The sequence below is a fragment of the Anabrus simplex genome, chromosome 2 (assembly GCF_040414725.1).
Source record: "Anabrus simplex isolate iqAnaSimp1 chromosome 2, ASM4041472v1, whole genome shotgun sequence".
NCBI classification, from domain to species: Eukaryota; Metazoa; Arthropoda; class Insecta; order Orthoptera; family Tettigoniidae; genus Anabrus; species Anabrus simplex.
The window spans coordinates 16,707,527-16,995,884 of NC_090266.1; the positions used below are offsets into that span (position 1 = coordinate 16,707,527).

The following is a 288,358-nucleotide window of genomic DNA, read 5'->3' on the forward strand; positions in this document are numbered from 1 at the left end:
ATAAAACATTCCTATTGAAACTCAATCAGATGGGTGTGTTTCCTTGTGGGTGGTACTGAGTACTGGATTCTTAACACATTGGTGAGAGGCTCCATTAATGATGCGTTATATTCAATCCTCTAAGAAATATAGTCAGGGTGATAAAGACAACAAAGGAAGCTGAACATTAATCACAATAATGTCCAGTTTTCCAGGCATCTTCTGGAAAAATAATCACAGATTCATTATTTTTTAAACAAACTGAAATATTAATAAAACAATATAAGGCACGATTATTACACAGTTACATCCAAACATTATGACATTTGGTTCAGAAGTGAATTACATTTTCTCCTCAGGTTCAAACAGTTTAATTCCTAGAGATATATAAAGTAACTTTTGAACTTCTCAAGACATACTCAACAAACTGAGTCATTCTGATGTACTGCCAATATAAATGGAGTACTAATATTGCTGTTCACATATGAATATTACCTCCTGAATCTGACTGATTTAACTTTCAGTAAATGCATGAATCAAAATACATGTCAAGAGTGGCTGGCCACATTATGAACCTGAGAGCTGCAGAGACGTAACAAAAGGTGAGAGAGGCTATTTTCTCTCTAAGTGAGGTACCTCAAATACAACAATACATGACAGTCTTCAAAGCTGACGAACTCAATCATCAATAAATTTCCACTGATCTGAATTTAGGGCAACCACCCAGGTGGCAGATTTCCTGTTATTTTCCTAGTCTTCTTAAATAATTGCAAGGAATACAGATATTTATTGAACATCTCCCTTGGTAAATTATTCCAATCCGTAACTCCTCTTCCTATAAACAAATATTTGCCCCAATTTGTCCTCTTGAATTCCAACTTTATCTTCATATTGTGATCTTTCCTACTTGTAAAGACAACATTCAAACTTATTCATCTACTAACGTCATTTCACGCCACCTCTCCGCTGAAAGCTTGGAACATACCATTCAGTCGAGAGCTCTCCTACATTCTCCCAAGTCTTCCCAGCCCAAACTTTGCAACATTTTTGTAACGCTACTCTTTTGTCGGAAATAGCCCAGACCAAAACGAGCTGCTTTTCTTTGGACTTTCTCCAATTCTCGAATCACGTAATCCTGGTGAGGGTCCCATACACAGGAACCATGCTCTAGCTGGGGGTCTTACCAGAGATTTATATGTCCTCTCCTTTACATCCTTACTACAACCCCTGAATACACTCACAAACATATGCAGAGATCTGTACCCTTTATTAACAATCCCATTTATGTGATTACCCCAATGAAGATCTCTCCTTATATTAACACCTAGATACTTACAATGATCTCCAAAAGGAACTTTCACCCCATCAATGCAGTAATTAAAACTGAGAGGACTTTTCCTATTTGTGAAACTCACAACCTGATATTTAAGCCCGTTTATCACCATACCGTTGTCTGCTGTCCATCTCAAACATTATTGAGGTCATTTTGCAGTTGGAACTTTTTTATTACTCTACACAGAATAACATCATCTGAAAAAAGCTTTATCTCCGATTCCACTTCTTTACTCATATCATTTATACATATAAGAAAACATAAAGCTCCAATAACACTGCCCTGAGGAATTCCCCTCTAAATGATCACAGGATCAGATAATGTTTCGCTTACTCTAATTCTTTGATTTCTACTTTCTAGAAATATAGCCACCCATTCAGTCACTCTTTTGTCTAGAGCAATTGCACTCATTTTTACCAGTAGTCTCCCATGATCCACCCTATCAAATGCCTTAGATACTTAGATAGGTCAATCGCGTTGCAGTGCATTTGAATTCCTGAATCCAAGATATCCGCTATTTCTTGCTGGAATCCTACAAGTTGAACTTCAGTGGAATAACCTTTCCTAAACCCGAACTGCCTTCTATCAAACCAGTTATCAATTTCGCAAACATGTCTAAAATATATCAGATGTAAGGCTTTTCAGGCGTTTTCTCTATTAACCAGTGTTTCGTCTTAGGTCTGAGACTAGACTCATCAGAGTGGGATGCGTCAGACCCTACCCACTGACACTGGGGTGTATGCAGGTGAACTTATCAGAAGCCCTTATAAGAGGCACAGTCTGATAACTGCATACGGGAGATAAATCTCCACAATGGAATGATTGCCTGCCTAGCAATTCTGAATGGAAAATTCTAAATTCCCATGGAGGGAATTAGATATTTTTCACCAATAGAGCATGTCAAAAATATATCATATGTCCTACTCTGATGAGTCTAGTGTCAGACCTAAGATGAAACGCTGCTTAATAGAGCAAACGCCTGAAAAGTCTACATCTGATATATTTTTGACATGCTCTATTGGTGAAAAATATCTAATTCCCTTCATGGGAATTTAGAATTTTCCATTCGGAATTGCTAGGCGGGCAATAATTTCATTGTGGAGATTTATCTCCTGTATGCAATTATCAGACTGTGCCTCTTATAAGGGCTTCTGATAAGTTCACCTGCATACACCCCAGCGTCAGTGGGTAGGGTCTGACTCATCCCAATCTGATGAGTATAGTGTCAGACCTAAGACGAAACGCTGGTTAATACAGCAAACGACTGAAAAGCCTTACATCTGATATATTTTTGACATACTCTATTGGTGAAAAATAACTAATTCCCTCCATGGGAATTTAGAATTTTCCAACATGTCTAATGTAATCAGAAAGAATGCTTTCCCAAAGCTTACATGCAGTGCATGTCAAACTGACTGGCCTGTAATTTTCAGCTTTATGACCATCAACCTTTCCTTTATACACAGGGGCTTCTATAACAACTCTCCATTCATTTGGTATAGCTCCTTCATGCAAATAATAATCAAATAAGTACTTCAGATATTTTACTACATTCCAATCCACTGTCTTTAGTGTATCCCCAGAAAACTAATCAATTTCAGCTGCTTCTCTAGGTTTCAACTTTTGTATATGTCTTTGTCAATGCATCCGACAATCTTCACATGTTGCTGACCAAATACTTCTGCCTTCTGAAGATCCCAGCATACACAACCCCCTTCTTCATTAATGATTCCTGGAATGTCCTTCTTGGAACCTGTTTCTGCCTTACATACCCTTCCATTTTTCACTAAAATTTGTATGACTGCCAATTATGCTTGCCAACCTGCACCTCCTTCTTAGGGCCGGTATTATAATACAGGTTTAAACTGTTGGTTCAGTTTAAACTTTGGTTTATCTGTTAGTCGCGTATTATAAAACATAATCTTAAATTTACCTAGAGATTAATTTTACTGCCACTCATCTACCGTTTAAACTGAACTTTAAGAATACATAACCCTACAACACGGCAGAACAAGTGGATCTCGAAGATATTTTTTTTTAAAGAAATACTAAGCGATGATGAAGAAGTGGTTCAAATTATTGAATGACCACCATGAGTTTTTCGAGCAAGGGCATGTCACTTTCATATATGGAATGAAACAGAGTTTTTAAATACGTTTAGGCTTACAAAACAGACTGTCATAACCCTATTTCAGAAAATTGGTGCTAGAATAAAACATGCAACGAAAAGGTAAGAATGTAAAAATGACTTTTTGAACTATTTGAATGTCAAAAGTGTAAATTTTAGAAAATAAAGTAACTTCTAATAGCATTACAGTTTTATGCCTCCGGTAGTATGTTTATTACAATGGGAGATTTCGGAGGAATTCATAAAGCCACTGTTTCACGGACTATATAAATATTTCTGTACTAATTGCACAAGCAATTTTATTTCCTTACAAGTAAAATTAGAACAACGTTTATTGCTTTTATCCGCCATTTTACCTACAAGAAGTAAACAAATCATTATCAGTAGTCATCTTTTCTTGCAAGTCACTGCAACACATTATCGACAGTCATCTTTTCTCGCAAGTCACTTCTACCAAGATCGTATATTTCCTTCTTCACCTCAGTTTAACTTAGGCCAGCCATTATAAGACTCAACATCGGTTTGCACTCAAGTTACAGTTTAACTTCATCTTCAGTTTAAACCTTCATTATAATACTGGCCCTTAGTCTATTTACTTCTCTGTTATAATATAGCAGGTCCTTACCATTCCCTACCAACTTTAAATGTACATTCCCTTCTTCACATTCCTCAGTAATTGCTTTAAACCCATCCCACAGCCTGTTTACATTTTTTTTTAACAGTTATCCACCAATCATGATTACGTTTAAATATCTCCCTCTCGCCTGTCTTATCAGTAGGGCCCGCATTATTTAAAAATGCATATGTGCATATGCAAATGCATATATTGCATATTTTGAACCTCAGTGCATATATATTTTTCTTTTACGTGTGATCGATAATCTAAAATTTCTGAATGAAATGAATATCTAATGAACTCTATATGTTGTACACCCCTTGGCAACACGAGAAGCCTTCCCTGATGAAGGAAAATGCTTTCAGTGTCACAATATAAGCAGGTTGTTTTACCAGACTAAACTGTAAAAATGCCTAAAGATAAGAGCTCTAGGTCTTTTTTGATTGAACTGTGGATATCAGGCAATAGTGACTATACAAGTGACAGTGATGTAGTGTGCGACAAGAGTGTAAAATGTGATTAAAAATTTCAAACTGAACAGCATTCGAAAACAACTTCACATCTCAGATCAAAACAACAGAATAAGAATACGCAACACTACTTTTAACACAGCGTACATTTTCTGCCAATATTTGTTAAATAATCTACATCGATGCTCATTTCTTGAAAAGTATTGTACTAATCAAAGGATAATACTAGATGAATCTACCCTTAGGAAAAACTATTTACTTTCAATGCATGGTTCTGTCGTGGATTCGATACGATCTGATGTAGGATAGAATTGTGTCTGGATATCAGTAGATGAAACAACCGATTCGTGTGATTGATCCACTGCGAACTTCATAGTGGGTAAAGTATGTCCAGAAGAATCCGGCAAACCTCATTTACTTTCGTGCAAAGTGCTAGAAAAATCCAACTACGCTACAGTTGCAAGATTTGTGAATCGGAGAGTGATTTGTACAAAGTGGGCCTTTTAGTCACAGATGCAGCTTCGTATATGATGAAAGCTGGTCAATCATTTTGAGTATTTTTTCCAATTCGCATCAAAGTCACATGTTTGGCTCATGGATGGCATCGTATTGTAGAAAAGTTACTTACTCTCTTTCCATCTATCAACAAAGTATTTTCAAGTGGGAAAAATCTCTTTCTAAAAGCACTGGCCAATGTACAGTTGTACAAAACTCATCTGCCTCAGGTTTCTCTTCCGCTGGAACCTGTTCTAACAAGATGGGGAACTTGGTTATCTGCAATATCGTTCTACCAGGAGAATTTAAATCAAGTGAAAGGTGTAGTTAACAGTACTGATAAAACTCATACTGCGTGTATTCGTGAAGCAGAGTGCTCATTTGAATCTGAAACTGTATTTAAATATATCAGTTTTGTCCATTGCATGATTCGTCACTTTTGAAGGCGATTAAGGGGCTAGAGACTCGCGGTGCACCTTTTCACGAATCCCTTCAGATAATTCAAAACACCCATCAGGTCTTTAAATGGTGTCCGTGGTGAAACTAGAAAAAGTTAAAAGGAATCTCAGTGCGGTGTTGGACTTAAACCCACAACTGAAGAAGATTCAATCCATAAGGAACTACATAAGTGGAATGAGGCAGTCTTTGCCAGAAGAATATTCTGAGCAGTCATTGCCAGTGTACAAGTATTGCCCAGTTACGTCCGTCAACGTAGAATAATCATTTTCAGCGTATAAATTAATTCTGTCCAACAACAGAAAGTCATTGATCCCTAAAGCTAACCTACTGCCATGCATCATTTGCGAGGAATGAAACACGTTTATCAATTAACACGTGAGTTGAAATTAAATAACGCATCTGGTAAGCGTATTTTGTTTTATTTTTAGTGCATATTTTCAACATTTTTAGTGCATATGAATCCAGGCCCGACTTATCAGCCATATGGTATTGTCTAATAGTCCTACTTTTACGACTTTCCTTTCTCTCACATTTATTTTTAACTATGACAAAGACAGCTTCGTGATCACTAGTACCATCTACTATTTCGGTTTCTCTGTAAAGCTCATCTGAATTTTGAATATTCTTCCCACTAGTTGGTTCCATCACTTTCTCAATTAGTTGTCCTTCCCATATTAACTTACTTACCATTTGTTGGTTATGCTTCCTATCGTTTGCATTAACTTCCCAATTGACATTTGGTAAATTGAGATCACCCGCTACAATCACATTCCTTTCCATATCGTGTCCCACATAGCTGATTATTTCAGCAAATAATTCTGAATCAGCATCAGCGCTACCCTTTCCAGGTCTCTACACTCCAAAAATGTAAAGTTGCCTATTATCTTTTAGAGATAAGCCATACACTTAGAGTTTCATGTTTGTCAGCTTAAATTTTTTTGTACCTTACAAATTTTTCTTTCATCAGAACGAATACTCCCCCTACTACCACTAACCCTACTATGAATAAGTTTGAGTGGTGTCTTTAAAAGTAGGTAAAATCACAATATGAAGATAAAATTGGAATTCAAGATGACAAATTGGGGCAAATATTTGTTTATAGGAAGGAGAGTTAGGGATTGGAATAACTTACCAAGGGAGATGTTCAATAAATTTCCAGTTTCTTTGCAATCATTTAAGAAAAGGCTAGGAAAACAACAGGTAGGGAATCTGCTGCCTGGAGAACTACCCTACATGCAGATCAGTAGTGATTTATTGACTGATTGACCATTCCTATCCTATCCCTACAACAAACATTCCAGTTCTGTGCAAAAATTTCTGCATCCATTATATCATTTCTCAACCATGATTCAACTCCTATTACAATATCTGGTGTGTATATATCTATTAACTTACGTAATTCTATTTCTATCTTTACAATACTACTAGAGTTCAGCAGTAAAATTTTTTTTGCACTTCCCACCGGGCCTGTTGGCCATGCGGTTAGGGGTGCACAGTTGTGAACTTGCATATGGGTGATAGTGGGCTCGAACCCCACTGTCAGCCACCCTGAAGATGGTTTTCTGTGGTTTTCCATCTTCACACCAGGCAAATGCTGAGGCTGTACCTAATTAAGGCCATGGCTGTTTCCTTCCGAATCCTAGGCCTTTCCCATCCTATCGTTGCTGTAAGACCTATCTATATTGGTGCGACGTAAAGCAAAATGTAAAAAAATAAATTATTTTCATCCCTACTTGACTTCCAGATCTCTGTACCCTTGACACTGCTCCCTAGTCCACCCGGTTTGCCTGCATGTACCTCCCTATAAACCTTCTAATCAAACTTCGTAACTGTACGTACCACTGCGGTTTAAGTGAAGGCCATCAGAGCGCAGATCCCTATCTCCTACCCACACAGTAGGATCTAGAAATGTCACTCCCAGTTTCCCACATACACACTCCATAGTCTCATTTAAATCCCCAATCACCCTCCAGTCAGTATCCCTCCTACACAGTATTCCACTGATAACAATGTCCGCTTCCTTGAACCTCACCCGTGCTGCATTTACCAGATTCCACACATCTCCAACTATGTTGGTACTTATATCAGCTTGCCTTGCGTTGTTGGTACCAATGTGAAACACTACCACCTTCCACTCCTCTCTCTCTTCTACTTTCCTCAACATCTGCCTCAATCTAATTCCTGGATAACACTCTACCCTGGTTCCCTTTCCTCCACACACTTTCCCCACATGTCTAACGAAGGAATCCCCCATGCTAAAAGCCTCAGTCCTACCCACCTCATTTGATCACCTCCCCTCCTGGTCTCCCCTATCTTTACTGACGGCTGCAGAAGCTACTACCTTCTTCTTTCTCTCCCTCCCATGATCCTGTTCCATCTTTCTTTTCCTATCCTCTACTCCTTTATAAGGCAGTCCTGTAGTACATACTGCCTGTTTGAGGAGGATAAATTACTTCACTTTAACTATGAAGCATATACTTTTTCAGTGATTTATCATGCTTCCCACATGGCTACTAAGTACATGACATGTCATTGCAAATAATAATCACGTTTAAAATTATTCACACCATCCTATTCATTCACTTAAATATTCATTAGCACAATTTTAAGCTATTGTAAACATTTTCTTGAACAACAATGAATGAGGTAAAATGTAAAAGGTGTTTGGTTTTACAAGAGGCAAAAAGTCCAGGCTCATTCCTTCTGAACATGAACATGTGGTTTTATTCGACCTCGTAGGGAGTCTACTTTCTTTCTGCATGTCTTCTATGTAATTTTATCTGTCTATTAGTTACATATTGGGACATCATTGTAAAGAACAAAAAATTTGTCAATTTTCAGTCACAAAACTTTCAATATCTTTTATTATTTTCAGTCATATTTTAATTTTTTGGTTTTTAATAGATCTTGTTGAAAAAAATTACATCTACATGCCAAGCTGCACAGTGCAGTAACATACCTCATCTTGTTAACTACTGTGGATATTTCTATTTTAAAATAGTACATAATTATAACCACTTTCTGTGTTTCATGAAAAGCATCACATGAATTTCTCACTAGCAACTGCCCCTGAGCAAATCTGATATGTAACTTGTTCAAAGTTAACATTTTAAAAGTAGAAATTCATGATTCATAACAAATAAGTATAAAAGTAGTCACTACCACACTTTTCTACTCATGATACCAAGTGAGGAATAACTCTAATCCAGTGACAAAGTCAAATGTACTTACATGACATGACAGCTGAGGCTCTTTGGGGTACAATTACATAACTCCCATCACTTTTCTCTTTCCTGGTTCTTCATCAGAGAATATCCTTGCCATTATCCTCCGAAAGATACTTCACTTTCGCAGTTTTTTAAGTCTTCTCTGTTGACCTCACATGGAACATGGGTCTTCCCGTTATGCTGGAAAGTGAAGATCTTCTTTGCTATTCTTTGTGATCAAAGCCAATCACCTTCTTTTCACTGTTATTGAAATCTTCTCAAACTTTTTGTACACCTCTTTGTTTGATGTCAAGCAGGAAGTTTTTTTGTCCCACGATCTTTCTTAATAACTCCTTTCTTTCCCTTACTTCATCTGACAGTCATTTTCTGATGTACAGTATATATTTAACATTTTACTGAATAACTCCCAAAATTCCAATTTGACCACACTACTGTAGTGCCTGAATTTGGCTTCATAAGATAAGTCTCCTGGCACAGTCTCTGTCTTTCCAAAAATGTATCTATAACCCTGCCTTCATGATTTCTGTCCGTTTGATCGTGATCTCCACATTCTCTACAAAGAAAACTATGTCATCCGCACTGGCAATCCCAGTCTTTTTGAGGCTCATTTCTGTACCATATGGAGTGTTGTAACAACTGATTTCTTCCCATCATCCCTGATAAATTCACTTAAAACACACCTGAACAGAAATGTGGACAGGCCATCTCCTTATCTTACAGCTGTCTGATAGGCTTCTTAAGAATCCGACTTGTGACTAGGGTGTTCGCTAACATTTTCTGTACAAGTGTCCTTTTTCTTTAAAAAAAATTGCTTTACGTTGCACTGATAAAGGGACACAAAAGGGCTAGGAGTGGGAAGGAATTGACAATGGCCTTATTTAGGGCATAGACCCTGCATTTACTTGGTGTGAAAATGGGATACCATAAAAAACCAGCACTGACAGCAGTGTCCTGCCTAGTACTCTCCTACTTTTTGGTGTATGAGATTAGTGAATATTCTGCAGCTACTTTCACCAATTCATACAAAATACTAAAGAGTTTTGTAATAAAATATCAATTATCATGCACTATTGTTTTCAAAAATACTTTAGTCAAAAACTGTTCCAGAACTTACCACAGACAACAATGCCTATCAAATGTTAGCTCCTCATTAATTCTAAAGATGGAGTAATCCAATATCGATCTCTCAGCTGGAATGTGAAATCAAAGTAAACAATTCCACCAATGTGTTAAGACATAAGACATGATGTTTGCATAAACCAACAAATATGACTAGCAAACAATGGACAGGTGCAGCACGATCATTAAAGGAGTACACAGGAAAACTGCAAAGCATTTCATACAAAAGTAGACACTAAGATATAGTGGAGGGTTTTCTGTTACAGAACAATAAACAAAATTGTTGGTTGAAGGTTTGAAAACAAGTTTTTAGGATTCAAGAAAATCCATACAACATTCTTTCTTAAAAATTCAGCAGAAAATATTCAAAGGACAGTATATAGATAATGGCAATGTTCCTCCAGAACCACAGCAGTCCACAAGCACCATTCGATCTGTAGAGAACCGACCACAGCAGGCAGGGTGCCGAACTAATCAGAAACCGGTAGCGCGATAGTAAATATCTGCCATCTGTGAGATGTGAAAGCATGGAAGGAAAAGAACTTCAAGTAGCAGAGACTATTACTTGTCTGATCCGTCTTTACTGCAAAACATAAACAGACTACTTATAAATACAGAACATCGGCCATCACAATTCTCGCAGGCACTTTACTACTGGCTCAGTCCAGTCCTGTCCAGTGGTGTTTCAAGTTGCTCAAATATGAACTCCAGTACCCGGGTGTCTTGAAAACTGTAAAACCAATAACATTATTATTATTATTATTATTATTATTATTATTATTATTATTATTATTTCATTGCTGAGAGTGAAAGATGGCTAACATAGCTTGTGGCAATTTTACATCAGTTTGATAGGATTCAGCTGGCAATTGCAGAACAGAAAATTAATTTTCTTTCAAGGTTCCATCCACCATGTATACTTGTCTTGTTTTCCACGTTACACCAATTCTCTCTAGGTCATGCCATCTAACACTGTAAGGAGCGAAGGTTAGAGCTCTGTTTCTTCCTTGGGTTTTTTTTTTTTTTTGTTATTTTGCTTCACGTCGCACCGACACAGATAGGTCTTATGGCAAAGATGGGACAGGAAAGGCCTAGGAATTGGAAGGAAGCCCCCATGGCCTTAATTAAGGAACAGCCCCAACATTTGCCTGGTGTGAAAATGGGAAACCACGGAAAACCATCTTCAAGGCTGCCAACATTGGGGTTCGAACCCACTATCTCCCGGATTTGAGCTCACAGCTGCGCGCTCCTAACCGCATGGCCAACTCACCCGGTCTCTTCCTTGCTATTCATTCCATCGTTATAATCTTGTGACTAAGTCTTGGAATCACCCCTTGACTGAATCTCATCTCTCCCAATGTACCTTGACAGCTATCTGTTTTGTTAACCATGATTCATTGTACTTCTTCGTGTTGTAATGGGCATATATCAAATTCATTTGGACTGTTTCTATATTGCCTCAGTGCATGCGCATCATGAAAGAATATCAATGCACTCAATTAATATGTGGCAGCATCGGGGAGAATGAACTCGCCCCACATACAGAACGCATCCTGGTGCACGATGCAACATTGCATCAGGGTGTATAGCTTCTTGAACTAGTGTCATTCGGCGGCGTCGAGTACGTATTTATGACACAATTTGGTACAACAAAAATCCATACAACCAGTTACCACCCATCCACTAATGGTATGGTGGAGCATCTTCAGAGCCAGTTAAAAGCTTCGCTGATGTGTCACAGTGCAACGTGTTACTTGGCATGCATGCGGTTCTGTATAGAACTTTACTTGTACTCTTTCTACTCGGAGAATGGATTACTTCAAATGATTCCATTTGAGATGCTCCCACTCTACAAAGGGCTGCAGTAACACAAAAAAACAATCGGATGGTGTAACGCATTTTTTAGATTCTTGCATTACATAGTTTATTGTTCGATCTTTTGTTCTCAACATGGTTTTGCAAGACATTGATTTTGACAATGCCATCCCCTCAATTGATAAATTAGAGTTTTACATCAAGTGATTAACTGTCATTTCAGAGTCTGAATTACGCATCGAAATTACAGGCATTCGTGAAAGAGGTCTGCAGATGAATATGATCAATATAACACAAGATATGGTATTAGACAGAATATAATGCTATAATTACATGAGCAATAAAATTTGTGGTTGTGGTGGATGAAAAGAATGCAAGGATGAGGAATGTAGCTGTAAGCATAAAATTCCTGTTCTATCCAGACCGATCAACACTCGAGAGGAATTATGGACGAATCTGTCTGATCTTTTCCCTACGGTGATTCATATATTGCAGTGCTACGACTAGTAAGAGTACAACAAACTGTCTATACAACCCATCTTTCTCGCAGAATTCGTTGGCATGTTGATCGAATTCTTCCCAGTCAACGGGTATCACAGATGTGATAACATTCGCGTCACTTGCTGCAGCTTCATTAAGGAGGTGTTTCCCATTATGTTTTGCAGTTGTATAGTCCTTTTGATATTGACCCAGGCCAGCTCGATGGCAATGAAGTCAGATATATAAGGAGGCAAGCGCACAACCATGTGTGCGCATGCAGTGCCAGTAATTCATTGAAATCTGTATTCTTTTCTGTAGTTTTTAACTCTTTGATCAGTTAGAAAGCTTAAGTTTCTTCATTCCTATATAAAACACCACTTTGTTTCCTTTTAACCATTTTATCACATCACTTTCCAAGATGATACTTCGTTTTCTTCAGTACTGTAGTAAGGTACATTGTCAATTATTGTAATACTTCTAGAGGGGAGATTTGGAAGAAATTTCTTCCTCGCCCACTTATAAAATTTACCTGATTCATTAGGCAATCATAATCCCCTGCACCCTTTCCTGCTCTAAACATCAACTTTGTGCCGCTGATAAAATAAACCTTCTCTTAGAAGTAGCCTGGACGAACATTAGCCTGTTTGAAAAGCTCCTGTTGGGCGTAATTCCTTGAATACTCTGAATCTGTCAACATTTTCAATCCTATAAAGGTTAGGGTGTATTCTGCCCGAAGGCAGGTCCGAACCTCCGCAGAGGTGTGCCCGAGCTGGAGCTTACATACGGTACGGTGGCCAGTTCAAATCAAAATCTTTTTATTTGCAAATGAGGTGTCTACCTCGGTGCCAAATAGTACACGAAAATACATTATTGTCAAGCACTAAATTTTAAATTAACAAGAGAAGAAGAAAATTTTCCTAGAGTACAATATTATGCAATTTACGCTAACAATTTTTTCTATTAAACATACAGCTTATCCTTAGTAATTTTATATTGTTTACAAAATTCTACTTATAATATCCCCTGTACTTACAAACATATACAGTATGCAGAATTACTTCAAATAATACTATACAACTGGTATAAGATTAAAATTTACATTGCATTTATTTATTTATTTATTTATTTATTTATTTTTTTACTCATTTTGGAACCTAAGTAGCATAACGACCTGCTGCATGTTAACCAGAGCCCCTTTTGCCACCACTTTTCAGAGTTCCTGAAGGGCCTTCACAGGTACCGTAGCGGTTCCATTCCCTTACCACCACCAACAGCGTGTGGCAACCCATCAAAATCTTGACCACGCCCAATGTTGCTTAACTTCAGAGATCTCACAGGATCCGGTGTTTCAACACGGCTACGGCCGTTTTCAATCCTATGGGGTACAATTAATTTCCCGCCTGTATTTTGCATAGGTCCAATTTAACTTTAGGCAAGTATGGGAAGGAAATACAAGTAAAATGCTGATTTTTTTCATAAAAAATATGAACTACACATTTATTTATTATTTGTCATGTTAACAAAATTATATTTCATTTCTGCCCCCTTTCACTTTTCTGTCGGAACATACGGCACAGTCCTGAGTTTTTTTTAGCCTCGAGCATCTATGATATGTAGCTTCCCATTTAGACAAAATTCTTCAATACAGTTTCTCCATTGGTTGCGCTCAGGGGCATTTTGTATCGAAACATTTCCCATAAGATAACTAGATCCCTGAAAGGCTTCTGGCTCACTTCAGGCTGAAAACCGCTCACTAAAACTACCAGCTTCTTTCTTGCATTAGGAGCATGTATTCCACAGCACTGTTATGAGAATACTTTGAAAAATCGTGGTCAACTTCCCCTACATCATTGATTTTGCCAATGCCTTCCACCTTAATTTCCTCCTCCTCACTCTAAAAATATTTCTCAGATTCGAGAACACTAATTTCACTTTCAGAATCAGTCAACAAATCAACGTCAATATCGTTGCTGTCACACCACCGTCCATAGATATCATCAGGTCCCATGCCGCAACTGGTAGACGCCAGATATCAGCGATGATCCAAAGAAAAAGCAACTCATTTAAAACAAATTAATAGCAGATGGCAGCACAGAACAGAGAAATGTCCAGGCTAAACACTGCGTAAAGCTCAATGCCATTTACGCTCTAATACAGGAAATGTATAACCTTAACGCTATGTCAGACTAAGTCCGACATAGGAACAGAATGGACATTGGACTCCAAAGGATTAAGGGATTGTTTTACGTCGCACTGATACAACCAGCTCTTACAGTGATGATAGGATAGGAAAGGGCTAGGACTGGCAAAGAAGTGACTGCGGCCTCAATGAAGGTACAATTCCAACATTTGCCCAGTGAGAAAAGGGGTTAACCATGGAAAACCATCTTCAGGACTGCCCACATTGGGGTTCAAACCAACTATTTACTAAATGCAGGCCAACAGTACATGACCCAAACTGTGTCGGTCCAACATTTATTAAATGTAAAGTTACTGCCTACCCAAGGTCCATGTTCCTGTTCTGATTGCAGCATATTTTCATACGTCTTAAATAGTTATCTCATCAATAAACAATATGTATGTCCCTGTTACTGGTGAACCTCATATTATGCAACAAATTTTTTAAAATGTGCACATTTCAGGGAAAGTCGTCAGTAGCTCAGTTGCTTTGGGAATAATTCTCCGCATTTGATAGAAGTCATCTATCACAGTCATCACAATGAAACTTGTATTCATCAGACCTGGACTAGTGGAGACTTATCAGCAGGAAGTTGAGCCCTCTCTCTCTCTCTCTCTCTCTCTCTCTCTCTCTGTAACAAGTTACTCTCTGTTTAACTTCCTCATCACACTGATTTACAATGTTCCTTATCACTTCTCTAGCTTCACTTCTCTTCTTGCTAACGACAGACGTTACAGAATCTTTACAAAACAGTTGCTCGCACAGAAATAAGAAGGAAAATAAAAGGTAACAGCAGTAAAAATGGACAAATGGGGAAAAATACAAGAAATAAATATGAACGAACAGAGAATAATGCAATGGCAATGTACTAAGAGATGGCTGAATTGCCAAGGTCTGCTACTTGAGGATAAAAATAATATGGAAATGATTATGTCACAGACTTGGCTAGCGAAAATCCCTTCTCCCCGTGCCACACTGGGTATGCAAATTCTCTCTCTCTCCGCTGACATTTCGGATCATACCACTCGATCGAGCACCTCATATCCTTTCTCCCAAGTCCTCCCAGCCCAAACTTTGCAACATTTTTGTAACGCTACTCTTTTATCGGAAATCTCCCAGAACAAATTGAGCTGCTTTTCTTTTGATTTCTTTCAGTTCTTGAATCGAGTAATCCTGGTGAGGGTCTCATACAATGGAACAATACTGTTGTCAGGGAATATGATCTCTACTTTACACACTTACTACCACCCCCAAATACCCTCATAACCATGTGCAGAGATCTGTACCCTTTATTTTACAATCCGTTTATGTGGTTATCCCCAATAAATATGTTTGCTTATAATAACACCTAGGTTCTTACAGTGATCCCCATAAGTAACTTTCACCCCATTAACACAGTAATTTGAACTGAGAGGACTTTTCCTATTAGTGAAATTCACAACCTGACTTTTAACTCCGTTTATCATCATACCTTTGCAATCTCACAACTCTGTCGATGTCTTTGACAGTTGCTCACAATCTTGTAATTCATTTATTACTCTATACAGTGTAACATCATCCGCAAAAAGCCTTATCTCTATTATTATTTGATTCCAGTCCTTTACTTGTATCATTTATATATATAAGAAAACATAAAGGTCCAGTAATACTGCCTTGAGGAATTCCCCTCTTAATGATTACAGGACCAGATAATGCTTCACATACTCTAATTCCCTCAGTTCTATTTTCTAGAAATATAGCCACCCATTCAGTCACTCTTTTGTCTAGTAAAATTTCACTCATTTTTGCCAGTAGTCTCCCACGATCTACCCTAACAAATGCCTTACACAGGTCAATCGCAATACAGTTCTTTTGACCTCCTGAAACCAAGATATCTGCTATATCTTGTTGGAATCCTACAAGTTGAGCTTCAGCTGAGTAATCTTTCCTAAACCCTTCTACGGAAACAGTTATTAATTTTGCAAACGTGTCTAATATAATCAAAAAGAATGCTTTCCCAAAGCTTACGTGCAACACGTCAAACTGACTGACCCGTCATTTTCGACTTTATGTCAATTACCCTTTCCTTTATACACAGGGGCTACTATAGCAACTCTCCATTCATTTGGTATAGCTGCTTTATGCAAACAGTTACAATCTGTTCTATGTAGCACCGACGGAGATAGGTCTTATGGTAATGATGGAATAGGAAATGCCTAGGAGTGGGAAGGAGGTGGCATTGGCCTTAATTAAGGTACAGCTCCAGCATTTGCCTGGTGTGAAAATGGGAAAACACAGTAAACCATCTTCAGGGCTGCCGACAGTAGGGTTCGAACCCTAGATCTCCCGGATGCAAGCTCGCAGCTGCACGCCTCTAACCGCACGGTCAACTCGCCCAGTCAAACAAGTACATCAGATATGGTACTATAACCCAACCCACTGTCCCCTGAAATCTTTTCAATTCCAACTGTTTTCTACTTTTCAACTTTTGTATCTTATTGTAAATGTCTTTGTTATCATATGTACATTTCAATACTTCATCAGTCTTTGTCACCTCGTCTATGTGGATATTATCCTTGTAACCAACAATCTTCACATTATCTCAAATTGTTGTTTGAGTCATCAGTCCACAGACAGGTTTGATGCAGCCTCCATGCCAGCCTATCCTGTGCTAAACTTTTCATTTCTATGTAACTGCTGCATTCTACATCTGCTCTAATATGCTTCTCATATTCATACCTTGGTCTACTCCTACCGTTCTTACCGCCTACACTTCCCTCAAGTCCTGGGTGTCTTAAGATGTGTCATATCATTCTACCTCTTCTTCTCGTCAAATTTCGCCAAATCAATCTCCTCTCACCAATTCGATTCAGTATCTCTTCATTCGTGATTCGATCTATCCATCTCACCTTCAGCACTCTTCTGTAACACCACATTTCAAAAGCTTCTATTTTCTTTCTTTCAGAGCTAGTTATCGTCCATGTTTCATTTCCATACAATGCCACGCTCCTTCTAATTCCTGTACCAATGTTCGAAGTGAACAAATTTTGTTTCCTTAAGAAGGGCCTCCCTTGCTTGTGCCATCATTAGTTATTTCACTATCCACTTCCTTTAAGACTCCATTACTTTTGTTTTAAATTTATTTATTTCACCTTGTACTCTGTCCATACCATTCAGGAATTTCTCTACATCTTCAGCAGTCTCAGATAATATAACAATATCATGAGCAAATCTCAGTGTTTTGATTTCCTTTACTACCTGTTCCACATAAACATTCTAAAGGATGGGGTACAAACTGCAACCTTGCCTCACTCCTTTGTGGATTGCTGCTTCTTTTTCAAAGCCGTTGGTTCTTATAACTGCAGACTGATTTTTATACAGATTGTAAATAATTCTTCATTCTAGGTATCTGATCCTGATCACATTCAGCATCTCATAGAGCTTGGTCCAATCAACATTATCGAATGCTTTTTTTAGATCTACGAACGCTGATCATGACAACATATTTAAAATATCACTAATGTTGATACATTAACAAGAAAATGCATGTTTTTAACTTCATTATGGTATGTAAAACTTTAATAATAATAATAATAATAATAATAATAATAATAATAATAATAATAATAATAATAATAATAATAATAATAATAATAATAATAATAATAATATTAATAATAAATATTTTTGCTTTACGTCCCAATAACTACTTTCACGGTTTTCGGGGATGCCGAGGTGCCGGAATTTAGTCCCCGAGGATTTTTATTTTACGTGCCAGTAAATCTACCAACACGAGGCTGGCATATTTGAGCACCTTCAAATACCACCAGTCTGAGTCAGGATCGAACCTGCCACGCTGGGGTCAGAAGACTAGCACCTCAGCCGTTTGAGCCATTCACTGGAAAGATGAATTAATGTGAAGGGTTTTGAAACATCTCGGCATTTGATCAAATGATGCAGAAGACCATCCAATTAATCTTGTGCTCACTGCTACCTGTACTTTGCGTATTCGGTAAACTATCCAAACAAAGTACTTGTGGTTAATCAACTGAAGAAGTGAGATACAAACAATTCGTATCAATTTCTTATTAATTAAAATTTAAAAAGAGACTCATTCATTTCACTAAATGTAATCATGTAACCATTTAAAGAATAAAGATGGCAGAACCAAAAACAACAATTTTCTAATTATCTGAAAAATTGTAGAAAATTTTATCTCAGCTCTTCAGTTTTGTTCAACATTGTAGACATGTGGAGATGATATGCCAAGTCATTGCCATTATATAATGACTGTCCCTCTCATGAACACAGGCTTTCTGTCTATGGCAAGAAATCAATTGGGATTTTAAAATTACAACTGTTTTCTATTATTAATGCAAACTCAGGCATAACTGGATCTTCTTTCTTTAATGATTCTTTTAAAATTAGGATTTTTCATTAAAAATGCAGCAAACCCACAAGTGTACCAGTCTATTTGACTTATTGCTATTAAAGAATACTAAGGCTCTTTATCCTGTGGCACTACACTTTTATACTCCTTGTGCAAGAAAACAACATACCACGATTCTCCTTCTCAACGCCAATCATATGCTTAAAAATGTTGAATTGCACAAATAAACAGTGGTTGTGTGTGTGTGTGTGTGTGTGTGTGTGTGTGTGTGTGTGTGTGTGTGTGTGTGTGCGCACGTGAGGGAGAGATTTGCTGTTTATCTTGTATTTTGCTGTACTTTAAGATATGTCACAGATCTTCTAAGCTTCTATGTATTTCTTTCCTGGCACTTTGTGAAGAAAGTGATTGTGCCCGCAAAAGTGAATGGAATTAACTTTATGAATTAATAAATGCAAGCAAAAGCCTGCCCCATTTCTATCATAGAATTAAGGATGTTTCTACAACTAGACGGAGCTGTCTGGCTCGTGACTCTATGCCTTCGCACTCGAGACGGTTCCAATCACTACTGATCTGCATTTAGGTCAGTCGCCCAGGTGCCAGATTCCCTATCTGTTGTTTTCCTAGCCTTTCTTTAACCCTTATCGACACAAACAATGTGGTCCGATCGGACTCCAACTTGAGTTAGCCGAGACGGTAGGTCGGTTGAACTCTTTGAAAATGACAGAAATTGATTGACACATGTCCACTGTAAGGATTTCCACATAGTTAAAAACTCGAATGTGATTAAGAGAATTGTTCCTCTTATTTGTTAAAAATTTAGTTCACTGTATGGCTTATTTAACTGCAACTAGACAAAAAATCAGGTTATTTATAGTCTCACGGTACAGAGTTTCCTAACAAAAATATTTGAGCAGAAAGGTTTATAGGCAAAAAACATTTAAGTTCATATTTTTAAAAAACATGAAAATGTACTGAATACAAACACTAGCATAAAAATAATATAAAAATTGATTACCTTAGACTCAGCCAGTTTTTGTTAAAACAGGTACACAAAAATCTAACGGCAAGGATATTATTTGGCATGCACCTTTTATGTATTGCATTATGTGACTAACACTATACAACGTGCAACACATTTGAAGGGTAAGGGACATTGGGTTACGTAATTTGGCAAATGTGAGTGTTGTCAAAACTTCCCTACTTTGCATCACAGATGTAGAAAAGAAATTCTACAACATCTGTAGTTGTGTACAATGAATTTAGCAACAACCAGTCTCAAACTATTAAATGCGAGGGCTGAATTCATTAGAAAGCAAACTCTCAAGCTCCTCACCCAGACACCTCAATTTGTCCCAGGAAAGCAGACAGGACTAAATCTAAAGTGTAAAAGAGCTTATAAAGATAGAAAGTGATCACCTGACCATGATATAAGGAGATCATGATGGTCCTGAAACAGGTTGTTCCTACTATTAAAGCTATACATAGACACACGCACAAAGTGAAGCAGGCTGTTATGTGTTTTGGGGGATATGAGGTAATTTAGTTGAGTTATGCGAATGTCGGGAGTGAACAGTACTAGCTCTATCCTCAGATAACTGAACCCTGAGTTTGTTCGTACTCAAAGCACTTCCTACGGTGTTCGTTTTACTTGAATTTCTAGATGATGATGCCGACGTTCGAGCACCAGTAGAAGGAGTGTCCGTTTTATCGGCAGGTGGCCTGGGAAGTCTTCGCCTGAGCCAGGGATGTCGTAATGCTGCAGATGCGGTCATTCTTACATCAGGGTCCCACTCTAAACATCGACGAATGAAATCTAGAAACAAAGGATCGTCACAGCCTTTAAGAGCCCTACGCAATTCTTTCGAGCCCGGGGGACCTCGCGGTTTACCCCGTCGTGAAAGACCACCACCCAAAACGGTTGTTCCATCTGGTAACGTAGTGGCAGTACAATAGCGAGGATAGCCTTTTGAGCTGATGAAATTCTTAGCTCGTTTGGATGCATCAAGTAGCCGCTGAGGAGGCATCCCGAGAAGTTCTATAATGCAAGCGAGCTGATCTGCCTCATCCTCACCGGGCAGCAAAGGAAACCCCGTTAAAAGCTCAGCAAGAATGCATCCAAGACTCCACATGTCGATCGGCATTCCATATCGCGCACCCAAGATGACTTCTGGGGCTCGATAGAACCTGGACTGGATGTAAGTATACACACGCTGATTCTCATAGCAGCTTGATCCAAAATCAATCACCTGAAACAATATGGGAATGATGTACCATAATCTGTATTCAACTGTCTACACATAAGGAATATTGCAGTCCGTGAAAAACAAAACTAGCCAAAAACATCCTGGAATTGAATAAGACAATTCAATAAATTCCGTCATCAAAATCTCACATTAATTTCATACAAGAGACAGCAATATGATGGATGATGTCCTATAAAACAATATCAAATATTCTTCACACAGAGCAACTCAATATTACATTCATTCATGAACAAACATTAATTATAAGATCATTAACCACACAAAATAAATTTTACTGACAGCGCATTTTATTTCCCAATTTATAAATCATTATAGTGAGAGAGGCAGCGAAAAGTTGCTGCAATATGTTGGGGACGTAGCTATAGCGGTGTGGGCGTGACATAAAAACTAATGTAGATCTTATCTTGTATCAAAGCAAGTGTTCAAAATTATGTTACATTGGCATAAAAAATTCTAAAACACTTGTATCTCCACTTCTAAAATATCATGTATCTTTTTTTTTTTTGCTAGTGGCTTTACGTCGCACCGACGAATTTGATGTATCAGTCATCTGATTTCATTCTCCAGGGCTACAAGAGTACTTTCTGTCATATAATTTCTTATTTAGGAGAAATGTCTCAACAAATATTGTCCATACTGACAGCAGACACAAGAACTCCACTCGTAAACCAAACATTAATTTTGTACTCTTACCAAACTCTACACCCACCACTCGAGAACAAAGAAACCATTTCCCTAGTCCACCAGCTAAAGTGCTGGCTCTTCCTGTAGCATGTAGTAATTTCTTTGGCAAAGTCATTCTACCTAACAAATTCAACTTCTGACAACAGAAAAAAATCTCCAGTAATTCTATGTGTAGGCTAATGGAAAAACAATTCGTCAACTAATACTAATGGCAATCAAAGGAAGGTACTCAAGAAAAACAGATAGGATGTAAAGTAGGCGCACGCACGCACACGCACACACACACGCGCGCGCACGCACACGCACACACACACACACACACACACACTACATACATTTTCAATACAGAATTAAATACCTTTTGTATCTCAGTGTCCAAACTAAGTTCTGTGACCTCTACATCTCAAAGCTGACTCCATTATTCTCCATAGTCTATAGTAAATGGTCTATGGTCTATGGTAAATGCAGCACGGGTGAAGTTTAAGAAAGCGGAGATTGTTATTAGTGGAATACTGTGTAGAAGGGATACTGACTGGAGGGTGATTGGGGATTTAAATGAGACTATGGAGTGGGTATGTGGGAAACTAGGAGTGAAATTTCTAGATCCTAATGGGTGGGTAGGAGATAGGGATCTGCGCTCAGATGGCCTTCATTTAAACCGCAGTGGTACGTATAAGTTAGGAAATTTGTTTGGAAGGGTAATAGGGAGGTACATTCAGGGAAATGGGATGGCCTAGGGAGCGGTGATAAGGGAACAGGGAACTGGAAATCAAGTAGGGATGACATAAAATTGTTAGTGTTGAACTGTAGAAGTATTGTAAGGAAAGGAATAGAATTAAGTAATTTAATAGATATATATTTACCAGATATTGTAATAGGAGTTGAATCATGGCTGAGAAATGATATAATGGATGCAGAAATTTTCTCACGGCACTGGAGTGTGTATCATAGAGATAGGATAGGAAGGGTGGGAGGGGGAGTGTTCATTCTGGTGAAAGAAGAATTTGTAAGCTACGAAAAAGTTAAAGATGAGACACATGAAATTCTAGGTGTAAGGCTCATTTCTAAAGATAATAGGCAACTTGATATATTTGGAGTGTACAGATCGGGAAAGGGTAGCACTGACGCGGATTCAGAATTATTTGATAGGATAGTCAGCTATGTAGGAAAAGACATGGAAAGAAATGCGATTGTAGCGGGAGATCTGAATTTGCCAGATGTCAATTGGGAAGGATATGCGAACGACAGGAAGCATGACCAACAAATGGCAAATAAGTTAATATGGGAAGGACAGCTGATTCAGAAAGTGATGGAACCAACCAGAGGGAAAAATATCCTGGATGTCGTGCTGATAAAACCAGATGAGCTCTATAGGGAAACTGAAGTAATAGATGGTATTAGTGATCATGAAGCTGTTTTTGTGGTAGTTAAAAATAAATGTGATAGAAAGGAAGGTCTTAAAAGTAGGACTGTTAGGCAGTACCATATGGCTGATAAAGCAGGCATGAGGCAGTTTCTAAAAAGTAATTATGATCGGTGGAAAACGGTAAATAAAAATGTAAACAGACTCTGGGATGGGTTTAAAGAAATTGTTGAGGAATGCGAAAACAGGTTTGTACCATTAAGGGTGGTAAGGAATGGTAAAGACCCACCTTATTATAATAGAGAAATAAAGAGACTAAGAAGGAGGTGCAGACTGGAAAGAAATAGAGTTAGAAATGGCTGTGGAAGTAAGGAGAAATTGAAGGAACTTACTAGAAAATTGAATCTAGTAAAGAAGGCAGCTAAGGATAACATGATGGCAAGCATAATTGGCAGTCATACAAATTTTAGTGAAAAATGGAAGGGTATGTATAGGTATTTTAAGGCAGAAACAGGTTCCAAGACGGACATTCCAGGAATAATTAATGAACAAGGGGAGTGTGTATGTGAGGATCTTCAAAAGGCAGAAGTATTCAGTCAGCAGTATGTAAAGATTGTTGGTTACAAGGAAAATGTCGAGATAGAGGAGGAGACTAAAGCCAAAGAAGTAATAAAATTTACATATGATAACAATGACATTTACAATAAGATACAAAAGTTGAAAACTAGAAAAGCGGCTGGAATTGATCAGATTTCTGGGGATATACTAAAGACAATGGGTTGGGATATAGTACCATATCTGAAATACTTATTTGATTATTGTTTGGTCGGAGGAGCTATACCAGATGAATGGAGAGTTGCTATAGTAGCCCCTGTGTATAAAGGAAAGGATGATAGACATAAAGCTGAAAATTACAGGCCAGTAAGTTTGACATGCATTGTATGTAAGCTTTTGGAAGGCATTCTTTCTGATTATATTAGACATGTTTGTGAAATTAATAACTGGTTCGATAGAAGGCAATTCGGTTTTAGGAAAGGTTATTCCACTGAAGCTCAACTTGTAGGATTCCAGCAAGATATAGCTGATATCTTGGATTCTGGAGGTCAAATGGACTATAACGCGATTGACCTGTCTAAAGCATTTGATAGGGTGGATCATGGGAGACTACTGGCAAAAATGAGTGCAATTGGACTAGACAAAAGAGTGACTGAATGGGTTGCTATATTTCTAGAAAATAGATCTCAGAGGATTAGAGTAGGTGAAGCTTTATCTGACCCTGTAATAATTAAGAGGGGAATTCCTCAAGGCAGTATTATCGGACCTTTATGTTTTCTTATATATATAAATGGTATGAGTAAAGGAGTGGAATCGGAGGTAAGGCTTTTTGCGGATGATGTTATTCTCTATAGAGTGATAAATAAGTTACAAGATTGTGAGCAACTGCAACGTGACCTCAAAAATGTTGTGAGATGAACAGCAGGCAATGGTATGATGATAAACGGGGTTAAAAGTCAGGTTGTGAGCTTCACAAATAGGAAAAGTCCTCTCAGTTTTAATTACTGCGTTGATGGGGTGAAAGTTCCTTTTGGGGATCATTGTAAGTATCTAGGTGTTAATATAAGGAAAGATCTTCATTGGGGTAATCACATAAATGGGATTGTAAATAAAGTGTACAGATCTCTGCACATGGTTATGAGGGTGTTTAGGGGTTGTAGTAAGGATGTAAAGGAGGGGGCATATAAGTCCCTGGTAAGACCCCAACTAGAGTATGGTTCCAGTGTATGGGACCCTCACCAGGATAACCTGATTCAAGAACTGGAAAAAATCCAAAGAAAAGCAGCTCGATTTGTTCTGGGTGATTTCCGACAAAAGAGTAGCATTACAAAAATGTTGCAATGTTTGGGTTGGGAAGAATTGAGAGAAAGAAGAAGAGCTGCTCGACTAAGTGGTATGTTACATGTCATAAACCTCATTTTAGGTCCGTATTGAAAAATTTTTAACAGTTCAACAATAATAAAGGTGTTTCAATTTATTCCACCTATTCAATACTTATATTTTCACTTATAGTTGTTACATAATTAAATTCTTAGTTACATGGGACATGTTTCGCCCTCAATTAAGGGCATCTTCAGCCTAAATACAATAATCAAAAATATAACTAAAATAAAAAGTGGAAGTTAAAAGTTTAGTCTGTTATTAAAATTCGGAACAATAAAAATGTGAAAAATGATAAAATAAAAAGATGCTAATGGAAAACTGTCTTATGATTAAACTATAATCTTGTCGGAGACTAAAACTTCTATTAAAATTCTAATTAAAACAGTTCATATAAAATATTGGAAAATCAAAGTGGTAGGAATAAAAAGCCAACGACATGAGGGCGTGTACACAAGCATAAACTTGATAGTCATGAATACAATCTTTTCAAGGCCGCTGATGAAATTCGTAGCAAGTAAGGCAGAAGCGTCTATTGAAAAATTGTAAGAGGCCGTTAGCACCGGTAGGTAATAAAATGGCTGAACCCTTGCCAGAAAATGTCAACAGATGCAGAAATAAGTTTTCTGTAAGAGAAGGAAAAGAAGAAATAAGAAATTGAACGTAAGGAGAGAATTCAGTCTTACATAATTTTGAAACAGATGAGGACTTACATGTAAGTGGAAGTTGTTATTTGTTAACTACTGTTGAGTTGGTTGCTGCCCGTCTGTTGGCTCTGAGTCTGGTGTTATAACTGTGCTGCAGAGGCGGTAGTGAACTCGGAGGGGAAGGAATAGGGGAGTGCGGAAGGGAGGAGAGGGTGGGTGGAGTCAAATGTGACGAGGCTGACAAAGGGGCGGAGTCAACTGCATTGCTGGAAGTAGGCCTAATATCTGTAGGTATGGGAGGAGTATTAGGGTTTGAAGAATTAAATATATTAGGTATCCTAAATTTATTCGAACTAACTGACTTTAATAATTCCGGCATTAATTCATGTAGCATACTTTTATTGTCCGTGGTTTCATTGAGATTCTTTTGCTTTGATTTTCCAATATTTTATATGAACTGTTTTAATTAGAATTTTAATAGAAGTTTTAGTCTCCGACAAGATTATAGTTTAATCATAAGACAGTTTTCCATTAGCATCTTTTTATTTTATCATTTTTCACATTTTTATTGTTCCGAATTTTAATAACAGACTAAACTTTTAACTTCCACTTTTTATTTTAGTTGTATTTTTGATGATTGTATTTAACTTCCACTTTTAATTTAGTTGTATTTTTGATTATTGTATTTAGGCTGAAGATGCCCTTAATTGAGGGCGAAACATGTCCCATGTAACTAAGAATTTAATTATGTAACAACTATAAGTGAAAATATAAGTATTGAATAGGTGGAATAAATTGAAACACCTTTATTACTGTTGAACTGTTAAGTGGTATGTTCCGAGCTGTCAGCGGAGAGTTGGCGTGGAATGACATTAGTAGACGAATAAGTTTGAATGGCGTTTATAAAAGTAGGAAAGATCACAATATGAAGATAAAGTTGGAATTCAAGAGGACAAACTGGGGCAAATATTCATTTATAGGAAGGGGAGTTAGGGATTGGAATAACTTACCAAAGGAGACGTTCAATAAATTTCCAATTTCTTTGAAATCATTTAGGAAAAGGCTAGGAAAGCAACAGATAGGGAATCTGCCACCTGGGCGACTGCCCTAAATGCAGATCAGTATTGATTGATTGATTGATTGATAAGTGATACTCTCATTCACCACTATATGAGCCTAGAGTGAACCATTTAGTGATGAGGACAGTACAAATTTGGTAAATATCAAAACAAAATAACTGTAATGAAAGGACAGGGAAAGAACTACCTAATGATTTCCATGAAGTTGCTTGTTTAGCTCATTTAAATGTTGTGTGTGTTTTACAAATGAAGATTGATGTCCCACACTGCCATCTCTTGTAGAACCGTCCACGGTCTACAAACTCATATTTCACAAAATACAACTCAATGTAACTGACTTTACTTTCTCTAACCATACTGTCATCATAGGATTGATGAAAGGTACTTTGTAAGTACAGATCATATCTTGTAAACCAATAAATGCTTGTACACGGTCTGTGAACTTGTATTTCACAAAGTACCTCACATTGCAAGTGACTGACTTTTGCTAACTATACTGCCATCATGGGACTACATGAAGGGTATTTTTAAAGTAAGGAACATTTTGCAAACATGTGAAGCCCTAAATATTTTTGAGTAGGCTAATTATTTTTTTATCAGATTCATGAATGTTCTACTTAGATTCTATCCACCAGAGGTTTTGACATTTTTTTATACACCTTTATCATGGAAGCCTGCCATATGCAAGGAAAGCCATTCCTGAAGCATCTCCTTTCACTTCACAGCCAGTATGGAGATACTTGTCAGTGACAGAGCAAGATGTGGTAGTCACAGCTGACTTATCCCCCATGATAATGTGGTTTAGTAGTTCATTTCCTTACTTGTGCTATCAAGTCAAGAAAGTCTAATCACTGTTTTGTGCTCCTGGAAAGAATCTTCAAAGCCATCAAGAACACAACTTCTTGAAGTCCAAGTTTTCTGACACAATTTTTCAGGCTGGCCTTGAAACTCAAGGAAAGTTTGGTGTCTACCGCACACACAACAATAATGATGATTGTGGATGGCTGGCCCCAGTGCGAGACGACGAGCATGTTCTTCCGACCTTCCTTGAACAATCTTACCCACTTGCGAACTTTGCCATCACTCATAGAATTCACAAATCTGGAAATGTATCTGATCATATCTCTTGATCATCTTAAGCATTTCAATCACCCAGTACAAAGCACAGGCACTGCTGAAGGGGATGAATGTAGTTGGCTTGCATGTGAAAAATTATGAATGTGTGATCTTTCAAAAAGATAATGGCAAACAGTCCTTAGTTAAAAATTATTCTTTAATCAACCACCTAAACATCTACATGATTTTTAAACCAAGAGGGAACATGTTGTGATAGCTCAGCACCTATCTCACAGAGGAATTGTTGTCTGCATCAGCAGTATCATCCCATTTCCACTAAAATATATGATTATATCCATAAACGACAAGAAATCCTCAATCATCATTAAAATTTCAATGGAAAGAATAAATGTGTCAACCTCAATAGAATTTGATACCTGCAACAACACCCAACTCCTGGCACATTTGGACCAGAGTCTATCTACCCAGCCGAGCAAGTTAGCCGTGCGATTAGGGGCATGCAGCTGTGAGCTTGTAGGTTTTAACCCCATCATCAGCAGCCCCGAATATGGTTTTCTGTGGTTTTCCACACCAGGCAAATGCTGGGGCTGTACCTTAATTAAGGCCACAGTTGGTTGCATTCCATTCCTAGCACATTCCTATCCCATCACCGCCATAAGACCTATCTGTATTGGTGCAACATAATCAAACTGTTTTTTTTTTAATGTCCACCAGCATGACCGGGTGGTGACACAGGTATGAGCTAAACACATCCTGGTGTTCCATCATGACCTTCATGACACAAAGGAAACATCAACCAACGTCACCATTTTACTGAAGATGTCTGTCACAGTTGTAGATGCCGACAAAGTATAGCAGGGACTACACGTGCTACAGGATGATACGGAAGCCGTAAAGGTACCGTAAGAACCTTGAAAAGTGATGCTAACGGGCATCTGCTGTAGCAGTCATGGCCCCAAACAAGCTGGCACTGTTGCATTCAAAGAGAAAACAGGAAAACAAGTCAAGACAGAATAAGGAAGCAAAATGAAGGACTTGACCAAAATTAAAACAAGTATTCATACAAAGAATACCTAGAAAAATATATGAGTTGTAGCTAGATGGAGGAGCACAGCAGACACTGCAGTAGATTTGGGCTTGATTTGCCAACGCAACGTAGGGTGGATGTGTGTCTTGATTCTGAAGTAGCACCGCAAGGTATTAGCTACAACTCTACTATATATATAACTATTTAAATCTAAGAATTTCATTTTTGTCCGTATTGAACTGAGAATGGAAGATAGGAAACTTAAAAGGGTCCACCTTTTCAATACAATAAATGTTATAGTTTATTTACAACATATATTTACACTTGGAACTAGTTTCAACGCTGTTTGGCGTCATCTTCAGCCAAAATGTGGGAAATAGGCTAGCATGTAGACATTTATATTACACAAGGCGTTACATTAAACAATACACATCTTACGAGGAGATAAAAACAGGGACGAATATAGAAACAAATGAATCGTTGAGAAAGCAAAAGTTATACATATTAAAAATAACCTTAACCACACATCTTGCAGTGCGAAAATGTTCACCTTGAATGATTCCTGAATACAAAACGCATGCGCACACACTTCTGAAGAGCCAGCAGGCAGGGAAAAGTAAGGTGAAACCTTAAGAGTTCTTCTGAGAAGAGTTCATCATTTTTCTATGTTCCGACTAACTAATGAAGTCTCCCTTGAGTTCCTGATAAACATACACAACAGGAAATTCTCCTTCACTCTCAAGTAGCTATAAAGACCAACGGTAAATTGCATTTTAAATATTGTGCAGAGACGTCAAAGCATGATCTTGAACATGATATAACTTCTTCATTTAACCCATTTTTTTTACACAAGGTGTTACATTAAACAATACACATCTTACGAGGAGGTAAAAACAGGGACGAATATAGAAACAAATGAATCGTTGAGAAAGCAAAAGTTATACATATTAAAAATAACCTTAACCACACATCTTGCAGTGTGAAAATATTTGCCTTGAATGATTCCTGAATACAAAACGCACGCGCACACACTTCTGAAGAGCCAGCAGGCAGGAAAAAGTAAGGTGAAACCTTAAGAGTTCTTCTGAGAAGAGTTCATCATTTTTTCTATGTTCCGACTAACTAATGAAGTCTCCCTTGAGTTCCTGATAAACATACACAACAGGAAATTCTCCTTCACTCTCAACAATAGCTATAAAGACCAACGGTAAATTGTATTTTAAATACTGTGCAGAGACGTGAAAGCATGATCTTGAACATGATATAACTTCTTCATTTAACCACCTTTGAAAGTCTCTCTCTATATTACATAGCTTCATTAACACCACCATTCTGTAGATAAACAAAATAATCTTGTAATCTTCACAGGTCCGGTATTCAGCTCGACAAGAATATAAAATTGGTATTAAGGAATACGTTTTCTGAGAGTTTGGAGGTTGACTGTGCCAGTATTTGTGGTGTATTGTTGCAGCGTTATGTGTAGGGTGGGGGCAGGTTTCTATGATGTTTATTGCGGGACATAAGGCGGTAAAGCTATGGCGCGAGATGAAGAGGAACAGAGTGTGTTGGATAGTTTAGGTCTGGGGAGCGGCCATTATTGGATTAGGAGGGGAGAGGGAAGGAGCGGTAGGGGAGGAGGAGTGGAAGGAGGGGAAATATGGAGGGTGATGTGGTGAAAGTGTGTGGCGTGACAAAGTATTATGCATAATGTGAAAGACAGAACAGTTTTTCGGGATATTCATGTTTTTGAAAAATTCAATGAGAAAGTCGAATAGGATCTTTGGTTTCTCTGAGATATCATTTAAGTTTAGGTTGGGATTGAAATATTGGTCTAAATGAATATAGAGGTTTTCAGTGACGTCTAGGAAAGAACCTTTGTTTAGAATATCTAATACCTCAAGATCTTGATTTATTTCAGTAAAGTTGTGCTTAAATTCTTTTATATGTAGGCCGACCGCGGAAAAACGGTTGTGTTTTATGGCATTGACATGTTCTGCATATCTGATTTTAAAGCTGCGTCCTGTTTGCCCTAGGTAAGAACTTTTGCAGTCTTGGCAAGAAAACCTATACACACCTGATTTAGAAAAAGGACTACTTTTATTTATTGATGAAGAGTTGTGTGGGATCTCTGTGCTTCTATTGTTAGTACGAAAGGCTATTTTAACGTTGTGTTTTTTAAGAACGTTAGTGACGTTGTAAATTTCTTTATTGAAGGTAAATGTGGAAAACGTGGCAGTGCTAGTATTGTCTTTTATTAGGGTGGTTTTTGGGCGGTGTCTGAATTTATTGATTATTCCTTCAATAAAGGATTCATTATATCCATTAAATTTTGCTATAGAGCGAATGGTGTTCAATTCTTTATTTAAGTTTTTTCTGGACATCGGAATTTTGAATGCTCGGTCTACTAAGCTATTATATGTAGCTGCTTTGTGTGTTTGGGGATGTAGTGAGTCATTTCTTATAGTAGTGGCCGTTTGAGTGGGCTTTCTATAGATACTGTATGTGAACGAAGAGGGGTGCCTATTGATTGTTAGGTCTAGGAAGTTGATGGAGTTGTTTATCTCTGATTCTAAGGTAAATTTAATGTCATGATCAATGTTATTAAGGTTTTTGAGGGTGGATGGCGCGTCTATGGAGCGTTCATCTAGGATTATAAATGTGTCATCTACGTACCTAGCCCAGAATTGGATATTAGCAAATTTGATGTTATTGTCGATGGCGGTGTGCTCTAGGAAATCAAGGTAGATCTCTGCTAAAATTCCTGAGGCTGGTGAACCCATAGCCAAACCATCTTGTTTGTAAATGATCTTATCGAATGTGAAATAGTTATTGTTAATTAGTAATCTTAATATGGCCATAAAGTCTTAAACTTCTAGTTTACTTAGTTGATTGTTAGCAAGTAAGTTCTTTTCGATGATCAGGAATAATGAGTTGGTTTTAATACTGGGATACATGTTGACTATATCAAAGGAGTGCACTGAATGATACGGTTGAAGTTTGAAACTGTTTAGTTTGTTCACTAATTCTACAGTGTTCCTGATGGATTTATTTGATGAGAATTTATAATGTTTATTAAGAAATTGTTGGATAAATTGAGATAATTTATATAAGGGGCTTGGTCTGTAGTTTATTATGGGTCGAATAGGGACACCGGTTTTGTGGATTTTGGGTAGTGCTTTAGCTGTTGGTAGACCTGGGTTCATAGTAATTAACTTTTGTTTTTCTTGCTCAGTGAGGAGAAAAGATGTGCTCTTTAGAATTTGTTTCAATTGCCTTTGAATTGATTGTGTTGGGTCCTTCTTAACTACCGAAAAGGAGTCATTATCTAAGAAATTTTTGGTTTTTTGAATGTAATCTGTTTTATCCATAATGACTGTTGTGTTGCCTTTGTCGGCCTTTGTAATGATGAGTTGGTTGTCTTTGACTTTCTTTTTAAGATTGAGAATTTGTTTTCTTTCAGTAAGGGAATCTTTGTTGATTTTGGTGATAGGGGTCGCAGTGCGATTTTTTGAGAAAAAAACTTTTGTTTAATTGTTTTTTTACGTCCATTCTGAGTTCGTCTTGTAATTCATATGGCATTTTGCTGATAGCAACTTCTGATTCAACTACGAGTTTGGAGGCTGTAAGGGCCGAGTTGAAACAGGGCCAGTTGTGCTTTGGACCTTTCGAAAGAATTCTTATATCGTCCTCATCTAAGTTGGTGGTGGAAAGATTAATTACTGGTGGGTGGAATTGTTGTAGAGTGTCATTAGCGAGTTTAGGCTTGCTGTTAGGTTTTGGATGGGAGTTGCTGTGTTTTACCTTATTTTTAAGTGCTTCAAGTTTTTTCTCTAGTGTTATCTGTTTTTTGGGACAAAATATTGAACAACTTGATTTGGACTTCGTCTTGAAAAAGATTCCACTGAGCACTTGAGAGTAAGGTGGCTGCCTCTAAGTGAGTTTCATATAAGCGATGATTTAAAAACGACTTTTTCTTATAGAGAAATTTTAGTTCATTTTCTAACCAAAGTTTGTTTGTCCTAACCTGAATATCCTGTTGATGGGGAGGAACAAAACGTTGTTTCGTGACGCTTTTCAAAAAATTAGGGGTTAAATTCTGTGTAATGCACTGTTTGATAAATGCTATATCCTTGCCTATTTTCCCAATTTTGATTTTTAAGCCCAAGTAATGATAGGCTACCGACTTTGCCTGGTTGGCTGCTTCATTTAAATCTAAGAATTTCATTTTTGTCCGTATTGAACGGAGAATGGAAGATAGGAAACTTAAAAGGGTCCACCTTTTCAATACAATAAATGTTATAGTTTATTTACAACATATATTTACACTTGGAACTAGTTTCGACGCTGTTTTAAACAAAACCAATTAGGCCTATATTGAGAAAACCGAAACCTTTTTCAGCAATAATAAGATCAAGGTCGTAAGTAAAGATCGCACCTCACGGATTCAAAGAAATTTGAAAGGAATACTTAAACAAACTACTTTCCTTCTAAGTGAGCAAGAATCACAAAAGTTGGTAAATATGAACCCAGGACTCCCTACAGCAAGAGCCATGCCCAAGTTGCATAAGAAATATATACCTATTAGACCAGTAATCAATTTCCGTAAGAGCCCCACGTATAAAACATCACAATACATTCATAAGTTTTTAACACAAAACTATGTTTTTCATTCTAACACAGCCGTAAAAAATTCTACTGACTTCTGTAAGATGATTAAGGACTTTAAACTTAAACCTTCTCATGTTACATGTTCATTTGATATAAAAGACATGTATACTAATATCCCCATACAGAAGACTATTAAGATCTAAAAAACTAATTTATTTGAACACAAACAGATTAGCACACCCGAAATAGAAGAGTTCATGACAATCCTTAAATTTGTACTTAACCAGAACTACTTTTTATTTAACAACAAGATGGCCTCCCCATGGGAGCACCAGCCTCAGGCATATTAGCTAATATACATTTGGATCACTTGGAACATTCTCGCATTGTAGACAACATTAAAGGGCTTGATTTGTGGGTAGGCTATGTAGATGATACATATGCTATAATTAATAAGAATCTCAATGATAGTCTTAGTATTTTGAATGTCCTGAACACCTTAGATCCTAATATACAGTTTACTATTGAAGAAGGGAAAAACGGTTCAATCAACTTTTCAGACGTTACAACAACTAGAAAAGGGAACCAATTTTATTTTGGAATTCATAGGAAGCCTACATCCACTCCAACCGATTCATAATAATTCTCTACATCCCGACTCACAGAAAAAATCTGCATATTACAGCTTTATTAATAGGGCCTTCGAAATTCCGTTAACCAACAATGAGAGGAATAAAGAACTTGCTTTCATCCGACAACAGGCCTTCATTAATGGTTTTAGTCTTAAAACTATTAACGGGTTAATTACTAAACGTAAACAACAAACAAATTTAACAAAACAGTCAGAGCAAACAAAAAAATACGTGAGATTCACCTACAACAATCCTAACATTTAAGTAATTACTAATTTATTTAAGAAATACAACATCAAGGTAGCGTTTTCAACAAACAATAATACTAGGCACAGGTTTTTCAACAAATAATAATAAGAACAAAGAAGAATGTTTCCAGAATTCAGGAATTTATAAGTTGATTTGCAACCAGTGCAAGGCCACATGTCGGGCAATTTGGACGGAACTTTGCAATAAGGTATCAAGAACACGTCAATGCGGAAAAATATAGAATGTTTTCCGCAATGGGAGTACATATGAAACAGGCGGGTCATAAATTTACAGATATCAAACAAGACCTTGTAATCATTAATAGAGTAAATAAAGGAAGACTGATGAATAGTTTAGAAAATATTCACATTTTTCTGGATAAGTTAATTAATAAGGAAAGGAACTTAAATGAAATGAATGAACAAGAAATCCCTTATACAAACATATATTGGAATACATGGAATTATTAGGTAGGAATCAAATACACCCAGCAATTGTAACAAGCAATCACGAGGCCCCTCTGTCACAGACAGAAGCCACCTCATCGCATGAAACAACAAATGACGACATATTCCTCGCTTCCCTCCCCCCCCCCCCCTCCGAATCAAGCTAGCATACAGACCTCATCACACCACTACTACACAAGGTCGAGGACAGCAGAATCAAACCCACACCCATAATTACGGGAAGTAAAGGAAGTAAATTGGACAGGGGTAAGTTCAAAAATTCTCAATTAATTTCCATTATTCTAAACAGTTTCCTTAGGCAACACATCCCCAGGCGATTTTACTAATGGACGCATATCTCTTTCTGTGGGTTGCGGATCGTACAACAAGCTATCCGACTTGACGAGTTTATGGATACAAAAATTGTTTAATTCAACCAACAGCAGACACACCCTTTCCACTTAGAAAAAGGATAAGCAAGAGAATCACGCTTCAAAGTACAGTACAAAAGTGACGCGGAAGAAACAAGAAGTCAAGTAAAGAAGAAACAGACTCTAGTAAAAAACTTTTCTTCAGGATCACAACACTAAAAAATCTTTTAGTTTTTTAAACAACAAGTGATTTTATTAAGCCTTCGGGACTTACGTCCCTTACTAACACCGGTTTTTAATGTCAACTACGTGATTGTTGTGTGCTGTTTTTATCTAAGCTTTTATGTAAGCAGGTGATGATGATCGCAAAGCGATCAAAACATGTCCTGATATACAGTAGAAATCCGTTCTAGCGAGTACGGCATATAACGGGAACTCCGTTATAGCGACGACTTTTTTTCTGTCCCTTCAAAATTCCTATATTAAACTGTGTATCGTCTTTCGGTTACAGCGAGCGCCATATCACTGGCGCATCCGTCATTACGAGCGATTAAACGAGCGCGATTTTTTCCGTTACAGATATTTTTGCACCCCAGCGATGATACTGCATGCGATCGATTACCTTCGGCACCGTTTCCTCGCTATGTGCACTAGCGATTTCACTCGTCGACATTCGAAGGCGATGTCGGAGTCGATTAGCAATATCCGTCGACAGCTGTTCCGTAAAGAAAATTCGAAATGAAAGAGAACAAATTTTCGTAATAAATGCGTAAATAACGAGTCCGATAACGGTTGTTAACTCGTTAAAAATTAAGGCTGACTAAACGACCGCTTAATTTTGAGGCGACATACTGCAATTAAGTAAGAATGGGATACACCTAGAGATATGGCAGAGTGCTTAATTGATTTCAGAGGTTAGTTTATATTTTGTCGCGTCTGGTTAAATTACGGAAAGGCTATCATGAAAATTTATAGCGAGAAAGGTATAATTTCTCTACTGGCGCTTGAAGTGTGTTTTCGTCATACGTATAGTACGGTTAAGTTAGGATACGTGACGCTGTTTGAATAAGAAAACTGAAACGTTTGCAACAAAATGCGATCGATCATCTTCGGTACGGTATAGTTTTCTCACTTTGTGCATTTGCGAGCTCTCTCGTTGACATTCAAAGGCGATGTTGGAGTTGATTAGTAATACCCATTGACTGCTGTTCTCTAAAGAAAATTCGAAATGAAAAAGGATAACACGTTTTCGTAATAAATGCGTAAATTAACGTGGCCGATAGCAGTTGTTAACTCGTTAAAAATAAAGAATGAAGTAAACGATATCTTAATTTTAATGTTATATACGGAAATTAAGTAATAATGTGATACACCTCAAGATATGACAGAGTATATCACTGATTTCAGAGGATATTTCATATCTTCTCGCGTCTAGTTACGGCTATTTACATGCGTTTCAAATATGTTTTCATGATAGGCTACATATACTGTTAGTTTAGGTGACGCTGTTTGAAGAAGAAAGCTGAGATGTTTACCATAGAAATCTCTGGAGTGATGCCGTATTTCTCCGAATCCAAGACCTTTTTCCTCAGAATCTCATGCGAAAACACAAGGGTTGTTGCATTCGCGGCCCAACATGGATCCCACTGGCAACTACCGCGGTAACCACGCTGCTTCTTTTCACACGCGCACAGAACTCGTTGACAATAAACGACCGCCTCTTTACTACACATCGCTAGCCGCGACAACCGGTTGTACAGTGCCTGTGTGTTTCTCAAATCTGCAGAATGGTATCAAAACATGCGACCCTTCGAAATCTTAGAAAAGCCATGTCTACTCAGTGGCAGAGTCATAACGCGTCTATTGTACTTGACGCTTAGTAAAATTAAGGTTTATAGACAGCAGGAATATTTTCGTGATGGATAGTCGTATTGTAAAGATACGTGGAAAAGGTATTGCCGGCAAATTTTCAACGGGTTCTAGTCGATATTATGATGCTAATTTTAAGTTAATGTTTATTAAACACTCGGAAATGTAGAATAATTGTGCAGCCGCAAGAAAATACGGTATAGGCCTAACTAAAGCCAATATTTGGCGTTAGCGTGAAGACAAAGAACTAAAAAAAATGCGTACTGTACAAAAATGCATTCAGTGGTCCGCAACAAGGACGCTTTAAAGAAGTCGAAGATGAAACTGTGAGGTATGTGCACGAAAAACGCAAGGGCGGAATGCCTATACCGTGGCGCAATAAACTCGTTCGTTGACTGTGTTATTATTCATATGTTATTCTCAGTTCAATATGGACCAAAAACATGAAATTCATAACCCTTGAAGAAAAAAACTTCGGAAGAATTTACACAAAAGATGAAAATGGATGGAGCTGGCAGTAAAAGATTGCTCGGACACTCCCAGCACTAAAAGTCGTACTACAAGTAAGTATTTTCTCTTTGTTTCTGATGATGATGATGATGATTGTTGTTTAAAGGGGCCTAACATCTAAGGTACCGACTGTCTTTATTTCTTCTGGATGTGTTATCAACTCTCCACCTTCCTCTTTCATCAGCTTTGTGTAAGCAAAGTAACAAAACCGGTCAGTAAAACGTTGAGCATGAGGCAATTAATGGGAAGGAATTGCGAAAATGGAAAGAATCTGGTCATGACATTCATAGATCTAACAAAGACATACAATAGTGTTCCAAGTGAGAAGGTTTGAGAAACCATGGTCAAAAAGAGGGTGGGTACACAAACTGTACAAATGGTGCAGGCGAACACGTTCGGCTTGCCTTCGTGCAGGTCTTTATATATGACGTCATGGGCGACCTATGTGTCTGAATGTGGGATGATGTGCCAGCACGTAGCCTACTCCTGTCAAACAACACCAAGGGGTCTGCTCAAGGCTTTATGTCCCCATCCAACAGTGACATATGTCCTAACTGCAGAGAGGTTTGGGATTGAATCCAGGCTTATGGCACGCAATCTAGTGATTAGCAATTGTGTACCATCACCTCTCCTATCCTGTCGGCCAACATTCGACCAGCAGGACTCGATGATACAGATGTTGATTCCCAACGTTTAAAACAGATGAAGAAGTACGACACGAAGTGGCTAAAAAGTTTGTAACATTCATTAATGAATTGCAAGAAAAGAAAGAGATTCAGGATGCCAATATTTGGAATTCGAACCAGTCCCGATTTGAGCACGAAATGGCAACACAGAGAAGTTATGATTTTCGTGGTGTCAAAGAATTGTGATGATAGAGGTTGAATTAGCAGTCCATAAAATGAAAATTGGGAAGGCACCAGGGATGGATGAAATTAAGTGTGGAAATGATAAAGGCTGCTGAACCTGTTGGACTACAATGAGTGTACAGATTGTTCATCATCGTCTGCAGTTTCCAGCTGTTGGCTGGGTCTGCTTTGCACAGATTGTTGAAGTGCATAAAGAAACAGAAATGTGTGCCAGAAGACTGGGAAAAGGGAATAATAGTACCAGTCTTTAAGACACAATTCCTCACATTTAGCAGTGTGTCATCTTCTCTTTAATCCTGCCTAGTGGACATCATTTTCTGACAGTGTGGATTGTCGATTCGAGTCCTGCTAATACCCATGTAAATGGTCCGTTATTGGACATCATAAATTTTTCCAGCTAACTCACTCCTGGTTGCCAGCGTTTCGCCCCCGTGTGCTAAGTTGGGCTCATTAGTTGGTAAATAGCACACCCACCAAGATGCATGGCAAGTGCATACCGTGGAGGCCACTGCGAAGGCTACTTGAAGCCACCGGCAGTGCCAATGCACTATGAGAGACCTTGTCTCCTTACTAAAAATTGATGCATGCTTGGACATCAGATGATATAGATGTTGATTCCCATAGGGAACCTGGAATATTTGTCCCGAATGAGTAAATTTATAATATCAGTATAAATGGTCCGTTGGAAAAATTTATGATGTCCAGTAACGGACCATTTATTTTGGTATTATAAATTTACTTATTCGGGACAAATATTTCAGGTTAAGAAGGGGGACAAAAAAAAGTGTGTTATAACTATACACGAATCACTCTCTTACCACAAGTGGCAAAAACACTGGAAAGGATATTAGAGAATGAGACGAAAGGTAGAAGCAGAGTTGCAAGAGGAACAGTACGGCTTCAGTGCACTCAATGTTGAGTGTGGTCAGTATCCAGTAATCGGGAGATAGTGGGTTCGAGCCCCACTGTCGGCAGCCCTGAAGATGGTTTTCCGTGGTTTCCCATTTTCACACCAGGCAAATGCCGGGGCTGTGCCTTAATTAAGACCACGGCCGCTTCCTAGGCCTTTCCTATCCCATTGTCGCCAAAGACCTATCTGTGTCGGTGCGATGTAAAACAAATAGAAAAAAAAGACACTATGGAGTTGTGGTATATTGTCATTAATGGAATAACCACCCGCTTTCCAACCATATTTCAGCACTGGTACAAAACAATCAGCTTGTAATTGGTTATGCGCTAGTATTTGACTAGTTATAATGAAAAGTCTGTTTTTGGGTTTTAAATTTGAGTGGCCGTGTAAATTCCTTACTCGGCAAAATTTTTCCATTCGATGGACTAAATATTTTAGTTGTAGGAAGAGTCCAAGATCACACGGCTGGCAAAGATACGTAGTTCCTTTCGGTATGTATTCAATTCGTACATGTTTGTTCATCAGGGATTCAAGTTGTGCATTTTTGCCCTGGCCACTGAATGAATCTATGAGAAGATTTCTTCCGTCTTTCTGTAACTGCGGATGAAAAACGTTTTGAAACCAGTTACATACATGCCCGTTCCCAATTTTCCCAGAAGATGAGCAATCAATTATGACATATTTAAAGGCGTCCATGTAGGCTTTGATACTTTCTTGTACTCTAGGTCCAAACTTTCCATTAATTCCTTGGAAAATGATCAAGAACAAATGTCCCATTTCTCCGGCTTTAGAAATGTGACATTGCACTGAGTGCGAATCATTGTTGGACATGTATCAAAAAATAAAGGAACGAGGACTTATGTACGCCGTACGGAAGTATAAGAAGACTCAGAGACAAATTTATGGAATCGTCAACCACGTTGAACACAATGGAGAAATTAGGAAATGTGCAATCAAGCTTATGCGAAAGAAGAGTTCGTAAAGAGTGCGTAAAACTATTTCGGCAAACAAGCGTAGCAAGACCAAATGTTCAAACGCCTTTTGAGGTTTGTCAAGTATGAGTCGCTTTGGAGAGAGTGTTTGGGGCAATACAACTCTCTACCCTCACTAATCCAACGCTCAGTGTCCGATTTTGTTACGTATAAATAACGCATCCTTGCCTTGGTGAACTCTTCTTTCACATAAGCTCCAACCATTGCACATTTCCTAATTTCTTCATTGTGTTCAACGTGGTTGACGATTCCATAAATTTGTCTCCGAGTCTTCTTATACTTCCGTACAGTGTACATAGGTCCTCGTTCCTTTATTTTTTGATACATGTCCAACAAAGATTCGGAACCATAACTTTCCTCTGACTTACAGGGTCTTCCTCGGCCTTCACAAGACTTGTTATCTTCATTAAACTCATCTCCGTTTTTGCATTTTTTCGGTGTTCTTCTCCCCTCCTCAACGCCATTATCGTCTTCTGAATCAACGAAAACGGCTTCTTACTCCTGAATAAATTCGCATTTTCCCTCCAAAATTGCATCAAACGTTGTCTTTATTTGTAGCCAATATACATGATTTACTCTTCATCAGAAAGCTCTGTAGCATCCTGAATATTAACACCGTAGGCATTAATAAGAGCTGCAATAATGTTACAAGCGGCCATAACAAAGTAAAGAATCTAGTGCGATCTCCGGTATGTGGAATAGCCATCAGTCGTGGAGAACTTGACCGAATAGAATAGGACTCACCGTCTCGTATACAAAACCATTGGCAGCCTTATCTGGTGGGGGACAGAGGAGAACCAAAGGAGTGGAGAGGGAAGGCGAGGCAGGGCAGCCGCTGGCTGTGAGCGCTGACGTGTGCCAGCATGTACTGTACAATTCAGGAAGCGCACCGCCAACTTTGAGCTCCCAAAAGCCACCTTAAAAAAGACCAGCGAAAAATTAGACTTCCACTACCTGTTTCAGCTTAAAAAGACCTTCACGAATATGTAAAAATCAAATCGAAATGCGCCGTCCGACTTTGTGCCGTTCCCTCGTGAGATCAATTCCAATAGAATTATTATTTACATTAAAGATGGGAAAAGGCGAACATCTTGATGGAATGATGAAGTGAGAGCAGCTTGTAAACGTAAAAAGAAGGCTTATCAGAAATGGTTCCAAACAAGGGCCGAGGCAGACAGGGATTTGTACGTAGATGAAAGAAGCACAGCGAAAAAAGTAATTGTTGAATCCAAAAAGAAGTCGTGGGAAGACTTTGGTAATAACCCGGAAAGGCTAGGTCAAGCAGCAGGGAAACCTTTCTGGACAGTAATAAAGAATCTTAGGAAGGGAGGGAAAAAAAGAAATGAACAGTGTTTTGAGTAATTCAGGTGAACTCATAATAGATCCCAGGGAATCACTGGAGAGGTGGAGGGAATATTTTGAACATATTCGCAGTGTAAAAGGAAATCATCCTGGTGGTGATGCAAACAGCCAAGCTCATGGGGAGGAGGAAAATGATGTTGGTGAAATTACGCTTCATCAAGTGGAAAGGATGCTAAATAAACTCCAATGTCATAAAGCAGCAGGAATAGATGAAATTAGACCTGAAATGGTGAAGTATAGTGGGAAGGCAGGGATGAAATGGCTTCATAGAGTAGTAAAATTAGCGTGGAGTGTTGGTAAGGTACCTTCAGATTGGACAAAAGCAGTAACTGCACCTATCGATAGCAAAGGAACAGGAAGGACTGCAACAACTATCGAGGTATCTCATTGATTAGTATACCAAGCAAAGTATTCACTGGCATCTTGGAAGGGAGGATGCGATCAGTGGTTGAGAGGAAGTTGGATGGAAACCAGTGTGGTTTCAGACCACAGAGAGGCTGTCAGGATCAGATTTTCAGTATGCGCCAGGTAGTTCAAAAATGCTACGAGAGGAATAGGCAGTTGTGTTTATGATTCGTAGATCTAGAGAAAGCATATGACAGGGTACCGAGGAAAAAGATGTTCGCTATACTGGGGGACTATGGAATTAAAGGTAGATTATTAAAATCAATCAAAAGCATTATGTTGAAAATTGGGCTTCAATGACAATTGATGGTAGAATGAGTTCTTGGTTCAGGGTACTTACAGAGGTTAGACAAGGCGGCAATCTTTCACCTTTGCTGTTCATAGTTAACATGGATCATCTGCTGAAAGATATAAAATGGCAGGGAGGGATCCAGTTAGGTGGAAATGTAGTAAGCAGTCTGGCCTATGCTGACGACTTGGTCTTAATGGCAGACTGTGCCGAAAGCCTGCAGTGTAATATCTTGGAACTCGAAAATAGGTGCAATGAGTATGGTATGAAAATTAGCCTCTCGAAGACTAAATTGATGTCAGTAGGTAAGAAATTCAACAGAATTGAATGTCAGATTGGTGATACAAAGCTAGAACAGGTCGATAATTTCAAGTATTTAGGTTGTGTGTTCTCCCAGGATGGTAATATAGTGAGATTGAATCAAGGTGTAGTAAAGCTAATGCAGTGAGCTCGGAGTTGCGATCAACAGTATTCTGTAAAAAGGAAGTCAGATCCCAGACAAAACTATCTTTACATCGGTCTGTCATCAGACCAACTTTGCTTTACGGGAGCGAAAGCTGGGTGGACTCAGGATATCTTATTAATGAGTTAGAAGTAATAGACATGAATGTAGCAAGAATGTTTGCTGGTACAAACAGGTGGGAACAATTGCAGGAGGGTACTCAGAATGAGGAGATAAGGGCTAATTTAGGAATGAACTCGATGGATGAAGCTGTGCGCATAAACCGGCTTTGATGGTGGGGTCATGTGAGGCGAATGGAGGAGGATAGGTTACCTAGGAGAATAATGGACTCTGCTATGGAGGGTAAGAGGAGTAGGGGTAGACCAAGACGACGATGGTTAGACTCGGTTTCTAACGATTTAAAGATAAGAGGTATAGAACTAAATGAGGCCACAACACTAGTTGCAAATCGAGGATTGTGGCGACGTTTAGTAAATTCACAGAGGCTTGTAGACTGAACGCTTAAAGGCATAACAGTCTATAATGATAATGTATGTATGTATGTATGTATTTATTTATTTATTTATTTATTAAATATTAAGGGTGTAGAAACAAAAACAAATATGTGCATCATAGTTCATTTTTCAGGAAAGTGATAATCTGATTTTAAAAACTTAACCCATCATATGCTAGTGATTGTTTCTGCTAAAAGCTTTGGTAATTTTGTCCTGCGTAAAACAAACCCAGAAAATGAGGAATAATAAACAAAGTTATAAATTAACTTTTAAATATGCAGATGTCGGTTTTTGCTTCTGACTTTTTGGAATGATTGTTGAATGTTGGTTTCTGCTTCTAAGTTTTGGGGAAATAATAAAAAACTTCTTTAATATATTGAAGAAACATTTTATTATTCTGCTAAGTTTTCATAAAAAATTAACTTTATTAACTTGAAAAAACAACTATTTTTAAACTGCTAGGGGTCTTACATGTGCATTTCTTTATTATTTCTCTGTATACCAGTACAAAGAATATTTTACTCACGAGAAGGTACACACAAGTCACTGTTATCTCGATTTTTCTCAATACTTTGTGCATCTACAATGCGGATGGATTCATAAATGTCTTTATAAAAATGGAGCTCAAGCAAATTATCCATTTATTTCCTAAACTAGTTTCTAGGGGCTGAGCTTCTCTGGTTTTACTTTGACATAGTTTCCTGTTGGAATAACTGCAGGGTTCATGGATAATAATTAATTTGGCTAGTCCTCTCAATAACACTTTTTTGTTAAGTCCATGGGTGAAAATAGTTGAAGACAAAGTGTCAGCCCGCAGGCCTTTTAAAAATGTTTGCAAATAACTTCTGCCAATCATACACCAAAAATTCTTGATTGGATGTGTTCATTAGTGTTGCAAGTTTAGCAAGTTCAAGTGTCAATCTTTCTGACATTGCTGCCTCGAGCCACCGTCGTACAGTTCTTATTTTTGACCCCCGCACCCATCGGCACATGGCATCAATTCCATGTTATTTAACCTGGGCGATTTCCGATAAAAGAGTAGCGTTACAAAAATGTTGCAAAGTTTGGGCTGGGATGACTTGGGAGAAAGGAGATAAGCTGCTCGACTAAGTGGTATGTTCTGAGCTGTCAGTGGAGAGATGGCGTGGGAGGACATCAGTAGACGAATAAGTTTGGATGGTGTCTTTAAAAGTAGGAAAGATCACAATATGAAGATAAAGTTGGAATTCAAGAGGACAAATTGGGGCAAATATTTGTTTATAGAAAGGGGAGTTAGGGATTGGAATAACTTACCAAGGGAGATGTTCAATAAATTTCCAATTTCTTTGCAATCATTTAAGAAAAGGCTAAGAAAACAACAGATAGGCAATCTGCCACCTGAGCAACTGCCCTAAATGCAGATAAGTAGTGATTGATTGATTGAAACCTATGCCAAACACACAGGATATTTATTGGCCTCTCGTACTCAGGTCACGTGTAAATGAATGCACTGTCCTTAGTCAGTTTACTTTTTGGGTGGCTCTCAATGATATATAGATTGTAAATACAGTAGAACCTCTGTTATCCGAAATGCTTTTAATTGAAATACCGTTCAACCGAACGATAATATTTTTTTTGTTAAGTTACAAAAACGAATTAAAGAAACATAATTTCATATGTTATTCTGTATGTCAGTTCTGTTTCAAGCAAATGGAATCCCTTTGTATGAGACAGGAACCGAACGAGGAAAGGAAAGTCCCCACCCTACCATGAACCCTTGTACAAAAGGGGAATTTGACCTTGACTGCCACCGCAAGTGCCAACACAGATCACTTTGGCTCTCACCTTTGTTGACATTGGTCGCGCAGTATCTGTTTGTGCGATGGTGACCGAACATTTAAGTGAATTTTTTAAATGGAAACGGGTCGTGATAACGATAGAAGAAAAGTTAAAATCAGTTAAAAGAATTTTAAAATGGTAAGATTTTGCGTACTGTGGCAGCCAATTTTGGTGTTGGTGTTTCCACAGTTTCTGACTGAGTGAAAATGAAAAATAAGTTTGAAGAGCATTCACGGATAACAAGAAAACCATGAAGACCTGTGAAAATGATCAAATAAATGAGGCCGTGTTTTTATGGTTCACGCAGCAGAGAGAGAAGGTTGCAAGGAAAAAAACAAGATATTATCTGAACTGATGGGCGAAATAAGCTCACCAGACAAAATATTAGTCCCCCTGGAAAAACTCCACCTCTGGACTCAATAACCGCCTGGAGTCCACAAGATTGTAGGGGTACGTCACATCCAGGTTAAGCTACTCACTGAGGATTTGATCGCACAATTCTCCCAAAATTGTGGGGATGCTGATGTCGGTGTCCCCCCCCCAAACCCCTGTTCCAACATGTCCCACAGATTTTCAATGAGACTGAAGTCAGATAATTTTGCAGGCCAATCGAGATGTAATTGGATGGGGGAGTGTCCAGCCCGATGAACTTTGCTGTAGTCAATGTGAAAAATCGGGGTGTCATTAGCATACTCATCATCCAGATGTTGACTGGAATGTTTAAATAAACATGCTGGTTCGTGTTAGTGGTCACCTCAGTGAGTGGGCCCAATCCACCCCCAAGTTATCACAGACCCACCTCCGGCTTGAATCTAACCTGCACACATCCAGGATGAACTACTTCATTTGGTCTTTGGTGCACTTCATGACGCCCGTCATTGGAATACAAGCAAAAACATGATTTGTCAGACCACATTACATTCCACCAGTCAGCTACTCTCTATGTTCAATGATTTCTAGCCCATTGAAGATGTTCAGCTTTATGTGCCTGTGTGAGCAATGGCCTCTTTGTTCATTGCATGTAGTTCCCGTCGCAATGTTCTCCCACTAACAGGTTAGAATGGACCTTCAGACTGCAGCAATTCCTGTTGGGTTTGGAATTTATTTTGATTCACAAGCCATGAAGTGCATCTCCAGTCCCTCTCAGTCAGAATCTTTTCCCAACCACAATTCTAACGTCGAGTTTCCCGGCCACATGTAGTACACCCCTACTTGTGGACACGTTGAACAGTCTGCTTCAAAACATCAACAAATCCAGCAACTTCATGCACCGTATGGCCATGGGCACGGCCAAATACGATTGCCCTCTTTTGCCACTCTACCACATCCTTACTGCCCGCTTCAAACACTGATCGCTACCACCTTATGCTCACGTAGAGGCTGTGCATGGGACTTGTTGGCTGCATCATCAGTATGTGCACACTAGCGTGAGCTTACTTTCTTTTACTTTTCTAACAGAGTTTGGTCTAAGAATTCCTTCACCAAGCCTTTTAATTCCAGTCACATTACCATATTACACTGTTATTTACCACTTTTCTCATCTCCTCTAGATTAATTTCAATGCAATGGATTCCTAAGTTTTTATCCTACTATTGTCACTACTGGACTGCAAGTAAAATGCTTCATTAACACTCCACTGGTCGCGCCTCATAGCGTTACGTGAATGGTCACGCGTTCCACTATTGTAGAACACAGGTTAATTCTTTTTTTACACTTGTTAACATAACTTTATCAATTATTTTGGACTTGAGTGTGTAAAATATATGATATAAAATCCATGTTATGAATTTAAACTTTTTATTTTTATAAACACATATAATTAAACAAAATTACAAGATAAGTGTTTTTGTAAGCGCATATCCACATTATTTTTACTTAATACAAGTGAAAAGCGTCCAAAGATATCCAAAATTTTAAAAATGAACCTTTCTTTGTAATGCCACTTTGAGGAACAATGATTTGCTACAGAAAGTGTCTATTCATAGCAGTCATCACACACGACTTTCTGGTGGTCCGGGCACACCCATCTCTGGCATGTTTCATAAGTCTTTCTCGTAGATTTATTGTGACGCCTGTCATAGAGAAAACATTTTCCTACTTATACATACATCTGTATGTGTTACTCCAACAGCAGGCTGTATCGGCACAGGTCCTTCATCCTCTTCTTCTACTACTATTTGTCCTGGTGTGTCCTCAGTATCACTATGTTCTGCAGTTTCTTCTACAAAATTCTCCTCTAGTTCGTCAACATCCTCAACACCGGACACACTTTCATTATCACTTTCTGCCTCCTCCAACCACATTCGCACTTGCTCCCTGTCACTTACCAACATTTTCAATTGTATATAATCATTCAATTGTCGTCCAGCTCCATGGCTAAATAGTTAGCGTGCTGGCCTTTGGTCACAGGGGTCCCGGGTTCGATTCCCGGCAGGGTCGGAAATTTTAACCATCATTGGTTAATTTCGCTGGCACTGGGGCTGGGTGTATGTGTTGACCTCATCACGACGCACAGGTCGCCTACGGGTGTCAAATCAAAAGAACTGCACCTGGCGAGCCGAACATGTCTTCGGACACTCCCGGCACTAAAAGCCATACGGCATTTTATTTCATTTACTCAGTTGTCAAAAAGGACATGGAGAGAAAAAATACACATGAGAATTACGAACTACATGAGTGGCCGCGCGATCTACAATTGTAAAACACTACATTGTTGTTCAGCTCAAGCTGAGCACATGACAGCTAGACGCGCGAAACTGCACTGGGGTACGTGGAAGGGTGTGGGGGGAAGGTACATTGACCATCAAGGCCACAGGTTGTCGTAGGTACGACGTCGTAATTGGTGTAAAACCTTCAATTAGTATGGTTAATATATTTTAATTAGAGTTTATTTAAGGCTAAATTATCTTTTATTAAGTGTTAAACATGACTAGTATATGGTTTCTCTGTAAATATGTAGTATAAAATTGTATAACCTCAAATACGTATTGTATAACCTAAAAATCTATAGAGTAGAAAGCTGTAGAAAATTCCATAATGTTAGTATATTAGACTTATTGTACTATATTTGGTATATCTGAAGGATTCTGGAAACTTACAGTAAAGTTTTATTATCCAGATACATGTAGAGACATTACGAATGTTGTAGATATTTCCATGTACATTTTTAAATATCGAAAGAACATTCGATTACCCATTCGATTAACTGGTCGATCGATGTTTCGAGTGTGTTTCATTAGAGTGTTGTAAGAACCAAGACCAACTGGTTCGATAGAATGCAGTTCGGTTTTAGGAAAGGTTATTCCACTGAAGATCAACTTGTAGGATTCCAGCAAGATATAACAGATATCTTGGATTCTGGAGGTCAAATGGACTGTATCGCGATTGACCTGTCTAAAGCATTTGATAGGGTGGATCATGGGAGACTACTGGCAAAAATGAGTGCAATTGGACTAGACAAAAGAGTGACTGAATGGGTTGCTATATTTCTAGAAAATAGATCTCAGAGAATTAGAGTAGGTGAAGCTTTATCTGACCCTGTAATAATTAAGAGGGGAATTCCTCAAGGCAGTGTTATCGGACCTTTGTTTTCTTATATATATAAATGATATATGTAAAGGAGTGGAATCGGAGGTAAGGCTTTTTGCGGATGATGTTATTCTCTATAGAGTGATAAATAAGTTACAAGATTGTGAGCAACTGCAACGTGACCTCGAAAATGTTGTGAGATGGACAGCAGGCAATGGTATGTTGATAAACGGGATTAAAAGTCAGGTTGTGAGTTTCACAAATAGGAAAAGTCCTCTCAGTTTTAATTACTGCGTTGATGGGGTGAAAGTTCCTTTTGGGGATCATTGTAGGTAAGCTATCCGGGTGTTAATATACGGGAAGATCTTCATTGGGGTAATCACAAAAATGGGATTGTAAATAAAGGGTGCAGATCTCTGCACATGGTTATGAGGGTGTTTAGGGGTTGTAGTAAGGATGTAAAGGATAGGGCATATAAGTCTCTGGTAAAACCCCAACTAGAGTATGGTTCCAGTGTATGGGACCCTCACCAGGATTACCTGATTCAAGAACTGGAAAAAATCCAAAGAAAAGCAGCTCGATTTGTTCTGGGTGATTTCCGACAAAAGAGTAGCGTTACAAAAATGTCGCAATGTTTGGGTTGGGAAGAATTGAGAGAAAGAAGAAGAGCTGCTCGACTAAGTGGTATGTTCTGAGCTATCAGCGGAGAGATGGCGTGGAATGACATTAGTAGACGAATAAGTTTGAGTGGCGTTTATAAAAGTAGGAAAGATCACAATATGAAGATAAAGTTGGAATTCAAGAGGACAAACTGGGGCAAATATTCATTTATAGGAAGGGGAGTTAAGGATTGGAATAACTTACCAAGGGAGACGTTCAATAAATTTCCAATTTCTTTGAAATCATTTAGGAAAAGGCTAGGAAAACAACAGATAGGGAATCTGCCACCTGGGCGACTGCCCTAAATGCAGATGAGTATTCAATCATTCATTCATTCATTCATTCATTCATTCATTCATTCAACTAGAATATCTCAGACCTTAACCGACCTATCGAAACTGTCCATAATGGCGGCAGCTGGAGTGCTAGCATGCGTTTGTTTTGATTTGTGTAAGCCGTGTTGTTACCAAATATTTACTGAAATTTGAATATTATTAATTGTACATTATATTTATTTATAGTCTTAAGAAGGTTATAGATCACCTTTCATTGCCGTAAGAAGCTATTTGTTCTCAATGAGGTTATTTATTCCAACAATGTCGGTGGTGATAAGGTTAAAATTGATTCTCGTGTTCTTCTCTGAAAGGTTTTTCCTTCATTTTTAGTTACCTATGCAATATGTTTATAGTTTTATGTCCTGTGTGCCTGGATGTAAGTAAGAGCTTCAGTGTTCCCGTTTCCAAAAGACCTAGTATTAAGACAAAATTGGGTTAAGAGCATTCGTAGGGAAAACTTCCAACCGAATCATAGGACTAATAACGTTGTGTGGATTGATCATTTTATAATTTTTGAAATCAAATGTATTGTCAGGGAAGACATTATATAACCATAGAAGGTGGTGATCTAATTCGAGTGCCGTGCAAACTTCCGAAGTTTAAACTAATGATGCCTATCCTAGCATTTGCCTTATCAGCCAACGTACCTTATTACAACGAACATTAAATCAGTCCCAGAAATCATGACTAAAATTTATGATTTAGAGACTAGATTATTCTTAAACGGTGGTGCGAGAATGATGTAATTCATTTTCAACGTTTTACAATGAACATGCGTAAACTAAACCTAACCCCATTTCCCGTGGAGTGAACACGAGGATTATGTTTTTTAATATACAATACAATTGTGCGATCAATTCTGGTGAGTTTTAAGCTGACGAGTGCTTTAGATGGTCAAGTTTATCATACAAATATCGCTTGTACCTACTCAACAATACAGGTGGATTTTGGAGGGTTGAAATTTTGTTGGAGAAATTTGTTTGCGTGTTTTACATAATGGGCTGTGGTTAATGGTTGTGTGACATAGTATTTCATGTAAGGTTAATAATGTTCTTTGTTGACATCTATATATCGTATTTGCTGACCGGAGATTCATATGTGAAATAATTTTATACTTTGTGTCTGTTTCAACCTGACATTTATACAATAATTCTCCCTTCGTTATTTTCCCCTATGAAATTTCATTTAGAATTACAATACGCTATAACGCTACTTTTGGTGTTTAATTATTCATATTTTGAGTTAGTGAGTTGCATTTCATGACGTTCGACTTGTGATATTTTCTTTAGATTGACTCGAAATAAACATGCATAACCTTTCCCTCAACCTCTGATATCGCACACCGATGTCCGCCATGTTTATTCTGGATTACGGTCTGATGTAATTGTAGTTGGTCTTGTAAGAACCCTTCCAGAAGTCGATCATTCTAGATGGTTGATCGAATAGTATAAATATCGAGCTGTCAGTCAGTGAAGGCAGTCCTTAGTTCTAAGTTCGCAGATCTTGCTTCTTGGGACTCAGGCAAGTTATGGACTGGGAGTGACTGTTGGGCTCCGAGGTGGAGTCTGAGTACTGGACTCAAGTGAGTCAGGCGGCAGATTCAAGAGAGAGTATGTTATAGTGCGCGCGTCAGTTTGTTGATATCTGTACTTGTCAGAATCGACTTCAGAGTACTCCGCTATTGAGTGTTTTAAATAGTGTCATTTGCGACTGTGTATAATTGTGTGTTGGGTCGTACAGTGTAAATAAAGTAATTTATATAAGGAAGTGAACGTGTTCTCGTGTGATATTTATTTACGTCAAATAAAATCGCAAAGTAGAACGATAAGGTGTTGCCAACCGCTCAGGGTTGGAAAAGTTGTTGACCTGTTCTACAATAGTAGAACGCGCGACCACTGCAGTGTTAAGAAATCAATTCAGCACAAGTCAAGAAACAGCCATTTAGAGACTCAAGAATAATGTAACCTTAAAGCTTTTCTGTCTGCCAAAAACACTAATTATAAAACATATAACATACTTGCAAAAATACACAATATTAAACAAAGAATAACATGTTTCATTCTACAAGAGCATCCTCAGATTCTATCCTATACTGTATGTACAATACTGGCTATGTTGTGTAAACTTGTCAATGATTGAGAGTTGGTGATATTATGAAGAAGTAATAATAAATTCTTTATTATTATTATTTTTCTCAAGATCAGTAAACAAATACCCAATCGATCCATTGAATGAGAAAAATAACATCGTTCATCTTAAGCCACACACACTACTACTAACTTTAAAACAAACAGACCTAATTAATATACATAAAAGAAATAAAAAGACACCACAGTTTATAAACCAAAAAAAGAAAACAAAAAGAAAAGAACACCACATAATAACCTACCGTCCGGCCAAGTCATCACCCCTGGTGAGAAGAAGGCCACCCTCCCAGTGATGACTCAACCGGCCTAGTAATAATAAATAATACTTGTAGTAGTATTCAACTGTCACCTTATTAACATATAGAAACGTTTCTGCAGTCATCTAAGCTGCTAATCAAACGCCTGTTACCATCAGCAATTGTGTCTGGACTGCAGTCAGTGGCCTTGCCCAGTCTTGGTAGCTAATTAGGGCGATGAATGGAAAATTCTGCAAACAAAGAACTCTGTTCCGTGGAGAACGGAGTGTTGTGGGCCATGATTCTGTTCATTGGAAGGGAGGGGAATGTCGCTTCTTCATGTAATAATGAATTATTGTACAAATATATTGAGAAGTAAATGCAAGTTAATGATTTTGATGAAATAAAAGTATGAAAGTGATTTAAAGAGTATCTTGTAAGACAGTACTTTCAGTGATATTATTTATCATTAAAGATAATGTATCGCAAGAGTATCACAAGGTACTCCTTAATTTTACTTGCTATATGGGTTGTTCAACTGGAACATACAAAGAGCTGATAAGTGGTAAGAGCTCACCTGAAACACGCAACATTCAGGTTAACGTACGTCAACAATGGATCCCTTATGGATCACCTGCCTAACAGTTAGGATCCCTCCCCTTGTCAGTCAAGAACAAGAGCTTCATTGTATATGACACAGGTGTAGAATAATATATTGGAAGTGGAAAGAGTTTGTAGAAGATTTTACTTGTAAATCTTTTTAAGTAGTACTTTCTGTATGATCTGGAGGGTTGTGCTACGATATTTTATTCCATTCTGGTACCTAACCTGTACAGTGTAAATATTTTGGTATCATATTGTATTTGTAACTAGTAGATTTCATTTCTATATTTACTGGAACTGTACAGAAAGTTGTGACATGAATTTTGAACAGGATGTGTTGGCCTTTGTTAGTTATGTATTCCAGAAAGTATGTTCTGACTATTCTGGAAATGGAAGATTCACGACCGTATGTATTCGAGAAAGTATTTAACATCGCGACCAAAGAAAATGTTGTGATTGGTCAATCTGGGCAAGCTCCTGTGTTCTGATTGGCTACTCCTAGGCCAGGGTTCCCTTTAAAAGGGGCTAGGCAGCATTTCGTGAGAGGTATGAGGCCTTAAGTCTCTGAGCCGTGTTGGTCTGCCAAGCCTGCCGAAGTTTTTGACGTCGTGAACGTCTCCTCAGTACCAGCATGGGTTGCCTAAGGGTAAGCGCTATTGCTTCCTGTCCGATTTTAAGTCCCATTTAGTTTTCGTTGGTGTATCACAGGAGTTTACCCTAATCGCCACTCTTTTGATCAGATGTGAAAAGCTAGTATTGATTTCACTCTAAAACGTAATTGTATTTGGTGCTTCCTCTTACCTTCAATATTGTATTTGTGGAATTTGATTGGTATTGAGATGTACTTGCTTAACTCTTTGAACTTGTAGGAAGCTCTCGTCAAAGTATATATAACTTGTGTGTCTCTAAGAAGATGTATCTGTATCTTACGAAAGGTGTATCGGTATTTTCCACATTGACTGAAACTGTTCGTAATTTATTTTGTAAAGTCCATTTTGTAAATAATATTGTGAAAATCAAAGATCACTGTTAATTTTTCCGAACCGCAACCTAGACATCTCCATGCCCCTGGTAGGTTCCCAGTTACGTCCCACGTTCCTTGTATCATATCGTCAAGTTGCCCTCACTCGTATTTACTTCTGCGGTTTTCGCCACAGTTCATTACATGATTACGGTGTATATAGTGTTTAGGTACCTTGTAATTTGATTTACCCTCCTCCTCTTATCTGTTTTTGTGTAACCGCTGAAGTACTGGTTACATATTGGTAGCAGAGCGTGGTTGCGGAAGGAAGAAAAGTGAACGGTGATCGTGCTTAACCTACTGTAAAAACTAGGTAAAGTTCGAAAGTTGTATATCGCTTTGAAATTTTGTTTCTACCCGTCAGGATGGCTCGTGCTGTTCCTAATCCTTTCCATTTAAGAAAGGCAGAAATAAATTACCAGTTAAGAATACGCAAAATGAATTCTACAGGCAACTTCAGAGATCACACTAGCCTGTTGAAACGGTCTCATAATTTGCCGATAACCATACCCGAGTTAATTACGGACGAGTTGTGTGAGTCTTTGGCCGTGGTTAAGGATATGTTAGCTGAATTTAACGCCATTCTTGTGTCCTTCTGAGCCATCGCATGGCCAATTAGCGCGGGTTAAGGCACAGTTACTACATTATCTGGACAGAATTAGGGATTTGTTGTCTCTCGAATTCCCGGAAGTTGAGCGGCAGGAATGTCAAGCCTTCCTAGTACAGTTTTCGAGAATTTTCGACAGAATCAGTGGTTTGCTTGAAGGGAATAAATTGAATAACACAGAGTCTGAAGTTCACGTGTCTATCCCATCTGAAATGTGTGAAATTGTTTACTCAGGTGCTGCATCTGTTGCTGCTCAAGTGTGCACTCTGACATCTAGTGCTGGTGTTATTCAGGAGTCTGAGGTGACTAATGCTCGACTGGGATCTTGTGGTTCGTTGTCTGGAACTAGAACACCTGTAAGTCATTCAAATGATCTATCTTCTTTGCATGTCGGTGCTGTACCAATTTTCCTGTGGTAACTGGCAATTCTGTTGTGGCTCAGTGTCTGCTCTCTATTCTTACTCAGCCCGGTTCTGATGCAATGGTGCAAAACCATTCCCCTGTTTATCGCCACCGGTATCAAGTGCTCCTTTAGGTTGCATAACCCCTACTCAGGGGGTTAATGCCCCGATGATCTCTCAGATTAGTGAAAACCTTTCACAAATGAGATTGTCTGCGCCCATAACGTTGCAGGCTAATGCTAGTCCTAACCTAACCTGTACTCCGTCCATTTCACAAGGGCACCCGAATCAAAGGTACGATGCCTCAGTAATCCCTCAGGACCACTCTAAGCCTTCCCAGGCACCCTCTACACCCGTTTTTCCACATATTTTTTCGAACCTGCCTCACCCGTTGACTACTGTGTTTAAGGGAGTCTCCAAATTTTCAGCTAAATCCGTTAATGAGGTTATTTCCTTCCTTCTGTTCCTAACTGACTTCAAGGATCAGGCAATGGTGTATAATATCGGTAACGACCACGTATTTCAAATTTTATACCCACATGTATCTGGAGCTCTTTCTGAGCATATCGTCAGGGCCATTTCCGAAAGATGGTCAGTAGATCAATTTCATGCACATGTGCTTGAATTTTTCATTCCTGCTCGTGCCTTGTCTTCATTAGTGCAGAAGCACTATTTCAGAGTACAACACCTCAACGATTTTCCGGCTCCACTATCCAGAGGCCCAGATTGGTGCCAACATAATTGAAGGTCTCGCACCGAACTACGGATCATATCTGGCTCTTTCACCCCGACAAGCAACATTCGCCTAGTTGGAATGCGTTAGTTTCTGCAGAAGGCGTACGATATGCCGACCAGTTGCGCCTTGCATAAACCCCACCTCCTACAAGCATGCCCTATCCTCAAGATCCTAAAACCATCCATTCACCTGCTTCCAACTCGCGTAATCCTCGTTCATGCTTCAGTTGTGGCTCCACGGCTCATCTCAAACGGGCCCCAAGGCTGGGGCCTTAGGCAATGCAAACCCTGCCACGAGCAGAGGATCTTCCACTAATACTTCTTGCCGTAACTGTGGGTCAACGAGGCACTTCTCTACGCAGTGCCCACGTAACACTTCAGGCTCTGGACCCCCCGGCAATAGTAGTTCTAGATGAGTAGCCGCCAATTCTGACGGTAAACCCCAAAGCATGGCTTCTTGTTTGGTCAATTATGAGTGTACCTTGGATGATTTACTTAATTCTGAGGACAATGATTGCTCCCAGTCTGACTCAGGTGCTCATTTCTTGCAATCTTGTAGGATTTCTGCCATACCTTCTTGTAAATTACCGTATTTGTGCATAGAAGTAAATAAGGAACCGGTCTGTGCGTTACTAGACTCTGGGAGTAGTGTCAACTTGATGAGTGAGACCTGGCACGATTCTATGAAAACTGTTTGCAAGTTACCTACCTTAGAACCCGTGTCCTTAACCTGACATACTGCTAATTCCAACTCATTAAACATTGTAGGATCGCTAGAGGTCAAGATTAAAATCCGTGATTTCACATGGAAAATGCCAGTACTAGTGGCAAAAGATTTATCCTGTCAGTTCATATTGGGTGCCAATTTTATTGTTAAAACAGACATGATTTTGGACCTGCAGTTCAACAAATTCCATTTTAAATTTTGTGCGAGAAACTTTGAGCTGTGTGATCGCTCCCCTATTCTGCCTTGTCACGTTAACGCTATTCCTGAAGATTCTGACGAACCCGAAGTTTTTGATTTTAATCATTTACCCGAGCAGCAGGCCAATCAACTTAGGAAACTATGCGATACGTTCCCTGATGTCTTTACCGACAGGTTAGGTGTTACCAATGTCTTAGAATACAAAATTGAAGTCACGGATAACATACCTGTCCGTTCTCACCCGTATCGGCTATCACCACATAAAATGAAAGCCCTTAAGGCTATTATTGATCAAATGCTCGCTGACGGAGTGTTACGCCCTTCTATGTCAGCCTATTCTTCTCCCATGTTTCTGGTCCCTAAACCGCAAGGTGGTTATCGTCCTGTAGTTGACTATCGGATGTTGCACTGAAAGGTGGTCCTTCAATCTGTTCCCCTTCCTGATTTGCACTCTTGTTTTTCTTGGTTTGCTAATACAAAAGTTTTTACCACCTTCGATTTCAATCAGGCCTATTACCAGATACCTCTGGCCGAAGAACCCAAGCATCTCCAGCTTTTGCGACCAATTGGAACCTATATGAATTTGAGCGCGTCCCATTTGGCCTGGGGACTGGAGCCGCTGTCCTTACTCGGTTACTGGATTGTGTTTTATCTGACATTATGTTCGTCTATAATTACCTTGACGATTTGGTGATATTTAGTGAAACCTTCGAGGAACACCTCGTCCATCTCAACGAAGTGCTTGAAAGACTGCGTGAAGCAGGGATAACTTCAAGGCCACCAAGATTTCTTTCGCACAACCCCAGGTGTCCTTCTTAGGCCATATTTTGTCAGGGAGGTATGTCTCAATCGATCAGTCTCGTACTGCCGCCATCAGGAATTTTCCAACTCCAAAGGACGTCAAAGCTGTAGCCTGATTCATTGGCATGGTCAATTTTTTTCGAAAATTCATTCCCAATTTTGCTGAACGGGTAGCCCCATTAAATGCCTTGAGAAGAAACAATGCCAAATTTGTGTGGGGTGATGCCCAACGCGAAGCATTCATGGACTTGAATCCGCCTTATGTACCGCTCCTGTACTGGCCATGCCAGACTTTTCTAAACGCTTCATCCTTCAGCCTGACGCCTCTTCCTCAGGCATATCCGGTGTTCTCGTTCAGGAATATCAAGAAGGCCATCGTCCTATTTCTTATGTTCTCGTGCCCTGAATCCTGCTGAACGAAATTATTCCATTTATGAGTTAGAAGCCTTGGCTGTTGTCTTCTCTTTAGAACGCTTCAGAATGTACCTGGAACATCTTCCTTTCAATCTGGAAACTGATAATCAGGCGTTAAGTTGGGTACTGGCCAAGCCGCGAAGGACCGGTTGTCTAGCACGTTGGGCAGTGCCCATCTCAGCTTTCCAATTTGAAGCCCGCCACATTCGTGGCACGGAAAACGTTGTGGCCGATGGCCTCAGTAGGATGTTCTATCCAGGCAGCTCTGACCCTCAATCGGAGCCTGCAGAACCCTGTCCTAAAGAAGTAACAGCCTTTGTCAATGTAGTTCTCACTGACTCTCCCTTCCTTCTCAAGGATATAACCAAACATCAGGAGGACGACGCTGAGTTAAAAGCTATTATCGACAGATGAAATCCGGTGAGCATGTTAAGCCTTACATCCTTAAGAATAGTGTCTTGTGTTGCCCGGCTCGCGGTCGCAAAGACCCCAAAATTGTAGTCCCAACTAACCTTGTCCCGGCTCTCCTCAAATATTTTCATGAATCCCCAGTGGGCGGTCTTCTGGGCGTTTTCAAAACGAGAGAAAATCCGTAAGCATCTCATTTGGAAATCCATGGATAGTGAGATCCGTACCCTTGTCAAATCCTGTAAGACTTGTAACATCAGTAAGCCTGCACCAAATACTCATGTAGGTCTCTTGTCTTCCTAGCCAGCTTCTCACCCAATGGAGAGAGTGTTCATAGACTACATCGGTCCCTTCCCGAGATCTCGGAATGGTCATCGTTTCATACGTGTATGTATTGACGCCTTTTAGCGTTTTACGTATCTGTTCCCGACTCCTATGGCTAACGCTAACACCACCATCTCGTGCTTGAAACAGATATTTGCTTATTTTGGACCCTGTCAATTTCTGGTAGGCGATAATGCAAGAGCCTTTACATCTGTCCAGTTCTGCAATTTCTGTTTTGATCTATCCATTGCTCATGTAACCACAACCCCGTATTACCCCAAGCCAAATTATACTGAGAGAATGAATCGTAATCTGCGATCTGTCTTAATCGCTTATCACTCCAATGACCACTCCAAGTGGGATTCATCACTAAATTGGTTGTCGTTTGCATTTAACACTGCCGTCCATGAAAGCCACAAGCAAACCCCTGCTTCGTTAATGTTGGCTTTTACTCCAAATTCTCCACTATATAATCTGTGGTCAATTAATGATCTTCTGCCCGACGATGCCAGTCCAGAGAAGATCCGAGGTAATTGGCACCGCGCACAAAAGAACTTTTTTTTGCTAGTTGTTTTACGTCGCACCGACGCAGATAGGTCTTATGGCGACGATGGGACAGGGAAGGGCTGGGAGTGGGAAGGAAGCGGCCGTGGCCTTAATTAAGGTACAGCCCCAGCATTTGCCTGGTGTGAAAATGGGAAACCACGGAAAACCATCCTCGGGGCTGCCGACAGTGAGGTTCGAACCTACTCTCTTCCGAATACTGGATACTGGCCGCATTTAAGCGACTGCAGCTATCGAGCTCGGTACAAAAGAACTTAAAGGTTTATTACGCTAAGGTCCAGCGTAAAGACAACCACGGGCGAAGGCCGCACGATCTGTCCGTGGGTGACCAGGTGTTTGTTAAAACACACCCAGTCAGTAGTGCTGCGGACCATGTTATAAGTAAGTTGGCCCCCAGATTTCGAGGACCCTGCACCATCTTAAAGTTCCTTACCCCGGTGACATTATTGGTGAGCGATCTCGAAAGGAAAAGGATCAGCAGAGTCCACCTCTCCCAGGTGAAGGTGCCTTAAGTCATGTAGGGAGGGGTAAATACCATTGTTGGTGACCATGTAGATCTAGTTGTAAGCTATGTGTAAGAGTTTATTATAAGGTAATAAGTTTTGTTGTAAGTAATTGTGTAGGTAAATGCTTTAGGTATCCTCTAGTGTAATGGATTTAGTATTATAAGTTAGGTAGGTTTTAGTTCAGGGTCACAGCTTGGAATACATTCCCCTAAACTGCCGGCTTAGGGTAAACTCCAATAGTTTCCTTTCACCCCCACCGTAAACTTGTCAAATGAATGGATTATAGATAGTGCTTATCCCTGGGCTAGGTGACTAATATCCCTGGTGTGCAAGGGGAGACCCTACTGCATACTCATTGAGCCACCCATGGGGTGACTCTATGCAAGATCTTTGAGCCCAGCAGCAAAGTTTTGCCTCAAGTATTCCTCAGTCTGCTGCGGTTTGGTTTATGTTACAGCGGCTGCAGTGACCAGCTCCTTCCGATGCAACCTACAGTGCCAAGTTGGGAGGCACACTGTGTGCCTTGGGCGCTACCATCTGGCACCACAATCCTGTGACGAATGTACTAACGGAGGCATTTTGACTGGACGGTGTCTCAACCATCTGCTTATTTGGTGCAAGATACCACTGGACTGCAACTCACCTAGCTACCTGGTTTGGACTGAAATTGAATGGAGGCTGGCGGCAAACGGCTATGTCGGCAGCCACATTCACAGCGATAACCTGTGGTCTAGCTGGGCAACCTCAATCCTGTGACAGTGTGAAAAAGTGGTGCAAGATACTTAGTCCATAACTTGCCTAAGGAGGAGGCTTTGAAAGCTGTCTTACAAGAAAGTGAGAAGATTCTGGATTACTAACAATGAGCAGAAGGAATGAGTGTACATCCTATGGTGGACAGAGTAGAAATAGTCAAAGCAATTGTAAAAGGTTCAAAAGGCATTTTGGAGTGTAGGGCGACTATCCGTGTGGACATTTATGTGGTATTTACTGAGTAGGTGGATCAATGAACACCTTTATTATTTTTCGCAAAATTTATAGGTAAACTGTAAACTGCAGGCTACTGAAAAGACCTTTGGTGTAGTGACAGTTTTTTGTTTATTGTTGGAATGTCAACTTAAAGAAAATGATGGTTGTTTGTTCTTTACTAATCTATACTATAGTGAGAAGGTTCCCCCCCCCCAGTAATATTATGTTAATGGTCGAGCGTGGCTCGACTTTCGGGGAGAGGAAGATGACACAGGTGTTTAATAATATATTGGAAGATGAAAGATTTTGTAGAAGATTTTACCTGTAAATCTTTTTAAGTAGTACTTTCTGTATGATCTGGAGGGTTGTGCTACAATATTTTATTCCATTCTGGTACCTAACCTGTACAGTGTAACTATTTTGGTAACATATTGTATTTGTAACTACTAGATTTCATTTCTATATTTACTGGAACTGTACAGAAAGTTGTGACATGAATTTTTGAACAGGATGTGTTGGCCTTTGCTAGTTACGTGATCTAGAAAGTATGTTCTGACTATTCTGAAAATGGAAGATTCGCGATCGTATGTATTCGAGAAAGTATTTAACATCGCAACCAAAGAAAATGTTGTGATTGGTCAATCTGGGCAAGCTCCTGTGTTCTGATTGGCTACTCCTAGGCCAGGGTTCCCTTTAAAAGGGGCTAGGTAGCATTTCATGAGAGGTATGAGGTCTTAAGTCTCTGAGCCGTGTTGGTCTGCCAAGCCTGCCGAAGTTTTTGACATCGTGAACGTCTCCTCAGTACCAGCATGGGTTGCCTAAGGGTAAGCGCTATTGCTTCCTGTCCGATTTTAAGTCTCATTTAGTTTTCGTTGGTGTATCACAGGAGTTTGCCCTAATCGCCACTCTTTTGATCAGATGTGAAAAGCTAGTATTGATTTCACTCTAAAACGTAATTGTATTTGGTGCTTCCTCTTACCTTCAATATTGTATTTGTGGAATTTGATTGGTATTGAGATGTACTTGCTTAACTCTTTGAACTTGTAGGAAGCTCTCGTCAAAGTATATATAACTTGTGTGTCTCTAAGAAGATGTATCTGTATCTTACGAAAGGTGTATCGCTATTTTCCACATTGACTGAAACTGTTCGTAATTTATTTATTTTGTAAAGTCCATTTTGTAAATAATATTTTGAAAATCAAAGATCACTGTTAATTTCTCCGAACCGCAACCTAGACATCTCCATGCCCCTGGTAGGTTCCCGGTTATGTCCCACGTTCCTTGTTTCTTATCGTCAAGTTGCCCTCACTGATATTTACTTCTGCAGTTTTCGCCACAGTTCATTACATGATTACAGTGTGTATAGTGTTTAGGTACCTTCTAATTAGATTTTACCTTCCTCCCCTTATCGGTGTTTGTGTAACCGCTGAAGTACAGGTTACAAGTATAGATTCCCTCAAACTATCATCAGTAGTGTGTTTTGTTCAACACATACATACCAGTCTATGTTTAATAATATTAATGCTTTTCGTTCTACATCCCATACACTACATTTGTGGTTTTTGGAGATGCTAAGGTGCCAGAGTATTATCTTGTAGGAATACTTTTACGAGCGGTAAATCTTCCACCATGGGGCTCACGTAATTGAACACCTTCAAATACCACTGGACTGGGGTCAGAATGCCAGCACCTTAACTGACTGAGCCACTCAGTCTCCCAGTCATGTTTAACAACCCTTTCACCAAACTATCATATCACCAGTATGCTGTCGCAGTCCAATACATACAGTTCAAGTTTTAGCAGCCACACCTCATATTTACAAGAAATGAACTTCATAATAAATCCATATTATCAACCTTAAACAAGTGTTAAGGATATGCCACCCTTACAATACTTACATTTTTAAAATTCCCTTTCAGAACAACATCAAAGGGACATGTTTCATCCCTATGTGGGAGACATCTTCAGCCAAAGAACAAAAGTTAGTAAAGATACTCAGTGAAATGCCACAATTAAAATATACACTCCAACAGACCTGTGTAAGTTAAAAAGTGTATTTTTAATTTAAAATGTTGGATCTTCACAGAAGATACATTACATACATACATTACCATTATAGACTGTTATGCCTTTCAGCGTTCAGTCTGCAAGCCTCTGTGAATTTACTAAACATCGCCACAATCCTCGATTTGCAACTAGTGTTGTGGCCTCATTTAGTTCTATACCTCTTATCCTTAAATCGTTAGAAACCGAGTCTAACCTTTGTCGTCTTGGTCTACCTCTACTTCTCTTACCCTCCATAACAGAGTCCATTATTCTCCTGGGTAACTTATCCTCCTCCATTCGATTCACATGACCCCACCACCGAAGCCAGTTTAAGCATACACCTTCATCCATCGAGTTCATTCCTAAATCAGCCTTTATCTCCTCATTGTGAATACCCTCCTGCCATTGTTTTATTTATTTATTGGTGACAAAAGGTCCCATGAGCCTCTGGCTCGTGATAGGGACAAAACAGTACATACTTTTTTAAGGCAACACAATAGTTACATTTCATATACAATGGCTTTTCTGTAAAGTGACAAGTACATTTTTTTTTTTTTACATGTTAGGATCATAGTTTTTCAGAAGTATACTCAGATATTGCATGGCTGTAATATACTAAGTATGGACAATATATGTAATATTGTATTAATTAAAGCAAGTTATATAGAGATTATATTAAGATATCTGTAAAAGAGTAATATTCCTTCAGTTTTTTCTTAAAACATATAACCGATTTAGAGTTCTTTATAACAGGAGGCAACACATTATATTCCCTAAACATTGATGATTCTATGCCTTTCACTCCGTACTTTACTGAATTAGAGTGAGAGGGATATATCCTTGTTCCCACCTGTTTGTACCAGCAATAATTCTTGCTACTTTCATGTCTGTTACTTCTAACTTATGAATAAGATATCCTGAGTCCACCCAGCTTTCGCTCCTGTAAAGCAAAGTTGGTCTGAAAACAGACCGATGTAAAGATAGTTTCGCCTGGGAGCTGACTTCCTTCTTACAGATTACTGTTGATCGCAACTCCCAGCTCACTGCATTAGCTTTACGACCTTGATTCAATCTCACTTGCTATATTACCATTCTGGGAGAACACACAACCTAAATACTTGAAATTATCAACCTGTTCTAGCTTTGTATCACCAATCTGACATTCATCTCTGTTCAATTTCTTACCTACTGACATCAATTAAAATTCGAGAGGCTAATTTTTATGCCATACTCATTGCACCTATTTTCAAGTTCCAAGATATTAGACTGCAGGCTTTCGACACAATCTGCCATTAAGACCAAGTCGTCAGCATAGGCCAGACTGCTTACTACATTTCAGCCTAACTGAATCCCTCCCTGCCATTTTATATCTTTCAGCAGATGATCCATGTAAACTACGAACAGCAAAGCCAAAAATTTGCAGCCTTGTCTAACCCCCGTAAGTACCCTGAACCAAGAACTCATACTGCCATCAACTCTCACTGAAGCACAATTGTCAACATAAATGCCTTTGATTGATTTTAATAATCTACATTTCATTCCACAGTCCCAGTGTATGGTGAACATCTTTTCCCTCGGTACCCTGTCATATGCTTTCTCTAGATCTACGAAACATAAACACAACTGCCTATTCCTCTCGTAGCATCTTTCAATTACCTGGCGCATACTGAGAATCTGATCCTGACAGCCTCTCTGTGGTCTGAAACCACACTGGTTTTCATCCAACTTCCTCTCAACGACTGATAGCACCCTCCCTTCCAAGATGCCAGTGAATACTTTGCTTGGTATACTAATCAATGAGATACCTCGATAGTTGTTGCAATCCTTCCTGTTCCCTTGCTTATAGATAGGTGCAATTTCTGCTTTTGTTCAATCTGAAGGTACCTTACCAACACTCCATGCTAATTTTAATACTCTATGAAGCCATTTCATCCCTGTCTTCCCATTGTACTTCACCATTTCAGGTTTAATTTAATCTATTCCTGCTGCTTTATGACAATGGAGTTTATTTACCATCCTTTCCACTTATTCAGGTGTAATTTCACGAACATCATTTTCCTCCTCCGCATGAGCTTGGTTGTTCGCAACACCACCAGGACGATTTCCTATTACATTGAGAAGATGTTTGAAATATTCCCTCCACCTCTCCAGTGATTCCCTGGGATCTATTATGAGTTCACACGAATTACTCAAAACACTGTTCATTTCCTTTTTCCCTCCCTTCCTAAGATTATCCTGCTGCTTGACCTAGCCTTTCCAGGTAATTAACAAAATCTTCCCACGACTTCTTTTTGGTTCCAACAACTATTTGTTTTGCTCTGTTTCATCTTTGTACAAATCATTCCACCAAGATGTTCACCTTTTCCCAGCTTTACACCCAGTTGTTCCTAGGCATTCCTTTGCTGTTTCTACTACAGCATCCCTGTATGCCACCCATTCACTGTCTATATCCTGAACCTGCTTACTGTCCACTGTTCAAAATTTCTCACTAATCATATCCATGTACTTCTGTCTAATTTCCTCGTCCTGGAGATTTTCTACCCTTATTCGTTTGCAGACAGATTTCACTTTCTCTACCCTAGGCCTAGAGATACTTAGTTCACTACAGATCAGATAGTGGTCTGTATCATCGAAAAATCCCCGGAAAACTCTTACATTCCTAACAGATTTCCTGAATTTAAAGTCGGTTAAGATATAGTCTTTTATGGATCTGGTACCCCTAGCCTCCCATGTGTAGCGGGTAATAGCTTTATGCTTGAAGAATGTATTCTTAACTGCTAAACCCATACTAGGACAGTAGTCCAGCAAACGCTTCCCATTCCCATTAGCTTCCATATCTTCCCCACATTTACCAGTCACCCTTTCGTATCCTTCAGTTCTATTCCCAACTCTCGCATTGAAATCGCCCATTGGCACTATTCTATCCCTGTTGTTGACCCTGACCACGATGTCACTCAATGCTTCATAAATCTTGTCAACTTCATCCTCATCTGCACCCTCACATGGTGTATACACGGACACAATTATTGTCCTAATTCCTCCCACTGACAAATCTACCCACATCATTCGCTCATTTACATGCCTAACAGAAACTATGTTGCGTGTAATGGTATTCTTGATAAAGAGCCCTACCCCAGACTCTGCCCTTCCCTTTCTAACACCCGTCAAGTACACTTTATAATCTCCTATCTCTTCCTCATTATCTCCCCTTACCCGAATATCACTTACTCCTAGCACATCCAGATGCATCCTCTTTGCTGACTCAGCCAGTTCTACCTTCTTTCTTCCATAAGCCTCATTAATATTGATAGCTCCCGATCGAATTCCATTTCGTTCGCCAAGTTGTTTCCAAGGAGTCCCTCGCCTATCAAATGGGAGAGGGACTCCGCTACTCCCATAGGTCCGAGACTTGCTTAAAATGTTCTGAGCTCGGTAAATTCATGAAGCAGGATGCTGCCCTACTTGCACATAGTCCAAGTGAGGATCTCTCCTCTAACGGGTTATGGACCACCGGTGAATTGTATAGTCCTAGCCACCTGAGCACAAGGAGGACCATGACTCAGAATATGTCCGAGATGCCCACTCCCATTCCATAGCAACTGGTATCTCGACTCTCAGGACCACTTACTACGCCACTCAGCCGTTGCCCATGGTTCACGAACTAGGACGTGACTACAGTAACCCACACCATGAACCTAAATGTGATAGGGAACCTGCCCTGGACAGTAGCCTTAAATGCAGATCACTGATGACTAATTGATTGAATCAGTGTTTAGCAAAGCTAATGCTGTGAACTTGCATTTGTGATCAACAATATTCTTCGCTTGCTGCTGATGATGATGCTTGTTCTTTACAGGGGCCCAACATCTAGGTCATCGGCCCCCTAATGGTACGAAATGAGATGAAATGTAATGAAAAATTAAAAGTCCAAAATCCTCCACTGACCAGAATTCAAAACGTGAGGACGAAGAACGAATGGGTGGATGGATATGAATTTCAAACGATCAGTGGGTCCCACCCACAGTGTCTCACTTCCACAGAAACTAACGTAAAACAACAGTATTACTGACCAAGGGACGGCTTCTAAACCACAATACTAAATCGAAGATGCTTGCAGTCCAAAGGCATCCAAAATGAAAGTCATCAGCCCTTCATAATGGTACTTATCGCTAGGAAAGTAGAACCATGGTATTTGTCATGTTGCGGTAGTAATAAAAAATAGCGTAGACTCGCGGTATTCCACACATTATGGTACTACTCGCAGGTAATGAAATTCGTACTTGTAATCCAGACCTATGATGTTTCGCACATTGCGGCGCCATTTACAGGCAATGCAAACCTATAGTGTTCATCACATAAGTGTACTAACCACAGGGACTCATACTATCCCGTGGTGTTCCTCATATAGTGGGTGCTAATCATAGGCAAGCCAGAACCATGGTGTCGCTCATATAATGGTACTAATCATAGGTTTTGTAAAAGCCGACAGTGCACTCTAAGTGTGGGGGGTGACCACACGATGCTCCTGCGTGCTACTAAACACAAACCTATTTGGTACCCAACATAGTGGAACTACGCGCAAGTAAAAGCGATCCATGGTGTTCCCTGTGTGGTGGTACGAATCACAAGTAGTTTCATGTTTCTAATCCAATCATCTGTTGGTTGCCCCTTTTAGTCACTTCTTACGACAGGCAGGGGATACCCTGGATGTATTCTTCGTCTACGTCCCCCACCCACAGGGGTTGTGTGTTTGGTCCACAAGAGGTATTTTATTTCCCTCGAGTCCGCCGGCATGCCGGTTAGGACCCCCCTATCCACCACCTGGGACGCGCCACGTGGGAGTTATCACCTCTCCCAATATCCTTCAAGAAAGAAGTCAGCTCCCGGATGAAACTATCTTTACACTGGTCTGTTTCCAGACCAACTTTGCTGTACGGGAGTGACAAACATGAAAATAAAAAATAAAGAGAACGACTGCTGGTACGAACCGGTGGGAGCAACAACAGCAACAAGGCTACGATAGGAATGGACTCAATGGAAGGAGGTAGTGGGGTCAAGTGAAACGAAAGAAGGAGGAGAGGTTACCTAGGAGAATAATGGATAATGGATTCGGTCATGGAGGGTAAGAGAAGTAGAAGGAAACCAAGACAATGAATGTTAGACTCTGATAGATAAGAGGCAACACAGCTAGTTATAAATAGAGGTTTATGGTGGCTTTCAGAGTGAATGCTGGAAAGTATAACAGTATGTCTACAAATATTTCAACATTGGACAGCTGGAGAATGACATAGGTATTACTTATACCACAGCCGGGCTGAGTGGCTCAGACGGTCGTAGCGCTGGACTTCTGACCCCAACTTGGCAGCTTCGATCCTGGCTCAGTCCGCTGGTATTTGAAGGTGGTCAAATATGTCAGCCTCGTGTCGGTAGATTTACTAGCACGTAAAAGAACTAATGCGGGACTAAATTCTGGCACCTCAGCATCCCCAAAAACCGTAAAAATAGTCTGTGGAATGTAAAGCAAATAACATTATTATAATTATTATTCCTTAACCAAAAATAATACCTAGAGAAGTTTGCTTACTTTCCTTTTTTCTATCGTTCTTCAGTTTTCGCTCTCGGTCAACTCGTCTTTAGTGAATTTGGGTTCCAAAGATCTCTGCACTTCAGGTGTTTTCTAGTGTGATTCCTGCCATTTTAAGGTTGTTTTTAAGTTTGTTACTCTATTTAATAGTGTCTGTTTTGGTATTATTATACAAAGGATGAAACTACTACTTAACTCATATTGCAAAAAAGGAAAGTGTATTGTTTTTTAAATCATTTCCATATCTTCTTGCCTGCCTGATGGTTCTACACCGTGGATCGTCGGTTCGACTCCCATTGATGGAAAAAAGTTTCACCATTAGAATGTTGGCTGGCAGCATACGAGGGCATTCTGACACTGTTTGTGCCGATTTATCTGTCGGATGTAGACATCTAGTTCGATGTTATTCAGCAAGAGTAGGTTATGTACCGACACCAGGTTTTAACCTCTTCCTGCGTTATTCTCATCATCATCATCATACAACCAGACATTCAGGCCGCCATTTTAACTGATTTTTAATTCAATTTGACAACACACTCATGTGGACTTAAATGTTGTAAATAGTTTTAACACTGATGATGGACCTTAGACTCCAAAAACTGGTTATGTAATATTATAGTATGCAGATACGACTGTTGTGATAAATAATAATAATAATAATAATAATAATAATAATAATAATAATAATAATAATGATAATAAATACTATCACCAGCACTGTCGTGAAAATGGCTTTCATATTTTATAATGATTATAACAGGAGGATTCAGTAAACTTTTACTTTGTGAAAGTGAGACCGTCAATACGGAATAAAATTTATATCATGCAACTATAATAATAATAATCGTATGGCCTCAGCTACCGTGTGCAGACATTTCAAGTTGACACCATCTGGCTGTCTGCTCGTCAATTTCGACATTCCGTTTTACTCTAGGCCCACTAGATGGCAGACCGAGGAAAACGAAACTCTCTTGGGCGTCTATGGATGAGATTTAATTAATTTTGTTGGGTAAACACCAAATATGTCACCAGAGATCTTTTACATGCCGACATTGTACGACATAGAGTGTCAAAAGGACTTTTTTCCGCCCTTCAAAAATCCGACTACCTCTGCTGGGTTTGAACCCGCTATCTTGGGATCCGGAGGCTGACACTCTACCACTGATCCATAGAGGCAGCTATCATGCAACTAAACAAATATGACAAAGACATCGATAAAACACACCGGAAGTTAAACAGCCATCTGCCACCAGTGAAAAATAGAATTACAGGTTCCTGGAGTGTACCACATAGAATGTAGCTGCAGAATGTGTTACGTAGATGAAACAAAGCGTCTGATTTCTACCAGACTTAAAGAACATATCCGTCATACCAAGAAGCACAACACAGATATTTCAATTTTACAAACTTCATCATATAGATCCACATATACTGTATTAGCAATATATAATACAATGTCACTCGCAATATTTCAACACTTTGAGTGTCATAGCACCTTGTATATTTCAACCACACATCTTATTGTAAATTATATATTTATAGGGTTCTTACTGATCAGAAACATGTTTTAGGATTTCATCATATATTGCGTATGTTTAAATATGACTGACGATGACCCCGTGTAGGGTTGAAACTAGTCCCATGTAATGTAAATAACATTGTAAATATAGCTATGTATTGAATAGGTGGAAACCTCTCCTGTTTATAATTTATATGTTATCTCAGTTCAATACAGACCAACAACATGAAGTTCATAACCCTTGGTGAGAGTCAGTGTAGCCTTTAGAAGCACAAATAGCGTAAAACACCTGAGAAAATTGTCATTAAAAACAGCAGTAAAATTGTTTAACGTCAAGGTTTCAATTGTCATCACTTACGAAATAGAAAACATCTGGCCATACCTAACAAAAGATCAATTGTCAAGCATAGAAAAAGTAAAAGCATCATTTCTAAAGAAAGCTTTATATGTCTCCAGGTAGGCCTACACTCTATCTCACTTGGTGTACATATTGGCAAGGGAACCATTTTACTTAGAGGAAATAAGGCTAAAAATTTCTACTTGCAGCCACACCCACTTACAAATTTATCATGATGAAACTTGCATCAAAGAGAGAAGAAATCTCGTAAGAGTTCTATGGCACAGACGCCATGATCATACAAGATTGGAAACAATCAAACTACGTCATCAGACATGTGAAAACTAGGTTTGCAATAGATGGTTTTCACCACCTATTATGCCAGAAAGTAGGTTTCCATTCTCCAAGACAAGAATGTGTGTACAAGCGCTGTGGTGGGCTATGTGACATATATCATGCAATGTTTCAAAGCATAGGACCGAATCACTGACTATGTTCTGTGCTACAGTCAACTAACCATGTTTTGTCTGTACCATGTATGCACACTGTGCAAATTTCTCTAATTAAAGGGGCCTAACATCTAGGTCATCGGCCCTCATGGATGTTCAAAGAGCAGCTTGGCAGTAGTCAAATGAACTTGCTACCAGTAACCGCCCGTATTAATCAGTACTGTACTGACCAGTACTGAATTGTGTTGTCATAATATTTCTCCGTGATAGGGAGTTCGCAAAATGTTTTATGTGTAGGAAGAAGTACTCTTACAAATCTTCCACACCAAATTTTTAAAATGCATGAGGAAAGAGTTCATTCAACAATGAATTTTAAACAAGCAATGCCAGCAGTTGAGATAAGTAAGCAAGGAAGGTAAAGGAAGGCAAGTGCATAAGTGTTCTATCTCACTCGCTCGCTCTGCTCAATGTTACAGAATCCAATCCAGGCACAGTTATTTGGCATTTATGAGACTCATGTTAGTAAATAAAGAACCTCTTTTCAGGACGAAAAGCCGCCACTCTGGCGTCTCTCAGAAACCTGTAGCAGTTGAAGAAACGTTAAAACATAGGATTATATTACTATTATTGTACTTGTTTCACGATGCACATGGTGATGGTGGTGGTGATTATTGTTTTAAGAGGAAGTATAATTAGGCAATCATCCTCTATATAACACTAATCAGAGAGAAAAAATGGAAGGAGCCTACACTTCCAAAAATGAAGGTATCAGCCAAGAAGAAACAACGACCACAAAGTGCATGAAAAAGAAAGACTCCTGGAATGCTCTAATACCGTCGGGGTCGGAAAAGACCAAGAGTCAACCCAGGGTGGTCGGATAGGATAGATGAAAGTGAGCAGCCTGGCACAAGTAAGCACCGATACAGACAGGTCTTATGCTGACAATGGAATACAACAGAGCTAGGATTGTGAAGGAAGCGACTGTGGCCTTAATTAATTTCATCCTATTAATTCCTCTGATGAGTGTGACTCAGGAAGGGCATATGGTCGCAAAAACTGACTACAAAGCTTCATCTCTCATCATACCCTAACCCGTAGAGAAATGGAACAGGCGTGTAATTTGCTTCATTTAGAGTACAGTACGGGTATACTTCCTATTCAGCACTTGCCTCAGCTCTTCTCAAAATACTCACTTAAATGGGTCTTTTAAAATCATTTTACAGTACAGTAATCTGCTATTATGTAGGGAATTTTTTTTTGTAGTTTAATTTCTTTTTAAACTTATCTACATAATACATTTCTCCATGGATATAAGTTGTATAATTGCGTCTGCCTTCCAGATATTACAGACAGGAACTTGTACTACCATGTAAGTGATGGCTAGTAAATAACTTAACGAGAATCTTAAACCACTACACGTTTGGGTCTTGTAACAAGTAGAGGAGATATCCAGTTACTGAAAAACAGCAGCTCGGCAACACTTGTGTATACTCGGTTAACGAGTGTCGGGTACGGCCGTAATTACTACCAGTAACAGCCTATGGTAACCAGGAGTCAATCAATCAATCAATCAATCAATCAATCAATCAATCAATCAATCAATCAATCAATCAATCAATCAATCAATCAATCAATCAATACTGATCTGCATTTAGGGCAGTTGGCCAGGTGGCAGATTCCCTATCTGTTCTTTTCCTAGCCTCTTCTTAAATGATTTCAAAGTAATTGGAAATTTATTGAACATCTCCCTTGGTAAGTTATTCCAATCCCTAACTTCCCTTCCTATAAACAAATATTTGCCCCAATTTGTCCTCTTGAATTCCAACTTTTTCTTCATATTGTGATCTTTCCTACTTTTAAAGACACCACTCAAACTTATTCGTCTACTATGTCATTCCACGCCATCTCTCTGCTGACAACTCAGAACATACCACTTATTGCATTAGCCAATTTCATGTTTCTTGCCCATATTGAACTCACAAATAACAGTTTAAGTTTCTTGTTTTTAGGTCCACCTTGTTCAATACATAAAAATTGTCTCTAAAAGGACATTTACAACAATACAAACATTAAATGGGACATGTTTCGCTTGTTGTGTCGAAATAGCTGAAGATTTTTGCCAGTTCTTGAATCAAGTATTCCTGGTGACGGTCCCATACACTGGAACCATACTTTGGTTGGGGTCTTACCAGAGACTTATATGCCCTCTCCTTTACATCCTTACTACAGCCCTCATAACCATGTGCAGAGATCTGAACCCTTTATTTACAATCCCATTAATGTGATTACCCCAATGAGGATCTTCCCTTGTATTAACACCTAGATACTTACAATGATCTCCAAAAGGAACTTTCACCCCATCAACTCAGTAATTAAAACTGAGAGGACTTTTCCTATTTGTGAAACTCACAACCTGACTTTTAACCCCGTACATCATAATACTATTGCCTGCTGTCCATCTCACAACATTATCAAGGTCATTTTGCAGTTGCTCAAAATCTTGTTAAGTATTTATTACTCTATACAGAATAACATCATCTGCAAAAAGCCTTACCTCTGGTTCCACTTCTTTACATATATCATTATATAAGAAAACATAAAGGTCCAATAATACTGCCTTGAGGAATTCCTCTCTTAATTATTACAGGGTCAGATAAAGCTTCACCTACTCTAATTCTCTGAGATCTATTTTCCAGAAATATAGCAACCCATTCAGTCACGCTTTTGTCAAGTCCAATTGCACTCATTCATGCCAGCAGTCTCCCATGATCCACCCTATCAAATGCCTTAGACAGGTCAATTGCAATACAGTCCATTTGACCTCCTGAATCCAGGATATCTGCTATATCTTGCTGGAATCCTACAAGTTGAGCTTCAGTGGAATAACCTTTCCTAAACCCGAACTGCCTTCTATCAAACCAGTTATTCATTTTGCAAACATGTCCGATATAATTAGAAAGAATGCTTTCCCAAAGCTTACATGCAATGCATGTCAAACTTACTGGCCTGTAATTTTCAGCTTTATGTCTACCACCCATTCCTTTATTCACAGGGGCTACTATAGCAATTCTCCATTCATTCGGCATAGCTACTTTATGTAAACAATAATCAAACAAGTACTTCAGATATGGTACTATATCCCAACCCATTGCCTTTAATATATCTCCCGAAACCTTATCAATTCCAGCTGCTTTTCTAGTTTTCAACTTTTGTTTCTTATTGTAAATGTCATTGTTATCATATGTAAATTAATACTTCTTTAGCATTCGTCACCTCCTCTATCTGGACAATATCCTTGCAACCAACAATCTTTACATACTGTTGACTGAATACTTCTGCCTTTTGATGATACTCGCATACATACTTCCCTTGTCCATTAACGATCCCTGGAACATCCTTCTTGCAACCTGTTTCTGCCTTAAAGTACATGTACATACCCTTCCATTTTTCACTAAAATTTGTATGAGTTCTAATTATGCTTGCCATCATGTTATCCTTAGCCGACTACTTTGCTAGATTCAATTTCCTTATTAAGTTCCTCCAATATCTCCTTACATCCCCAGCCATTGCTAACTCTATTTCTTTCCAATCTGCACCTCCTTCTTAGTCTCTTTATTTCTTCATTATAATAAATTGGGTCTTTACCATTAATTACCACCTTTTAAGGTACAAACCAGTTTCCACATTCCTCAACAATTGCTTTAAACCCATCCCAGAGTCTGTTTACATTTTTATTTATTTTACTAACCAGCATTACCGTATAATATCCAGTTACTGAATAACAGGGGCTCGGCAATACTCATGTGTACTCGGCTAACAAGGGCAGCGCCTCAAGTTATAAGTACAACTTACAAATATTGGCTCTTAAACGTGTATTTTTAGCGTTACAGGAATTATGAACAGGGCAAAGCCACGCGGCACTAATTGCTACCAGTAACCACCTCAATAACCAGTATTTTTTGTAAGTTATTTCTGCTTGTAATTAATATTATCCTTAAATCACGATGGATTAAATTTTTGTTGTATTTCTCATTCATGTTCCTGTTAAGCACTTGCCATGGCTTAATTTCCAATTTCTCTGCAATCATTTAAGAAAATTCTAGGAAAACAACAGTAGGGAATCTGCCACCTGGGCGACTGCCCTAAATGCAGATCAGTAGTGATTTATTGATTTCTATATAGTATGTATTTTACATTCATTTACAGTATTTTTGCGATATTTGGTGGTTAGTTTGAGTTATTTTAAAACTAAGTGACTTCATGTATTTTTCCATGCGTGAAGTATCTGTCGGTAGAGTGGTACATACATTAACTTAGGCTACTTATGTCAACCCTGAAGTTTGTACAGATACTATACTTCCCTAGCGAGTACCCTGGCGCTGCTTGCTTCGAAGGGCCTTTGGCCTACTACAAACAACTGCTCCTCGCCCCGATGCCCACAGATTATGATGGGACGCGGGGTCAACCCGACGAATCCTATCAGCCGTTATTCTCAGCTTTCTTGACACAGGCCGTCATCTCACCGTCAGATACTCCTCAAGTGTAAGCCCGTGGATCTCTCAAAAAAGACCTCAGGTGCAGTTAAAAATTGCTGACCCGACCAGCACGCTACCTCGAGACCATGGGGCTGGCACCATTTTTTCCCTAGTACAACGAATATTAGATACCTTTAATAATGGACCGTTCCTGTAATACAGGTTATGTTTAACCATTAACTTTAACGAGTTTCTTCAGGTAATGGCTCCAGCTATAACCGTTAACCAAATATAACTACTAATTACATCTCCAATGCATTACTAGTTGCTACTCCAAGTATCCAACAATCATGGACACTGCTCATATAGTATAATTAACTTCATTACATGAGACCCATTCCACTTTATCATGATGAATTCAGAAAGCCTACAAAATAGCAGCTGACCATCACGCGGTATGATGTTTTGTGCTCTGCAAAGCTTCAAGCTCTCTCGTATTAGTTTGGTTTTCCGTGCTTATCCCCATCACATGAACGTAGCACAGAAATAGACGTACCTTGGCAAATGCAGCGAAATGCATACTGTGTATGCACTAGTGCTGTAAGCATCGCTACAAAAGAAGCTAGTGTAAATAGGTACTTAGACAAGTAAGCATTGACATGGGTAGTGAAAAGTTCAGAAGAATAGGCCTTAAGCAGATCGAGGATAATATTGCTTGTTGTTTAAAGGGGCCAAACATCTAGGTCATCATCCCTCCAGCATAATAAAAGAGAATGTATGATATATAGGGTCACTATGCAAGAAACAGCAAGGAAATGTTTAAGAACAATGGAGTGTATGAATGGGAAAAATGGTGCATCAGGTAGAATAATACGGTGAGGACAATCTATAAAAGAGATGCCATTCTAACAAGAAACAGTGTAGATGGGAAATTACACATTAAAGAAAGAAATGGGTTAAAGGAAATCATAGAAGGACTAAGAAAAATCTTGAAAAGACTAGGTAAGGCCTCAGGGAAGTGTACACAGGGTGCAGTAAAGAATTGGGAAGATGGGGAAGATGGAACTACCCTATACAAGAGGTCTGTCGACATGTGACAAACACAAAACGCTGTTGACGGAGTCTACTATTGTTGTAGGCCCTTGTGAATGGTTATGATCTTTTCTGAAATGAATAAAGATTTAAAATGAACAGAAGTAAGGAATATTTTGAAAATCTGCTCAATGTAAAAAAGGAATTCCTTCTAGAGGAATAACACATAATAAAAGACCTAGGAGATGACAGTACTTAGTGCATCTCACACTTGTTTATTCCTTATAAAGATTCATGTATCTAAGTAAGATGTGTATCTATTAGTATGTGGTAAGAGAAATTTTTACAGAAAATGTACAATACCTCACAATCATAACATGCATTAAACACATGAGTGATTTCCCTTTGGTCTAATTAAATAAGAACATCAATCAATCACAACTTCATAAGCCTGTGTAATAACTGAAAGGCATTTGATTACTCCAGTGAAGAGTATTAGAGGTCAGTGAGCAAAATGAACTGTGCTTATTCTGTTCAACATGTTTATAAGCAATATTTATTGCATAACTCATCAAGTGGCTTGTCTAGGAATCGTACATGACCAAGATTCAAATAACAACATTAACCTTGCTGCCTACAACATGAAGATACCTATGTTCCAGAAATTATATTTAAGTTTCATTATAATGTACAGTTTGTGCAATTTCTCTGGATGTAATGTGATCACTGTCATTGGGCAGGTCTAAATACGGTTTTGAATAACACTCCAACAGAAAATAGTCATTCTCTGTCTCCAAATCAATGAAATGTTGCAAGATGTTACACAAGGATACTGTGAAGGATATTAACAAGCAAAGGAATGTAAAATGCAAACATTTAAGATGGAAGGTGTCAGGAGACAAATTGTGGTAGTCGGCAAGTTGCAAGTCCATTCATATTTCTCAACATGTGTACGCATAGAACATTCAAAGTTAATGTGACTTATGGGCAGGACCCACATTTTCAATTTTTTCAAATTTTACACTGAAAATCTTGTTTCCATGAAAAAGAATACATATTATAACTTGTGTATATTGTGTGAATTCACAAAGAAATTACAAAAAAATATGAAGATCTATTCTGAATGGTGTGAGTGTAACAAACTTTAACTACAATTTTCTGCTAGCCCATTCCCTTCACTTCTAGGTAGCCTATTCGTACCATATGAACTATGATATATATGATGTATATAAATGTCTGCACACTCATTCATGACTACACTGCCAGAAAAAAAAAAACATGCAACATCCTCAGGGAAAAGGTAATTTTTTATTCACAAGCAATGTGACAGGTATTTCATCATTGCAGGAGAACATGATTACAAATTCAGACCAAATGAAACACGTCACAGTGAAATGAAATGAAATGTCGTATGGCTTTTAGTGCCGGGAAATCCCAGAACGGGTTCGGCTCGCCAAGTGCAGGTCTTTCTATCTGACGCCTGTAGGCGACCTGCGTGTCATGATGGGGATGAAATGATGATGAAGACAACACATACACCCAGCCCCCGTGCCATTGGAATTAACCAATTAAGGTTAAAATCCCCGACCCGGCCGGGAATCGAACCCGGGACCCTCCGAACCGAAGGCTAGTACGCTGATCGTTCAGCCAACGAGTCGGACACATGTCACAGTAAAGGGTGCCCAAACAGTCGCATCCAAAACACAGTGTACATGATCATAAAGGTGCTGAATGGCATCCTGTGATAGATTGTCCCAAGTATTTGGCAACTTTTGATGCAATTCACCAATGATTCTTGCAGGCTCTGCAGAAAGTGTAAGTTCCCATGCGTGTTCAATTAACGAGAGATCCGGTGACCTTGCTGGCAAGGGCAGTTGTTGTACAATACATACAACATGTTACATCACAGCAGCTGTATGTGTGTGTGCATTGTCCTGCCGAAAAAGCAAACCAACTTCCTCTTGAAGAAATGGCAATAGCACAGGGCAAGAACCTGTACAATATAGCGGGCACTCATTACGTTACCCTGCTGAAACATCAACTGTGACCACGAGTTGTAACAGAAGGGGGTGGGACCTGGGTGTCATGGGCGAATGCACTCACCAGGTCTACACGTACATGTGTACGTCAATCAATCAATCAATCAATCAATCTGCATTTAAAGCAGTTGCCAAGGTGGCAGATTCCCTATTTGTTTTCCTAGCCTTTTCTTAAATGATTACAATGAATTTGGACATTTATTGAGCATCACCCTTGGTAAATTATTCCAATCCCTAACTCCTTTTCCTATAAACAAATATTTGACCCAATTTTTCCTTTTGAATTCCAACTTTATCTTCATACTAGCGAATGTACCCGTGCTTCGCTACGGTATTCTACATTGTATTCGAATATCGAAGTAAATAGTGTACATGCAGTAAATAAGATTGTTTTAAAATTGCATGTCTCTTAGCGTTATCCGAGAAAGAGCATGGGGAGGTCCCCGTACGTTGTTTCCAATGTAAAGTGTTTGTTACGGATTTGTGATATAACGGCAGGCTCACTTGCCTACTGCCATTCACAATCAAGTTGGGAAGTTTACATTACAATTGAAGGCCCCATTGCCTACTACGCAGACAGAATCGATTTGGGGAGTTTTCGTTAAAATGGCAGCCCCCCTCTCCTACTTCCAGACAGATTACAGATTACACCAAGTTGGTGAGTTTCCATCAAAATAGCAGGCCACTATGCCTAATGGCAGTCACATTTTAGATGAGGACATTTCTTTATAATGGCGGGCACCCTTGCCTACTGCCAAACACAATCGGGTAGGCGAGTTTTACACAAAACTGCATGCTCACTTGCCTGCTGCAAGTCAAATAGAGAAGTGAACTATTCATTACAATTTTAGCCTTCGTTACTAATGACAGTTACACAGGAGTTGGAAAAGGAACCCTTTCCTACTGCCAGTCAAAGTTGGTGTGGGGAGTACTGATTACAATACCAGACCCACCCTTTCTCGATCACTACAAATTGACATCAGTGAATATATATATATCGACATACGAAAGTATATGCGTGTTTACAATATTGAAGACCTTCATTTACAGATAACTGCTACTAAACGTACGTCATATCGACAAAGGATTATACCATAAGACACGCCGGATTTAGTGGCCTAAATGGCTGGTCCTATGATATGTCGTCTATTCTTGGGTCAGATTGAGTTAGAAACGTGGAACAGGGTAAAGGTTTTGTAAGATTATCTCGCATTACATTACTTTTCGGATAATTATGTGACAGCTACGTACATAGCATTTGGCTCATATATGGCTACTGGGTGGGCCAATTTTCGTGAAGAGTTTGATGATTCTGTATTTCATATATAGGTAATTGAAAGTATGAATTATGCATGTGAAACTTCCAAATTGACTTAACATCGATTAATAGAGAAAAATCAAACGTAAAAGGGATACAGATACGGCAAAAAGTCATAAGACCAAGGTTGTAGATCATTCCAAATTGAACGGAGATTGTGCAATCCGTTATGTGATAGGAATTTCCGAAGGTGTGCACCATCATTAAAACTGCCTGCATATTTTGATATTCTTCGGGGATAAAAAGTGAAAAAATTAATGATCTTGGTAGTTTTCCCTTCATTACAGGCTAAAACGTATAATTTTGTCAAATTTCAATTATCTTCTTTTTCTTCTGGCAGATTATGCTGCAATCTGGATTTTGGGTGAGGCGGGTAAAAATTAGGACTTTCAGGAAACTAAACCAAAAAATTATGCAGATGGTCATTATTACCCCTTAAACGGAAGGCTGTACGAAAATTTCGCCAAAATAGTCAGTGTAGAGGCACACAGTCATTACGATTTGATTTATATAGATACGGAATCTGCTCCATGTAAAACACCTTTTGGGCTATGTCCGCTGGACTTAACCTGCGAAACTGACCATTCATGATATTTCCCTTATTAATCCTCCTGACGAAAAAATGCACATGAAAAAAAAGATTTAGAGGTGGAATTCCATCACGTTTGTTCGATTTCCAGTCAGGTTGGTCTTGTTCTGTATATATTGTGGAAGAGTAAAATCACCATTTCGGTTCCCTATAAACTGCCAGTCCATTCCGGAACATGAAATGTTATTTACGTTTAAAACCTACCTTTGGACAGGTGGATGCTAAATATAAATTTTGGTTCGAATGTCTTCAGTAGTTTTCAAGTTGTAAGGTATACGCTTTACACGCACCCGCTCGTGAGTTAAGTCCGATGGGACTTGTACAGAAAAACGGTCCGTTAATATCTCCCTTATTAATCCTCGTATCGAAATGATGCACATGAGAAAAAAGGTTTAGAAATTAATTTCTACCAAGGCAGGTAGACTTCCATTAAGTTTGGTTGTGTATATTTTGTGGAAGTGCAAAATCACTGTTTCGGTTTCGTATAAACCCCCAGTCAGTTCAGGGATTTAGAAACAATATTTGCCCTAAAACCTATCAAGGACAGGTGTATTCTAAATACGAATCTTGGTGGAAATGCATCCAGTAGTTTCTAGCACTCACGTACATACGGCGTAATTAAGGAAGAAAAATCTTAGGTAAACAAATAAGAAGATGACTAATGGTGTTATTACTTAATCTATTCGAGGGCGGTTATAACCTCCAACGATATTCCGCCAATATCCCGCAGATGGGCCGATTGACGCCTCTCTTGCCATCTACCCAAGGAACAACCACGAATTTAAAAGCAGATGAGGAAAATGGCAATACGTTACTTCCCTACTGGCATGCAGTCAGAGACGTTGCCATGGTAACCTGTAGGTTCGTTGTCGGTACATGATACCAGCAGAAAATTGTAAATTTCTCCGTCATGTGAAGAGTAAGGTAAATTATGAACATAACGAAAGTTGTTTATAATGAAGAGACGTTTCACGTACGGTAAACGAAGTTTACAGAAAATTAATAGTATAAGAGAAAATGGAGGAAAACCATTGTGGTTTTCCTATAAACCACAATCTATTCAAAGATTTTAAAATTATATGCATATCAAAACCTTCCCCGGGATGAGTATACTCTAGATATGAAGTTTGGCTGAGATCTATCCAGCCGTTTCGACGTGATGGTGGAAAAACCATTCTGGTTTTCCTATAAACCCCCCGTCTATTCAAAGATTTTAAAATGATATGCATATCGAAACCTTCGTCGGGAAGAGTATACTCTAAATATGAAGTTTGGTTGAGATCTATCCAGCCGTTTCGACGTGATGGTGGAAAAAACATTCTGGTTTTCCTATAAACCCCCCGTCTATTCAAAGCTATTAAAATGATATGCATATCGAAACCTTCCCCGGGATGAGTATACTCTAAATACGAAGTTTGGTTGAGATCTATCCAGCCGTTTCGACGTGATGGTGGAACAGACAAACAGACAGACAAACAGGCCAGGCAAACGGACACGAAACGAAGAAACCACCGATTCGGTCTTGAGTTGACCTAAAACGGATAAATATCTGAAAAATTGGCAAAACAAAAGAAATTACAGACAGTGGACCACCTACAATTTTATTTATATAGATTGTGATCTTTCCTACTTTTAAAAACACCACTCAAACTTATTTGTCTACAAATGTCATTCCACGCCATCTCTCCACCGACAGCTCGGAACATATTACTAATAGTACAATTTACAAACTTCATCGTATAGATCCGTATTGATACAGTTAAAACTAAGAAACAATGTTAAGTTTTGATCCACCCAATCAATACACATCAATTTGCAAGTGAAAAACTATTTAATTAATAAACATATTAAATATTAGGGACATGGTTCATCTCTGAGACTTCATCAGCCATTAAATCACGTGGTAGACTACAAAACTCATTGTTCAGAATTGAAACAAATGGAAGAACCCAATGCCTTCTTAAGGATTATTTGAGAAATGCAAAAGATATATAAATATATATACATTAATAGCTGATGTACCCGTGCTTTGCTACGGAATTCTACATTGTAAACGGAATTCTAGCGTACACGTTGTGAGCAAGATTGTATTAAATTCCTTATCTATTAACGTTAACATTTTTCTCATTTGAAGACTGAGTTAGGGAATTTGCACTGTAATGGTAGACCCGTTTGCATACCATCAGTCACAATCAGGTTGGGGAGTTTTCATTATAATGGTAGACACTAACTCTCCACCCGAACTGAAATGAACATACATTACAATGATGTCAGTAGGAATGGCGCGATTAAAAGCAATGCTTTCATACGAAATACTTGATCAAATGGAAAACCACATAGTTTCTCACTTTTAACGAACAGGACTACACTGCTGATCTAACAGTCCATAGTTCCAGAGCTGGAATGACCAAGCCGCAGACAGCCGTGATTCGTGAACACTCTTCATCTTTTTTCGGCAGGGAGAGGGTTGAATAGTGGAGACTTCCAGGGCAAAAACTATGCCCTTTTACTAATCTGTTTCCTAGGAGTACCCGATGAGTCGGAAAATATCAATTCACTACACTGGCGGCGAAAAATCTATCTGTCTTGGAGGCAAATTTTTCCTCCAAGCCAGAGGAAAAACACACTCTTCACTGATAATTAGGAATAAAATTAATGTACAATTTAATAAAAGTGAAGAGGAAGAAGCATTTCTTAAGAAACAGCTCTTTTCAGGGTTGAATTTTGAGTTATTTAGTGAATTGTGGTGCTATAATTTAGAATAGGCCTAAATTGTTATTCTAGGCCAGGCCAAACTACTACTACTACTACTACTACTACTACTACTACTACTACTACTACTACTACTACTACTAAGACAGCCTCTGCCTTAAGTATGCACACTGCTCATTCAAAACAGCACATCAAAATAGGGATCGAATAGCTGGAATACTATGAAGAACCAGTGTGTTACGTACCAGCTGTATCAGAAAATGTATGAACCAGAGGAATGGCATGCTAAAGAAGAAAGTTTTCTAACTCCCCGGCTATTTCCCGCCAATATTCAGTCAGGCTATTATACTCGGTACGCAGTAGTAATCCCATCTATCGGAGTTGAGAGGCAGCGTAAGAGACAAATAACATCACAACAAACAATGGTCAATGTAATGTTATTGTTGATCAATGTTACGCGCTTTCGATATTGTAGGCCTTCACATTTAGTTTTTTTTTTCAGACTCTGAAATGCCACTCTTATCATAGTCGGTACGGTAAAACTGAATAAGACACAAAAGATCGGAAATTGTATTCTCTGTAACTTTTGTTATGTAGTACTTTTCGACAGGACCAAATATATAGGTATTTAAATATTAAATTTCAGGCACCTTCCCCTAAACTACAATTTATTCCAGGGTGAATAAAATTGCTTATATCTTAGACTGTAGTTTCATATTCCCCGACTCTATACACCGATTTTCATTAAAATCTGTTAACCCATTTTCACGTGGCTAGGCGTCGATATGGACTTAGCAAAAAAATACAAATTCATGAATATCTGTGTTATCATAGCCGGTACGGAAAAAATTCATAAGACACAAATGGTCTGAAATTTAATTCTATATAACTTTCGTTATGTAGTATTTATCGATACGACCACTAATAATATAAATATTTTGAGTATTAAATTTTAGGCCTTCCCCTAAACTACCATTTCATTCAGCGTGAATAAAATGATTTGTAGCCTATATTATAGTGAATCATTCTACGACTTCGTATACAAGTTTTCAATGAGATAGGACCACTAATAAAGTAAATATTTAAGAATTACATTTTAGGCCTTCCCCTAAACTACCATTTCACTCAGCGTGAATAAAATTATTTATGGGTTAGATTGTAGCGACTTATTCCCCGACTTTGCATACCAATTTTCATTAAATTCTCTTTAGCCGTTTTCTAGAGATGCGTGTACATACATACAGACAGAAATTACGGAAAATAAAAAAGTGCATTTCCTTGTTACTGTGGGCATGACCGATAGAGAAGTACCATTATTTTCAAATTCTGAGCAATGTACAGACAAAACTCCTATTTTATATATATATATATATATTTACACAAAATCACCTCACTTCTTGCAAAAACTTTTGTTGTTTTCAATGTTAAAATTGAAATATAACTTGAAATGTGACATGCGTCATAACTTCATACGGAATACAATTCTGAGGCCTGAATTTCGATCTCCCCAGTCAACAAACTGAAACTACCATTTTCCAACAATGCTTGCAACATTTTCAAGTAAGGTCGTTCATGTTTAACATTCCAAAAAGATTGTTTGCAAGAAGTGTTAAACTGTTGTTGTTGTTTCGAGTCATCAGTCCATAAGACTGGTTTGATGCAGCCTTCCATGCCACCCTATCCAGTGCTAACCTTTTAATTTCTACATAACAACTGCATCCTACATCTGCTCTAATCTGCTTGTTATATTCGTATCTTGGTCTACCCCTACCGTTCTTACCACCTACACTTCCTTCAAAAACCAACTGTTCAAGTCCTGGGTGTCTTAAGATGTGTCCTATCATTCTATCTCTTCTTCTGGTCACATTAACCAAATCGATCTCCTCTCGCCAATTCGATTCAGTATCTCTTCATTTGTGATTCGATCTATCCATCTCACCTTCAGCATTCTTCTGTAACACCACATTTCAAAAGCTTCTATTCTCTTTCTTTCTGAGTTAGTTATCGTCTATGTTTCACTTCCATACAATGCCACGCTCCACACGAAAGTCTTCAGAAACATATTTCTAATTCCTATACCAATGTTTGAAGTGAGCAAATTTCTTTTCTTAAGAAAGCTCTTCCTTGCTTGTGCTAATCTGTATTTTATGTCCTCTTTACTTCTGCCATCGTTAGTTATTTTACTACCCAAGTAACAATATTCATCTACTTGCTTTAAGACTTCATTTCCTAATTTAATATTTCCTGCATCACCTGCCTTCGTTCGACTGCACTCCATTACTTTTGTTTTGGACTTATTAGTGTTAAACTACCTCATTAAATATGTGTATATTTCTTCTCCAGTGTTTTCTCAACAGTTCATAGAGGAACTTCCATTTTAAATACGGACAGCAACAATGGACATTGTATTCTGTATGAGACGTTATGGCAGGCATGTCACATTTAAAGTTATATTTCAAATTTAACATTGAAGATTACAAAAGTTTTTGCAAGAAGTGAGGTCATTTTTTGTAAATAATGTATATATTGAAACCGTTCAATACATTGTAATGAGTACGTTATAATATCCTGCTAATACAATATGCCGTTTTCCGTGACATTCTACGATAAATAGTGTCATATTCAGCATGTTTTGCCCAACCCGGGACATGAGTGACACTATGCTGGCTGGAAGAGCTGCAGTCTATTTGCGCATAACGAGATAGAAGAGAGCTCGCACCAGCGGGTACTTGAAAGGCGCTCTCACTCCCCGTGAGGGAGAGAAGAGAATACCCACGCTACGCACGAGAGCAGATGTAGGTCAAAAGGAGGGACTTATTACGGCATATCAACGCTTGAAATAGTAATTCTCTCTGATTTTGCCTACAAATCCAATGATACCAACCTAAAGTCTTCAGCTGTCATTACTAATAATAATAATAATAATAATAATAATAATAATAATAATAATAATAATAATAATAATGATCATAATAATAATACCCGTGTGGGGATTTACCGGTTACCTCCATCGGGCGCGTCCCATTGGAATTGGGGAAGCTCGCTGGCTCTGCCGCCAGCAGAGTCAGAGGGTAGTAGGGAAATAAAATACCACCGTGAAAAAAAAAAACTGGTCCCTTGCCAGGGTTACGGCGAAGACTGGTAAATGACCAGAAGCCAGAAAACATCTTGAGACAACCTCTAGGGCTAACAACCCTAGTTGTAAAAGGATGGGTAACCGTCCAAAGCAAAGTCAAGTCAAAAAGCATGATGGCACAACATTTCAAGAAACATACCCCACGGGGTAAATCTTCGGATAAATCCCTCGTCGTGAACGCCACGGCGCACGAGTCTCGTTCGGATTCTGGGGGAGACTCGACATCATGCAAGAGACGAGTCGGAGCGTCTCGGTGTACCCCGAAGAGTCAAAAACTCAGGCCCAAATCTAAAACCTTTCTAGCAACTTTCAACATAAATTCACTTACACAAACTGGCAAGCTGAAAACCCTCACCAAAGCTCTTCACGAAAATCAGATATCCATAATGGCCCTACAGGAAACAAGGTACCCAGATGAAGAGATTTTTGAATCCGAAGGCTACCGATTTTTCAAGAGCAAAGCGCAAAGAGGAATCCTCAATGGAGCTGTGATGCTTGGAACCGCGTTTGCTGTTAGAACCAAGATCCTTAAATCGGTTGCAAATTTCGAACCTGTGAATGACAGATTGTCTATACTCACAATTAAATGCGCGAACAAAACCTACCCCCTAGTTAACGCACATGCTCCTACAAACGATAAGAACAAGTCTGATCCAGACGAAGTTGATAATTTCTGGGACCTACTGGATGAAAAATTAAACAAAATCCCCAAACACCATGTCAAGCTTCTTTTGGGTGACTTCAATGCCCAACTAGGTCGTGAACAGAAGTACAAGAGAGTTATAGGAAATTACCCTGCTCACAAAAGAACCAATCCCAACGGCAAAAGACTGGTGTCAATTTGCGAAAATCACAACCTGCAGGTAATGTCGACCCACTTTCGCCATCTATCCAGAAAGCAAATGACTTGGCGTTCTCCCGTCCAAGCTCTCTGAGAGTTCCAAATTGATCATGTTGCAATCTCCAGGAGAAACAGCCCTGAGATTATGAATGTCAAGGTAAAGAAAGGTATCAATGTAGCCTCAGATCATTATATGTCTCTTATCAAATTCAAACCTATTCCCGCAAACACAAGGAAGACAACCAAACAGATCACACGCTTCGATAATGATAAACTTCGGCAAAGGGTCGAGGAGTTCCAGGAGAAGGCTAGACCAAATGACACTGACTTTAACAACGCCAAAAGTCTCCTTGTTGAGGCCGCCAAAGACGTTGCAGAAATCAAGAGAGGCAAAAAGCATGCCTGGTGGAATGGTACCTGCGAATCAGTCCTCCAAGAAAGACTCAATGCGTGGAAACAGTACTACTCTACGAAATCAGAAAATGATTGGGAAACCTACAAAACCCAACGTGCCCAAGCAGCTAGGGTGTTCAGAACTGAGAAACGTAAATACGAAAAATCTCTCATTGAAAAGATAGAACAAAACTTTAGGAAGAATGAAAGCAGAGAGTACTACAGAGCCTTCAAACGCAAACTCACTGGCTATAAACCACCATCTCTATGCTTTGAGCGAAAGAACGGCACACTGGCGACATCAAATGAAGAAAATAGCAGCATTCTGGCAGATTACTTCAAGAATTTACTTAATTGCTCTAAACCTCAAAGCGCCATTGAGACCAAGGAACCCTTACTCAGGTACCCAGATTCCAGACCACCCGACAGAGATGAAATCAAGCGCCACATTGCCAGTCTCAAAAATAACAAAGCGCCGGGGGAAGACTCAGTAGTAGCAGAACTATGGAAATATGCCCCAGAGGAATCACTTGATATCTTGCAAAAGCAAATAGAAGAAATTTGGAACAAGGAGACCCTACCCGAAGATTGGAAAATAGCTTTGATCCATCCATTACACAAAAAAGGCAGCATGAAGAACATCAACAACTACAGAGGAATATCTTTGCTACCCGTGACTTACAAAATTCTATCACTTGCCATACTGGAGCGTTTGGAAGCACAAGTCGAACATCAAATAGGTGAATACCAAGGAGGGTTCAGAAAAGGTCGCTCAACAGCTGAACAGATCCAAAATCTCAAAACGATCATCAGATATTGTACACTAAGGTCCAAGCAGTATGTGTCTGTCTTTGCGGACTTTAAGAAAGCGTACGACTCCATTGACCGGGAAGTCCTGCTAAACATCTTAAATGAATCTGGAGTTGATTTGAAACTGCTGGCATTAATTAGAGCCACCCTGACCGATACAAAATCCAAGGAGAAGTTCCACGGATGTCTCTCGCATTCCTTTGACATCAAAACAGGAGTCCGACAAGGTGATGGGCTATCCCCGATACTCTTCAACTGTGTTCTTGAAAAGATCATCAGAACCTGGCGGGTGAGATTACAGGAAACCAACTACCGTCCATTGAGAATAGGAACCAAATCCAAAGGGGATCGCAACAGACTGCTTAGCATTTGCCGATGATATTGCTCTTCTCTCAAACGACATAGAAACCGCTAGAGCTCAAGTTTAAATTTTAAAGGAAATTGCCGAACAAACTGGTTTGCAGATATCGTTTGAGAAAACAGAAGTAATGACTAACATCAAAGAGGCTCCACCAAAACTCCATACAAAATACGGGGACATCACCCGAGTAGACAAATTCAAATACCTGGGTGAGATCATCATGAAAAATGGACTGGACAAAGAAGCACTTCAGGAGCGAGTACGCAAACTGGAAATAGCCTACCAAACATCCCGCACAATCTACAACAAAAAATGCCTTTCCCAAAACACCAAGATACGTCACTATGAAACAGTTCTGAAGCCAGTAGTTCTATATGCAGCCGAAACCCTGTCTCTAAATGCCAACAAAGGACTCCTTGAAGAACTGGAGAAAAGAGAACGCAAAATTGTGAGAGGAATCTTGGGATCAAAGTACAGAAATGGAATCCATCAAAAGAGATCTAACAAGGAAGTCTACAGCAAAATAGAGAAAATTACCGACACAATCAGAAAAAGACGGGCACGATTTTACGGTCATCTGAAAAGAATGGACGGAAGAAAGTTAACTAAAGAAATCTTTCACTTTTTTGATTCCAACCCCAAAACCACAATTCCCTGGTTTAGAAATACCAAAGAAGACCTGCAAATGCTACATATCTCAGCTGAAGACGCCCTTAACAGAGATCTCTTCCGCAAGAAAATATTGACGAACGGGCTAAACCGAGACGAGCAGCCGAAGAGAAGACACGGTGCCCCTTGGACAGAGGAGCGTAAGCAGGCCCACTCGCAAAGAATGAGGGAAATTTGGGCTCTAAAGAAGGCCAAGTTCAGTGTCAAATGCAACAAGACTTTAACGTGGTCCTTGATGGCCCCAGCGAATTATATATAATAATAATAATAATAATAATAATAATAATAATAATAATAAGGGAAATTCTGAAATACGTGACGGATATTTATGAATAAGGACTCATACGAATCAGGGAATTTTATACTGATTTATGTTATCAAGATATGTCTTACATAATTAATGTATCACTAATGACGCACTTTATGCGGATGCAATTGATGACAAACAGATGTTTGGGTCTTGACCGTGAGACAGAAATTCAGAAATCCCCTCGGCATGGCGTCCCCAACTGAAAATTATCTAATGATGCTTTAGCGATTGTAAACAAACCCATGATGCGATAAGAATGAAATTTGATCAGTAGAAAGAAGAATATACGAGCTTTCATTTGATACCTCAATCAACGCTGAGAAGTAGGTATTGGCGGACCGATGTTAGGCAAGTAGGTGTCATCTGTCACCTCACATAGTCCACTATATAAGAAAGTTCAACTTGAAGTCAGTCAGTCTATTCACTCATTCTGTTCAGTCATTCAATGTCAGTTTATTCTATGTCTTGTGTGAGTATGCAGTGAATTATATATACAGTGTGTTCATCAACTTGTGCGGTTCGCATGTACTTTGTTAGCCAGTGATATGTAAGCATGGTATTAATTACTGACCTGTATAATTACTTGCCCGAGTATTACAGAGCTATGAATTTATTCACTTACTGTGAAATTTAGCGTCATGAGTGAAGCAACATAAGTCTAGTGAAGTGAGTGCTATTCGCTTACATTCAACCGTGTGGTAGTCGGTGATACTTATTATGTACGGACTGATATGTACATAACGTAATTAATAAGTGAGTCAGACAAAAAAAGGAAGTGCTCTACGAATGCTGACGACGACACAATAGCGTATCCGGAAAGTGGAAATTTGCTAGACGAAATAGCAGCTTATGTGTGCGATACAGACGGAACGGGCAGTTTCGGCTAATTACTATCAAACCCAGTGAATAATATGTCTTACCAATAGTAAATGTAAATGCTATGAATAAGGCAATTGTTGCATCAATAATGCGTAAGGTGTTAGACTAATCAGAAGCGTTCTTGTACCTAGAGACAGTGTTCAAGTGAACGTGTGATGCTTCAATAATTAACTGATCATTACTAACTGTGTTAGGAAAATGATAAGAAATAGGTAACGGGCTACAGGGACAATATCGTTACCAGGCTAGTACACTTGAGTCTATAAGTGATCCTAGTCACCGCAAGTTATAGTAGGTAAGGGTTATTCTGTCCGAAGGCGGGTCCGAACCTCCGCAGAGGTGTTCCTGAGCCGGAGTTTACGTGCGGTAGAGTGGCCAGTTCCTTTCCGCTCCTCCATTCCCTTAGCCCCACCAACAGCGCGTGGCAACCCATCCAACTCCTAACCACGCCCAATGTTGCTTAACTTTGGAGATCTCACGGGATTCGGTGTTTCAACACGGCTACGGCCGTTGGCGCAAGTTATAGCAAGTTGCATAAAATTACTATAACAGTCACAGAATAATTTCCTCATCTACATATATGAACGAGCGAGATCATCAGAGCCAGGAGGAGTCTCGAGCTGTTTGCCTTGTGTCAACTACAGGGTAGCGCACGATAAGTCACCTGATTTGTTTCATGAATAACACATTTGTTGTTGACATGATTTGTAATTTATTGATGTAGAAGTAAAGAATACTGCTTGGAGTACAATCTAATGAATCACATGTTCAATATGACTGCCGTTATGTTTTACAATTTCTTCAAGTCGCACACTTGCATTTGTGACGACTCTCCGACACAAAATCTTCCGGAATGGCGCGGCATAACTCCACAATGATGGCCCTAAGTTGCACTGCATTTTCAGGTTTTCTGTGGTACACCTTCTCTTTAAGGAACCCCCAAAGAAAGAAGTCACATGGGTTAATGTCCGGGCTGTGAGGCGGCCACATTCCTCCCCCTTAATAACGTTCTGGAAATCTGCTTGACAAGTCTTTCGTATAGAAATCGAGCCCAACGTTAGCAGTATGGGGGGCGTGCTCCATTCTGCATTAACCATTGTGTCTGCAAAGGAAGACCTGTGGCCATGAGTTGAGGAAAGAACTGGTTTTGCAGCATGTCTAAATAGCATTCACCGGTTACTCTAACATCGAAGAAAAACGGATTCCATGGCTTGACATCGCGACCCACACGCACACTTTCTCCCTGTAGGTGTCTTTCATGTGGATTATTCGCAGAGGTTCTAGTGCCCAAAATCGAACGTTCTGTTTGTTCACAACACCGTTCACGTAAAAATAAGCTTCGTCCGAAAACCATGTGTTGTGTAGCACTGCCTCTTGGTCTTGCTCGGTTACCCACCTTGCAAACTGTGTTCTCCGCTCCTTATCTCTCGCAGTAACCTTATGCGCCAGTCTTCTTGTATGGATACAAGCAAAGCTCGGATTGAATAATTCTTTGTACCGACTGGCGTGAAATTCCCAACTCGTCACTGGCTCTTCTAGTTGATTTACTCAGACTACGAGCCAAAGCCACTCGAACTGCTTCAATGTTTTGGGGCGAAAGTACGGTACGTGTATGTGGCTGCTTACCCTCCAAAACAGATCCAGTACCTGCAAATTTGTGATGTAATCTGTGTATTGTCTGTGGGCTGGGAGCCCACCGTGTGCCAAAATGAGCACAAAACCTTCTCTGTGTCAATGGAACACTGTTCGTCACCATAAACAGTAACACAATCTTCATCTTTTGTGTGACGGTCAACCGTCCTTAGTCCACCAACCCTGCAAACTGAAATGGTGGGCTCAAAACGGAAGCGATGAACTCGTAACGACATCTGGAGTAATTTCCATGAACTGCATGAAGTTGAGCGCACAATTTGAAAGCTATTGCCATAATAGTATATTTGCAGGATCAAAAATTCAATTAGGTAACTTATCGTACGCCACCCTGTACTAGTACACCAGAGAACTTATACACTGACTGACAGAGCAAATGCAACACCAAGAAGGAGTGGTCAGAACTTTATGCCAATTGCAGGGTAGACTGACGTCACTGAGGTATGCTCATGATGTGAAATGCGCCGCTGTGCTGCGCACGTAGTGAACGATAAATGGGACACGGCGTTGGCGAATGGCCCACTTCGTACCGTGATTTCTCAGCCGACAGTCATTGTAGAACGTGTTGTCGTGTGCCACAGGACACGTGTATAGCTACTGTAAGAATGCCAGGCCGCCGTCAACGGAGGCATTTCCAGCAGACAGACGACTTTACGAGGGGTATGGTGATCGGGCTGAGAAGGGCAGGTTGGTCGCTTCGTCAAATCGCAGCCGATACCCATAGGGATGTGTCCACGGTGCAGCGCCTGTGGCGAAGATGGTTGTCGCAGGGACATGTGGCACGTGCGAGGGGTCCAGGCGCAGCCCGAGTGACGTCAGCACGCGAGGATCGGCGCATCCGCCGCCAAGCGGTGGCAGCCCCGCACGCCACGTCAACCGCCATTCTTCAGCATGTGCAAGACACCCTGGCTGTTCCAATATCGACCAGAACAATTTCCCGTCGATTGGTTGAAGGAGGCCTGCACTCCCGGCGTCCGCTCAGAAGACTACCATTGACTCCACAGCATAGACGTGCACGCCTGGCATGGTGCCGGGCTAGAGCGACTTGGATGAGGGAATGGCGGAACGTCGTGTTCTCCGATGAGTCACGCTTCTGTTCTGTCAGTGATAGTCACCGCAGACGAGTGTGGCGTCGGCGTGGAGAAAGGTCAAATCCGGCAGTAACTGTGGAGCGCCCTACCGCTAGACAACGCGGCATCATGGTTTGGGGCGCTATTGCGTATGATTCCACGTCACCTCTAGTGCGTATTCAAGGCACGTTAAATGCCCACCGCTACGTGCAGCATGTGCTGCGGCCGGTGGCACTCCCGTACCTTCAGGGGCTGCCCAATGCTCTGTTTCAGCAGGATAATGCCCGCCCACACACTGCTCGCATCTCCCAACAGGCTCTACGAGGTGTACAGATGCTTCCGTGGCCAGCGTACTCTCCGGATCTCTCACCAATCGAACACGTGTGGGATCTCATTGGACGCCGTTTGCAAACTCTGCCCCAGCCTCGTACGGACGACCAACTGTGGCAAATGGTTAACAGAGAATGGAGAACCATCCCTCAGGACACCATCCGCACTCTTATTGACTCTGTACCTCGACGTGTTTCTGCGTGCATTGCCGCTCGCGGTGGTCCTACATTCTACTGAGTCGATGCCGTGCGCATTGTGTAACCTGCATATCGGTTTGAAATAAACATCAATTATTCGTCCGTGCCGTCTCTGTTTTTTCCCCAACTTTCATCCCTTTCGAACCACTCCTTCTTGGTGTTGCATTTGCTCTGTCAGTCAGTGTAGATCGCCCGACGCCAGTTGAAGATCCAGACAGCATGAACAGGACCCAGAAGCAGATGAACCCAGGATTCCACACTACTGAAGCCATCGTGATGACAGACTAAACGCTATGGACGTACCTGCCTGATGACAACTGATCACAAAGCTGAAGTGGTTAGTACATTTCCAAACTTCTAGGCCTGAAAGTTGTATCACCCCCATAACTGTAAATAGATAACTTTATGCATGTAAATAAATTATAGTATAGGTAACTGTCTCAAGTTGTTTCAAAGGGATTGGAGTTTCTTATTTTTATTATATTTTTAATAGGGAATTTATCTTCAATGGTTGGGTAACCCGGGGAATTTAATGCATGACATATTTGTAAAATCCTTGAGATGATTAAGTGTGAAGTATCGTAATGGAAAAGGGTTAGTGTTCATTAGATTGTTTCCAGCAACCATCACTTTACAGATTGCTATGAGTCGTCAGAACGTTCTTAAGTTATTTTTGTTATACTTCACACATAATATAGGTGACTCCCCCAATCTGTAGTTTTAAGACTGCTGATCAAGAAAATGTGCAGACGTGACAATGGGGTGCGAACCATGATTGATTTAGAACGCGTGTCTTACAGTTAATTTAAATTCCTGAAGGATAGAGTCTTCTATATAAATATGCATGTGTTTGGGATACTGGGATGAGAGCGGGAGCCCATCTCGCAGGACAATGTCCGGAAGGCTGGAGCATGGATAGAAATGTGAATTTCCAAATGATTATACAGTATGTTAGTGCGAAGTAACAGACCGCACCAGGGACAATGGTGTTGAGGCTAATAGATGCCAGAGATTATGATATTGAGGCTGATAGAAGCTGGATTATTAAAGAAGAGAGATATTATTTTGTGTGAATAATAATAATAATAATAATAATAATAATAATAATAATAACAAAGGACTCCTTGAAGAACTGGAGAAAAGAGAACGCAAAATTGTGAGAGGAATCTTGGGATCAAAGTACAGAAATGGAATCCATCAAAAGAGATCCAACAAGGAAGTCTACAGCAAAATAGAGAAAATTACCGACACAATCAGAAAAAGACGGGCACGATTTTACGGTCATCTGAAAAGAATGGACGGAAGAAAGTTAACTACAGAAATCTTTCACTTTTTTGATTCAAACCCCAAAACCACAATTCCCTGCTTTAGAAATACCAAAGAAGACCTGCAAATGCTACATATCTCAGCTGAAGACGCCCTTAACAGAGATCTCTTCCGCAAGAAAATATTGACGAACAGGCTAAACCGAGACGAGCAACCGAAGAGACGACACGGTGCCCCTTGGACAGAGGAGCGTAAGCAGGCCCACTCACAAAGAATGAGGGAAATTTGGGCTCTAAAGAAGGCCAAGTTCAGTGTCAAATGCAACAAGACTTTAACGTGGTCCTTGATGGCCCCAGCGAATTATATAATAATAATAATAATAATAATAATAATAATAATAATAATAATAATAATAATAATAATAATAATAATAATAATAATAATAATTGTACCGGTTGGTACACCTATACGCCGCACATTTGAATTTTCCGCCTTAAAGTACTCCTCTACAGCTGAAACTCTGAACTTTAAAACTGAATTAATTCAACCGTTTATCAGAAGATGTCACGGTGTTAATTTCGAATTGTGTTTGTTTACTAATTATCAAGACGTGTGGACATTCTCTCACAGATGACTCTACCAAAAACTATGATCATGCACCCTGGTGCGAAGTGTTGGTTGTTAGCTGAGAGCTCAGGAATTGTAAAAATTAGGGCTTGTGGCCCAGATTGTTGAAGTATATCTAAATCTCGGCTTTACTTGGTCTTGTACCTGATTTGACTTGTTGTTATTTGTTAAAAATACGAAATTTTTAATGTGAAAATTGTTAAGGTTTGAAAATATAACCTTTATTGAAAATTTCATTCATCTTTCGGCCTTGTAGTTAGACCCATTCCTGCCCGCACCTTCTTTCACCTCTGCTGATCCACCAAAATACGGTAATAATAATAATAATAATAATAATAATAATAATAATAATAATAATAATGGAATCTGCCATGTTGTAGGCGGGAGGTGAGAGTGAAAGTGGCCCACCAGCCAGGAGCGTCTTGACAGATTTATGGCTCCGTGTCTGAAAGAGGGAACGACTCGAGTGAAGTCTTGCCTTGTCACTGTGTGGGACATTATGCGAGCTGTTCATCTGCCTTACCATGATGAAACATTCACGTGCAGCATCACAGATTACCACCATCGTTTTAGAATCAATATTTCACGAGATGAAAGAATTATTCACATTTTCTTTCTTTCTTTATTTAATTAAATCAATACAGGGAATTTCAGGAAAATGCACCCCAGATGTCTGAAGAGCATGGCTTTTGATTCCCATGCGGCAGTAATGACCATGGTCACTGCTGGATGGATCATACTCGTACCTTCCATACGCCTTACTGTAGCTATCTTTTGTGTTTCTTTTTCAGATAATTGCTAGTGTTCATGTCGTATATTGTGTGCCTATTTTGTTCACTGCATGGATTGTCTTACAGGAAACAATGTTGTTTAAAATCTGCTTTGTCAGATAGTGTTTAAGCATATCCTGGTGAAACAAGCGTTACGCGACAGTTTGATTATTCATAAATATATGCAGATAGGATTTAATGGGCTGATGCTGTGATATGACTTTCACGTGTCTTGAAAGTGTGCTAATATAGCTTTATTAAATGCCTCAACCATCATGAACCATCAAATTGTGAAACTATGAAACCATGATACCAGAATAGTGAACAGCTGCATTTATTCTAGGAGATGTGCCTTTGTATTATGTGTATTTGTTTAACTAATCAGTGTGTAATAATATAGTGAGTGTCAACAATCATTTATTAGTTAGAAGGGGGATGCCTCTTCGATATCGTTGATATCCCTAAGAGTATGAAGTGCAAAGATGCAAATCAGACAGAGACTGAAAGACATTTGAGTCACTCATTATAAACAAATATATATTTCTTTATGTAAACTTTATAGCATATCTTCTAATATATAATTTAATATGTGTCCTCAGTTCATTAAAGATTGTGTTTTGAAATAAGGAATACCATTCTCTCATTTGTTAGTGAAAGTTGTATTCCTCTCATATTTAGATTCCCCTACTTTATAGACAATTAATTTAGAGCCCATTTTATAGCGAACAGACCATAGAGCCGTATGCTCTTGAGTTTAGCCGTGGATACTGGGAAAATAGGGGTGATGGGACTTCGATGCCGGGGTTGTTTTCCAAAGGTCTCATTCAACAGATTTCATTCAGTTATCGTATTTGGGAACTGAAATAATTAATTAAGTTCTGGAGCCCTGGACAGGTGCAATATCTTTATAAATCTTTTGCGTTTCTCAAATAATCCCTAAAAAGGCATTGGGTTCTTCCATTTGTTTCAATTTCTGAACAATGAGTTTTGTAATTTTTTTTTTTTTTTTTTTTTTTTGCTATTTGCTTCACGTCACACCGACACAGATAGGACTTATGGTGACGATGGGATAGAAAAGACCTAGGAATGTGAAGGAAGTGGCCATGGCCTTAATTAAGGTGTGAAAATGTGAAACCAGGGAATACCATCTACAGGGCTGCCGACAGTACGGTTCGAACCCACTATCTCCTGGATGCAAGCTCACAACTGCGCACTCCTAACCGCAGGGCTGACTCGCCCGGTAGTTTTGTAATCTACCACGTGATTTTATGGCTGATGAAGTCTCAAATAAAGACTAAACATGTCCCTAATACTTAATATGTTTTTTAATTAAATAGTTTTCACCTGTAAAGTGATGTGTATTAATTCGTTGGACCAAAACCTAACATTGTTTCTTAGTACATACCACTAAGTCGAGCAGCCTGTCCCCTTTCTCCCAAGTCTTCACAGCCCAAACTTTGCAACATTTTTGTAACGCTACTCTTTTAACGAAAATCACTCAGAACAAATCGAGCTGCTTTTCTTTGGATTTTACAGTTCTCGAATCAAGTAATCCTGGTGAGGGTCCCATACATTGGAACCATCCTCAAGTTGTGGTCTTACCAGAGATCTACAATGCCCTCTCCTTTACATCTTTTCTACAACCCTTAAACACCCTCATAACCATGTGTAGAGATCTGTACCCTTTATTTACAGTCCCATTTATGTGATCACCCACAGGAAGATCATTCCTTATATTAAAAATAATAATAATAATAATAATAATAATAATAATAATAATAATAATAATAATAATAATAATAATAATAATAATAATAATGGCATGTGGCATCCGGAGTGGCCTGGAGCAGGTCTTTTGATTTGACTCCCGCAGGTGACCTGCGCGTCGTGATGAGGATGAAATGATGAAGTATTGTAAAGAAAGGAATAGAATTAAGTAATTTAACATATATGCTTACTAGATATTGTAAAAGGAGTGTTGAATCATGGCTGAGAAATGATATAATGGATGCAGAAATGTTCTCACAAAACTGTAGGGTGTATCGTAGAGATAGGATAGGAATGGTAGGAGGGGGAGTATTCATTCTGGACTAGACGAATTTGTAAGCTACGAAAAAGTTAAATATAACAAGTATGAAATTCAAGGGGTAAGGCTCATTTTTAAAGATAATTGGTAACTTGATGTCCTTGGAGTGTACAGACCAGGAAAGGGTAGCGCATACGCTGATTCAGAATTATTTGATAAGATAATCAGCTATTTAGGAAACGATAAGGAAAGGAACGTGATCGTAGCAGGTGATCTCAATTTACCAAATGTCAATTGGGAAGGTAATGCGAATGACAGGAAGCATGACCAACAAATGGCAAATAAGTTAATATGGGAAGGGGATGTGATTCAGAAAGTGATGGAACCAACTAGAGGGAAGAATATTCTGGATGCAGTGCTGGTAAAACCAGATAAGCTCTATAGAGAAACCGAAATAATAGATGGTATTAGTGATCACGAACCTGTTTTTGTGGTAGTTAAAATAAAATGTGAAAGGAAGATGTTAAAATTAGGACCATTAGGCATTACCATATGGCTGATAAAACAGGCATGATGGAGTTTTTTAATAAGTAACTATGATCGGTGGAAAACAGCAAAACAAAATGTAAGCAGACTCTGGGATGGGTTTAAAGGAATTGTTGAGGAATGTAAAAATAGGTTTGTACCTTTAAAGGTGGTAAGGAATGGTAAAATCCACTATATTAAAACAGAGAAGTAAAGAGACTAAGAAGGAGGTGAGTTGGAAAGGAACAGAGGTTTTTCTTTTTTTTTGCTAGTTGCTTTACGTCACACCGACACAGATAGGTCTTATGGCAACAAAGAAATAAGAGTTGGAAATGGCTGTGGAAGTAAGTAGAAATTGAAGGAACTTACTAGAAAATTTTTCCAATCATATCAATCAATACTGATCTGCATTTAGGGCAGTCGCCCAGGTGGCAGATTCCCTATCTGTTGCTTTCCTAGCCGTTTCCTAAATGATTTCAAAGAATTTGGAAATTTATTGAACATCTCCCTTGGTAAGTTATTCCAATCCCTAACTCCCCTTCCTATAAATGAATATTTGCCCTAGTTTGTCCTCTTGAATTCCACTTTATTTCATATTGTGATCTTTCCTACTTTTATAAACGCCATTCAAACTTATTCGTCTACTAATGTCATTCCACACCATCTCTCCGCTGATAGCTCAGAACATACCACTTAGTCGAGCAGCTCTTCTTCTTTCTCTCAATTCTTCACAACCCAAACTTTGCAACATTTTTGTAACGCTACTCTTTTGTCGGAAATCACCCAGAACAAATCGAGCTGCTTTTCTTTGGATTTTTTTCCAGTTCTTGAATCAGGTAATCCTGGTGAGGGTCCATACACTGGAACCATACTCTAGTTGGGGTCTTACCAGAGACTTATATGCACACTCCTTTACATCCTTACTACAACCCCCAAACACCCTCATAACCATGTGCAGAGATCTGTACCCTTTATTTACAATCCCATTTATGTGATTACCCCAATGAAGATCTTTCCTTATATTAACACCTAGATACTTACAATGATCCCCAAAAGGAACTTTCACCCCATCAACGCAGTAATTAAAACTGAGAGGACTTTTGCTATTTGTGAAACTCACAACCTGACTTTTAACCCCGTTTATCAACATACCATTGCCTGCTGTCCATCTCACAACATTTTCGAGGTCACGTTGCAGTTGCGTACAATCTTGAAACTTAGAGAATAACATCATCTGCAAAAAGCCTTACCCCTGATTCCACTCCTTTACTCATGCCATTTATATATATAAGAAAACATAAAGGTCCGATAATACTGCCTTGAGGAATTCCCCTCTTAATTATTACAGGGTCAGATAAAGCTTCACCTACTCTAATTCTCTGAGATCTATTTTCTAGAAATATAGCAACCCATTCAGTCACTCTTTTGTCTAGTCCAATTGCACTCATTTTTGCCAGTAGTCTCCCATGATCCACCCTAGCAAATGCTTTAGACAGGTCAATCGCGATACAGTCCATTTGACCTCCAGAATACAAGATATCTGCTATACCTTGCTGGAATCCTACAAGTTGAGCTTCAGTGGAATAACCTTTCCTAAAACCGAATTGCCTTCTATCGAACCAGTTATTAATTTCACAAACATGTCTAATATAATAAGAAAGAATGCCTTCCCAAAGCTTACATACAATGCATGTCAAACTTACTGGCCTGTAATTTTCAGCTTTATGTCTATCACCCTTTCCTTTATACACAGGGGCTACTATAGCAACTCTCCATTCATCTGGTATAGCTCCTCCGACCAAACAATAATCAAATAAGTACTTCAGATATGGTACTATATCCCAAACCATTGTCTTTAGTATATCCCCAGATAGAGAAGGTGACTAATACTAAAGAAGTATTAAAATTGATCTATGACAGCAATGTCATCTACAGTAAGATACAAGAGTTGAAAACTAGAAAAGCAGCTGGAATTGATAAGGTTTCGAGGGAGATACTAAAGACAATGGGATGGGATATAGTACCATATCTAAAGTACTTGTTTGATTATTGTTTGCATGAAGGAACTATACCAAATGAATCGAGAGTTGCTATAGTAGCCCCTGCATATAAAGGAAAGGGTGATAGACATAAAACTGAAAATTAGAGGCCAGTAAGTTTGACATGCATTACATGTAATCTTTGGGAAAGCATTCTTTCTGATTATATAAGACATGTTTGCAAAATTAATAACTGGTTTGATAGAAGGCAGTTTCGTTTTAGGAAAGGTTATTCCACTGAAGCCCAACTTGTAGGATTCCAGCATGATATAGGAGATATCCTGGATTCAGGAGATCAATTGGACTGTATCGTGATTGACCTGTCTACGGCATTTGATAGGGTAGATCATGGGAGACTACTGGCAAAAATGAGTGCAACTGGACTTGACAATGTGACTAAATGGGGGGCTATATTTCTACAAAATAGAACTCAGAGAATTAGAGTAGGCCCAGCTTCATCCATCCCTGTAATAATTAAGAGGGGAATTCCTCAAGGCAGTATTATTGGACCTTTCTATTTTCTTGTATATATCAATGATATGTGTAAAGAAGTGGAGTCAGAGATAAGGCTTTTTGCAGACGATGTTATTCTGTACAGAGTAATAAGTAAGTTACAAGATTGTGAGCAACTACAAAATGACCTCAATAATGTTGTGAGATGGACAGTAGGCAATGATATGATGATAAACTGGGTTAAAAGTCAGATTGTGAGTGTCACAAATAGGAAAATTCCTCTGAGTTTTAATTACTGCGTTGATGGGGTGAAACTTCCTCTTTGGGGATCACTGTTAATACCTAGGTATTAATATACGAAAAGATCTTCATTGGGGTAATCTCATAAATGGGATTGTAAATAAAGGGTACAGATCTCTGCACATGGTTATGAGGGTATTCAGGAGTTGTAGTAAGGATGTTAAGGAGAAAGCATGTAAGTCTCTGGTAAGACCCCAACTAGAGTATGGTTCCAGTGTATGGGACCCTCACCAAAATTACTTGATTCAGGAACTGGAAAAAAAACCAAAGAAAAGCAGCTCAATTTGTTCTGGGCTTTTTCCTACAAAAGAGTAGTGTTACAAAAATGTTGCAAAGTTTGGGCTGGGAAGACTTGGCAGAAAGGAGACAAGCTGCTCAACTAAGTGGTATGTAATACCAATATAAATGGTCCGTTATTGGACCATTATAAATTTTCCAGTTAACTCATTCCTGGTTGCCAGCATTTCGCCCTCGTGTGCTAGGTGGGGCTCATCAGTTGGTACCTACCACACCTGCCAAGACGCTGGCTAGTGCATACAGTGGAGGCCACTGCGTAGGCTACTCGGAGCCACAGGCAGTACCATACACTATGAGAGACTTTGTTGCTTTACCAAAAATTGATGCCTGCTTGGCTATCAGACGATACAGATGTTGATTCCCATAGCTAAGCAGGCCGCGAGTGTAGTACAGGCAACATTCAATGGGAAGAGTGTCTGAAATAATTCGAATCTCCAATGCCAATTTCATCTCGAACTTCCGCGTGATTTTGTTGTGGTTTATATGTTTTTTAAGTGATTATGTTTTTGAGCCCTAACTCATGTTTATACAATTTTGACTCACCCTTCATGACCACTTTGTAAACTGACATTGTAATTCACTATTTCATGTCTCTTATTTAATCACACTGATTTAAAATCTTGTATAATGTAAATGTCCGCATGCTGATGCCTATGCCTATTTCCTACATTTTGGCTGAAGATGACGCCAAACAGCGTTGAAACTAGTTCCAAGTGTAAATATATGTTGTAAATAAACTTATAACATTTATTTGTATTGTAAAGGTGGACCCTTTTAAGTTTCCTATCTTACAATAACGGACCATTTATATTGGTATTATAAATTTACTCATTCAGGACGAATTTTTCAGATTCCCTATGGGAATCAACATCTATATTATCTGATAGCCAAGCAGGCATCAATTTTTGGTAAAGAGACAAAGTGTCCCATAGTGCATTGGCACTGCCGGTGGCTCCAAGTAGACTACGCAGTGGCCTCCACGGTATGCACTAGCCAGCGTCTTGGTAGGTGTGCTAGGTACCAACTGATGAGCCCAATCTAGCACACGAAGGCAAAACGCTGGCAACCAGGAATGAGTTAGCTGGAAAATATATAATGTCCAATAATGGACCATTTATATTGGTATTATAAATTTACTCATTCGGGACAAATGTTTCAGATTCCCTATGGGAATCAACATCTATATCATAAGTGGTATGTTCCGAGCTGTCAGTGAAGAGATGGCGTGGGAGGACATCAGTAGACGAATAAGTTTGAGTGGTGTCTTTAAAAGTAGGAAAGATCACAATATGACGATAAAGTCGGAACTGAAGAGGACAAATTGGGGAAAATATTCGTTTATAGGAAGGGGAGTTTGAGATTGGAATAACTTATCAAGGGAGATGTTCAATAAATTTCCAACTTCTTTGCAATCATTTAAGAAAAGGCTAGGAAAACAACATATAGGGACTATGCCACCTGGACGACTGCCCTAAATGCAGATCAGTAGTGATTGACAAAAAAAACGATAAAGGCGGCACATACACCCAGTCCCCGTGCCAGGGGAATTATCGTTAAATTTCCTGACCCTGACAGGAATCTAACCCGGGACCCCTGTGACCAAAGGCCAGCACACTAAACATTTAGCCATGGAGCCCCGACTTTCCTTACATTAACACCTAGGTACTTACAGTGATCCACCAAAAGAACTTTCAACCCATCAACACAGTAATTAAAACTGAAAGGACTTTTCCTATTAGTGAAACTCACAACCTGACTTTTAACCCCGTTTATCATCATACCATTGCCTGCTGTCCATCTCACAACATTGCCAAGGTCTGTTTGCAGTTGCTCACGATATTGTAACTTACTTATTACCCTATACAGGATAACATCATCTGCAACAAACCTCGTATCTCTGGTTCCACTTCTTTACTCATAACTTGTATATATACGAAAACATAAAGGTCCAATAATCATCCCTTGAGGAATTCCCCTCTTAATGATTATAGGATCAGATAAAGCTTCACCTACTCTAATTCTCCGAGTTCTATTTTCTAGAAATATAGCCACTCCTTCAGTCACTATTTTGTCTAGTCCAATAGCCCACATTTCTGCCAGTAGTCTCCCATGATCTACCCTATCAAATGACTTGGATATGTCGACTGTAGCACAGTCCCTTTCACCGCCTGAATCCAAGATTATTATTTTTCTTTTTACAATTTGTTTTACATCACACAGACACAAATAGGTCTTATGGTGACGCTGGGATGGGAATGGCCTAGGAGTGGGAAGGTAGCGGCCATGGCCTTAATTAAGGTACGGCCCCAGCATTTGTCTGGTGTGAAAATGGGAAAGCACGGAAAACCATCATCAGGGCTGCTGACAGTGAGGCTCAAGCCCACTATCTCCCGTGAGCGCGCATCTGGTACCTTAATTAAGGCCACAGCCACTACCTTCCCACTCATAAGCCTTTCCCACCCCATCGTCACCATAAGACCTGTCTGTGTCGGTTTGACGTAAAAAAAAGAAAATCCAAGATATCTGCTATATCTGCTGGAATCCTATAAGTTGAACTCCAGTGGAATAACATTTCCTAAACCCAAACTGCCTTCTATCGAACCGGTTATTAATTTTGCAAACATGTCTAATATAATCAGACAGAGTCCTTTCCCAAAGTTACATGGAACACATGTCAAACCGACTGGCCTGTAATTTTCAGCTTTATGTCTATCACCCTTTCCTTTATACACAAGGATGACAATAGCAACTCTCCATTCATTTGGTATAGCTCCTTCATGCAAATAATAGTCAAATAAGTACTTCAGATATGGTACTACATCCCACTCAATCGTTCAATCAATCAATACTGATCTGCATTTAGGGCAGTTGCCCAGGTGGCAGATTACCTATCTGATGTCAGGTCAGGTACAACCTGCTACCGAATGCAACAGTATGTATTTATTTATTTATTACATACTGTACCAGGAATGCCTAGGCCCTGGCACATATGGATTAAAAACTTTATTTCAGCATACAATTCCCTTCTGATATGTGAACAGCTGAGCGAAGGAACATTCCAGTAACTACCAGACTCCACGAGCAAGTCAGGCAAGGTCAAGCGACGTCACCTGCCGCTTGTAACTTGCCTCCCCTAGAGACGTTTCTCGAAGTTTTCTTTCTTTCATGAACTTTTTAACACCTTAACCGATTGTAACAGGACCAACACTAAATTGTAGCTGACGTTATAAAAGTAAAACCCAGCAAATTTCAAGTCAATCTGTCAAGTAGTTTTTGAATTATTACAATTTAAAGTTTGAGAAGAATGTGCACTCTCAGTCACATGATTCATAGCGCCACCCCTCCTGGCGGAGATACACTGACTGACAGTGACAATGCAACACCAAGGAGGAGTGATTCGAAAGGGATGAAAGTTGGGGAAAGAACAGAGACGGCACGGAAGAATAATTGATGTTTATTTCAAACCGATATGCAGGTTACACAATGCGCACGGCATCGACTCAGGAGGATGTAGGACCACCGCGAGCGGCGATGCATGCAGAAACACGTCGAGGTACAGAGTCAATAAGAGTGCGGATGGTGTCCTGAGGGATGGTTCTCCATTCTCTGTCAACCATTTGCCACAGTTGGTCGTCCGTACGAGGCTGGGGCAGAGTTTGCAAACGGCGTCCAATGAGATCCCACAAGTGTTCGATTGGTGAGAGATCCGGAGAGTACGCTGGCCACGGAAGCATCTGTACACCTCGTAGAGCCTGTTGGGAGATGCGAGCAGTGTGTGGGCGGGTATTATCCCGCTGAAACAGAGCATTGGGCAGCCCCTGAAGGTACGGGAGTGCCACCGGCCGCAGCACATGCTGCACGTAGCGGTGGGCATTTAACGTGCCCTGAATACGCACTAGAGGTGACGTGGAATCATACGCAATAGCGCCCCAAACCATGATGCCGCGTTGTCTAGCGGTAGGGCGCTCCACAGTTACTGCCGGATTTGACCTTTCTCCATGCCGACACCACACTCGTCTGCGGTGACTATCACTGACAGAACAGAAGCGTGACTCATCGGAGAACACGACGTTCCGCCATTCCCTCATCCAAGTCGCTCTAGCCCGGCACCATGCCAGGCGTGCACGTCTATGCTGTGGAGTCAATGGTAGTCTTCTGAGCGGACGCCGGGAGTGCAAGCCTCCTTCAACCAATCGACGGGAAATTGTTCTGGTCGATATTGGAACAGCCAGGGTGTCTTGCACATGCTGAAGAATGGCGGTTGACGTGGCGTGCGGGGCTGCCACCGCTTGGCGGCGGATGCACCGATCCTCACGTGCTGACGTCACTCGGGCTGCGCCTGGACCCCTCGCACGTGCCACATGTCCCTGCGCCAATCATCTTCGCCACAGGCGCTGCACCGTGGACACATCCCTATGGGTATCGGCTGCGATTTGACGAAGCGACCAACCTGCCCTTCTCAGCCCGATCACCATACCCCTCGTAAAGTCGTCTGTCTGCTGGAAATGCCTCCGTTGATGGCGGCCTGGCATTCTTAGCTATACACGTGTCCTGTGGCACACGACAACACGTTCTACAATGACTGTCGGCTGAGAAATCACGGTACGAAGTGGGCCATTCGCCAACGCCGTGTCCCATTTATCGTTCGCTACGTGCGCAGCACAGCGGCGCATTTCACATCATGAGCATACCTCAGTGACGTCAGTCTACCCTGCAATTGGCATAAAGTTCTGACCACTCCTTCTTGGTGTTGCATTTGCTCTGTCAGTCAGTGTATATATGCCACTATGTCAAGGCCGGCAAGCAGTGTGTGTGTGTGTGTGTGTGTGTGTGAGACAGAGGAAGAGAGAGCAGTCTGACCCTCGTACAGTCTGTCAGTGCAGTCTCGTTCGCGGAGGAAGTACACTCTGTCGCGTTTCGTGAGTCCGTAATTATGGCCATAATCGATCGCCGGTGAACTTGGGAAAGACGTTGCACGGTACTTATTCTATCGTGCCGCGACTACGATAAAATTCAGGACATTTCGGAAGATCACACTTTTGAATTTATTGAAGTGAGAAGTCAAGTATTTGATATTCACAGACTAGCGCATGACATATGAATTTCGTTAATTTCGCATAATAGTGAACTACTACGATATCTCAAACTGTCGTGTGTGATAAACAGAAATCATCAGTTACGATAACACTAACTATTCTAGGACTCATTTCTTTTAAAACAGTACATCCTTGAACTGTCTCTCTTTATTTACTCAGTGTTCGTGCCATATCAGGACACGACTTTCTCCAGTAATAAACTTGGTGAATATTAGGAACTTTTTATTAGACAATTCATGCTAATATAACATAATCACGATCAGAAAATCAGCTTTATCTGTTTACGATATTGGTTCAGAGACTGTGATCAGAGACTGTGATAAAAATTATTACATATTGCATTTTTCAAGTGTTTGAACTGTGTATTTACAGACGTTATCAGTGACGATTTTAAATAGTGTCTTATGCAGCAAGGACTGTAATTATTCACTTAGCATCATAAAATTAGAATACGAGCTAAACTGTGTTTTGCGACAGTGAATGATAATATCTGTGATTACTAATTGCGCCAATTGAACTTTCAGTGTTCAAATATCACCTCCCAGAGCAGCGGAAGTCTTGGTGAAATACTTCAAGATCCAGTTACATCAGACATCATTTCATCTATGGTACCCATCGAGGGACGTCAACGTGGTCTCTTCATGGAACATCGCCGAGTTCGAGTCTCCGTCCGCACTCCGCGGAATGTTCCAGACTCCCATTCAACATTTGTAAACAAAATCTTCTCTTCTAAGTGAGTAGTCATAAACTGACTAACTTTCTTTTCATTAATCCTGAGCAGTGATATTCTCAGTGCTACGTGTGAACAATATTTCATAACTTTTCATCATTATCAAGAAGTTCATATTTAGTGATAGATTTATTTTTCAAATTTAATAACTAATTCATGTTCACATTACGTAGAAGAACTTTAGGGTTTTCAAGTGTTCTATGATCCTTAATTTCAATGCTAACGAAATGAGAAACATTCATCAAGAAGTTAAATTTTTATTTCAATTTTTCAATAATAAGTGTGTGTTCATTATTTTCGATTTGATACTTAGAAAGACTCTAGGTTCAAGACAAATGCTTAGTGTTTTTATAAAAGTTAAAAAGACTATAGGATCAGTGATATTCATTTTTTTTTTCGAACTGACTTCAAGAAAATCTCCGTTTAAACCTTTGATTTTGATGAAAGATTTGAGTCCTATATTAATATTGCAGGGTGATGAATCTTTGAACATTATAAATAAATTGTTAACAAAAGTATAACCATCTATTATTCGCCCTCCGGTTCTATCCTGCTCTGTATCGGCTCCAAAATCACCTTCCACTACCTGAGGTCCTTCTCATGCCCCATACCCACGAACTTTTCCTGGTACAATACATACATACATTATTATTATAGACTGTTATGCCTTTCAAGCGTTCTGTCTGCAAGCCTCTGTGAATTTACTAAACGTCGCCACAATCCTCGATTTTTATTTATTTATTTATTTATTTATTTATTTATTTATTTGTTTGTTTATTGGTGACAAAAGGTCCCATGAGCCTCTGGCTCATGATAGGGACAATACAGTACATACTCTTCTTAAGGCGACAAAAATAATTACATTTCATATAGCCTACAATAGCTTTTTCTGTAGAGTGACAAGTACATTTCTGGATAACTAAGACATTGATTTTTTTTTAAATATTTTAGCATCATAGTTTTCCAGAAGTATATTCAGATACTGCATGGCTGTAATATATTAAACATGGACAATATATATATTATTGTATTAATGAAAGCAAGTAATATTAAGATATCTGTATAAGAGTAATATTCCTTCAGTTTTTCCTTAAAACATTTGTGTCATTTAGAGTTCTTTATAACAGGAGGCAACATATTATATTCCCTAAACATTGATGATTCTATGCCTTTCGCTCCATACTTTATTGAATTAGAGTGAGAGGAATATATCCTTAATGATCCTCTAGTTTCTTATCCATGAATTTCACTAAAATGGGAGAAGTTAACAGTAGAGTGGGTTAATTTCCTCTCTAGCTTATACATAACGACTGCTGATGAAAATGTAATTTGTTTATGGAATGGCAGAATATTTGACTCTGAAAAAACTTCATGTGACGGTTTGAGGAAGGGGAATCCATACATGATTTCGATGGCTCTTTTTTTAGGATTTCCAAATTTTCAATATAATCTTTCCTACATCTACAAATAAAGCTTGTGTATGTTAGATGTGGGTGGATCATTGCATAATATATACACTTCAATTGTTGATGAGAAAAATTACTGTACCGGTATCTTAATCTGTGCATTATTCCTATCGAAGGGGTAATTTTGCTGATTACATAATCAATATGGCTTTTCCAGGAAAGTGTTGAGTCTAATATTACACCAAGATACTTAGCTGAGTTTATCTATTTATTTATTTGTGCCTTTATTAAGTGGCGAAATTAGGGCTCTTGGCCCTCTCTTACACTTAACCACATACAATTTGTTTATTTTTACAGTATTAATCTAAAATATCAATGTAATCAATTACTGTTATTGAGATATGTAAGTCAGATAAGGAATTACAATAATACAATTAAATAAGGTTACTACTGATGAAAAATTATAGGATATATAGAGAGTGGATAATAACAAAAAAAAAATATCAACTTATCACCTAAAGAATATATCTACAACTAGCTTAAACGAAAACTTATTCAAATATAAGGCTAAAATAAATTAACTGAATATTAGTACGTTACAAACTGAGTATACTAAAATTGATGTTACTATGTAGTCTATTTCTACAAACAGTCTATAGCCTTAAATGAGAGTAGTAAGAATGTAAATGGGATAGCCTAAGAACTTAAATCTAGTACGTAATTTTTGGTTTTCATTCACACGTCATTCACTCGCTCTATTACTTAGTCCTTTAGGGTAACAGTGGTAGCCGCTGTGATCTTATGGGCTGTTTTATAAAAGATTAAGTATTTTGTTTTAGTCACATTTATGATAATTTTTTTGAGATAAAGCCCATTCCGATAACTTGTTCAAGCCACAATTTATATCTTCCATATTTTGCGTTTCACTTAGTCCTTTTAAGATATCATCGGCAAATAATTTACATTTTCCCTTTAGTGTTAAAGATTGTATGTCATTAATATAAATTAAAAATAGAATAGGACCTAGTACTGAGCCCTGCAGTACTCCCGTTCTTGTTTGCTGCTTAGAACTTTCAGTTTCATTCATCATCACATATTGTGTTTGGTTTGGTAAATAATTTTGGAACCATGTGCGTGCTAAAACCCTAATTCCTGCTATTTTTAACTTGTTCAGAAGTATTTTGTGGTCAACCAGGTCAAATGCTTTTTTAAGATCTATGAGTAGTCCTGCTGCTAATTTATTTTCATCTAAGGTCTTTTGAACATCTATCACTGTATCAAATACAGCATTATCAGTTCCTCTATTTGGGAGAAACCCATATTGATTATTGGAAAAGTAATTAGTTTTACAAAGAAAATTTACCAATCTAATTTTTACTACCATTTCTATCAGTTTTCCAATTGCAGATAATATACTAATTGGCCTGTAATTGGATGGATCTGTATTATCTCCTGATTTAAAAATAGGTACAATTCTGGCACATTTGAGTAATTGGGGTATTTCTCCACTAAGAATTGAACGGTTAATAATTTCCAAAATATATGGCACTAAACTTTCAACATAGGTTTTATAACATGACATTGGTTATTTTATCTTTACCGGGCGAGTTGGCCGTGCGCGTAGAGGCGGCTGTGAGCTTGCATCCGGGAGATAGTAGGTTCGAATCCCACTATCGGCAGCCCTGAAGATGGTTTTCCGTGGTTTCCCATTTTCATACCAGGCAAATGCTGGGGCTGTATGTTAATTAAGGCCACAGTCAATTCCTTCCAACTCCTAGGCCTTTCCTATCCCATCGTCGCCATAAGACCTACCTGTGTCTGTGCGACGTAAAGCCCCTAGCAAAAAAAAAAAATTATCTTTGGTTAAATTATTTTTATTTTTTAGGGAAGTGATAATTTTGAGCACTTCACATTCATCAGTTGGAGACATAAAAATACTATTAGTTTGACTTTCAGCTGTTGTGCTGCCATGAACTTGCTTATATTTTCAGCTACATTAACGTACAGTTAATTTAGATTATTGCATATGTCCTCTGTGTTTGTAATGCTGACATCATTTACCACCAGATGGGTGATTTCATGTTTATGTCCAAGCTTCCTATTTAACACTTCATTGACTACATACCATGTTTCTTTTTGGCTTTTGCAATTCTGTAATCTGTGTTCACAATACCTTTTTTGTAACTCTCTTTTTAATTTGGTTCTTTTATTACTGATTCTTTTGTATTCTTCAGTTACTTCTGCAGAGGGTTTTTTTAACTTTAAGTCTTTGAAAACAGTGAGTCTTTGATGTGAATAAGTGTTAGTAATTCTTGGATAACCCAAGGTTTTAGGAAAATGTCTTTGGGGTTCTTTCTTTTTATTGAAATTGAGCTGGTTTCAATTCCCGTGCCAATATACTAAATCAATTTATTACAATAAGTGTTTATGTCCATTTCCTCACAGTAAAATTTATTTTGTAGGATATACTGATTTAATTTGTTGTAATTTTAAAATTGCTTACCACTATCTTTGATTATTGGTACTAATGGAACTGATTTTTCACTAGAGATTTCACATACCATTAGGTAGTGATCACTTAAGTTATTTGTTATATTGAATACATGACATTTTTTACTACTGTTTGTGACAAGTATGTGATCAATTAATGTGGAGGTTGTTTTCGTTACTCTAGTTGGGTATTTGTTATTACATGTTATATAGCCATAAGTTGTTATTAAATTGTCATACAAAGTTCCGTTTCTGGAGGTTGAGAACAAGTCTATATTTGTATCTCCAAGTATTATTGAAGTATGCCCTGAACTACTATTTAGGATATTTTCTAGATCAAACATAAAACTTGGTGAGTTACTTTCCTGTGAGTTATAGATGGTAATGATTTCATATCTTCGATTTCCTTTTGTTATCATGACTTGAGGTATGCTATGAGATTTATTTACTTTTACAATTTTCATGCATACGCAAGACAACCTCCTCTGCGAACCATGTGACCTTGCCACGGTGGGGAGGCTTGCGTGTCCCAATGATGCAGATAGCCGAGCCGCAGGTGCAACCATATCGGATGGGTATCTGTTGAGAGACCAGACTAACGAATGGTTCATCGAAAAGGGGGTAGCAGCCTTTCGGTAGTTGCAAGGGCAGCAGTCTAGATGACTGAATGATACGGCCTTGCAATAATACTCAACATGGCTTAGCTGTGTTGATACTGCTACACGGCTGAAAGCAACGGGAAACTACAGCCGTAACTAACTCCCGAGGACATGCAGCTCTCTCTGTATGAATGATGTACTGATGATGGCTTCCTCATGGGTAAAATATTCCGGAGGTAAACTAGTCCCCCATTTGGATCTCCGGGTGGGGACTACACGAGAGGGGGCGATCATCAGGAAGATGGATACTGACATTCTGCGAGTCGGAGCGTGGAATGTTAGAAGTTTGAATCGTTGTGGTAGGTTAGAGAATCTGAAGAGGGAAATGGATAGGCTAAAGTTAGATGTAGTTGGTATAAGTGAAGTACGTTGGCAGGAAGAACAAGATTTTTGGTCAGGCGACTACCGAATTATCAACACAAAATCAAACAGGGGAAATGCAGGAGTTGGTTTAATCATGAATAAGAAAATAGGGCAGCGGGTAAGCTACTATGACCACAATAGCGAAAGAATTATTGTCGTCAAGATAGACACCAAACCAATGCCCACCACAATAGTGCAGGTCTATATGCCTACTAGTTTAGCGGATGATGAAGAAATCGAAAGAATATATGAGGAGATAGAAGATTTAATACAATATGTAAAAGGTGACGAGAATCTAATTGTGATGGGAGACTGGAATGCAGTGGTAGGCCAAGGAAGAGAAGGTAGTACAGTAGGAGAATTTGGATTGGGACAAAGGAACGAAAGAGGAAGTCGGCTGGTTGAATTCTGCACTGATCATAATTTAGTCCTTGCCAATACTTGGTTCAAACACCACAAACGACGGCTGTATACGTGGACGAGACCTGGAGACACTGGAAGGTATCAAATAGACTTCATTATGATTAGGCAGAGATTCAGAAACCAGGTGTTGGATTGCAAAACTTTCCCAGGAGCAGACATGGACTCTGACAACAACTTGTTGGTCATGAAATGCCATCTGAAGTTGAAGAAATTGAAGAAAGGAAAGAATGCAAAAAGATGGGATCTAGAAAAGTTGAAAGAAAAGAGTGTGAGGGATTGTTTCAAGGAACATGTTGCACAAGGACTAAATGAAAAGGCTGAAGGAAACACTATAGAGGATGAGTGGAGAGTCATGAAAAATGAAGTCAGTAGGGCTGCTGAAGAAATGTCAGGAAGGAAGAAAAGATCAACTAAGAATCAGTGGATAACTCAGGAGGTACTAGACCTGATTGATGAACGACGAAAATACAATAATGCTAGAAATGAAGAGGGCAGAAAAGAATACAGGCGATTAAAGAATCAAGTGGATAGAAAGTGCAAGGTAGCTAAGGAAGAATGGCTGAAGGAGAAATGCAAGGATGTCGAAGGTTGTATGGTCCTGGGAAAGGTAGATGCTGCATACAGGAAAATCAAGGAAACCTTTGGAGAAAGGAAATCTAGGTGTATGAATATTAAGAGCTCAGATGGAAAGCCACTTCTAGGGAAAGAAGACAAAGCAGACAGATGGCAGGAGCATATCAAACAGTTGTATCAAGGGAAAGATGTAGATAATTTGGTTCTGGAACATGAAGATGCTGTTGATGCTGATGAAATGGGAGACCCAATTTTGAGGTCAGAGTTTGACAGAGCTGTGAGTGACCTCAATAGGAACAAGGCACCTGGAATTGATGACATTCCCTCTGAATTACTGACTGCCTTAGGAGAAACCAGCATGGCAAGGTTATTTCATTTAGTGTGCAAGATGTATGAGACAGGAGAAGTCCCATCCGATTTTCGGAAGAATGTTGTTATACCTATTCCCAAGAAAGCCGGTGCTGACAGGTGTGAAAACTACCGCACTATTAGTTTAGTATCTCATGCCTGCAAAATTTTAACACGTATTATTTACAGAAGAATGGAAAAACAAGTTGAAGCTGAGTTGGGAGAAGATCAGTTTGGCTTCAGAAGAAATGTAGGAACACGTGAAGCAATCCTGACTTTATGTTTGATCTTAGAGGATCGAATCGAGAAGGACAAGCCCACGTACATGGCATTTGTAGATCTAGAAAAGGCATTCGATAATGTTGATTGGACCAAGCTATTTATGATTCTGAAGATGATAGGGATCAGATACCGAGAAAGAAGAATTATCTACAATCTGTATAAAAATCAGTCTGCAGTGATAAGAATCGAGGGCTTTGAAAAAGAAGCAGCAATCCAGAAAGGAGTGAGGCAAGGCTGCAGTTTGTCCCCTCTCCTTTTCAATGTTTACATAGAACAGGCAGTAAAGAAAATCAAAGAGAAATTTGGAAAGGGAATCACAGTCCAAGGAGAGGAAATCAAAACCTTGAGATTTGCCGATGATATTGTTATTTTATCTGAGACTGCAGAAGATCTCGAGAAGTTGCTGAATGGTATGGATGAAGTCTTGGGTAAGGAGTACAAGATGAAAATAAATAAGTCCAAAACAAAAGTAATGGAGTGCAGTCGAACGAAGGCAGGTGATGTAGGAAATATTAGATTAGGAAATGAAGTCTTAAAGGAAGTAGATGAATATTGTTACTTGGGTAGTAAAATAACTAACGATGGCAGAAGTAAGGAGGACATAAAATGCAGACTAGCACAAGCAAGGAAGAGCTTTCTTAAGAAAAGAAATTTGCTCACTTCAAACATTGATATCGGAATTAGAAAGATGTTTTTGAAGACTTTCGTGTGGAGCGTGGCATTGTATGGAAGTGAAACATGGACGATAATTAGCTCAGCAAGAAAGAGAATAGAAGCTTTTGAAATGTGGTGTTACAGAAGAATGCTGAAGGTGAGATGGATAGATCGAATCACGAATGAAGAGATACTGAATCGAATTGGTGAGAGGAGATCGATTTGGCTAAATTTGACGAGAAGAAGAGATAGAATGATAGGACACATCTTAAGACACCCAGGACTTGTTCAGTTTGTTTTTGAAGGAAGTGTAGGTGGTAAGAACGGTAGGGGTAGACCAAGGTATGAATATGACAAGCAGATTAGAGCAGATGTAGGATGCAATAGTTACGTAGAAATGAAAAGGTTAGCACAGGATAGGGTGGCATAGAGGGTTGCATCAAACCAGTCTATGGACTGATGACTCAAACACACACACGCAAGACAATACACAATTAGAAGAAGACCGTCCTGTGGCGTTGCCTGTATAGTCAAACCACACCTGGCCCCAATAAAGCTACTATGGAGGGAGGAGGATATATTAGTTGTAGAAACAAAGCCATGTGTGATAGTGGTGGCTTATATTAAGCCTGAACAAACTGCTACAGACATAATATACTGTCTTGGAGCAGCTTTGAATACTTTTCAAGGAACGAGAAAGGCTGTTCTAGCTGGTGATTTAAATTATAGAATGGATATAGAAAATTCAAAGAGTGATGAAGTAGTCAGCTACCTAAGAATGGAAGTTTTTCATGTCCGTAATCGAAGCCAAGACTGGACATACATAAGTCACAATTGGCTAGTACAACAGACCTCATATACACCAGAGGAATGCCTGGAAAAAGGAGTGCCAATACAATAATGTCAGAAGGAGCTGCTATCCACAAACATATCCCAGTCAGCTTTGAAGTAGATGGTGAAGTTAAGGATGATATTCCGGCAACAGCAACTAACAATACAATCAAGAAAATAAACGTAGATAAAGTGAGAGAAATTATGGAGAATATACCAAAAGTAGTACAAAAGATCAAGGAAGGAGATATTGATGACGCTGCAACATGGATCCAATACTGCATCAATAGTGCAGCAGCCCCATATGTACAAGGGAGAAAAGCAAACCATGGTTTGATGAATCATGCTACATCCAGAGGAAGGAGACAATGAAAAAACTTTACAACACGAGACAAAAGAAAGACAACAAAACATTGGAAGAATACCGGCAGCAGAGGAAAAGCTATAAAGACATGCTCAAAAAGAAGAAAAGGGAATACATAGAAGAGGCACAAAGAAAGGTCATTACGGAAGCAGAGTCGGACCCGTATAGGGCCCTATGACCAAAAATTCAAAAGATTCCAACCCACCATATCAATGGAAATCTGGGATTACCATATCAAGAAAGTAACCTGTGCAAAAGAATCAAGACCCAAAATCAGAATGCCAGAAGACCAGGATATGACTGAATCCATTACAGAAATGGAGATTTTAAAGGCTATGCAGAAAATGAGGAATAATAGATCTCCCGGACCAGATGGAATCAGGACTGAACATCTTAAGCAAACTACAGATGAACTGTTACCAGTATGGATGGTGCTATTAAACAAATGTTTAGAAATCGAGCGAATACCAAGTGAATGGAAGAAATCAACAATTAAGCTACTGTATATGGGAAAGGGGAGTACTGATGATCCAAACTCTTACCGAGGAATTGCATTGGAGTCGGTTGCCCTGAAGCTATTAATAGAGATACTGACATCCAGGATAAATGTAATTATGGACCCACTGCTGCCAGAAGAGCAATGTGGCTTCCGTAAGCAAAGGTCAACACTCATGGCAGTAGAGAATCTACTACAACATATAACAATGACGCTGGAGAAACCTAGCAGCAAACTTTATGTAGTTTTTGTTGATTTCTCGAAGGCCTTTGATTTAGTCAACAGAACTATACTTATGAACAAGTTAGAAACGCTAACAGGAAGGACAAGAACAACGACCCTCATATCGAATATATTAGCAGAAAACTACATACAAGTCTACGACGGTGTTGGGAATTCGAACTGGATAATGCAAACAAATGGCGTACTTCAAGGTGATCCCCTGAGCCCCACCCTATTTAATGTTCTCACATACGATGTTGGTGACAGAATTCGAGAAACAAAAAAGGCAAAATTATACATATATGCTGATGATATGGCAATAGCTTCAGAGCGGATAAATGACTTGCAAAAGGGAGTAGACATATTAAGTAATTGGGCACAGAGAAACGAAGTTATAATCAATGAGGACAAGACGGAAATGATAATTTTTCAAAACAGTGGAAGACCAACAGTTTCCGACCAAGTGACCTGCAACGACAAAGAACTGAAAATAGTCAACAATTTCAAATAACTAGGCATTACCCTACAGGTTACAGGAAGAAGCTTTAGGCTACACATAAGATCAAAAACAGCCCCCGCAATAAAACCTATAAATGACATCGGACATCTAAATCTAATTTCACTGGAAACAGCAATGGCACTTTTTCAAACGAAGGTGCTGCCCTTTCTGACGTATGGACTCGAGCTAATATGGGAACTCCTTAACTACAGGCAACTGGAAGAGAAAGAAAAGGCAAAATTCAGATTTCTAGTGTATCAAAGTCAACCAGATCCAGACTGGTGTACGAGCTTGCAAGAGAAACGTTCCTAATAGAGGATCTACGGATAACTCTACTACTACCGACTACGGAAAGTTACAACAAGCTGCTCCAAGTTCCACAGAATAAAAAGCGGGATATACCGATGGAATTCTACACAACAAATGCAATGCTAGACAGAAGATGGACGCAACCTCTGTGTGAAATGAGGCAAGTCGTGACCAGGCTTGCAGTTCATGGTTTCCAGCACATGATTTGCTCCCGAAAAGTTTTTCATGATCCAGATGAAAACTGCATGTGTGAACTATGTAACAATACATGCGGAACTTACCACATAACCACGTGCCCAAACTGAACCAGGTCAATAGTGGAATATAGCAAGGAGTGACATGACTGCTGTAGTGATTATTTAGAATTGATAGACTGGGGAATTTTATATCATGTATTTATTTAGTGGTTGTATTTTTTGTGTATGAATTTTGGAATTATTTAATTAAGATGGTTTGATTGTTGCAAAAAATTAAAGTAAGATGTAATAATTAGGAAACACACTATACCACATGTGCCGGATGGGATGTTTCCGGTTTCATCATATTGCATTAGTTTCGAAATTTCTGGATGTTACTCGGTGTTTTTTATCAGCACTTTGTGCTGGGCCCTCATTGGATATAATAAGAATAAGTGTGAATGGCGGACGAAGGAAAATACAGATGCTCATTGGTCGTTTTAATATTTCCTAATTTACGGAGAGGAGCGCGTGGCTTGCGCCAAGCTCTGCTGAGCCGTCTTTGAATCGTGACGAGTGAAGGGAAAGGTTGCCTTCTCCAGGTGACGGGTCTTCTTGGCCCCTCCAACAGGTAAGCACTTAGTTGTTTTTCATCTTTCAGGTTATCTTCAAATGTAGTGTTCCGTGTAATTTCTTTTGCAGGAGCTTACCCGTTTTTCCTTCAGTCGCCAAAATATCAGTAAAATGACTTAGCCTACCGGCAAGTCATATCAGATTAGTGTTAAAACACACTTCCCCAGTCACTACACTGCTCAGAACTAGGAAATATGCTTTTTACTATGTAGGTCAAATTCTAAAAGGAATATGACATATATGTATCATTATGGCCATTCGGCCGCAATAAATTCTTTATTATTATGAAACTGCATTTCCATTTGTTGAAACATAAAGCGAAACACCCCCCACCTATCTGCTCTCTTACCACATGATGAGAAATGTAGTCTTTTATTTCAAAAGCGTGGGCTAGTTTGTTGGTTAACCAATTTTTGGAGATTGCAAGAATATCTACTTCTTTAATCTGATCTAAAATACATACATACATACATACATACATACATACATTATCATTATAGACTGTTATGCCTATCAGTGTTCAGTCTGCAAGCCTCTGTGAAGTTACTAAACGTCGCCACAATCCTCGATTTGCAACTAGTGTCGTGGCCTCATTTAGTTCTATACCTCTTATCTTTAAATTGTTAGAAACCGAGTCTAACCATCGTCGTCTTGGTCTATCTCTACTTCTCTTACCCTCCACAGCAGAGTCCATTATTTTCCCAGGTAACCTATCCTCCTCCATTTGCCTCACATGACCCCACCACTGAAGCCGGTTTAAGCATACAGCTTCATCCATCGAGTTCATTCCTAAATTAGCCTTTATCTCCTCATTCCCAGTACCATCCTGCCATTGTTCCCACCTGTTTGTACCAGCAATCATTCTTGCTACTTTCATGTCTGTTACTTCTAACTTATGAATAAGATATCCTGAGTCCACCCAGCTTTTGCTCCCATAAAGCAAAGTTGGTCTGAAAACAGACCGATGTAAAGATAGTTTCGTCTGAAAGCTGACTTCCTTCTTACAGAATACTGTTGATCGCAACTCTGAGCTCACTGCATTAGCTTTACGACAACTTGATTCAATCTCACTTACTATATTACCATCCTGGGAGAACACACAACCTAAATACTTGAAATTATCGACCTGTTCTGGCTTTGTATCACCAATCTGACATTCAATTCTGATGAATTTCTTACCTCCTGACATCAATTTAGTCTTCGAAAGGCTAATTTTCATACCATACTCATTGCACCTATTTTCGAGTTCCAAGATATTACACTGCAGGCTTTCGGCACAATCTGGCATTAAGACCAAGTCGTCAGCATAGGCCAAACTGCTTATTACATTTCCACCTAACTGAATCCCTCCCTGCCATTTTATATCTTTCAGCAGATAATCCATGTATACTACGAACAGCAAAGGTGAAAGATTACAGCCTTGTCTAACCCCTGTAAGTACCCTGAACCAAGAACTCATTCTACCATCAATTCGCACTGAAACCCAATTGTCAACATAAATACCTTTGACTGATTTTAATAATCTACCTTTAATTCCATAGTCCCCCAGTATGGCGAACATCTTTTCCCTCGGTACCCTGTCATATGATTTCTCTAGATCTACGAAACAAACACAACTTCATATTCCTCTCATAGCATTTTTCAATTACCTCGCGCACACTGAAAATCTGATCCTGACAGCCTCTCTGTGGTCTGAAACCACACTGGGTTTCATCCAACTTCCTCTCAACGACTGATCGCACCCTCCCTTCCAAGATGCCAGTGAATACTTTGCCTGGTATACTAATCAATGAGATACCTCGACAGTTGTTGCAATCTTTCCTGTTCCCTTGCTTATAGATAGGTGCAATTACTGCTTTTGTCCAATCTGAAGGTACCTTACCGACACTCTATGCTAATTTTACTACTCTACGAAGCCATTTCATCACTGCCTTCCCACTATACTTCACCATTTCAGGTCTAATTTCATCTATTCCTGCTGCTTTATGACAATGGAGTTTATTTACCATCCTTTCCACTTCCTTAAACATAATTTCACCAACATCATTTTCCTCCTCCCCATGAGATTGGCTGTTCGCAACACCACCAGGATGATTTCCTTTAACATTGAGATGATGTTCAAAATATTCCCTCCACCTCTCCAGTGATTCCCTGGGATCTATTATGAGTTCACCTGAATTACTCAAAACACTGTTCATTTCCTTTTTCACTCCCTTCCTAGGATTCTTTATTACTGTCCAGAAAGGTTTCCCTGCTGCTTGACCTAGCCTTTCCAGGTTGTTACCAAAATTTTCCCATGGCTTCTTTTTGGATGTTTCTTTCATCTACGTACAAATCCCTGCCTGCCTCAGCCCTTGTTTGGAGCCATTTCTGATAAGCCTTCTTTTTACGCTTACAAGCTGCTCTAACTTCATTCCACCAAGATGTTCGCCTTTTCCCATCTTTACACACAGTTGTTCCTAGGCATTCCCTTGCTGTTTCTACTACAGCATCCCTGTATTCCACCCGTTCACTTTCTATATCCTGAACCTGCTTACTGTCTACTGTTCGAAACTTCTCACTAATCATATCCATGTACTTCTGTCTAATTTTCTCGTCCTGGAGATTTTGTACCCTTATTCGTTTGCAGACAGATTTCACTTTCTCTACCCTAGGCCTAGAGATACTTAGTTCACTACAGATCAGATAGTGGTCTGTATCATCGAAAAATCCGCAGAAAACTCGTACATTCCTAACATATTTCCTGAATTCAAAGTCTGTTAAGATATAGTCTAGTATGGATCTGGTACCCCTAGCCTTGCATGTGTAGCGGTGAAATTGAAGGAACTTACTAGAAAATTGAATCTAGCAAAGAAGGCAGCTAAGGATAACATGATGCAAGCATAATTGGCAGTCATACAAATTTTAGTGAAAAATGGAAGGGTATGTATAGGTATTTTAAGGCAGAAACAGGTTCCAAGAAGGACATTCCAGGAATAATTAATGAACAAGGGGAGTGTGTATGTGAGGATCTTCAAAAGGCAGAAGTATTCAGTCAGCAGTATGTAAAGATTGTTGGTTACAAGGATAATGTCGAGATAGAGGAAGAGACTAAGGCAAAAGAAGTAATAAAATTTACATATGATAACAATGACATTTACAATAAGATACAAAAGTTGAAAACTAGAAAAGCGGCTGGAATTGATCAGATTTCTGGGGATATACTAAAGACAATGGGTTGGAATGTAGTACCATATCTGAAGTACTTATTTGATTATTGTTTGGCCGAAGGAGCTATACCAGATGAATGGAGAGTTGCTATAGTAGCCCCTGTGTATAAAGGAAAGGGTGATAGACATAAAGCTGAAAATTACAGGCCAGTAAGTTTGACATGCATTGTATGTAAGCTTTGGGAAGGCATTCTTTCTTATTATATTAGACATGTTTGTGAAATTAATAACTGGTTCGATAGAAGGCAATTCGGTTTTAGGAAAGGTTATTCCACTGAAGCTCAACTTGTAGGATTCCAGCAAGATATAGCAGATATCTTGGATTCTGGAGGTCAAATGGACTGTATCGCGATTGACATGTCTAAAGCATTTGATAGGGTGGATCATGGGAAACTACTTGCAAAAATGAGTGCAATTGGACTAGACAAAAGAGTGACTGAATGGGTTGCTATATTTCTAGAAAATATATCTCAGAGAGTTAGAGTAGGTGAAGCTTTATCTGACCCTGTAATAGTTGAGAGGGGAGTTCCTCAGGGCAGTGTTATTGGACCATTATGTTTTCTTATATATATAAATGATATGAGTAAAGGAGTGGAATCGGAGGTAAGGCTTTTTGCGGATGATGTTATTCTCTATAGAGTGATAAATAAGTTACAAGATTGTGAGCAACTGCAACGTGACCTCGAAAATATTGTGAGATGGACAGCAGGCAATGGTATGTTGATAAACGGGGCTAAAAGTCAGGTTGTGAGTTTCACAAATAGGAAAAGTCCTCTCAGTTTTAATTACTGCGTTGATGGGGTGAAAGTTCCTTTTGGGGATCATTGTAAGTATCTAGGTGTTAATATAAGGAAAGATCTTCACTGGGGTAATCACATAAATGGGATTGTAAATAAAGGGTACCGATCTCTGCACATGGTTATGAGGGTGTTTAGGGGTTGTAGTAAGGATGTAAAGGAGAGTGCATATAAGTCTCTGGTAAGACCCCAACTAGAGTGTGGTTCCAGTGTATGGGACCCTCACCAGGATTACCTGATTCAAGAACTGGAAAAAATCCAAAGAAAAGCAGCTCGATTTGTTCTGGGTGATTTCTGACAAAAGAGTAGCGTTACAAAAATGTCGCAATGTTTGGGTTGGGAAGAATTGAGAGAAAGAAGAAGAGCTGCTCGACTAAGTGGTATGTTCCGAGCTATCAGTGGAGAGATGGCGTGGAATGACATTAGTAGACGGATAGGTTTGAATGGCGTCTATAAAAGTAGGAAAGATCACAATATGAAGATAAAGTTGGAATTCAAGAGGACAAACTGGGGAAATATTCATTTATAGGAAGGGGAGTTAGGGGTTGGAATAACTTACCAAGGGAAATGTTCAATAAATTTCCAATTTCTTTGAAATCATTTCGGAAAAGGCTAGGAAAGCAACAGATAGGGAATCTGCCACCTGGGCGACTGCCCTAAATGCAGATCAGTATTGATTGACTGAATAGCCTTATGCTTGAAGAATGTATTCATAACAGCTAAACCCATACCAGCACAGAAGTCCAGCAAACACTTCCCATTCCCATTAGCTTCCATATCTTCCCCACATTTACCTATCACCCTTTCGTATCCTTCAGTTCTATTCCCAAATCTCGCATTGAAATCGCCCATTAGCACTATTCTATCCTTGCTGTTGACCCTGACCACGATGTCACTCAATGCTTCATAAAACTTGTCAACTTAATCCTCATCTGCACCCTCACATGGTGAATACTCGCAGACAATTCTAGTCCTAATTCCTCCAACTGACAAATCTACCCGCATCATTCGCTCATTTACGTGCCTGACAGAAACTATGTTGCGTGCAATGGTATTCCTGATAAAGAGCCCTACCCCAGACTCTGCCCTTCCCTTTCTAACACCTGTCAAGTACACTTTATAATCTCCTATCTCTTCCTCGTTATTTCCCTTTACCCGAATATCACTTACTCCTAGCACATCCAGATGCATCCTCTTTGCTGACTCAGCCAGTTCTACTTTCTTTCTTCCATAAGCCCCATTAATATTGATAGCACCCCATCGAATTGCATTTCGTTCACCAAGTTGTTTCCAAGGAGTCCCCCGCCTGTCAAATGGGAGTAGGACTCCGTTACTCCCATAGGTCCGAGGCTTGCTTAAAATGTTCTGAGCTCGGTAAATTCATGAAGTAGGATGCTACCCTACTTGCATATAGTCCAAGTGAGGATCTCTCCTCTAACGGGTTATGGACCACCAGTAAATTGTATAGTCCTAGCCGCCTGAGCACAAGGAGGGCCACGACTCAGAATATGTCCGAGATGCCCACTCCATTCCATAGCAACTGGTATCCCAACTCTCAGGACCACTTACTAGGCCACTCAGCCGTTGCCCATGGTTCACGAACTAGGACGTGACTACAGTAACCCACAAACATGAACCATCTGATCTATGATAATTTGGATATAATCAAATTTATTTTTCATGCTTTGTGCATTTATGTGTAGGCCTTTCAAATCACATGATCTACTTTCTAAAACTCTATCTTTAATATAATTATTTAGGGTTTCACATTTAAATTCCTGTACTTTACGAAATTTGTTTTCAGGATCCAGGTTTGGTTACGTAAGGACAAAAATTTAAAATTAAGAGAAGAAAACTTGGAATTGAAGTGGGTACAACACAAGAAAAGATTACCTCATTGTTTCCAGATCAGCTGAAGTGAGCAAGTTCATACAGAACTTCAGGGTTTGGCACTAACCTCGAAGGACCGTCCTGGAACTTACGGATATACACTTTACAGTCCCTGACCCATGTGCCAAATATTTTCCCCTGTTGCCGTAGCTCGCGGCATTTTTTGGCGAGGGTCTCATTCCTAGGCGTTAAGTGCTCGTTGAGATAGATGTTATTTACCAAACTATATCCGATTTCGTTTGTTTTTCGTGTCTTTTTTTGTCGTCTGCTACTGAGGATTTTTTCTTTCTTCCATCGATTAACAAACTTCATGATGATTGGTTGTGGTCCAGTTTTCGTGGATGGAAGTCTGTGTGCAGTGTCAATATCTTCGGGCTTTATATAGCGACTCCCAGCGCCTTATCAACTTCTGGAACACTTTTTTATCCTTTTCAGCAAGAGCTCCATACACTACTAAATTGTTTTTGCATTGTTACTGCTTCAAGTCTTCCAGCTCGTTCACGCAATTTCACGCGTTGTCGCAATTTCAATAATAATAATGTTATTTGTTTTACGTCCCACTAACTACTCTTTTACAGTTTTCGGAGACGCCGAGGTGCCGGAATTTAGTCCCGCAGTTCTTTTACGTGCCAGTAAATCTACCGACACGAGGCTGACGTATATGAGCACCTTCAAATACCACCGGACGGAGCCAGGATCGAACCTGCCAAGTTGGGGCCAGAAGGTCAGCGCCTTAACCGTCTGAGCCACTCAGCCCGGCTGTCGCAATTTCCACATTTTTCTTATCTTTCCTCAAAGTGTCTAGTTTGTTCTTGAGGTCATCATATTTTTCGGAAAGAAAGGTTCGTAATTTCCATAATTCTTTGTTTCCTTCCGTTAGTACTTTGAGGGACTCTTCAAGTTGTTGGTTGTGCAATGCAGTCTTCATGTTTACACGACCATTGGAATTGTTCTTCCTTACGGAAATTTTTGAGAGTTTCTTTGTTCATTTTTATACATGTTACATGGAACCAACTTTCGCATTTACCATCACAGCCTACAGCCTGTTGATTGTTTTTTATTTTCTTGCCACATGGGGAGCACACAAACAACATGATATTCTTTATCTTATTTATTTAGTTGTAACTGTTCGATTGCTAATTAGATTTGGTTTTAATGGTTTCCTGAGTTATTAGTGTTACTGATCTGCAGTATATTCCTGAAGAATATTGTGGATATTACTAACATAAATTTGTTTTTTTCGTCACTTCACTTAAAATATCACACACTCACTGCCGCCATTATGCTCTGCGACTGTCTGGCCGAGGGTTGGGTGGCTGTTACCAAACCTGACAAACTAAGGGAGAACCAATGGCTATGTGCAGAGGAGTTTCACCCTTAGGGGCAAATAAATTCAACTGGAAGCTGCTGCCTTGCAGATGTGGCAGGGGACTGGTTAAGGCTAAGGGGGATAACCCTGACAGAAAATCTTCTCTAACATTAGGCCTAGCAAATCAGTTGGAGAGTAACTGTAATCACTTTCAACACTTATACGAGCCTTGGATGCAAATGAAGAACTTGGAGTAGACAACAGCACCCGCAGACCTATGCCAGGTATGATAGGCCAACCCTTGTGTTGTGCAACAGCCCCGGAGAAGACAACACACTTGAATAGGAACAATCAATGTACTGAGTTTGACTGGGAAATGTGAAGAGTTAGTGGACATCGTGGAGAGAAGGGAAATATCAATCCTAGGACTGAGTGAAACTAAATGGAAAGGTAAAGGGAAGAATGAGTTGAGGAAAAACTATACCCTCTACTGGAATGGTAACAACAGAGAGATGGGAAAGGGAGTAGGATTGATATTGTCTAAAGAGTTAGATGGTATTACAGAGATCCACTACACCAATGAGAGGTGAATAAAGGCAACAATTCACCTTGGGAAAGAGAAGTTGACACTGGTGCAAGTGTATGCCCCTCAGACAAGCTGCAGTCAAGATGAAAAGAACAAGTTTCTTGAAGATCTAGACGAGATCATCGTGAAGAGAGAGCAATCATCATCGGGGACCTCAACACACAGCTTGGGAGAGACAGGAATGGCTATGAGAAAGTGATGGGACCACATGACTATGGGAGAAGGAATTCAGAAGGCGAATATCTCCTAGACTTCTGCATAAGAAACTGTTTGGTAGTAAAAACAGTTGGTTCAACAAAATAGTCAGTCACAAGATTACCCATTACAGCTGGGATGGAAAGAACAAGACAGTCATTAACTATGTCATTACAGATAAAGAAATAAGGAGACTTGTGACTGATGTCAAGGTGATTCCAAGAGAGAACTTTAATAGCGACCACCAGTTATTAATAGCAGATCTGAAAGACATTAATGTACCAAAGATAACAACCAGGAAATTACCTAAGATTAAGGTGTGGTAACTACAACAGACTGGAAAAAGAACCGACTATCAGGACCATATAAGAGGACAACTGCCTACTGAAGAAGTGGTGAGGTAGGGTGGACAGGATTTAAAAACACCTTGATAAAAGAATCAGTAGAGGTTTGCGGGAAGACAAGTGCGAGAGTAAGGGAAAAAGAGACACCCTGGTGGAATGAGAGAGTAAGATCCTCAATAAAGGAAAGGAACATGGCACAGAAAGAATGAGATAGAGAGAAATCCAAGCCAGAACAGGTAAGAGATGAGGGGAAGATCAGAGACGTCAAGGAAGTTTACTGGGACAAGAAATTGAGAGTTAAAAGAGTAGTAGGAGAGGAGAAGATAAAGTGCTGGGAGAAATTTACTCAAAAACTGAAGGAAGACAGCAGAGGCAATATGAAACTATTGTTCAGAGTGATCAAAAACAAAAAGAAATTCAGTTGAAACCATCAAAGCAATTGAGGATCCTAATGGAAACCTTGCCAGGAAAGAAGAGGACATCAGAGTGGTTCTGGGGAATCATTCTGATCACCTACTGAACAGGACAGAAGCAGATCAGAGAACAAAAGAACCAGCTGTTGAAACCTGCACAGAGGTACCTCCCATTACATGGGCAGAAACAGAAGCAGCCCTTAAGAAGATGCCACACGGGAAATCCCCAGGAATCGATGAAGTCAGCACGGACATGATTAAAGCAGCAGGAGTCCAGGGTTTACAGTGGCTATACAGAGTGCTCAATGGAGTTCGGAATGATGGCAAGATACCTACTGATTGGAGCAAGGGTGTCATTATCCCCGTTTAGGAAAGGAAACTGCCGAAAATTCTCCATCTACCGGGGAATAACACTCTTTTCTCATTGGCTTAAGATTCTTGAGAAAATCTTAGAGAGGATATTGTGAGTCATCTTAGAGGCACAGTTTGAAGAGGAACAGTATGGCTACAGCCCTAACAGGTCCACAACAGACCTAATCTTCAGTGTCCATATGTTAATAGAAAAATATTGGGGAAAAGGCAAAGATCTGTTTATGGATTTCATTGACATTGAGAAGGCATATGACAGCATTGCAAGAGAGAAGATATGGGAATGCCTATGAAAAAGGAATGTGCCAGAGGGACTGGTGAGGAAGGTTCAGGTACTGTATGATAACTGTACCAGCTGTGTGTGATTGGGTGACGGACATTCATCCTGGTTCAAGACCGAAAGTGGAATCCAGCAAGGCAAGGTTTATCACCATCATGGATGATATAATGAAGAACATCAAGAAAACCAGTGGTGAACTAAATGCAATGGTCTTTGCTAATGATGTTATGATCTGTGGAGAAACTGAGGAACAAGTACAGTCGAGACTCAATGAATGGAAGGTTAAGTTCGAGGAGTTCAATCTCAAAATAAGCAAATTCAAAACAGTAGTGATGGCAATAAAGAGAGAGAGACGACCAGCGAATATCATGCTAGGAAACCATCCACTAGAAAGTGTGGAAAGCTTTACATACCTCGGCAGTGTAATATCTCGAGATACACTAGCTACAAAGGAGGTGGCAAATAGAGTGGAGAAGAGATCTCACTTTTACCACCAAGTACGAACATTCCTCTGGGATACCAAAGTATCAAAAAAATCAAAGCTGGAGATGTTCAACCAGTACTTCATACCAATCTTATCCTATGGTATTGAAACCTGCACCCTCACTAAGAATGACTCATCAAGGTTGCAGGCATCTGAGATGAAGTTCCTTAGGTCCACAATTCAAAAAACCACACTGGACAAGTTGAGGAATGATGTGGTTAGGAAGGAAGCTGGGATTGTTACATCATTGTTAGATCGGATCAGCATGTCCAGAATGAGGTGGTTTGGGCATGTACTGAGGATGGAGCCAACAAGGACAGCATATGTTAACTTGGAGCGACATGTGGCAGGGAAACAGATGGTGGTAAGAGACCAAGAACCCACTGGATGGACATCGTAAAGATGGACACTGCAGATCGGTGAAGGGCACCGGAGGATGTCATTAACAACAGAATCTCATAAGACAGAATGGAAGAGACTCACCAGTAGTACCCGGGAAACTGGAACTGTAAAATGATGATGATGATTGTTTTCCTAAACTTTTCTTAAATGATTTCAAAGAAATTGGAAATTTATTGAACATCTCCCTTGGTAAGTTATTCCAATCACTAACTCCACTTCCTATAAACGAACATTTGCCCCAATTTGTCCCCTTGAATTCCAACTTTCTTTTCAGATTGTGATCTTTCCTACTTTTAAAGACACCACTCAAACTTATTGGTCTACTAATATCATTCCACGCCATCTCTCCACCGACAGCTCAGAACATACCACTTATAATTCTTAAAATACAAATGTTTATTTGAATAAACCACCTATTCAATACATAGAGCTCATCTGGTTTAACCAGCACCATGTCCAGAATGTTCTTCCCTCTAGTTGGTTCTGATTGAGCTGTCCTTCCCAGCTTAACTATTTGCCATTTGTTAGTCATCCCAGCACTGGCATAGAGACAGAACCTACTCTCGTCACTGAAGACAACAGAGAACCATTGCCTTATCCAGTCGACTCTTTCACAACACCAGAGCAGCCGTGCTTGGTAGTGTTGAGGTGTCAGTGGTAGCCTGGCCGGAGGCACACGTGATCATAAACCTGCTGCAAGCAGACGGTTCCTAATGGTCCTTGGTGACACAGCAGGTGCAACTTGTGACCGGATTTTGTTTCTGGATGATGTTCAGTTGGCCATCGCTGCTCGCACAATGCGTTGATCTGGACGTGCGTCTGTGCTATGCAGACGTCTCAAGCCTGGAATATGGGTGTGGGAATGTTCCAAAAACCACTGCTGAATGCAGCGACACACCACCAATACATTGTGCCCAACATATGCAGCAATCCATCGATACATCCATCTAGTTCCCTGCAAGCCCACAATGTTACCCCGTTCATGTGGCTGCAGTTGTTTGACAGGAGCATGTACTTGTTGGCGGGCCATGGTTGTACCCTAGAATAAATGTTGCCAACACTACTCACCTCTTACCTCAGCATGGTTATTGCCTGCCGAGTCAAAACAGATTGCGGATGGACATGTTTTCTCCTAGAGCCATCTGATCGCTGATATCCGTGACAAATGAAACGCAAACACGACGACCCCTCAGTATGCGCATATTATATCATGGTACCACTGAACACAGTCCTTGAGGATGTTGCGTGTTTTTTTTTTCCCCAGCAGTATATGTACATTACGACTCTAAAACTCTATGATTTTTAATATACCTTATAATCTGTGCTATTTCTAGATCATGTATGTATTAAAAATATCATTTTTGTAATTACATTTTAATTAATCACTGAATTAGTATATATTCATCAAATAAAAAATGGTACAGTTTCTTATAGCAATGAATAAAATCATGGTAAAGACGTGGAGGCAGTGATACTAGTACTTCAGAAGGAATGCGTACCTATGTAATACCATGTTTCAACCACACCTTAAAAAACTACACAATTTTAAAATATTGCTTAGAACCAATGAGAAGCCTAATCTAATGAGCTGTAATTCAATGAAAGAAGTAAGTATCTGGCCTGTTGTTTTGTTGTTGTTTGTTTAAGTCATCAGTCCATAGACTGGTTTGATGCAGCTTCCATGCCACCCTATCCTGTGCTAACCTTTTCATTTCTACGTAACTACTGCACCCCACATCTGCTCTAATTCGCTTGTCATATTCATACCTTGGTCTACCCCTACCGTTCTTACCACCTACACTTCCTTCAAAAACCAACTGAACAAGTCCTCGGTGTCTTAAGATGTGTCCTGTCATTCTCTCTCTTCTTCTCGTCAAATTTAGCCGAATCGATCTACTCTCACCGATTCGATTCAGTATCTCTTCATTTGTGATTCGATCTATCCATCTCACCTTCAGCATTCTTCTGTAACACCACATTTCGAAAGCTTCTATTCTCTTTCTTTCTGAGCTAGTTATTGTCCATGTTTCACTTCCATACAATGCCACGCTCCACAAGAAAGTCTTCAAAAACATCTTTCTAATTCCTATATCAATGTTTGAAGTGAGCAAATTTCTTTTCTTAAGAAAGCTCTTCCTTGCTTGTGCTAATTTGTCTTTTATGTCCTCCTTACTTCTGCCATCGTTAGTTATTTTACCACCCAAGTAACAATATTCATCTACTTCCTTTAAGACTTCATTTCCTAATTTAATACTTCCCGCATCACCTGCCTTCGTTCGACTGCACTCCATTACTTTTGTTTTGGACTTATTTATTTTCATCTTGTAGTCCTTACCCAAGAGAGCCTCCATGGCTCAGATGGCAGCACGTCGCCCTCTCACCGCTGGATACCGTGGTTCAAATCCCGGTCGCTCCATGTGAGATTTGTGCTGGACAAAGCGGAGGCGGGACAGGTTTTTCTCCGGGTACTCCGGTTTTCCCTGTCATATTTCATTCCAGCAACACTCTCCATTATCATTTCATAGCATTTATCACTCATTAATAAAACCTTGGGAGTGGCGACCCCATTGTAATAACAGCCTATATATGTTTCATTCATCACATCCCTGACCCGGTCAATGACTGGAAAACAGGTTGTAGGTTTTCATTTTCATTCATTTACAGTCCTTACCCAAGACTTCGTCCATACCATTCAGTAGCTTCTCGAGATCTTCTGCAGTCTCAGATAAAATAACAATATCATCGGCAAATCTCAAGGTTTTGATTTCCTCTCCTTGGATTGTGATTCCCTTCCCAAATTCCTCTTTGATTTCCTTTACTGCCTGTTCTATGTAAACACTGAAAAGGAGGGGGGACAACTGCAGCCTTGCCTCACTCCTTTCTGGATTGCTGCTTCTTTTTCAACGCCCTCGATTGTTATCACTGCAGACTGATTTTTATACAGATTGTAGATAATTCTTCGTTCTGATCGCAATCACCTTCAGAATATTAAATAGCTTGGTCCAATCAACATTGTCGAATGCTTTTTCTAGATCTACGAATGCCATGTATGTGGGCTTGTCCTTCTTGATTCGATCCTCTAAGATCAGACGTAAAGTCTGGATTGCTTCACATGTTCCTACATTTCTTCTGAAGCCAAACTGATCTTCTCCCAACTCAGCTTCAACTTGTTTTTCCATTCTCCTGTAAATAATACGTGTTAAAATTTTGCAGGCATGAGATACTAAACTAATGGTGCAATAGTTTTCACACCTGTCAGCGCCGGCTTTCTTGGGAATAGGTATAACAACATTCTGCCGAAAATCGGATGGGACTTCTCCTGTCTCATACATCTTACACACTAAATGGAATAGCCTTGCCATGCTGGTTTCTCCAAAGGCAGTCAGTAATTCTGAGGGAATGTCATCAATTCCAGGTGCCTTGTTCCTATTTAGGTCGCTCACAGCTCTGTCAAACACTGACCTCAAAATTGGGTCTCCCATTTCATCAGCATCAACAGCCTCTTCATGTTCCAGAACCAAATTATCTACATCTTCACCTTTATACAACTGTTGGATATGTTCCTGCCATCTTTCTGCTTTGTCTTCTTTCCCTAGAAGTGGCTTTCCATCTGAGCTCTTAATATTCATACACCTAGATTTCCTTTCTCCAAAGGTTTCCTTGATTTTCCTGTATGCAGCATCTACCTTTCCTAGGACCATACAACCTTCGACATCCTTGCACTTCTCCTTCAGCCAGTCTTCCTTAGCTACCTTGCACTTTCTATCCACTTCATTCTTTAATTGCCTGTATTCTTTTCTGCCCTCTTCATTTCTAGCATTCTTGTATTTTCGTCGTTCATCAATCAGGTCTAGTACCTCCTGAGTTATCCACTGATTCTTAGTTGATCTTTCCTTCCTTCCTAACATTTCTTCAGCAGCCCTGCTGACTTCATTTTTCATGACTATCCACTCTTCCTCTATTGTGTTTCCTTCAGCCTTTTCATTTAGTTCTTTTGCAACATGTTCCTTGAAACAATCCCTCACGCTCTTTTCTTTCAACTTGTCTAGATCCCATCTTTTTGCATTCTTTCCTTTCTTCAAATTCTTCAGCTTCAGATGGCATTTCATGACCAACAAGTTGTGGTCAGAGTCCACGTATGCTCCTGGGAAAGTTCTGCAATCCAACACCTGGTTTCTGAATCTCTGCCTAATCATAATGAAGTCAATTTGATACCTTCCAGTGTCTCCAGGTCTCATCCACGTATATAGCCGTAATTTGTGGTGTTTGAACCAAGTATTGGCAAGGACTAAATTATGATCAATACAGAATTCAACCAGCCGACTTCCTCTTTCATTCCTTCGTCCCAATCCGAATTCGCCTACTGTATTACCTTCTGTTCCTTGGCCTACCACTGCATTCCAATCTCCCATCACAATTAGATTCTCGTCACCTTTTACATATTACAAACCATTATTCTCATCATTATTCCATATTGAAAAATAGCTAATCACAAAGTTTATACAAGGAGTAATTTTAATACCACCTATTCAATACAATTTATTCCACTGTAGTGTGGTTAAATACACATGGAAATTATCAGAAATTTGAAGGGTACATGTTTCGCCCACTATTTATTGGGCATCGTCAGCCTCAATCAATCTTAAAACACACATGGTCTAAGGAGTCATAATAACTTACGTAAAACGTATTGATGAATATTTACAAGTGTTAATACTGTGGATGCAAAATGTTTACAGTACAAAAATATTGAGTAAAACAGAACTTATACAAAAATCACTTTGAAAAATTGAAATGTTCATCTAAAAGTAATTGTCACACATTGTTTTTAAAAAGTAATCCATGTCTGACACTGAAATGGATCTTTTTGATGAAAAGCTTGAACAATATATATTCCATTAGGAAAACAGAATATCAAAAATAAGGCATCAACAGGATAAGAACAAGACGGTTAAAAGATACAGCATATGCTCATGTTTGAGGTCAATATTTAAAATAAGGATGGAAATAAGGCGGTATAGTTTAAGACGTCTTGGAAAGTTGGATAAAAATCGTGGTATGTCGTGAAGTGCTAAAAATCATCAAAGAATTTGCCGTAAAACACTGCTAAAATACCAAATAAAAGAAGGTAGGCTGGACGACAATTTTGTGTAACCAGAAAATGCCTCCTGTAGACGTGGATGTCCATAGTAAACAATGTTGTCAATTTATTCTCAAGATGTAAAGTGTCCTAATGTATCTGCAGCGTTCAAACAGACTAACGATATGGTTGCACCTGCGGCTCGGCTATCTGCTTCATTGGGACACGCAAGCCTCCCCACCGCGGCAAGGTCACATGGTTCGCAGGGGCCTAACATAGCAAAATTGGTACATTTCTATGTTTAGGTATTGTGGCAGATACAGTGAGAATTATTATGGTAGTTTCAGCATCATTTCGTAATATACTTATAACTGTTTGCCCATAAGGAATTCAAAAAGGGATCAACCACAGAAAACAGTGCCGGCTGATGTCCATCTAACAAGTGATTTTGAAATATGCTCCCTGTGAAAGAGTAGTACAACTTTTACATAACAAAAAAATAAAATTAACCTGCCTACACATCAGTTGCTAGTACAAATTTTACTCTTAATGTTGACAGTGGGTGAGTGTACCCTTTAGCACTCACGCTAATTTGTCTGACACAAACAGCTGACTATGCAAGAATAAACAAAGTCCAAATCTTGCAGCAGTTCTAACTCACCCACAGTCAACAATAAGAGTGAATTCACACTAGCAACAAATGTGAAGGGGAAAGTGGTATTATTTTTATCTTTCTTTCAATGAAAGCCGTATTCTTTCTGGACCGTGAGTTACCACAACAGTTATAACAAATTACTTCTATCGTCCGGCTTATTAGCTAAATGGTCAGCATAGTAGGCTGCGGTTCAAAGGGACCCATGTTTGATTCCCGTCCGGGAATTTTAATTGCGTTTGGTTTATTCTTCCAGCTTGGGGGCAAGGTGTTTGCATTTCTGTTAATAAACGTTTCCATTTACATTCAAAACATCACACTACAAAGCACCACACAAAACACACATAGGGTCGGCATAGGGACTAAGTCCATAAAAAGTGCCAATCCCAAGTAACAGGAAAAGGCCAGGAAGAAGAACATACTTCCATCAGGTTTTACTGCTTCAAGTATAGGGAAATATTCATCCTATTATCACTTGAACAAATGATAATCCACAGCCTGTTTCCAGTCATTTGACCAGGTCAGAAATGGAATGACTGAAGCCCCATCTAGCGGCGAGGATAGGAATTGTGCCAGCTGCCGAAGCCTGTTGAACTCCTCTGGGGCAATGATTAATGAATGACAGATGAAATGAAATGATATTGGAGAGTGTTGCTGGAATGAATTATGACAGAGAAAACCAGAGTACCCGGAGAAAAACCTGTCCCGCCTTCGCTTTGTCCAGCACAAATCACACATGGAGTGACCGGGATTTGAACCACGGAACCCAGAGGTGAGTGGCTGGCGCACTGCCGCCTGAGCCACGGAGGCTCACTTGAACAAATATCCTATACTTAAATCAGTGAAATACATCTTAAATGTCAGTAATTTATGATGCAAGGAACTTAAAACCACAATTCTCAAATAACAGAAATAACATAGAGATCTGAAACAGAATCATTGAGTGAACTAATCAGATTTCAATTACAATACCTAGCAGCACGACATTCATTCCAAGCCACTCTTTCGAACTTCAATTCTTCCAAGATACATCTCCATAACAGTCTAAGCAAACGACTGCTCCACAAGCTACACACAAAAGCAATTTACACTGTTTGCAAACATACCATATTGGTGGGGGTTTTTTTTTTTTGGCACACTTGCTGAATCTTCCACATCTAACTTCAGATACTTCAGCTTTTCTATACCAAAAATCTCATGAATCCGTTTCTTCATGGTTCTGGATATATAACTGTCCAGATCATTAGGGCTATCTGCGAGCAGTTCATATCCCAGCTTTTTGAGAAATTTCCAACAATGCATATTCATACAGTTTGTTTAGTTCGAAGCCATGTTCTTCAGTGTCATCTTAGTTAATACAGGCTAACTTTTAGGTTCCTCAGTCTGCCGAAACACAACATACAAATTTATGAAAACACTAGTATATACCTGAAAAAGAAAACAGCTTATTGATAACAGGTTGACATGTTTCATTCTATAAGAAAATCCTCATATTCCATCAAATCAATTTATATCATGCCTACCAGTATACATGATCAAAATTGTTTAAATGTCGTCTAAACTGTCACTCTGCCTGCTGTCATTTCTTGATGGATACAGTACTTTTGCATCCATCTCTTGGCACAGGCCAGAGTAAAGTGTAGCTTCCACCAAAGTCCCAATCTCATCCATGGCTGTGACAATATGGAAGTTGCTGGGGTATGGGTAGTGCTGAGTAATGGCATTCAGAGCACGACTAGTGCATCGGAGTGTTATGAAAGGTGCTGCTCATAGGGTCAGTTGTGCTGCAATAGTACTTTCTGACCCAGTGAGGAAAGCAATGGCAAACTACCTCACTCCTCATCTTGCCTAGTACGCCTCATTTTGGTGCTGCCATTGGTTTTTGGGGTTTCCTTATAACTGCATAACCTTTGGTGGTGCTATTTGAGGATTCAACCAGCCTATGGGCTGATGACCTAACAGACAGACAAACTGTCACTGATTACAAATGGGTGATATTATGAACAATTACAAAAAAACTACAGTATGTGAATGTTAAAATGATGTGTTCAACACCTTAATAAGTTAAATGCTAACATGTTTTCTGAACTAATCTTAGTGCAGTTCAGCCACTGTACATACGTTACTCTCAGTTGTTCCATTCGGACAGAGCCCGGACATTGCATCCACCTATAACCTGGGGCAAACATAAACCTGTTTGGTTGCAAATGGAATGTGGTTACAGTCTATCTATGTTTGTGTGTAGTGAAAAATGACATAACATGAGAACGATTTTGAAATCAGACATCAACATAGATCTTAATATTTTACACATAAAAAATAAAAGCTAATCATTTATATATAACAGAGGCAAATCACAGTGATGTACAATCCGATGTATGCTTATTAATAATAATAATAATAATAATAATAATAATAATAATAATAATAATAATGCAAAAACGCTAACCAAAACCACCTCAACAGTCACATGCACCTGAAAAAATTTTCTTTTCTCTTTGTTCCACTAAATTAATTCACATACTGTTTAAACACTACATTTTACACTCTTCTTAGAATTTAACACTTTAATTAATCCTACTAGAGGTTACTCTAACCCAAAGTACGTCTGGAACACGCTGGTGTTTTAAGAGAAAGTACAACTTGACAGTTGGACCTACTCTAGTCATTCCATGCCAGATCAGCCCAGCCCACATTCGTCTGAAAACATAACCTTGGCACGGCTCACTGCATTTCGGGATTTAGTTAACAATGTGCGGCATGCTAAAACACGCTCATTCCGGTCTCTATCCAATAACTCCTTTATGAAAGTCGGTCGATAAGTTCTTTTTTTATTATAATATTGTATTGTTGTCCTAGGTATACAGAGTTCCAAAGAACATTTACGTGTTGACCATGTAGGAGATTGTTCAATTGAAGCACAGACTCCAGCACATGTTTCTTCTTGTATCTTCTTCCTTCCACTCCGCAGCCTGTCCTTAACACCGACCGAGGCAAAAGCCCATCTGTCCCAATTGATAAATGTTGCTTTTCGCGGTGGAGCCTTATTAAAACTTTCCTAGAATGCTCCTATAATCTGTCTCATTGTCTGCCATGTGTGTTACCATTCATGTACCCACACACTTGCCACTAACCGTTCCTCAATAGTGTAACTCTTACTGCTCACATCTGCCATGGCTTCACACAAACACTCGACTGAGACAAAATGTACTCCAACAGTTGATTCCAACAATTAATTAGAAGTAATACAGCTACCAACCTGCATAAGTAAAATAATCTAAATAACATTTGATACCGGTACTAAACAGTTCCAGAGGTATAGGGACCCTTATCTAAACTTCAAATGACTCCGCCAATAATACTGGCGAATTTAAATCGTAAAAAGGGGGCACTTAAGATTATTGCACAATTTTTGTAACTGCAATAACACATTTTGTAATACGACCAATTACTATAGCTTATAAATATTATGATGACCAATAAAATTCACCGGGGGTCCATAACCCGTTAGAGGAGAGATCCTCACTTGGACTATGTGCAAGTAGGGTAGCATCCTGCTTCATGAATTTACCGAGCTCAGAACATTTTAAACAAGCCTCGGACCTATGGGAGTAACAGAGTCCCACTCCCATTTGGCAGGCGAGGGACTCCTTGGAAACAACTTGGCGAACGAAATGGAATTCGATGGAGAGCTATCAATATTAATGGGGCTTATGGAAGAAAGAAAGTAGAACTGGCTGAGTCAGCAAAAAGGATGAATCTGGATGTCCTAGGAGTAAGTGATATTTGGGTAAAGGGAGATAACGAGGAAGAGATAGGAGATTATAAAGTGTACTTGACGGATGTTAGAAAGGGAAGGGCAGAGTCTGGGGTAGGGCTCTTTATCAGGAATACCATTGCACACAACATCGTTTCTGTTAGGCATGTAAATGAGCGAATGATGTGGGTAGATTTGTCAGTTGGAGGAATTAGGACTAGAATTGTCTCCGTGTATTCACCATGTGAGGGTGCAGATGAGGATGAAGTTGACAAGTTTTATGAAGCATTGAGTGACATCGTGGTCAGGGTCAACAGCAAGGATAGAATAGTGCTAATGGGTGATTTCAATGCGAGAGTTGGGAACAGAACTGAAGGATATGAAAGGGTGATAGGTAAATGTGGGGAAGATATGGAAGCTAATGGGAATGGGAAGTGTTTGCTGGACTTCTGTGCTAGTATGGGTTTAGCAGTTACGAGTACAATCTTCAAGCATAAAGCTATTCATCGCTACACATGGAAGGCTTGAGGTACCAGATCCATAAAAGACTATATCTTAACCGACTTTAAATTCAGGAAATCTGTTAGGAATGTACGCGTTTTCCAGGGATTATTCAATGATACAGACCACTGTCTGATCTGTAGTGAACTAAGTACCTCTAGGCCTAGGGTAGAGAAAGTGAAATCTGTCTGCAAACGAATAAGGGTAGAAAATCTCCAGGGCAAGGAAATTAGACAGAAGTACATGGATATGATTAGTGAGAAATTTTGAACAGTGGACAGTAAGTAGGTTCAGGCATACAGGGATGCTGTAGTAGAAACAGCAAGGGAATGCCTAGGAACAACTGTGTGTAAAGATGGGAAAAGGCGAACATCTTGGTGGAATGATGAAGTGAGAGCAGCTAGTAAACATAAAAAGAAGGCGTATCAGAAATGGCTCCAAACAAGGGCTGAGGCAGACAGGGATTTGTACGTAGATGAAAGAAACAGAGCGAAACAAATACAGTAGAAGACCGCTATAGCGAGTACGGCATATAACGAGAACTCCGTTATAGCGACGACATTTTTCTGTCCCTTCAAAATTCCTATCTTAAACTGTGTATCGTCTTTCGGTTACAGCGAGCGCCATATCACTGGCGCATCCGTTATTACAAGCGATTAAGCGCGCGCGATTTTTTCCGTTACCGATATTTATGCACCCCAGCGATGATATTGCATGCGATCGATTACCTTCGGCATCGTTTCCTCGCTATGTGCACTAGCGATTTCTCTCGTCGACAGTCGAAGACGATGTCGGAGTCGATTAGTAATATCCGTCGACAGTTGTTCCGTAAAGAATATTCGAAATGAAAGAGAACTTTCGGAATAAATGCGTAAATAACGTGTCCGATAACGGTTGTTAACTCGTTAAATATAAGGCTGACTAAACCGCCGCATAATTTTGAGGCTAAACACTGCAATTAAGTAAGAATGGGATACACCTTGAGATATGGCAGAGTGCTTAATTGATTTCAGAGGTTAGTTTATATTTTGTCGCGTCTGGTTAAATTACGGAAAGGCTATCATGAAAATTTATAGCGAGAAAGGTATAATTTCCCTATTGGCGCTTGAAGTGTGTTTTCATCATACGTATAGTACGGTTAAGTTAGGATACGTGACGCTGTTTGAATAAGAAAACTGAAACGTTTGCAACAAAATGCTATCGATCATCATCGGTACGGTATAGTTTCCTCGCTTTCTGCATTTGCGAGCTCTCTCGTTGACATTCAAAGGCGATGTTGGAGTTTATTAGTAATACCCATTGACTGCTGTTCTCTAAAGAAAATTCGAAATGAAAAAGGATAACACGTTTTCGTAATAAATACGTAAATTAACGTGGCCGATAGCAGTTGTTAACTCGTTAAAAATAAGGACTGAAGTAAACGATATCTTAATTTTAATGTTATATACGGAAATTAAGTAATAATGTGATACACCTCAAGATATGACAGAGTACATCACTGATTTCAGAGGATATTTCATATCTTCTCGCGTCTAGTTACGGCTATTTACATGTACATTTTTCGCGAGGAGGTTATTTCTCTACATGCGTTTCAAATATGTTTTCATGATAGACTACATATACGGTTAGGTTAGGTGACGCTGTTTGAAGAAGAAAGCTGAGGTGTTTGCCACATAAGTCTCTGGAATGATACCGTATTTCTCCGAATCCAAGACTTTTTTTTCCCCTCAGAATCTCATGCGAAAACTCAAGGGTTGTTGCATTCGCGGCCTAACATGGATCCCACTGGCAACTACCGCGGTAAACACGCTGCTTCTTTTCACACGCGCACAGAACTCGTTGACAATAAACGACCGCCTCTTTACTACACATCGCTAGCCGCGACAACCGGTTGTACAGTGCCTGTGTGTTTCTCAAATCTGCAGAATGGTATCAAAACATGCGACCCTTCGAAATCTTAGAAAAGCCATGTCTACTCAGTGGCAGAGTCATAACGCGTCTATTGTACTTGACGCTTAGTAAAATTAAGGTTTATAGACAGCAGGAATATTTTCGTGATGGATAGTCGTATTGTAAAGATAAGTGGAAAAGGTATTGCCGGCAAATTTTCAACGGGTTCTAGTTGATATTATGATGCCAATTATAAGTTAATGTTTATTAAACACGCGATAATGTAGAATAATTGTGCAGCCGCAAGTAAATACGGCATAGGCCTAACTAAAGCCAATATTTGGCGTTAGCGTGAAGACAAAGAACTAAAAAAAATGCGCACTGTACAAAAAATACATTCAGTGGTCCGCAACAAGGACGCTTTAAAGAAGTCGAAGATGAAATTGTGAGGTATGTGCACGAAAAACTCAAGGGCGGAATGGCCACACCGTGGCGCAATAAACTCGTTCGTTGACTCTCAACGTTCGCGATTAGGCCTATACATCGCTAGCCGCTAAATTTGGCCGAACCCGACAAGCGAGACGTTCGTGTAGCGGCAGCCGGTTATATCTGACGCTGCGTAAAAGTAAGAGTTTTATAGACAGCAAGAATAATTTCCTGATGGATCGTTGTATTGTAGAGACGCATGGAATAGGTATAGCCGAAAAATTTTCAACGAGTTCTCTTCAGTATTATGATGCCAATGTTGAATTAATGGTCCTTAAACCCGCGGAAATAAATAATTGTGCGCCGCCAAAAATAAAGAAATACGGCGTGACGAAAGTCAATGTTCGGCGTCTAAAAATAGTCAAAAATGCGTAGGCCTAGTGTAAGACAAGGCATTCATATGATTTTACAAACTTCTCTTTGAGCCTGACTTAAATTTTTTGAAGGAAAAAGTGGGGTTCATCTTGGATTCGGAGATATACGGTACTATATTTTTTTCAGAATGAAATTAAACATACACTTTCACGTAGTATCAGATTACGAAAAATAACAAACAAGTAAGCCGTAGTGTGGATATCATCTACAGAAACGCAAGTTCTGAACAAACTGATTGCCGTTTCATACCGATTTTAAAGTGCATGAAGGGTTTTCCGACTTTTATACAAAACATCGGATATAACGACAATCCGTTATAGCGAGTAAATTTTTCGGTGTTATGAATTCTCGCTATAACGGACTTCTACTGTAGTTGTTGAATCCAAAAAGAAGTCATGGGAAGATTTTGGTAACAATCTGGAAAGGCTAGGTCAACAGCAGGGAAACCTTCCTGGACAGTACTAAAGAATCCTAGGAAGGGAGTGAAAAAGGAAATGAACAGTGTTTTGAGTAATTCAGGTGAACTCATAATAGATCCCAGGGAATCACTGGAGAGGTGGAGGGAATATTTTGAACATCTTCTCAATGTAAAAGGAGATCATCCTGGTGGTGTTGTGAACAGCCAAGCTCATGGGGAGGAGGAAAATGATGTTGGTGAAATTATGCTTGAGGAAGTGGAAAGGATGCTAAATAAACTCCATTATCATAAAGCAGCAGGAATAGATGAGATTAGAGCTGAAATGGTGAAGTATAGTGGGAAGGCAGGGATGAAATGGCTTCATAGAGTAGTAAAATTAGCATGGAGTGTTGGTAAGGTACCTTCAGATTGGACAAAAGCAGTAATTGCACCTATCTATAAGCAAGGGAACAGGAAGGATTGCAACAACTATCGAGGTATGTCATTGATTAGTATACCAGGCAAAGTATTTACTGGCATCTTGGAAGGGAGGGTGCGATCAGTCGTTGAGAGGAAGTTGGATGAAAACCAGTGTGGTTTCAGACCACAGAGAGGCTGTTGGGATTAGATTTTCAGTACGCGCCAGATAACTGAAAAATGCTACGAGAGGAATAGGCAGTTGTGTTTATGTTTCATAGATCTAGAGAAAGCATATGACAGCGTACCAAGGGAAAAGATGTTCGCTATACTGGGGGACTATGGAATTAAAGGTAGATTATTAAAATCAATCAAAAGCATTATGTTGAAAATTGGGCTTCAGTGAGAATTGATGGTAGAATGAGTTCTTGGTTCAGGGTACTTACAGAGGTTAGACAAGGCTGCAATCTTTCACCTTTGCTGTTCATAGTTTACATGGATCATCTGCTGAAAGATATGAAATGGCAGGGAGGGATTCAGTTAGGTGGAAATGTAGTAAGCAGTCTGGGCTATGCTGACGACTTGGTCATAATGGCAGATTGTGCCGAAAGCCTGCAGTCCAATATCTTGGAACTTGAAAAGAGGTGCAATGAGTATGGTATGAAAATTAGCCTTTCGAAGACTAAATTGATGTCAGGAGGTAAGAAATTCAACAGAATTGAATGTCAGATTGGTGATACAAAGCTAGAACAGGTCAATAATTTCAAGTATTTACATTGTGTGTTCTCCCAGGATGGTAATATAGTAAGTGAGATTGAATCAAGTTGTCGTAAAACTAATGCAGTGAGCTCCGAGTTGCGATCAACAGTATTCTGTAAGAAGGATGTCAGCTCCCAGATGAAACTATCTTTACATTGGTCTGTTTTCAGATCAACTTTGCTTTACGGGAGTGAAAGCTGGGTGGACTCAGGATATCTTATTAATGAGTTAGAAGTAACAGGCATGAAAGTAGCAAGAATGATTGGCTGGTACAAACAGGTGGGAACAATGGCAGGAGGGTATTCACAATGAGGAGATCAAGGCTAATTTGGGAATGAACTCGATGGATGAAGCTGTACGCATAAACCAGCTTCGATGATGGGGTCATGTGAGGCAAATGGAGGAGGACAGGTTACCTAGGAGAATAATGGACTCTGTTATGGAGGGTAAGAGAAGTAGAGGTAGACCAAGACAACGATGGTTAGACTCGGTCTCTAACGATTTAAAGATAAGAGGTATAGAACTAAATGAGGCCACAACACTAGTTGCAAATCGAGGATTGTGGCGACGTTAAGTAAATTCACAGAGGCTTGCAGACTGAACGCTGAAAGGCATAACAGTCTATAATGATAATGTATGTATGTATCTACAATAAAGCATGAATATTAACTAGCCAATAACATACATTCTTATTATGACCAATCAATCACACTAACTTACAAATATTAACTAGCCACTAATGACCAATCACAATAAATTAGCCAATAACATGCATTCTTGTTTCATTATTCATAGCAAATAACTGACCACTAGTGAGGTATTGCTATTTACTTAGTGTATCTTGAGATTATATTTAAATACTTACAGTTGTCAAAGAGATGAATTTTGTGAACGTGCTTTTTTTGCTGTAATTCATTTAAGGAAGATGGATATAAAAGGTGCAAGATAAATCTGTGAAAAGAGCAAATGTGGATGTTCAGAAGATTAGTGGTACAAATAGAGGACAAAGAGAAATATGGTAAGTGTAGGAGAAACTATCACAAATTCAAGGGCCACCGAGCCGCAGGTGCAACCATATCGGATGGGTATCTGTTGAGAGACCAGACTAACGAATGGTTCATCGAAAGGGGGGTAGCAGCCTTTCGATAGTTGCAAGGGCGGCAGTCTAGATGATTGACTGATACGGCCTTGTAATAATACTCAACATGGCTTAGCTGTGTTGATACTGCTACACAGCTGAAAGCAACGGGAAACTACAGCCGTAACTAACTCCCGAGGACATGCAGCTCTCTCTGTATGAATGATGTACTGATGATGGCTTCCTCCCAGGTAAAATATTCCGGAGGTAAACTAGTCCCCCATTCGGATCTCCGGGTGGGGACCACACGAGAGGGGGCGATCATCAGGAAGATGGATACTGACATTCTGCGAGTCGGAGCGTGGAATGTTAGGAGTTTGAATCGTTGTGGTAGGTTAGAGGGGAGATGGATAGGCTAAAGTTAGATGTAGTTGGTATAAGTGAAGTACGTTGGCAGGAAGAACAAGATTTTTGGTCAGGCGACTACCGAATTATCAACACAAAATCAAACAGGGGAAATGCAGGAGTTGGTTTAATCATGAATAAGAAAATAGGCCAGCGGGTGAGCTACTATGACCAGCATAATGAAAGAATTATTGTTGTCAAGATAGACACCAAACCAATGCCCACCACAATAGTGCAGGTCTATATGCCTACTAGTTCAGCGGATGATGAAGAAATCGAAAGAATATATGAGGAGATAGAAGATTTAATACAATATGTAAAAGGTGACGAGAATCTAATTGTGATGAGAGACTGGAATGCAGTGGTACGCCAAGGAAGAGAAGATAATACAGTACGAGAATTTGGATTGGGACAAAGGAACGAAAGAGGAAGTCGGCTGGTTGAATTCTGCACTGATCATAATTTAGTCCTTGCCAATACTTGGTTCAAACACCACAAACGACGGCTGTATACGTGGACGAGACCTGGAGACACCGGAAGGTATCAAATAGACTTCATTATGATTAGGCAGAGATTCAGAAACCAGATGTTGGATTGCAAAACTTTCCCAGGAGTAGACGTGGACTCTGACCATAACTTGTTGGTCATGAAATGCCATCTGAAGTTGAAGAAATTGAAGAAAGGAAAGAATGCAAAAAGATGGGATCTAGACAAGTTGAAAGAAAAGAGTGTGAGGGATTGTTTCAAGGAACATGTTGCACAAGGACTAAATGAAAAGGCTGAAGGAAACACTATAGAGGAAGAGTGGAGAGTCATGAAGAATGAAGTCAGTAGGACTGCTGAAGAAATGTTAGGAAGGAAGAACAGATCAACTAAGAATCAGTGGATAACTCAGGAGATACTAGACCTGATTGATGAACGACGAAAATACAAGAATGCTAGAAATGAAGAGGGCAGAAAAGAATGCAGGCGATTAAAGAATCAAGTGGATAGAAAGTGCAAGGTAGCTAAGGAAGAATGGCTGAAGGAGAAGTGCAAGGATGTCGAAGGCTGTATGGTCCTGGGTAAGGTAGATGCTGCATACAGGAAAATCAAGGAAACCTTTGGAGAAAGGAAATCTAGGTGTATGAATATTAAGAGCTCAGATGGAAAGCCACTTCTAGGGAAAGAAGACAAAGCAGAAAGATGGCAGGAGTATATCCAGCAGTTGTATCAAGGTAAAGATGTAAATAATTTGGCTCTGGAACATGAAGAGGCTGTTGATGCTGATGAAATGGGAGACACAATATTGAGGTCAGAGTTTGACAGAGCTGTGAGTGACCTCAATAGGAACAAGGCACCTGGAATTGATGACATTCCCTCTGAATTACTGACTGCCTTAGGAGAAACCAGCATGGCAAGGTTATTTCATTTAGTGTGCAAGATGTATGAGACAGGAGAAGTCCCATCCGATTTTCGGAAGAATGTTGTTATACCTATTCCCAAGAAAGCCGGTGCTGACAGGTGTGAAAACTACCGCACCATTAGTTTAGTATCTCATGCCTGCAAAATTTTAACACGTATTATTTACAGAAGAATGGGAAAACAAGTAGAAGCTGAGTTGGAAGAAGATCAATTTGGCTTCAGAAGAAATGTAGGCACACGTGAAGCAATACTGACTTTACGTCTGATCTTAGAGGATCGAATCAAGAAGGACAAGCCTACGTACATGGCATTCATAGATCTAGAAAAGGCATTCGATAATGTTGATTGGTCCAAGCTATTTATGATTCTGAAGATGATAGGGATCAGATACCGAGAACGAAGAATTATCTACAATCTGTATAAAAATCAGTCTGCAGTGATAACAATCGAGGGCTTTGAAAAAGAAGCAGCAATCCAGAAAGGAGTGAGGCAAGGCTGCAGTTTGTCCCCTCTCCTTTTCAATGTTTACATAGAACAGGCAGTAAAGGATATCAAAGAGAAATTTAGAAATGGAATCACAGTCCAAGGAGAGGAAATCAAAACCTTGAGATTTGCCGATGATATTGTTATTTTATCTGAGACTGCAGAAGATCTCGAGAAGTTGCTGAATGGTATGAATGAAGTCTTGGGTAAGGAGTACAAGATGAAAATAAATAAGTCCAAAATAAATAAGTCCAAAACAAAAGTAATGGAGTGCAGTCGAACGAAGGCAGGTGATGTAGAAAATATTAGATCAGGAAATGAAGTCTGAAAGGAAGTAGTTGAATATTGTTACTTGGGTAGTAAAATAACTAACGATGGCAGAAGTAAGGAGGACATAAAATGCAGACTAGCACAAGCAAGGAAGAGCTTTCTTAAGAAAAGAAATTTGCTCACTTCAAACATTGATATCGGAATTAGAAAGATGTTTTTGAAGACTTTCGTGTCGAGCGTGGCATTGTATGGAAGTGAAACATGGACGTTAACTAGCTCAGAAAGAAAGAGAATAGAAGCTTTTGAAATGTGGTGTTACAGAAGATTGCTGAAGGTGAGATGAATGGATCGAATCACGAATGAAGAGATATTGAATCGAATTGGTGAGAGGAGATTGATTTGGCTAAATTTGACAAAAAGAAGAGATAGAATGATAGGACACATCTTAAGACACCCAGGACTTGTTCAGTTGGTTTTTGAAGGAAGTGTAGGTGGTAAGAACGGTAGGGGTAGACCAAGGTATGAATATGACAAGCTGATTAGAGCAGATGTAGGATGCAATAGTTATGTAGAAATGAAAAGGTTAGCGCAGGATAGAGTGGCATGGAGAGCTGCATCAAACCAGTCTATGGAATGATGACTCTTTAATAAATGGTACACATCAAATCAAGTGCTCTACAAGCAGAATAGTTCACTTTAACCATACTTATAATGGTTTAGGTCTATTGAATAACAATGTGAAAGGATTAAAGTACAAAAATTTTCAGCAACATGAAGAAATAGTGAAGTATCATTATAATGAATAAAGCTTGGAAAATAGATTTCACTTCACCCACATTTCAGTCCAGTCTTAAGCACAATCTCCATTGTTGTATTCTGGACAAATGAAGACAGTAACTGCTGTTCTTCACACACTGATCTGATGTCATCGTCACCCTGTTCTTCTGTCTGCCACAAGAGAAGCACAGTCATTGTATTTTTGCTGGAAGGTCTTCTTCTTGCTGTTGCTCTTGCTTTTTGTATTTTCTGAGTAAGAGCTGGGTGTCTGAAGGTACATTCCTAAGTACAACTCTGTCTTCAAGATGTGGTTTCATCAGAGATATCAACAAGGCTTTGAAAAAATATGGATATCATATGGTCATGTGTGTTGAATTGTGTACGATTTGGCTGTTCATTGCCGTTATATTAACAAACTGAAAAAATAAAGCCACTGTCCTCACCGCTATCAGAACTATCACTTTCTTGCCGTGAGTCACTTGAATCTTTTTCTGTTTCTATATTGTGATCAGTTTCCTGTATAAATTCTTCTTCATAATTATCTGTGTCTCCTCCAACCTCTTCTTCCAATTCTTCTTGCGCTATAACCTGAGAATTTTCAGTAAGCCGCTTCGTATTTTTAGCTCGTATGCAAGCCCTACAAAAACAGAACCATGGAAGACACAGAGATAGTTCTTAATTCTATTAAAATATCATTTAAAAAAGAAGACAGTGAGTTAACTAACTGAATCAATATTGCAATTACATAACTACACGCATGGTGTACTTTGTTCACCATACGCTACAGCTCATTGTTTAGTCCCATGAATCAGCACTAACAAATCCAACAATAATGGCACTGCTTATGTTCGCAGCGAACACCTCAGAGATAGATTAGATGCACCTAAGAGCCCAAAGAAACATTATAACAAAAATATTCCTTTCTTTAGTACGGCTGGTGTACTTTATACATCAGCGCGTGTACTTAAAGGTTAAAATGCATTAAATGAAAGTCTTGTATCTCTTGCCAACGGCCGTAGCCGTGTTGAAACACCGGATCCCGTGAGATCTCCGAAGTTAAGCAACATTGGGCGTGGTCAGGAGTTGGATGGGTTGCCACGCGCTGTTGGTGGGGAGTAAGGGAATGGAGGAGCAGAAAGGAACTGGCCACCCTACCGCACGTAAACTCCGGCTCAGGAACACCTCTGCGGAGGTTCGGACCTGCCTTCGGGCAGTATAACCCTTACCTTGTATCTCTTAGCGAGTCACCAGTTCAAAAATAAAGAGCATGGAAGAAAAGCAATATCCTAACAAGGCAACTAGCTTTAAATTTCATCGGTGTCTTTCCTTGTCACAGGCTTTTCGCCTGCACATTATATCAGGCTTGGTTTCTCAAAATGTTTGCTCCTACTCCCCTCCTAACCAATTTGATGTGATGGGTTTCTACAAGGATGATTTTCGACAGTGATTTCAACCTGTTTTGTTATTGTTACAATATTTTGTAAACTATAAGGTCCACAACCTCACCATGTGCTACTATTGTTCATTTCCGTCTGTATCATTTGTTTTTTCATTCATTTGTTCCTTAGGTTAACACAGTTTTTAGTTTAATTTCAATATTTATTGTTATTTTAAATTAACACCTGTTGCAGTGAGTTGTTTTTTGCTACACATATTGTATATTTGTGCTGATTTTGTTTCCGTCTAGGCTCTCTTTTGTTTGTTTTTTCATTTGCTCCATTATGTTTTTTTGGCATTTTTTAACTTATATTATGTAAATTATTTCAACCCCCCTCATTTTTCACTGAAGATTGCTCAAACGAGCCGAAATATGTTTGAATTTATTTACTCCGTCTAATGATGGAATATATGATGTATTGAATTACAGTAGGAGGATACTCTCATTTTTCACCTTTGTAAAGGTCATATCGAAACCGATGATGCAATTTCGCTGAGAGGATGAGGAAACCACAGAATAACTATGTACAAAAATTTAGCTGCTGTTTCAAACTGGAAGGTGTTGAAATCTTGATTCAAAATCCATGTGACAATGCAGCTACTGGACAATCCTTGCATCTTGTTGGAGTGAGGTTGCAGAAGGAACTAGCAGGTTACCGAGCGCCAAGATCACAAATGTGAAACCTATATAAGGTGAGTTAATCGCTGATAAAAACACAAATATTTTTGGCACAGTGTACAACGCATATGCACTTTAAGGCCACATTATTCTTCATAGTTTTCCTTACTTGTGTGAAGGTAATATTTTGCAGGCACTCTGTTAGTTTCTCCATTGTGTAATTGGTTGAAAATCATGAATATTTTAATCATGTCATTGAATTGTGGGGAAGAAAATTGAAACTGAATGAAGGATTGCACTTTCAATATGCTGTTTCTCTGATCAACATCAAACCATAGGTCTTCACAACGTGGCGTAACGTCTGTTAAATGGCAAAAAACTTATCCAAGAGCTGTATTTTCCCTGTAGTGCCAGGAGGAATCTGGAGAATTTCTATACTTTTGCCAGGAGGAATGCCTTCAAGGCAGCATTTATCACTGTAAGTAGTCCAGAAATCTAACAGCAGCAAACAGGAACAGTGACCATCAAACCTCCGTAAACAACCAAGGGACTAATCTCCCCTCAATCAACACACGGGGAACACCTGATTTATGTTTTTTTCACCTATGAGATCAGCAGTTCTCCATTTGAAGCCCAATATTAATACATTACTACACATAATAATAATAATAATAATAATAATAATGTGAAACACAACGCAAGGAAGTCCCATAAGGTTATTTATGCCGATCCATCATCATCAGTGCAGTTCGTTTTTCAACCAACATATGTGATTTTAGCACTCCTCATCATGTTTATTTTGTGAAACAACATCATAGTTCATTACAAGAGCTCACAGTCTAATGCCATTGAACGAAGATTATTATGGTCATTGATTATACGAACAATTAATCACTGTATATTATCATATAATATTAATATAATATAATTAATATAATATTATTAACATTTTCATGTCATTCATTCCACTTACATTTTAAGCAATTTTAATGATCAATATTTGTTTTAATAGACATAATATAATATTACTGATTATTTTTAAATTGATAAAATTCATATTTTATCAATGTAATATTAGACGTTTTTTCGTTATATATACCGGGATCAGGGCCCTGACCCACCATGGATTAAGTTATCTCTAGCTGATGATGCTCAATAAGAATGAGTGAAACATGTCCTACTTGTAATATCTTTTAATAGTTTTATCCTAAGGACTATTGTGTATTGGAAAGGTGGTTTTTATTAATATAATAAATTCTTACCACTCTTATCTGTATTGTATATTGAAGAAGAGGTGTACTCTAAAAATCACTCTGTAGCCGCTTCCACAAATTTCTTTGCAAATTTATCTTTATTCCTCTTTTTCTTGCAGATAAGCACAGGATAGAAATTTCATGATTTTTTTACTTTGGATTCAGTACTTTTTCTTTAAGCAACTCAATCAACCAGTAGATGCACTGAAATTATTTTGTCCAGCCCCGGTACAGAAGGTCCAAATGGGGCCCCTAACTGCGATTGCCAAACGTTTCTTTTTGAAGTTAGTACATGAAGCCAGAAAGAAGGTCCACTACTGAACCAGTCTTTGACCTTCACAAAGGTCATCAAAGTGACACTTCACATACACGCTGTAAATCCCCCTCACTCAACCACTGTCCTGCCTGTATGTTCTTTGCTCCTTTCAAAATCCTCTCACATGCAATCACAGCAATAATAAGGAATAACCTTAATTAAATATTTGTATGACATGTAATTTGTTACTGAATTTTCTACCACGGGATGTGCTGTTTGAGTCATCAGCCCATAGGCTGGTATGATGCAGCCCTCTATGCCACCCTATCCTGTGCAAATATTTTCATTCCTTTGTCATTGCTGCATCCTACATCTGCTCTAATCTTCTTGTCATATCCATACCTCGGTCTACCCCTACTGTTCTTACCACCTACACTTCCCTCAAAAACCAAATGAACAAGTCCTGGGTGTATTAAGATGTGTCCTATCATTCTATTCCTTCTGCTCATCAAACTTATCAAAATCGATCTCTCACCAATTCGATCTATCCATCTCACATTAAGCATTCTTATTTAACACCACATTTTAAAAGCTTCTATTCTCTCTCTCTCTTTTTTTTTTTTTCTGAGCTAGTTATCGTCCATGTTTCACTTCCATACAATGCCAAGCTCCAGACGAAAGTCTTCAGAAACATCTTTCTAATTCCGATATCAATGTTTGAATTGAGCAAATTTCTTAAGAAAGGCCTTCTTTGCTTGTGCTAGTCTGCATTTTATGTCCTCCTTACTTCTGCCATCGTTAGTTATTTTACTACCCAACTAACAATATTCATCTACTTCCTTTAAGACTTTGTTTCCTAATCTAATATTACCAACATCACCCGACTTCATTCGACTGTACTTCATTCCTTTTGTTTTGGACTTATTTATTCTCATCTTGTAACCCTTACCCAAGACTCTGTCCATACCACTCATTTATTTTTCCAGATCTTCTGCAGTCTCAGATAAAATAACAATATCATCGGCAAATCTCTGGGTTTTGATTTTCTCTCCTTGGATTGTGATTCCCTTTCCAAATTCCTCTTTGATTTCATTCACTGCCTGTTCTACGTAAACAATGAAAAGGAGGTAGAGGAAGCAAACTGTAGCTTGCCTCATTCCTTTCTGGATTGCTGCTTCTTTTTCAAAGCCAACAATTCTTATCACTGAAGACTGATTTTTATACAGACTGTAGATAATTCTTTGTTCTTAGTATTTGATTCCAATCACTTTGGTCCAATTAACATTATAGAATGCTTTTTCTAGATCTATGAATGCCATGTACGTGGGCTTGTCCTGCTCAATTCAATCCTCTAACATCAGATACAACATGTGACAATAAAGTTCGGTGAATGAAGTCAGAACGGTCGACCTTGCAATTCTGGCGAGACATAACTCTGCACCCGCGTAGCAGCAGGTTTTGACCACCTTCTCCCAACGTTGATCAGTTGAGCATCGTGTGTGTGCCTTGTAAGAACTGTTTGACACAGTGAGTGTTCAGTGCGTTGGTTCTGAACTGCAAACAGGAACATGAACGACCAAAAGATCAATGTACAGTTTTGTTTTAAGCTTGGCAAAACACCGAAGGAAACGCATGCGATGCTGGTACGTGTTTATGAAGATCAAGCACTGTCCTTGAAGTGTGTGTACGAGTGGTTCGCCTGTTTTCGAGAAGGCCGGGAAAGTGTTTCTGACAACCCCCGTAGCGGAAGACTGGCGACCGCCGTCAGTGACAAAGACATTGAAAAAATGAGGACATTAATCACGAACGATCGGCGATTAACTGTGCGCATGATAGCGGATGAACTGCAGATTAACCGTGAATCCATGCGACAAATCGTTACCCAGAAGTTAGGGAACAGGAAAACGTGTTCTCGTCTTGTGCCACATCACTTGACTGACGATCAGAAGCAGGCACGTTTGGAGGCTTCACAGGATTTTGTCAAAACGGCAGATGTAACCCCAAATTTTTTGAAGTATATTGTCACTGAGGATGAAACCTGGTGTCTCAGGTACGACTCTCAAATGAAACGGCAAAGCATGGAATGGCGTTCTCCGGGATCCCCTCGTCGGAAAAAGATCAGAGCCGATAAGTCACGCATAAAATTTGCTTTGAAAGGAAAGAGATTTGACGATATTCCTGACATCCAATGAAACGTGATGAGGCTTTTGAACACCATCCCAAAGGAAGCCTTCTTGCAAAGTTTCCAGGACATGTATCACCAATCTCAGCAGTGCATAGTTATGGGAGGGGACTAATTCGAAGGACAGTAAGGTTGCTGTCGTACATTATTCATCTATGTTGATAGTACAGGACTGTTCACCGAATTTTAAGGTCACAGGTTGTATAAAGTCAGAACTGCTTCACGTGTTCCTACATTTCTTCTGAAGCCAAACTGATCTTCTCCCAACTCAGCTTCAACTTGCCTTTCCATTCTTCTGTAAATAATACGTGTTAACATTTTGCAGGCATGAGATACTAAACTAATAGTGCAGTAGTTTTCACGCTTGTCAGCGTCGGCTTTTTTGGGAATAGGTATAATAACATTCTGCTGAAAATCGGATGGCATTTCTCTCTTTACATCTTACACACTAAATGGACTTACCTTGCCATACTGGTTTCTCCTAAGACAGTCAGTAATTCAGAGGGAATGTCATCATTTCCAGGTGCCTTGTACATATTTACGTCTCTCAAAGCTCTGTCAAATTCTGATCTCGAAATTGGGTCTCCCATTTCATCAGCATCAACAGCCTCTTCTTGTTCCAGAACCATATCATCTACACCTTCACCTTGATACAACTGTTGGATATGTTCCCGCCATCTTTCTGCCTTGTCCTCTTTCCATTGAAGTGGTTTTCCATCTGAGCTTTTAATATTCACACACTTAGTTTTCCTTTCCCCAAAGTTTTCTTTGATTTTCCTGTATGCAGCATCTGCCTTTCCTAAAACCATACAACCTTCAATATCCTTGCACATCTCCTTCAGCCATTCTTCCTTCGCTCTCCTGCACTTTCTATCCACTTCATTCTTTGATTGCCTGTATTCTTTTTTGCCCTTTTCATTTTTTTTCATTTTTGTATTTTTTTTGTTCATCAATCAGGTCTAGTAACTCCTTACTTATCCATTGATTCATAGTTGATCTTACCTTTCTTCCCAACATTTCTTCAGCAGCCCTACTGACCTCATTCTTCACGACTGTCCATTCTTTCTCTACTGTGTTTCATTCAGCCCTTTCATTTAGTCCTTGTGCAACATGTTTCTGGAAACAATCCCTCACACTTTTTTCTTTCAACTTTTCTAGATCCCATCTCCTTGCATTCCTTTCTTCCATTTCTTCAACTTCAGATGGCATTTCATGACCAAAACATTGTGGTCAGGAAAGGGTGTTAGACATAAAACTGAAAAATACAGGCCAGTCAGTTTGACATGCGTTGCATACAAACTTTGGGAAGGCATTCTTTCTGATTGTATTAGACATGTTTGCAAAATTAATAACTGGTTCGATACAAGGCAGTTCGGGTTTAGGAAAGGTTATTCCACTGAAGCTCAACTTGTAGGATTCCAGCAAGATATAGCAGATATCTTGGATTCAGGAGATCAAATGGACTGTATCGGGATTGACCTATCTATGGCATTTTATAGGGTAGATCATGGAAGACTACTGGAAAAAATGAATGCAATTGGACTAGACAAAAGAGTGACTGAATGGGTTACTATATTTCTAGAAAATAGATCTCAGAGAATTAGAGTAGGCGAGGCTTTATCTGACCCTGAAATAATTAAGATGGGGAATTCTTCAAGGCAGTATTACTGGACCTTTATGTTTTCTTATATATATAAATGATATGAGTAAAGAAGTGGTATCAGAGATAAGGGTTTTTGCAGATGATGTTATTCTGTATAGAGTAATAAATTAGTTACAAGGTTGTGAGAAACTGCAAAATGACCTTGATAATGTTGTGAGATGGACAGTAGGCAATGATATGATGATAAACAGGGTTAAAAGTCAGGTTGTGAGTTTCACAAATAGGAAAAGTCCTCTCTCTTTTAATTACTGGTATTATTACAAGGCCATATCAGTCAATCATCTGGACTGCCACCCTTGCAACTTCTGAAAGGCTGCTACCCCACTGGTCTGATGTCTCGATATTTACCCAACCGATACGGTTGCACCCGCAGCTCGGCTGTCTGCTTCACTGGGATGCGCGAGCCTCCCAACTGCGGCAAAATCACATGGTTCTCAGGGGAGGTGACAGGATAACAATTTTTTGAACAGAAAACCCACCTTCCTTGGGACCCCTGAGTGCACCGATAGCATCAGGTTAGCTATGCCCCTGCATGACACCTAGACAATTATTTGAATGATGTTTAGAAAGCATTACAACATTAAACGTTACACTCTCACTAGAACATCATACATCGCTCAGCAGGTTGATTGATATGACTTTATGTTTCCACACAACAACTAGGATATCCCTCTAAGACTTAACTTTCCTTGGACGTCATTACAAGCTTGGATAAAAATAGAAGTTTCAGTTATACACAGAGCATCAATCAGACACACAAATCGTACGTGCCTAGGGACATTTTATACGTTCAATCAGAAATAACAGTCTAGATGTTCAGTGGACTACTTTAAGTTGAAGTGCGGTTGTCACTTTATTTTTCAGATGGCTGAGGCGCTGGCCTTCTGACCCCAACTTGGCAGGTTCGATCCTGGCTCAGTCCGGTGGTATTTGAAGGTGCTCAAATACGTCAGCCTCGTGTCGGTAGATTTACTGGTACTTAAAAGAACTCCTGCGAGACTAAATTCCGGCACATCGGCGTCTCCGAAAACCGTAAAAGAGTAGTTAGTGGGACGTAAAACAAATAACATTATTATTATTATCACTTTATTTTAATTAGAAAGAAAGATTTGAAGCCAACAGGCTATACGTAACTTTTAGAATCATTAACCCCTTGATTGTACATATCCTCTTGCTCATTGCATTATTTTCTTATTATATCATAGCCCCTTTTTACTTGTTTAAATAGACAATTCACTGTCATGGTTTTAGATATCTAGGTACTCATTTCTTGCATGGTTTTTTCTAAATTGATTTGTTAGCTGAACACTATCATTACAGTGATCGAAACTAGTCTTAAGACAAAAAACTTTGAATGAGTTAATTTAAATTGCCTCAAATTTAATGTTGATTAGATGGATTTAAATTTCTATTTTTGTAAATGAAACAGAAGCAACACATTGGGCAAGTTTTGTTATACCACTAACATGGAATAAGGTGAATTGTTTCGGAACAACTTGTACAATTCCAGATACAAAAAAGCTACAGTATGTTATCTCAGCAGACGTTAATACCATTAAAGTGAAAATCTTCTCAAATTCTGATGAAGTAAAAGTGGAATCACTGACAGCTGAACAAAATGAACCAGAGCTTGCTAAAATAACAGGGTTGGTAGCTGGTGGCTAGATTGTGTTCTAAATGTGGATAAGCTTTCTACATCCTTGTGGACCTTCAACTTTATTTCTGTATACTAAAATTCTTAATGTATTGACTGTGGAAAAGTCAGCCATCCTAATAAAAGTTGAAATAAGAACACTAACAGGCCAAATCAATAACAGACCTATTGCTGTGAATAATTTTTGAAATTCTGTGCTCTATCCTATTATTTAATGTGTCTTCTGTTATGTAATAAATTATTTCAGTAACTTATGTTTTCTCCCCCAGCTTGATATTCTGTGTAATGATGTTTCAAGATGTGATTTGTAATGTTTTTCTCCTGTCTTTTTGGGGGATGACGTGTTTTGTGTAATTTGAGGTAAAGTAATTATTATTTAATAACATGCTTGAATCAGATGACCTTCAAAGCGGAAGATTTGCAAACTTAGCTAGGTTACATTCAAATGAAAAGCAGTCTCACCAGCTATTGATTGAAACCACTTTCAAACTCTGTAAGTTTGTGATTAGCTGAGTTAGACCAATAAATAGGACACTTTTTGTGTAAAATATCTCAACTTTTTCTATCACTTAAAATCCCTATATTCGTTAAAGCATTATGCTTTCTTCCATAAAATCTATCCGTCTACCATATTTCAATGACATGAAAGTATGTAAGGTTGTGGACTGAGTGATTTGACATGGAATGATACCCTATTTTTGAGACTCCACGGCTAAATGGTTAGTATGTTGGCCTTCGGTCTGAGGGTACCAGGATTCGATTCCTGCCTAGGTTGGGGGTTTTAACTTTCATTGGTAGCTTCCTTTGGCTCGGGCGTGTGCTGTCTTCAATACTAGAATTTATGACAGGTAAGACACCATCATCACATATGCACAGGTTGCCCATAGGCTAGCACCAGGCCTCTATGGACACCATATGCCATTATTTTTATTAAATATGAACTTATACACAATTGCTCTACTAATTCATTAATACACAATAAAACATTCCACAATCGTTCTCCAGTAAACAATTTTCCACTACATATCAAAACTGACAGACTACAACCACATTCCACTTGCAACCAAACCGATTTATGTTTGCCGCAGGTTACATTTGGAAGCTCAGTTCAAGCGGAGCAGGTGAGAGTAGATGATGTTCGGTGGACGGACTACGCTAATGTAAGTTCCAAAAAAAATTTCACATTCATTAATGTGTTCAACACAGAATTTTAATATTCAAATTTTTTTTTTTTCGCTTCTTCATAATGTCGCCTTTTAGAATCAGTGAGACGTTTACACAACGGCAATTTTGTGCACGCATATGCACAATATGAAAGTGATATGACAGAAACTGAAGATGTTCTTATAGAGTGAAATATGTCATTTTCTTTTTTTTTTTTTCATATATGTTCTAGTGTATCTTGTGTTCATATCATGGTTGTTGGGATCGAAGATAACAAATCAATTTATGCCTCTAATATTAGGAAAGGCATAAAATACAGCCATTGTCTCACTCCTGCTTTGTTTCATTATATATTATTATCACCAGAGTCAATGCTAGGATATAAAACAGAGTTCCTGGGGCCTAACAATTTTTTTGGGTAATACAACAAACACTGTTAGTCTTTACATGCACATAATGATAAAATCAAGGAATAATTATCTTCTGTCACAATCTCTGGCAAGACACGCCTAACTGGAACAAATAGTGCAAGAGGCCACCAGACTTTCAATGTGAGGTGTTTTGGCACCAATTGTCCTCCACATTACCATCAGTCCTATTGCTGGCACAAGTGTTACAGTGCACAGATGCATGCACAGTACAAGGAAAATTATCAAGCAAGGCAGCGCAAGGTACAAAAACTTACCGATGATTATCAATGACATGATGACTGCAGCAACTAAATATTTGAAACATTTTCCAGAGGATTCAAATTAGTGCTGTATCAATTCAAACCATATTGTACTCAACCTTTAGACAGTTAAAAATATTTAACATATTATGCATACACATCATTATGCGCCAAAATAATATTATTCTGAATTACACATTTGTGGTTCGTGGTAAGGGTTACTGTAGTCACGTCCTAGTTCGTGAGCCATGGGCAACAGCTGAGTGGCCTAGTAAGTGGTCCTGAGAGTCGGGGGATAACAGCTGCTACGGAATGGGGGTGGACATAGACATATTCTGAGCCAGGCGGCTAGGACTATACAATCCACCGTGGTCCCTAACCCATTAGAGGAGAGATCTTCACTGGGACTATGTATAAGTAAGGGTAGCATACTGGTTCAAAGAATTTTCATCAAGCAAGCTCGGAATTTTTTAAGCAAGCCTCTGTGACCTACGGGAGTAATGGAGACCCACTCTAACTTGACAGGCGAGGAACTCCTTGGAAACAACTTCGCGAACAAAATGGAATTTGATGGGGAGCAATCAATGTTAATGGGCTTATGGAAGAAAGAAATTAGAACTGGCTGAGTGAGCAAAGAGGATGCATCTGGATGTGTTGGGAGTTAATGATATTCAGGTAAGGAGAGATAATGATGAAAACATGACATAATAAAGTATACTTGACGAGTGTCAAAAAGAGAAGGGCGGAGTATGGGGTAGGACTGCTTATCAGGAATACTATTGCATGGAACATAGTTTCTGTTAGGCACGTAAATGAGCAAGTGATGTGGGTAGATTTGGCAGTTGGACAAATTAGGACGAGAATTGTATCAGTGTATTCACCATGTGTGGGTGCAGATGAGGATGAATTTGACAAGTTTTATGAAGCATTGAGTTACATCGTGGTCAGGGTCAACAGCAAGGATAGAATAGTGCTAATGGACGATTTCAATGCAAGAGTTGGAAATAGAAGTGAAGGATACGAAAGGGTGATTGATAAATGTGAGGAAGATATGGAAGCTAATGGGAATGAGAAGCGTTTGCTGGACTTCTATGTTAGTATGGGATTAGCTGTTATGAATACATTCTTCAAGAATAAGGCTATTCACCACTACACACGGGAGGGTAGGGGCACTAGATCCACTTTGAATTCAAGAAATCTGTTAGGAATGTACGGGTTTTCCAGAGATTTTTTTGATATGGACCGCTATCTGATCTGCAGTGAACTAAGTATCTCTAGGCATAGGATAGAGAAAGTGACACCTGTCTGCAGACAAATAAGGGTATAAAATCTTCAGGACAAGGAAATTAGACAGAAGTACTTGGATATGATTAGTGAGAAGTTCCGAACAGTGAACAGTAAGCAGGTTCAGGATATAGAAAGAGAATGGGTGGCATACAGGGATGCTGTAAAAGAAACAGCAAGGGAATGCCTAGGAACTACTGTGTGTAAAGATGGGGAAAAGCGAACATCATGGTGGAAGGATGAAATGAGAGTACATAGTAAAAGTAAAAAGAAGGCGTAGCAGAAGTGGCTCCAAACAAGGACTGCAGCATACAGGGAAGTGTACGTAGTTGAAAGAAACAGTTATTGAATCCAAGAAGAAGTCGTGGGAAGATTTTGGTTATTTATCTATTGTATGGCTTTTAGTGCCGGGAGTGTCCGAGGACACTGGTACAGATCTTCCTATTTGACACCCATAGGCGATTTAACGTTAAGAATTTCATTCTTCAGGTTCCGTATTGAATCAAGATTCACAATAAAGAAAGAAAAAGATAATATCCACCTTTTCAATACTATATATTACGTGAAAGTTTTACATTTTTGTTAAATCATCACGTTGTTTTTGTACATCTGGTACTGGTTTCGACAAGATTCCATGTCATCATCAGCCAAGAACAATTACACAAAGACAAAATACATTGATCATGACTCCCATAGTAATATCACAATAATGGTTGAAGAAATATACATGATAAAGCTAAAATGATATTTATATATACACAAGCTGATTGTCAGTGAGATAAAATGGTTATTTTTCTATAGGGTGTACACCTTAGTATTACTAAATAAAAGAATGACTAGTTAAAAGCAATTAATTCTACTTGTAGCAAAAAACAATTGTCAGCTTTTGATCTATGTTGCTTCTATCTGTTGAGCAGTCCGATTCATATTATAAGGCTTTATGGCGATGTTTGACATATTAAAAGAAGTGAACAAACACTTAGAGTGTTCTATATGAATAAGTGCACATTAAAAAGTAAAATTATTCTAATGGGGCTGCAAGTTGGACTTAACAAATGAAGAATTTTGAATGTATTGTTCAATGTAACCAATGGATTAGTTGTCACTGTAAGTTGATGTTGACAAGCAAAGTGTCCATTGGAAAGTTCGGTTTATACTCTGATATGTTTGTTTATATCGTATTAAGGAGTAGGTTGAACATAGTAAAGTAGCCGAGGTTCTTGTTGAATTGGTACTTGAAGAAAGGCTCTTATGATGCAAGTTGTAAATACATAAGTTGATCTAGAAAGGTCCTGAACCAAGACGGAACCTATAAGAAATGAGACGCGATTTAGAATTACGTAAACCCGGAAAAAATATATTATTAAAGGAAAAGGAATAGAAGACTCACCTCAGGTGCCAAGTTGATAGCAGATGTAACGGGGAGGAACTGACAGACTAAATGTCGAGGGACGGACCTTCGGAGGGGATGGGGAGGGGTGGAGTTTCTAAGTGGGAGGAAGGGGAAGCGCGGTAGAGGTGGTGCTATAATCGGGTGGGCGCGGACGGCGGTAGGGGTAATATGTAAGTGTGTTATGTATAGTTTTGAAGATTGCTTGATTTTTGGGTATTTTAAGATTCAATATTTTAATAAACGTATCAAACAAAATCATGGGTTTTTCAGAAAGATCATTGAGATTGAAGTTTGGATTATGGTACTGATCAAGTGAAATATAAAATTGTTCAGTTAAATCAAGTACGGGGCCTTTATTTATTATTTCAATGATGTCTAAATCGTGGTTTAAGCCATAAAATTTATGTGTATAGTCGTTTATATGTTGACCTACTGCGGAAAATTTTCTGTATTTGATTGCGTTTACGTGTTCTGTGTATCTGATTTTGAATGATCTACCGGTCTGTCCGAAATAAGTACTGTGACAGTCGTTACAATGAAATCTATAGACACCTGACTTATCAAAAGGGTTAGAGGTGTTAATTAAGTTAGAGTTATGTAAAATGTCTAGGTTTCTATTATTAGTTCTGAAAGAAATGTTGATATTCTGTTTCTTGAATATGTTTGTAATTTTATGGATGTTACAGTTGAATGTAAAAGTTGAAAAAGTTTTTGATTTAGTTGTTTCTTTAAGTAGGTTAGATTTTGAGCGATGTCTGAACTTACTAATTATACTTTCTATAAAATTCTTATTGTAGCCATTATGAAATGCAATATTGCGTATAGTGTTTAATTCTTTATTAAGGTCTGATTTTGACATAGGAATATTAAATGCTCGGTGTACTAAATTAGGCTATTGTAGGTGGCCCGTTTATGATTAAGGGGATGAATAGAGTCCTGTTTTATTGTTGTTGCAGTATGTGTGGGTTTTCTATAAATTTTATATTTAAAAGAAGAAGGAAGCCTGGTGATAGTGAGATCTAGGAAATTGATGGCATTATTGACTTCGGATTCAAGCGTAAATTTAATGTCTGCGTTGATAGTGTTTAGGTGTGTTAGAGTAGTAGCTGCGTCTATAGTACGTTGGTCCATAATAATGAATACATCATCCACATACCTGGACCAGAGATGTATATTGTTAAATGTTGCATTATTGTCTATTTTTGTGTGTTCTAAAATGTCTAAGTATATCTCTACTAAGATTCCAGACGCTGGTGAACCCATAGCTAGTCTGTTCTGCTTGTATATTATTTTGTCAAATGTGAAGTAGTTATTATTGATTAAAAGCTTCAATATAGACATAAAATCAGAGATTTCAAGTTGATTAAGTTGACTATGGATGTGTAAGTTTTGAGGGATAATTTGCAAAAGTTTTTCTGATTTTATACTTGTGTACATGTTAGTGATATCAAACGAGTGTAAAGAGTGATATGGTTGAAGTGTAAAATCATCAAGCTGTTTAATAAGTTGTAATGTGTTCTTTATAGATTTCTTTGAATGAAAAGTGTAATGTTTTTAAAGGAATTGTTGAGTGAATTGTGTTAGTTTATATAAAGGACTAGGTCTATAGTTTACAATAGGGCGTATTGGGACATCAGTTTTATGTATTTTAGGTTGTGCTTTGACGGTAGGTAGTCCTGGGTTCATTTTAATAAGTTTACTTTTTTCGCTGTCAGTTAAGAGAAAGGATGTATTTTTAAGTGTCTGCTTAAGCTGCCATTGGATAGCTTGGGTTGGATCTTTGTTGATTATTGAAAAGGTACTGTCTGTGAAAAAAAAATTTGTTTTATATATGTATTCTGTTTGATCCATTATTACAGTGGTATTTCCTTTATCTGCCTTCGTAATGATGGTGTGGGTATTTCTTATTTTATTTTTTGAGTTGAATGATCTTTTTTCTATCTTCGAGTTGTGATTTGGTTATGTTCGAGGTAGGTGATATAAAGGTTTTCTTTAATTGTTTATTAGCTTTGTATCTGAGCTCATCCTGTATATCAGAAGGCATCTTTTTGATCGCTGCTTCTGTTTCTATTATTAGTTTTTTAGCAACATTTGATGGATTATAATTAGGCCAGTTATGCTTAGGGCCCTTTGACAAAATAGCGATCTCTTCGTCATCAAATGTTGCGTTAGATAGGTTGATGAATGGGGGATGAAATTCGGTTAGGGAGTGACTAGCGGTATTCGGGCTGATCGAGTTATTGGGTATTTTGTTGGTTGTGGAAAATTTGTTAAGAAGGGTTTGAAACTTGTTGTTTAAGGTGGACTGTTTTTGAGCAAGTAAAGTGGATAGTTTACTGTAGACTTTCTCTTGGGAAATATTCCATTGTGAGTCTGATAACAATGTGGCAACTTCGAGGTGAGTCTTTGTGTAATTGTTCTTGGCTGATGATGACATGGAATCTTGTCGAAACCGGTACCAGATGTACAAAAAACAACGTGATGATTTAACAAAAATGTAAAACTTTCACGTAATATATAGTATTGAAAAGGTGGATATTATCTTTTTCTTTCTTTATTGTGAACCATAGGCGACCTGTGCGTCTGGATTTAGGATGATGATAATATGGCAGGGAGAGTGTGAAACCCAGCCCACCACCGTCAAATAACTTCCAAGGGTCTGCTCAAGACTTTACGTTCCCATCTCACAGACAAATCACCATAAACAGCATCATACGCCCTGCATTGCAGAGAGGTTTGGAATTTAATCCAGACGTTTGTGTAATGCCACCTCTCTCTCCTACCCTGTCAGCCAACATTCTGATGGTGTCACACCATAGAGACTTCAACGCCTTAACGATCATGGCCACCAGGAGTGCTACAAGATTTTGGTAATAACCTGGAAAGGCTAGGTCAAGTAGAAGGGAAACTTTTGGACAGTAATAAAGAATCTTCGAAAGGCAAGGAAATAGGGAAATGAACAGTGTTTTGGGTAAATTAGGTGAACACATAATAGATCCCAGTTTATAAATTTCATCGTAAAGTTCCGCATTGACGTTAAATTCAACTTTGGTTTTTAGAGAAAATATCCACCTACCCAATTCACTTCAGTAACAAAATATATCAACAGATAGGAATCTCTATGGGAGCACCAGCCTCTGGCATTTTGGCCAACATATATTTAGATTACTTCGAATACACAAAAATATGATATACTAACAATTTGTTGGTTATTTTGATCCACCTTTTCAATACAAATTACAGTTTGTGTTGCTAAGTTGTAATGTTACAACACTAATTTACCGGGACATGTTTCGCTTTTATTCACAAGCATCATCAGCCTATACAATTGCCTCAAGGTTTGTCATTTTTGGTTTGTTGTTACAAAAATTCATTACATTGAATGTAAATCTAATTTCAGTGATAACAATATTTAAAACAAGAATAATATACACATTACGACAATATGATCTGCAATGTTAAAATGGATTAACTCTTAATTCTAAAACACATTGACGTCCAAAACACAGTTTTTAATTTGGCTAAAAATTGTTTGCAATGTTAAAATAAAATTGATTCAACTATAATTTGGCATTAAAATTTGAGTCATAAATATAAACATAAATATTGGATGTTAATATATAGGAGCCATAGTTTCTGAAGTGTGTTGGTTTCTAGAATACAGTAACATTTCAGTATTGCGAATTATAGTTAAGAATTGTGCTCTCTAAATAATGTTATTTAAAAAGACTGTAGTTTTGCATTATGCGTGATTAGTCATGATGATAATCTAGAATTGAAGTCTTGAGTTCGTTGGAAAATGGCTTCTAGATTTGATGAGGCTTGCTGCTGCAGTTTGGCAATTAGATCAGGGGAAGTATTGACATATTTAATTCTTGTTTGTAGCGACCAGACTCTCCGTTGGAAGTTGATTGTTTTGATGTAAGTTATGGTTAAAAGGGGTTTCAATCCAAATTTTGAGTACTGGTATCTGATTATGTTTCTTTCGATTTATGGAATGGAAGAAGCATCTGGAACAAATGGAAATGAACTTAAGAGCTGTTGTGAAGGGCAGGTAGGGGGTTGAGGGGAAGAGATGTTGGGCGGGGCGTTTGCTATTGACGTGCTACGTGGTGGGGAATTCTTATTTGTTGTCGAGGTGGGGGTAAAGGACGATCCTACAGGCGGGGTGTTAAGCTTTGGCGTGTTATGTGGAGGGGGACTTTTTTGCATTGCCGAAATGGTTTCAGTTGTGAGTGTATTTAGATTGAATATTTTAAAGAATTTGCTTTTATCTGATTTGAGATTTCGTAATAATGTTGGCAACTGCTCTATTAACGGACTTTTTATTTCGACCGCGTCATTCAAGTTTTTTCCTTTATTAAAGTATTGATCCAAATAAATATATATGTTTTCGAATTCTGTCATTAGCTTCCCCTTTTCGATTCTTTTGATTATTGTAAGGTCTTTATCTATTGAGGTGTAATGATGGCCGGTTTCTTTCATATGATTACTCATTGCAGAGTATTTATTGTGTTTTAAGGCATTAAAGTGTTCCATGTATCTGGTTAGGAAAATGCGCCCAGTTTGGCCAACATATGAAGATTTACACTGTGCGCATGTTAGTCTGTATATTTCGGAGCCTTGAAATTTGTTATTGTAGGCATTTACTGTGTTATGGTTAAAAAATAAGTTTTTGTTAGTGTTATATGTTTTAAAGGCTATTTGCATATCTCGTTTTTTGAGTGGGTTTGCTATTTGGTGAATCTTTGAACTGGTGTAAGTGAGGTTGCGTATTTGGATTTTTTAGTCTTTTCCGGTGTGAGGTTTGTGGCTATTTTGAGCTTTACTTTGTTGATGATTCGATTTACTATGTCTGCTTTATATCCATTGGCTAGTGCTAGTTCTTTTATAAAATTTATTTCTTTTGTAAAATTCGCGGGTGATAAGGGTATTTTGTAGGCTCTGTAGACCATACTGAAAAAGGTTGCTTGTTTGTGGGATTTGGGGTGGAGTGAGTCATTTCTTATTGTTATTGGTGTGTGTGTGTTGGTTTTCTGCATATCTGATAATCAAATTTGGATTTTAAGCGTGTTACAGTAACATCTAAATAATTCAATGAGTTGTTTTTTTCGTCTTCTTTGGTAAATTTTACGTATCTATCGATGTTGTTTAAAAATTCAAGGATTTTTTCACTGTTATTTTTTCGATTGTCTGTTATTACAAATGTATCGTCAACAAATCTCAGCCAAAGACAGATTTCTTCTATGTTTGGTTTTATAATGCTATGTTCTATGTTATCCATATAAATATCCGCTAATATTCCCGAGCTGGGGTCACCCATGGCTAAACTTAATTGGTGGTAAATTTTATTGTTAAAGGTGAAATAGTTATTATTTAGTACGAATTTAAGTAGTATAATAAATTCATCTACTTCTAGCTTACTTAAGTTGCTATATTTGGAAAGGTTTGAGTTAATAATTTCGATCGTTTCTTTAATGGGGATATTTGAATACATATTGGAAATGTCAAACGAGCTCATTCTCTGGTGGGGTTGTAAGTTGAAGTTTTTTAATCTTTTGCAAAATTCAATTGAGTTTTTAATTGAGGAGTTACTCTGGAACTTATAATGCTTTTTGAGGAACTGATGTATAAATTTTGATATTTTATATGTTGGGCTATTTCTGCTGTTTATAATTGGTCGAATGGGTGTATTGTTTTTGTGTACTTTAGGTAGTGCCTTTGCCTTGGGTAATGTTGGGTTCATGTTGACCATTTTTTGTTGTTCTTGCTCGTTAAATAAACAAATTGAATTTTTAAGGATTGTTTTTAGATTCCTTTGAATTCTAGAGATAGGGTCTTTATTTACTATAGTGTAAGATTCATTAGAAAAGAATTCTTCGGTTTTTTTGATGTAGTCACTTTTATTTACTAGGACTATTGTTTCGCCTTTATCTGCCTTAGTCATGATAATGTCGTTATCTTTTATTTTTGTCTTTAATCTTTTATTTGTTTTAGGAGGGTCTGGTCGGAATTAGTTTTCATTTCTTTTACTAAACTTGGGAGTTTCTTTTTTACTTCATATTTAATGTCATTTTGTATTTCTGCCGGCAGTTTCCCTATATTTGCTTCAGATTCCGCTATTGTGATAGTTAATTCTTCCATTTTGTACGGGTTAGGCCAACTGAACTTAGTTCCTTTGTTGAGTATGTATTTTCAGAAAAATTGGTGTCTGATAAATTAATTGTCGCGGGGTTGTTTATCTTTAAAGGAATTGAATCATTTTTTCCATTAACGGTTAACTTTTTTTGATCTTCTATTAGGTGTTTTAGTTTGTTTTCTAGAGTTTTTTGCTTTCTGTCTAAGATGTTTGAGAGTTTTTCAATGGTATGTCGTTGAATGGAGCTCCAGTCTAAAGGCGATGTAAAATGGGATATACTTAAGTGTGCTTTGTAGAGCTGTAAGTTTAGTAGCGATTTTTTTCTGTACAGTAACTTTAATTCGTTTTTTACCCATATTTTGTTTACTCTGTTTTGGATGTCAAGAGATTTTGAGCTTGATATGTTCTTTCTTTGGGTAGACCTTAAGAATTTCGGTATTACACCGCACCTTAAACATTCTTTCAAAAACCAGATATCTTTAGCAATCTTACTGACTTTAACCTTGAGGTTAATATACCTGTTTGTCTTAGTTTTTGCCTGGTTGGTTATCACATTACATGTAACTAATCTCATTATTAGACCCAAATTGAACTATGCTATGATATACTAACAATTTGTTGGTTATTTTGATCCACCTTTTCAATACAAATTACAGTTTGTGTTGCTAAGTTGTAATGTTACAACACTAATTTACCGGGACATGTTTCGCTTTTATTCACAAGCATCATCAGCCTATACAATTGCCTCAAGGTTTGTCATTTTTGGTTTGTTGTTACAAATTTCATTACATTGAATGTAAATCTAATTTCAGTGATAACAATATTTAAAATAAGAATAATATACACATTATGACAATATGATCTGCAATGTTAAAATGGATTAACTCTTAATTCTAAAACACATTGACGTCCAAAACACAGTTTTTAATTTGGCTAAAAATTGTTTGCAATGTTAAAATAAAATTGATTCAACTATAATTAGGCATTAAAATTTGAGTCATAAATATAAATATAAATATTGGATGTTAATATATAGGAGCCATAGTTTCTGAAGTATGTTGGTTTCTAGAATACAGTAACATTTCAGTATTGCGAATTATAGTTAAGAATTGTGCTCTCTAATTTTAATGCCAAATTATAGTTGAATCAATTTTATTATAACATTGCAAACAATTTTTAGCCAAATTAAAAACTGTGTTTTGGCGTCAATGTGTTTTAGAATTAAGAGTTAATCCATTTTAACATTGCAGATCATATTGTCATAATGTGTATATTATTCTTGTTTCAAATATTGTTATCACTGAAATTAGATTTACATTCAATGTAATGAAATTTGTAACAACAAACCAAAAATGACAAACCTTGAGGCAATTATATAGGCTGATGATGCTTGTGAATAAAAGCGAAACATGTCCCGGTAAATTAGTGTTGTAACATTACAACTTAGCAACACAAACTGTAATTTGTATTGAAAAGGTGGATCAAAATAACCAACAAATTGTTAATATATCATAGCATAGTTCAATACGGGTCTAATAATGAGATTAGTTACATGTAATGTGATAGCCAACCAGGCAAAAACTAAGACAAACAGGTATATTAACCTCAAGGTTAAAGTCAGTAAGATTGCTAAAGATATCTGGTTTTTGAAAGAATGTTTAAGGTGCGGTGTAATACCGAAATTCTTAAGGTCTACCCAAAGAAAGAACATATCAAGCTCAAAATCTCTTGACACCCAAAACAGAGTAAACAAAATATGGGTAAAAAACGAATTAAAGTTACTGTACAGAAAAAAATCGCTACTAAACTTACAGCTCTACAAAGCACACTTAAGTATATCCCATTTTACATCGCCTTTAGACTGGAGCTCCATTCAACGACATACCATTGAAAAACTCTCAAACATCTTAGACAGAAAGCAAAAAACTCTAGAAAACAAACTAAAACACCTAATAGAAGATCAAAAAAAGTTAACCGTTAATGGAAAAAATGATTCAATTCCTTTAAAGATAAACAACCCCGTGACAATTAATTTATCAGACACCGATTTTTCTGAAAATGAAATGAACATACTCAACAAAGGAACTAAGTTCAATTGGCCTAACCCGTACAAAATGAGAGAATTAACTATCACAATAGCGGAATCTGAAGCAAATATAGGGAAACTGCCGGCAGAAATACAAAATGACATTAAATATGAAGTAAAAAAGAAACTCCCAAGTTTAGTAAAAGAAATGAAAACTAATTCCGACCAGACCCTCCTAAAACAAATAAAAGATTTAAAGACAAAAATAAAAGATAACGACATTATCGTGACTAAGGCAGATAAAGGCGAAACAATAGTCCTTGTAAATAAAAGTGACTACATCAAAAAAACCGAAGAATTCTTTTCTAATGAATCTTACACTATAGTAAATAAAGACCCGACCTCTAGAATTCAAAGGAATCTAAAAACAATCCTTAAAAATTCAATTTGTTTATTTAACGAGCAAGAACAACAAAAAATGGTCAACATGAACCCAACATTACCCAAGGCAAAGGCACTACCTAAAGTACACAAAAACAATACACCCATTCGACCAATTATAAACAGCAGAAATAGCCCAACATATAAAATATCAAAATTTATACATCAGTTCCTCAAAAAGCATTATAAGTTCCAGAGTAACTCCTCAATTAAAAACTCAATTGAATTTTGCGAAAGATTAAAAAACTTCAACTTACAACCCCACCAGAGAATGAGCTCGTTTGACATTTCCAATATGTATTCAAATATCCCCATTAAAGAAACGATCGAAATTATTAACTCAAACCTTTCCAAATATAGCAACTTAAGTAAGCTAGAAGTAGATGAATTTATTATACTACTTAAATTCGTACTAAATAATAACTATTTCACCTTTAACAATAAAATTTACCACCAATTAAGTTTAGCCATGGGTGACCCCAGCTCGGGAATATTAGCGGATATTTATATGGATAACACAGAACATAGCATTATAAAACCAAACATAGAAGAAATCTGTCTTTGGCTGAGATTTGTTGACGATACATTTGTAATAACAGACAATCGAAAAAATAACAGTGAAAAAATCCTTGAATTTTTAAACAACATCGATAGATACGTAAAATTTACCAAAGAAGACGAAAAAAACAACTCATTGAATTATTTAGATGTTACTGTAACACGCTTAAAATCCAAATTTGATTATCAGATATACAGAAAACCAACACACACGCCAATAACAATAAGAAATGACTCACTTTACCCCAAATCCCACAAACAAGCAACCTTTTTCAGTATGGTCTACAGAGCCTACAAAATACCCTTATCACCCACGAATTTTACAAAAGAAATAAATTTTATAAAAGAACTAGCACTAGCCAATGGATATAAAGCAGACATAGTAAATCGAATCATCAACAAAGTAAAGCTCAAAATAGCCACAAACCTCACACCGGAAAAGACTAAAAAATCCAAATACGCAACCTTCACTTACACCAGTTCAAAGATTCACCAAATAGCAAACCCACTCAAAAAACGAGATATGCAAATAGCCTTTAAAACATATAACACTAACAAAAACTTATTTTTTAACCATAACACAGTAAATGCCTACAATAACAAATTTCAAGGCTCCGGAATATACAGACTAACATGTGCACAGTGTAAATCTTCATATGTTGGCCAAACTGGGCGCAGTTTCCTAACCAGATACATGGAACACTTTAATGCCTTAAAACACAATAAATACTCTGCAATGAGTAATCATATGAAAGAAACCGGCCATCATTACACCTCAATAGATAAAGACCTTACAATAATCAAAAGAATCGAAAAGGGGAAGCTAATGACAGAATTCAAAAACATATATATTTATTTGGATCAATACTTTAATAAAGGAAAAAACTTGAATGACGCGGTCGAAATAAAAAGTCCGTTAATAGAGTAGTTGCCAACATTATTACAAAATCTCAAATCAGATAAAAGCAAATTCTTTAAAATATTCAATCTAAATACACTCACAACTGAAACCATTTCGGCAACGCAAAAAAGTCCCCCTCCACATAACACGCCAAAGCTTAACGCCCCACCTGTAGGATCGTCCTCTACCCCCACCTCGACAACAAATAAGAATTCCCCACCAAGTAGCACGTCAATAGCAAACGCCCCGCCCAACATCTCTTCCCCTCAACCCCCTACCCGCCCTTCACAACAGCTCTTTCATACGTACAACACAAGGAGTAGAGCCACAACAGACAATAGTCACAGTAACGCAATAAGGCCCACAAGATTCTGTAGCAGCAGACAAAGGGGTAAGTGATAATGCAACATCAACACTCACATTATAAGCACAACACACACACACACAATATTACTTAAGTTCATTTCCATTTGTTCCAGATGCTTCTTCCATTCCATAAATCGAAAGAAACATAATCAGATACCAGTACTCAAAATTTGGATTGAAACCCCTTTTAACCATAACTTACATCAAAACAATCAACTTCCAACGGAGAGTCTGGTCGCTACAAACAAGAATTAAATATGTCAATACTTCCTCTGATCTAATTGCCAAACTGCAGCAGCAAGCCTCATCAAATCTAGAAGCCATTTTCCAACGAACTCAAGACTTCAATTCTAGATTATCATCATGACTAATCACGCATAATGCAAAACTACAGTCTTTCTAAATAACATTATTTAGAGAGCACAATTCTTAACTATAATTCGCAATACTGAAATGTTACTGTATTCTAGAAACCAACACACTTCAGAAACTATGGCTCCTATATATTAACATCCAATATTTATGTTTATATTTATGACTCAAATTTTAATGCCAAATTATAGTTGAATCAATTTTATTTTAACATTGCAAACAATTTTTAGCCAAATTAAAAACTGTGGTTTGGACGTCAATGTGTTTTAGAATTAAGAGTTAATCCATTTTAACATTGCAGATCATATTGTCATAATGTGTATATTATTCTTGTTTTAAATATTGTTATCACTGAAATTAGATTTACATTCAATGTAATGAAATTTGTAACAACAAATCAAAAATGACAAACCTTGAGGCAATTGTATAGGCTGATGATGCTTGTGAATAAAAGCGAAACATGTCCCGGTAAATTAGTGTTGTAACATTACAACTTAGCAACACAAACTGTAATTTGTATTGAAAAGGTGGATCAAAATAACCAACAAATTGTTAGTATATCATAGCATAGTTCAATACGGGTCTAATAATGAGATTAGTTACATGTAATACACAAAAATAATCGGTCTAATCCAGTGGTTAGATCTTTGGGTAGGATACGTGGATGACGCATATGTAGAAGTTGATCAAAGACGCAGTAATAGAAGAAGAGGGATCATTAAACTTTTTAAATATCACTACGAAATAGGAAAAGAGTGGTTTTTCTTTCGAGATAATAGTAAATCTATCTTTTCATTAACTACAATTAAAAATAGTTCTATACATACAGAGGTGCAAAAGAGATCAGCATATTATAACTGTATTAACAAAGCCTTAACATTCAGAGATCATCAGAAATCAAACTTCTTAATATTTTTTTTGCTAGGGGCTTTACGTCGCACCGACACAGATAGGTCTTATGGCGACGATGGGATAGGAAAGGACAAGCAGTTGGAGGGAAGCGGCCGTGGCCTTAATTAAGGTACAGCCCCAGCATTTGCCTGGTGTGAAAATTGGAAACCACGGAAAACCATTTTCAGGGCTGCCGATAGTGGGATTCGAACCTACTATCTCCCGGATGCAAGCTCACAGCCGCGCGCCTCTACGCGCACAGCCAACTCGCCCGGTAACTTCTTAATAGAGCCAAAAAAGAAAGAAAGAAAGATATGTTAAATTTACATATAATAATCCAAACATCTATGCATTGACAAATTTTCTTAAGAAACACAACTATAAGAATCACATTTTCCACTAATAATAATAAAAAGAATAGATTTTTTAATACCGAGCTCGATAGCTGCAGTCGCTTAATTGCGGCCAGTATCCAGTATTCGGGAGATAGTGGGTTCGAACCCCACTGTCGGCAGCCCTGAAAATGGTTTTCCGCAGTTTCCCATTTTCACACCAGGCAAATGCTGGGGCTGTACCTAATTAAGGCCACGGCCGCTTCCTTCCCACTCCTAGCTCCTTCCTGTCCCATCGTCGCCATATTATTATTATTATTAAATTAAAAGCACACAATGTGCAAAAACAGTTTTTGTACAGATGGTCAACTATGCTAATGCCATTCTTATTATTGAGGTTGTCCTCATTTTGCAGTTTTGTGTGTGGTATCTTTCACAATGATCGTTGCACAGGTTACATATACAGTCTTCGTTCTGCTGGTGGAAGTTTTTGGTTTGCCAGAATCTGTGGTGAAACCCATGAGTGGCGTAACGTGTAATTACGCGCCGTAGCTTGTAATTTGCTTGCTTCCACTCTTCCGTCATTATAGCGTCCGTGGAATAGAAGTCGGACCAAATAGCATTCCTTTTCTCGTTTAAAGTTTGGCGTGCATTCTCGTAGGGCTTGGTGTTTGGTAGACAAAACTGTGTTTTGATATCGTCAATGAAGTAGTCCTCCTTAGTTAGAACATATGTTAACCTTGAAGGGGCTAACTTCCCAATGCCTAGTATTCTCTTGAGATATCGGGCCTTGACTTTTTCTATTGTCATCAGGTCGCTGAGTGTGAGTTTTTTTCCCAGGTGATGCTAATCCCATAGGTTGCTATTGGTGATATGGCTGTCCTGAACAGTAGCATTGCTGTACCCAATGATATTTGTTGAGGTTGTTTAATGTTGTAGATGACTTTTATTGCTGCGGCTGCTCTTTCTTTGACGTGGATATTGTAGGATGTTAGAGTAGTTTGGAGGGTGACTCCAAGGTACTTGAATTTCGGCACTACTTCCAGAGGTTTGTTGTGCATGGTTATTGTATTTTTAGGTGCATGTTTTCCTCCTTCCCTAAAGGTCATTTGTTTAGTTTTGTTGTGGTTTATTTGCAAACCGTTTCTTTCTGCCCATGATGTGAGCCTATTGAGGACCTCTTGGAGCTCTTCTATGTTTTCTGAGCCTATTGCCATATCATCTGCGTAAAGTATAAGCAATGCTGAGGTATCTGTGATTATTTCTGTGATGTCAGCTGTCATGATGTTGAATAAAATTGGGCTGACTGGGTCACCTTGCAGGACTCCGTTTGTTTGGGTTACCATTTTGGATAGGGTTATGTTGTCTGATATTTGGACATAGTTATATTTGAGGATATTCGAGATTATGATTGCTATCGGATGTGTAGCCCCTATTAGGTAATTGAGTTTCTGGATGAGTGTTGCTCTATCAACAAGGTCAAAAGCCTTACGATAGTCTACGAAGACTACAAAATATTTCTTTCCTGGATGCCTCAATGTATCTTGGACTTGTTCTATTAGGTATTTTACGGCATGTAGTGTGCTTCTTCCCTTTCGGAAGCCGAATTGATTTTCTGGTATCTGGGAGTCTATTTCTTCTGCAAGCCTGATTGTTAAGATTTTCATGAAGATTTTGAATGATGTATTTTCGAGGGCTATACCTCGATATGAATCAGGATTGTCAGTTTCTCCTTTCTTAAACATCATTTTGGTTGTTGACAATCTCCATTGCTCTGGGATTTCCCCAGTGTGCATGCATGTGTTGAATAGTTCTACCCAGTAGTCTAGCATGACAGGTAGAGAGTCTTTCAGGTGTTCTGTGCAAATGCTGTCTGGGCCGGGGGCCTTTCCATTTTTTGCTGCTGTTATTATATTATATATTTCCTGCCTCGTTATGGGGATGTGATTTCCCGTCATTGTTACTGGAGTTAATTCAAAAGCTGTTGATCGGTCTTGAAGGTTGAGAATGCTTTTGAAATGGTTTTCCCATGACTCCATTGAGATATTATATGATGCTGAAGTTTTTGGTTTCCTAAGCACTAGGAATGGGTCATTTTGGGCGTTTGCAGCACGTCTCCTGGCGTCTTCCTCAATGTACTCCGTTCTTGTTTTCTTGATTAGTGATTTATATTTCCTTCTTTGTTCAGCGTATTGGGCCAGATGACTCGGGTTCAATGTGTTCTTCGCTCGATGTAGTGCCAGAAGGGTCTTTTTCCTTTCATTGTAACAGTCTTTATTGAACCATGGCTGTGATCTCCTTACTTTCGTGTGAGTTTGGCATGATCCAGGGTTCTTGTACACATTTCGACCACCATAAGACCTGTCTGTGTCGGTGCGACGTAAAGCAAATAACAAAAGATTTTTAATCAGAATATCGTAAACATTTCAACGAAGGATATGTATTTGGACTCCGGAATATATAAACTGACATGTTCACAATGCAAAATGACATATGTGGGACAATCTGGTTGCAATTTCGTGATAAGATATCAGGAGCATGGCAATGCTGAGAAGCATAAAAGGTTCTCGGCTATGAGGGCACACGTGAGCACGACAGGCCATAGTTTCACAAGATCTCACTATTGTAAACAAAATGAACAAACATACACATCCACTTGGATCAACTCATTAATAAGGATAGTAATCTTAATGATGTAATTGAATATAAGATTCCTCCCTTTGAACGTATTTTAACATGCCTCCTCCCCCTCTTTCTACCCCCCTCACCATCGAGCATATTACTTTACAAGACGCAAAGCCGTATCAACGGCAGTGAGACCACTTCAAGGCCAGCAATAATTCAGGACTCCTTATTAAAGCGGTGAGTCAATATTTGTTCAGACACAAACTCATCTTACATAAACAATCAACAGTTAAATATTCACATTCCTATTTACCTTCTTTTGATTAGACTACTGTTACAGTCCTTCAACTTTACAATAATCATTCAACTGCAGGATTTCCTTGTTAACAGCAATAAAAATGGAATTTTATGTTACATAAAGAAACACCACAACTTACTCATTTTAAGGATTTATCCAAGAGATTCTCAACAACACAGTGCAGCAAGAAAATATATACTGTATGATGCTTTGATCTGTAGTAATTACAGAACATAAGTTTTTACAATAACTTTTTGATGAAGATTGTGACAAACTGTGACACTTCTTATAAAAAAGCATTTAAAGTCAGTAGATGCTAACATGATTAATTCTCCCCATACCAACCTCCTCACTCTCCCCCTCTTTAGCTCATTACATCAATACCATAATAACCAATAATTTTTAAGGTCTTTTTTCAAATTTTTAGAAAAAATATGTCTTAGTACATTTTTATTGTTTTTACCCGCGTGAGGACACTTGTAGCTGATGAAATTTGTAAAAAAAACTAGACATGTACTACTAACTAAAGAAATTGCTCGAGTCAGTATCGATAAGGATCATGAAGATGATTGCTTGCAAGCCACTGAACTAGTTAGAAATAGAGGAATGTGGCAGAGGTCAGTAAATTCACACAGGCTTGAAGACTGAACACTGACAACAGCTGTAACCCAGTCATTTTGTTTTCATTACTACTCCCAGGTTTTATTACCTTCCTTCCAGCCACCCTTTTCAATATTTAATGTGACTTGCCACATACCATTAGAAGTGCGTCCATGATATATCGCTTCAAATTTTGTTTGGCTATGCTACATTTGTTCAAACTGGTCCACCATTAAGAACCTTATAAGAAAATTTTAGGTTGAAAAGAGATACTGCAGGTTGAAATGTTCAAGCTCAAATGCAAAACATTGTCACTCACCTGCCAGGACACAGGGGGAATGCTAACGGAGTATCTAGACAAAAAGTGACCTTTTAAACCTTTTAATTATATTATAACTTAGACCTAATCTTTGTGGTTATGTAATTGTAATTATTTCCAATTAAAACGACCATAGTTGACCAATGTTCAAAATATGTGAGTTTATTTAAGTTACTGATGATCACATTAATGAAACCGGAGGGCTTCAATTTGGAATAACACTTAATTGGACGAAAATTGAAAATGTGTTAGATTTTATGGACTTAAAATTATTATATACATGAAATGTTTCACCACATTTGTATAAGAATGTTCAAAATAATCCATTGTTATATAAGTAAAAAATAACACGTAAGTAATAAAAATATTAAAATATTAAATGTGGTAGACCACGTGCCTATCCATGTTATGAAACAATCGCACCTAACAGAAGGTTTTAAAAAAATTATTTACTAAATCTCTATAGTTTTAATTCGTTATTGATAACTTAGGTAAACTTAATATTCGTTCTGCTATTGTAAAGTCTACTTTCATACTCCATTGTAAATACCACTTCAGACACTTTCCTTTAAACAGCCTTGGACTGACTGACAGATTACATGTGTTACATATTCCTTGACATTATAAAAGAAAAGACTAGTGAACAACAGACAGGGGACTTTTTTAATTTACAAGTTCTTTTACGTCGCACCGTCACAGATAGGTCTTATGGTGACGATGGGACAGGAAAGGGCTAGAAGTGGGAAGGAAGCAGCCGTGGCCTTAATTAAGTTACTGCCCCTGCATTTGCCTGGTGTGAAAATGGAAAACCACAGAAAACCATCTTCAGGGCTGCTGACAGTGGGGTTCGGACTCACTATCTCCCGGATGCAAGCTGTGCGCCCTTACGGCACGGCCAACTTACCCCGTGATAGGGAATCTGCCACCAGGGTGACTGAACTAAATGCAGATCAGTGGTGATTGATTGATCAGACAGTGAACCGAGTACCATTAGTGGTTCAAACCTAAACTTTACGAGTCTACACAAAATCACTATGTTGTAAATAAATCAGTAAACAAAAGCTCCTTTGATTTTACTTATGGCTGAAACAAACGGGTCGACAGATATCACGCCTAAATTACACTTCAAATCATGGAGTGATACACATACTGGACAAACTCATTTTCTTTGAATTCTTATTTAGATCATGCATATGTAGGGTAAAACCTGGTTTTTTGTTCCCTGCACCAATATCCTTTGAAATTCACACAAATTATGCAAGAAAAACCTACCTCCTTTGCCTTGTCATGATGCAAGATGTAGCTCAGAAACCCTACAAGCTGAGACAAGAATATTGTGTCACAAAACAGTTAACATGTGAAGACAAGCAGGGCATTTGTGAAGAAAGGACTTCTCAGGACATTCATTAGGTAATTAGCTCTCATTCTTAATTATGGTGTTCAATACTGTATGTCTAATTTGTTATAACACGTTGGCTGCCAGAGCGGTACATTGTACCGCTGAATGAGTGTCTGATGAGGCCACGGCGGTACAAAGTACCGCTGACAGGTGTTGCTATACGACTTTCCCTGCCGGGCCGGTGGACCACTGAGCTGTTGAATTCGGTATATTAGCGTACCGCTGTGGCCTCGGAGCAAATCCTGGCGTGCTTGGTTTCCGAAATATAGTCTTTATTTTTTATTAATCCAACCTCCTTTTATTGGCAATATGTGAGTATTTGTCCAATCAGTTTAGCCATGCGCTTAGGTGTGCCAGGTTAGCTAACTCAGAAGCTCTTATATTTTGGAGATTGTGGGTATTAATCCTACTGTTGGGAAACCTGGTTATGGTTTCCTGTAATTTCCCATTTTCACCCCAAGCTTATGCTTACCTAATCAATAGGCCACACTGATTCCTTCCAAATTGTTGCACCCATACCTGAGCTGATTTCTACGCTTTTCGGAATAAGTACAGCGTAAACATGAGCGTATTTGCATTTTCTAAACTGAGAACATTCACTGACAACATAGCAACATTTTACATAACAATTGAGCATTTGGCAAGGAGTAAATAGGGAATAAATATATTTCAAATTTAATCTGGTGAAGAGTTTTTAGTGTTGCAAAACGTAACATATCAGTTTGACATGGACACTTATTTACCAGAATTCTCATACTGAAGGGCTAGTGTCATTATCTTCCGAGTTCGATAAGAAAACGTTTTTCATTTTTATAACTAACCTCTCCGCTCACTGGTAAAATAACTTAGAAATATCTTGCAAGTATTTCACACACACCCTACTGTAAAACAATGACTGCCTTGCGTTTATAGTCCTAAGCGCTAGTAAACAAATCGTGGCACGCTCTGTTATCTACAATGTGTACCATCAAGCAATGCAAGCTTCTAGTACCGCTAGACTGTACCGCTCTAGTCGTCTAGGCAAAACCGTGTAGTGAACTTTTCTGTAGGACTACGGCGGTACCTCAGGGTGCTGGCAAATTTTATTGTATTTCGTACGTACAATACCGGTCAAAAGTTTTCGATCACCGATGTACAAAACTAGATACTTTATTTCAATGTACAAACACATCGTAAAAACTAAATAGACCAACAAAATATATATTTTCTCTCTCTATCATTAAGTAGAATACAATATGGTTTATATTTTAGTCTCTTCAAAGTATCCACCCCTTGCCCTCCGAACAGCTGCACAAACTCTTGGCATTCTGGAAATAAGATTTTGTAGTGTTTGTGTAGATATTTCAGACCAACAGCTTTGTAAATTATTCCATAGCTCTTCAACATTATTTGAGCTCAGTTTTCGGACCTCCCTGTCAAGTTCATCTCATAACAGTTCAATGGGATTTAAGTCTGGTGAGTGACTTGGCCAAATCATATTTTTCAGTTCCCCACATTTCTCTTTTCTATTGAAACACCCTCTACACAATTTAGAAGAATGTTTGGGGTCATTGTCCTGCTGCAGAACAAACCCACGACCAATAAGCCTCTTGCCAGATGGAACTGCATTGCTGATCAGTATCCTGTGATATCCTTCCTTCTTTAATGTTCCATTAATTCGCACTAGATCACCGACTTTATCACCCGCAAAAAATCCCCACACCATAATCTACCCTCCACCATGCTTCACCGTAGGTGTCACTCACTGACTTTTCATACGTTCTCCACGAAGTCGACGAACAAACATTCGACGATGGCTCCCAAATACTTCAAACTTCGATTCATCCGTGAATAACACCTTGGACCATTGCTGCACGCTCCAGTTTTTATGTTGCTGTGCCCATTGCATTCTTTTCACCTTATTTTGTGTCCGTAATAAAGGCTTTTTGGCCGCTATGCATCCCTTTAAACCTCGTTCATGAAGACGGCGTTGCACTGTTGAGACAGAGATTGGAGCAGCTCGCATATTATTGACTTCCTCGCGAATTTCAGGTACGAGTCCTCTGACGTTTACTCTGTACACATATGAACTGATCTTCCCTGTATGATGTTACACGGGGCGTTCCAGATCGCGAAATACTTTCATTGGCACCGGTTTGCTTGAACCGCTGCAATGTATACACCACTGTAGATTGGGCTACGCCAACTTTTGTTGCTACTGTCCTACTAGAATACCCTTCGTGATGCAGAGCTACAATTACAGCACGTTTTTCAGTTCCAATCTCCTGCTTCCGTCCCATTTGGAGGTAACATGGTATGCACCTGATCAGATACACAAACACACTGCTAGCTGCACACAGTGTACTGAAAACTAATGTGAACTGCTTGCTACACAGACAGCTGAAGGAATGAGGCCTATTCGAGTGGACACGTCTTGGGTAAAGACATGTCAGTGTTGTTGTGGTTACTCATCAGCGACCCTCCATGTGGAGAACCGGTCTAATATACAACAAAGTTGTTCTGTCTTTACATGTTTACGCTTGTTTTATTATCAGAACAGGGCTATGATAGATTATTTAAAACTACATCTCTGTTTTAACCACAAATCCATAGTTGTGATAGGGGATCAAAAACTTTTGACCGGTACTGTACATTGAACACTTAAGTGAAATATCACTTCGAATTTTGCTTTGGCCACCGGGACATTTCCTGCTATGTGCCCAGGCAGTCAACGTGTTAAAGCCCTGTACTGGTACTAAGTTTGTGAATCAATTCTCAACTGTTATATTTCTCCCAGTCCGTCCCATGAACTAACAGAGTTTTTCCACAACTGATGCTAGGGTAGTGTCCATTTCCTATGTCAATCAATCAATCAATCAATCAATCAATCAATCAATCAATCAATCAATCAATCAATCAATCAATCAATCAAATCATCTGCATTTAGAGCTGTTGCCAAGTTGAATTCCACATTCATATTATGATGTTTCCTACTTTTGAAAGCTCTGCTCAAGCTTATTTGTCTTCTAATGTAATTCCTCGCCATCTCTCCACTGACAACTCGAAACATACCACATGCCTCACGCAGCCAACGATAACTGACTCTTTCTACTAGTCCAAGGGACTTCAACACGCATCAAATTGCTTTCCATGTCACACCTAAGGCCTAGTTGAACTTCCCATTCTGTCTTCATAGAAGATATACCAGTTTACATAATATAATTACTGTTGAATTTATTATCTTGTCGTGTCTTTGAGATTGCATAACTATTTTCAGCTGCTACTGTTGGTCAAGTGTCATTTCACTAGTACAACATGGTTGGGTTAATAGTTCAGCTCATCATTTTTCTGACACCCGATTTATTATTCCATGATAATTTTAAGAACTATAAGTTTAATTAATCCACGCTTCATACAATTATGTATTTTATAATGTTATACCATTGTAAAACATTGGTGCTCTTTATGACTGGTTTCTCAACCATAGAATCACTTCTTTGTAATTTATGAAGCTGTAACTAAATAAAAAAATTTAAACCTGCTACACTTATTGTAACATTCTTAAAATACCTTTGTGTTTTATTTTTTAAAATTAAAAAAAGGCTATTTGTTCGGGGCATTGACCCATGTAGATCTTTTGCCCCTACTGGCACCATATTGTATGAACCTGCGTGTAATTGGAATGGCGGTAGTGTGGAATGTTGTGTGTGAGGAAAGAAAGATTAAGGTCATCACAAACACCCAGTCCCCAAGCCAGGGATATTAATCATTACAATTAAAAACCCCGGACCCGGCCGGGAATCGAACCCGGGGCCGCCGGGTGACAGGCAGACGCGTTGCCCCCTACACCGCGGGGCCGGACTGTGTTTTATTTTACAACTTTGTAACCATTGATAATTCTTTTATTGTAACATGGCAAAATTTAGATATGAAAAAACTGTCTTAGGTTCAATTCTGGCTTGCCCTGACCTAATATTTGAGTATTAATGGCTGATGATGCTCGCTATGTCAAGCAAACCATGTCCCATAATATGGTGTAATTTTTATACCCTAATTGTAAAGAGTATATTGCATTGAAGAGGTGGTTACAAATAAATTGTATATAACTTTTAACATACCACATATTCGAGCATCTAGTCTCCTTACTCCCAAGTCTTCCCAGCACAAAGTTTGCAACATTTTTGTAACACTACTCCTTTGTCAGAAATCACCCAGAACTAATCATCAAGCTTCCCTTTGTCTGGATCTTTACCAGTTCTTGTAACAAGTAGTCCTGGTGAGGGTTCCATACACTGGAACCACACTCTAACTGCGGTCTTACCAGAGACTTAGATGCCCTCTCCTTTACATCCTTACTACAACCCCTAAATACTCGTAACCATGTGAAGAGATCTGTAACCCTTCTTAACAACCTTGATAATATGTTTACCCCAATAAAGATCAATACTTATATTAACACCCAGGTATGTGCAGTGATCCCCACAAGGTACTATCACCCCATCCTCTTGGTGAAACTTACAACCATTTACCATCGTACCATTATCTGCTGTCCATCTCACAAAATGACAGCGAGTGAATGTTTAGTAGGAGACTGGTTAACTACAGATAGTAAGTTTTATTTTCCTTCCTTACTGACAGCTAATCTGTCTTGTTTACTTACGGTCCCAACATCGATCCACGTTCCCCGTTAAGCTTCTTACTAACACTGTTACTGCTGTCTGGTGACGTACAAATAAACTCCGGGTATACAACGAATAATCAGTTCTCTGTGTCCTATCAAAATATCAGGTCCATAAAAAATAAGATTACAGACTGCAAACTTCATGTTCATCAAGAATTAGCTGCTTTCAATGTTATCGCCTTAAGTGAAACTTGGTTGATGGATTTTGTATTAAACTCTGAAATCCCACTCTCTAAAGAGTTTTCCTTATTCAGAGCCGATTGTAGAACTGGATCCTGTGGAGGGAGTGTTTCAATCACTGTCAAATCTAAATGGCGACAGTACACTCCGACCTGATGAATGACTGTGAAACTGTATGCATTGAAGTTACATTTCATAATATAAATATCTATTTGCATGTTTCTATAGACCACCTCATTCTCATCTCAACTACCAGGTGTATGCTTAAGTTTAGGCCGGCTTTTGTGGCAAAGAAAACACGTCATTTTCAAGGGAAACTCTTTTTTTTTTTTCCTTCAAAATATTGGTCATCGCCTTCTACACACTTCGCCCATCTTTCAGGTAAGTTATGAATACTATGCCAGAAAAATTGCTTGTCTTTTGCGGCAAGACATTCGTCGAGCCATTTTCCAACTTCCTCGAAATTGCTGAAGTGCTGCTCTGCGAGCGCGTGCCCCACTGATGCAAAGATGCAAAGAGGTGATAGTCAGATGGTGCCAGATCGGGGCAGTACGGCAGGTGCGGAAGGATGTCACAGGAGTCTTTCACTGGTTTTGCTGTGTGAGACGGTGTACTATCATGTAACAAAATCGCTTTGCCTTATTGGAATTAATCATAACATCATTTGCTATAAGTAGTACACACATCCTAGTACACATAATATTGTGATTAAACATTTCAATTAAATATATTAGCAAAAGAACATACGTACAGAAGCATACAGATGAATACAACACAAATTATGAAAATAAAAATATTCAGCACAATGAAGACTCAAACCTGCGTATCTCATTATGAAGCGAGCGTGTTAGCCACTGCGCTACGAGAATGCTTAGGGTAATTGAGATACATATACTAACTTATACCTAGGGTCTGAAAACTGAAAAATTAAAATTAGAAAATTAAAACCCATTTGAGATTATTTCCAAATAGGTTTGGATTTTATATTCTTGTACAGTTTCTTAGCAAAAGCTTGACATATAAATTGTATTCCCGACACTGTCGATGCGAGAGGCTGGTGTGACCGTTGCAACTTAAGGGAAGCATTAATATTCAAGGTCGCGACCTTTTGAGGTCTGCATTGAACTGGGAACGTTGTTCTTGATAACATCTCAAAAGACTTATTACTCGTTTCCACCTCATTAGGATTAATCCGTTAAAGGGACACTGTAGTTTTTATTGAATTATTTCTACTACGATACTACGACAAGTTTTAAGAAGTGCGATAGATTAAGCACATAGTGCTTCAAGAATATTCTATTTTAATTTGTTGTTCTTTTAAATCCACTTTATATCATAAGTGAGCAAACCGGTTTGCATAAGTTTTTATCAGTTTATGGCATAAGACTCGCAAGTCTTGGACTTGTAGAAAAGATGAACTTAGAGACAGTATATTTTTTACACAGTTTCATGTTGTTAATATGGTTTTAAATTGTGATGAATTTGACGTTGATAATCTTATATGATTGTCAATTTTTCTACAAACTTCTATCAGCTGATGATGCAGAGGGGCGCCGAAACTAGTACTGATTGAAATATATGTTCCAATTAAATCTACGCAACAGTTTTTATGTATTGAATAAGGTGGACCCTAATTATAATAAAGTTGTAATCCTGGTTCAATACGGACAAACAATGAAGTTTATTAATTTAACAGAAAATAAACCCACTGGTCCTGATGGTCTCATTCCTATCTTCCTTAAGAATACAGCAGTAGCTCTTTTATACACTATTAGCATGATATTCAATCGTTGGTTCTCAGTCGGCTACTTTCTGAGCTCCTGGAAACTTGCTTATATCACGCCCGTTCTTAAAGACGGAAAGACCGGGCGAGTATGCCGTGCGGTTAGGGGCGCACAGCTGTGAGCTTGCATCCGGGAGATAGTGGGTTCAAATCCTACTGTCGGCAGCCCTGAAGAGGGTTTTCCGTGGTTTCCCATTTTCACGCCAGGCAAATGCTGGGGCTGTACCTTAATTAAGGCCATGGCCATTTCCTACCCATTCCTAGGCCGTTCCTGTCCCATCGTCGCCATAAGACCTACCTGTGTCGGTGCGACGTAAAGCAAATAGAAAAAAAAAAAGATGGAAAGAGGTCGATATCGCAAATTGACGCCCAGTCTCTATATTACCTGCTTTATCAATCATTTGTGAAAGGAACATCCACCAGCGTTTACTTTCGTTGACAATTCCATACATATCCCTCCGGCAGCATGGTTTCCTCCCTGGAGGCTCCTGCATAACTTAACTTGGCTGTCTTCCTCCATCATGCCACATCTGCCATCCACGCGGGTTCTCAACTTGACATGAAGGACTTCGATACACTGGATTAAGCGCTTCTTGCACACAAGCTTTCTGAATGCTTTAACGTGCATGGGAGTCCCCTAGCTCTCATTCATAGCTTTCCTAGTCAAAGACTACACCATGTGGTCCTTGATGGATGCAGTTCTTCTCCCACCACCACCCTCTCTGGTGTCCCACAGGGCAGTATCCTAGGTCACCCTTGTTCGCCCTGTTCAATGATGATTTTATCGATACTGTTTCCCATCATTCATGTGAAATCCTTCTCTTTGCAGATAATTGTAAAATCTTCAAGCATATTGATTCTCCCACAGAGACAATCCACTTGCAAAATGCACTTGATTCACTGTCCATTGGTGTACTACACACAATCTTAAACCTCATCTCTCCAAGTGTTCCATCATTTCATTCACACTTTGTAAATCCCCCGTTCTACAAGAATATCACCTACTGAACCAGCCGATTACAATTGTTCATGATCAAAACGACTTAGGAGTGCATTTTAACAGTAAATTATTGTTTGTCTTGCACATAAAGGGGTCACCTCACGTGCTATGGCACTCCTTGGTTTACTCTACAGGTATTTTTACATCACAGATGTAAATGCCCTCAGAGCATTCTACATTTCCTGTATCTTACCGATTGTTGAATATGCCTCTCAAGTCTGGTCCCTTTCTGCTTCTTCAAATCCCAGCCACCTTGTACATGTACAAGCCTTTTGCTGTGATATCATCACAGCCAGGCTCCCTGCCTGTCACAACATAAGCACGAACCAAGTGCTTGGGAAACAAACTCAAAACTCTTTCTGCTCAGAGGAAAGCAGCAAGAATTCTAATAGGGGATTTCAGGAGAAAGAGTAGTGTATCAGAAATGTTAAAGGAACTTGGGTGGGAAACTTTAAGTAAGAGAAGGGAGAAAACTAGACTTACAGGATTATATAGAGCCTATACAGGAGAAGCAGCATGGGGAGATATCCGTGAGAGGCTTCAGTTGGAAAATAATTATATCGGCAGGACTGACCACAAATATAAAATTAGAAGGAATTTTAGCAGAAGCGATTGGGGTAAATTTTCATTCATTGGGAAGGGTGTGAAGGAGTGGAACAGTTTACCAGGGGTAGTGTTTGATCCTTTTCCAAAATCTGTACAGATATTCAAGAAGAGAATAAACAGCAACAGAGAAAATAAATGAAGTGTTAGAGGGCATTCGACCAGTGCAGGTTATTGTAAATAAAAAAATGTGTGTGAATAAATTAATTCCATCCCCTGGTCTAAGGAGTTTGGACAGCCAAAGTAGGGGACTGCCTGTAGGGGTGAAGTACAGTGGGGACTTCGAGGGCCCTGGGACCGCTACGGTAGCTGTGAAGGCCCTTCAGGAACTCTGAAAAGTGGTGGCAAAAGGGGCTCTGGTTAAGACGCAGCAGGTCGTTATGCTACTTAGGATCCAGAACGGGTAAAAAAAAATAGTAAATAAATAAATGCAATGTAAATATTAATGTTATACCAGTTTTATAGTATCATTTGAAGCAATTCCACATACTGTATATCAGTTGACTATATTTGTAAGTAGTACAGGAGATATTATAATTAGAATTTTGTAAACAATATAAATTTATTAAGGATGAGCTGTGTGTTTAATAGAAAACATTGTTAGCGTAAATTGTATAATATTGTATTATAGGAAAAATTTTCTTCTCTTGTTAATTTAATATTTAGTGCTTGACAATAATGTATTTTAGTGTACCATTTGCCACCGAGGTAGACACCTCATTTGCAAATAAAGAGATTTTGATTTGATTTGATTTGAAATATCACCTCAAGGTAAAAAATCAGGTAACTAGTTAGTAGTTGACATGTAAAAATTAATACCTATTATTAACACACATACAAAAATTAAGTATGGGAAATAGTTGTACAAAAGTGATGGTTGAACATATAGGTTTATAGATGAAAAGTCAGCACCAATGCCTAAAATTAACATAGTAGAGTTCGGCAGTGGTGCTCTGGAGAAACAGTTGACGCAATCATAGGAAAATAAAAAGTTTAAAAATATTTACATTATAACAATTAAGGGAGAAAAGGTGTAGTGTTCGGCGTCAATGTTTGTAACCAAAAGTTAATGTCAAAGGTTGGTAACTATACAGTATTTACATTGTTCAATTGAACAGTTGAGATAAAGTTTTTAAAATATTTACATTATAACATTCAGCGTAAATGTTTGTAATAAAAACTAATGTCAATGGTTGGTAACTATATAGTAATTACATTATCTAATTGAATAGTTGAGAATTTACAATTATATACATAATTACACAAGAGCAGCTGGTGCGCAAGGATAAAAAAATTTAGTACCAAGTGCGTCCTGATGTTTTAGAGGTTGGAAGAAGGAATTAGCATTGACATTTCAGAAATATGTAGAGCAGTTTATTTTAGTTAAAATCACCGGGGGTAGGGAAATATTTCATAGCCAAATGAGGTTTTATAGGCATCAAGCTGAAAGTTTTCCAGTTGCAGCGCCGAGATCGGTACGGAGACTGGTCAGTGTGGATGGAGATTCATGGGTATTCCGTGCGTTTGAACGGCAACAATGGTGACAGTTATTAGTGGGTAATTGCTAATTAGGAAAATGCTGCGGGTTGAAACTTTCGCTTATACTTTTAGTTGACTTCTGTAGCATCGAATGTGATGTGAAGACATCGGTGTGAAATGCCGGTGAGACAAATTGATATTGTTCCGTGGAATAAAGTAAGGTGGACTTCGGGATGAAGTTATTGTTCTTTACTGGTCTGGTGAGATAGAATAGAGTTGCTTGTGTTGTGGACTGCTGTGGAGAGATTAGAATGTATACGGCAACTGCAGAGTCAGAGCGTTAAAGCTGGGGTGAGGCATCTTCTCATTCTGACTGCGAAGAGGAGCCGTAGTGGCACGCCATATTTGTGCCGATGTGCGCTGGGTTCTGGCGTGTTGTTGAAAGTTGTATTGTATGAAGTGGAAGTTATCTGTAATTGAGATGTTAATAGTATTAGTTGGTGTGTAAGAAAGGTTTATGGTAAGTAATGAAGAGTGAATGTTATGTTACATACCTGATGTGTCGCTGAGAGGTAATTGTTGATGAGTATTGGTGGACTATGAAGGAGGCTCAGTCGGTAATATGCACATGCGGTTAGCAATGGCGGCGGGAGGGGTGGAGAGTTTTGGGGGGGAGGGGCATGGGCGGAGTCATGCGCAAAGGTGAGCTGTCAGAATGGGGGAAGGTAGAGTGGAGGGGCGAGCTTGTTGCGTATTGGGAGTGCAGGTTGATGTAGTGTTGGTTTATAAAAAGAGGTGGGGGGGATAAGGGACCAAAAGTTACGCGGATAATATTGATGCCTTTTGTTAATGTGATGAATGTTATTTGCTTGTGTTGGGAGTTGTATTGTTTTTGAAGGTCGAGTGGTTCTTATTTCTCGTGTTGTATCGGTGGGGTCGTGGTGGAGGGGGAGGTGCTTGGGTGGGAGGATGTGTGGGCTTGCTGTCGTTGTGTGTGGGGGAATTGGTCGGAAAGGGGGAGGTGGGGGGTAGGGGGGTAATTGTCGACGTGCTGGGTGAGTTAGTTAATGTGGTATTGAAGATTTTAGATAAGTTGTTGCCTTGAAAATTTAATTTTTGTAGTAAGGTGGGAATTTGTTCATAAAGGGGGTTTTTTAAATCTATTATCTCGTTGAGGTTTTTATCTTTGTTGAAGTGTTGGTCTAGATAGATGTATAGGTTCTCAAACTCAGTCATTAGTTTGCCTTTCTCGACTATTTTTTAGGATTGTTAAGTCTTGTTCTATTGTGGTGAAGTGGTGGCCAGTGTCCCTCATGTGGGTGCTCACTGCGGAAAATTTATTATGTTTTTGGGCATTGTAGTGTTCTAAATAACGGGTTTGGAAGCTTCGGCCAGTTTGTCCGATGTACGAGGAGTTGCATTGTGAACAGGTGAGTCTGTAAATACCTGAGCCCGCGTAGTGGTTTCTTCTTGGGTTGACAGAGTTCTGGTTGAAAAATATGTTCTGGTTCGTGTTCTGCGTTTTGAAAGCAATGTTGACTTCGTGCTTTTTTAGGGGGTTGGCTATCTGGTGGATGACTGGATTAGTGTATGTGAAAGTTGCGTATTTGTGTTTATTGGGTTTTATTGGGGAAAGATTTGTTGTTAATTTTAGTTTTACTTTGTTGATGATCTTGTTGATCATGTTGGTGTTGAAGCTATTGAACTTGGCAATATCTGTTATGTAATCAAGTTCTTTTTTCAGATTGGTAGGTGAAAGGGGAATTTTTAAAGCTCTGTATATTAAACCGTCGTAAGGGGCTTGTTTATGGGAGTTTGGGTGTAAGGAATTATTGTTTATTGTTAGTGGGGTGAAGGAGGGTTTTCTGTGTATTCGAAACTCAAATGCGTTGTCCATTCGTGTGATGTTGATGTCTAAAAAAATGATGGAGCCGTTGTCCTCATCTTCTTTTGTGAATTTTATGTTGTTGTCTAAAGTGTTTAGGAATGTGAGGATGTTGTCGCTGTTGTTGCACTGTTTATCGATGATTACTAGTGTGTCGTCGACATAGCGGAGCCAAAGATGAATACCATTGATGGAATTTATAATTTTATTGTGTTCTAAGTTGTCCATATAGATGTTCGCTAGAATGCCAGAAATAGGGTCTCCCACAGCTAAGCCCTTTTGGTGGTAAATCTTGTTGTTGAACGTGAAGTAATTATTGTTCAATATAAAGGTTAATATTTTAATGAACTCATCAATTTCTATTTTGCTTAGTCCACTGTGTTTGGAGAGGTTGTTTTTTATGATGTTGATGGTTTCGAGAACTGGGATGTTCGGATACATGTTGGTGATGTCAAAGGAGCATAGAATGTGGTTTGGTTGCAGTGTAAACTTATTCAGGGTTTGACATAGGTCAATTGAGTTCTTAATGGGGTTTTTGTTGTTGAATTTGTAGTGTTTTTTGAGAAAGTAGTGTAGAAATCTTGTAGTTTTGTATGTTGGACTGCCTCTACTGTTGATAATTGGTCGGATGGGGATGTCTTTTTTGTGGGTTTTGGGTAAGGACTTGGCTGCGGGTAAAGTTGGATTCATGTTGACTAGTTTAAAGATTTCATGGTCATTTAAGAGGAAAGTTGAATTTTTGAGAAGGGTTTTCAAGTTGCGTTGTACTTTTGGTATAGGATCTTTGTTGATGGTGGTGTAGGTTGTGTCGGAAAAGAATTCTTCAGTTTTTTTTTATGTAGTCCTGTTTGTTCATGAGTACAGTTGTGTTACCTTTGTCGGCTTTTGTTACTATAACGTTATTGGTGTTTATTTTGGTCTTTAAGGCATGGATTTGTTTTGAGAGGGTAGTGTTTTTGTTGGTTTTTAACTCATTAACTAGGGAGGGCAGTTTCTTTTTTATTTCGTGTCTGACGTCATTTTGTTTCTCTGTGGTGATCTGTTTACTAACTGTAACCTGGTTGGCTTTGACGTTGCAAGTGATAAAAATCATTGTTATCCGTATTGAAGATACTGAATGTAGGATGCTAAAAGATTTGTTTTTTCCACCTATTCAATACATATAAATTTTATAAATTAGGAATTTATTATTGATTCCACTTGAGACATGTTTCGCCCTTCATTGAGGGCATCATCAGTCAAAATATCACCTCAAGGTAGAAAGAAGAAAGAGAAGGAAGAAAGAGCGCGCAGAATACTAGGAAAAATCCTAGGTAATAGGTGGGTTGACGGACAGTGGCGAATGAGACCAAATGATGATTTGTACAGCAAGACAGAACCTCTCACAGCGTCAATTAAGAAGAGACGGCTATTATTTTATGGTCACCTCTTGAGGATGACAGATGATCGACTAACAAAAAGAATATGGAATTTTATTCAATCTAAGGCAACAAGGCCAAGATGGTTCCAGGAATGCAAAAAAGATCTGAGGCAGATTGGTATTTCAGATCAATAAATTCATGACAGGAACCCACTCAGAAGATTGGTGAACAACTATTAAGGTTTCAAAATGGCATCAACTTCCAGAAGACAGAAAGGACCTTTGTCTGAAGAGCATAAACAGGCACTCGTCGCTGGGCTCAGAAAATACTGGCAGGAAGTCAAAGCCGGAACAAGAACAAGACCTAGACACTAAAATGAAGTTGGTTGTTACCACGCAGTCCCTAGACACTCAACTCGATGTATAAAAAAATAAAATAAAAATAAGACTGTACAGTTTTAATTGCGTATTTTTGTGTCCTTTGTAAATATCTTTACATCTTTCATTTCAGATTAATAACTATTGTACACATCTCAGATATTTGTAATTCGGCGTTATGCTGTTAAATAAATGAATGAATGAATAAATAAATAAATAAAGCAGTATAACATCATCCGCTATCTGTGATTCCAGTTCTTTACTCATAGGCCTATAATTTATACCTAGTTCTGCCATAAATACTGTTACACATTTTTGATGCACGCTGTACAACCGGTTTGAGGGGTAAAGAACCCCCCAGTGGTGCTCATGTTAACTTTGAAACATTGTGAGTTTGCCTGTGAAAGAGGAAGAAATTAGCTGCAGGTTTAAACATGGAATGGGGTGAATGCAAAAATCGTGTTGCCTCGATAGTGTTACATAAACTTATAGTTATGAATTTCATTGTGTTCCATATTGAAGTGGGATTACAGTAAATTAAAATTCTTTCAAGGTCCACCTATTCAATAACATTTTATTGTCATTCAATAACATGTCAAATGGTACTAGTTTTGGCATCTATGTTCCATCATCAGCCTTAAGTGCAAATTAAACAATTATATACATATGCCTAAAACACATAAAACACATTTTAACACATTATAAAATACATTACTGTAATGATACATGAGATAAGTTAAAATTATGTTACAATTGAATGCTGTGATATAAAATTCTTAAAATTCCGGCAATTCGTTTTTTGTTATATAGTTCAGCCTATGTACATCCAGTTAAGTGAATTTGTGCTGTTTTATGCTGTCTATATGGGTGACACTTATTCACTTGATATTAGGTGGTTCCGGGGAAGTTTAATTTGTCATGTAAGATCGTGATATAAATAGAGATGAATTCCCACTTCAATTTAAACCTGAAGAAGAAATTAGCCAAGTTAGACATTGGAAGCAATGTATGGAAGTTATTAGAATCATTAAATTATGATTGACTCACCTTGAGCAGCACGTTGAACGTGTATATTAAATAGACTGAGCCGGACGATGTGTGTGTGATAGCTAAGGTAGGCAGTGGTAAAGGAGGCGAGGGGAAGGAAGGAGGCGGGACATAAAGTTGGAAAATCTGCAAGTGACATTTTCAAGACACCACTAAAGCTCAAAATCAGTTGTATGTTTGTGTACCGGACTATTGAGCAATTCATTAAAACCAGGGCGTGAAGGATCGTCCGAGAGAGGGTCACCCATGCAGTGTCAGGACTCCAGCAGCACAAAAAGCAGTGGCGGCTCGTGTTCGGAGAAATGCAGCATGGAAGCAGACTATCATGGCCCGCAAAATGAACATCTCAAGAAGGTCAATGTCCAGGCTTCTCTCAGAGGACCTTGGACTAAGGGCTTATCACCAAGTTACAGAACATCACCTTGACGTACGCCTAAAGAAGATGAGAGTGCTAAAATGTCAACATCCCTTGCAGCATTACACCCAAAATCGTCATCGGAAAATTCTCTTCACCGATGAGAAAATATTTACCATTGAGTTTTTCAACCGTCAAAATGATAGGGTTTATGCAACAACCTCTTTGGAAGCCAGTAAAAAAGTTTCGAAAGCTCAGCTGGCCCATCATCCACCCTCAGTGATGGTTTGGTGGGGGGTGAGTTATTCTTGTGCCACCCAGCTGCATTTTTGCAAAAAGGGAGTTAAAGCAGTGCCAGAGTATATGAAAGCACAGTTTTGGAGCCTATTGTGAAGAACTTTAAGTGACACATTTTCTGAAACCAACGCTGCACTTTCCAGCAGGATTCTGCTCCATCCTACAAGGCAAGGTCTCTGACTTCACTTTGCCTGAAGATTGGCCCAGTAGCAGTCCAGACCTGAACCCTTTCAACTACCGACTGTGGTCAGTGTTCTAGGGCATTGTCTGCAAGAGGAGACACCCCACCATTGAAAGTTTGTTGGCAGCAGTGATGGATTTTCTCCTGGATGTCGTGTGATCTGCCATAGACGAGTGGCCACAAAGACTCAAAATCTGCGTCAGTGCAAAAGGTGACCATTTCGAAAAGTGACTGGTGCCGTGTGTAGTAAATGAAATGGCGTATGGCTTTTAGTACCGGGAGTGTCCGAGGACATGTTCGGCTCGCCAGGTGCAGGTCTTTTGATTTGACTCCCATAGGCGACCTGCGCGGCATGATGAGGATGAAATGATGATGAAGACTGCACATACAACCAGTCCCTGTGCCAGAAATATTAACCAATGATGGTTAAAATTCCTGACCCTGCTGGGAATTGAACCCGGGACCCCTGTGACCAAAGGCCAGCACGCTAACCATTTAGCCATGGAGCTGGACACTGTGCGTAGGGAATGCATGTAAGAACAACATACAGAAAGCAAATTAAAATATCTCTCTTGATAGTTATATTTTTCAGTTTTAAAGTTGTAACAGTATTTATGGCAAGACTAGGTATACACTGCCTGATAAAAAAAAAAAATTGAAGCACCCAGAAGGGGAGGAGGAAACAAAATTCAACTTCACGTGTTCAGAGGGTATGCGATGTTATTTCAGCAATTACAAAATAGAGTAAAATTTACAAAAAACTTGGCAGTACGAGCCCACTTATCTGTATGGCATTGCCTGGATGCGTGCACTGATTCATAAAGCCGTTGCAACCTCTCCTGAGGCAAACTGTTGTAACTGGTCCTTGATATCCTGGATACTGGCAATGGGACGGAGTTGACGTCCCAGCTGGTCTCCCACATGTTCTATCAGGGACATATCTGGGCATCTTGCTGGTACCTCAACATCATGCAGACAGTTCATCAACATGTGTAGGCAAGCACTGTCCTGCTGAAAAATGGCACCACGATACTGTCACATGAGAAGTAACGCATGAGAAAGCAGAACCTCCATGATGTACCATTGTGCTGTCAGAGTTGCCTCAACCGCTCCCGGCCGTGACCTGAATTCACAACCGACGCCTCCCCATACCATGACACCAGGAATAACTCCACTGTTCCTCTCCAAAACATTGGAAAAATGGGACCTCTCCCATTGTCACCGCCATACTTTAAGACAAAGGTCATCTGGGGTAGTACAGAACCGTGATTTAATGTGACCCCATTCGTCAGCAGTCCATGCTTTCCGGTCACGGCACCACTCCAAATGCATCCGTTTGTGTTGTGGTGTTAAGGGCAGCTTACGCATGCGACACTAATAGCTCAGTCTGGCTGCTGCTAGTCTCCAATCAATGTTCCAAGGAGCCCATTACTTGTTCTCAGATGGCAGGCACAGATGTGAATGGGTTACGATGTGGTTGATGCAGAATATGGCGATCCTCCCTTGTGGTGATCTGACGTGGCTGACCAGGAACTTGATGTCCAGTATGCCTGCCCTCACGTTCCAATGCAGTCGATAATTGGGCCACTGTCACATCTGAATGCCCCACAAATCTCCATATTGCACAATTCGACCACACCCAGCCAAATGGAAACCCACCACGAAGCCCCTTCCAAACTCTGTCGAATGCAGATAAAGCTGTCTCGCACAAGTACGTGGCATCTCCGTATCCTTCACAGTGATTACTCAACATCTGACGCTGTTCTTGTCCCCTTATATACCCCGCCAGGCCTGGTAATAACACTAATGCACACTGGTGGCCGTTCTACATGTCACAGAGAATTGCAACTCTAATCAATTACATAGCTGCAGATGATGTGTAAATTTACGAAGTTACATTGACATCCAATGATTTCTTCTGGGTGCTTCAATTTTTTTGGTCAGGAAGTGTATATAAAAAAACATGAAGGTCCAATAATACTGCCCTGTGGTACTCCTCTTAATCATTACAGGATCGGCTAACGCTTCACCTACTCTAATTCTCTGAGTTCTATCTTCTAGAAATGTAGCCACCCATTCAATCACTCTTTTCCAATCCACTAGCCCTCATTTTGATCAGTAATCGCTCATCAAAAGTCTTGGATAAGTCAATAGCAATACAGCCCATTCGACCCCCTGATCTTGGTGGATTCCTACAAGTTGAGCTTTACTGGAATAACCTTTCCTAAATCCGATCTGCCTAATTTCACATACGTATCTAATATAATCAGAAAGAATGCCTTCCCAGAGCTTACAAACAACATGTCAGACTGACTGTTGTGTAATTATCTGCTTTATGTTTGTCACTCTTTCCCTTGTACACTGGCGCCACTATTGCAAACTTTTCATTTACTTGGTGGGCCAATGACCTCGATGTTAGGCCCCTTTAAACAACAAACAAAAATATTTACTTGGTAACACTTCTTCACGCAAACAGTAATCAAATATATATTTCAGATATGGCCACTATTGCAACTCTCCATTTACTTGGTAACGCTTCTTCACGCAAACAGTAATGAAATATATGTTTCAGATATGCCACTATATCCCAACCCATAGCCTTTTGATATATCCCCAAAAATCTTATCAATCCCAGCTGGCTTTCTAGCTTTTGACTTATGTATCTTTTTCTAAATGTCTTTATTAGGTAAATTTCAGTAATTTGCCTGTATTAGTCGCTTCCTCTATCTGGACATCTTTATAACCAACTATCTTTACATACTGCTGACTGAATACTTCTGCCTTTTGAAGATCCTCACATATATACTCCCCTTGTTCATTAATGATCACTGGAATGTCCTTCTTGGAACCTGTTTCTGCCTTAAAGTATCTATATATATTCTTCCATTGCTCCCTGAAATTCATTTGGCTGCCAATTATGTTTGCCATCATGTTGTCCTTAGCTGATTTTTTCTCTAAATTCAATTTTCCAGTAAGCTCCTTCAATCTCTCCTTACTCCTGCAGCCATTCCTAACTCTATTTCATTCTAATCTGCATCTCTTTCTTAATCTCCTTATTTCCCTGTTGTAATACAATGAGTCCTTACTATTCTGTACCACATATGGTATCTGTTTTTACACTCCTCAACAATTGCTTTAAACCATTCTCATAGACTGTTTACATTTTTATTTACCATTTTCCATTGATCATAATTGCTTTTTTTAAATTTCCTCATTCCATTCTCACCAGCCACATAGTAGTGCATAATAGTCCTACTTATACAACATTCCTTTCTTACACATTTATTTTTAACTTTGCCAAAGACAGCTTCTTATCTTTTTGCTAGTGGCTTTACGTCGCTCCGACACAGATAGGTCTTATGGCGACGATGGGATAGGAAAGGCCTAGGAGTGAGAAGGACGTAGCCGTGGACTTATTTAAGGCACAGCCCCAGCATTTGCCTGGTGTGAAAATGCGAAACCACGGAAAACCATCTTCAGGGCTGTCGACAGTGGGATTCGAACCCACTATTTCTCGGATGCAAGCTCATAGCCGCGCGCCTCTAACTGCACGGTCAACTTGCCCAGTAAAGACAGCTTAATGATCAATCATACCATATATCACTTCAGTTTCTCTGTAGAGCTCATCTGCATTTATCACCACTACATCTAGAACATTTCCCCCTCTAGTTGGATTCATCACTTTCTGATTCGGCTGCCCTTCCCATTTGTTGGTCATGCCTTCTGTCGTTTACATACCCTTCCCAGTTAACATTTGGCAAGTTCAGATCACCCTCTACAATAACATTCCTCTCTGTATCGTTCCCCACATACCTGATTATCTTATCAAATAATTCTGTATTAGCGTCAGTGCCAGCCTTATCAGGTCTGCACACACCAAAAACATCAAGTTGTCTATTATCTTTACAAGCAAGTCTTAAACCTAGAATTTCATATTCTTCATCCTTAACTTTTTCTTACCTTACAAATTCTTCTTTCACCAGTGTGAATATTCCCTCTCCTATCGTTCCTAACCTGTCTCTATGATAAACACTCCAGTAATGTGAGAAAATTCCCACATTCTAATGTAACTTCTCAGCCATGATTCAATACCTATCACAATATCTGGTAAATATACAGGGTGTTCGAGGAGTCAATATTGAGGGATACAATAGGAGTGATAATTTGAAGCAAAAACTTCATATGGACATATGCCCTATTCCGAATTGTTTCTGAAACAAACACATTTAATGTACATTTGCTTTTGGGCTAGTGGTTTGCATGTATGTGTCTTCCCCAACCAACTTCTTTGACATTTTATTCCAGCACAACCTATCTCGTTGCCGTCAACCTCTTTGCTCGGGATGTCTTTCTGCCATTAATCTAGCCCGTTGAACTCTGTCCACGGTGTGTTACGAGTGAAGTAGTGCGAGGGAATAAAAGTGGATCAGAGAGATGGATCGGTTAACTGTGTTTATACACGTGCTGGTTAAAATGCTACATCTACACTAATGAACAATATTCTAATATAGTACATGTTTATGGCTCTGCCATGGTAGTGCTCCTGCTGCTGTCAAGGAATACCGTCTGCACTTTTCGACAGGTTGAATTCCTGTTTACCAAAGTGTGAAACAGGCATTCTTCTTTCTTCCGAACACGTAGTTCAACAACCTGGGCCGGGGCAGCAGCACACTGTTGAAATGGTGCAACGGAGTCCTATTACCAGCACACGGCAACTTTCTGCACTATCAGTGCCACACAAACACGCGTATAGCGAACATTAAATGAGGTTGGGTGGGTAAGACAATCTTGGAAACCATTCGGAATAGGGCATATGTCCACATGAAGGTTTTCTTACAATGTGCTTTACATCGCACCAACACAGATGTGTCTTAGGCAACGATGGGCAGGAAAGGACTAGGAGTAGGAAGAAAGTGGCCGTGGCCTTAATTAAGGTACAGCCCCAGCATTTGCCTGGTGTGAAAATGGGCAAACCACAGAAAACCATCTTCAGGCTTGCAGAGAGTGGGACTCGAACCTACTACCTCCCAAATACTGGATACTGGCCACACTTAAATGACTGCAGCTATTGAGCTCGGTCATGAAGGTTTTTCTTTCAAATGATCATTCCCGTCATATCTCTGAATACAGACTATTCCTTTTGGGACATCCTGTATATCTATCAAATTACTTAAATCTATTCCTTTCTTTATAATATTTTCATACTTCAACACTAACAATTTTATGTCATCCTTTGACGCAAGTGCAATAAATGGATATAACTTGAAAATAATATTCTCTAACCCACGGGTAACTGATGCAAATATCGAGCTCAAATTTTTATAATAATTATTATTATTTTAGGATTATTATTAATGTTATTATTATCATTCTTATTATTATTACTACTACTTGTACGTATGGATACATCCATTTAGTATTATTATTATTATTATTATTATTATTATTATTTACGTAGTCAAATGATCGTATTGTGTGTGAGGTAATGTCATGAAAGTATTCGTAGTATTATTATTTACGTAGTCGAATGATTGTATTGTGTGTGAGGTTATGTCTTAGAACATATGCTGTACATAGACATTTACATCAGTTCAATTAATGTAAGAATCAAAATCAAAATCTCTTTATTTGCAAATGAGGTGTCTACCTCAGTTGCAAATGGTACACTAAAATACATTATTGTCAAGCACTAAATTTTAAATTAACAGGAGACGAAGAAAATTTTCCTAGAATACAATATTATACAATTTACGCTAATAATTTTTTTCTATTAAACACACACATCATCCTAAATAAATTTATATTGTTTACAAAATTCTACTTATAATATCTTACAAACATAGTCAACTCATATACAGTACGGTATGTGAAATTACTTCTAATAATACTATACAACTGGTATAAGATTAAAATTAACACTGAATTTATTTACATATTTATATTTTACCCATTTTGGAACCTAAGTAGCATAACGACCTGCTGCGTCTTAACCAGAGCCCCTTTTGCCACCACTTTTCAGAGTTCCTGAAGGGCCTTCACAGCTACCGTAGCGGTCCCAGGGCCCTCGAAGTCCCCACTGTACTTCACCCCTACAGGCAGTCCCCTACCTTGGCTGTCCAAACTCCTTAGACCAGGGGATGGAATTAATTTAATCACACACATTTATTATTTACAATATCCTGCACTGGTCGAATGCCCTCTAACATTTAATTTATTGTCTCTGTTGTTGTGTATTCTCTTCTTGAATATCTGTACAGATTTTGGAAAAGGATCAAACACTACCCCTGGTAAACTGTTCCACTCCTTCACGCCCTTCCCAATGAAAGAAAATTTACCCCAATCGCTTCTGCTAAAATTCCTTCTAATTTTGTACTTGTGGTCAGTTCTACCAATATAATTATTTTCCAACCGAAGCCTCTCACGGATATCTCCCCATGCTTCTTCTCCTGTATAGGCTCTATATAATCCTATAAGTCTAGTTTTCTCCCTTCTCTTACTTAAAGTTTCCCACCCAAGTTCCTTTAACATTTCTGATACACTAATCTTTCTCCTGAAATCCCCTGTTACAAACCTTGCTGCTTTCCTCTGCACACCATCTAGTTCTTTTATTAGGTATTCTTGGTGAGGATCCCAAACACTGTTTGCATATTCCAATAATGGACGAACCATACTTAAGTAACTTTTTTCTTTTAATTCTTTGTTGCATCCTTTAAGTAGTCTCATTATGACATGTAACGATCTGTATGCTTTCCCAACAATGTCATCAACATGACCCTTCCAGTGCAAATTACTTTCAAATCTCACACCTAAGTATTTGCACCTGCCATCTTTTGGGATAACTACCTCATCCAAAGTATATTCAAATTCAGTTTTAAAGCTCCTGTTTGTAAATGTTGTAACAGTTGATTTGCCTCCATTAATCTTCATATTATTTTCTTCAACCCATTCTTGGATACTGTCAAGGTCCCTTTGTAATTCTGAACAATCCTCAATGTTATTTATTTCCCTATAAACAATTATGTCATCTGAATACAATCTTATTTTCGATGTTATATTGTTCCCTAAATCATTTGCGTATATTAAGAAAAGTAACAGACCGATTATACTACCCTGTGCAATTCCCTTCCAGACTTTCTCTTCCTGTGATATATTATTTCCTACTTTGACTTTCTGAACCCTTGAATTTAGAAATGTTCTTATCCAACGTATAACCCTTACATCCAATCCTATTCCCTCCAATTTCTTTAATAATATTCCATGTTCCACTCTATCAAAGGCTTTGGAAAGATCTATGGCTATGCAATCTAACTGGCCTCCTGAATCAAACTGATCTGATATGTCCTGCTGAAATCCCACCAGTTGTGCCTCGCAAGAAAATTTCTTTCTAAATCCATACTGGCTCCTCATGAACCAATTTTTATCATCACATATCCCTCTGATGTACTTTGCTATTAAACTCTCCAGTATTTTACAAACTATACTGGTCAGGCTGATTGGTCTGTAGTTCTCTGGTTTCCTTTTATCACCCTTTCCTTTATAAATTGGTATTATTATAGATTCCTTCCATTCCTTTGGTATCACACTATTATTTATGACATAGTCAAAGAGAAATTTTAAATAAGGCACTATATACCACCCCACTGTCTTTAATACCTCCCCAGTAATGTGATAACTTCCTGCTGCTTTTCCTTGCTGAGGCAGTTGGATTTCTCTGAAAATATCTTCATTTGTGAATGAGAAGCTTCTTGTTTCCCTCTGTGTCTCTCCCTCTCTATCTTCTGTTACGGTTTCCAAGTCCTGACAATCTTCTACTGAATCTCGGAATTCCCTACTAAAGAGGTTTGCTTTCTCAGTATCTGTTAAATAGTGTTCACCCCCTTCTCCCACCATTGTAGGAATTTGGATTCCTTTTCCTTTTTGATTCCTAATATGTGAATACAGCTTTTTCCATTTCCCTTTGTGGTCATTACCCTCTTGAAGAATGCCATTCATATAATTCTCTTTTGCTTCCTTTTTCACTCTATTCAGTTCCCTCATTAGCTGTTTTCTACTTTCTCTACTCTCCCTACCTTCTTTGATTTTCCTGTTTACTATTCTACATTTTCTTTTTAATTTTCTTATTTCCCTTGCGTAATAAACAGGGTCTGAGGTCAGTTTACCCTTCTTAACAGATACAAATCTCTTCTCTCCTTCCCAAATGATTCCTTTAAATTTAGCCCAAAGTGTATCCACATTATTCCCTTCACTTATCCAACAACTGAATTGTGATTTAAGGTAAGTCCCAAATTCATCAACTTTAGTTTTTCTGTATAATTTCTTGTCTTTTGTGACCATCTTCTTAAGCATTTTTGGTACAAGTCATACATCCATTATTACAGCCTTATGGTCACCTATTCCTTCAATTACCTCAGTTTTATCAACAATTTCCCATGGTTTAACCAAGAATACATCTAGCAAGTTATTGAGACGAGTTGGTTCTTGTACTACTTGTGTAAAACCTCCCTCCCAAATTAACTTATTTGCCAGTTTCTGTTCATGGGCTTCACTTGCAGCTCCATTCCATTCAACTTCAGGCAAGTTTAGATCTCCCCCAATTATTACCGTATCATTATTGTTTTTATGAGTATAATCTATTATTTTCTCAAATATTTCCATGTCTCTTTCCTCTCTTCCAGGCCTATATGTTCCTATATCTCCCACCTCCTTCATATTATCACAAACTAATTTTATCCCTAATATTTCATCCCTTTCATCGGTAAACCATTCATGCGAACAATAAGTTTCCTTCACCAGAATAAATACCCCTCCTCCCTTTTTATCTCCTCGGTCTCTATGATAGACTGTATACCCTTCTGGAAATACTTCTGTATTACCCACCCCTTCTCTCAACCATGATTCCACTCCTATCACCACATCCGTCTCATAAGATTCCATCAATGTACCGAACCAGTACATAGTTCATTCTTACTTGTAACTTATATATAATTTGTAATCCATAATTGTGAAACACACTGTAACTTCCAGAATGGTATAGGCACGAGAACGTTTGAGAATATTCTGTACATTAAAATCTATGTATTAGGTACTCTAGAATTTCCTAGATTTTTTTTTTTTCAGTAACGTATCTTTCTAGAAGGCTGGCCAGCCACATCTTGATGGTGACCGGGAGTTATTTGTTGGGGAGTTACTGGTTGGAGAGTTATTGGCTACGAGTTATTGTTTACCAGTTATGGTGTAGGAAGTTATGGAGTGTTTTGTTTGCGACAGCAGAGATTAAGGTTATGTGTGTTTAATTTGTAAATAGATGTGAATAAAATAATTGTACCAATGAACAGCATCTTGTGTGCGTCTTTGTTGATACGTAACCTCAACTTACTTGACTTCATGTGTTCTATACTATCATCACCGTTCCCTAGTCCTGGTGTCCGTCTACCCACACAGTGTAATTTTTATTTAATTTACTTGGGATAAAGTAATAAAATCCATATGGGAAAGGAGGGGACACAATAACATTTTGCAAAAGAAGGATCAACCAGTTTCACACATTATAACAAATGAGTCAAAAACAGTTTCTCAGTAGCCTTAGCTCTCCACAAATTGTGAGTTTGTCAAATCCCATATGCTGCAATAAACAAGTCTGACTCTTGATACTGACACAAGAGTAAACAATTCCACACCAGCAACATCTCAATCAACGCTTCCACTCTTGCATCTCTCTCACAAGCATAATACTCTTTCATGCATTCAATGTTTTATCACATACCAGATATCGAACATCATTTAAAATTTGGGTAAAGTTTCCAGCATGGTGCAGCTCAGACGTCACAAGGCAATGAACAAGTTTGCCAACCCTGGCGCATTAAGCAGCAAAGCAAAAGTAGTTGTCATTAGGACTGGAACCTAATACACATTGGCAAGTGACAGGGACAAGACCATTTGTCCAGTTTAGGTAGGTCCAGCGAGTAGCAAGCCCATTGGTCTGCTTTTGATTTGTTTATGTCCCTGACTTGCACAGCAAGGAAAGGGGATCTGGGGTCACAAAGTGATATGACTTTCGTTAGGTCTGGGAAGTGACAGACTGAATATATGACGAGTGTATTACACCAAGCGTACAGCTGTCATGCCTGGTGCACATGCAATGACAGTTTCAAACTTGGTGGCTTCCTTGTTTACATAGAATGTGGCCAGACATAGTAGAAATTTGTCATCACAGCTGCCCAATAGGAACAAAGAAAAAGGGCATATTTTAAAGATTTACACAGTCTAGTTTTTAATTCATCTATATATAAGTAAGAATTCTTCTAGGGGCAGGTTAGTGGATCACGGCAAGCATAAATGAAGGATCTCTCCTCTCTGCTACTTCAGGTATCGCTTCACATCATTCTCTATCAACGAGCATGGGAAGGTCAACTTATTCAATAGCGTTATTTTGATATTATTATTATTATTATTATTACATATCGCGGCAAGTTTCCAACCTATTGTACTGAGTCATCACAATTTGCATGCAATAACTTTTCTATTTATGAATTAAGACTGAAGATGACCCCATACAATAGGGTCAAAACTACTCCCGAAATGTAATAAATAATAAGAAGTTAATATCAAAATAACAGTACTGAATAGGTGGACCTTTCCATCCATTTTGATAGCGACTGATCATCAACATACATACATACATTATGGACTGTTATGCCTTTCAGCATTCAGTCTGCAAGCCTCTGTGAATTTACTAAACATCGCCACAATCCTCGAATTGCAACTAGTGTTGTGGCCTCATTTAGTTCTATACCTCTTATCTTTAAATCGTTAGAAACCGAGTCTAACCTTCGTCATCTTGGCCTACCTCTACTTCTCTTACCCTCCATAACAGAGTCCATTTTTCTCCTAGGTAACCTATCCTCCTCCATTTGCATCACAAGACCCCACCATCGAAGCCGGTTTAAGTGTACAGCTTCATCCATCAAGTTCATTCCCAAATTAGCCTCTATCGCGACATAAAGCAACTAGCAAAAAAAATAATTAGTCTTTATCTCCTAATTCCGAGTACCCTCCTGCCATTGTTCCCAACCTGATTGTACCAGCTATCATTCTTGCTACTTTCATGCCTGTTACTTCTAACTTATGAATAAGATATCCTGAGTCACCCAGCTTTCGCTCCCGTCTGAAAACAGACCGATGTAAAGATAGTTTCGTCTGGGAGATGACTTCCTTCTTACAGAATACTGTTGATCGCAAGTGCGAGCTCACTGCCTTAGCTTTACGACAACTTGACTCAATCTCACTTACTATATTACCATCCTGGGTGAACACACAACCTAAATACTTGAAATTATCGACCTGTTCTAGCTTTGTATCACCAATCTGACATTCAATTCTGTTGAATTTCTTACCTACTGACATCAATTTAGTCTTCGAGAGGCTAATCTTCATAACATACTCATTGCACCTATTTTCAAGTTCCAAGATATTAGACTGCAGCCTTTCGGCACAGTCTGCCATTAAGACCAAGTCGTCAGCATAGGCCAGACTGCTTACTACATTTCCACCTAACTGAATCCCTCCCTGCCATTTTATACCTTTCAGCAGATGATCCATGTAAACTACGAACAGCAAAGGTGAACGATTGCAGCCTTGTCTAACCCCTGTAAGTACCCTGAACTCATTCTACCATCAATTCTCACTGAAGCCCAATTGTCAACATGAATGCCTTTGATTGATTTTAATAATCTACCTTTAATACCACTAATACCACAGTCCCCCAGTATAGTGAACATCTTTTCCCTCGGTATCCTGTCATATGCTTCCTCTAGATCTACGAAACATAAACACAACTCCCTATTCCTCTTGCAGCATTTTTCAATTACCTGGCGCATACTGAAAACCTGATCCCGACAGCCTCTATGTGGTCTGAAACCACACTGGTTTTCATCCAACTTCCTCTCAACGACTGATAGCACCCTCCCTTCCAAGATGCCAGAGAATACTTTGCCTGGTATACTAATCAATGAGATACCTCGTTAGTTGTTGAAATCCTTCCTGTTCCCTTGCTTATAGAAAGGTGCAATTACTGCTTTTGTCCAATTTGAAGGTACCTTACCAACACTCCATGCTAATTTTACTACTCTATGAAGCCATTTCATCCCTGCCTTCCCACTATACTTCACCATTTCACGTCTAATTTCACCTATTCCTGCTGATTTATGACAATGGAGTTTATTTACCATCCTTTCCACTTCCTCAAGCGTAATTTCACCAACATCATTTTCCTCCTCCCCATGAGCTTGGCTGTTCGAAACACCACCAGGATGATTTCCTTTTACATTGAGAAGATGTTCAAAATATTCCCTCCACCTCTCCAGTGATTCCCTGGGATCTATTATGAGTTCACCTGAATTACTCAAAACACTGTTCATTTCCTTTTTCCCTCCCTTCGTAAGATTCTTTATTACTGTCCACAAAGGTTTCTCTGCTGCTTGACCTAGCCTTTGAAGGTTATTACCAAAATCTTCCCACGACTTCTTTTTGGATTCAACAACTATTTGTTTCGCTCTGTTTCTTTCATCTACGTACAAATCCCTGTCTGCCTCGGCCCTTGTTTGGAGCCATTTCTGATAAGCCTTATTTTTCCGTTTACAAGCTGCTCTCACTTCATCATTCCACCAAGATGTTCGCCTTTTCCCATCTTTACACACAGCTGTTCCTAGGCATTCCCTTGCTGTTTCTACTACAGCATCCCTGTATGCCACCCATTCACTTTCTATATCCTGAACCTGCTTTCTGTCCACTGTATGAAATTTCTCACTAATCATATCAATGGACTTCTAATTTCCTCGGCCTGGAGATTTTCTACCCTTATTCGTTTGCAGACAGATTTCACTTTCTCTACCCTAGGCCTAGAGATACTTAGTTCACTACAGATCAGATAGTGGTCTGTATCCTCGAAAAATCCCCGGAAAACTCTTACATTCCTAACAGATTTCCTGAATTTAAAGTTGGTTAAGATATAGTCTATTATGGATCTGGTACCCCTAGCCTCCCATGTGTAGCGGTGAATAGCTTTATACTTGAAGATTGTATTCGTAACTGCTGAACCCATACTAGCACAGAAGTCCAGCTAATGTTTCCCATTCCCATTAGCTTCCATATCTTCCCCACATTTACCAATCACCCTTTCATATCCTTCAGTTCTGTTCCCAACTCTCGCATTGAAATCACCCATTAGCACTATTCTATCCTTGCTGTTGACCCTGACCACGATGTCACTCAATGCTTCATAAAACTTGTCAACTTCATCCTCATCTGCACCCTCACATGGTGAATACACGGACACAATTCTTGTCTTAATTCCTCCCACTGCCAAATTTACCCACATCACTCGCTCATTTACGTGCCTAACAGAAACGATGTTGTGTGCAATGGTATTCCTGATAAAGAGCCCTACCCCACACTCTGCCCTTCCCTTTCTAACACCCGTCAAATACGCTTTACAATCTCCTATTTCCTCGCTATCTCCCCTTACCCAAATATCACTTACTCCTAGCACATCCAGATGCATCCTCTTTGCTGACTCAGCCAGTTCTACTGTTTTCCTCCATAAGCCCCATTAATACTGATGGATCCCATCGAATTCTATTTCGTTCGCCAAGTTGTTTCCAAGAAGTCCCTCGCCTGTCAAATGGGAGTGGGACTCTGTTACTCCCATAGGTCCGAGGCTTGCTTAAAATGTTCTGAGCTCGGTAAATTCATGAAGCAGGATGCTACCCTACTTGCTCACAGTCCAAGTGAGGATCTCTCCTCTAACGGGTTATGGACCACCAGTGAATTGTATAGTCCTAGCCGCCTGAGCACAAGGAGGACCATGACTCAGAATATGTCCGAGATGCCCACTCCCATTCCATAGCAACTGGTATCCCGACTCTCAGGACCACTTACTACGCCACTCAGCCGTTGCCCATGGTTCACGAACTAGGATGTGACTACAGTAACCCACACCATGAACCATCAATACAGACCAAAATAAAATTCATTTCATATGATCACGTCGTTCTCGTATGATTTTTCTCTTTTGCTTTCCTAAACATGCGATCTGAATGAAGAAGTGCCACAAAATTTTGTAGGCCCTTATACACCTACCCTAGTTTATATAATACCTGTAACTGGTGGCAGATGCATACACAATTTGGTTGTCTCATAACTTTTTATTAATATGTATTACTTCAAGAAATGATTTTTCTTCTTCCTTGTCTGCAGAATTCTGTTCTGTGTTTGTATCCAGAATTTCCACTGTCTAGATATCCACTTCTCCTTCTTTACCATCTTCAAACTTCTTATATTCAGGCTTCTCTCAATAATTTTTAGTACAAATTTGTTCAACTTTATATCTGTTCCACCTGTTTGATTAAGACAGGACTACGGTTTTTAACACTAATGGGATTGGCTAACTGATATAATTAATTACTACGGGAGTATTAATTAAATGAATAGCCACAGAATAATAACAGTTCATGCTTTTTAACTTCATAGATTAACAAAACCTTCTTACACATATTTTGAAACACAGGGACATTATTTTATCTATTAGGGGGATTCTCACTCGCCCGGTCGCCTGTCCTGCGAGCCTTTCTGCCGCCAAGTAATTTGCCATTATGTGCTTCTCGGCACTATACGTTCCCCTCCTATGCAGTCTGATGAGAGCTTTATGAGCGTAAGGTTCAGTTTAGTCAAGAGTTCACAGAGATAAGTTATTTATAAGGTGCAACCTATACAATACAAATTACATGTTGTGTAGATATTATTTACAATATTTACTTAATATGGGACTGGTTTCGACATTTTAAATGTCATCATCAGCCATAAACACATTAATCACAAACAAAAGAGCAAGGACATAATAATTAAAACTGGCGTAGTGACACATAGAAATATGTACATAGTTTTCACCATTCAAAGATTAAAAGAAGGTTTTGATATGTTATCAAACTACCGAAGTCTTTATACGCCCATCCGCACCTTGTGTTAATAAAATAACAAGAACTTATAGCAATAATTAGAACTGGCTTAGTGACACATTGAGATATGTACATGGTTTTCTTACCAATCAAAGATTAATAGAAGGTTCTGACATATTATCAAAGTACAAAAGTCTTTAAAATGCCTATTTACACCATGTGTCAACAAAACGTCAAGAACTTGTAGAAAACGCTTGGTACACAGCTCTGGCTGGTCTGTCCACGTGCCATTGCACAACAAGCCATGTGATTTGTTTTACTATAATCTATTAGCTTCATAGTCCATATTGATAGTTCAAGTACACAAGTATGAAGAATGAGTTCTCCACCTAATCAATACTTTATTTTACATAGTGTCAATATTATTTACATAAAAGTACAGTACCGGTTTTGACCTGTAAATAGGTCATCTTCAGCTGTTGAAGAACCTGCTTAATAGCAAATGTACAGAATAAGTACCACTAAAATTAAAATAAAACAAGAATGCCATTAAAATAAACATGAATGCCACTATTCTGAAAATAAAAATTAAGGTTAAGATATACACATATGGTATAGTTTTGGGGGTTAGAGAGCTTTCACCCTGGCCCCAAGATTTCTACACATTTCAAAAATGATATTTGCTGAGGTTGGATACAATTCTAAGAGTTTATCAAGAATCACTGACATTCTGTTGTCAAGTTGGAATATCAATGTTAAATGCCAATACTATGTAAAACGGTTTTATGAGATGTTTCAAAGTGGGCTGCAAATATGCGGGGACATCGTATTCATTAGAATAAGAGGTTCAGTAACCTGTTTACAGATACATAGCTTATTCTCAGTCTATATCAATTCTGAAGATCATGTTAGTGAATGCCACTATACTAAAAAAATATACTTAACATTAAGATATATACAGATATGGTACAGTTTTGGGGGTTAAAGGGCTTTTAACCTGGCCCCATGATTTCTATATATTTCAAAAATTATACTTGTTGAGGTTGAAATTGGATACAATTCTTAGAGTTTATGAAGAATCACTGACATTGTGGTGTCAGGCTCGGATATCTAATGTTAAATTCCAATACTATGTCCAAAGGTTTTATGAGATGATTCAAAGTGCATTGTTGAGCCGCAAATATGCGGGAACGTCGTTTTCATTAGAATAAGAGGTTTAGTAACCTGTTTACTGATACATAGCTCACTCTCCGTCTATATCAATGCTGAAAAACATGCTAGTCTATATCAAACTTCCTTGTTGAAGATTACGTTGCTGTGTGCGACATATTGAAATCAATGAAAGTGAGTTTGTGGGTGCTCCCCTCTTCATACTTGTGTTCCTTCAGGTAAATTTAAAAAATCTGAGAAAGAAGAAAAAGAAGGTAGGTATTAGAATAACTGATAGAGAGTGCCTGTGGAATAGGTTGTGTACCGTGTGTGTGTGTATTACTTACGTTTGAGCTGGATATGTCCTCGAGCATAGTTGGGAGCGTGTTGCACATTGTTGCGTGTACGTCTTGTGGCTGTCGTAGCGTTAAGAAAGAGAGGTGGTGGGGAGGGGGAAGCAGCTTGTGTAGGGGTTAGTGTGGGGTAGGGTGCATCTGCTGGGGTGTGTGTGTGTGTGGGTTTGTGTTTGTGAATCTTTTCAAATATGTGTCTTTTAGAATGGGTATGGCTGTGTTGAGAAGAATGTTTGTTTTGTCTGTGATTTCGTTTAAGTTGAAGTTAGGATTAGTGTATTGGTCCATGTTGATGTAAAAATTTTCCATTATATTGAGCAATGGGCCTGTGGGGTTCATATTTAAAATTTCCATGTCAGTCTCGATATTAGTGAATTTATGCCTGTGTTCCTCAACATGTTGCCCTATGGATGACAAGTGATTATATTTAGTGGCGTTGACGTGTTCGTTGTATCGAATAAAAAACATCTGCGGGTGCGCCCAATGTAGCTGGTTTCACAATCGTTTCATTTCGTGCGGTATACTCCTGAGTGGCTGTATTTGTTATTCTCATTGACTGATTTAGTGTTGTGTAAATAGAAGCATTATTATGTGTGGTTCTCTAAGCTATTCTTAGATTGTGTTTTTTGAAAATATTGGTTATGGGGTGGATGTGGGTGTTGTTGAATGTAAAAGGTGCGTAGTCTTTCTTAGTTTCGCTGTTTCTGCTTAATTTGAATTTCGGTTGATATTTTATTTTGTGAATGATGTTGTTTATCATGTTTCTATTGTATCCATTATGCTCCGCTATTTCGTGAATAATGTTCAGTTCTTTTTTCAATTCTTCCTGAGAGCGAGGTATGTTGAAAGCTCTGTAAATCATGCTGTAGTATGCCACTTTTTTGTGTGCATTCGGGTGAGTGAAATCAATTTTTATTGTGTTGGAGGTTTGTGTAGGTTTCCTATAGATTTTGTACGTTAAGTGGCCTACAGTTTTAGTGACAGATATGTCAAGGTAGTTCAAAGTGTGATCTTCCTCAGTTTCCATAGTAAATTTTATATGTGGATCTATCTTGTTTAGCTGCTCAAGTATGTTGTTTCCGTTTGTGGACCACAAACTGAACATTATTCACGAAATAGCGGAGCATAATGGATACAACTGAAACATGATAAACAACATCATTCACAAAATAAAATATCAACCGAAATTCAAATTAAGCAGAAACAGCGAAACTAAGAAAGACTACGCACTTTTTACATTCAACAACACCCACATCCACCCCATAACCAATATTTTCAAAAAACACAATCTAAGAATAGCTTAGAGAACCACACATAATAATGCTTCTATTTACACAACACTAAATCAGTCAATGAGAATAACAAATTCAGCCACTCAGGAGTATACCGCATGAAATGAAACGATTGTGAAACCAGCTACATTGGGCGCACCCGCAGATGTTTTTTATTCGATACAACGAACACATCAACGCCACTAAATACAATCACTTTTCATCCATAGGGCAACATGTTGAGGAACACAGGCATAAATTCACTAATATCGAGAATGACATGGAAATTTTAAATAAGAACCCCACAGGCCCATTGCTCAATATAGTGGAAGATTTTTACATCAACATGGATCAATACACTAATCCTAACTTCAACTTAAACAAAATCACAGACAAAACAAACATTCTTTTCAACACAGCCGTACCCATTCTAAAAGACACATATTTGAAAAGATTCAGCAAACACAAACCCACACACACACACACCCCAGCAGATGCACCCTACCCCACACTACCCCCTACACAAGCTGCTTCCCCCTCCCCACCACCTCTCTTTCTTAACGCTACGACAGCCACAAGACGTACACGCAACAATGTGCAACACGCTCTCAACTATGCTCGAGGACATATCCAGCTCAAACGTAAGTAATACACACACACACACGGTACACAACCTATTCAACAGGCACTCTCTATCAGTTATTCTAATACCTACCTTCTTTTTCTTCTTTCTCAGATTTTTTAAATTTACCTGAAGGAACACAAGTATGAAGAGGGGAGCACCCACAAACTCACTTTCATTGATTTCAATATGTCGCACACAGCAACGTAATCTTCAACAAGGAAGTTTGATATAGACTAGCATGTTTTTCAGCATTGATATAGACGGAGAGTGAGCTATGTATCAGTAAACAGGTTACTAAACCTCTTATTCTAATGAAAACGATGTTCCCGCATATTTGCGGCTCAGCAATTCACTTTGAATCATCTCATAAAACTGTTGGACATAGTATTGGAATTTAACATTAGATATCCGAGCTTGACACCACAATGTCAGTGATTCTTCATAAACTCTAAGAATTGTATCCAATTTCAACCTCAACAAATATAATTTTTGAAATATATAGAAATCATGGGGCCAGGTTAAAAGCCCTTTAACCCCCAAAACTGTACCATATCTGTATATATCTTAATGTTAAGTATATTTTTTTAGTATAGTGGCATTCACTAACATGATCTTCAGAATTGATATAGACTGAGAATAAGCTATGTATCTGTAAACAGGTTACTGAACCTCTTATTCTAATGAATACGATGTCCCCGCATATTTGCAGCCCACTTTGAAACATCTCATAAAACCGTTTTACATAGTATTGGCATTTAACATTGATATTCCAACTTGACAACAGAATGTCAGTGATTCTTGATAAACTCTTAGAATTGTATCCAACCTCAGCAAATATCATTTTTGAAATGTGTAGAAATCTTGGGGCCAGGGTGAAAGCTCTCTAACCCCCAAAACTATACCATATGTGTACATCTTAACCTTAATTTTTATTTTCAGAATAGTGGCATTCATGTTTATTTTAATGGCATTCTTGTTTTATTTTAATTTTAGTGGTACTTATTCTGTACATTTGCTATTAAGCAGGTTCTTCAACAGCTGAAGATGACCTATTTACAGGTCAAAACCGGTACTGTACTTTTATGTAAATAATATTGACACTATGTAAAATAAAGTATTGATTAGGTGGAGAACTCATTCTTCATACTTGTGTACTTGAACTATCAATATGGACTATGAAGCTAATAGATTATAGTAAAACAAATCACATGGCTTGTTGTGCAATGGCACGTGGACAGACCAGCCAGAGCTGTGTACCAAGCGTTTTCTACAAGTTCTTGACATTTTGTTGACACATGGTGTAAATAGGCATTTTAAAGACTTTTGTACTTTGATAATATGTCAGAACCTTCTATTAATCTTTGATTGGTAAGAAAACCATGTACATATCTCAATGTGTCACTACGCCAGTTCTAATTATTGCTGTAAGTTCTTGTTATTTTATTAACACAAGGTGCGAATGGGCGTATAAAGACTTTTGTACTTTCATTATATGTCAGAACCTTCTATTAATCTTTGATTGGTAAGAAAACCATGTACATATTTCAATGTGTCACTACGCCAGTTCTAATTATTGCTGTAAGTTCTTGTTATTTTATTAACACAAGGTGCGAATGGGTGTATAAAGACTTTTGTACTTTCATTATATGTCAGAACCTTCTATTAATCTTTGATTGGTAAGAAAACCATGTACATATTTCAATGTGTCACTACGCCAGTTTTAATTATTATGTCCTTGCTGTTTTGTTTGTGATTAATGTGTTTATGGCTAATGATGACATTTAAAATGTCGAAACCAGTCCCATACTAAATAAATATTGTAAATAACATCTACATGTAATTTGTATTGAATAGGCTGAACCTTATGAATAACCTATCTCTGTGATCTCAGTTCAATATGGAAACAATAATGAAGCTTATGTCTCTGAATAGTCAAGTGTTTCCGTGTTTAGTGCTCCGTGTCTTGTTCCAATGCCATTTTCATTATGTGAGCGTGTATATACAAAATACCTTCTTGTTATTTTATTAACACAAGGTGTGAATGGGCGTATAAAGGCTTTTGTACTTTCATTATATGTCAGAACCTTCTATTAATCTTTGATTGGTAAGAAAACCATGTACATATCTCAATGTGTCAGGAACAAGAAATATTGTGCAAAAACATACACTGGGCGCATTACTGCAAAATTACATTACAAGTTATTAGAATTATTCCGTATTGACAGCTTTCACTTTACAAAGGTGAAAAAATGAGTGTATCCTCCTAATTCAATACATCGTATATTCCATGACTAATGATGCCCTCAGTGAAGGGTGAAACATGTCTCAATAGGAAATAATAATAAATTCCTAACTTTTTAAAAATATATAATGTATTGAATAGGTGACAAAATGAACCCTTTAGCATCCCATATTCCATCATTAGACAGAGTAATCAAATTCAAGAATGTTTCGGCTCGTTTGAGCCATCTTCCGTGAAAAAAAGGGGGTGGGGGGTTGAAATAATTTACATAATACAAGCTAAAAAATGCCAAAAAACATAATGAAGGAACAAATGAAAAAACCAAAGAGCCTAGACGGAAACAAAATTAGCACAGTATATAATATTTACATCATCATGTGGAGCAAGAAACAACAACTCACTGCGAAAAAATTCAGTGAAATAGGGGTTAATACAAAACATAATTTAAACTAAAAACTGCGTTAACCTAAGAAGGAAAGAAATGAAACAAATGATACAGATGGAAATGAACAATAAGTGCACATAGTGAGGTTGCGGACCTCTTAGTTACTTTGAGAAGGCCAGGCCGTTTGAGAGGTCAACCACCTTCTAAAACCATTGGAACTTCATTGACGGTTTCCACTAGGTTACTTACAGTTTACCATGCATCTGTCATCTCCCTAACACAGCTTCTCAATTTTATATCGCGGGCCTTCCGACCTTTTATAATAAGGCAAAACAACCAGCCAACATCATAAAACGATAATCAGGAATGGGACCACTAGACTGAGAAGATATTGAGAAAGCTGCTATTCTAAAGCTTTAAATTTGATCGTTGTTTCTCCTTGTCATAGGCTTTTCGCCTGCACATTACTTCAGGCTTGGTTTCTCAAAATTGTTTTTGCTCCTGCTCCCTTCATAGCCAATTAGATTTTCTGCCTGAATTTTTGACAGTGATTTCATCCTGTTTTGTATTGTTACAAAACCAATTTGCAAACTAAGAGGTCCACAATGTCACTCTGTGCATTTGTTGTTCATTTCCATCTGTATCATTTGTTTCATTTCTTTCCTTCTTAGGTTAACATAGTTTTTAGTTTCAATTATATTTTGGATTAACCCCTATTTCACTGAATTTTGTCGCAGTGAGTTGTTGTTTTTTGCTCCACATGATGATGTAAATATTGTATATTGTGCTAATTTTGTTTCCGTCTAGGCTCTCATTTGTTTTTTCATTTTTTTTATTTGTTCCTTCATTATGTTTTTTGGCATTTTTTAGCTTGTATTACGTAAATTATTTCACCCCCCACCCGCTTTTTCACTGAAGATGGCTTAAACGAGCCGAAACATGTTTGAATTTGAATACTCTGTCTAATGATGGAATATAGGATGTATTGAATTAGGAGGATACACTCATTTTTTCACCTTTGTAAAGTCACGGCAAAATGCTGGGCGGAAGGAAGCTCACAGCGCAGGCGACCGATTGAGAATCCCTCGAATGGATAAAATAATGTCCCTGTAAAACATTTTGCTTCTTTAAGTTGCAAGCATTGAAGACCTTCGTCTTATATTTTTTCTCAATTTTCTGTGAATGTGATTACTTATTTCAAAAATGTATTATTACAAACAAGAAAGAAAAGTGCGAAATCTAAGACAGTAGCCAGAAAGCCACAAGGAATGTCATTAGAATCATGTCTAGATTACTACCTTTCCAACTAGATGGTACATGTTCAAATGCCTGTGGATCCTAGTGTGGAATTCACATAGGGCCAATTGCAGAAACGGTATTTAGACAATGTTTACGGTTATACAACGTCTAAGTATGGCTGGCACATTGCAAAGACATTATTTATCACTTAAGACACTGTCTAAAACCAATTTTCATTCGGCCATGTTTAAACACTGACGAGAACACTGTTTAACTTCAAATTTTAGGAGTGAATCACAACCAGAGGTTATGTACTATGAAGCATATGATACAAAGGACAGTCCAGCAACTGTCAACTTGACTATAATTGTTGGCAACCGATATATTTTATTATATTTGGGTTAATTTTCTTGGAATTATAGGCCACTTTATTGTTTATACATTATACATTTATACATTATAGGCCACTTCGACAACATCCATATCAGAATAACTTATCCCGATCGTCAGAGGGCAGTCACATATGTCAACCGGGAGGGATTCAGTTATTACGTTTACTGCCAAGCAAGCACACATAACAGTGACACTAAGAAGTAGGTTGTGTTTGTTTTTTGTTATTGTTTTTCGGACAATCGTCGCAATAATTCAAGTACGTTTTTGGCAATTACGAGGTAGGGAAAAGCAAGAACTGGGAAAGAAGAGCAGTGGCCGTAACAGGCTCAGTATTTGCCTCAGAAAACAATCTTCAAGGCTGCCGATAGTGAGTTTCGAACTTATGATCTTTAGAATGTATATGGCCATACAACTCATTCGGTTACACAGTAATATAGTTTCATCTCACCTTCGCAGAAGCTATTTAGATTACACTCATCATAACAACACTGTAATCAAAGGTACACTTCCTCATACGGTGGCGTATCGCTTTAGTGTCAATAATAATATGAGATTTTATTTTCACCGAAAGCAATATCCGTATCTGTGGGCAAGTCATGCTCATGTTTAGCCATATTTGAGTAATGTGTAGGAAGATGACAGCTGACTAACATTTGCCGCACGCACCAATGAATTTCATTGGTTGCAACAAGCAAAGAGTTGCATGGAAGATTCTTCTATTTCCAGTTTTGAACCAACATTGAAACTTTAAACGACGTCTAGCTAAACACCAGCTGAACATTGTTTATGCAATGGAAGATTGCGCTAGACTTAAACGTTGTTTAGGTAGACGTTGTCTAAAGCTTAAAACTGGTCATCGTTTCTGCAATCGGCCCATAGCGTCAGGAAAAGTAGTCATTCTCCATTCTCTGTCATAACCAAAACGATCCAACAATCCAGAAACATCGAAGTAATCTAAAGAAAGTTTTCCGAAGTTGAAATACTGTTCCATTGAATAGAGTCATGTGCCTGGCTCCTCGGCTGAATGGTCAGCCTTTAGTTCAGAGGGTCCTGGGTTTGATTCCGGCTGGGTCATGGATTTTAACAGCATATGGTTAATTCCTCTTTCTCTGGGCCCGAGTGTTGTATTTGTCCCGACACCCTCCTCCTCATATTAACATAATGCACCAATGAATAGTGAGTAGTGTCAGATATTTACTACCATTACCAGCGTAACAACACTTCCTGTATTCTACAATATAATAGTAAAATATGTAGGCCTAGGCCTGAAGGAAATTGATGCTATAAAACTTGTCAAGAAACATGTAAAGTCGTGGAGTTGTTAATTCTCTATACAGTATCACAAGTTGTATGAGGAATTCAACAACTAATCACTCATGTACAATATCAATACTAGGAAAGTCATAAGCATATAAGATGAAAAAATCTCATATGGTAGATTTGTTGATATGTTTGATAATATGTGTTATTTTGTATCTAGAAGAGTGCAGCTGAGAAACCTCAGGCTGAAGAATAGGAGCATTCACCCTAGGACTCAACCAAACTAAAGGAACAGACTTTGGTTGTTGCCACAGCCACAGATACTCAACGTTCTTTTCCCTGCCGTTCAATGAAAAAGCCTTACATTGTTTGACTGTACAGATAGATGAAAACTACATAAAGTTTGAGCAAAAATTTTACATTTCACAATTGTATTATTGTTCAATTTAATGACAAAGGTAATTGCTATCATATCTTGCCAGCAAAAACAGATCATACAGTAGGCCTAACCTATGTACGAATTAATGTAATAATAGCTTGCATCAACAACATAAACAAGGCTCATAATGTACCTCACCAAAATATTGGCTGTGCTGTCTCATAACCAAGATTCTTAAAAATCATGTGTAATATTCTACTCTTACCTTGATTCCACTTCTCCCCTGCTGTTTGAGTAGTACGTTTTCAGGTTTCATATCACAATGAATTATTTTATTTTTATACAAGGCATCCAAACACTGCAACAATGAATGTGAAAACTTCCGTACCAACTGCAAACTGAAACCTTGAAATTTGTTCTTCTTGATCAACTCATAAAGATTAATTGACAGCAATTCAAATGTTATACACATGTGGTTTCGGAATGTAAAACTATCGTATATGTGGATTATGTTCATAGTATTCTCTTTGTCTTGTTTCCGTAAATGTTCTAGAATTCTAATCTCCTCCTGTGCTTGACGATGAAACCTTTTCTCGTTCCGAACCATTTTTAATGCTACATGTTCATGATTTTTATGATCATACGCTTTTACTACTTGTCCAAAACTGCCTTTACCAATCACTTTAAGGACTTCATATCGATAAGCTACATGATCGTGTGGTATATGGATGTAAGATCCCTGTTCATTATCATAACTGCAGTTATTTGCACCTCCAATAATACCAGGTCGTTTTTTAGCATTAGCACCAATGAAGTAAATTTGTGGATAATCGTACACCTCCTGCTGCTCATATGGTGTTAACTTGTTCATATACAACTTCATAACTTGTTCAGGTGTAACCACCATAGTTTTAGGTTTGGAGCACCCATTCTTATTTTGAACAGGACTACTATCCTCATTGTTAGTCGCAGAGTTAACTAATGGCAATGGTTGGTTCGCAGTACTGTTTGAGATCTGTAAATTAATACTCTGAGGATTTGGAAGGTGAGAGAGGACAGGGTCGTCCAGAAGCAACTGTCCCCCAGTCTTCAGCGGGGGCAACTGGTTGGTGATCTCGCTTATTTGCGATATGTGCGTATCGTTTGGGGTGCCAGAGGGTGCACCGTTTATATTTCCTAATAACGAACGTGTGCGAGACAACGGCATATTGACACTACACCTTCCCCTACAGGTAGAAACATTCACAAATCGTCTTCCATTATTTTAAGAGCCAAGAACTATCCCTGTCCTCATTATGGACATGGTAGCGTTTCCAGAGAAAGGATTTCTCACCCATGGACTTACTGAATCCAAAGGATCAAAAATCCTATTTACTTCGTTCACACATATTTTATAATGGTACTGGTGTACCAGGTCCATAAAACCACACGTCGCTTTACATCTTTAACTTTATCCGAGCAATATCATAACAACATACAATCATCACGTTACAATTATTCTGAACCATAACAAGTTTAATATCCACTAAGGAGACATCTTTGCCAGTGATAGAAACATAACACTAGGGAAACAAATGAAGAGCGAATAATCTCAGCTGAACAGCAAACCACAGAGATCTCTCGCAGTCGCGGTAGACGTTGCGTTGGGGGTAATGATTTCCTACACTTTCTAGCAAATAACTGATTAGTTGAACTATCTAAGTCATGTAATTTACTGGGAACTGTCATTAGAGAATAACATATGCTAAACATGTTATATTTACGTTGAAAATGTGCTATTAAAAGTTACGACTCAAGAACCCTGTTTCATAAAATTGACTAATAGTATTAGAACTCGTAAAAATAATTATTACTTAATCTAATTCTGTTTCATCAAGATTTATACATGACTAATAAAAATAATAATAGTTCATTAGTCAGCTGATCCAATTGGAGGTTAGAATCTGTTTGTTGCATATATTTTTGGTTTTTGTTCGTTCCCAGCAGTAGGCTAGTGCTTGACTACAACTGGCTATTAATCCATATGTTCAATAGGTTCACTTGTAATTTTCGTTGTTCTGACTTTGATACATACAGTGGCGAATACTGGTATGAAGATCTGGTCTACCACTCAGCATAATAATACACACAATATATATACCAGCTGATGTACCCGTGCTTCGCTACGGAATTCTACATTGTATACAGAATTCTAGATTAGGTAGTGTACACGTTGTGAGCAAGATTGTGTTAAATTGCATAGCTCTTAACGTTACCCCAGAAACGCGACGGGGAAGTCACCAAACGTCTTTTCTCATATGAAGACTGGGTTAGGGAACTTTCATTGTAATGTTAGGCCCACTTTCCTACCATCAGTCACAATCAGGTTGTAGTGTTTTCATTATAATGGCAGATGCTCACTCTCCACCAGCCCACTTACATTCTCGGAAAGACTGTCTTAATGGTTTTCCCAACTGAAATGAACGTAGGTCATTACAATGACGGCAGTAGGAATGGCGCGATTAAAAGCAATGCTTTCGTAAGAAATACTCGATCAAATGAAAAACCACACATTTTCTCACTTAACGAACAGTACTACGGTGCCGATCTAATAGTCCAAAGTTCCAGAGTTGGAATGACCAAGCCGCAGACAGCCGTGATCCGTGAACACCCTTCGTCTTTTTTCGGCGGAGGGAGGAGTTCGGACCGAAGAGTGGAGAGTCCCAGCGCAAAAACTATTCACTTTTACTAATCTGTTTCCTAAGAGTACCCGATGAGTCGGAAAATCTCAATTCACTACACTGGTGGCGGAAAAATCTATCTGACTTGGAGACAAATTTTTCCTCCAAGCCAGAGGAGAAATCCTCTCTTCACTTGGAACAACGTGAATATAGAATTTCATAAAAGTGAAAAGGAAGAAGCTTTTCTAAAGAAACGGCACTTTTCAGTGTTGAATTTTGAGTTATTTAGTGAATTGTGGTGCTATAATTTGGAAGAGTCCTAAATTGTAATTCTAGACCAGGTAATACTACTACTATATGATTTTTCACGAGAGTTTAATCCTGATGTAAACAAACAGGCGCAGCACCTTGGCTTTGCACGTGGACACAGACGTAGTTGATTGGAGAAGCAATCGTCGCACTCACTCGACTGTATGCGAGCTCGAAGAAAATTAGTACTTCGCATTAATTTATCTTAGTTTATTACATTTAGAGAGTCTGAATGAGTACGCAATCAAATTAAAATTTGGTTGTCACATATACCAGTATATATCTATTTTTTTTCAATTAAAACAGTAATTAAATAACGAGATATGAAGGCAGAAGGCGTGGTGTAATGCAGGAAGTCTTCACAAAGTGAGGGAAAGTCCCAAGCTGTACAGCGTGGAGATAAGGTGTTGCATCTTGCAGCAGCAGTCAGTGTCAGTATTCACAGTAAGAGAAATGGAGCAAGAGGTAGGACCATCGCGTGTAGTGAAGCACAAAAGAGGAAAACCGCTCAGAAGTGAACATAGGCAGTGCGTTGTGAATGTTTTTAATAAAATAAGTGAACAGAATCCAGGTTTAGCCGTAAAAGATGTAAAGAAACTAAGTGCAGAGTTGTGTGGTGTGTCGGCTAGTTCGGTTCATAACATGCGGACACAGTTTAGAAAGACAGGGAAATTAACAACGCCGGGAAAGGAACGTAAACCACCTCAAAGAGTCGAGAAGTACGACGATATCGTCAAAAGCGGTATTAGAAGGAAAATTCATGAATTCTATTTTTCGGAATGAACCACCTACTTTACGCAAAGTATTAGACAGTGTGAATAAAGATAAAACTTTACCCACCTTCAGTTTAACTACATTGTACAGACTCTTAAAGGACATAGGGTTCCAGTTTGTTAAAAGAGAACTTAAACCTGTGTTAATGGATAGGGAGGATATTGTATTGTGGAGACGGAAGTATTCGCGGGAAATCAGGAGATATCGTGCAGAAGGTCGCAAAATTTATTAATTGGATGAAACGTGGCTTAACGAAGGACACGTAACTTCGAAAGTATGGGTTGATTCCACTGTTAAATCCAAGAAACAGGCCTTTCTTTCTGGACTTTCAACTGGCCTGAAGCAACCGACTAGGAAAGGCAAAAGGATTATCATTGTGCATGTAGGTAGTGACTCTGGTTTTGTGGAAGGTGGAGCTCTCGTGTTTGAATCTAAAACGACACGAGAGTATCATGAAGAAATGACAGGTGACGTTTTTATCTTGGTTTTCGTCTATCCTACTGAAACTTGAACCCGGGAGCGTGATTGTAATAGACAATGCATCTTACCATTCTGTTAAAGTGGAACGAATCCCTACAATGGCAATGCGGAAAGACCAGATCATTGCTCTGCTCGACAGTCACCAAATAGAATACAAGGCTGATATGGTCAAAGCAGAACTCATTGAACGGGTGAGGTCAGTGCGAGACCAGTATGACAAATATATTTGCGACGAAAGAATACAGAAAGCGGCCCATTGCGTGCTAAGACTTCCACCCTACCATTGCACTCTGAATCCCATTGAACCGATATGGAGTCAAGTGAAGGGTTACGTTGCGAGAAACAACACGACCTTCAAGCTAGAAGACGTACGAACTCTATTTTGCAAAGCCATTGAAAATGTGACAGCAGATAACTGGAAGGACTGCATTAGAAACGCAACGAAAGAAGAAGGCCAGATGCGGGAGCTAGATGGCCTAACAGATGAAATTGTCGAGAGATTTATCATCACTGATAGCGGCCAGAGTGGCAGCGACACATCAGACAGTGACAGTAATGAGAATGGAGGAAATACATCGTGTGATATGGAAGGAATTGAGCCCCTGCAGGACGACTAAGAAAGGTAAGTATATACAGTATGCATGGACTTCTTACTTTGTTAAGACCGCAACTGCCTGTGTTTCTTGTCTTTTTGAGTTGTTTGTTTTCGATAGATATTGTTACAGAATTATCAACAGTTCCGTCTGACATGTCCAATCATGCTATGTTCTCTATCAGGATAGGAACTCTACAAGATAAGAGATATACATTTCAACTAGAAAGTTGGTATTCTATTAGGTTACAGTCTACCGGGCGGACATTTCAAACAGCTGTCCTAGGATAAACCTTCCTACGTGTGTAATTTTGTGCTCTAGCCTACGACAGCTTTCTTTATTCAGAAATGAATAAATAACGTAGGCCCTAATCTTCAGCAGTAGATCACCCTTCAAACCCCTCCGTTTAGTTTCACACAGCTCAAAAAAAGTTCCTCGTCTATTTTAGGTCATATGCGCAGCACTTTATGTCCGAACACGAGACGTTGACGGGGCGGAGGTCGATAATATACGCTCAGCGAATCACAACTCTTTCTTTGGTTGAGGCGTGGACATGCCTTGTTTACATCAGGATTAAACTCTCGTGAAAAATCATATACTACTACTATGGTACTAATCTACCATAAGTGTGCACATTGCTCATTCAAACCAGCGCGTCAGAGTAGGGATCGAATAGCTGGAATACTATGATGAACCAGTGTGTTACTTACCAGCAGCATCAGAAAATGTATGAACCAAAGGAATGGCATGCTAAAGAAGAAAGTTTTGTAACTCCCCAGCTATTTCCTGCCAATGTTCAGTCAGTAATTAAATTTACATATGATAACAGTGACATTTACAATAAGATACAAAAGTTGAAAACTAGAAAAGCGGCTGGAATTGATCAGATTTCTGGGGATATACTAAAGACAATGGGTTGGGATATAGTACCATATCTGAAGTACTTATTTGATTATTGTTTGGTCGGAAGAGCTATACCAGATGAATGGAGAGTTGCTATAGTAGCCCCTGTGTATAAAGGAAAGGGTGATAGACATAAAGCTGAAAATTACAGGCCAGTAAGTTTGACATGCATTGTATGTAAGCTTTGGGAAGGCATTCTTTCTGATTATATTAGACATGTTTGTGAAATTAATAACTGGTTCGATAGAAGGCAATTCGGTTTTCGGAAAGGTTATTCCACTGAAGCTCAACTTGTAGGATTCCAGCAAGATATAGCAGATATCTTGGATTCTGGAGGTCAAATGGACTGTATCGCGATTGACCTGTCTAAAGCATTTGATAGGGTGGATCATGGGAGACTACTGGCAAAAATGAGTGCAATTGGAATAGACAAAAGAGTGACTGAATGGGTTGCTTTCTAGAAAATAGATCTCAGAGAGTTAGAGTAGGTGAAGTTTTGTCTGACCCTGTAATAGTTGAGAGGGGAGTTCCTCAGGGCAGTGTTATCGGACCTTTATGTTTTCTTATATATATATATATAAAAATGATATGAGTAAAGGAGTGGAATCGGAGGTAAGGCTTTTTGCGGATGATGTTATTCTCTATAGAGTGATAAATAAGTTACAAGATTGTGAGCAACTGCAACGTGACCTCGAAAATGTTGTGAGATGGACAGCAGGCAATGGTATGTTGATAAACGGGGTTAAAAGTCAGGTTGTGAGTTTCACAAATAGGAAAAGTCCTCTCAGTTTTAATTACTGCGTTGATGGGGTGAAAGTTCCTTTTGGGGATCATTGTAAGTATCTAGTTGTTAATATAAGGAAAGATCATCATTGGGGTAATCACATAAATGGGATTGTAAATAAAGGGTACAGATCTCTGCACATGGTTATGAGGGTGTTTAGGGGTTGTAGCAAGGATGTAAAGGAGAGGGCTTATAAGTCTCTGGTAAGACCCCAACTAGAGTATGGTTCCAGTGTATGGGACCCTCACCAGGATTACCTGATTCACGAACTGGAAAAAAATCAAAGATTTGTTCTGAGTGATTTCCGACAAAAGAGTAGCGTTACCAAAATGTTGCAATGTTTGGGTTGGGAAGAATTGAGAGAAAGAAGACGAGCTGCTCGACTAAGTGGTATGTTCCGAGCTGTCAGCGGAGAGATGGCGTGGAATGACATTAGTAGACGAATAAGTTTGAATGGCGTTCATAAAAGTAGGAAAGATCACAATATGAAGATAAAGTTGGAATTCAAGAGGACAAACTGGGGAAAATATTCATTTATAGGAAGGGATGGTAGGATGGCAGAAGCAAGGAGGACATAAAATGCAGACTAGCACAAGCAAGGAAGAGCTTTCTTAAGAAAAGAAATTTGCTCACTTCAAACATTGATATCGGAATTAGAAAGATGTTTTTGAAGACTTTCGTGTGGAGCGTGGCATTGTATGGAAGTGAAACATGGACGATAACTGGCTCAGAAAGAAAGAGAATAGAAGCTTTTGAAATGTGGTGTTACAGAAGAATGCTGAAGGTGAGATGGATAGATCGAATCACGAATGAAGAGATACTGAATCGAATTGGTGAGAGGAGATCGATTTGGCTAAATTTGACGAGAAGAAGAGATAGAATGATAGGACACATCTTAAGACACCCAGGACTTGTTCAGTTGGTTTTTGAAGGAAGTGTAGGGGGTAGGAACGGTAGGGGTAGACCAAAATATGAATATGACAAGCCGATTAGAGCAGATGTAGGATGCAATAGTTACCGGTACGTAGAAATGAAAAGGTTAGCACAGGATAGGGTGGCATGGAGAGCTGCATCAAACCAGTCTATGGACTGATGAATCAAACAACAACAACAACAGGAAGGGGAGTTAGGGATTGGAATAACTTACCAAGGGAGATGTTCAATATATTTCCAATTTCTTTGAAATCATTTCGGAAAAGGCTAGGAAAGCAATAGATAGGGAATCTGCCACCTGGGCGACTGCCCTAAATGCAGATCAGTATTTATTGATTGATGAGGCTGTTATACTCGGTTCGCAGTAGTAATCCCATCTATCTGAGTTGACTGGCAGCATAAGAGACAAAGAACATCACAATAAACAATGGTCAATATTGTGTTATTATTGATCAGTGTTATGCGCGTTCGATATTGTAGGCCTTCACATTTAGTTTTCTTCAGACTCTGATATACCATTCTTATCATAGTCGGTACCGTAAAACTGAATAAAACATAAATGATCGTAAATTGTATTCTCTATAAATTTTGTTATGTAGTACTTTTCGATAGGACCAATAAGATAGGTATTTAAAACGTCAATTATTGGCGCCTTTCCCTGAACTACAATTTCATTCAGGGTGAATAAAATTGTTTATAGCTTAGACTGTAGTTTCTTATTCCCCGACTCTATATACTGATTTTCATTAAATTCTGTTAACCCATTTTCTCGTGGCTCGGCGTTTACATGGACTTAACAAAAATACACATTTATTAATATCTGTGTTATCATAACCGGTACGGTAAAAATGTATAAGATATAAATGGTCGAAAATTTAATTCTATATAACTTTAGACAGACAGACAGACAGACAGACAGACAGACAGACAGACAGACAGACAGACAGACAGACAGACAGACAGACAGACAGACAGACAGGAATTACGGAAAAGTAAAAAGTGCATGTTCTTCTTACTGTGGACATGGCCGATACAGAAATACCATTATTTTCAAATTCTGAGCAATGTACAGACAAAACTATTATTTTATATATATTTACACTTTTGTCTACTTATACGTAACAGACGTATGACTTGGGATAAAAATTCCTTGATGATGTCGTTATTGAAGTTTTAGTCGGGCCGCATGCGAAGTTTCTGAAGAAAGGACTTTTCACTTAACATTAATCCCAACCGGCATAAACATTCTTGTGTCTGCGTTGAACGGTAGTATGACTTCATCCTCATCAGCACATAATTTTTTTAATGTTAATATTGGCAAGTTTAGTACAGTTTAGGCGTAGGCCTAGTCATGTTCATAATTTGTGCTTTGTCACTGTACGGACGAACTTTTAACAAACCCATTATTATACAGTCAATGACATTTAAATCCCCACAAAACCAAAGCCGGCTCAGTTAAAAACAAGATACTACAAGTGAAATTCTTCAGCATACACTTTAAACAAACCACAAATCGAATACACTACAATTTCTAAAACAGATTCACATCTATGCGCAATATAATGCATATTTATTGTAGGCTATTTGTTGCTTTAAACGCTATTAAATGGGTAAGAAACCGCTAGCTGTAGCGGCAAACTGGCTCGCTTTTAGTGCTGAGCCTGCAGTGAACGAGTGTAGGACATTACGTCCGTGTGTTTCGTACGGAACGGGTCGTTCCTCTTCGGAGTCTGGCGTTCGTTGGTTCTGCCTTCACTGACAAGTGTTGTGTGTGCTTCGTGTCAGTGCAGTGTACGCGTAAGAATCTACTATGGATGCCGATAGTGGGGGAGATGAGGAACCGGATCCTACTTCTAATGTCAACGTGGATCATGAAGAAACTGTGCCAATGAACACGGACTTGATCGATCTCAATTCCACTGAGAAACCTCTACAATCGCCATTAACAACTCAGCAGTCTACAGGCAATCAGCCCCCTCTCCCACCTCCCGTGGAACCGGAGGTTTATCAACACGCTCATTTTGGTCCTTTCTTTGTTTCCGTAGAGTCGTATGGGTCAAAAAATATTGATCGATTACATCCAATGGTATTAGGGCGAATGTTCTATGATAATAACATCTTTGTTAAAGGTATAACACCCAAAGGACGTAACAGATTGCAGGTGGAATTTACTTCCGCTGCCCAAGCTAACGCTTTTATGCGCCATCCGATGCTAGAAACTCATTCTCTCAAAGCGTATACTCCCAGCTGAAATATTTTCCGAGTTGGAATAATTCAAGGTGTGGAAAAGGATATTACTGATGCTAAAATTCTTCAATACCTCAAATCTCCTTTTCGGGTCAACGGTACAGAGACTTAATCGTAAGGGCGTGGAACCGAGTGGAGTGTCATATGTTCCTACTGAATCAATTAAAGTTGTGTTCCACTCGCAGCGTCTCCCACAGCGTGTACCGTTGTTTCAAGTTCATGTCAACGCTACGGTCACATGCTAAAAAACTGTCAATCCAGATCGCCCCGCTGTGGTCATTATTCCGCTGTGTTCATTGTCAACAGGAACATTCCACTGGTTCATCTAACTGCCCAACACGTCAACAACAAACTGCCATTAAGAAACTTATGTGCACGGAAAACATTTCATTTTCTGAAGCATCTACCCGAATGCAGTCGTCGCAATTTGTACTGTCTACTACTTCTCAATTCTTCCCCACCCCTCGCCTATCACCCCCACATTCCCCCGTTGAAACACACAGGAAGCGTAAATTTACGCAGGCGGTGATGAACGAACTCCGACCGATTCCTCCACCTGGATTTGATAGGGCTGGGTATTTCAATCTCATTCGGCCTCCACCTAAGCCTGTACACACCCATCTCTATCCAACACCACCATCTACATCTTCCGACCCCCTCTTCCGTCTACGTCCCGAATTTTTCAGGCCCCCCTCTTCCTTCTCAATTGACTAATTGAATTGTGCAACGTCAAAAGGTCCATTTACAACATAGTATAAAACAACTACTACTTCAACTCATTAAACTATTAGGGGACCAACCCCAAGTTACTCACGCACTTTATCATCTCCGTGATTGTTTTCATGCTGTGTTCTCCCTGGATGTTACATATGCTACAGTTGAATGCTAGGAGTATTCTTAATAAGCGGTACGAATTACAGCTCTTGTTAGCAGAAACGACCCTTCAAATAATAGTCTTACAGGAGACTTGGTTTTCCCCTTCTTCCCAGTTTCATCTTACCGGATTTAACGTGGAGCGTTGCGATGGTGTTGGTTCAATCAATCAATCAATCAATCAATCAATCAATCAATCAATCAATCAATCAATCAATCAATCAATCAATCAATCAATCAATCAATCAATCAATCAATCAATCAATCAATCAATCAATCAATCAATCAATCAATCAATCAATCAATCAATCAATCAATCAATCAATCAATCAATCAATCAATCAATCAATCAATCAATCAATCAATCAATCAATCAATCAATCAATACTGATCTGCATTTAGGGCAGTCGCCCAGATGGCAGATTCCCTATCTGTTGTTTTCCTAGCATTTTCTTAAATGATTTCAATGACATTGGAAATACACTGACTGACAGTGACAATGCAACACCAAGGAGGAGTGGTTCGAAAGGGATGAAAGTTGGGGGGAAAAAAGAGACGGCACGGACGAATAATTGATGTTTATTTCAAACCGATAAGCAGGTTACACAATGCGCACGGCATCGACTCAGTAGGATGTAGGACCACCGCGAGCGGCGATGCACGCAGAAACACGTCGAGGTACAGAGTCAATAAGAGTGCGGATGGTGTCCTGAGGGATGGTTCTCCATTCTCTGTCAACCATTTGCCACAGTTGGTCGTCCGTACGAGGCTGGGGCAGAGTTTGCAAACGGCGTCCAATGAGATCCCACACGTGTTCGATTGGTGAGAGATCCGGAGAGTACGCTGGCCACGGAAGCATCTGTACACCCCGTAGAGCCTGTTGGGAGATGCGAGCAGTGTGTGGGCGGGCATTATCCTGCTGAAACAGAGCATTGGGCAGCCCCTGAATGTACGGGAGTGCCACCGACCGCAGCACATGCGGCACGTAGCGGTGGGCATTTAACGTGCCTTGAATACTCACTAGAGGTGACGTGGAATCATACGCAATAGCGCCCCAAACCATGATGCCGCGTTGTCTAGCGGTAGGGCGCTCCACAGTTACTGCCGGATTTGACCTTTCTCCACGCCGACGCCACACTCGTCTGCGGTGACTATCACTGACAGAACAGAAGCGTGACTCATCGGAGAACACGACGTTCCGCCATTCCCTCATCCAAGTCGCTCTAGCCCGGCACCATGCCAGGCGTGCACGTCTATGCTGTGGAGTCAATGGTAGTCTTCTGAGAGGACGCCGGGAGTGCAGGCCTCCTTCAACCAATCGACGGGAAATTGTTCTGGTCGATATTGGAACAGCCAGGGTGTCTTGCACATGCTGAAGAATGGCGGCTGACGTGGCGTGCGGGGCTGCCACCGCTTGGCGGCGGATGCGCCGATCCTCGCGTGCTGACGTCACTCGGGCTGCGCCTGGACCCCTCGCACGTGCCACATGTCCCTGCGCCAACCATCTTCGCCACAGGCGCTGCACCGTGGACACATCCCTAAGGGTATCGGCTGCGATTTGACGAAGCGACCAACCTGCCCTTCTCAGCCCGATCACCATACCCATCGTAAAGTCGTCTGTCTGCTGGAAATGCCTCCGTTGACGGCGGCCTGGCATTCTTAGCTATACACGTGTCCTGTGGCACACGACAACACGTTCTACAATGACTGTCGGCTGAGAAATCACGGTACGAAGTGGGCCATTCGCCAACGCCGTGTCTCATTTATCGTTCGCTACGTGCGCAGCACAGCGGCGCATTTCACATCATGAGCATACCTCAGTGACGTCAGTCTACCCTGCAATTGGCATAAAGTTCTGACCACTCCTTCTTGGTGTTGCATTTGCTCTGTCAGTCAGTGTATATTAATAATAATAATAATAATAATAATAATAATAATAATAATAATAATAATAATAATAATAATAATAATCGTATGGCCTCAGCTACCGTGTGCAGACATTTCAATTTGACGCCATCTGGCTGTCTGCTCGTCAATTTCGACGTTCCGTTTTACTCTAGGCCCCGACTAGGTGGCAGCCCGAGTAAACCGGAACTCTCTTTGGGCGTCTATGGCTGAGATTTAATGAATTTTGTCGGGTAAACACCAAATGTGTCACCAGAGATCTTTTACATACCAACATCGTACGACATGGAGTGTCGAATGGACTTTTTTCCGCCCTTCAAAAATCCGATTACCTCTGCCGGGTTTGAACCCGCTATCTTGGGATCCGGAGGCCGACACTCTACCGCTGATCCACAGAGGCAACATCTCCCTTGGTAATTTATTCCAATCCCTAACTCCCCTTCCTATAAATTAATATTTGCCCCAATTTATCCTCTTGTATTCCAACTTCATCTTCATATTGTGATCTTTCCTACTTTTAAAGACGCCAACACAAACTTATTCGTCTACTAATGTCATTCCACGCCATTTCTCCGCTGACAGCTCGGAACATACCACTCAGTCGAGCAGCTCGTCTCCTTTCTCCCAGTTCTTTCCAGCTCAAACTTTGCAACTTTTTTTTGTAACGCTACTTCTATGTCGGAAATCTCCCAGAACAAATCGAGCTGCTTTTCTTTGGATTTTTTCCAGTTCTTGAATCAAGTAATCCTGGTGAGGGTCCCATAAACTGGAACCATACTCTAGTTGGGGTCTTACCAGAGACTTATAAGCCCTCACCTTTACATCCTTGCTACAACCCCTAAACACCCTCATAACCATGTGCAGAGATCTGTATCCTTTAATTACAATCCCATTTATGTGATTACCCCAATGAAGATCTTTCCTTTTATTAACACCCAGATGCTTACAATGATTCATTCACTTGGTATAGCTCCTTCTACCAAACAATAATCAAATAAGTACTTCAGATATGGTACTATATCCCAACCCATTGTCTTTAGTATATCCCCAGAAATCTTATTGATTCCAGCCGCTTTTCTAGTTTTCAACTTTTGTATTTTATTGTAAATATCATTATTATCATATGCAAATTTTAATACTACTTTAGCATTAGTCACCTCCTCTATCTGTAAATTTTCCTTGTAACCAACAATCTTTACATACTGCTGGCTGAATACTGCTGCCTTTTGAAGATCCTCACATACACACTCTCCTTTTTCATTAATTGTTCCTGGAATGTCCTTCTTGGAACCTGTTTCTGCCTTTAGGTACCTATACATACCCTTCCATTTTTCGCTAAAATTTGTATGACTGTCGATTATGCTTGCCATCTTTAGAAGTACAAACCTGTTTTCACATTCCTCAACAATTTCTTTAAACCCATCCCAGAGTCTGCTTACATTCTTATTTGCCGTTTTTCATCGATCATAATAACTTTTTAAAAACTGCCTCATGCCTGTTTTATCAGCCCTATGGTACTGCCTAATAGTCTTACTTTTAACACCTTCCTTTCTATTACATTTATTTTTAACTACGACAAAAACAGCTCCGTGATCACTAATACCATCTGTTACTTCGGTTTCTCTATAGAGCTCATCAGGTTTTATACACGATGTCCAGGATATTTTTCCCTCTAGTTGGTTCCGTCACTTTCTGAATCAGCTGTCCTTCCCATATTAGCTTATTTGCCATTTGGTGGTCATGCTTTCTGCCGTTTGCATTTTCTTCCCAATTGACATTTAGTAAATTAAGATCTCACGCTACAATCACATTCCTTTCCACGTCGTTTCCCACATAGCTGATTATCTTATTAAATAATTCTAAATCCGTGTCAGCGCTACCCTTTCCCGGCCTGTACAATCGAAAGACATCAAGTTGCCTATTATCTTTAGAAATGACCCTTACACCTAGAATTTCATGTTTCTCATCTTTAACTTTTTCTTAGTTTACAAATCCTTCTTTCACCAGAATGAATACTCCCCCTCCCAGCATTCCTATCCTACCTCTACGATACAGACTCCAGTTCCGTGAGAAAATGTCTGCATCCAATATATCATTTCTAAGCCATGATTCAACTCCTATTACAATATCTGGTAAATATATATGTAGTAAATTACTTAATTCTATTCCTTTCTTTAAAATATTTCTACAGTTCAACCCTAACATTTTTATGTCATCCCTACTTGACTTCCAGAACTCTGTACCCTTATCACCGCTCCCTTGACAACCCCGTTTCCTTGAATATGTACCTCCCTCTTACCCTTCCAAACAAATTTCTAACATACGTACCACAGCGTTTATTTCGTTTATATCGCAAAACGTTAGCCCCTCAACATTATTTTCGCCTATTTCAGGCGTGGTTTTTCATTCTAATCGTTGTGCCGCATGCCAATCATTCATTTCTTCATTACCCACCCATATCTCTTCTTCCCAGTCATGGCATGCTATTCATTCTCTTACACGGGCTTCCCTACACACACCGCACTCCGTCACTCCTTCACATACATTATCTTTGTTTCTCAATTCGCTCACTCCAGATTATGTCATACCGGACTGGAACATTCCCCCGTCTCCTTCCCCTTCACAATTTTCTGTCTTATTGCAACACACTCAACTCCCTGAACTTGACGCAACACTGTGTCAGGCTAATAGCTCGTCTTCCAGGCCCAGATTATATTTCTTATGATATGCTTCGCTTACTTCCTCTACGTGCTAAACAGGCTCTCCTAACCGTTTACAATACTATTCTACAAACTACTTCTGTTCCCCCTCTTGGAACGAGTATTTTGGTACTTATCCTTAAACCACGTCAGCTCCTCACGGATTCAAATAATTTTCGAGAGATTGTCCTTGGTTCGTACTTCAAACGTCGTTGTTCTCAGGAAACTTCGTAAGGATAGTACCATTGCGATCTTCTTGGACATCTGACGCGCCTTCGATTGGATACCCCTTCATCTTCTCTGGGACACTCTTGCTCAGAAAGAAATTCCAGCACACTTCATCCATCTTCTGCGCAATTTGCTAGTTTATAGGAACCTTATTCTTAAATCCGCTCATTATTCCCTGCCTTCTCGTCAGTCGTCTGTTGACATTCCCCAGGGGGACATTCTCAGTGGTCTCTTGTTCACCCTGTACATGAGCAACCTCGATCACTTCGTTACCTGATCTGCCCGCATTCTAACATACGCGGATGACATAGTCATTTATTATTCTCACAGCGACATTGAAGCGTGTCGTCAACATTTATCTCAGCTATTGGAATACGTCCTTGTGTGGCTTACATCCCATGGCTTAAAACTCTCCACATCCAAATGTTTCGCTATGCTATTTACTCATAAGCAAAGATTTAACTCTGGTCCGATTGTTTTTGATATGCAAGCCGTCCCTTTTGTTCCTCTCATAAATACCTTGGCGTCCTTTTAGATCGTAACTTAACCTGAAAATAGAATATTGCCGATTAAGTAATACCTATGATGCATATCTTAAAATCCTCAAATCAATCACGAAACGTACATGGGGTGCTGATCCTGTTACAGCCAAGTTGTTATACACGGCCACAATACGTCCCAGACTGGACTACAGTGCGCATGTGATAGATACTGCATCTGAATCTTCCCTTAAACATCTTAATACTATACAATTTCAAGCTCTCCGAATTTGTATTGGAGCTTTTCTTCCTCCCCTACTAATGCCCTCCTTGTTGAGACTGGCGAGCCTCCTCTAACAATTCGTCGTAAAATGATTACACCAAAATACTTGTTTAAACGCTTTGCTGTAGCGCATCAGCCGTTGATTTCTAAACTGCACTTATTACACGAATACTCTCTCCTGCCGTAAGCACGACGCTTCAAAATGCCTGCTCTGCTGCATGCTTACCGAGTATTATTCTCCTATAAAACTCAATATTGACCACTCCTGCTCCACCATCTTATTCTGTTTCCTTTGACTGTTTATTTTGTACCCTCAATTATCGTCTCCTGTGCATATCGTTTCTCCTCCCCACCTTTCGGTTCTTCTGCTAACCTCTCTCCACTGAAACAAAAACGTGTTTCCCTTCATGATCCCGGACTAAATATTTATACTGATAGTGCAAAAAATACAGTGGTGTCGGGGCGGCTTTTTTATCGCCAATACTCACGTCGTAGAGCTCTATCGTTTACCGGCAGATTTCTCTATTTATACTGCGGAACTCTTTGCTATTAGACAAGCGCTCATATATATTAAGCAACATTCGATTCTCAAGGCTACTATTTATACGGATTCGCTCAGTGTCTTGCAATCGTTAATGTCCTTTTATTTCTTTTTCAATTGGTATTTGTATAATGTCAAAAGCCTAATATATACCCTGCATCAATCTGGTCTTTCTTACGCTTGTCTGGGTCCCTAGTCACAAGGGTATCTATGGAAATGAACGAGCTGATATCCTTGCCACATGCGCCGTGCGCGACGGAACATCCCACCTTCAGATTGCTGTTCCATTGCTTTAATTTTGTCCTATTCTAAAAATACCGCCTATCGTCAGTGGCAAGACGACTGGAACAATTTTTCTCGCTCTAAAGGACGCTTCTATTACAATACCCATCCTGTAATTCCCATTCAACCCTGGTATACGAAGGGCAACTATTCTCTCGGTCATATTACTAATATTCGCCTTTGTTTCAATCATGCACTAACGCCTGAGTATAAACGTAGATTTCGCTTCACTACCCATTCCTCCTGCATATGTGGAACACCGAATGATGATGCGAATCATCTATTATTTCAATGCACGTTGTATGACTCTCCTCGCTTGATTTTTCTTTCTCGTCTCGTAAGTCTTCGTCACCCCATTCCCACCAATGTCTCCTGTTTGCTTTTTAGTCCATCTCCAGCTGTAATACACGTGATCGATCAGTATTTGGACGATGCCCAGATTGTTTTGTAAACTTCCGTACATCCGATCTATTTCAGGTCAAATACTCCTGCTTCCACTGTGATTGTTTCTACGCCCGTCATTTGTTTTTTCTACTGCTTACTTAAGTGTCGTGCCTCTCAGTGTTGTTCCATTTTGTAATTGTGCTCTTATCAGTGACTATATTCGAGTTGGTTAAGTTCTTATCAGTGTATTTGCACTATTATAAAACTTGTGACTGGGTGAAATAACAAAGCCCATACGCTCTCCACGAACAAACAAACAAACAAACAAACAAACAAACAAACAAACAAACAAACAAACAAACAAACAAACAAACAAACAAACAAACAAACAAACAAACAAACAAACAAATGAGTGTGGGAGAGAAGAGCATAAGGCTGCCGCTCCCCTTTCCCGGTGATTACAGCTTTGCCGCGTTCACGGCCACTTCCTTTCGATGACGAAGGAGGCACATGAATGTCACGATTGTTTTTATGCTCTGTTAAAACTGCAAACGTTATTTAATTTTAACGTAATTTTCTGCGGCTACCGCAGGTAGCCCGCAGAACACGGCCCTGGATACATAGGAGGATGTATGAAAGACTTGAAAATAATGTGAGAGAAGAAATTTTCTTTTCAGTAAGTTTTTACTCGGCTTTAGCCCCTGACGGGACGTACTACGGCTCCACTTCGAAGCCTTACGGAGCAAGCCGAAGCTTTCCGAATGGCGTACTCCGGCTTCATGCATCGATTAGTTCAGACGAACTAACTGATCTGAACTGAACTATTCTGAAGAACATTTCTGTATGTTTATATTCACCTACTGCAGCTTCACATGGCCAGCACTATTTCTATTATTTTATGGTCAGAGTATAAGCATATGTGTATATAAACGTGACTCATGTGTTGACAATGTCTTGTGAGAAGATCTTGGATTCCTTTCGATCTCTGGAGCTCAATGATTGTCACTGTTTGTTGTTATATCTCCGAGTGGTACATGTGATCTACTGCCCGTTCCTTGTGAGAAGATATTGGATAGTGCTTTCGGTCTCTGGAGCTCAATGACTGTCACTGTTTGTTGTTATATCTCCGAGTGGTACATGTGATCTACTGCCCGTTCCTTGTGAGAAGATATTGGATTCCTTTCGATCTCTGGAGCTCAATGATTGCCACTGTTTGTTGTTATATCTCCGAGTGGTACATGTGATCTACTGCCCGTTCCTTGTGAGAAGATATTGGATAGTGCTTTCGGTCTCTGGTGCTCAATGATTGCCACTGTTTGTTGTTATATCTCTGAGTGGTACATGTGATCTGCTGCCCGTTTAAAGCAAGCCAAGTCTTTTATGATGTACAGGCTTTATATAAATAAATGTGTAAAGTATTATTTTTTGTTTATTTTTTAATATTATATTTGACATTTATAATGTATATTTCAATTCAATATTGCATCGAGTGTTATAAACTCAAATTATATATTGGAATAAATGCCCTATTTTACCTTAGATACCGATATACACTTTGATTAATCAATAAGAATTGCAGTAATAATCAATTATCTGCATTTGGTGCTGTTGCCCAGGTGGCAGGTTATACTTTAACTATAAGTACTGCTATAAGTCTCAACTAATACAGTGTAGACGCACGGGATTGATAAAATTAGCCAAAAGATAATAATTATAGTACAAGATAGTGGAACTAATGCTGTACGTGTACTCCAGTGTTGCTGATCTTGTAGGGTATATCCAATAGTGGTTGGCGAATTTGCTTGAATCTATATCAGAAAGTCAGAAGAAAGTGACAATGAGACTGTTTAATATAATCCCATCAAACTCAGTACCTCTAGGTTATCATAGAAGAGGTTATGTAATTCCATAGACAGAACAGACAGTGAGCTGATATTGAAGGGTATTCTTTTTTCTGCCAAGCATGAGAAAATGAGATTCAAGCAAATTCGCCAACCACTAATGTATTGTATTGTATTTATTTATTGTATTGAATTTATTTATGAACAAACAGGCTTCCAGCCCCAATACATGTTCAAAAAGCAATAAGTCTATTGAAAATAATAGTAATAATTGTAGAAATAATAATAATAATAATAATAATAATAATAATAATAATAATAATAATAATAATAATAATAATAATAATAATAATAATAATAATAATACAAATGATAATAATATTAATAACATTAATAATATTAATAATAATTAAATTAAATATCATAATAATAATAATAATAGGCATAAATAATAACGAAAATAATAATAACAGTTAGCTTTAGCAGTCACCGACTCATGGTTCCAGCAAACTCACCTCGTGTCCTTATGCGCTCAGCAACTTGCGTCACATTCATTGTTCCCTGACCTACTCCCGATCAATACCAAAACAACGACAGTCAGCAATTACATTCCAGCCAGCCATGTCACAAACAAAAAATCCCTACCTTTATGAAATCACATATCATTTACCCAACTCCACCCACTTAACTATGTACTCAACACAATACTCCCCTTCCCATTAATTTTATCATACTATCTCCATCCATTGCATATCATCCGATTATTAAACACGCTTCCCATAGACATACATCACTATTCCAAACACGTACCCCCTTGTCCACCCTCTAACTCTTCCTCTTTCATTCTGCTCTCACAGGACTTTTTTACCGCACATAAATACCTGTTCAACTCGCCCCCGCTTTCCCACTGCTTTATAATCCATCTTAAAATAGACTGTTCATCCCCTCTTCCCAATAGTTTCCGATGCTCAGCACTCAGTAATCTATTTCTTATCTTACTCTTTTCTTCACAGTCACTTAATAAGTGAAAATCGTCATTCACTGCCCCGCAAAGTATACACATTGTCCTGTCCCTCCTTTGTAACCATTCTTTATTCCTATGCAATCCCATAAACCACCACATCATCCCATACCTTTTTCACCTGTCAACGTATCTAATATTTATCCCTGCTACCTCCTCTATTTTAATAAAAACATTCAGCGAATTTCTCAGTCTACTTTCCCCCAATAATTTCTGCCCATGAATGTCTCTAATCCTCCTCACAAGCATCCTCGTCCCTCTAACTTCTGTCTTCGTCCAAATCTCCCCCCATAGATGCCCTAATCCTATCATCTCCAAATAACCCTTAATTTTTTCTAGCCATCAGCCCTTATACATGCTCTTACGTTGCTGTTCATACTCTGCCTGTAAAACCCTCCCACCTTCCTGCCTTTTTAAAATCATCCAACTATTCTTTTCACACCCTCCGATTCTAAATCCTCCCCACACATTAATTCCGCCCCTGCATTTGCTTTGCACCCAGGCAGACCCGTTACTATCTTACCAAAACTACTAATAATAGGTCTTAATTCCCCTCTTTTCCCATCCAACCCCCAAACTTATGCGCCATACAATACCCTCCCGAAAATCACCGATCTTAACACTAGCCTCAAGGCTTTAAAACTAATACCCGGGTATTTAGCTATCAAGTTTCTGACTGAGGCAAGGGCTGCTAATCCTCTGTTTTTCATCCTACTAATCTGATCGTTCCAGGTTCCTTTACTGTTAATAATATCTCCTAAATATTTCAACTTCCTTACTTGTTCCAACCTTTCTCCCTGCAGGACCAATTTCCCTTCTATCTTTCTTCCTTTGTTTACCTGGGCTACTAATATTTTAGATTTATTCCCATTAATCTTCAATCCCCATTTCATCGCAAACAGCGACACTGCATTTAACGCTATCTGCATCCCTCCTGAAGTTAGAATCATCAATATCACGTCATCAGCAAATATCAGTCCCGGTACCTCCAGTCCATTAATTACCGGCACGGCCCAATTGCTTGCCCCGTACCCCTCCAAAATATCGTTAATAAGTAAAATAAACAATATTGGCGATAACTTGCACCCTTGCTTTAAACCCACCTTGGACTCTAAGGGTCTACTCAGTCTCTCGTCTCCCAATTTTACACAAAACCTGACAACCCTATATATTCCCTCCACTGCCCTCAACATCTTTTCCGAAACACCCAGCTTGCCTAATTTCTCTAATAGAGTCTCTCTATTCACCTTATCAAACGCTTTTTCAAAATCTATTGCTGCCACATAAACTGTACTTCTAGCCAGGCTCTTATACTTTTCTAAAACAGTCTTTACTATCATTATATTATCCACTGTTCTTTTCTTTTTTCCTAAATCCCCCTTGGAAATCTGTCAATATTTCGTTTTCTTCAGGACACTCGCTTAACCTGTTCGCCAACACCCCAGTGTATATTTTACTTAAGGAGTCTAACAGAGATATTCCTCTATAATTGTTCAAACTGTTCCTACTACCCTTATATATTGGACATACAATTCCTATTTCCCATTCCTTCAGGTACTTACCTCCCTCGTAGATTTTACTGAATAGTTTAACTATGCCCTCTATCATTGTCTCATTTTTGCTAATTTCTTTCCAAAACTTATTATTTATCCCATTACATCCCTGGCCGACTTTCCCCTAACTCTGTTTATCACACTCAAGATTTCTTCCCTTTTAATATCCTTGTCCAGTTCATAAATTGCCACTCTCCTATTCCTCCAAATTACTTCTTTCTCCGTCCCTCTCCATCTTTCTTCCCCCTTCTCCCCTAGTAATTCACCAAAGTACCTCACCCATTGAACTTCCTCAATGCTCGTTCTCTCTATATTCCTTCCACCCTTAATTATTCTATTAATCTTTTCCCATACTTTCTCAACGTTGTTAGTCTTACAATCCTTATTTATAGCTTCAAGTCGTTCCTCTAACCACGCCTTTTTTACCTCACAAATTTTCTTTTTATACTCCTTCCTCAATTTGCAGAAAATCTCCCTTTCTGCGCTCCCACCTTTCTTTCTGTACTCTCCTAACGCATCCAGCACCGTCCTCCGCACTCCTTCACACTCTCTATTAAACCATTCTTCACCCTCTTTCTTATTTCTCTTTCTACATTCTGCCTTCCGCGCTATCATCTTTATTGGATGTAGCAGCAATTCCAAGGCTTTATCAATATTATTCTCCTCTATCGCATCTTCCCACCCATATTTCAGAAGTTGTACTTCCTCTTTTGCTACCCTATTCCAATCCCGTCCCACTTTATCTGACCATTTATACTTATTATATCCACTCCCTTGTTTATCCTTCGTCTCAACTTTCTTCCTTATACACTTCTCTTCCCCCTTCCCAACATAACCCACACTGGGAAATGGTGTGATTCAATCCAGTCTCCTATTTCCATTCTTACACTATCCTCCATCACTCCTTCCGAGCTTAAAACCATATCTATCACACTACCTCCCTTCTCAGTAACATATGTCAACTTCCCCGTACTGTCACCCTCCATCCATCCATTCAGAATATACAAATTCCCCGCAGCGCACGTCTCTAGGAGCTTCTCCCGATAATTGTTTATAATTTTATCCTCACTCCTTTTACTTTTCAACATACACATTCCATCCTCCCTACTATATACTGGGCTCTGTTCCCCTATTTTCGCGTTCCAATCTCCTAATAACAACATATCCTCTTCTCCTGCAAACGTTCCTCTTATCCTACTAATATCCACCAATAACTCTTCAAAAAATACTTAATTGCATATGCTGAACTACTAGGATGGCAATAAACGAACGCTATATTTATTTTCTCCCTCCTTCCTTCCACCCCTCCCATATTCAATCTCAACCATGTAGTTTCTTTCATATCTGTCTCTATATCCTCAACCATTTCACTAATTTCTTCCCTAATTAATACTATCATCCCTCCTGGTGCGCGTCCCTTATTCCTCACTTTTCTTCTATATTTATATTTTATCACAAACCCCTTCCATTAGATCTCCTTCCCTGTTTCCAGCCACGTCTCCAAGAGTGCTACAACATCGAAACTTTCTTATTTCCTAATTTGTTCATTAGTCCCTCAATATTCACACATCCTATTTTCCAATATAGTTATAACTTTCCCTCCCTCCCTTCTAAGTCTCCCCCTCTATTCTTGCTCCTTGTAGTTATCGACCTCTCATCCCTTGTCTCCATTCCTCCTTTTTAACCAATCTATACCGTTACATGTCCTCCGTATCCTCCATCCCTTTACGTACTTTTCCCCAGAGGTCTTTTAAACGCCTACTTCTTCCTTTATTCATAATTGCTTTACCTTCCTGTCGATCAGTCTTCTCGTGTTCTTTCTTGCTCATTGAACCTCTACACTCTGCTCACACCGTTTCTTGCTGCTCACCCTCACTCACCCCTGCACTATTTTGATCTTCTGTATCCACACTACACTGTCCGTTCTCTTCTGATATGATCTCCTCTCCTTCCACGTCTCCTCTCCTCTCTTCTTTGTTACTTCTTTCTTCCTTCCATCTTGCCTTGTCATCTCTCCTCCCTCGGAAATAACGCATTCGTCCATCTCCTTTAGCTTCGCCACTGAGTGCTCCCTAACCCATCGTCCGTTTGTCACCACCAACCTCTGACTTCTTATTCGTGCCTTTAGTCCCTGATTTCTCGCTCTCCATAGGTGTCTGCTCAAGATCTTCATATTTTCACTTCCTTCCTTTCACATGACTCTTTTCACCCCTACTTTCTATCCCTGTAAATTATTACTGTTACTTAACATAATTTATGCCATTAGGGTAGAGAAAAAGTTTAACCTAATTGGCCTCCGTCCTTTAGTTTTTCCAACTCTCTCTACATCGCCTATGTCTATTTCACTGAATTTTATCTTCATCCTATCCCGTATGACTTCTACCACCTTGGATATCAAGTCAATCTTGCCCTCCCTCTCACCTTCCTCCACACCATATATAAATATAGCTTTCTTCAATCTCTCCTGCCTGTACCCCTCCGCTTCTCTCTTCATCTTCATCACCTCCTCTTACAGATGTTTCACTTTCCCTCTTAATAACTCGATTTCATTCTCTTTATTGTCCACTCTCCTGCTCGATTCCTCCGTCTTCGTTTCTAGCCAATTCTTCATGTTCCGTAACTCCTTTCTCTGCTCCTCCTTCATGTCCTTTATTTCCTGCACCTTATCCCATTGATACTTTTCCTGTATTACCTCACTCACTACCACCTTGAGTGCTGCCAAGTCCTCCATGCTAAATTTTCCGCTGGTATTTGGGCCTGGGTATAATTCCACCCGCCCAATAACCAGTAGCACCGCTATCACTGTCACTACCAGCACCGTTTCACTCATTTTACTCCTTCGTTTCTTAACACCCGTCCATTTTTGGTCTCCTTCTTCTGCTTCGCCTGCCATTTCCCAAATCGCGGCCCGGTACTGCTCAATACCGACCATGTTCGCGGCACGCACTGCACCACGCGACCTCGTTCCTCGGCTGCTCGAGCTAGACTGTGACCAACCAATAATGGATATAGGCTATCCTTCAAGATTAGCAATACCAGAATACAAGTACAGCCTCAGTTCCACTACCTTGTATTATAATTAATTAAACTTTTGGCTAATGTTATCAATACCGTATACTGTATTAATTGAGACTTATATAAGTATTTCTAGTGAAAGTATAATCTGCCACCTCGGCGACAGCAGGAAAGATAATCTCTCATCCTAAAGAGTCAGTGGTACACTCCTGTTTCTATTACAAAAATGTCAAACCACACGAAATTTTCGAGCATGATGTATTATGGTATGTTTTTTATCGCACTCCATGAGCTGGGTGACTGATATATGATAATTACCTTCCTGAAAGCTGCAGGTAACAGCTAAATCTGTTCTCAAGATTGTTGGTTTGCAGATTCCCTGTTGGCACATGCTAAGTTAGTACTGCTGAAAGTGTCGGTCATTATTGTGCCATGGCTCAAATGAAGAGTTCTGCAACTGTTAAGTCATGATCAGAAATGTGAAAGAAAAGTGAGGTATCATTTGCATAACTGAAATGTGCTTCCAGAGGATTCCTGTGCAAAGTAAATTTTACAAATTTCTTACATCCATACATCATCATCATCATCATCATCTTCATGCTCCAGTTTCCGGGGTGTAGTGTACAAGCGCTTGCTACTTCACCCTGTTAATGTATAGTTTCTGTTCCTCTATATCTTCCCACTTGGCATTCCTCTTGGTGACCTCCGATTTCACTGTCTCTATCCTTCAATTCCTTGGCCTCCCCCCTTTCAGTTCTCTGTCAAAATAATTCCTTGCTGTTGAGTAGTTTTGCGAATTTCGAACTTTAATGGTAATTTTCTGTTTTTTCTAGGTAATAACCTATTGTAATTAGAATACATCTGAACGTAGTTTAAATTTATTGTAGTGTATTGTAGTATCTGTACTTAGTCTGAACGTAGTTTAAAATTATCGTAGTGTATTATAGCATCTTATTAGAAAGTAGTGTGTTTATTCTATTACTGTGAAATTTTTGTATAGTATAGTACCGTTTCTGTGGTATCTGTAGTAACTCTCTTACTAAAATTCTGTTGTTGTAATTAGGGTAGACTTAACTGCAGTTAAGAATTGTGTAATTCTTGTGTATTATTCTCTGTTTCCAGTAATTAACAGCAATTTTCAACGTGTTAGAGTGTTGTGGGAATAAAAATAGTATGATTAAGTAGTATTGTAGAGTAGCAGTAGCCTATATTAAATAACTTACTGTCGTGTGTTCTTTGTGAACTAACCTAGGCAATATATCTTTCCTTTCATTTTTATTTTGCACAGAATAAGTTATCTTATTTTTCATTTGCTTTTCATTATTTAGTAAAAAATGCCTAAGCAGTGCGAGTGTAGGAACTGTGGGTGTGGCCAGGCATTAAGGAGTATGAGGGAGGAGTTGGAGAGCTTGAGGGAGATAATTAGGATATTCTCAGAGGACAGGAAGGAAAGTAGGCCTCCAAACAATGTACAGGATACAGTAGGTGAAATAGAGGGATTGGAAGGAAATGGGGGAATTGTGGAAGACAGGTGGTCTAATGTTTTAAGGGGAAGGAGATTGCAGTCTAAGGGCTCCATTCAGGATCAAAATTCAGGACAGATGTCGGTGAGAAAACGGTACGAGTCTCTGCAGGTAGAACAACCGAGGGAAGATGAGGAACGGGGAACTGTTGCCGAGAAGTTTGGAAGTAGGAGAAAGGGAAGAGGTAGGAAAGGGAAATGTGGAGTAGTGGATAGGAAAAGACAGGTGGAACAGGGTCATGGGATGGAGAAAAGGGAGGAGTAAGTAGCTTCTGCAGCTGTCAGGAAAAATAGGACTGACCAGGAGGGGACGGGATCAAATGAGGTGGGTAGGGTTGAGGCTCTGGTCATGGGGGATTCTATCGTTAGACATGTCGGGAGAGTGTGTGGAGGAAAGGGTACCAGGGTAGATTGTTATCCAGGAATTAGGTTAAGACAGATGTTGAAGAAAGTAGAAGAGAAGGAGGAGGGAAAGGAGAAAGTGGTAGTGTTTCACGTTGGTACTAACAACGTAAGACAAGCAGGTATAAGTACCAACATAGTTGGGGATATGTGTGATCTGGTAAATGCAGCACGGATAAAGTTTAAGGAAGCGGAGATTGTTATCAGTGGAATAATGTGTAGGAGGGATACTGACTGGAAGGTGGTTGGGGATTTAAATGAGACTATGGAGTGGGTATGTGGGGAACTCGGAGTGAAATTTCTAGATCCTAATGGGTGGGTACGAGATAGAGATCTGCGCTCAGATGGCTTTCACTTAAGCCGCAGTGGTACATAAAAGTTAGAAGGGTTATAGGGAGGTACATTCAGGGAAACAGGGTGCGCTAGGCAGCGGTGTTAAGGGAACAGGGAACTGGAAATCAAGTAGGGATGACATAAAACTGTTAGTGCTCAACTGTAGAAGTATTGTAAAGAAAGGAATAGAATTAAGTAATTTAATAGATACTGAACCCTTCTGGTCCATATTGAGGGATACCTACCTTTCTTACCTATCAGCAAAGTTCATGAGATCTGTCTCTTGGGTCGTATCGGGTTCTTCGTCACTTGCTGAGGTAAAGGTAGGGTTCAGTAATTCTAATCTATCTACTTGAATGAAAGGTCTGTTTAAAAGATTCCTATTTATTCAGGAAAATCTGAAGCATTCTGATATGTCAACGGTATCATTGAAATCAATCGTGTCACTGGACACCACAATCCTTTCTATTACATAGAAGGTCAGAACACTGGTGTGAGCCTTCGACGTAACTGCCTGGTGGGCATTCTTACTAGAAACCATTGTCTCATATTTTTTTATTAAAGAAAGGAAAGTCTGGAAATCCTTAAATTCGGCTTCCATGTGAGACCACGTGTACCATCATAGTGATTCGTTATGGTCCAGCCCTCGTAACACGAACTCTGGACTCTGGGTATAATTAAGGAAGTCCAATCGGTGTGTGCCACACAGTGGTTCTACGGCATGGACCCTTAATTGAATCGATGTGACCTGCGTCTATGTCATGGACCGACATCTAAACTTCTAAGTTACTTTAAAGTCATTGTGGATGATGACCGCAAGGAAAATGATCCTAGATCGGTATATGGCCCTAATGTAAGTCACTGAGTTTGATGACCCCAAGACCGTCCAAGTTTCTAAGCTGAAGGCTAAACACAATTAAGTTACATCGGTTGATGACCAAAGTTTCCACTTTACTATCCCCAGCACATTCACTGCTCAATCAAACAAAGTTAAATAATACAACAATAGCAATGTTCACAAACTTTGTGGCAGTAAAATCTATTACCTTCGCATATGTCCCCTTAATCGTAACGTTAATATTTATAGATCCCCCAGAAAACGAACTAAGACTTCCAGAATGCATCTCCAAATTATTCGCTTGATTTAAAGTTATTTCAAAATGCGGTTTCACTGAATTTAATAATTAAATAAATTTAAATGATTTAATGACTCTGGTTTCTTCACAAATTCCTACGCAATTGTGTTCTCACAATTTTTAAATCCTTTGATGTTTATCTGTTGCTTCCTATTGCTGGAAAAGAACGATTACATCATTCATGTCCAGTTTATATATCTTGTTTCATAACCTCACACTTTAAATCTAATCTAACCCTAGCTATTATTAACACTTGGATACCCTAATTATCTACTTACAAACCAAAAGCAACTCGCCATATAATTACGATGTCATATCTCGTCATAACATTTTATAAAGTTTGCGCACCCCTCACAGACAAACAATCATCACTACCATCGCTCTATATTTTGGACAACGCTGAATTTGGCTAATCGTACTCTTTATACTCTAAGTTCGTCGTATCAAATGCACATTACGTCCCCAATTAAACAAATTTTACAGTATCTAATAACACTCAGATTATTACCGGATGAACATTTCAACTAAATCCAACATTTAACGTTCTCCCCGGCCGAGAAATACAATCTCAATTCCACGCGTGTCGCGTTATATCTCCGCTATGTGTTCCCCTATCAGCTGAAGCCTTTCACCCTAGTCCACTTGGCAGTTACACGAGACATCTGTCGTTCTACCTAACTGGCCCCTCTCTTTATACTTTTAAACTCTGCCGACATAATTAAACAAATACGATATTCTAACCAACAAAATGCACGTAGATTATACTTCAAAATGCCCACAATTAATATACACGTCGCAAATTAATACCAGCACGGATTCGTTGTATATTGCTTTTCATTCCAAACATTATAAAATATTCCTCGGGCTTTCACAAGTCCCAGCATCATTGGCAGGTCTCTAACCTGATTCACAAATCCCATCTCGGCTCACACGGCAAACTAACCTCTGTTTCCCAACTCACAACTATCACCGACAAAGAACTGGAATAAGATCCATTTTAGAATTCAAGACGTCTAATGTGCACAATGCATTAATAATGAACAACTTCGCATAAAATGATATCGTATTTGATTTTCACGAAAATGACTGAAAATTTCTACTAGATCTTTTTATTGTCAGTCAGACACAGTTTAAAATGGGCATAGAAAAACGTTTCACTCCGTGACCAAATTCATCACACTAGACTCTCACCCGACAGCGCGCTTCCACTCGATTGAAAATGGATAACTATGGATTTCTTATATTATTTACGTCAAAATTACAGACCGGAAAATTTTACGTCGAATGAACATCATAATTTGATATCACAAAATATAGGCAGTAAACACACGGAAATGACGATCTACATTGGACGTGATATCACTTCGAAACCCTATTCAGTAACTTTTTACAACATCATACGGCACTCGCAAGGCTTCAAAAATTTTATCCAAGTGGAAAATAAAACAAATGACTCCATTTTTAGTCGTATTCTAACATTTACAAAAAAAACACATAGGGGTGACCACTGCGTCGTATATCCCCATTCAAATACACAGTTTTTTAGAGATCATGAAACGAGATATAATAGGTAGTAAGATGGTAAGTCACATACCTTATGTTACGCCATCGGTCATCCTCGGACTCACCAGCGACCCTGGCATTTTTATTTAGCCATTTTTACATTTCTGACTTTACAGATTATTATATTTCCTCAGGTTTCCTGGAAATAAAGCATAAAAAAAGAAATGCCCTTCACTTTTTTTAGTTGAGCGCACACGATGGACTGTAATTACTTCCGCACACGAATTACTTTTTTTATCACATGAGAATTTATTCAGTACTTTGACCGTCCTATCTGGTACAATTATTTCCACTCAAGAAACAATCTCCACACGGAGTCATGGCCCCAGCCACAATGGCTAAAATCTGCGGTTGAATTTAGTCAACTTTTGTTGTTTGATTTCACAGAGCAGCTCAACACTTTATCGTCCGCTTTGTAACACAAAATGCAGGAGAAGGAGACTTCGTCATGGCGTCCCTTCATGTTTATAGCAGTTACTCCCTCTCCTCGGGCATCTCCCTTTGCCGCCAAGAAAATGTCTATAAATTTTCTGACTTAACTAAACTGTAATTACAAGAGTTTTGAAGGTGACTTACATACTCGCTACATTTCTGGCGGTAGTGTTCATGGACATTTAACATTTAAACGTGTTCGATTTGTGGGATAAATGACCTCCGTTGATAGGCACTATATTTTTGACTTGGCTTGGGCACGCCATATACACGCGCTTTGAAATAGTTCACAAAAATGACTTAAGATTCTTCCGCCGTTGACACGTGCGACTGACGGCACGTATCCCAGAGCGTGGGACCGAAGGTAATCACCCCCTTGCCACGTGTCAATTCCATGCTATCAAGAATCGAACTTCTTATTAAATTGACAATTTATGCATAATATTCTTAGGGCACAAAGGTCATGGGTTCATATTTCCCCCAAGACACGAATTCCTTTCGCAGAGTGACAAGGAATTTCCTTTTAAAACAATCCAGATGGTGAAATTTTTGATTTCGGCGTCTGATGAAACATGACCTTTGAACATAAATTCCTTTCTTCTCTCTTATGCAGTTGCTCATCTCCTGGTGTACGGATGTTGGTTGATGCCTTCAGCTTCCTGGTAGTTCTTGGTTACATGGGGAGTTCGGGGTTGCGGGGTAGATCTCCAGTGAATTGTAGTTGACTTATTGGTAGTTAGACGGTTTGTCCTTCCAACTTCTCGACGAGCTTGCATTCACATCAAAATGCGAAGCTTCTGGGTTCAAATACCTGTCCTCATTACTATCGATGTCACTGCCTTCCTTCATTTTTGCAGATGGTTTACAGTTCTTCTTCTTCATCATCCTCCTCATCTTCTTCATTTTAGCAGCTGACTGACGCTTCTTCTTCATCATCCTTCTCATCTTCATTTTAGCAGCTGGTTGACCCTTCTTCTTCATCATCCTTCTCATCTTCTTCATTTTAGCAGCTGGTTTACCCTTCTTGGCATTTGCTTTAGCCTTTCTTGATGGACTATAATCGTCATCACTGGCATCCTCGTCTGAACTTTCATCACTCTCATCACTGCTGCTTTTCTTAGGCCTCTTCTTCTTATTGCACCAAATCTTTTAGGTTTTGCTTTTTCCTCTTCAGACCCATGCCATAGATCAGAACGTAATTATTCCATCTTCTATCGGCTTCATTTCCACAATGGCGTCTGCGTCTTTGGTAAGAATTTGCCCGTCATCGACCCTGGTTCCTCCTACATGGATCACGGCGTCTATTCCACTTTCCGTACAGGTAACTAGGCTGTTCCCCGTTCTTACTATCCTGGTTTAGTATTGTTTCAAACCGTTACCCATTACTCTCTTGTCTGACTGCCTGCGAAACATCCCTATCAGGTCTACTCTCTTGGATATGGTTTACGACATTCACTTGGTTTTCCACATGTCCAACTACTTGTGACGCTGATTTGTGAGACTGAGTGTTATCTAGCTGTCCACGTATACCGTCCGGTTTAACATTCACTATTTCTAACTTCTCCTTCAAGTCTTTCGCATCCGCCTTTATACTGTCACTTAGTTCCTTCAAGTCTGCCTGTACGTCCTCAATATTCCCAGCTGTTTCTGCCTGAGTCGTGTCTAATTTCCTTATATCCTCTTCTACCTCTGTCTTCAGATCGGCCCTAAGCTCAGCTTGATCTGACATCATCTGCTTATGTAGTTCCCTACTTTCGTTGACGTGCCTATCGAGGTCTCCTCTAATTATGTCCTGATATTCACTAAGAACACGATGTAGCTCGCGATATTCTATGAACTGATGATTAATTTCATGTTTAAAGTCAACCCCTGCTTTAGTGTTCTGCTCCACCTTTACATTCTAGTCACCAATGTCCTTCTTAATATCCACGCTAGCTTCTTTACAATTTTCCTGAGTGTTCTGCACTTTAATGTCAACCTTTTGAACCACTTCCTTCATACCTTTTAATTCTACCTCTGCACTATCTAATTTGACATCCACGGTTTCTAGCTTATTATCCACTGTTTCTAACTTCTCCTTCACATTCTGCCTAGACGCCTCCACAATCTCTCGCATTTCATTCCTACTGGCTCTCATAATTTCCTTTATACTTTCACACATTTCCTTCATCTTTTGGAGAAACTGCTCTTGGGTCAATTCTCCCTTAAAATACATATTTTATTTAATTGAAAACGATTGGTCATCGATGAGCCCGCGACTTCCACGGCGTATAATAAGAATACAACGATAAACATCACAACATCCTCCTATCTAACACATCACACTGTAATGCAACATTCTCTAAAAATTTATTTAATAAAAATGTGAAATTCAATGTTCACTCGATCAAAGTGATCAGTCAAAACACTCAAACCAGTATTCAAAATTTTGGGAAATTACCCTAACACCTACTTAAATTATACCTTTCATTCAGTAGATAAATTGTTCTCATAGTTGTATCTCCTAGCCTTACTCATCGGGCGTTTATCTATTTCTTCGAGTTCATTCTCAACTCTGGCGCACGATTTTATCATCCATAATGTGGCATAGCCTCAACATTATTTCTCATTTCCTCTGGTACACGATTTTTCCAAAATATCCTTATCGTTTTCGTGACTTAAGTTCCCTCATCGTTATCGTGACTTAAGCCCTTACGTTTGGCGCTATCTTTACTGGTCGACCAACGTATAACAATCCTACAATTGGTCATCATTTCACTGATGTCAACCAACCTAACTTGTAGTTCTTCCTTCGAGGTACTTAGGTTATTTCTTAAGTGACTCAAGCCACCACGTTGGAAGCCATTTCAGGAACCCTTTTGGTCCATACTGATGGATACCTATCTTTCTTACCTATCAGCAAAGTTCATGAGATCTGTCTCTTGGGTCGTATCGGGTTCTTCGTCACTTGCTGGGGTAAAGGTAGGGTTCAGTAAATCTAATCTATCTACTTGAATGAAAGGTCTGTTTAAAAGATTCCTACTTATTCAGGAAATTTTGAAGCATTCCGACATGTCAACGGTATCATTGAAATCAATCGTGTCCACTGGACACCACGATCCCTTTTATTACATAGAAGGTCAGAACACTGGTGTGAGCCTTTGACGTAACTGCCTGATGGGCATTCTTACTAGAAACCATTGTCTCATATTTTTTATTAAAGAAAGGAAAGTCTGGAAATCCTTAAATTCGGCTTCCATGTGAGACCACGTATACCATCATAGTGATTCGTTATGGTCCAGCCCTCGTAACACGAACTCTGGACTCTGGGTATAATTAAGGAAGTCCAATCGGTGTGTGCCACACAGTGGTTCTACGGCATGGACCCTTAATTGAATCGATGTGACCTACGTCTATGTCATGGACCGACATCTAAACTTCTAAGTTACTTTAAAGTCATTGTGGATGATGACCGCAAGAAAAATGATCCTACAGTGGCATGTGGCCCTAATCTAAGTCACTGAGGTTGATGACCCCAAGGCCGTCCAAGTTTCTAAGCTGAAGGCTAAACACAATTAAGTTACATCGGTTGATGACCAAAGTTTCCACTTTACTATCCCCAGCACATTCACTGCTCAATCAAACAAAGTTAAAAAATACAACAATAGTAATGCTCACAAACTTTGTGGCAGTAAAATCTATTACCTTCGCATATGTCCCCTTAATCGTAACGTTAATATTTATAGATCCCCCAGAAAACAAACTAAGACTTCCAGAATGCATCTCCAAATTATTCGCTTGATTTAAAGTTATTTCAAAATGCGGTTTCACTGAATTTAATAATTAAATAAATTTAAATGATTTAATGACTCTGGTTTCTTCACAAATTCCTACGCAATTGTGTTCTCACAATTTTTAAATCCTTTGATGTTTATCTGTTGCTTCCTATTGCTGGAAAAGAACGATTACATCATTCATGTCCAGTTTATATATCTTGTTTCATAACCTCACACTTTAAATCTAATCTAACCCTAGCTATTATTAACACTTGGATACCCTAATTATCTACTTACAAACCAAAAGCAACTCGCCATATAATTACGATGTCATATCTCGTCATAACATTTTATAAAGTTTGCGCACCCCTCACAGACAAACAATCATCACTACCATCGCTCTATATTTTGGACAACGCTGAATTTGGCTAATCGTACTCTTTATACTCTAAGTTCGTCGTATCAAATGCACATTACGTCCCCAATTAAACAAATTTTACAGTATCTAATAACACTCAGGTTATTACCGGAAGAAATTTCAGCTAAATCCAATATTTAACGTTCTCCCCGGCCGAGAAATACAATCTCAATTCCACGCGTGTCCCGTTATATCTCCGCTATGTGTTCCCCTATCGGCTGAGGCCTTTCACCCTAGTCCGCTTGGCAGTTACACGAGACATCTGTCGTTCTACCTAACTGGCCCCTCTCTTTATATTTTTAAACTCTGCCGACATAATTAAACAAATACGATATTCTAACCAACAAAATGCACGTAGATTATACTTCAAAATGCCCACAATTATTATACACGTCGCAAATTAATACCAGCGCGGATTCGTTGTATATTGCTTTTCATTCCCAACATTATAAAATATTCCTCGGGCTTCCACAAGTCCCAGCTTCATTGACAGGTCTCTAACCTGATTCACAAATCTCATCTCGACTCACATGACAAACTAACCTCTGTTTCCCAACTCACAACTATCACCGACAAAGAACTGGAATAAGATCCATACTAGAATTCATGACGTTTAATATGCACAATGCATTAATAATGAACAACTTCGCATAAAATGATATCGTATTTTTAATAACTTGATTTTCACGAAAATGACTGAAAATTTCTACTAGATCTTTTTATTGTCAGTCAGACACAGTTTAAAATGGGCCTAGAAAAACGTTTCACTCCGTGACCAAATTCATCACACTAGACTCTCACCCGACAGCGCGCTTCCACTCGATTGAAAATGGGTAACTATGGATTTCTAATATTATTTACGTCAAAATTACAGACCGAAAAATTTTACGTCGAATGAACATCATAATCTGACATCACAAAATATAGGTAGTAAACACACGGAAATGACGATCTACATTGGACGTGATATCACTTCGAAACCCTATTCAATAACTTTTTACAACATCATACGGCACTCGCAAGGCTTCAAAAATTTTATCCAAGTGGAAAATAAAACAAATGACTCCTTTTTTAGTCGTATTCTAACATTTACAAAAAAAACACATAGGGGTGACCACTGTGTCGTATATCCCCATTCAAATACACAGTTTTTTAGAGATCATGAAACAAGATATAATAGGTAGTAAGATGGTAAGTCACATACCTTATGTTACGCCATCGGTCATCCTCGGACTCACCAGCGACCCTGGCATTTTTATTTAGCCATTTTTACATTTCTGACTTTACAGATTATTATATTTCCTCAGGTTTCCTGGAAATAAAGCATAAAAAAAGAAATGCCCTTCACTTTTTTTAGTTGAGCGCACACGATGGACTGTAATTACTTCCGCACACGAATTACTTTTTTTATCACATGAGAATTTATTCAGTACTTTGACCGTCCTATCTGGTACAATTATTTCCACTCAAGAAACAATCTCCACATGGAGTCAAGGCCCCAGCCACAATGGCTAAAATCTGCGGTTGAACTTAGTCTACTTTTGTTGTTTGATTTCACAGAGCAGCTCAACACTTTATCGTCCGCTTTGTAACACAAAATGCAGGAGAAGGAGACTTCGTCATGGCGTTCCTTCATGTTTATAGCAGTTACTCCCTCTCCTCGGGCATCTCCCTTTGCCGCCAAGAAAATGTCTATAAATTTTCTGACTTAACTAAACTGTAATTACAAGAGTTTTGAAGGTGACTACATACTCGCTACATTTCTGGCGGTAGAGTTCATGGATATTTAACATTTAAACGTGTTCGATTTGTGGGATAAATGACCTCCGTTGATAGGCACTATATTTTTGACTTGGCTTGGGCACGCCATATACACGCGCTTTGAAATAGTTCACAAAAATGACTTAAGATTCTTCCGCCGTTGACACGTGCGACTGACGGCACGTATCCCAGAGCGTGGGACCGAAGGTAATCACCCCCTTGCCACGTGTCAATTCCATGCTATCAAGAATCGAACTTCTTATTAAATTGACAATTTATGCATAATATTCTTTGGGCACAAAGGTCATGGGTTCAATATCTACTTACCAGATATTGTAATAGGAGTTGAATCATGGCTGAGAAATGATATAATGATTGCAGAAATTTTTTCACGGAACTGGAGGGTGTATCGTAGAGATAGGATTGGAAAGGTAGGAGGGGGAGTATTCATTCTCGTGAAAGAAGAATTTGTAAGCTACGAAAAAGTTAAAGATGACAAGCACAAAATTCTAGGGGTAAGACTCATTTCTAAAGATAATAGGCAACTAGATGTCTTTTGAGTGTACAGACCAGGAAGGGGTAGCTCAGATGCTGATTCAGAATTATTTGATAAGATAATCAGCTATGTGGGAAACGATAAGGAATGGAACGTGATCGTAGTGGGTGATCTCAATTTACCAAATGTCAATTGGGAAGGTGATGCGAACGACATTAAGCATGACCAAATAATGGCAAATAAGTTAATATGGGAAGGGCACCTGATTCAGAAAGTGACGGAACCAACTTGAGGGAAGAATATTCTGGATGTGGTGCTGGTAAAACCAGATGAACTCTATAGAGAAACCGAAGTAATAGATGGTATTAGTGATCACGAAGCTGTTTTTGTGGTAATTAAAAATAAATGTGAAAGAAAGGAAGAGATTAAAATTAGGACCACTAGGCAGCACTATGTGGATGATAAAAGAGGAATGAGGGAGTTTTAAATAAGCAAGTATGATCGGTGGAAAACGGTAAATAAAAATGTAAACAGACTCTGGGATGTGTTTAAAGCAATTGTTGAGGTATGTGAAAATAGGTTTGTACCTTTAAAAGTGGTAAGGAATGGTAAAGATCCAGTATATTATAACAGGGAAATAAAGAGACTAAGAAAGAGGTGCAGGTTGGAAAGAAATAGAGTTAGAAATGGCTGTGGAAGTAAGGAGAAATTGAAGGAACTTACTAGGAAATTGAATCTAGCAAAGAAGTCAGCTACGGATAACATGATGGCAAGCATAATTGGTGGCTACACTAATTTTAGTGAAAAATGAAAGAGTATGTATAGGTACTTTAAGGCAGAAACAGGTTCCAAGAAGGACATTCCAGGAATAATTGATGAACAAGGGGAGTGTGTATGCGAGGATCTTCAAAAGGCAGAAGTATTCAGTCAGCAGTATGTAAAGGTTGTTGGTTACAAGGATAATGTCCAGATAGAGGAGGTGACTAATACTAAAGAAGTATTAAAATTTACCTATGACAGCAATGACATTTACAGTAAGATACAAAACCTGAAAACTAGAAAAGCTGCTGGAATTGACAAGATTTTGGGGGATATACTAAAGATAATCAGTTGGGATATAGTACCATATCTGAAGTACTTGTTTGATTTTTGTTTGCATGAAGGAACTTTACCAAATGAATGGAGAGTTGCTATAGTAGCCCCTATATATAAAGGAAAGGGTGATAGACATGAAGCTGAAAATTACAGGCCAGTCAGTTTGACATGCATTATATGTAACCTTTGGGATAACATTCTTTCTGATTATATAAGACATGTTTGCAAAATTAATAATTGGTTTGACAGAAGGCAGTTTGGGTTTAGGAAAGGTTATTCCTCTGAAGCCCAACTTGTTGGATCCCAGCAAGATATAGCAGATATCCTGGATTCACGAGGTCAGTTGGACTGTATCGCGATTGACTTATCTAAGACATTCGATAGGGTAGATCATGGAAAACTACTAGCCAAATTGAGTGCAATTGGACTTGACAAAAAAGTGACTGAATGGGTGGCTCTGTTTCTAGAAAATAGAACTCAGAGATTTAGAGTAGGTGAAGCTTTATCTGTCCCTGTAAAAATTAAGAGGGGAATTCCTCAAGGCAGTATTATTGGACCTTTATGTTTTCTTACATATATCAATGATATCTGTAAAGAAGTAGAATCAGAGATAAGGCTTTTCGCAGATGATGTTATTCTGTACAGAGTAATAAATAATTTACCAGACTGTGAGCGGCTGCAGAACCAGACTGCAATAGACTTCCCTCCAGGAAATTGTTTGAATCTGTGCCTTTACTGTTGATAGTCATTTAAAGAGCTTTTGTTTTATTGAGTTTTAGTCCATATTCTTTAAATTGCCATTTCAGGGATTTAGGTTCTCCTGTACGTCTGCTTCATTTTCTCCCCAGATAAGTACATCATCTGCAAATATTAGTGTATTAGGCTCTTTGCAATGTTCTTTGTTGGATTTTATGATCCAATCTATGTCAATGATGAACAGGAGTGGTGAAAAGGCATTTCCCTGCTGGACTGCTCTTTTGGTTTCAAACCAATCTGATCTTCCATCCCCTATTTGGACACAGGTTAAGCACTTTTGATAGAGCATCTTTACATTATCAATCAGGATATCTCTCTAGGCACAATGTCGTAGGCCTTCTCGATGTCCATATAAACCATCACTAAGTTCTTAACATAGCCTATTCCCAGTGCTTCTCTGTTATCATTCTGATGGCAAATATCAGGTCTGTAGTGCTTCAGTTCTTCCTGAACCCGCGTTGCTCCTCCTCCAATAACGGTTCAACTATATTCCTAATTCCTTTTTAATTATCTTCTCCAAAATTTAATTGAGTGAGTTGAGTGATGCCTCTATAATTTCTGCATTTCTTCCCGTCTTCCTTCTTATACAGGGCAGTAGCGGCGATTGGGGGTTGGCAGTTCCCCCCTCACTTTGTGGATAAAACATTATATTTTTATTCCATTTTAGCCAGCTGAAACTACGAATTATAGAAATTATTTTTAAGCAAAGCAATTTGTACAAGCCCTGTTGTCTTTTTGGCTATTTTTTCCTTCATCTCATTTAATTATTAACAAAATTATTAGAGGAAATAGGCACAGAATATCGTTCGTCCCGGATAAGCGATATGTATACCGCCACAGCATGTAGTGGACACTGCATGTGCTATAAGGAAGGGTAGCACGGGTATGGTCTACCAAGGTCATGTACACTGAGATATGGTTCACCCGCTTGCCGCGCGCTTTCTTCAGTCTGGCAGTATCTTTAGTGTCTGTTAGTTTCTTAGTGTGTAGTCAAATATTAAATTATTTTAATTGTATAATCACATCGTACTTCTATTTAATTGTAGTAAATTCGTAATATTGTTTCTTTGGTGAATCACTAATACCATCTATTACTATAGGGAAACTGAAGTAATAGATGGTATTAGTGATCATGAAGCTGTTTTTGTCGTAGTCAAAAATAAATGTGATAGAAAGGAAGGTCTTAAAAGTAGGACTATTAGGCAGTACCATATGGCTGATAAAACTGGCATGAGGCAGTTTCTAAAAAGTAACTATGATCTGTGGAAAACGGTAAATAAAAATGTAAACAAACTCTGGGATGGGTTTAAAGAAATTATTGAGGAATGCCAAAACAGGTTTGTACCTTTACGGGAGGTAAGGAATGGTAAAGACCCACCTTATTATAATAGAGAAATAAAGAGGCTAAGAAAGAGGTGCAGACTGGAAAGAAATAGAGTTAGAAATGGCTGTGGAAGTACGGAGAAATTGAAGGAACTTACTAGAAAATTGAATCTAGCAAAGAAGGCAGCTAAGGATAACATGATGGCAAGCATAATTGGCAGTCACACAAATTTTAGTGAAAAATTGAAGGGTATGTATAGGTATTTTAAGGCAGAAACAGGTTCCAAGAAGGACATTCCAAGAATAGTTAAAGAACAAGGGGAGTGTGTATGTGAGGATCTTCAAAAGGCAGAAGTATTCAGTCAGCAGTATGTAAAGATTGTTGGTTACAAGGAAAATGTCGAGATAGAGGAGGAGACTAAGGCCAATGAAGTATTAAAATTTACATATGATAACAATGACATTTACAATAAGATACAAAAGTTGAAAACTAGAAAAGCGGCTGGAATTGATCAGATTTCTGGGGATATACTAAATACAATGGGTTGGGGTATTATACCATATCTGAGGTACATATTTGATTATTGTTTGGTCGGAGGAACTATACCAGATGGATGGAGAGTTGCTATTGTAGCCCCTGCGTATAAAGGAAAGGGTGATAGACATAAAGCTGAAAATTACAGGCCAGTAAGTTTAACATGCGTTGTATGTAAGCTTTGGGAAGGCATTCTTTCTGATTGTATTAGACATGTTTGTGAAATTAATAACTGGTTCGGTAGAAGGCAGTTCGGTTTTAGGAGAGGTTATTCCACTGAAGCTCAACTTGTAGGATTCCAGCAAAATATAGCAGACACCTTGGATTCAGGAGGTCAAATGGACTGTATCGCGATTGACCTGTCTAAGGCATTTGATAGGGTGGATCATTGGAGACTACTGCCAAAAATGAGTGCAATTGGACTAGACAAAAGAGTGACTGAATGGGTTGCAATATTTCTAGAAAATAGATCTCAGAGAATTAGAGTAGGTGAAGCTTTATCTGACCCTGTAATAATTAAGAGGGGAATTCCTCAAGGCAGTATTATCGGACCTTTATATTTTCTTATATATATAAATGATATGAGTAAAGGATTGGAATCGGAGGAAAGGCTTTTTGGGGATGATGTTATTCTCTATACAGTGATAAATAAGTTACAAGATTGTGAGCAACTGCAACGTGACCTCGAAAATGTTGTGAGATGGACAGCAGGCAATGGTATTGTAATATATTCAGTTAAGTGTTCATGTTATTTCTAGAAAATACGAATGTAACCTTGCGAGTACAAACAGCTGTAATAGTGTACTACCAGTGCAGGCTGGAGCGTTGTATACGTCATAAGTCATGTGGTTCAATAAAGCACCGCACTGGCTTCTCCCCTCTAGCCCACCCCCAGCCGCAGCCTTCCCTCTATCTCCTGTCAGTCTTGCATAGGCAGTCTTGTATCGTCAGTCGTAAGTCGTGCACCTACTTCAGTCCGTTCCTTAGCCGATGTGGCATTTTAAAATTAAGTGTGTTTCTACTGATTGTCTACCCCAAGGTGTTCCAGATGTAAAAATTGGCGACGAGGTAAATGATAAAAGTCATCACGTTCCAGCGCTTCCTCATGGCGACAGAACATTCTGGTACGTTCCACACTACATGACTCAACATAGTGCACTCCGTTCTCTCGAACATTCTTTTTACGACGTAATATTGGGCATGTCTTTCACTCCATGCCTTTGAACGACAGTTTTTTCGCTGCCTTTTCGACTTTAGCTCACTACTATCACACCATGTCCTTAATTGGTAATATTCGACCATTTGACTGTTCGGAAGAAACTTGGTCAACCTACGTGGAACGCTTTGAACTTCACGTCCAGTGCAATGACATTCCAGATGCTAAGAAACTTAGCACATTTCTGACGGTGGTCGGTGTTAAAACCTACAATTTGTTGAATGATTTAATCACCCCTGACAAACCTTCTCAAAAATCCTTTGAAACCATAGTTCAAATTATCCATGAACATCTCCATCCTAAACCTTCCTTTATTGTGGAAAGATATAAATTCAGCAGACGGGATCAATTGGAACATGAGACTGTATCCGAATATATTGTTCAACTTAAGCAATTATCCACGTATTGCGAGTTCGAGGACAAACTTCCTGATTATCTCCGGGACAGATTAGTTAGTGGCATCCGTAATGAATCTATCAAGAAATGATTACTGTCGGAGGAGAATCTCACATTCCAGAAGGCGGAACAGCTGGCGTTATCGTTGGAAGCGACCGACAAGGACGCAGTATCCTCGGCCTACCACCCCACACCCCGGCTGCAGCAGTTTTCAACACGACATTCTCCGAGCCCCAATGTACCTAATGTGTCATCGCGTGTTGTGAAAGTGCCTCAGTGTTTTTGTTGTGGTTATAAAGGTGGTCATACTACTACCAAGTGCCGTTATCGGGGATATATTTGTAATTTTTTTCGGAAGAAGGGTCACTTAGAGAGGGTGTGCAAGTCAAAACATAAGAGCAAGTCTGAATTTCATGTAAAACCAAACATGCCTACAAACAATTCTTCATTTTCTAAGGGTAGTAAGAATCCGCAGGGAAACAAACTTAAACCTAACCAGCATTACATAGACTTACATGAACCTATTGTTAGTCAAGAAAAATTGTGTGATGGGGTGTATGATATTTCTAACATTTTTCAGTGTGATGAAAATGATCAAATCAATCAACCTCAGGTAGGTAACATAACAAAAGTTGTGCATATTAGAGTAAATTTGATTGTTGAAGGGAAGCCAGTTAATTTTGAAGTAGACTCTGGTGCTTGTGTATCTGTCGTTTCTGAAATTTTTTAGAAGGCTAACTTAAGTCATGTACAATTGATTCCCACAGCCTTAGTTTTAAATTCTTACATCCACGAGAAAATCCAGCCTGTAGGAAAGTTAGAAATAAATGTTCAATATCAGTCCCTGGAAAAGAGTTTAGAATTGTATGTTATTAGCAATGGATCTAATCTTCTTATGGGGCGTGATTGGATTAAAGAGCTACAAGTTGTTATAAGCATTCCCAGCAGTGTAAATAATGTAAACTTATCGAATGTAAAAACCAATGCAGAGTCTAAATTAGTACAAGACTTATTTAAGGAATTTCCAGAGGTATTTACTAGTAAATTAGGCTGATTTAAAGGAGATCCAGTAAAACTAAACCTTAAGCCAAATGCATTACCTAAGTACCACAAACCTAGGTCAATACCTTATTCTTTAAGAGAAAAGGTTGAACAAGAATTGCAAAGTTTAGTGGATGAGGAATTTCTTTACCCAGTATCCTCAAGTGAATGGGCCACTCCGATTGTGCCGGTATTAAAAAAGAATGGTAAAATCCGTATTTGCGGTGATTTTAATGTCACTTTAAACTCCTTTCTAGAAGTAGATAGACACCCACTGCCTAGAATAGAAGACATCTTTGTTGTCTTACAAAAAGGCGATAAGTTTTCTAAAATGGATCTGTCATCAGCTTACATGCAGTTGTTGTTAGCGGAAGAAAGTAAAAAACTATGTACTATAAGTACACATAAAGGGTTATTTGCTTACAACCGTCTTTGTTATGGAATCTCGTCAGCACCGGGTATTTTTCAAGGAGTTATTGAACAAATACTACACGGTATACCTGGTGTGGCCTCATTTCTTGTTGATATTATTGTGACAGGAGCAAATACAGCAGAACATTTGTCAAGGTTACGAGAAGTGTGTAAACGCCTAAGTAGTCATGGTTTGACTGTTGGTAAAGATAAGTGCAAGTTTTTCTGTGACAGTCTAGAATGTTTAGGCTATGTCATAAGTAAAGATGGTTTAGTTACGGCCAGCGATAAGGTCAAAGCAGTTGTTGAAGCTCCAGTTCCTAAAGATGTTACACAGCTTAAAGGATTTCTCGGTCTTGTGAACTACTATGCTAAATTTATTCCTAATGTAGCTACTATTCTTACACCTTTGTACCAGCTACTTAGAAAAGATACCGATTTTCACTGGAATTCAGCTTGTCAAAAATCTTTTGAATTAGTCAAAGAAAAATTAGTTTCAGTTCAGGTACTAGCACATTACAACCCTAACTTACCACTCAAGTTGTCATGCGACGCATCACCTTTTGGCATTGCAAGTGTTTTAAGTATAATAGAAAAAGATGGTACTGAGAGACCACTTTCTTTTGCAAGTAGAGTCTTAAACTCAGCTGAAAGAAACTACTCCCAAATTGATAAAGAAGTCAAGATGGCGGCTGGAGGAGACACGCGCAAGCTTAGTGCTGCTGCAGTTTGTGTTCTTTGTGTGGTAATAATCAGAGTTGTTGCGCTTTACGGTTCTCTGCACGGATCTATTCGAGTTAAGGAATCGGTGTGTGCAAGTGAAAAAGTGAGTTGTTCTTTTGCATGGCTAATAGCAGAGAGAAACTACTACATTCCGGCGTTCTCTCTGACTGGATGCGCCATTTTCCAGACTTATAGGCGCCTCCCTACTAGGTCGGAGCCGAACAAGCCTAGGCCTGGTCGCTCAGCGATTAGGGGCTTGCTTTGCCTCCTACTACTGGCTGGAGATGTTCACTTAAACCCCGGTCCCAGCACTTGTGAAATGAAAACAGACATAAACATCTATTGTCAGAATGTGCAAAGCCTAAACAATAAGCTGTCTGATTGTGAACTATCCCTGCCAGACTTGAGAGAAGTTGACGTGATTGGACTTACTGAAACATGGCTCTCGTGGGCTAGTGACAGTGAACTACCACTCAGTGCTAATTACAGCATATTCCGTCGTGATCGCGCTACTCTAGGTGGTGGGGTGATGCTAGCAGTAAACAGAGTGTTACCATGTAAACGAAGGACAGATCTCGAACGGAACTGTGAGTTAGTGTGGGTGGAGCTACTCTTTCCTCGACGCCCTGTACTTGTGGGATGTTACTACAGACCACCAAACAGCCCATTCTGTGACCTTGAACAGTGCCTGGACTCAGTCATTGCAGCTCTCCCTCATGGTGAAGTAATTTTAATGGGCGACTTTAACTTGTCTATAAAGTGGTCTTCTCCAACTACCGGACTGTCAGCTAACAACTGTGACACATACTTTATAGACAGTTTTATTAATGGCCTCGGACTGAAACAGTTTAATATGTACCCAACCCGTGGACCCAACACCCTGGACTTCATACTCTCCTCATTAGAACTTAAAACAATAACCCCAGGCAGAAACCTTTTCCTGTGCGACCACCAGTCCCTCGATGCTACATTCCTCCTTCTCCACCCCTCCTGAAAGCCTCACAGCAGGACATCCTACCGCCCTACCTACATCTGACGCCGTGCCGACTGGCCTGCAATGTGTCGTGCCCTGGAATGCCTTCCCTGGAGTCTGCTCGAAATAGCTGATATCAATCGGCTCTTGACCTGCTGCACGACTGGTTGCAAGCTGCAATTAAAGACTTCGTACCTGCACAACAGGATACTACTAGCAAACATCAACACTGGATATCACAAGAGACCAGACTGATACTATTTAATAAGTATAGAGTTTGGCGCCTGTGGAAAAACTTCCCTAACCCACACACTCACAATACCTTCGTTAAAATCCGTCGCCACGCGAGGTTTATGGTCAGAAGAGACTACAAAACACATGTAGACACTGTCACTGAAAACGTCCGCAGCAATCCCAAGCGCTACTGGAGTCTCATCAACACACGGAGAAGGACAGAGCGGATTCCTGTCAGCGTGAACCACAACGATGCAACAGCAGATGGCGCCGATCGCAATGAACTTCAACAGGTATTTCTTCTCCAACTTCTCCCCTCCCTTAAAAAACCAACCGCTCCCTCCCGTTGGTACAGCTTCAAACAGAACCCTATCAAGCATAACTACCACACCAAGTGAAGTTCATAATCTTCTTCAAACTCTTCGTACCAACAAAGCTACCGGTGCCGACACTATAGGTCCTCTTTTCCTAAAAAATACTGCCAGCACTCTTTGCGTTCCTCTCTCTAAATTATTTAACAGATGTTTTGCCGCGGGCTATTTTCCTATTACCTGGAAACAGGCAAATATTGTTCCACTTCTCAAGTCAGGCAACAAATTTAATGTTTCATCTTACCGACCAATCTCTATTCTCCCCATACTATCCTTTATCTTTGAAAAAATTATACACGAGCGTCTCCTCGCATTCACTTTGCCGTATATCTCAACCAAGCAACATGGTTTTCTACCAGGTGGCTCTTGTCTAACAAATCTGGCCACTCTGCATAGCTTTGCATCACACGCCATTGCAGCTAAATCACAGCTGGATATCTGCTACGTAGACATTTCGAAAGCTTTCGGTTCTGTTGACCATACTCTGTTGCTTTATAAACTCTCCGAACGATTTAATATACATGGCAGTCTTCTGACCCTTCTTGCTGGCTTCCTACATAACCGTTGGCAGAGAGTGGTAATATCAGGCACTTCATCCTCATGGTTACCAGTCACCTCCCGTGTCCCACAAGGCAGTACTCTTGGCCCCTTGCTGTTTTCTTTGTTTATGGACGATCTGCCGTCCGAACTCAACGAAACAGCGAATACCCTACTCTTTGCTGACGACTGCAAGATATTTAGGGAGATCAGGAATCCAGCAGATGCAGCTCTGCTACAGTCCTCACTTAATGCCCTCTCGAACTGGTGCTGTACTTGGAAACTTATCCTCAATCCTCAAAAATGCAGCCACATGACCATAACACTGCGTAAATCTCCTCTACCGACATCATATTACCTACTCGACAAGCCCATCATCGTGGTTACGCAACAGCGTGACCTAGGTGTAATATTCGAAACAAAATTACAATTTAAGACCCATATAGAAACATATACAACCAAGGCTATGAAATTACTAGGCATTCTCTATCGCTTCACAGAAACTTCTGACCCCATTGCTCTTCGTCACTTCTTCCTCACGATCGTTCAACCTCTCTTAAACTACTGCTCTCCGATTTGGACATCAGCCGCCCCCTCCAATACTAAGCAGTTAGACAGAGCAGTGTCCTTCTTTGCTGCAATTGTAAGGAACAGAAACCCCAAGCTCAGAAATCTGTCTACGCAGCAGGTATTAATGGCAATTAATGTGTCACCGCTGCACATCAGGCGACAGGTAGCTGACCTGAGTTTCCTCCACGAGATCTTAAATGGACATTACCGCTCGGAACATCTTGTTTCTCTCTTCTCTCTCCGCGTTACTTCCCGCTCCACCAGAACCAAAGACCTTCCCCACATTCGCCACACTCAGCACTCAATACTTCAACGATCTTTCCTAATCCGCCTCCCAACACTCTTTAACAATATTAATAGGAGACAAGAGCTTGATATAGCATTAAATAAAAGTGTATTCGAGAGGTGTGTAAATAGTATCTTAATGATAAGTTGATGTGAAGGGATTATACCGCCATCTTGACCCACGACGACTTAGCTATGAACATGGACATTCTCATGGTTTTCGATTTGGACAGTTATTAGTAGGATGTGTACCAGATCTTGTTATATTTTGTTATGTTTGTCATATTTTACTATGAAAGTTTATGTTTGTTAAATAGTCTGTTGACAGTGCAAGTGAAATTTGCTCAGTGTAGCTGTATCTTGTGCTTCGTGAATAAATAAATAAATAAATAAATAAATAAATAAATTGAGCATTGTGTATGGTGTAAAGAAGTTTAATCAGTATTCATGGGGAAGACATTTTACTCTGTGTACAGATCATAAACCGCTTCTAACAATTTTTGGTCCTAAAAAAGGTTTACCAGCCTTTGCAGCAGGTAGATTACAACGCTATGCATTGTTTCTATGAGGTTATGACTATGACATTCAGTATGTCAAATCTCAATGCCATGGCAATGCAGATGGTTTATCTAGGCTACCTGTATCAGCCAATCAGATCGAGGACGTACATAGGTACATAGGTAGTTATTTACAATGCATAATGGAAACTGATTTTTCCCATTAACTTTAATGATATAAGTATTGAAACTCAAAAAGATCAGGAGTTAAACAATGTCCTTGGTTATGTGTTGTACGGATGGCCTACTACGCCAGATCCAACTTTAAGCCACTTTCTTAAAAGGCAAGCTGAACTAACTGTAGAACAAGGAATTTTGATATGGGGCTACAAAGTTGTAATTCCAAGGTCCTTAAGAAAGTCCTTGTTAAATGAATTACCCAGTGGACACCTTGGAGTAGTTAAAATGAAATCATTACCTAGATCGTACTTATGGTGGCCTTCAGGTGATCAGGATATCGAAACCGTAGCTAGCAGTTGCTCAGCGTGTCTTGCCCAGAGAGACAGTCCTAATAGAAGTTCACTCCATGTATGGGAATTTCCACCCAATGTATGGCAAAGACTTCATGTAGATTTCTTCGGTCCTTTTAAAGGCAAAATGTATTTGATTGTGATGGACGCTCATAGCAAATGGTTGGAAATTGAAACTGTTAACTCAACTTCAGCTAAGCAAGTCATTGAGAAATTACGTCCTACGTTTTGTAGATTTGGTCTTCCTGAACTCATTGTCAGTGATAATGGCCCTCCCTTTTCTTCTGATGAATTTTCTCGATTTTTGAAAAAAACGGGATAAGGCAAACCTTGATAGCACCATATCATCCAGCTTCTAATGGACAGGCTGAGAACGCAGTTAAAATTGTAAAAAAAAACGCTTAAAATGTGCAATCTTTGAACATGAAGATGTAAATTTAGCTTAAGTAGATTTTTAATAGCTAATCGTAACGCTGTATATAACAGTACTAATGAAACTCCTGCTAAACTTATGTTTAATCGTCCTTTGAGAACTAGATTGGATTTAATCAGACCTAATTTGCAGAAAAATGTAGTAAATAAACAGGACAAACAAATAACTAATGCAAGAGGTAGTCACACTAGGCAATTAACTATAGGACAACCAGTGTTAGCTAAAGACTACGGAGGAAGAGATAAATGGGTAGAAGGTAGAATCATGCATAGACTAGGCCCAGTTACATATTTGATTCAACTCGAGTCTGGATTGACTTGGAAAAGACATATAGACCAGCTAGTAGGATTACAGTCAGCCCCAGTTGTTGTTAGCTCTGAGCGAGGAACGTCACAGTTAGTTAACCTTCCCTCACGATCCGCTCCTCTGCTTTCACCAGCCTCTGAGTGTCAACAAAGTTCCCCTACTTCTCGCTCCTCTCCCCCTTCACAACCTGTCTCATCACAGCGTCATGGCCCAGTAGCAGCTAGCAGACGATCTCTGCAACCCGCACAGCTAACTGTTACGTCACCTGTCGCAACGAGACGTTATCCACTTCGAGATAGGAAACCTATTATAAGATTCGATCCAGAGTAGAGTGACCTACTCACTCTTTTGTATTTTTGTATAGTACTGTATAGCAAGGTATATGTTAATTTGAGTTTTCAGTTGTATGGTTGTTGGTTTCATTATATAATCACTTTTTGTATGTGGCATATATTGGTGTGTTTTGTGTCCTCCAATCAAGCGTATAATATTACCTATGTTTTGTTGTTGTTAAAAAACTTAAGGAGGAAGCATGTAATATATTCAGTTAAGTGTTCATATTATTTCTAGAAAATACGAATGTAACCTTGCGAGTACAAACAGCTGTAATAGTGTATTACCAGCGCAGGCTGGAGCGTTGTATACGTCATAAGTCATGTGGTTTAATAAAGCACCGCATTGGCTACTCCCCTCTAGCCCACCCCCAGCCGCAGCCTTCCCTCTATCTCCTGTCAGTCTTGCACAGGCAGTCTTGTATCGTCAGTCGTAAGTCGTGCACCTACTTCAGTCCGTTCCTTAGCCGATGTGGCATTTTAAAATTAAGTGTGTTTCTACTGATTGTCTACCCCAAGGTGTTCCAGATGTAAAAGGTATGTTGATAAACGGGGTTAAAAGTCAGGTTGTGAGTTTCACAAATAGAAAAAGTCCTCTCAGTTTTAATTACTGCGTTGATGGGGTGAAAGTTCCTGTTGGGGATCATTGTAAGTATCTGGGTGTTAATATAAGGAAAGACCTTCATTGGGGTTGATTGTATAGTTCTAGCTGCCAGAACAACAGGAGGGTCCTGGCTCGGAACATGTCAAAGTTGTCCACCCCAATTCCATAGCAATGTGTATCCCAACTCTGAGGACCATTAACTTTGCCACTCAGCCGTTGCCCATGGTTCACACACAAGGATACGTCTACAGTAACTCTCACCATAAACCACACATTTGGACATAAGAGTTGGGGGTTATTCGAACATTTGTGTAACGAAGAAGACGCAGCAGGACGTTATGCTACTTAGGTTCCAAAATGGGTAAAAAAAATTAATAAATAAATATGTAAATTTTGGTAGACTGTACTCTGCTGTACATACACAAACTTCCCATTAACTAAGTCACATATTTTTCACTTGAATGTGGTACCATTAGTGGTGGACATTAAATAAGGTAACTTTTCGCTAGGATTGTCAACAGCCACATTCAATGGGAAGTATACGCGCTGCAATTTTCTGAGAATTATTTTGCTTTTGAACTTTGGTAACTACTGGCTTAAAAATTATAAAAAATGCATACAGCATCATGAGAACTGAATAATTTCTACCATGTTCTAACAGACAGAACTAAGTCTTTCTCTTCAGAAATATTTTCTGAGTTTTACCCAAACATACCAGTACAGTTTGTAGATCCTTAATATCAACTGGAAACTACAAATTAATCGTTACTTTCTTTTAAAGAAATATATCATACAAGGTTGAATTGAGTTTTATGCCTAGTGCAGCTTTGTTTAGTTTTTCTTACAAGTTGCTTTATGCTGCACCGACACAGATGGGTCGTACGGCGACGATGGGATGGGAAAGGATTAGGAATGGGAAGGAAGCGGTCATGGCCTTAATTAAGGTACAACCCTTGTATGTGCCTGGTATGAAAATGGGAAACCACGGAAAACCATCTTCAGGGCTGCCGACAGTGGGGTTCGAACCCCATATCTCCTGAATACTGGCCGCACTTAAGCGACTGCAGGTATCAAGCTCAGTGTTTAGATTACTCTCTGAGACTTTCCAAACAAGAGGGAATGTTTATTCAAGTTTCTGTATGATGAGTTGAAGAATCTTGGCTACTATATCATTTGTAGGTTTGCAAGACTAATGTATTATGGAGGCTGAATACAGCATGTATTAAGGAGATATTTCTGTTTTGCGACCTTCTTTAATGCTAAGAAATAGTTGTTACTACTTTGTGAAAGACTTACCAGAAAAAGAAGCCCTTTTTTCTTCTGAACAGTGTACAGGAACACTATATCACCAGTTGCAAACATCTTGTGGGGGGGGGGGGAGGAGAATATACTTCAGCATATTTTCTAATACAAACCTGTTTCTCACAACCTAAGAAGAAAAATTCACATCACTACTGTGTAGATATGGTGAAGGTTGCAAAGGTACTTCCCATTGATATTTTGACTTATATTCTTCACAATAATAATAAGAATAAGAATAACAAAATGGCGCCTGCCGGTCGTGTTGCTCCTCAAGCTGTTGAGAATTTTCAGAAATGTAATAGTTTAATGGAAAGTAGTGAATGCATAGAATTTAACAACGGGAAGAAGAAGGTGTCAAATACCAGTGGAAGTGTGGATCAGGTCATAGGCCAAAGGAAAAATAATTCGCGAAGTGTTTGTGTATGTGACGCACGCATCGTGCATGCGGAAGTGGGAAAGTGTGTTGACTGTGTTAGTTTATTATCCGAATTGGCCTCAAGGGATGAAATTATTCGAATGTTAAGGGAAGACATTGAAAGCATTAAACGCAATAGACTTAGTTTAAATGGTGTGACTGAAATGCAAACTGAGACATGGTTGGAAGTAAGTACGAGGTGTTGTAACAGCAGGCCTAAAACTAATCATGATCGGGGCGTAGGCCTAGGTATTGAATTAAGAAATAAGTTCCAGGTCCTTGAATCAATTACCTCTAGTGAAGAAGAATGTGTAAAGATTAATAACATTCCAGCTATTACAAGGAAGCCTGCACTGGGGTTGAAGAAGAAAGAATGTAAGGTAGTTGTGTACGGGGATAGCCATGGTCGGGGTATTGCTGTCGAACTTGGTGATATGCTACCGGAGACTGAAGTTGTAGGTTTTGTCAATCCAGGTGCTCTGTTCAAAGAGGTTCTTCAGCCAGATATGGAAGAGATGGGAACACTTAATGAGAATGACTACGTGGTTATTATGGCAGGGACGAATGATATTGCTAGAAATGAAGCATCAAATGTGATTTCCGGGGTGAAGAAAGCACTTTGCAAATTAAAGACCACCAATGTAATATTATCAATCAATCAATACTGATCTGCAATTAGGGCAGTCGCCCAGGTGGCAGATTCCCTATCTGTTGCTTTCCTAGCCTTTTCCGAATTGATTTCAAAGAAATTGGAAATTTATTGAACATCTCCCTTGGTAAGTTATTCCAATCCCTAACACCCCTTCCTATAAATGAATATTTGCCCCAGTTTGTCCCCTTGAATTCCAACTTTATCTTCATATTGTGATCTTTCCTACTTTTATAGACGCCATTCAAACCTATTCGTCTACTAATGTCATTCCACGCCATCTCTCCGCTGACAGCTCGGAACATACCACTTAGTCGAGTAGCTCTTCTTCTTTCTCTCAATTCTTCCCAACCCAAACATTGCAACATTTTTGTAACGCTACTCTTTTGTCGGAAATCACTCAGGACAAATCGAGCTGCTTTTCTTTGGATTTTTTCCAGTTCTTGAATCAGATAATCCTGGTGAGGGTCCCATACACTGGAACCATACTCTAGTTGGGGTCTTACCAGAGACTTATATGCACTCTCCTTTACATCCTTACTACAACCCCTAAACACCCTCATAACCATGTGCAGAGATCGGTACCCTTTATTCACAATCCCATTTATGTGATTACCCCAGTGAAGATCCTTCCATATATTAACACCTAGATACTTACAATGATCCCCAAAAGGAACTTTCACCCCATCAACGCAGTAATTAAAACTGAGAGGACTTTTCCTATTTGTAAAACTCACAACCTGACTTTTAGCCCCGTTTATCAACATATCATTGCCTGCTGTCCATCTCACAATATTTTCGAGGTCACGTTGCAGTTGCTCACAATCTTGTAACTTATTTATCACTCTATAGAGAATAACATCATCCGCAAAAAGCCTTACCTCCGATTCCACTCCTTTACTCATATCATTTATATATATAAGAAAACATAAAGGTCCGATAACACTGCCCTGAGGAACTCCCGTCTCAACTATTACAGGGTCAGACAAAGCTTCACCTACTCTAACTCTCTGAGATCTACTTTCTAGAAATATAGCAACCCATTCAGTCACTCTTTTGTCTAGTCCAATTGCACACATTTTTGCCAGTAGTCTCCCATGATCCACCCTATCAAATGCTTCAGACATGTCAATCGCGGTACAGTACATTTGACCTCCAGAATCCAAGATATCTGCTATATCTTGCTGGAATCCTACAAGTTGAGCTTCAGTGGAATAACCTTTCCTAAAACCGAATTGCCTTCTATCGAACCAGTTATTAATTTCACAAACATGTCTAATATAATCAGAAAGAATGCCTTCCCAGAGCTTACATACAATGCATGTCAAACTTACTGGCCTGTAATTTTCAGCTTTATGTCTATTACCCTTTCCTTTATACACAGGGGCTACTATAGCAACTCTCCATTCATCTGGTATAGCTCCTTCGGCCAAACAATAATCAAATAAGTACTTCAGATATGGTACTATATCCCAACCCATTGTCTTTAGTATATCCCCAGAAACCTGATCAATTCCAACCGCTTTTCTAGTTTTCAACTTTTGTATCTTATTGTAAATGTCATTGTTATCATACGCAAATTTTATTACTTCTTTGGCCTTAGTCTCTTCCTCTATCTCGACATTATCCTTGTAACCAATAATCTTTACATACTGCTGACTGAATACTTCTGCCTTTTGAAGATCCTCACATACACACTCCCCTTGTTCATTAATTATTCCTGGAATGTCCTTCTTGGAACCTGTTTCTGCCTTAAAATACCTATACATACCCTTCCATTTTTCACTAAAATTTGTATGACTGCCAATTATGCTTGCCATCATGTTATCCTTAGCTGCCTTCTTTGCTAGATTCAATTTTCTAGTAAGTTCCTTCAATTTCTCCTTACTTCCACAGCCATTTCTAAGTCTATTTCTTTCAAGTCTGCACCTCCTTCTTAGTCTCTTTATTTCTCTATTATAATAAGGTGGGTCTTTGCCATTCCTTACCACCCTTAAAGGTACAATCCTGTTTTCGCATTCCTCAACAATTTCTTTAAACCCATCCCAGAGTCTGTTTACATTTTTATTTACCGTTTTCCACCGATCATAGTTACTTTTTAGAAACTGCCTCATACCTGCTTTATCAGCCATATGGTACTGCCTAACAGTCCTACTTTTAAGACCTTCCTTTCTATCACATTTATTTTTAACTACCACAAAAACAGCTTCATGATCACTAATACCATCTATTACTTCAGTTTCCCTATAGAGCTCATCTGGTTTTATCAGCACCACATCCAGGATATTTTTCCCTCTGGTTGGTTCCATCACTTTGTAAATCAGCTGTCCTTCCCGTATTAACTTATTTGCCATTTGTTGGTCATGCTTCCTGTCGTTCGCATTTCCTTCCCAATTGGCATCTGGCAAATTCAGATCTCCCGCTACAATCACATTTCTTTCCATGTCGTTTCCCACATAGCTCACTATCCTATTAAATAATTCCGAATCCGCATCAGTGCTACCCTTTCCCGATCTGTACACTCCAAATATATCAAGTTGCCTATTATCTTTAGAAATGAGCCTTACACCTAGAATTTCATGTGTCTCATCTTTAACTTTTTCGTAGCTTACAAATTCTTCTTTCACCAGAATGAAAACTCCCCCTCCCACCTTTCCTATCCTATCTCTACGATACACACTCCAGTGCCGTGAGAAAATTTCTGCATCCATTATATCATTTCTCAGCCATGATTCAACTCCTATTACAATATCTGGTGAATATATATCTATTAAATTTCTTAATTCTATTCCTTTCTTTACAATACTTCTACAGTTCAACACTAACAATTTTATGTCATCCCTACTTGATTTCCAGTTCCCTGTTCCCTTATCACCGCTCCCTAGGCCATCCCGTTTCCCTGAATGTACCTCCCTATTACCCTTCCAAACAAATTTCCTAACTTATACGTACCACTGCGGTTTAAATGAAGGCCATCCGAGCGCAGGTCCCTTTCTCCTACCCACCCATTAGGATCTAGAAATTTCACTCCCAGTTTCCCACATACCCACTCCATAGTCTCATTTAAATCCCCAATCACCCTCCAGTCAGTATCCCTCCTACACACTATTCCACTAATAACAATCTCCACATCAACATGATTTAATTGAATGGTCTTGTGTAAATAAGTTAGTTGATGATACAAACATGCGGCTACAGAAAATTGTCAAATGCTTTGAAAATACAGGAATAATTGATATGAGCAATATGGATCGAGGATATTTCACAAATCATGGCATGCATCTTGGCAGAAGAGGGAAAAGCAGCTACCGGTATGTAATATGATAAGGAAGAAAATACAACAGACTCCAGGAACAACTATCACGACTAATGCCATACCACTGCTGTTCGATAAAGATGAGGAAGTTGCAGAACATTTGCAGGTAATGAAAGTAAGAAGAGTTGAGGAAGTAGTTGAGGTGGGTGCTACCACTAAAGAAGGATACCTAGGAGAAGAAAATCAGCTGAAAGGGATTAATGTGATTCTACCACAATCATCAGAGACAGCAATAACAGAAAGCACCGAGTACTCAGGGAAAACGTGTGAGGAAACCATTGAGATCGTCAGTAGCACTCAGTTGGATGAACGAGGAGAGGAGTTACTGGAGAAGTTGGATCTTGGAGCACCATCAGGACGAACTGAAGGAGGGAAAGCTAAACAACCAGAAATAAGAACGTCAAGTAGGACAAAGAAACGACCACTATTACTCGAGCAGGATTTTTTAAGGTAAAAGGTAGCAATAGTTATAATCTAAAGGGAGAGCTAAATTTGTTCCACCAGAATGTTCAATCTTTAAGAAATAAAATTCTAAGTATGGAGGTTCTGTTGGCAGATAACCTACAAGAGTATGATGTTTTATGCTTAACTGAACATCTGTTGATAGAGGATGAGATTTCAAATTTTGTATTAGAAGGTCGTGCTTTTGCAAGTAAGTTTTGTAGAAAGAAAATGAAGTGTGGAGGTTCATGTATATATGTGAATAATATCAAATGTAAGCAGTTGGATAAATTTGAATATCTGAATGTATAGGAGCATTTCGAGGCTAGCTTTGTTGAACTAGTGGATTATAAGTTAATACTTATATGCATTTATAGAAATCCTTCTAGTAATGTTGAAACTTTTTATAATAATATTGAAATTATTTTAGATGACCTACAGAATAAGAACAAAAATGTAATAATCATGGGTGACTTCAATGTAGATTTTTTAGGGAATAATGGTGGGCGAGATAAGCAAAGGCTAGAAATGTTGTTTTCCTTGTACGGTCTAAAGGCAGTTGTAAATCAACCAACTAGAATATCTGGGGATACAAAGTCAGCAGTAGATCAAGTTGTATTGAATGAGGAAATGTGGAACTATGAAATAGAAGTTTATGATACAGGCTTTTCAGATCATTTTGATCAAATTGTGCATCTAAATTTTAGGGTAATAGGAAACCATAATTTAAAAAATAACAATGTAATTTACAGGGAAACTAGAATGTGCAACAAGGAAAATATTTCATATTTTAACCAGTTGTTGGCCAAGGAAACTTGGGAGAGTGTATATAGAAATAACTCAACTAATGAGGCCTTCAGTGAGTTTTTGGGTTTGTTCGATTATCATTATCAAGTGGCAATACCAGTCAAAGGGGTAACTGTAAAGAATTATAGGAATGGGTGGATTACAACAGGAATTAGACATTCAAGTAGACGATTAAGGTTTTTAAGCAAATGTGTGAAAGGGAGTGACACCTCATCTGAATTGAAGGATTATTATAAGAAATATAAGAACATATCAAGAAGTTTTGAAGGCTGCCAAAGGATTGCATAATGAGAATGAGCTAAAAAATTCTAAAGACAGGTCTAAATGTATGTGGAACATTATAAAAAGGGAGAAAGGTACTCTAGTTCCATGAAAAAATAACATTACTCTTACAAATGCAGGGAAAGAAGTCAGTGATCCAGAAGAAGTTACAGACATATTTATTAACTATTTTCTAGAAGCAGTTTTGAGGTTAACGGAAAATTTTCAAACATCAGTGACAAGAACAAACTTGAATACAGTTCACAGGAATGTATCATCCATGTTTCTTACTCCTGTGACTGAGCAAGAGATAGATAAGATAATAAAACAGATGGGTAAAAAGAAGTCTTCTGGTTTAGATGGTTATTCAAACTACCTTATTAAATGCTGTTACCAATACATAATCAAGTCTCTCTGTTACTTGATAAATTTGTCACTAACCACTGGTAAATTTCCAGACAAATTCAAGGTAACCAAAGTTGTTCTGATACATAAAAAGAGTAGTGAAGTAGATGCCTGTCAGCCTACCCTCTGTATTCTCCAAAATACTGGAAAGAATTATGTACGATAGACTGTTATCATTCTTAGAGAAGCATAATATATTAGCTGGTTGCCAGAATGGCTTTCGTAAAAATAGATCAACTACCACAGCATTCATTAACATTATTGAACGGATATATGACACACTAGATGGGAAGGGTGCATGTTTAGGTATTTTCTTGGACTTAACAAAAGCTTTTGATACAATTGACCACAGCTTGCTTTTAGAAAAGTTATACATGTATGGAGTTCGGGGAACGGCCTATGACTGGTTCAAATAATTTTTAGGGGATAGAGGACAGATTGTTGAAATATCATATACCGGTACTGATTTGAGCAAAAATGTAATTAAGAATGTGTATTCCTGTGCCAGAAACATAGATCATGGTATTCCACAGGGGTCAGTTTTAGGACCATTATTATTTTTAGTATTTATTAATGATATCGTCCAAATTGTTGATGATATTCAAGGAGTGCAATTAACTTTGTTTGCAGATGATATTACTGTTTTTGTAGCTGATGAAAGTTCTGAAGGGTTAGAATTGAAGGCAGGCAATATAGTGAGTAATATACTGAGCTGGCTTGAAGATAATAAATTAATTTTAAGTAAACAGAAAACTTCTGCGATTAGATTTCACCATAAGATTAATTTAAATATGGAAATTAGTCCAATATCATTTGGAGAGACCATAATTGAGTACTCATCATCAACAAAGTTTCTTGGCTTGTGGATGGATGAATCATTAACCTGGGAAAAACATACACAGTTTATAGGGAAAAAGCTTAGTAGAATTTATTTCATGAAAATATCTTTGAAAAATAGTTTTAATTTAAAGGCTTGCCAAATTATGTATTTTGCATATGTCCATCCCATACTAACCTATGGAATAATTTACTGGGGGAATTCACGATATAGCTAAGTCATCTTTAAGTTACAAAAGAAAATAATTAGAGGAATGGCTGGTGTCGGCAGGAGGACAAGCTGCAAGAAATACTTTAAACTTTATTTTATTTTACCATTGCCTAGCCTTTATATCTTCCATACACTTGTATATATGAAGGAAAATGTAAACAGCTACATCATAAACTCTGATGTACATAGGTATAATACTAGAAATAGACACAGTCTGCACATAGGACCACACAAAACTAAGCTATATGAATCAAGTTTGAGTTATGCAGGGGTACATTTATTTAATAAATTACCAGACTACATTAAGCAGATAAAACCATGTTCAAAATTTAAGAAAGAATTATTCAAATTTGTTTCTAACCATTGTTTTTATTCTATTGAAGAATACTTAGCTCTTGAAAATTAACTTATGTATCACTTTTTTAAAATCTGTGCCTCTTTACCACATTGTATATTTCTCTTTATTTATCATGGCATGTATATTACTGTTTTTATCCTTTGTTACTGTAAATATGATTATTGACGTGTCCCATATCACTGTATGATCAGTTGGACGAAATAAGATACAATACAATACAATTATCCTTCAAGATCAATGAAGGATATTTAAGTTCGAGAAAGTGAAGGCAAATTAAAAATCTGTAAGTTAAAAACCCAGAAACCTCATATCAATGTAAAACTTCCACATGGGAAATGGAAATATTCCGAAGTAGCAGATACATTTAAGATGTATTTCACTCTATCCTGTGGGAGTGCAGATGAAGAGAGTTTTCTCTCAGATGAGCCAAGATTTGACCAATGAGAAAGCATCACCCATGTCACCAGGAATATTAAATGCAAGAATAAATATTAAGGAAGCTTTTAAAAATTACTGCAGTAAAACAAACCACAATTGATCTGGTCATAACGAAGCAACTGACAATGACAAGATCTACTCATACTTGATACTCTGCTCATCCAGAAAAGAAAGAATGAGCATCAAATGAACTTGAAGGAGAGGAAGAAAAGTGCATCAAAATTGAAAAAGTAAGTAAATAAGAAATGCAACTTAAATACTGAAGAACTTTTAAGATTTGGAGATACTTAAAAAGATAAAAGTGAAGAAATGGCAACTAGTGACAAGCTTTGTGAAGAAGTAAAATTGAAGTTGAAGAAAGCTGTGTAATAAATGGTCTTGGCAATATAAAGGTTGCTCAGGGAATGAATTTCATGGAATGATAACTTTAAAACAAGGGAAGGCTTGTATATAAAGAAGTAGAATATATGCAGAATAACTTAGATGGATGTCTTGTCTTATAAGAAACATTTTCCAGAAAAGATAGCAATTTAATGGTTCATAGTCAACCTTTTCAGTTATTTATATATTATTCATATTATAATACTTCTTTGTTATTGTATTATGGTAGTATTCTGATAGAAATTACGGACTAATTACAGATTGCTCTCAGAGGTGATGTAAAGATTGTTTTGTGAAGAAGATATGCAATGTGTTACTCTTTGTTTTATTTTAGAAAAACAAATTAGTATATTAATACTGAGTGGCAGCCTTGAGTTCTGTACAGATTATTCACCCACTTCCAGAGACAAGGCCTACAGTGAGCTGCTGATAAGTTTTTCCTTCCTCTGCCAAGTATGACTGCTGTTGTTTATTAAGTGACTTAAAGTGTTATGTCTCCTGAATTTTCTCCATCATGACTGTGATACTGTTCCATGTATGATTCTTTCAACAAATGTAAACATCACTTATATTTTTCTTAACTAGGAGTTGCCTACCTATTCTAAACTACTTAGGTATTCATAATAGGACATATTGCAGATGATTTCGATGAGAAAGACTTTGGTAGAGGAAGGTGGTACAGTACTGTACTACTGCACCCTGAAGATAATCTCTTGCTCTAAACAGACAGTGGTACTGCTCACGAGTCTATTGTAAAAGGTCCAATCACATTCAATTTTCAAATGTAATATGTTATGTATGCCCTCTCTTAAGTAGATCTCACAAAAAAGCTTTACCTCTTCTTCAACTCGCAACATTCTGCCGTATGAAAGGTCAACTATAAAGCAAGTAAATTAAAAATAATTATACCCACCAAGTTATGCACCACATCCATCATAATGTCTAGTGATCCTTCGGAACAGTACTTCCGAGAATTTCAATTCAGGAAGAAATAAAAAGTTGTTTGTATATGCATAAATATGTTTATTCATGATTAAATAAAGGACTTCAAATCTGTATCACATGTTCCTTTTTTTCTTTCTTTTCTTTTTGTGTGTGTGTAGTCCATATAGAGCCGGCCCCGTGGTGTAGGGGTAGTGTGCGTGCCTCTTACCCGGAGACCCCAGGTTCGATTTCCGGCCATTTCAGGTATTTATACCTGGACCTGAAGGCTGGTTCGAGGCCCACTCAGCCCACGTTTTATAATTGAGGAGCTATCTAACGTTGAGATGGCGGCCCCGGTCTCGGAAACCAAGAATAACGGCCGAGAGGATTCGTCGTGCTGACCACACGACACCTCGTAATCTGCAGTCTTTCGGGCTGAGCAGCGGTCGCTTGGTAGGCCAAGGCCCTTGAAGGGCTGTAGTGCCATGTGGTTTGGTTTGGTTTGGTTTTGGTAGTCCATATAGGATTAATTATCAATGTTACAAACAAGAGTTTTACAGTGATGCTCATAACTTACTACTTTTTGCATTAAAATCCTGAAAACAGTGATTGCTTAATTCTGTGTAGTTATTTACCTACTTATTGACTATTACTTCAAAACATTCTAAACCCTTTTCTTTACAACAGGCCACGAACACATATCTCATCTAACACACTACCACTGATATCACAACATTTGGGGCTGATGACCTAGATGTTAGGACCCCTTAAACAACAAGCATCATCATCATATCACAACATTCCAAAGTACTCATTACTAACTGAAATAACAACTGCTTTTGATCTGAAACACTCAAAGCAATGTTCATTGTCACTTTAAATCAAATGTTGCATGATACTATACACTCACTGACCTAGCAAGACCACCCCTATTTAATCCACAAAAATCTAAATATTCTAAGTTCTTAGTCTTTGTGAATTAACTCCAGAATATTGCTGACTAAAATTATGAAATACATTGCAAAGAACATTATCACAAACTTTAAATTCTATGCCTTTTATGTGCAGCATAAAGCACCGACAAACGTTTGCCGTCAGATTCTCTTATGTGTCGTGGCCTATCTGTAGCCAAGTTTTCTGTGCCTCCTTACTCACTTCTTTCATACAGCTTTTCATCCTTATCATCTTCGATCTGCCTCTGCATCTGGTGACCTGGAGATTCAATTCTAGCCCTTGTTTATCAAAGAGATTTGTGTTGTTCCTTAGTGAGTGCCTAATCCACTTTCATTTTGTGCATCGGACTTCAGCGTTGATAGTAGTTTCCTTTGTCCTTCTCCACAGATCTGCGTTTGAAATAACGTGCAGCCACCATATCATCAGGATGTTACTCAGACATCTGTTTACAAAAGTCGTGAGGTTACCCCTGATTAGTCCCCATGTTTCACAACCATACAATTGGACAGACTTGAGTTCGAATGTTTACAACTCTGTAATAAAAAGGACGTTCCTTGAGTTCCATACAGGTTGCATTATTGCGAAGTGCCTTTTGCCTTACGGATTTATTCTTAGCATTATTTGTAGTCTAAATCTTGTAACTGCTGTGTTGGTCCTCTCTGTGTAACTCTGTTTTCCTTCAGTGTCATTTCATCACAAGATCAAGCTCCGTTAGGTGCAGAATCTGTGACAACAAACATACTTATTTTACAACACGTGACTGAGATGGGTTCAGACAGCAATCCGTGATTCTGGACCTGACAAGTGCAATCTCTTAAAATGTTGCTAATTTCCTGCAGAATTCGAAACGTTTCCTAAGGGATTCTGAACGTTTCCACACTTTTCCAAATCTTTGTTTTCACAGTCCTGTCAAAGCCCTTCTTAAAGTCAATGCATACTATGTGATGAGTGGAGTTCTGTGGATTGTTCCATGAGGATTTGCAAGGGTATTTATCTGGTTAATACATAAGTGGCCTTCTCTGAAACCTCCTAGATCCCTTGTCAGCTTTTGGAACTCATGCTGCTTGATGTGTTTTAGGACCACTCGTGAAGGACCTTAACTGGGATAGGAATGCGACTGTTGTCTTGCCACTTGTTTCAGTTGGTGGAATTTCCTTTCTTTGGCAGCTTGATCAGCAGAACTTTCTTCCAGTCCATACGTAGCTTCTAGTGGTTCCACTGAATATTGGAAGTAGGATATGTGCAGAAGTTCCACAATTGTCTTCACTGGACCAGTACCGTAGTAATGTTATCTATCCGTAGAGCTTTACCATTTTAAATTTGTTCCGTGTATCAATAAAGATCTGTACGATGACATTAGTAAATTGTACTGGCCTTGCTAATGTCGAGAAATCCTGCTGGACCACCTCATTATTGAGTTTGGAGTGTTGTAGTTTGTCCTTCCTTGCTGGCAAGGCGGCCAGGTTCCAGCAGTAGCTGTCACCAGGTGATGGTCGCTCCCCACATCTGCTCCTCTCTTGTTTCTGGTTTTACTGACGGTGGCATGATTTGATTCCCCATATTGTGAAGTCACCTGGTAATTCTTATGAGGAGAAATGGTGCTACAGTCCGTTACTGTATACTTTGACGGGTCGTTCGGCACTGTTGTTTCTTCTGCAGATGTCGTGCCTTCCCATGGTGATGTTCTGCAGGTCTTGGTTATAGTTGCCCCCTCTAGTATTCGGATCTCCCTTCATGACAAAGATGTTCCTTTTCTTCTTTGCAAAGGGTTCAGTGCAGCTTTCTGTACAACTGATGTTTTCCTCTCTTCTCTCCTTTTTGTCAGTGCGTAGCACTTCACCATGATGACCGGTCTTATATTTGTATGAAAAACAAGCCACTATGGCTTTTGCTGAGACTGGATAAAACTCTAGCAGGCTCTTCCTCTTTTTGATTGTAACCAAATATCTAACGCCCTCGCTGCGCTGCTCTCCCCCTGAGAATAGCAGCGTTTCCTCATACTCAGTCCTCACTTCACCAAATCCGTTGTATATAGTCTCACTTAGGCCCAGAATGACCAGCTGGAACCTCCCATGTCTCTTGTTACCTCCGTAAGTCTTCCTACATGCCACACTGTCTGCACATACCACATTCCAACTTGAGGAGTTTCTGTTTTCATGTTGAAAGTTATCTCCTTATTATCCATCTGATTTCTGATTGTTCATGTTTTAGTAATAATGTTCTTTTTAGCTGTGCAGGTTATTAAGCCATAGCACCCAAAGCCATATGGAGGGGTTGCTTCCTCTAGCATCAAAACCTCCTTATTTTCTTTTATGTCCTTTCCCAAAGTCTGTGGAAAACCCTCTTCTACTCCACCATCAACGCAGTTGAGGTCTTTTCTCGTAACCCTGGGTTGGAATGCATACTACACTCATAAACAGCGTACTCTGGGACTTGTGGGCAGAATTGCCGCCCCCTCGACATGGAGTTGCATCTAAGGAGGGTTCCTACTATCAATCACCTCAAGAGTCCATCGGTTATATTGTACTAGTAAATAATGAACAATAACCTATCACCTCAACAGTTCATCATAATCTATTATCACATCAACATGATCATGCTAAGGAAAAAGGCAGGAACTACCTGATTTTGGAAATTGAGAAAATTAATATCAAAGTTTATTCAGTTTTGCATCCCATTCTACTTAAGGATAATGTTGAAATTAACACATTAAGTACAAAAAAGCAGGAAGATTTTTTTTCTGACACAGCTGTATACTAGAATGATTACCAATAGTAAAATGAACAAAGTAGCAATGTGCAGACACTGCTTTCTTCCATTGGAACCAGTACTTACTGCTTTCTGTGAATGTTCAGCACAGAATTAAAGCACAACCATAAAATGAAGTAACCCTACTTCCACAGGTACTGCTTTCTTACAGTGCAAAGGCAAAAACTGATTTTTCCTTATATTTTGAACGAAAAAATCATGTCACTGCTTTTTAAAGTGGTATTATGATGTTCATTCTGGTGAGAGAAGAATTTGTAAGCTACGAAAAAGTTAAAGATGAGACACATGAAATTCCAGGTGTAAGGCTCATTTCTAAAGATAATAGGCAACTTGATATATTTGGAGTGTACAGATCGGGAAAGGGTAGCACTGACGCGGATTCGGAATTATTTGATAGGATAGTGAGCTATGTGGGAAACGACACGGAAAGAAATGTGATTGTAGCGGGAGATCTGAATTTGCCAGATGTCAATTGGGAAGGAAATGCGAACGACAGGAAGCATGACCAACAAATGGCAAATAAGTTAATATTGGAAGGACAGCTGATTCACAAAGTGATGGAACCAACCAGAGGGAAAAATATCCTGGATGTGGTGCTAATAAAACCAGATGAGCTCTATAGGGAAACTGAAGTAATAGATGGTATTAGTGATCATGAAGCTGTTTTTGTGGTAGTTAAAAATAAATGTGATAGAAAGGAAGGTCTTAAAAGTAGGACTGTTAGGCAGTACCATGTGGCTGATAAAGCAGGCATGAGGCAGTTTCTAAAAAGTAGCTATGATCGGTGGAAAACGGTAAATAAAAATGTAAACAGACTCTGGGATGGGTTTAAAGAAATTGTTGAGGAATGCAAAAACAGGTTTGTACCATTAAGGGTGGTGAGGAATGATAAAGACCCACCTTATTATAATAGAGAAATAAAGAGACTTAGAAGGAGGTGCAGACTGGAAAGAAATAGAGTTAGAAATGGCTGTGGAAGTACGGAGAAATTGAAGGAACTTACTAGAAAATTGAATCTAGCAAAGAAGGCAGCTAAGGATAACATGATGGCAAGCATAATTGGCAGTCATACGAATTTTAGTGAAAAATGGAAGGGTATGTATAGGTATTTTAAGGCAGAAACAGGTTCCAAAAAGGACATTCCAGGAATAATTAATGAACAAGGGGAGTGTGTATGTGATGATCTTCAAAAGGCAGAAGTATTCAGCCAGCAGTATGTAAAGATTGTTGGTTACAAGGATGATGTCGGGATAGAGGAGGAGACTAAGGCCAAAGAAGTAATAAAATTTACGTATAATAACAATGACATTTACAATAAGATACAAAAGTTGAAAACTAGAAAAGCGGCTGTAATTGATCAGATTTCTGGGGATGTACTAAAGACAATGGGTTGGGATATAGTACCAAATCTGAAGTACTTATTTGATTATTGTTTGGTCGGAGGAGATATACCAGATGAATGGAGAGTTGCTATAGTAGCCCCTGTGTATAATGGAAAGGGTGATAGACATAAAGCTGAAAATTACAGGCCAGTAAGTTTGACATGCATTGTATGTAAGCTCTGGGAAGGCATTCTTTCTGATTATATTAGACATGTTTGTGAAATTAATAACTGGTTCGATGGAAGGCAATTCAGTTTTAGGAAAGGTTATTCCACTGAAGCTCAACTTGTAGGATTCCAGCAAGATATAGCAGATATCTTGGATTCTGGAGGTCAAATGTACTGTACCGCGATTGACATGTCTGAAGCATTTGATAGGGTGGATCATGGGAGACTACTGGCAAAAATGTGTGCAATTGGACTAGACAAAAGAGTGACTGAATGGATTGCTATATTTCTAGAAAATAGATCTCAGAGAATTAGAGTAGGTGAAGCTTTATCTGACCCTATAATAATTAAGAGGGGAATTCCTCAAGGCAGTATTATTGGACCTTTATGTTTTCTTATATAAATGATATGAGTAAAGGAGTGGAATCGGAGGTAAGGCTTTTTGCGGATGATGTTATTCTCTATAGAGTGATAAATAAGTTACAAGATTGTGAGCAACTGCAACGTGACATCGAAAATATTGTGAGATGGACAGCAGGCAATGGTATGATGATAAACGGGGCTAAAAGTCAGGTTGTGAGTTTCACAAATAGGAAAAGTCCTCTCAGTTTTAATTACTGCGTTGAGGGGGTGAAAGTTCCTTTTGGGGATCATTGTAAGTATCTAGGTGTTAATATAAGGAAAGATCTTCAGTGGGGTAATCACATGAATGAGATTGTAAATAAAGGGTACAGATCTCTGCACATGGTTATGAGGGTGTTTAGGGGTTGTAGTAAGGATGTAAAGGAGAGTGCATATAAGTCTCTGGTAAGACCCCATCTAGAGTATGGTTCCAGTGTATGGGACCCTCACCAGGATTACCTGATTCAAGAACTGGAAGAAATCCAAAGAAAAGCAGCTCGATTTGTCCTGAGTGATTTCCGACAAAAGAGTAGCGTTACAAAAATGTTGCAATGTTTGGGTTGGGAAGAATTGAGAGAAAGAAGAAGAGCTGCTCGACTAAGTGGTATGTTCCGAGCTGTCAGCGGAGAGATGGCGTGGAATGACATTAGTAGACGAATAAGTTTGAATGGCGTTTATAAAAGTAGTAAAGATCACAATATGAAGATAAAGTTGGAATTCAAGGGGACAAACTGGGGCAAATATTCATTTATAGGAAGGGGAGATAGGGATTGGAATAACTTACCAAGGGAGATGTTGAATAAATTTCCAATTTCTTTGAAATCATTTCGGAAAAGGCTAGGAAAGCAACAGATAGGGAATCTGCCACCTGGGCGACTGCCCTAAATGCAGATAAGTATTTATTGATTGATTGATTGATTGATTGATTGATTGAGACCATTGACACAATTGCAACATGATAAAAACTCAATGTTTTTCCTACAAATACTGCCTTTCTTTGGCACAGCAGAACAGCCCATCCCTTTAACACTTTTAAATTAAAGCAGTAACCAAGTATGAAAACAACAGCCCATCATCTATGTTGTACTGGTAAATAATGGAAAATAACCTCCCATCACAACAACATCCATCAGGCATTGCTCTTTCAAATAATGAATATTAACCTACTCTCACAAAAGTCCATCAGATAGCCTACATTGTACTAGAGAGTAATGAACATTAACCTACTATCACCTCAACAGTCCATCAATTACAATGTACCATTAAATAATGAACCATAACCTAATATCACAATAATACTCAAATATTTAAAGCACTTTCAAGTAAGGAACAGTAACCTACTATGACAACATACATAAGTTAAAGCACTTTCAAGTAATGAACAATAATCTACCATTACAAAAGTCCATGAGTTACAGCACTTTCAGATAAGGAACAATAACCTACCATCACAATATACATCAGCTAAAGCACTTTCAAGTAATGAACAATAACCTACTATAACCTCAAAAGTCCATCAGATATCCTATGTTGTACTAGAAAGTAATGAACATTAACCTACTATCACCTCAACAATCCATCAATTGCATTGTACCATTAAATAATGAACCATAACCCAATATCACAATAATACTCAATCACTTACAGCACTTACAAATAAGGAATAATAACCTACCATCACAATATACATCAGTTAAGGCACTTTTATGTAATGAACAGTTACCTATTATAGCAAAAGTCTATGAGTTACAGCGCTATCACAGCAGTATCAGTTAGAGCACATCCAAATAAGAAACAAGAACCTACAGTCCATTAAATAAAAAAACAATGTACTACAATTGCAAACTGTCCACAATTTCAAATGTTTGGTTCAACAGTCCATAACTGGTTTGATGCAGCGCTGTATGCCACCCTATCCTCTGCTAACTTTTTCATTTCTACATAACTACTATTAGTCGCGAAACTTTTACTAATACTTCTTTGTACGGGGTTGAGGAGTAAGGAGGGTGCTAGCCCGGTTCCGGTAATACTGCCAACTGAATGGAAGTGAAATCTGAATTGAATCGGTAGTATGATCGATCGATAGGAATTTTTCTAAACCTTTATTATTGTAAGCCAACAACTGTGCCACACATACATATTACATACATTTTTCGATGTGAATCTTGTTCCTAGCATGAATTCTATATTTTGGCTTTGCTGAGTAAACAACAACAGTACTAGTACGTAAAGTGTATGCCAGATGTGTCACGGTGGCTCATAGTTTGTGTTCAAAGGTTCCCAATACGAATCTCGAAGATTGCTGAGGTCTACCGATTCAGCACTGGGGAGTCCAGGTATCACTAAAAGTTTTGCGAGTAATACATCTACCCTAATCTACTTGTCATATTCTTCTGTAACACCATATTTCAAAAGCTTGTATTTTCTCCCTTTTGGAGCTAGTTATGGACTATGTTTCACTTGTGTATAATGTCACACTTCAGAAGAAGGTTTTCAAAGACATCTCTGTAATTCCGATATGAATGTTTAAAGAAAGAAAATTATTTTACTGAAAGAGGACTTTCTTGCTAGTGCTAGTCAGCATTTTATGTCCTCCTTACTTCTGCCATCATTAGTCATTCTACCATCATCTACCTCAGTGCCTAATGTAATATTTCTCACATTGCACTCCATTAATTTTGGTTTGGTTGTATTTATTTTCATCTTGTATTGTTTCTCCAAGATTATGTCCATAGCATTTAGCAATTTCTCCACATCTTCTGCAGACTCACAAACAACAATATCATTGAAAAATATCAGACTTTTGCTTTCCTCTCCTTGGAATAAGATTCCCATTCCGAATTCCTCTTTGATTTTCTTCACTGCCTGTTCTATATAAACATTAAAAAGAAGAGGGACAAAATGCTGCTTGATGATGATGCTTGTTGTTTTAAAGGGCCCTAACATCTAAGGTCACCGGCCCCCTGGGACAAAATGCAGCCTAGCCCAACTCCTATATGGACTGCTGCTTCTTTTTCACAGCGCTCAATTCTTATCACCAATTTCAAATAAGGGTAGATGCACCTATGCCTCACCCTGTACCTGTAGCTGACAGCCCAACTTAATTAAGATATTATAAATGACAATATCTTCACTCATACTTTCTTTCTTTTTTGCATCAGATTGTAGTTGAAAGGTTTCTCTTTAGAAGAAAAAATGAGTTGGTAGTAATTAAAGTTATGATCTAGATGTGCAAGTTTGGAGGGAACTTTAGCATTTTTCATAATGAGGTTAGCACAAGTAAATAAGGTATTATATGGGTTCTGAAAGTTAAATCAATGTTTGATAGTACATATGTTCAGTGCGCCGACCGGCCCCACTTTGAGTGAAAGACCCTGTAGTACAATGTAACTGATGAGGTGATACTAGGTTATACCAGTAGTTCATTATTTGAAAGTGCTTTAACTGAAAGACTGTTGTGATAGTTAGTTATTGTTCATTACTTGAAAATGCTTAGCTGTTGTGATACTAAGTTAGGTATTGTTCCTTGGTAGATGCACCAGTAACTGACACTTCGATAAATTTTTTCAATAATCCAGGGAAAAGATTTTTCTAATCAAGTCACACATTATCTTTATATACCATCAGATAGATCTCTTCGTGCCCAACTAGATGCATAAAAAGAAAATATTCTTGTTATCAATACTTATCCCTTAAAATTAATTTTTAAAATGTGTGTTTTCGTACCTATGGCTGACACTTCATTTTTCGTCATTTCCTTAGGCTGATACTTTTTTTGCATCTATTGCTGACACATTATATATTGTGTGATATAAAACTAACCCCATGGCGCTACATCCCTGAAGGTCCTTGGCCTACTAATCGACCGCTGCTCAGCCGGAAGGCCTGCAGATTACGAGGTGTCATGTGGTCAGCACGACGAATCCTCTTGGCCGTTATTCTTGGCTTTCTAAATAGGGGACGCTGTCTCACCGTCAGATAGCTCCTCAATTTTAATCACGTAGGCTGAGTAGACTTCAAATCAGCCCTAAGATCCAGGTAAAATCCCCGACCTGGCCGAGAATTGAATCCAGGGCCTCCGGTTAAGAGACAGGCATGCTACCCCTGCACCACGGGACCGGCATATTGTATGATATAGCAAAATAAATGATCCTTTTATCAACTAATAATTGTTATAATTTACAGTCTAAACATTACACATATCCTGTATGTTATAAGCAGAATGTTTCTCCCTAGCTTTATACAGAACAACAGCTTTTGGTACCCCCTATTTTGAAGCTGCCATATTTATTGGCATTCCTCGTTTCACCTCATACAATGCAGCAGCCATAGATGACTGTGAGTACTTTAAACATTTACTTTGTTGAGGGTCTATTTTATATTACTACCTGAGAGATAGGTGTGACATCATTTTTGAAATATAAACACCGTGTATCAGCTTTGGGTTTTGGTATATATCAGCTGCTTACATCTGACACATGGATCCAGCTTCAGGTTCCCTTATTGGAGAGTCACATGAAAAGAAATATATCTAATTAGTATGAATGTATGTCCAACCTTTAGTCTTGTTTCTCTGCGGGGGCGGTATGAAGGTAGATGAATCTTTGTAGCGAGTTTTTACGATTGGATGCCCTTCCTGTTGTCAACCTCATTGGAGGAGTTATTGGGATGAAATTAATGACGTGATATATGATAGTAGGAAGGGAGAAGGTGAAACCCAGTGCCGGCACATACCCTACTCCTGTGAAATAGCAACAAGGTGTCTGCTCAAGGTGTCATGTTGCCATCCGACGAACAAATCACCATCAACAGCATCATGTGCCCTCACTCCACATGAGCACTATGTAGTCTTTTGGAATTTAATCCAGGCGTATGACACGCAATCTGGTGATTAGAAATTGTCTACCACCACCTCTCCTACCATGCCGTCAACATTCTGATGCTGGCATTTTTTCAACCAACGGGACTTGAACCGACCAATCACGGTGTCAAACCATATAGACTTGATGCCTTAACGATAATGGCCATCGTATCTATATCTAGC

General features: G+C 38.9%; 1 protein-coding gene across 1 annotated transcript; it reads right to left on the reverse strand.

Annotated features, from left to right (window-relative positions):
• Window positions 1-18,963: 18,963 nt before the first annotated feature.
• Dyrk3 (Dual-specificity tyrosine phosphorylation-regulated kinase 3) lies at window positions 18,964-218,672 on the reverse strand. The gene is made up of 2 exons (XM_067140293.2): window positions 217,388-218,672; window positions 18,964-20,915 (listed from the first exon to the last, which is right to left on the reverse strand). The coding sequence occupies exons 1-2, from the start codon at window positions 218,327-218,329 to the stop codon at window positions 20,181-20,183; spliced, it is 1,677 nt and encodes a 558-aa protein (XP_066996394.1). The 5' UTR covers window positions 218,330-218,672; the 3' UTR covers window positions 18,964-20,180.
• Between the last annotated feature and the right edge of the window lie 69,686 nt (window positions 218,673-288,358).

What these genes read in the sequence shown, in the direction of transcription:
- Dyrk3 (XM_067140293.2), bottom strand. Translation starts at nt 218,329, where the DNA reads ATGCCGTTGTCTCGCACACGTTCGTTATTAGGAAATATAAACGGTGCA. An exon ending in AGGGGAGAAGTGGAATCAAG is followed by an intron (nt 20,916 to 217,387) that starts GTAAGAGTAGAA and finishes ATATTGTTTCAG; the next exon opens with GTGATTGATTTTGGATCAAG.